We start from the raw sequence: 243,793 nt of genomic DNA, 5'->3' as shown, positions 1-243,793 counted from the left end.
TTCTAAAAATTTCTTGCAAACCGTGCAATTTGGGTTTTCTTTTTTTAAGAGAAGTAAAACGAACCACACCAAATAGGAATAGGACTTAAGGAAAGTCCCCCATCTCTTTGCTTCTGCAGTCCCCGCCCCCCCTCGCCCCATTTCCCAGGGAGGTAAGTAGAGGCGGGAAATGCTGCTGCCCAAACGCAGCTCGGCTCCGGCCCTGCGCCTCCCTCCGTCGTTTCCTATGGGGCAAAGGCGTCTGAAATCAAGCTGCGCTGAGTCTACCGGCTGCCCCTGCGCGGGGAACCGGGAGCCCAGCCTCTGCCTCGCTTCCCCTTCCCCGCCAAGCAAAAAAAGGCTTCTCTCCCTTTGGGGACGCAGGCGCAGTAGCCGTCTCCCTTTTGTTGACGCCTTTAGGGAAAGGGAAGGGGGTTCCCATGGCAACCCGGCAGCCGCCTTTCAGGGGCTTTCTGAAAGCCCGGCGCGTTGGGTGACGTAGAAACCGGAGCGCGCGCTTCTGACGGCCGGGCGACGAAGGTGACGCGTCAAGCGCGCGCCGAAATTCGAAAAGCGGAAGCTGCCTGAGGGAAGAGCGAGTGGACGGGCCGGAAAGGGGTTTGGTGAGCAGCTGCTGCTTTCAGCTCTGGGGTTGCCCCACACCAGGCGGCAGGTGGGTGTGGGCAGTGCCGGATTTATGTATAAGCTAAACAAGCTATAGCTCAGGCCCCCACTCTTTTAGACCCCCCCCCCAAAAAAATTCACTATTAATATACTTCTTAATTGTACAGTATTTCAGTTCAACAATTACTTTGATAAAATAATAATAATAATAATAATAATAATAATAATAATAATAATAATTTATTTATATCCCGCCCATCTGGCTGGGCCTCCCCAGCCACTCTGGGCGGCTTCCATAAAAACCAAAAATACAGTAAAATATCACACGTTAAAAACTTCCCTGAACAGGGCTGCCTTAAGATGTCTTCTGAATGTCAGGTAGTTGTTTATCGCTTTGACATCTGCTGGAAGGGCGTTCCACAGGGCGGGCGCCACTACCGAGAAGGCCCTCTGCCTGGTTCCCTGTAGTTTTGCTTCTCGCAATGAGGGAACCGCCAGAAGGCCCTCGGAGCTGGACCTCAGTGTCCGGGCAGAACGATGGGGGAGGAGACGCTCCTTCAGGTATACTGGACCGAGGCCGTTTAGGGCTTTAAAGGTCAGCACCAACACTTTGAATTGTGCTCGGAAACGTACTGGGAGCCAATGTAGGTCTTTCAAGACCAGTGTTATATGGTCTCGGCGGCCGCTCCCAGTCACCAGTCTAGCTGCCGCATTCTGGATTAGTTGTAGTTTCCGGGTCACCTTCAAAGGTAGCCCCACGTAGAGTGCATTGCAGTAGTCCAAGCGGGAGATAACCAGAGCATGCACCACTCTGGCGAGACAGTCTGCAGGCAGATAGGGTCTCAGCCTACGTACCAGATGGAGCTGGTAAACAGCTGCCCTGGATACAGATTTGACCTGTGCCTCCATGGACAGCTGTGAGTCCAAAATGACTCCCAGGCTGCGCACCTGGTCCTTCAGGGGCACAGTTACCCCATTCAGGACCAGGGAATCCTCCACACCTGCCCGCCTCCTGTCCCCCAGAAACAGTACTTCTGTCTTGTCAGGATTCAACCTCAATCTGTTAGCCACCATCCATCCTCCAACCGCCTCCATGTTTCGTTATGTGCAAATGACTTTAGATACCTATTAGGTCCATAAATTACCATATAGACATCACTGAAGCAGTGACAAGACGGTAAAATCTCTATTTCTATATCAAAATAAACGTAAAGTGGTAGCAGCAGCAGCAAAACACAAAGGGAAATAAGACAAGGAGAAAAACGGGGAACTCAGGAGGGGGGAAAACCCCCTCGCGGAGTGAGTAAACCCAAAGCAAAATAAAGAGTAAAAATAGCGGAGGGGGAACAACGCTACCACAAAAGTAAAGGGAAGACAGAAGAACAGAAGAAACATATATAGAGAGTGTAAAGAAATCTCTCAGGTTGCAATTAAACTATTTGAAAAGCATACTATCTGATAGAGACTTTCTAGAATTACAATTACTTTGATAAAATACATATTTTGTTATGTGCAAATGGCTTTAGATATCTATTAGGTTCATAAATTACCATATAACATATATTCAACATAAAAAACAGCAACAGTTTGTTCCTGACAAAGGACAGCTGGACATATAAAGGGCCCCATTACCTTCAGTAGCTTAGGGCCTCATCAAACCTAAATCCGGCCCTGGGTGAGGGTGTTGGTAATGAAAATAAGGCATATCTCCCTGACATGCTAGATTTCTATGAGAAGAGATGATGGTGGTGGTTGTTATTGGTTAAAGGGGGTTGGACTAGATGACCCTAGAGGTCCCTTTCAACTCTAAGATTCTATGAACATGTAGTACCTGTACTGTAGTCTGAATGGGTATAGGCCACATTATAGGCTGGCCATGCTTGAGAACTGCATAATGTCTAACTCTGGCTCTAATGAGAGCATTTGTGGCCCAGGGATGGCGAGGTATCCTATCCAGTGTACAGTACTGCTGTTATCTATGGAGTGTTTTTTAAAATCCCTTTGCTGCTAAGTATTTATTATCATTATTTTTAAACAAATGTATAGGCTGCTTCACAGCTTAATGCCTTCAAAGTGATGCTCAGCACAGAAACAGGCTAAAATGCAGATTTTTTCAAACAATAATCATATAAACAAACTCTTTTAAAAAAGCATTCTTTTCAGATATATAATTGTTCCATAGGTCGCACCTTCTTAAATGAAAATGTCTTCAATAGATGGTGGTGCCCTTGGATTTTATAATTAATGTATGTTGATTCAAAAGAAAATTCCCTTATGTTCAATGGGACTTACTCTGACATTTGCATAGGATTGCAACCTAAGTGTCTTCTCTACTCACTGTGCATTGGATCATTAGATTTCCATGCTAGCTCACTCCAAGTGTTTTACCAACAAGAAGTGGTCATCATTTCATTTCATATATGGATTACTTGCAAGGTGTAATGTTACTTGCCACACATGAACTGAAAGCAACGTCCTTTGGTTTAACTCTGGTTTCAGGTCCCTTAAGAGTGCTGAGATGAGCATTGAACTCAGAGGAAAAGGCTCTGGGCGAGGAAGAGGTGGCTTTCAGAGATGGCGAGGAAGAGGAGCATGGCAAGGGAGAGGAAAAGGATGTGGACAGAGAGGAGAAGGGAAAAGTGCTGGGAAGTCAGAGTCTGGTATGTTAATTCCACAGCGTGATTTGCTTTTGTATTAGTATTTTTTTAAAGGAAGGTGTTACTTGTTGGAAGGATAGCATAAAGAAAATGTGTCCTATGATAACATAATGCAAGGCCTGGAGCTTGGGGTTACCATATCGTGGTCTTAAGATGGAGGGAAGTTTTAAAATCTGAACCCCTTGCAAATGTTGCCTCTGTGTACTGTATGAGCAACTGTTACAGTGGTGCCTTGCAAGACGAAATTAATTTGTTCCGCGAGTTTTTTCGTCTTGCGATTTTTTCGTCTTGCGAAGCACGGACTTTGGAAAAGCTTCAAAAATCACCAAAGTCTTCAAAAACCTCAAAAAAGGCTACCACAACGCGTGCTATGAGTTGCTCCTCGAAATGAATGCACGGGTTTAAGAAAAAGGAAACAAACTTGCAAGACAAAGGAAACAAACTTGCAAGACGTTTTCGTCTTGCGAAGCAAGCCCATAGGGAAATCCGTCTTGCGAAGCAACTCAAAAAACGAAAAACTCTTTCGTTTTGCGAGTTTTTCGTCTTACGAGGCATTCGTCTTGCGAGGTACCACTGTATCTTTTAAAAAATAACTTTAGTTCTAAAGTCTATTTTATCTATTGCTTTGAATTTTTAAATTTATAGCCTGTCCTGCCTTCCTAAGGGGAGCCCAGTGAGCATTTAAACAATAAAATTGCATAAAACATTGTGAAATATTACAGGCAGAGCCAGTTTCTTATTCCACAGGTGTCAGGGAACTGCCATCGGAAAGGCAGGAGGTGGAGGGTCTCTCAGAAGTCAGGAGAGACTCAGCAGCGGAGGAAGGCACCAGCAGGGGGAGAGTGGGAGATCAGAGAGAGAGAGAAACGAAGGAATGGCTCAGGGAGTCTTCCAGCGATAACAGCGGAGAAGTTTCAGGTCCTCCCATAGGTACACCCACTCCTCGCCGGAAACTGTCGCGCCGAGAATCCAGACGACGCGTTTCCGTCAAGGGCTTTTATGCTGGAGTAGATTCCGTAAACGCCCACTGTCGGATTCTGCCAGCAATTGAGGGAGCCACGCTTAAGGGCTCCGCTAAAGACAGAGTCTTGCTAAGCTGAGCAAACTCTGAGGGACTAAGCTTTTACGCACAAGCAGCTCATCATCCCATCACAACAGGGTATGCTAGAAAAGAAGGCATAAATGTCATATGGTAAATAGGACCCTGTGGACAGAACAGGCACATTTGTATTGATAGCTCTTGCTTTGTGTATTTACCTTTTGCTATTGCATTTTTGTGGATCTTTTTATATTGCTATATATTTAAATATTTAATGAAAATGATATTATACGGTAATATATTGCAGACATCAGTTAAAAGCAGCATATGTAGGCAGATATATCTATGAAAAATTGAGAACTGAAAATTGATTAATATCCCTAACTTTCTTGGGAAATGCTTTTCAGCTCTGCCTCAGTTCGTTCAGATGACTCTGGATCAGATTCCTACTTATAGAGGCTGGAAACTATATTTCTCTGAAGGTAAGCTTTTTCTGTAGATAAATACAGAACTGACTTGATGGCTTAAGAATAGAATAACATTTTGGCTTGTATTTAATTCTCTTCTTTAACTCAATGCCTGATGAAGCCAAATCCTTGATACTGTATGTTATAAAATACATACTTATGCAAAAAGGACAATTTAAGGTTAATGAGCTTACTTGTACATATTTGCTAGTAGTTTATCATCTTGTCACTTTGTATGTAAAGCACTATGAATGTTTATGGTGCTATATAAATAAATGGTTTATGTGAGCTGTGTTCAGTAAGTCAATATGCAAACAACCCTTTTTTATATGGTGGTTCCAGTGTGACCAGATATTTTCCATTTCCCTCATGAATGCTACTTGCTCAACAGCTTCCTTGTCATTTAACCTAAGCCTATGTTTGTGTACTATGAAGAAAATCCAGAAAGAATGAGCTGGTTTGTGCACAGTTTTTTTAGGATGGCATTTGAGGAAATGTAATTTCTAATAGAGAAATTGTGTTTTTGAATTCTAAGCAAGATGTTTAAAAGCTGCAGCAAAAATGTTAAATAACTAATGAAAACTGTCCAATTCAGCATATGATGACAACTCCCCTTTTGTTCAGAAGATTGAAGCATTTGAGAATTTTTTTGTGTCTCGAATAGAGCTTTATGATAAGGTAAGTCTTCATAATGTGATCTCTTTCTCATTCCTTATCTCTTATCCCCACCTTCCACTATTATAATCTGTAATAATAATGATAATAATAATTTATTTTTTATACCCAGCCCACCTGGCTGGGTTTCCCCAGCCACTCTGGGCGGCTCCCAATAGAATATTAAAACACAATAAATACATCAAACATTAAAAACTTCCCTAAACAAGGCTGCCTTCAGATGTCTTCTAAAAGTGAGATAGTTTATTTCCCTGACATCTGAAGTGAGGATGTTCCACAGGGACTGCCACTGCCAAGAAGGCCCTCTGCCTGGTTCCCTGTAGCTTTGCTTCTTGCAGTGAGGGAACCACCAGAAGGCCCTTGGAGCTGGACCTCAGTGTCCGGTAGAACAATGGGGGTGGAGACTTCAGGTATACTGGGCCAAGGCTATTCAGGGCTTTAAAGGTCAGCAGCAACACTTTGACTTGTGCTCGGAAACGTACTGGGAGCCATTGTAGGTCTTTTAAGACCGGTGTTATGAGGTCTCGGAGGCCACTCCCAATCACCAGTCTAGCTGCTCCATTCTGGATTAGTGGTAGTTTCCAGGTCGCCTTCAAAGGTAGCCCCACGTAGAGCGCATTGCAGTAGTCCAAGTTTGTAAATGATACCTAGTTTTGGATACCTTTCCCTTCTGAGGCTTCCATCACAACCACAAGTAGTAATATTTTCCATGGTGATGACTTTCCTAGAAAGGCTTAACAAGTTCTGCAGTGGCCCTTAGAAGATATGTAAAACCCTGTACTGTCAGATGTGGAGGTTGTGGTATGTTTGGATCCTTGCTGCTGACCGAATCCTTACTAAGTTTTATAGTGTTCAACTGTATATTTTTAGGATGCATTTATGATTTGATTCGGGACGCAGGTGGCGCTGTGGGTAAAAGCCTCAGCGCCTAGGGCTTGCCGATCGAAAGGTCGGCGGTTCGAATCCCTGCAGCGGGGTGCGCTCCTGCTGCTCGGTCCCAGCGCCTGCCAACCTAGCAGTTCGAAAGCACCCCCGGGTGCAAGTAGATAAATAGGGACCACTTACTGGTGGGAAGGTAAACGGCGTTTCCGTGTGCTGCACTGGCTCGCCAGATGCAGCTTTGTCACGCTGGCCACGTGACCCGGAAGTGTCTCCGGACAGCGCTGGCCCCCGGCCTCTTAAGTGAGATGGGCGCACAACCCCAGAGTCTGTCAAGACTGGCCCGTACGGGCAGGGGTACCTTTACCTTTACCTTATGATTTGATTATGTGTCTTGAAGGCCTTGGTGGGCATAAAGCGAGGCTTCTATTTATTATTAATATGTGTGCAATCAACTAGCAAACTTTATTAGCAGTCAATACAATTTCAGGACTGGAGGGAAGCTGAACAACGTCTTGTCAGCTTCCTTGTTCTGACAGGATCTTTATGTGCTAAACCTCTTGCTCTCACACACTTTGTATCCCGTGTTGGCAGCCTTTCTGAAAACAATTCAGACAAGCCTTTGAAAATACTGCGACAAATTTACACAGTTCTCTTCTATAGGATGAAATAGAAAGAAAAGGAAGTATTCTTGTGGATTATAAAGAGCTGGCACATGATAAAGAATTAATGGAATCAATGCCTGATATTGCTTCTGAATTAAGAGATATGCCACAAAAGATATTGGACTGCATGGGCCTAGCCATACATCAGGTAAATACATCTAGCACATGGTGAGCAGTAAAATTTTGAATCTTTAATCATTCACAGACTTGAATGCATATACTTTTGGGTGGGAGGAAGAGGCAAAAAGTGTCATTTAAGGTTCTTTTTTAACAAGTGTGTGTGAAAGGAAGAGAAACCCATACTTCTAGATTTCTCATAGAGCTAGTCTGGGAACTTCCCTCTGCATGACTCTCTTATATTTTGATAACCAAATACAGTGGTGCCTCGCAAGACGAAAAGAATCCGTTCCGTGATTCTCTTCGTTTAGCGGTTTTTTCGTCTTGCGAAGCAAGCCCATTGACGGCTTAGCGGCTTAGCACTATTAGCGGCTTTTAGCGGCTTATCAGCTTAGCGGATAAGCAGATAAGCGGCTTAGCGGCTTAGAAAAAGGGGGGGGGAGGAAAAAAAAGTCGGAAAAACTCGCAAGACATTTCGTCTTGCGAAGCAAGCCCATAGGGAAATTCGTTTTGCGAAGCGCCTCCAAAACGGAAAACCCTTTCGTCTAGCGGGTTTTCCGTCTTGCGAGGCATTCGTCTTGCGGGGCACCACTGTACTTTTCTCTGTGAGCCAGCAGAAAGAAACTTTTTTGTTTGTGACTGTGCTGGAGTGTTTTCAAAGAAATAAACAGCTAACAAGTTTTTGATTTTCTAACTTGGCTGCTTGTTTGAAATACGAAGCTTATGGAATCATAAGACACCTCACCTTTTGGTTTCAGGGGTCTGAAGTCTATTTTTGTGTTATAACTTGGATTTTATGCATGTTTGACATCAAATGACTTAGGACCACAGAACCTCAAGGACCACCTCTCTCCATATAAGCCAACCTGGACCCTTTGTTTATAGTCTGAGACCCTTCTTTGTGTGCCTCCTCCATGACAGGTCCGGAGGATGGCAACATGAGAATGGGCCTTTTCTGCAGGACTCCCTGTTTGTAGAATGTTCTCCCCAAGGAGGTTCAACTGGTGCCTTCTTTATCTTTAGGTGCCAGGCAAAAATGTTCCTCATCAACCAAGCCTTTGGATGATTAATATTCTACAGCCTTTTAAATGTGTTTGTGGGAGAGGGGTTATTATTTTGTTGCTTCTCTTTCAGCTATTTCTGCTTTCATCTTGTGTTTTTATATTATGAATCACCCTGAGATCTTTGTAAATAAATATAACAAATAAGCAAGCAAGCCTCTTACTTGGATTAAACAAAACTACCCTCAGAGCCAATATTGTGCCTGACAAAAGGATCAGAAAATGGTATTTAAGAAAGGGGTGTGTGTAAAATGACAATTAAGAATGCAGAGTTTTGATTCTTGAAACCTTTGTGATTTTTTTTTTGCACTGGTTGGAAAATGCTGTTCAGTGTTACCAGCATATTTATATGATGGTTTTTTTTTTATGTTATAGGTGCTAAGCAAAGATCTTGAAAAACATGCAGCGCAACTTCAGGAACAAGAGGGACTGTCCATTGATGAAGAACCCATAATTAATGTCCCATATATTCATGCAAGGTAGCTATTGCTTTAAAAAGAACAAGTTTTCTTGAAAGGCTCAAACTCCACATGCCACATGTTATTTGCGAAGCAATGCATTTCCCAGATATTGGGGAAATTAGTCTTAAGTTCCATTGAAATCAATTGCACAAATTATGATGAATAGCTTGTTGATTCTAACCCGCCCCACTGCCAGACTGAGATTTTCAGTCTGATCCTATCATGTTTGCTGTGAAGAAAATCCCTTTGTGTTAAGTAGTAGTTAGTTCCAAGTAGGTGTGCATAGTAGCACTGTAGATTTTAACATGATTAATTTTCCTTGACAGTAATCTAATTTTCCATATTGTTTTATTTTAGAGTGTACAACTATGACCCGCTTACTCAGCTTAGGAATATTCGAGCCAATTGCTATGGGAAATTTGTGGCTTTGCGTGGGACTGTGGTGCGTGTCAGTAACATTAGGCCTATCTGCACCAAGATGGCATTTATATGCAGTGCCTGTGGAAATACTCAGAGTTTCCCTTTACCTGATGGCAAATATACTCTTCCTACAAAGGTAATGAACACTTTAAAACCATTTTTTAAAGTCACTGTTTATTATTAGACTGCTGGGACTTTAAAACATCAGGCAATAAAGGGAAACATCGGAAAAAAATAGGCTGAATTGCTGAAAATAAACCTGTCACGTCTTCTGGTTTACTCCCAGTTTATATACGTGGTTCATAAATTAAGCTAAAGCATTATTTATCTTCAGAGCATTGTTTGCCAAAGAAGGATTTATGCAAGCAGAAGCCTCTGAGAATTAGCGTGGATGAGCTTTCTGCTCCTCCAAAACAAATGGGATAACGTCAAGTATTATAGTTTCCAGGGTGGCAGCCATGTTAAGTTTCTTGCAGCAAAAATGATGGATCTTGTGCCACCTTTAAGGTTAATAAAAATATTGTGGAATAGGTTTTGTAGAGCAGATGAAGTGCAACTGATAAAGTGGACTCTGGTCCACCAAAGCTTATTCCATAATAATTTTTTTAGTCTTTAAAGTGCCACAAGATTTTTTGTTTAAGTACTTTAATATAAACTTTTTTGTGCATTTTTTAGTGTCCTTTGCCTGAATGTCATGGACGATCATTCACTCCTGACAGAAGTTCTTCTTATACAGTTACTGTGGACTGGCAGTCTATTAAGTAAGTATATTTCGGTTTTGCTTTGTGTTTTTTTTTTAAATCTATGATATTTTAGATGTATCAACTGAAATAGATTTGTTTATGTGTGTGTATGATACAGATTGCAGTTAAAGGTTGGATGTACTTATTAAAAGTTGACATGTAAGAGGAAATGGCCATGTTCTTCTAAGGAAATCAAATAATTTCATTGTAATATGCCTCCTCTTCTTCTTTTTAAGTTGTGCTGAATAAAAAGCCATTCACAAATGAAGGCTGCAGTCCTAAAGCTGTTATTTGTTCAGCTGAGACACCCTAGGAAGCGCTGCTATGCTGGGGGACAGGGAGGCCTGGCCCACTCTTATGCTAATAGAGGCCCCCAGATATGTCTGTGGAAGGCTTCCTGGGTATAGATGTCCTGCTGGTGGTGGGGGTTGAAGCTGAAAGTGTTTGAGCAAGGCTGGGGGATCCCAGGATCCACAGGCCCCCAAATGGGCATGGTTAATACCTTACCATTGCAAATTGGGATGTTAGTGATGACTACTGTGAATAGCCTAGTTTGTCCTTCGTCACTGATACTCATCCCCCATAACTGTTTAGCATATTTCCTTTGATTTAGACCAGGGGGTGTAAATTTTGTCTATCTTTACTGTAATCTGTCAAGGCTCAGGGAATCCTATCCCTCTCCCGGTGGCAGCCAAAAAAGCAGATAACACGAAGAGTCCTTACCACGGAATTTATTCAGTATTCATAGAGGGAGACAAAGGAATGTAGTCTTTATGCCATGATGGCGTTGCTCCAAGTAAAGTCCCACCCCCCACATCAACTCTATTCCTCGTCACCCCCGCGCCGATTAATCTGAGCTTTCTGTCTCTGAGTTCTCTCTTCTATTACCCATAATGCCTGCCTGGTTTGGGGGGTGGGGTCAGGAATGCTTTCCAAGGGCATTGAGTCTGTCAGCTGTCTCTTCCCTACTTCTTCATCATCTTCCTGCTGTTCCTCTTCCAATATTTCCCAACTTCTGCCCTTTGCAGCCTCTGAACTATGCCCCTCTGCAAACCACTGTTCTAAATCTATACTGTCCTCCTGTTCTTGGGAAGGTTCAGGAGAACAGGGGACAGCCCCCACCATTCGTCTTCAGTCCAACCCCTGACAAATATCACAAATACAAAAGTATTATAACATAATTCTAGGATTCAAGAGCTCATGTCCGATGATCAGCGAGAAGCGGGAAGAATTCCTCGAACCATAGAATGTGAACTGGCACAGGATCTGGTAGACAGCTGCGTTCCGGGAGATGTGATTACTGTCACAGGCATTGTCAAAGTGTCAAACACTGAGGAAGGTACACTATAACTGGCCATAGCTTTTGTATGTTGACATTTGTGCAGGTTTTCTCTGTTTTTGGCAGAGTGAGGGGAGGCGACCAAAGTAATCCAACTACCTGACAATGGTATCTACATGCATGAATATAATCTAATAAGAAATTATCTTAGGGAGAGCTGCTATAGTGTAGTGCAGTGGGTCTCAATTAGTGAGGACCCCTTATTTTTCAAAAGCCAAGCTACGGACCCCCTATATTTGAAAATTTTGATAGCTCTATGGTAGTTACCTCTGCAAAGTAATTTTTTGAACATAATGTGAGGTAGCCCCTAATAAGCAAAGGATTTTAGGTATGCTAGAAAACAGATTAGGGCTGAGCAATAGATGGTTTTCAACATCGTGATATATCAGCACTTAAACATTGCAATACAGTAGCACCTCGGTTTAAGAACAGCCCTGTTTACGAACGATTCGGTTTACAAACTCCGCAAAACCGGAAGTAGTGTCCCAGTTTGCGAACTTTACCTCAGTCTAAGAATGGAATCCGAACAGAGGAAGGGCACCGGCGGCGGGAGGCCTCATTAGGGAAAGCGTGCTTTGGTTTAAGAACGGATTTCCGGAACGGATTAAGTTCGAAAACCGAGGTACCACTGTAATCTGATATATCACGATGTCTGAAATTGGAGATCAGGCGTGGGGATGAGGGAAGGAGCAGCTGCGGAGATCAGATGGGTGAGAGGAGAAGAGGAAACAGAGTCACCTCCACTGCATGATTTTAGTGGGAGGGGATGGGGGAGTTGTGCATCAAGCCACTGTCTGTGGGGGCAGCCAGAGAAGATCCACATCCACCGTGGCCGCTACTACTGTCCTGCTGTCTGAGAAAAGCTGCTCCGCGGTACCTTGAAGTGAGTTCAATCAGATGCCCTCACCTCCCTTAGTGTGAGGAAAGGCAGCTTAGAACAGCAGCGTTATCGCTGAGATCATTGTGCAATATCAGCGGTGCCTTGAAATCGGCTGCTCTCATGCGAGGAGCGATATATTGCTGCATATTGCCAGGTCAAGATCGTTATCGTGGTGTGATTTCAAAACTGATTTTGGTCAGTATATTGAAAGTGTTGGGACGCGGGTGGCGCTGTGGGTTAAACCACAGAGCCTAGGACTTGCCAATCAGAAGGTTGGCGGTTTGAATCGCCGCGACAGGGTGAGCTCCTGTTGCTCGGTCCCTGCTCCTGCCAACCTAGCAGTTCGAAAGCACGTCAAAGTGCAAGTAGATAAATAGGTACCGCTCTGGCAGGAAGGTAAACGGCATTTCCGTGCGCTGCTCTGGTTCTCCAGAAGCGGCTTAGTCATGCTGGCCACATGACCCGGAAGCTGTACGCCGGCTCCCTTGGCCTGTAAAGCGAGATGAGCACCGCAAGCCCAGAGTCGGCCACGGCTGGACCTATTGGTCAGGGGTCCCTTTACCTTTATTGAAAGTGTTATGGTTCTTGTATATATCTTGTATTCAGGAATTATCACCCTGTGTTTGAAACTAGTGGTTTTTTTTGGGTTTTTTAACTGTAATATCCCCATATAGAGAGAATAATGTGATTGTTGCTGTGATAGAATAATAATAGAATAATAATAGAATAATAATGTGATTGTTGCTGTGATATTTTAACAGGAGCATCCAGAAATAAAAATGATAAATGTGTCTTCCTGTTATACATCGAAGCAAACTCTATCAGCAACACTAAAGGACAGAAAGTCAAGGACTATGAACATGGAATAAATCACCAAGCTGGCATGGAGTTTTCACTTAAAGATCTTTATGCTGTCCGGGAAATACAAGCAGAAGAGAACCTGTTTAAGCTCATTGTCAAGTATGTCACTTCTTGCATGTCATTGTGAATATTAGACTTTGCATATTATCTTGTTTCAACAATCCCAGACGATCCACTCATGACGCCCTCTCCTCTTCAGTTTTTCACTTCCAGACCCCTTAATTCATTTAATGTAAGGAAAGAAGGAAGTGTGTGCATGAATCTGCTTTTCTACAAAAGAATCTCCTTTTAAAATAATCGTTGAAACACACAACTTGGCCTAAGCTGGAACAACTTGTTCTGTTCTCCATTCTACTTATCTGGAACTAGATGGCTGACTGCTAAGTTTAGGACATGAAGCAGATTGTACAGGATTTCTTTTGGGGGTGGCTATTAGAAGAGGAATCTTAAATGCTCATTCTACGCTCCTTGGAATCTAGGACATTGTTCTGAACTCTCTGATGCTTTGGTAGGGGAGACACTGAGTGCAGGTACTGTTTGTGTAACTAGTACACATTGATAAGTGTCCAATATTAAAACAGTTCTGATATTAACTTATCTTGATCTCAACAGAAGAGATATAGTGATTGAAATCAGTAGGTAGTATTCAATGAAGTTTTAACCAGGGTAAAGGTAAAGGGACTGCTGACCATTAGGTCCAGTCGTGACCGACTCTGGGGTTGCGCACTCATCTCGCTCAAGGGAGCCGGCGCTTGTCCGAAGACAACTTCCGGGTCACGTGGCCAGCGTGACTAAGCTGCAGCCGGCAACCAGCACCAGCGCAGCACACGGAAACACCGTTTACCTTCCCGCTGGAGAGCGGTCCCTATTTATCTACTTGCATTTTGGGGTGCTTTCGAACTGCTATGTTGACAGGAGCTGGGACCAAACAACAGGAGCTCAGCCCGTTGCGGGGATTCGAACCGCCGACCTTACGATCAGCAAGTCCTAGGCACTGTGGTTTAACCCACAGCGCCACCCGCGTCCCACAGGGTAGACACATTTAAATTAATGAACATGTACAAGTCTAAGTTAAGTCCACTAATTTCAAAAGGTCTGCTCTGAGTAAAAGTTAGTTAATTCCACCCAATGGGTCTTAAAGTGCTGAACTTCGGCAAGATCATTGTATTGTTAAGAACTTAGGTTTCGACGCTTGCGTAGGAGTGGTAGTTGTGAAACTTGGTAAGAAAACCCAAGCATCCTCTCTATTTCTGTAATTGCTATCAAGCTATTACCAGGGCAGTGGGCATTTCATAATTCTGTGTAAGGAAATTGATATGATCATTGAGATCTAAAAATCTCAACATTCTTAAAAAAAAATCTTTCTTTGTTACCAGCTGTTATAGATGCAGGAAGAAATTTGAAAATGTGTAGGCAACTCTTGTTAATTAGAAGCCGGGTTAGGGTGGCGCTGTGGTCTAAACCATTGAGCCTCTTGGGCTTGCCAATCAGAAGGTCAGCGGTTCGAATCCCTGACATTGTGAGCTCCCGTTGCTCTGTCCCAGCTCCTGCCAACCTAGCAGTTTGAAAGCACGCCAGTGCAAGTAGATAAATAGGTACCGCTGTGGCAGGAAGGTAAACTGCGTTTCCATGCACTCTGGTTTCCGTCATGGTGTTTCATTGTGCCAGAAGCAGTTTAGTCCTGCTGGCCACGTGACCCAGAAAGCTGTCTGTGGACAAACGCCTGCTCCCTCGGCCTGAAAGCGAGATGAGCGCCACAACTCCATAGTCGCCTTTGACTGGATTTAACCGTCCCGGGGTCCTTTACCTTTTACCTCTACCTACCTTTTACAAATAAATGGGGTTGATTCATTACCTTGTTATTATAGACCTCTGGTAAGGGAACCTAATATGCAGGAACAGGAGAGTAAAAGCAAGTTAAGTAAAACCCCAGTTTGGTCCAAGGTGCAAAGGACATAATTCTCATGAACATGGTGAGCAATGTGTTGGTGTGCCAGGCAGTGTCTCCTTGTTATTCAGGTGAACAGCCGTTGTGGGCTGGTACATTGGCCAGCTTATCTCTCCTTCAACATCAGCATGACATCACAATGGCCTGTGTCTCTCCTTCTGGTTGGACACATCCGTGTGAGAACACAGTGGCCAGTCTGTGAAATAGGCAGCATGAGATCACAGTGGCCAGTTTTTCTCCCTCGGGTGGCTAGCATGGGCCACAGTGGGCAGCCCCTGTCCTTCAAGCAGGGAGCATCATCTTGTGGGGAGAGGCATTCATTCGTCTTCATTCCTCTTCCACTCAGGCAGGCAGTAGAATGTGGGCAGAATATTTATTTCTCTTGTGGAAGCTTCCAATAGCTTCAGCACAATTTCTTTCTCATGTCAGCACAATCTCTTTCTCAGTGCGGTGGGCTTAGTTGGGAGCAGATGGTGGACCCTGTATGTTCTTCTCTTAGTGAGGTGGTCAGCAGAAGTATGAGTGTAGTGGTCATCTCCCCGAAATGGGCAGCAGCATGTGGACAGAGAAGCAGCAGTCAAAGCAAAGAGCTGGCAAGTAGGCAATCCATCTGTTACAGGCCTCTCTACTTACAGGAAGTGGACGCAGGTGGCGCTGTGGTCTAAACCACTGAGCCTCTCGTGCTTGCTGATCGTGAGGTCGGTGGTTCGAATCCCCGCGACGGGGTGAGCTCCCGTTGCTCGTTCCCAGCTCCTGCCAACCTAGCAGTTCAAAAGCATACCAGTGCAAGTAGATAAATAGGTACCACTGCAGCGGGAAGGTAAACGGCGTTTCTGTGCGCTCTGGCTTCTGTCACGGTGTTCCATTGTGCAGAAGCAGTTTAGTCATGCTGGCCACATGACCTGGAAAGCTGTCTGTGGACAATTGCCGGCTCCCTCAGCCTGAAAGCGAGATGAGCGCTGCAACCCCATAGTCACCTTTGACTGGACTTAACTGTCCAGGGTTCCTTTACCTTTTAATTAGAAGCCAAAGGAGGGGTGTATGTCTAGCAACTCAGTGCCCTACATAGCACCTTGCCCCTATCCATGACTGCTAGGAGCAGAATAAACCATGAAATGTTCATGCAGATTTGCTTAAATAGCACCATGTGTGTAGAATTCAGTTTATGCTATGAAATCTATATTCTTTTAGCAAAACACTTGGGGGGGGTGTTTATTGACACAGAACATGCACTACCCTGGGTACTTGTTTTAAATTATGTGTTAATTTGGTTTTTCTCTTCCTTCTAGTTCTCTTTGTCCTACTATCTACGGTCATGAGGTAAGTGCATCCCAATGGAAAAATTCCGATGGCTGTTCTAAATGCTCACTGGAAAACGTCCACCGTCCCCCCTGTAATCTAGTTTTTGTAAACTGGTTGGCAATCCAGAATGAGTAACTTGGAAATGTAAGATTGGGATGTTCTTTGTTCTTTTGTTTCCCGGCCCCTTGTAGGATTCAGTCAGTTATGTTAGCATTACAAAAAATAAATCCCATGTTTACTCATATGGCCTAGGCCTGTTCTGAAGCCCCCTGACAAATTGTACATTGGCTGCCTTTTCATTTTTAAAAATGTATGTTTTCACTTTTCACTTGTTATGCGACGGTGGAAGTGTTTGTAATTATTTTTATAGGAGTTTCTTGTTTCTATCTTCAATAAATAGATTTCTTGTGAGTTTAAAACAATGAAGCCATCAATCTTTTTATTGCTTTGTTTATGATACATGCAGGTCCTGCTTTTTGAACACCATTTATTCCCAGGAAATCGTTTGTTAGGCGAGTTTTCACATAATGAGCTGACAATTTCCATTATTTCTAATGGTGATATTTCTAGTCTGTGTTTCTAGTCTAGTCTCCTTCCTTTCCTCCATAGTTTCTGCCCAGAATTGCTTAAACCAACCAGCAAAAGACAAAGGAAGAACTGATTAGTCTGATCTCTCCTGTTCCCTGATTTGTTTGATTTCCTTCCCTCCCTCCCTGCTTTCTGCTCAAAATGTCTGCTGCCTACCAGCAAAACGCGAAACAAGTAAGGAAGTGGACAAACTCCGGCTGTTCAGGTACCTGAATCAGCCGTTTGTGTAGCGAGGTTTGGGTATAATTCTTTGTGTTCAGATAAAATTTTGGATAATGAGCATTTTAAGAGCAGGACCTGTGTGTATTTAGTATTTTGCCATTGTGCCTGCACCTCTTCATGCTGGGATTCTCAAGGTATGAGGTATGAACAGACCACATGTGGACTATGTGCCGCTGCCTTGAGCTAATCCATTCCAATACTTTATGTATTATGCTTCCATTTAACAGATTGTGAAAGCTGGCTTAGTGTTGGCATTGTTTGGAGGCTGTCAAAAGTATATGGATGATAAAAATCGGATTCCTATTCGAGGAGACCCTCATCTTCTGGTGGTTGGAGATCCAGGACTGGGGAAGAGTCAGATGTTGCAAGTATATTCATTTATTAATAAATAGCGTTTATTTGTTGTTTTTTCTTACCGACATCCAAAGTGTTTTTTAAAAGTATACTTTAGCGCCAGCTATATCAATATGAATGCAGGGAAAAGACGTATATTCTTCAATGGGGATGTTGTTCTTTTTAGTATAAGTAAATGCATAGCATGCAAAACTAGCCTTTACCATTTGTTTCTTAGGCTGTATGCAATATTGCACCTCGTGGTGTGTATGTGTGTGGCAATGCGACGACTGCAGCTGGTCTGACTGTAACTCTGTCCAGAGACAGTTCTTCTGGAGATTTTTCTTTGGAAGCTGGTGCCCTTGTGCTTGGAGATCAAGGTACTATAGAAGTGATCCTTTCTGTAGCTGGAAACTTTGAGCTGATGCATAATCCCTTCAACTGGTAGCTGATATGGTAAATTACCTTGTTAGTTCTAGAAATCTTATAAAAACTGTGGCTGTAGCCTTCAAAGCACTTTTTCACATTGACTTTGGTACAGAAGGCTATAACTAGTCCATTCCTCATTTGTGATCTTGTAGGAAGTTAGTTGCTTTCCCTACCTTTTCCGTCTGGGTATTTGATACTCTACTGGAAGATTATCCAGCTCACAGGCGGGCAGAATACTTACAGTACCATGGTGGTTGGCTGAATTAGGGTGGCCAGTTGCAAATGAGGACAGGTCTTTACACACACACATACTTTATTAAATTTTCTGTTTTACAATTTAAAATACTCATTTTACATCCTTAAGATATCAGTGACTTCCTTTCTTCTTTTTCCATGGTTCATTTTACATACCATAAATCCCTGCATATTTTACAAAAACAATACCATTCAGTATTCCATTATTACATCCATCAAAACTTACTTACACTGTTGAATTTATCTTAATGCTGCCAGCGTTTCCAGCTATATACAATTTTCCCATATATTCAGTAAACGTTTTCCAATCCGCGTTAAAAGTATGTTCTTGTTCTCTTATTCTATATGCTAAGTCTGCAAGTTGTGCATATTCTGTCAACTTCAGTTGCCGTTCTTCTTTGTTTGGGACCTTGCTTGTGTTCCATTTGGAGGCTAACAAAACATGGGTCACAGTAGTGGCATACATAAACAACCTTTTTTGACGCCTGGGAATTTCAGCCCTAATTATCCCCAGCAGAAAGGACCCTGGTTTTTTGGGGAAAGTACTTTTAAAGTACTTTTTATGGACGCAGGTGGCGCTGTGGGTTAAACCACAGAGCCTAGTACTTGCCGATCAGAAGGTCGGCGGTTCGAATCCTTGCAACGGGGTGAGCTCCCGTTGCTCAGTTCCTGCTCCTGCCAACCTAGCAGTTCGAAAGCACGTCAAAGTGCAAGTAGATAAATAGGTACCGCTCCGGCAGGAAGGTAAACGGCGTTTCTGTGTGCTGCTCTGGTTCGCCAGAAGTGGCTTAGTCATGCTGGCCACATGACCAGCATGTACACTGGCTCCCTTGGCCAATAAAGCGAGATGAGCGCTTCAACCCCAGAGTCGGCTGCGACTGGACATTTCCCCCCCAATTCATTATGGATCATTTCCCAATACTCCTTTACCCTTTTACAAGTCCACCACATATGAAAGAACGTTCTCTCTACCTCTCTGCATCTCCAGGTCTTCTCCACTTTCTATAGTTTTGAAAATGAGGGAATTTCATCAGGCATAGCTTGTCATGTAGGCAGGAACCTTTTCCTCTTCTCCATCAGACCACTCTAGCCTGCATCAAGTCCCCCTTCTTTTCAAGTAGATGATCACTACTGGCTTTACTTCTGGCACTGATAATCTGATGGGTGGGTTGGCATGACTAACTGTATATGTGCAGCCCACTTCAATGCCTGCGGACCCTGACAATGGCAAATGCTAAAGTTTGCCAGAACCTATTGCCATGCTTTTTTTTAAACACACACATGCAAATAGAGATTGCATAGCTCCAGTTGTAGAAAATGCTGGTTAAAACAAGTTTTTGGCGCATCGCCTTCACTCTCTGCCGCCTTTCACTTATCAAGTTTATGAGAGTACGGGAATGACACCTCTCTTTTTGTCATTTTGTTTTTCAGGCATTTGTGGAATAGATGAGTTTGATAAGATGGGTAACCAGCACCAAGCCTTGCTGGAAGCTATGGAACAGCAAAGCATCAGCCTCGCCAAGGCTGGTATTGTTTGCAGTTTGCCAGCGAGGACATCAATCATAGCGGCTGCAAATCCAGTTGGGGGACACTACAACAAGGCCAAAACAGTATCTGAGAATTTAAAGTAAGTACTTCTAAAATGCATGCATCAGAAAGAAAGAAGGGGGGATTTTTTTTTTTTTCATTTTAAAAATGACTTTTAAATCTGCATCACTGATTTTGTCCGAAAGGTGACCTTTCTGGAGGGAATTACTTATTTCTCCTTTTAAATGTTCAATGTGAATACTCTCCCCACCCTTTTTTCCCCCCTGAATGTTGTAAAATTCTGAACAAAAAGCAAACAAATTACGGTACTTTTCAGTGTGTAACATGCCCCCATGTATAAGACGCCCCCTATTTTGGGGGACTAAAAATTAAGAAAATGGGGGGAGAGTTGTTGAGCTTTTTTGGGGGGGGGGGTTGCCAAAAACCACTCTCCTCACAACAATATAAACACAACATGTAGGCTAATAGTTAGTAGAAAATATATAATAGAATAATGATATTCATTATTCTATTATATATTTTCTACTATTAGCCTACATGTTGTACAGTGGTACCTTGGGTTAAGTACTTAATTCGTTCCAGAGGTCCGTTCTTAACCTGAAACTGTTCTTAACCTGAAGCACCACTTTAGCTAATGGGGCCTCCTGCAGCTGTCACACCACCGGAGCACGATTTCTGTTCTCATCTTGAAGCAAAGTTCTTAACCCGAGGTACTATTTCTGGGTTAGCGGAGTCTGTAACCTGAAGTGTATGTAACCTGAGGTACCACTGTATTTGTATTGTTGTGATTGAAAATCATGCACCTGCCTGGCCAACACTAACACTCGCTTGAGTCGCAACAGCCTCCTAACGTCTGTCCGCTCACCGGCAGAAACAGCCTATTGCCCGCCCAATTGCCGCAGCAACACCCAATCAACACCACCCCTTGCTGCAGACACCAATAACATGCTACATACCATCTCCAGCTCGCGGCATCAACCAATCCCACGTCCCCCCTAGGCAGTACCCATGTACAAGACGACCCTCTATTTTAAACATAATTTTTCAGTAAAAACACCTAGTCTTATACACGGAAAAGTACGGTATGTTCAGATTGATGTAAACTTGTATATAGTATTTCTTCTGCTGAAGAGACCTCAAATTATTTTGAATTCTTCACACTATGTTTTCAGGTGTGCTATAGAAAGAGTGTACCCAGGGGTATGTGTGTGTTTAAGAACATGCACTGTACTTGCGGGTTTTTCTTTCCGTGTAGAATGGGGAGCGCTTTATTGTCACGATTTGACTTGGTGTTCATACTGCTGGATATACCGAATGAAGATCATGACTACCTGCTTTCCGAACACGTGATGGCAATGCGAGCAGGAAAACAGACTGGATGCAGCAGTGCTGTAGTGCTTCGCGCAAGCTCTCAGAATTCGAACATATCGGTCCTTGAAGCCATTTCAGACAAACCGTTGTTGGAAAGATTAAAGGTAGTACATACTGTTCAGATTTCCTGGCCCTATACCATCTTATCTCTCTAGGCAATCAGAGGCTGCCATGAAATGAATTCTAGGGGCTCGCTTGTTCAATTTTTCTCCTGTTTTTGTCAAGTATCTAGGGTGCTACTTTATCTAAATGGGGTTTTCACATCCAACTCTGAATTTTGCTGTAATAAAAAGAAAGGTGAAGTTTGATGACAGGAAATGCTTCCTGAAACTGGGCACCACAGGGATATTTCTGCTATCAATACCAGATTTAGATATAATTTTTATTGTGAGGATTTTTGTAAGCCCCTTTTTGAGAGACCCTTTGTCAGAGACCGTGCTGAGGAGGGCTGCACTGAGGAGAAATGGTGGGATACCCTATCCCCCTCTCTCCGATCCTGAATCTTCCCAGAAGCAGTGGGACAGTATAGATTTGGAACAGCAGTTTGCAGAGGGACATAGTTCAGAAGGCAGAAGTTGGGAAGAACTGGGTGGTGAACAGCTAGGAGAAGAAGAACTGGAAGAGAGAGAGTTAACAGACTCACTTTCACTGGAAAGCATCCATCCGCTCAGCTCAAGATCAAGGAGAGCAGATAAGGTGGCAGCACAGAAAGCACAGTGGTTGTGAGATCAGGTTGCCAGATGCGGAAGTGACATGGATGACTAGGGGGGAAGTGGGTGGAGCCCTTAATTGGGAGCACCTTCATCCCTAGGAATAGATTCTTTGTTCTCTCGCTGTGATCATTAAAATTTCCTACTGGTAAGAGACTCCTTTTGCTTTGTTCTGGTTATCTACTGCCAAAGGGTGGGTGGGTGGATAGCCGAGTCCCTGAAGCCTGACACCCTTGGGGAATATAAAGCAGGAAATAAGTATTCAAAATAAATGAAGCCCTTGTTTGTGTATAAGTAGCTGGGACTCTCAAGTGCCCTGTGCGGTGGTGTACGGGGGCTTTTCCGCTCCCCGCTTCCCAACAACTGCCCCTCTTCCCAACTCCCAGTTCCTCTGATGATATCCCATAAAGTAAAAAGATCTGCCAGAGGATGGAAGTCTCTCCCCCTCCCCTGCTTGCACAAAAACACTTTCCACTTACACCCAGGATGGGAAGCTGGATCCCAGCCATTGTGTTTGCTATATACAGTGGAGCCTCGCAAGACGAAAAGAATCGTCTTGCGGTTTTTTCGTCTTGCGAACCAAGCCCATTAGCGGCTTAGCGGATTAGCGCTATTAGCAGCTTAGCGGATCAGCTGATAAGCGGCTTAGCGGATAAGATGATAAGCAGCTTAGCGGATCAGCTGATAAGCGGCTTAGCGGATCAGCTGATAAGCGGCTTAGCGGTTTAGAAAAAGGGGGGGAAGGGAAAAAAACCCGCAGGAACTCGCAAGACATTTTCGTCTTGCGAAGCAAGCCCATAGGAAATTCGTTTTGCGAAGCACCTCCAAAACGGAAAACCCTTTCGTCTAGCGGGTTTTCCGTCTTGCGAGGCATTCGTCTTGCGGGGCACCACTGTAGTATTTCAGCGTTCAAAGCGTTTTTACATGTGTTGCAGCCATTCTCACAATCTACCCTGTGTTGTGAGGATCTGTGAGGCAGAGTGACTTACATGAGGTGAGATGATGATGATGATGATGATGATGATAATAATAATCATAATCATAATCATAATAATAATTTATTTATATCCCGCCCATCTGGCTGGGCTTCCCCAGCCACTCTGGGTGGCTTCCAACAAAATATTAAAATACCATAACAAATCAAGCATTAAAAGCTTCCCCAAACAGGGCTGCCTTCAGATGTCTTCTAAAAGTTTGGTAGTTGTTGTTCTCTTTGATATCTGGTGGGAGGGCGTTCCACAGGGAGGGCGCCACTACCGAGAAGGCCCTCTGCCTGGTTCCCTGTAACTTGGCTTCTCACAGCGAGGGAACTGGCAGAAGGCCCTTGGTGCTGGACCTCAGTCTCTGGGTAGAATGATGGGGGTGGAGACACTCCTTCAGATATACTGGACCGAGGCCGTTTAGGGCTTTAAAGGTCAGCACCAACACTTTGAATTTTGCTTAGAAACGTACTGGGAGCCAATGTAGGTCTTTCAAGACTGGTGTTATGTGGTTTCAGCGGCCGCTCCCAGTCAACAATCTAGCTGCCGCATTCTGGATTAGTTGTAGTTTCTGGGTCACCTTCAAAGGTAGCCCCATGTAGAGCGCATTGCAGTAGTCCAAGCGGGAGATAACCAGAGCATGCACTACTCTGGCGAGGCAGTCCGTGGGCAGGTATGGTCTCAGCCTGCGTACCAGATGGAGCTGGTAAACAGCTGCCCTGGACACAGAATTGACCTGTGCCTCCATGGACAACTGTGAGTCCAAAATGACTCCCAGGCTGCGCACCTGGTCCTTCAGGGGCACAGTTGCCCCATTCAGGACCAGGGAGTCCTCCACACCCGCCTGCCTCCTGTCCCCCCAAAACAGTACTTCTGTCTTGTCAGGATTCAACCTCAATCTGTTAGCCACCATCCATCCTCCAACCGCTTCCAGACACTCACACAGGACCTTCACCACCTTCACTGGTTCTGATTTAAAAGAGAGGTAGAGCTCTCAGCCATTGCGTTTGCTATATAGCATTTCAGTGTTCAAAGCGTTTTTTACATGCGTTACAGCCACTCTCACAATCTACCCTGTCTTGTGAGGATCTGTGAGGCAGAGTGACTTACATGAGGTGAGAGACTTCAGCCTGGGTCTCCCAAGTTTCTCACTCCCACTCTTACCTGTGGGAGCCCCAGTGGTTCAAATCTGATGGCACTGTCCACTTCCGGAGCTGAGCGGAATGCCGTAATACCTAAAGCGTGTTTTCAATCGTCAGGTCATTCCGGGAGAAAATTTTGACCCAGTTCCGCACCAGCTGTTGAGGAAGTATGTTGGCTATGCCCGTCAGTATGTGCACCCCACGCTGTCTCCAGAGGCCGCTCAGGTCCTCCAGGAATTCTACCTTCAACTCCGACAGCAAAGCCAAAGAGCAGACAGCACACCTATCACCACACGGCAGTTGGAGTCGTTGATACGTCTTACCGAGGTTTCCTTTAATTTTGTATTTCTTGCCGCTTGGATTTCTTGCAGTAGGAAAGTTTTGCCAAGTGACAGACTGCTCAAATACTAGTGATTTTAATGTGGGCATTGGGAGACAGTGCAAATAATTTCTTTAAAAAAACCTAATTTAAATAAATAGATGTATTTCCATCAACCTGGTGGGACTGGATTTGGATCAAACCTGAGTTGCCGGATTCTTGAGATTCCAGGGGAGCAAGGAAAACTCACCATCTTTTTTTTTTTAAAAAAAAATGCTGCTACCATCTTTTTCTGTAAATAAAATTGAGGATACTAAAAGTTAACAAACTGGGCTCAGCCATGTTCACTGTCTTCTGTTTCTTGAATGGCTCCCTTGTAACTTTAGCCTCAAAGTAGAGACACTCCTTAAAATTTAATGTCTGATGCTGGACGTTATTCCAGAAAAGATCTTGCAAACATAGAGATATTCCACTGGATATCTCGCTTTTTAAATACGATTCTTCTGGTGTAACCCGGATTGTCCGTTCTTTATCTTGTGGCTGATTCAACTTTACTTCTCTCTCCCCAATCCATTACGTTGATACTCTAAGCTGCCTTTGTTCCAAGGAAGGAGTTCAGTGATGTGCTCTTTTTAATCATTTCTTCAGCAGAAGCATTTCAGCTTGCTAAATGGAACAATCCCCATTCTTCCTCTTTGATTTTAAACTATATGAAACTGCCTTAAACTGGGTCATGCCATTGAATCCTCTAATCCAGCATTACTTATTCCATCCGTCAGTGGTTCTCCAAGGTCTTGGCACAGGGACATTTCCCAGGTTGGTTACTTGATGTCCTTTAAGTAGAGATACCAAGGAATAAACCTGGGGCCTTGTGTGTACGAAGCTTGTGTTCTCTGCCAGCACGGATGGAGTTCTGTTCTGTTCTGTTCTGCTCTGTTCTTTCCTAAATGTCACTAAATGCTTTGCTGAACTATATCTACATTCAAACTGAAAAATGTAGTGTGTATTTGCCTGTATTTTTAAGCTGCTGGTGTCAACTCCTTTCACGTAGCTTTTCTGATCTGAATAAATTAGGTTGGTCATTGCAAAGGGTTATTGCTGACTAAACCCCACTTGGAGTACCCATTGAAGTCAATGGACTTAACTTAATCAGGCCCCTTTATTTCAGCAGGTCTACTCTCGAGTATGCCTTGGATAAAACCCATTTTAATTTTAATTATTGTTTGTTTGTTTAAGGCACGGTCAAGGTTAGAATTAAAAGAAAAGGCCACCAAAGAAGATGCTGAAGATGTCATAGAAATAATGAAATACAGGTACAAGTATGCACCAGAATAAAACCCAATCTACAGCAAACCAAAGGTCTGTGGGGCTCTTTTGCACACCTGGTGGTGCTTTTATTTATTTCAGTGATATGTATACATTTTCCTGTCCCTCCACTCACTGTATATGCAAATTGAGCTGCTCAAATTCAGTGGCTCCAATGTTCACGGTAGGTCCAATGTCACATTCCCCATTGGGTACAGGGAGCTGTTTTCTACACTAGAATGGAGGCAGAAGCCGTGGATGTTGGCAGGTGGGGGAGAGAGCTCTAATTGATCAATCCACTGGTGAGTCCCTCCATTCCCTGCAGAAAATGAACAACAGCTTCAAGCTTGCTCTTATGGTTAACTCTTCCAAAGGCACTTCTCTGCCTAGTTTTACGCCTTCATTGTTTATTGATGTTTCTGTGTGTTTCTTCTTCAAGCATGTTGGGAACTTACTCTGATGAGTTTGGGAAGTTGGATTTTGATCGTTCACAACACGGTTCCGGAATGAGCAACAGGTCGCAAGCAAAGAGGTTTGTTTCTGCCCTTCACCGTATTGCAGAAAGAACCTACAACAGCCTTTTTGAGGTTCAACAGCTGCGGCAGATTGCAAAGGAGGTAAACGTAAAAGTAAGTACAAATAAAATTTTGTATTTGGAAATGATTAAGTTTGATATTGGAATTATCAGTTTGAAAAACAAGTTCTGGTCCCAGCATCTGTACTTCCTTTTTTGTTTTTGTTTTGTTTGCATTTTATTTATTTATTAACATTCTTATATTACATTGGTAAACATTGTCATATTACATTACAGGACTTTCTATAATATAATTTGCAACATGTATACAAAAATTATATACAAATTTTATATACCTAGAAAGAAAATGAAACCAAAAACAACAACAATTTCCCCCCAAAATCATATACATACCAACACACTAGACTTCCTGTCTTTCCCATTGTATATTCCTTTTTTACAAATGTATGTACTCTTATTATTGTATATTTCATTACATATTATCTAATACATTCCTATATCAATATGTGCTCTTAGACTTATTTCTCAACTCAGTCTCACTCCAACGTCAATCAAATGCTAGCATAGATAGCGAACCTTTACTGTATTTTTGAACATATCTTTTATATCTATCCCACTTTTCCATAAATTTTTGTTTTGAATTGCCTCTTAGGGTATTTGTTAACTGCGCCATTTCAGCAAATTCTTGTAGCTTGTAATGCCAGTCCACCCCTTTTCCACCAAAGTCCGAGCTGCGGCCGTTGCATATAAGAATACCTCCATGGTTCAGAGGACTTTAATCATATTGCTCCAGCTCCGATGGCTGAACTTTGCCTATGTATTTAGAAATTGGATTTGAGATTGGTTGCCCTACTAATATATCATCTAACATCAGCACCGCAAACTTTGTTGTTACTGAAACTTGCCTTTCTTCTTTAACAGCCTGACACCTGTGAACTATCTTGAAGTGTGTTGCAATTTCTGCAGTTTTTATTTTTTTCTGCAGTATTTCACTGTGTGAACACTGACAATTGTATAGATAACTTAGGACAGTCAGAGAGAGTTGTGCCCTGCTGCACTTTAACTAGAGAATGAATAGAAAATGATCTCTTAAAAAAAAAATAACGAAGGGCTTGTATTAGCTTAGGTGAATTTTTGATCCCTCCACCCTTTCACATAGCAGATACCTGTGTCACAAATTCTTTTTGAAATTTCCTTCTTGATGAAAAATATTTAAATAGTTTAAATATCAACTTCTTGTGAGGAAAGAGGCTTGTAGCATAATGTGTAGTGTTTTGTCTCTCCAGATAATAAACTTACTTTGTGTGATTCTTCCAGGTAGCCGACTTTGAAAACTTCATTGGATCTTTAAATGACCAGGGTTATTTCTTGAAAAAAGGTCCAAGGCTGTATCAGCTTCAAACTATGTGAAGGAATTCAGCAACCAAAGTAACTGAGTTTTTGGAAGAGGATCAGTAGAACACAACACAATACTCTGTTAAGGCTACCAAGGCTTATATGCAAGACCTTTTTAAAAATCAGTACTTTGTTACACCAGGTGTTACAAAATATGTGCAGAAACCTGCTCAGATAGGTTATTATCATAATGGAGAAAATCACTTCAGCTGCCATTTCAAAGTCATGTAAATAAGTAAAACTTAAACAAGTAGTCAAACTTATGCATTGTTTTAAGATGCCATCTTCAAAAGGCACTGCAAGAATGTTAATCCAACATGCAATGATTAAAAATGCTTAGCAGATTCTCATGTTGCATTCTGCAGTAAAACACATTGGCTCTATGCAGACAAGCGGAAGCATGCAAGTGTGTTTTGTGTTTACAAAAGTTTTCCTTTTGGTTTGTGTGTGGTGGTTTTCAGAGGTGAGTTGTGCTGCTGGTCTGGTTGGTGTTAGCCCTTGTGTTCCCCACACGTTCCTTTCGCTGTTTTGCGTGTCGGTTGAAAAGGCTTCCTTTTCAGTTTTTATCTCAGTTCGAACTGCAGCTCACTGATTCAAACATGACAGCAAACTGGTTACCAATAAACAGGAGGTGGACATAGAAGCCATATGTGAGAAGGGAGTATGAAAGTGTGTAACTAATTCATGATTCTTGTATGAGTGATTGCCTTTTAAAACGTTCATTTTGAAAACTTGGGCACACTAGTAGTGAATATTGATATTTTGTTTAAATACAACAACTAATTCGCTCAGTAATTATATTGGGTTGCATCCAACTAAGGTATGCTTGGGTTAGATTCATTGGATTTAAGGTTAGTCATGTCCATTCATTTCAATAAATCTATTCTAAGTGTAGCTAATATTGGATGAAACCCATAATATTTAGCATGGTTTTAAAAAAGGGAAACTGTGTCAAGTGAAGGAAACGTGATTTTGAAATAGTTCTATATTGTATTGAATTTATCCTTGGCTGATAGCCAGTTTCATAGGCAGGTTTTGAAGATTGGAAGACCACTTACAATCAACCGTAGGCTTGGGAATACCGGAGAAATTTCCAGCACAGGGCACTAATTCTGTTTTAGAATGCTATTATTTTTCCATTACATTTGTATAGAACAGGAAGGTATCAGCTGTGACTTGCACCCATGTATGTATTGAATTTGCTTATGGATAGAATAGGAACACTTTGTGCCGTTCCCCATGTTGTGCCTACCTGTTGCTGGTTAGGTGGAAGCGAGGGTTGGGTCCTGCGTGATCATTTGGGAATAGTAGACCATTGCTGTTCAAGTGAATCACAGCCTGAACTAAGGCGGCTCACAGCAACAGCATTGCCACCATACAAACATACAATAAAAAGTTAAGGGATGCATGGTTGGGTTAAAGCTGCAGCCCTTGTCTTCAAATGTTTAAGATCACTCATGTAGACAGCCTTGTAGCCTTTGAATTGATCAGGTACTGTTGCTGCGTCCTTAAAAGTATCTTAAATTCAGGAAAAAAACCAAACTGCTGACATTTTAAAATTATAGACAGAGTCAACACCCCCCTTCAACCTGCTGTTACATTCATCTATTTATTTGTGTGCAATAAAGTTATTCTGTTTTGTTTTAACCATCTGTTTATTGGTTTATGTGAATAAAGCTATTTTTTAAAAAGAAAACACCGTTACAATTATTTGTTCAATGGTTTGAGTACAATACAGTGGTACCTCAGGTTACATACGCTTCAGGTTACACACACCACTAACCCAGAAATAGTGCTTCAGGTTAAGAACTTTGCTTCAGGATGAGAACAGAAATCGTGCTCCGGCGGCGCGGCGGCAGGAGGCCCCATTAGCTAAAGTTGTGCTTCAGGTTAAGAACGGACCTCTGGAACGAATTAAGTACTTAGCCTGAGGTATCACAGTAAAGGTAAAGGGACCCCTGACCATTAGGTCCAGTCGTGATCGGCTCTGGGGTTGTGGCGCTCATTTCGCTTTATTGGCCGAGAGAGCCAGCGTACAGCTTCCGGGTCATGTGGCCAGCATGACTAAGCCGCTTCTGGTGAACCAGAGCAGCGCACGGAAACGCCGTTTACCTTCCCGCCGGAGCGGTACCTATTTATCTACTTGCACTTTGAGGCGCTTTTGAACTGCTAGGTTGGCAGGAGCTGGGACTGAGCAACGGGAGCTCACCCCGTTGCGGGGATTCGAACCGCCGACCTTTTGATCGGCAAGTCCTAGGCTCTGTGGTTTAACCCACAGCGCCACCCACGTCCCATGGTTTGAGTACAATACAGTGGTACCTCGGGTTACAGACGCTTCATGTTACAGATGCTTCAGGTTACAGACACTTCAGGTTACAGACCCCGCTAACCCAGAAATAGTGCTTCAGGTTAAGAACTTTGCTTCAGGATAAGAACAGAATTCGGGCTCCGGCGGTGTGGCAGCAGCAGGAGGCCCCATTAGCTAAAGTGGTGCTTCAGGTTAAGAACAATTTCAGCTTAAGAACGGACGTCTGGAACGAATTAAGTACGTAACCCGAGGTACCACTGTAAAGCTATTTTAAAAAAACAACCACTTACTGCTTTGATTAAATAATCATTTATTGGTTTGCATGCCACAAAGCTATTTTTTATCATGACTCCCATTTTAGGCGTTAAGCTGTGGATACCTAAAAAAAAAATCCCACCAGCTGGCTTTGGCGGCCGGAAAAGCGTGATGACGGCGCGCTCCCCCGCACAGGCTGCGTCCTCTTCTCCCACGTGCTGCGACGCTCCGTCTCCTAAGCAACGCCGCCGCCCGCCCGCCACCTTCGAGGTCGGGCGCTTGGCCGTAAAGCGCGGCGCTTGCTGTCGCGAAAGGCAACGTAAAGCGCGTTTCTGAGGCGAAAGGCCCGGCCCGGCCTAAGTTGAATGGAGGGCGAGGAGGCGGCGGTGGCGGTGGCGGCGGCCGGGGAGGAGGAGGAGGAGGAGCTGCCGCTGCCGCCCCTCAGCGTCGTCGCCGTGGTTCTCCTCTGAGCGGGCGGAGAGGCCGGCCATGTTGCCCGCGGCCTGGCTGGCCAAGGGCGGCGGCGGCGGCGGCGGCGCCTGCGGCTGGCGGTTCCTGAGGGGCGCCAACCCCGCCAGGGCGCGACGGGGACTCCTCTCCCGGGCGCCGCCCGCCGCCGCCTCCCCTCAGCGCCTGCTGCGCCCCACGGGCTCCCTGCCGGCCTGGGCTTGGCCGCGGCGCGAGCGGGCCAGCTGCGGGGTCGGAGGGCCCGCGGGGAACTCGGAGCGCGGCGCCGGGAAAGCCAGGCCTCCCCGAGGATACGCCGAACTGGTAAGGAGGGGAGAAGCGCGGCCCCACACCCGTCGCCGAAGCAGGCGGCCTGGGCCTGGGGCTTCGCGGCCACTCGAGGCCCCGGATGCGGCCCTCGTGGCCGGGGTCAAGGGGGCGGTCGCGGGGAACACGCACAAAAAAAAAAAAACACACCCCACACCGCCACCACAAACACTTGGCAAACCCGAGGAAGGTTTCTTTCGCCCAGGTTTTACTACGTTCAAAAAAAGGTTTTGGAGGGTTTTTTTTGTTTTCCTTCCTCCATATGTGAAATGTCATTTACTGTATTTTTTGCTTTATAAGACTCACCTTTTTCCTTTCTAAAAAGTAAGGGGGAATGTGTGTCTTATGGAGCAAATGCAGGCTGCGCAGCTATCCCAGAAGCCAGAACAGCAAGAGGGATTGCTGCTTTCACTGCGCAGTGATCCCTCTTGCTGATCTGGCTTCTGAGATTCAGAGTATTTTTTTCCTTCCTTTCCTCCTCCAGAAACTAGGTGCATCTTGTGGTCCCCCCCCCCCCGCTGCCTGGGCCTGGGGCTTCGCGGCCACTCGAGGCCCCGGATGCGGCCCTCGTGGCCGGGGTCAAGGGGGCGGTCGCGGGGAACATGCACAAAAAAACAACAACCCCACACCGCCACCACAAACCGAATTTCCGGCACTTGGCACACCCGAGGAAGGTTTCTTTCGCCCAGGTTTTACTACGTTCAAAAAAAGGTTTTGGAGGTGTTTTTTTTTTGTTTTCCTTCCTCCATATGTGAAATGTCATTTACTGTATTTTTCGCTTTATAAGACTCACCTTTTTCCCTCCTAAAAAGTAAGGGGAAACGTGTGTGCGTCTTATGGAGCGAATGCAGGCTGCGCAGCTATCCCTGAAGCCAGAACAGCAAGAGGGATTGCTGCTTTCACTGCGCAGTGATCCCTCTTGCTGTTCTGGCTTCTGAGATTCAGAATATTTTTTTCCTTCCTTTCCTCCTCCAGAAACTAGGTGCATCTTGTGGTCTCCCCCCCCCCCCCTCGCTGCCTGGGCTTGGGGCTTCGCGGCCACTCGAGGCCCCGGATGCGGCCCTCGTGGCCGGGGTCAAGGGGGCGGTCGCGGGGAACACGCACAAAAAAAAACCCCACACCCCACACCGCCACCACAAACCGAATTTCCGGCACTTGGCAAACCCGAGGAAGGTTTCTTTCGCCCAGGTTTTACTACGTTCAAAAAAAGGTTTTGGAGGGGTTTTTTTTGTTTTCCTTCCTCCATATGTGAAATGTCATTTACTGTATTTTTTGCTTTATAAGACTCACCTTTTTCCCTCCTAAAAAGTAAGGGGGAATGTGTGTCTTATGGAGTGAATGCAGGCTGCGCAGCTATCCCAGAAGCCAGAACAGCAAGAGGGATTGCTGCTTTCACTGCGCAGAGATCCCTCTTGCTGTTCTGGCTTCTGAGATTCAGAATATTTTTTTCCTTCCTTTCCTCCTCCAGAAACTAGGTGCATCTTGTGGTCCCCCCCCCCCCCCACTCGCTGCCTGGGCCTGGGGCTTCGCGGCCACTCGAGGCCCCAGATGCGGCCCTCGTGGCCGGGGTCAAGGGGGCGGTCGCGGGGAACACGCACAAAAAAAAAACAAACCCCACACCGCCACCACAAACCGAATTTCCGGCACTTGGCAAACCCAAGGAAGGTTTCTTTCGCCCAGGTTTTACTACGTTCAAAAAAAGGTTTTGGAGGGGTTTTTTTGTTTTCCTCCCTCCATATGTGAAATGTCATTTACTGTATTTTTTGCTTTATAAGACTCACCTTTTTCCCCTCCTAAAAAGTAAGGGGGAATGTGTGTCTTATGGAGCGAATGCAGGCTGTGCAGCTATCCCAGAAGCCAGAACAGCAAGAGGGATTGCTGCTTTCACTGCGCAGCGATCCCTCTTGCTGTTCTGGCTTCTGAGATTCAGAGTATTTTTTTCCTTCCTTTCCTCCTCCAGAAACTAGGTGCATCTTGTGGTCTGGTGCGTCTTATAGAGCGAAAAATACGGTAATTTAGTGCGCGTCAGCGCGTGGATCGAATGGATCCGTTGGGATCCCTGCGGTGGTTAGAAGACTAGGAGGTCCCCAGTTTTTTTACAGTGGGGGAACTAGCCTGTCAGGCTCAAGGAGGGTCTGGGCTGGGCTACTTCTGCAGGAATGTTCTTCAATATTGAAAGAGTTGCTACCTTTGTATGGACTCCTCTCCTGTGGCCTGGGAAAGTTTTTTTCTTCTTCTATAGGTCGAGGATATCGGATACAGCAGACCCTCCCAAGTGTCCCTATTTTCCAGGGACGGCCCTTAGTTAGAGAAGCCGTCCTGGTTTCTGATTTGATCCCGAAATGTTCTACTTTTCCTTAGGATGTTCCTATTTTCGTTGGAGAAATGTTGGCGGGTATGGCGTTATCTGATCCCCAAGCCGTCTATAGGCAATCCTGTACAGTGGTACCTCAGGTTACATACGCTTCAGGTTACAGACTCCACTAACCCAGAAATAGTACCTCGGGTGAAGAACTTTGCTTCAGGGTGAGAACAGAAATCGGGCTCTGGCGGCGTGGCAGCAGCAGCAGGCCCCATTAGCTAAAGTGGTGCTTCAGGTTAAGAACAGTTTCAGGTTAAGTACAGACCTCCGGAATGAATGAAATACTTAACCTGAGGTACCACTGTATAGGGAAATGTGTGGGTTTTCCCCCATTTTTTTATTGCTTTTAACAGATATAAAAAACATACAAAAGAGAGAACATTACAATACTAAGAGGGGAAAAAACCAAAAGAAAAAACAAAAATAAAAACACATATTCCTTCTGAAGTTTATTTTAAATTCCATTATTAACTGACTTCCTCAAATCCTCCCTAACTGAATTTCATTGTATCATCTTGTAGCAGTTCTCCAAAATCATCTTTCTACTACAATTTACTCCTTCAATTTACTTTCTTCATCTCTTTTCTTATTGACTTAATCTATATTACTATACGGGACACAGGTGGCGCTGTGGGTTAAAACCTCAGCGCCTAGGACTTGCCGATTGAAAGGTCGGCGGTTCGAATCCCTGCGGCGGGGTGCGCTCCCGCTGCTCGGTCCCAGTGCCTGCTAACCTAGCAGTTCGAAAGCACCTCCGGGTGCAAGTAGATAAATAGGGACCGCTTACCAGCGGGAAGGTAAACGGCATTTCCGTGTGCGGCTCTGGCTCGCCAGAGCAGCAATGTCACGCTGGCCACGTGACCCGGAAGTGTCTCTGGACAGCGCTGGCCCCTGGTCTCTTAAGTGAGATGGGCGCACAACCCCAGAGTCTGTCAAGACTGGCCCGTACGGGCAGGGGTACCTTTACCTTTTTTATATTACTATACAACATTCTTTTTCTAATCCTAGGCCTATTTGATACTTTCAAGTACCTTCTAATTATCTTATATTTAGGGAAGTGTTTTTTTTAATGTTTTTATATATGTTGGAAAATGCCCAGAGTGGCTGTGGCAACCCAGTAAGATGTGTGGGGTAGAAACAGTAGAATTATTCTGGGATGGGACATCCCTATTTTCATTGGAGAAATATTGGAGGGTATGTGAACACACACACAGGCTTGTATACGGGCTGCCTGCTTCAGCAAGAGCTTGGCTTCCCTTTCTATCGTGTACCAGTCTCACTGTAGTGATGAGTGAAAACGCCTTTCCCACTGACCTTAGAGAAACTCCTTCCCCTTACTATTTTGGGCACACTCCAGGATCTCCTCATTGGCAAATTCTAATAATGTGTTCTGCAGTGTTGGTCCTGGACTTGTTTCCACCTGTGCTTGAAATGACTTCCTTTGTAGGTCTGCCAGATTGCCTGATGGAGACTGACATCAGCTGTACCAAGTGTTCCCTTTGCAATCTGGTGCAGATCCACAGAGAAAGCGGGTTCAAACTACTCCATAATCATGTCAGGTTCCAACCCCATGTGATTAAGAACTCATGCGGTTGTTAAGTTTGGAAAGTTTTATGCTTGGCTTTCCATATACAGTGGTACCTCGGGTTAAGTACTTAATTCGTTCCGGAGGTCCGTACTTAACCTGAAACTGTTCTTAACCTGAAGCACCACTTTACCTAATGGGGCCTCCTGCTGCCGCCACGCCGCCAGAGCACGATTTCTGTTCTCATCTTGAAGCAAAGTTCTTAACCCGGGGTACTATTTCTGGGTTAGTGGAGTCTGTAACCTGAAGCGTATGTAACCCCAGGTACCACTGTATAAGCTTATACTAGCTTGTGGAGATGGAAGAAAGAAGCAGCTGCTTCAGTGAAAAAAAAAAATGCATTTTGAGATCTTAAAAATGGCTGTTGCGACCTTCTTTATTTCCCCATTTCAAATATTCAGAAATTATATTATTATGGATATAGGCCATTCATGTTTATTGGAAGACTTATTCATGTGCAGAACCTTGTTTCCATATGGAGAATTCAAATATACCAATGGAGTGAAGAGCGGGACACGGGTGGCGCTGTGGGTAAAACTTCAGTGCCTAGGACTTGCTGATCGCATGATCGGCGGTTCGAATCCCCGCGGCGGGGTGAGCTCCCGTCGTTCGGTCCCAGCTCCTGCCCACCTAGCAGTTCGAAAGCACCCTTAAGTGCAAGTAGATAAATAGGTACCACTTTATAGCGGGAAGGTAAACGGCGTTTCCGTGTGCTGCTCTCGTGCCGGTTCGCCAGAGCAGCTTCGTCATGCTGGCCACGTGACCACGTGCCTGTTTCAAACGTACATAGAATCATAGAGTTGGAAGGGACCCCAAAGGTAATCTAGCGCAATCCCCCGCAATTCAGTAATCACAGCTAAAAAATCCCTCAGAAGGTGGCCGTCCAACCTCTGTTTAAAAATCTCCAGTGAAGGAGAGTACATTAATGACCACTGTGTTTAAGTAGTAGCTTGAACATAAGAAGACCTCAGATCACTACAGAAAACTTCCTTTCTTCCAGTCTGCTATTTTCAGTGGAGCCAATTCATACATTCCGTTTTGAATCAGAAAGAAAGCAGTGTGCGAATTGGCTCTGAAGTGAATTGTCATTCTTTACATTGGGATTTGTTTATTTGAAAATATTTTTATGTCAAAACATCACTTCAGATTCTAAACCGGGAAGACTTTCTCTAGGGGATTATTTTCACATGTGTAAAGTACAGTCCTAGCCATGTCTACCTATAAGTAAGTCCTATTGTTTCAGCGCAGCTTACTTCCAGGTAAGCAGGGTTAGGATTGCAGTCTTAGCCATCTGAATGTGCTTTCCCATTTTTTTTGGGGGGGGGGTATTGTTTATGTGTAGCCTTTCCTCGCCTGCTTTTCATTCTAAAGGCTAAAATCAATACCCAAGCAGACTGAGTTGAGGTAATGTGTATTTGATTTTGAATAAGCTTACTTCCTGTTGTTTTGTTCTTTCCAGTATGAAAACCCTTGGACAATTCCTAATTTACTCTCAATGGCAAGGATTGGTCTGGCACCGGTTTTGGGCTACTTGATTGTTGAAGAAAATTTCAATATTGCATTGGGTGTATTTACTCTGGCTGGAATAACAGATTTGGTAAGTTTTAGCATACCATTTGAAACGTTTTACAGAAGAAATGAGAATGTCTTTAGTTTTTGTACATCTTTTTATTTTATAGGAATAATATGATTCAATAGGTAAAGAGAGAATTTTCCGTTCTTTTCATTTGCAGCTTAAGATAAGAGACTGGCTATGTTGAAACCTACTTTTTACAATTTTCTTGACTGTGTGCTTCTAATCTCTACTTTTTTCTTTTCTTTTTTAAGCATGACTTTAACTAACAAACAAACCATTTCCCTAAGAATAAATGCTTGTGTTTTGTACTTGGCCATTATTGTATGCAAGGGGTGCTTCTATTCAGGATGCAAGCCAGCTTTGCCCTCTTTCATATTGCTGTAAGGAATTTAAGGAGGTCATTTCATTCTCTTGCTTCTCTTCCCCAACCCTTGGTTTATGTTTTTCTTTTGCAACCAATACTAAATATTTCATAGCTACTGCATATGCTCAGCCCAATATATATATTTGTTATTTCTGCAAGCCTCGGGTACCTCCTGTTGTGCTAATAGTCTCCTATTGTTTCTCAGTAGCCCCATTTTGATTCCATTCCTGCCAGCCCTCACTACCCAAGTCCTGTTTGAACATGCCTGTACTAATTTTCTTTCCGAACTAAGGAGACTTTCAAAAGCAGTTTGTGATGTGGCATGCTGCCATGCTCAGGTGTCCGCTGTTCAAAGGGTTGAGGGGAGTCAGAAATCTCACTTGGCATGTCTTAGCCTATGGGCACTCCTGAATAAGCCCTTTCAATTCTGGCCAAGGTTAATAGTACCATTAAAAGAGTTACATTGTCTTAGCTGTCTGTTCAACTTGCGTTTTCAGTTGGATGGCTTTATTGCACGAAACTGGGCCAACCAAAAATCTGCTTTGGGAAGTGCCCTGGACCCTCTGGCTGATAAAGTTCTCATCAGCGTCCTGTACATTAGCCTGACTTGTGCAAATCTTATTCCAGGTAAGCAGATGAATATTGTTGTTGAATGGCTTGAATAGTTAATCACTTTAATTCTATAGGGCAATATCCAAAAAACTCATTCTGTCAGTACAAGGGTAGCCACTTGCTCAACAGAATTTCCCCCTTCCTATGTGTGAGACCCTGGCCCTCCCCAAATCTGCTCCAGGGAGTTGGGGGAACTCCCTGAACAGATTTGGAGGGAATTACATTGCACAAGCTGATGGAGCAAGTTATCTGGAGACCACCCATAGCTTCCCAGCTTGCCCTCACAATATAGTATCCAGACAGTGTGATAACACGGTACACATTAATCACCCACCTGCAGAGCAGTGTATTAAGACTTACTGTATTTTTCGCCCTATAGGACACACCGGCCCATAGGACGCACCTAGTTTTTTTTTGGGGGGGGAAATCAAGGAAAATTTTCTTATTTTCCCCCCCAGGTTTGCGCAGCCATCCCCAAGCTAGAAGAGGGAGACGGAGCGCTCCGTCTCCCTCTTCTGCCTTCAGGGACAGCCTCTCTAGCCTCCGTGGGGCAGCGGCTTGCCCCGCTGTCCCCCGAGCTTGTGGGGCTGGTGATGGGGAGAAGCAAGCTTGCTTCTCCCTCCCCCCCCCCCCCGCCAGCCTCCAGACCAGGTCGGGGAATAGCGGGGTGGCGGCGCTGCGCCTCCCCGCTGTCCCCCGAGCTTGTGGGCTGCAGGCTGCTGCCCGCAAGCCTTGCGAGCCCGCGGGACCTCCCACCGGGCTTGCAAGGCTTGCGGATAGCTTCCTGAAGCCTGGAGAGTGAGAGGGGTCGGTGCGCTCTCCGGGCTTCAGCAAAAGCCTGCATTCGCCCCATAGGACGCACACACATTTCTCCTTCATTTTTGGAGGGGGAAAAGTGCGTCCTTTCGGGCGAAAAATACGGTATGTTGAAAAGTAAGTATAGTTAATCCGTGTCCTTCCTTGAAGTCACTTATTGAATTCATATTCGTAGAGAGTGGTGGCTTTAAATGATAATTGGTATTCCTTCATGAATTCTGTTGCATTTGTTTGCTTCCGAGATTTCTGTCCTACCTTTCTAGGATGCAAGTTAGAAATACTGAAACAACAAAAACAGTAACTAGCCAAAATGAAAAACACAACAAAAGATAAACAGTTAAAAGCACAGGCAAACACACATTTTATCTATAAGTTTTATTAAATTTTTTGTTTTACACAATCTCAAAATATCAATGACTTCCCTTCTCTTTCCATGATTCATTTTGCATAACATAAATCCCTGCATATTTTATATAAACTAAAACATTCAGTATTCCATTATTACATCCATCAAAACTTATTTACACTGTTGAATTTTATCTTAATGCTGCCAACGTTTTCAAGTGTACAAAATTTCCCCCATGTAATCAATAAACATTTTCCAATCTTCTGTAAACGTATGTTCTTCTTGTTCTATTCTATATGTTAGGTCTGCAAGCTGCGCATATTCCATCAGTTTAAGTTGCCATTCTTCTTTACTTGGGACATCACTCATTTTCCATTTTTGGGCTAACAAAACCCGGGCTGCAGTAGTTGCATATATAAATAAGGTTATTTACGTATGCAAACACACATTTTAAAACAGTATCCTAAAAAAAGCCAAGAAAAACCCTCCATTAACAATGTATCTGAATGAGAAGTTGATTGCTGTGTAGGTGTTAACTGCTGGGTTTTAGTACTAGTCAAGACATTACTTAAGGAAAATGTATGTTTTTTATGGTTTTATTTAAAAAAAAATTGATTTTTATCCACTTTACAGTTGCACTTTTAAACAATGGGTTTTTGTATTCCTTACCTGACCTCAAGATACTGTGTTTTAAATATGTGGTATTCAATAGGTGGACAGCAAACTAAATGCCCTAAATTTAGACTAAATAAAAGAAAGCAAATTATTTTAAAAAATTATGTCTGATGGGTCTTTGGATGCTATACAGTGGTACCTCGGGTTACAAACGCTTCGCGTTATGAGCTCCTCTAATGTGGAAGTAGTTGCTCTGGGTTGCGAACTTTGCCCCAGGATGAGAACGAAAATCGTGCAGTGGCAGCAGGAGGCCCCATTAGCGAAAGTGTGCCTCAGGTTAAGAATGGTTTCAGGTTGAGAACGGACCTCCGGAACAAATTAAGTTCGTAATCCGAAGTACCACTGTACACTTGTATATGTTAGGATTTGAATTGCCTTTCTGCATGCTTATGTTAACAAATATCATGGGTTTTTTCCAGTTCCTCTTACATCTATGATCATTTTAAGGGACATTGCGTTAATTGCTGCTGTTTTTTACGTGCGATACAGAACTCTTCCTCCACCAGTAAGTATGCAGGTGTTTGTTTTGACTTTAAATCATAGTCACACCTTATTTGTACCAAGGGGGGTGGGATATAAATAGTAAAATGACTATTTAAATTATTGTATTATTAAATATGAAGATGGAAAATGATCGTGTTGCCTTTGTAAATGCCTTAGTTGGTTCTTACCAGCTCACATGCTTATTAGACTTTTCTCCTCGATAGTATTACAAATCAAACTTTCTGTCTTCCACAGAGAACACTTAGTAGATATTTCAATCCATGTTATGCCACTGCTCAGTTAAAGCCAACATTTATCAGCAAGGTAAGAGCAATTGTACATCTTGCTATTCATTTGATGCCTAGTTTATGTCACCATGCAGCACAGTTGGGTATGGATGTTTTTGTACTATTCACTACCATTAACAAGCTCAGTGAAAGTATGAGAGGGGACTTGGGTGAGGGCTCCAAGTTCTGATTTGGCAGTGTGGGTTTTCTTCCTTTAAATTCTGACATCTCTTGTAAAGGGACCAGTATGGGATCCCTTTAGGGGATATCTGTGCTGCCTCAACTTCTCACTACTGAAAAAATGTTTATTTAAGCCAGGCATAGGCAAACCCTAGCCCTCCAGATGTTTGGGACTACAATTCCCATCATCCCTGACCACTGGTCCTGTTAGCTAGGGATGATGGGAATTGTAGTCCCAAACATCTGGATGGCCAGAGTTTGCCTATGCCTGATTTAAGCCTTCACTGTGCAGAATCCTGTTCTCTATGAGAAGTTAATTTCAGCTGCGGTTTACTTCCTGGCCTGGTTCAAATATAACAATAAACCATGTTTTAAGCATTACTTGTGCGAGTCACAGTTGGTGAACTCCTTTTACAATGAGGTGAGGAGGTCTAAATGCTGCTGTTTTAAATCATACAAAGTTTTCTGTTAATGTCTGAACTTTGGAACCTCTGGTTCATTCACACAACAGTTTTATCCTGATTTATTTAAGCAACTACAATAATCTGCAGTTTCCTGAGTTTGAACAGGAAATTGTCATTTTTTAAAAACTGAATTGAGCCCCTAATGTTCATGGTGTCAGAGGAAAACTGCAGGAATTATTTCTCACATTCTTGGTTTTATTTTTCAAATGTTTAGCCTTTAATTTACAAATTTTCATTACTGCTAAAAGTGTAGCACTTTTAGATCCCATTGATTTCAGGGTGGAAAAGGAATGCTAATGTGTGACTTCAGTTTTCACATAATCTCCCACCAGATGAACACAGTAGTCCAGCTCATCTTAGTGGCAGCTTCTTTAGCAGCTCCGGTTTTCAATTATGTGGACAGTATGTATCTTCAGACCTTATGGTATGTAGACCTTATAATTGTTACGATACAACTGATTTGTGGGGTAACAGGCAATTCTGAAAGAATAGGATGCAAATGAAAGTTGGGATCCTGAGCAGATTTGGACATCACCGATTTGTAGGGTTGCTGAAATCACGCTACTAGTGGCTGCAAGCCCAAGTTAAAGCAATTGCAGCTCAATTCTGGGCATTTTAAACTTTGAGGTAATCATGTGCATAGGATTGCAGCCCTACTAACATCGGATTATATTCCTATAGGCAGAGTTACTACTTATGCTGAGTTGGTATGTGGTCAACAAATTTAGGACTTGAATTATCTCTAGGCAAGCAGCGCTACCTTGGCTCCTCATGCAATATGAGGTAAAATAATACTGACCTAAAGATTCCCTCATTGTAGGGGTTGGTCGGTTCTCAACCACCGGGCGGCAGGCTGCTATCCGCAGTGTGGGGAGTCCTGCGGGGAACTCCTGCAGAGCTCCCCACACTGCGGATGTCTGCCCGGTGCGAGGGGCGCTCTGCTTCAGGGCGCCTGTCGCGCCGGGCGGCAGGCTGCTATTCGCAGCCTAGACAGCCCTGCGGGAACTCCCGCAGGGCTGCCTAGGCTGTGGATAAGTTCCCGAAGCGCCGGGCGCTCTGCTTTCAGCGTGCCCGGTGCTCCGGGAAGCAGGCTGCTATCCGCAGCCTAGACAGCCCTGCGGGAGTTCGCGCAGGGCTGCCTAGGCTGCGGGTGTCTTCCTGAAGCCTGGAGAGCGAGAGGGGTCGGTGCGCATCGACCCCTCTCGCTCTCCAAGCTTCAGCGAAAGCCTGCATTCGCCCCATAGGACGCACCCAGATTTCCCCTTCATTTTTGGAGGGGAAAAAGTGGGTCCTATAGGGCAAAAAATACGGTACTTAACCCTGCAATACTAAGGTCTCTGGTTCAGTCGTCTTCAGCTCTTGGGTAAGTAGACTGCGAAAGACCTACCAGAGCTGCAGCCAGTGAAAGAAGACTCTCACCAGTGACCAGATGGGTTGGTGGTCTAGCTTATTATAAGGAAGATTCAGATGTTCATATTTTGGCTTAACTAGGTTTTTGTTTGGGCTTCCAGAGAGCTCAGTGTTAAAAATCAGCTTTGGCTGCTGTAGGAGAAATTTGTTCTATTCACGACAAGTCGAACATCCCTTGCCCTTACCTTCTTTACTAGCGAGCTATGGTACTTTTTTCTCCATGTGTTTCCTAGGTAACTAATACGATTGTTTCCTCCCTGAAGGTGCATCACAGCTTTCACAACAACAGCATCTGCTTACAGTTACTATCATTATGGTCGAAAAACAGTTCAGGTACTAAACAGCAAATGAAGGCTCTGAGTGAGTTGCTTACATCTTGCTCAGTTTGTGCTGGGATGGCATTGCCTGCATTATCTTTGGACTATGGATAAACAACACTTTTTGATAGCTTTGTCTCAGTGGAAACCATGTCTTCACATTGAAGCTAATCGGAAGTTAAAATGAAGTTTTGATCATGTAAATATGCAGAATTTTCAATGTACTTTTTTCAATTTGTTACAAATAAAATATAATTTTTTACCTTAATGCACAAACACTTGCAGAGGTTATCACCTGATGGTTATTGTTCATTGCTTTTCTGAAGTTTTCACTTATTTGGGGGGGAATTGCTATGCTACACTCCTTGCTGTATTTGAATTCAACACATCACAGCCCCCTTCCATTTCATTGTTTTTAGGATGTGGGGCAAACGGAAGCCTACATCTTTACTATTTTGAAAGTCACGGTCCTTTGGTATAAGTCCTACACTGTTGATAAAAATGTTCAAACTAAAACCTTGAACCACCCTTCTTAATAGTCTAATGTTTAGGAAAGGGCAGCCTTTGTTATGCAAGGACATAGTAAATTATGATGTGCACTAACCTTGCGACTCTTGTACAAATGTTTAGAATTGAATTGCTGACTAAGCAAGGCAACCCTGAACCTTTGGGAAAGAGATAAACGCTCTCTTCACAAATTAGACATCATGATTAAATGTGTTGAAATAATGAAAAAAGTTGGTGTAGCATAGTAGATAAGAAACTGGATTACTAAAATTGATGTATGAAGTAGTGGGTGGAGCTGCTAATATTGCCAGAACAGATGCTCCTCTTGTTACCTGTATGGTACAAGAGTTTGGTTTCCCATATTCAACAAATAGCACAACACACAATATTCAACATAACACAATAAAATAAAGGTAGTGAAGTTAAAACTAAGAAAGGACTTACAGTGTGGTTAGCTTCTAGGATGTTGAAAAGTCCACTGATGGAAAAAAGACATGATTAGGACATAATGATAAAATTCTGGGCAATGTCACAGGTGATCTCTAGGACTTCTGTAGCTCAAGCAAGCAAGTATTCTGCATTAGTGGTTAGTATGAAATGAATATGCTAGTTCTTTTAATAAAACAGTAGGAGGCAGTTTTTAAATTTCCTATTTAAAACATCAGACATGGAAGATAAATGATGGTCTGTCAGAGCACAGTCCATCTATAGGCATGTAGTCTTTTGCATATGGTGAGCACGATGACCTGTTAAAAGGTTCTATAAGCTGAAAATGAACTTTTGCATGTTGAATGATGCTGCTATCTCACCAGAAGTGAATTTATTGTGGAATCAAAGGCTTGATGGAGTATTAAAACAATTTTAATATGTTTGATATATTCTAACTTGTATAAAGAAGGTATATTGAAAAGATACTTGATAGTTTATGTAACCTCAGAATGCTGCAGTCCAATTGTGTTGCAGTATAAGAAGATAAAGAAGCTTTTTAAGTTTATCAAGACAAAATAGAGCATGATGTACTGTAGAAGCACTCAGGTACATTCTTTCAACTGGACAAGAATAGATACCACATGTCTCAAATGTTTTAAAGAGAACTGAAAAATGATGTGAAGGCTTGTCCATAGTCAGTGCCTCTGCACTTTTAAAATAAATTTTTCTATGACTCGACTATTGGTGTCTGCTGGTTGTTATCCAACTCCTATGGTAGGAATAATGTGAAGATGGATTGGCTTTCTAATGTGGCTTCTACACATTTATTCTAGTATCTTTATCTCACTGGTAGATTAATCTAGCTGCTGCTAGTATTAACTTAGCCTGATCTTTCTTCACTACTGTGTGCATCTGCTTCCAGCCTGACCACTTATTTGATACTGCAGATCACAACATCATAATCACATAACCAGGCTGTTCCAGATAAATAGAGGGTGCTGCTAGGAACAACAACCTTGCAAAAAGGCTTTTTAGCCCATGTAAAGCCAATATAGTGATGAAAAATTGCACGCTCAATATTTTGTTCTGAAACCTGATGTAGGATTGAAATTCATAACATGGCATTGTGCAAGGGACACACAATGGGCAGGATTCCACTAATGAGTCACGTTAAAGAAGGTGGTAGCAGCATCTGACCGGGGCTCAATTTTCTGGCAGCAGGATCATGGCCAACATTGGAGGAAGTGGGAGGTACTTTTTGCTGATTCTCTCCCCTGCTGCCCACAATCTTTTAGGGAGCTGCAGGGAGAAGGAATAATGGGGGTGGAATCCCCCCTGCAAAGTTAGATTCAACCCTTCATTTTTCCAAAACTAATTTCCAATAACCATGTTCAAAAAAATCTTAATGAATACTTAAGTTTTTTAAAGACACTTTCAAAAGCAAAGAAATACTTTCCTGTTGCCTACTTCTCCTATTTATTTACTGTACTTATGCAAACAACAATTTAAATTCTGGAAAGACGCTCACAGAGAAGGAAAGGTATTTTAAACTGTTTTCTTCCCTTTTGCTGTACGAAAAGGCAAATGCCATCAAATAGATATTTTTTTTTTTTTTTGCCAATCCTGTTCACCTTTATTTTAAGGAGTAATCAAAAGCAGGGTTTTTATACGAGACAAGGTGTGTGTTATAATGTTCAGTGTGGGGTCCTTTACACTTTTTGCAGAGACACACTGACAACAAGATGGTAGCAATAAGAAAGAATCCACTCGTTGCACACAAAGTGGCAAAGATAGATTTGTAGCTAGACTTTGTTTTAAAGGAACCACATGGAGAACTGGGCTCATTCAAATCTGCAGTCTGGCTCAATCCTGCCTTGTTTGAAGCCATTATGCATACTTGGTAAGTTGAGCCAGGCAGGAGATTGTACAGTGTGTATCGCCTAGCCGTGGCATAAATCTCTCCAGATACAGTGAAATTCTTGCTGTCCTGAGGGCGGTAAGCAAGCTGGTAGAATCTTACTGCTGAATACGGAGCACACCAGCAGATCTCTGCTGAAGTGTCCATAATTTCAGATATCTCACGGAGCCTCGGAGGATCTGGGATGGTGAATTCATCAGAGATCCCCGGGCACAGGCAAGGAGACAACAACTGGAGATCAAAGCAAGGCTTTTGGAGGTGTCTGCATGGATCGTAATCACAAGGCCCAAGGCCCGGAGCCACAAATTCCTCCGCCTGCTTATCATAGTCATAATAATCTTCATAAGATCTTGGAGTGTTATGAGTGGTTGCAAGATTCAGAAGAGGGACTGCTTTGGTGGGGCTTTGCAGTGGTGGTGTAGACTGAGCTGGCCTTACCGTATTGTGTGGGATCAACACAGAAGAATCTGCCGCTGTCTCTTCAGCTGTAGGACTGAGCGGAGCGAAGTGGGACCATGTTTCGTCCTTGTGGCCAATAAAACCATCCACTACTGTGGTGTCGTGTTTCCTTTGATTCATTTCAGTCATGCTCACCGGGGTTGGATCAGAAGAGAGTTCCCCCAGAGTTCTTGAAGGAGCTGCTGTGGTGGGTGGGCCGTCTGTAGATCTGCCAAATGTTTTCTCTTTGTAGGCAAGAATGTCTGCTTCCGTTGGAGCCTCCTTTGCTGTATCTCCCCAAGTCAAATGAGGGCATTGAGGAGAAGAAGGGCTGCTGGGCCATTCTTGGGGAAATGTACTGGAGTCTGGAAGGGTGTCTGTCGTGAAGCTGGGAGACGTACCGTAAAGCTTGACTTGAGTGAAGTTGGAAATTCTTTGCCTTTGGCACTCCGTGTAGAACTTGGACAGCAGCATACGTCCAGATGCTTCTTTGGCCTCTGGGTAGCACAAAGTTTCTGATGCCCTAATATATGAGAAACAAGAACAGTTGTCATTAGGAAGTGGAATGAGATCAGTATTGTCCTCAACATAACATCACTCAGAGATATATCCATAGTTTGAGGCTATGTATGAGTTGCATGCATGAGTGTTTCAGACCATTATACCAGGTTGGCCAGCCACAGGCTGACAACTCAGTTTAGAAATGTAACCTAATTGTAATAATTCTAGAATCCAAGAACTGTAATCCTCTCATCAACAATATTCCAGTGCATATTTCTGGTGCCTAAACTTAGCCTGCATGTCATTTTCCTGAAAGATATAGTGAAACTGATGGACATTTGAGCACATATCCTTAAGCTGATGCTCTTAAATATGTGCTCTTAAATTCTTAAATAAATATGTGCTCTTAAATATATGCACTAGCCCCACAAAAACTGAAATGAGGCTATATTAGGGAGAGATTTTTTTAAAAAATTAAACCAACATTTCCCCAACCTGCTATCCTCCAGATGTTGTGGACTCCAGCATAGCCAACATTGGTTAGGGAAGACGATAAGTGTTTTCCAAAACATCTGGAGGACAATAGATTTGGGAAGGCAATTTTCATTCACCTGTAGCGCTTATTGCTATGATATGCTCGGTCTTATCTTTGCCGCCACTAGAGTTAGACATTTCTTTTATATCAAAAGGAAAGAGATGAGAGCAGGAGTTTACAAGCAGTACCACAGCCTGCCAACAACGTACCTTGAACCAGCTTCTAAATTTCTCCTTACCTCTGTAGAAGTATTCTGTCTGGCTTGGAGAGCAGCCAGGAAAGATCACAGCTACACACCAAAGGGTTGCCATAGAGGTCGATCCTTACGTTTTGCTGTGAGCTGAGATGCCATGGACTGAAAGAGCTCAAATTGCAGCTGGAATAAGAGAAACTAGGTCAACCAACGTATGGGCTATTGTTTTAATAGCTAATTCTCTCTATCAAATTACATGCAGTTTCTGCCTTCTCCAGAGCAGAGTGATTATTTTTAAAATATTTTTTTATAATCCACTTGTATTCCACCTTCCCTTCCAGAAACACCCAAGACAGCTAACAATGTATTAGATCAAACCCACATCAGGCCTGGCCCACCTATGAGGCAAGGTGAAGCGACTGCCTCAGGCGGCAGGATCCACAGGGCCAGCAGACCTGGCCTCCAAGGAATTCTTCAGCTGCAGCGCATTCCTTGGAGGCTGGATTTGCCACCTCCTGGGCAGCCTCGCTCCATGCCGCTTCTACAACAACCTCTTGACGAATAGGAGGCTCTGCTAGTCTCCTCCTGCCCTTGTTCTTCACTCAAAATGGTGCCATTTTGTTCTTTACCTCAGGTGCCAGATTATTGGACCAGCACATGCACACACACATGTATGCACATACACAGAGAGACAGATCAGTTCAAAGACCTGCGTAGGAATGCACGCTGAAACGGAGAAATAGAAAATCTAAAATGTCTGACGATGTATGAACCCTAAATCATTCTGATAGAAACATAACCAACATTTGGTTTTCATTCAGGATGCAGAGTTCAGTCTTGCCCCTTACCCAGAAAATACAAACCAGCTTAAAACCAGATCAATAAATAACTGAACAAATGTTTTTTACGGGTGGCTTTCCTACCCGAAGTTAACTTTCAATGCATCTCTAGGTAGCAAAATGTCTGCAAACAAAGCCATGTGCTAGAGTCAGAAGAAAGGTGGTCACGCCTGCTTCCCTGCATCTGTCTTAGTTTTTGTGAGAGGCATTTTAAACACATTAACAGGGGAATGGGAACACAGTGGCAAAAAATCAATACTCTTATTTTTAGACAATTTTTGTCCTAAGGTCTTTTTGTTTTCAGAAAGCAAACTGTGCCTGGGCCCTTAAATTTACATCACTGGATTACATTTTGCTGGAAGATATTTACCCAAACACTTTTCATTTGATGGGACAAAAGAGATCCCCATAATTGGTTTTCTTTGAATACTTTTTGGCTCCAGAAACATTTTGCATACAGAAGGAAAACTGAATCGTAAATGACTACTTTATAGGTCTACATCAGTTTAAATTCTGTAATGAAAAGTGCTGTGTGTGTGTTTTTACCCCCTATGTTCCCTTCCACCATTACAGAATCAGTCCATTTAATGTCGTAATAATTTATCAGATTATCATACCACAGTCCTACAACTGAATTCAAGTCCTAACAATGTCCACCTGTGCTTACAAGGGAGGCCTGGTGTCAGGGGAATCCTCAGAGATAGGACAACTTACTTTTGGAATATGAGGAAAGCCAAGCGAGGCGTGTGGCTGAAAGACTCTGTTTCCACCAGACTGAGGGCATGGGAATATCGGCAGTCCAATACCCTCAGCTCAGGAAGATGCAGGAAGGTGTCGACATCAAGGCTTCTCAGCCTGCTCATTTTTCTTAAATAAAGGGATGAGAGCCTGGGCAGATCTTTGGTCCAGTTCTGATGCACTGAGGGTCAAGCGGAAAACAAGCAAACAAACAAACATATTACAGAGGAAACTCCCATTTCACATACAAGCAGCTTTCATGACATCACCACATTGGCAAAACAGTTGAAATCCTTACAGCCATTGTCTCCTCTTTCCCCCACACCCTAAGTGTTTGGTGCTTGATGCTTTCCTCTTAGGTTTCGGTACTTACATCTCTCCAGATAGGTTGCGCTCAGGTCCAGCGCATGGATATCACTTCCTGCATTTTCGGTGGCGTCCCCAGGCAGGAAGATGGTTGCAAAGGCAGATTCCTTAATCCCCTCTTTCCCATCCTTCCCTAGCCAAGTAGAAGACAGGTTCAGGAAATACAATTGAGGATAGCAGGAAAAAGCCAATGGCTGGATTTCGACAATGGGGTTTCCAGCTAGAGAAAACCACTCGAGGTTTTGCAGAACAGATGCATTGCATGCGGGCACAACTGATAGCAAATTGAAGCTCAGGTCCAGGAACTGGAGGCGGCTGAGGTTCCTGGCATCCCATGTCACTTGCTGAATCTTATTCTGCCTCAGGGAGAGGGATTGCAACATTGGCAAGTCAGCCACCTCCTGGCTGTTGAATTCAGGCAAGAGGTTGACACTCAGGTCCAAATGCTCCAGAAGCTCAGGCAGGCAGGCAGGGAAAGAAGTCAGGCTCTGATTTCTGTGGCGAAAGTAGGCCCATGTCTGGGCACGGAGATCTCTGCAGGACAGGCTACTGAGGTTGACATTTTCCTCCCAAGTGTTCGGCTTCAACTGGAAAAGGATTTTCGCATCTCCAGGAGCTGTAGATCCTGTTTCCTTCGTTGGCCTGGTTGGCACTTCTCGTACAAGGACTAACAGGCAGGCAAGCAAGCAGAACATGGTAACCGCTCCGTCAAGAAGATGAGAGGCCTGTTTTCATAAAGAGAAGGAAAGCAGAGATGTTGAGTGCAGCCAAATACAGTGGTACCTCGGGTTAAGAACTTAATTCTTAACCGTTCTTAACCTGAAACTGTTCTTAACCTGAGGTACCACTTTTGCTAATGGGGCCTCCTGCTGCCGCCGCACAATTTCTGTTCTCATCCTGAAGCAAAGTTCTTAACCTGAGGTACTATTTCTGGGTTAGCGGAGTCTGTAACCTGAAGCGTCTGTAACCCAAAGCGTCTGTAACCCGAGGTACCACTGTATTAACTTCATGCAAGTCCACAAAAGCATATGGCATCTTATGTGGGCCTTCAAGGGGCCACAATATGAGGTGAACTAGCATGGCTGCGCAGCTCGTATCCATGTTCACAAAATAATCTCTCCATTATCCTAATAATAATCTATATATCACAAGAAGCTGAACTGACAAGAAAACATTGAGGCAACTGTGTTGGAAACTCACCTGGGTGCAGTTCTCAGGTTCACTGGGCTGGCTGCAGAAAGCTATTTTGATAATTCCACATAATGAGTCCTACCTCAAAGGATTGCTGTGAAGTTAAGGATTTGGTCGGGCATAGACAAACTCGGCCCTCCAGATGTTTTTGGGACTACAATTCCCATCATCCCTGACCATTGGTCCTGTTAGGTAGGAATCATGGGAGTTGTAGTTCCAAAACATCTGGAGGGCCGAGTTTGCCTGTGTCTAGATATGGTAAACACGGCTTTGGGGGACAGGGAGAGTAGTAGACCGCACGGCCTAAGGCTACAAACATTCATATTGGCCTCCTGTGCCCTGGCTGCTAGGAATCACCATGCAAGTGGTTCTTTCGTGGCACTGCTGGATGAGGGCCAGAGACAACAGTGGCACAAAGTCCTTACACCAGACCACTGCAAGCCTAAACATGGGCTTAGCAAGGGGGTACTTAACTAACTGACCAACTGCGTGGCAGATAACTCAGTTCTGCCCCCTCCCATATAAAGCCTGCCCCCCCTAAAATAAATCCTGGCTACACCCATTACCCATTACCCTACAGTCTGATGTTTTTTTCCTATCACATTGTAACCCTAAGAAAAACGCACACCTCTTTTACCTAGATGCACATTTTTTTACTTACTCTTTGCTTGGAAGGTTTCAGGGAGCTCAGTTCTAACTTGTTTACTCAAAGGGGGGGTCTTCTGGTCTTTTAAAAGCTGAGGCACAGAAACCCCAGTGTGCAGAATTCCCCCCATTAATGTGATGCTGGTATAGTGGCTAAGCCCAATCACCCCCGCTTGCCATCTTGCCCTCTATTGCAAAACACTTGGTTTCTCTGTGCTGAACTGGCTAATATTCATTTGGGGGTGGGGGATGGGACACCCAACCTCCCAAGAGCGAATCCGTCTCCCTTTCGCCCTTTTAGGATCAGCAAGCACTTACCCGCCAAGGTGCTTCTCAGGCAGATTGCTCCGTGTCAAGGCTCCCCGAGTTTTCCCGCACTTGCTTTATAGATTCCGATGATTCAGAGCTCAAGCACGAACCCCTGTCTGCTCCCTTGATCCCGTCCTCTCTCACCAGATCCGCTGATTCCAAGTCAGGCCCCTTATACCAGTTTGCCCCTTCGTCTTAGGGAAAGGGCTGTTCCTTTTTTTACTACACCACACCTATCCCCATCCCTTTATGGGAAGTGGGCAGATTTATTTCCCAAGCTACACAAATGGACTGTCAGCTCCTCCCTGCATAGCTGGGGGGGCGGGCGGGCGAGGGAGAGGCTGGGGTGATACTGGTGGGCTGAAAAAACATCTTTATTGCCAGCAGAAAGGATTGCTTTTTTTTTGCAAAGGTGAAAGGTCCATGGAGAGTGCCAGACTGCTGATAAGTAGGCCAATGTCTTCTTCCCTCTCTCTCCCTCTAGAAATAGGCAATTTTGACTTCTCTGCAAGTATAAAGGGCAAACTACACCTTGTATCTATTTAAGGAGTGCCACCATTTATTTATTTTTCAAAGAAGTGGACTTGGGAATATACGGTTTCGAATGGAGGAAGAGGAGAAGGAGGAGGGGTGGGAGAAAGGGCTGCTTGACCCTCAACCACTTCCCTGCTCAGAATTGCTCACCACCAATTCTGGAAAGGGAGCAATTTGAGTGGGGCAGGTTTAGAATGGAAAAAATAGCAAGTGGTACAGCCTCACCCGGGACTTTCCCACTCAAAATGGTCCCCTCCCTAAAGGAGCTTTTCATGTTGTTTTAACTGCTCCCTTTCTCCATGGTGTCCCAGATGTGCCTTTGGGAAGGGTAAATATTCTGGGGAGAAATTCTGAGAAGGGAAGTGGTTGAGGGTCAAGCACCCCTGTGAGCTCATTTACATGCCATTTGTAGGTTTATTAAAGGTAACGGTAAAGGTAAAGGGACCCCTGACCATTAGGTCCAGTTGTGGCCAACTCTGGGGTTGTGGTGCTCATCTTGCTCTATAGGCCGAAGGAGCCGGCGTACAGCTTCCGGGTCATGTGGCCAGCATGACTAAGCCACTTCTGGCAAATCAGAGCAGCGCACGGAAATGTCATTTACCTTCCCGCAGGAGCGGTACCTATTTATCTACTTGCACTTTGATGTGTTTTGAACTGCTAGGTTGGCAGGAGCAGGGACCAAGCAACGGGAGCTCACCCCGTCGTGGGGATTCGAACCGCCGACCTTCTAATCGGCAAGTCCTAGGCTCTGTGGTTTAACCCACAGCGCCACCCACGTCCCATTGTAGTTTTATTAATTGTTCCCAAATCCCACACTCCCTCCTGCTAGAGCCCGGGGCAGCTACCAACAATCGTAATATGCAATACAACATATGCAATACAACAGTATGCAGCATTAATTAATATGCAGTACAACAGTATACAACGTTAATTAAAACAAATCAATGGCAACCTTTAAAAGACAAGGCAGCAGATAATAAGGTCTTACCTGTTAAAATGTCTGCAGCTAATGACCAAAGGCATGGGGATGGTGGTAAAAAACTCAATTTCAGTTTGGAGCGAATTCCATAGTCTGGGGGCAGCCACTGAGAAGTTCCTTCCTTGTGCCATTGTCCTGCAGGATTCTCCACTGGTGGTACCAAGAACAGGGCCTTTCTGGCCCATGCTTTAATGTCTTCAAGAGTACTTGAAGGAGTACTTGGGCTCAGACTGCAGATAATATATGACCTTCTGCACCAAGACTTTGAATCGAGCCTAGGCAGCCAGTGCTGTGAGCTCTAAAAAACAGTGTAATGGGATCTCTATCAATACAGACGTGGGTGGCGCTGTGGTCTAAACCACTGAGCCTCTTGGGCTTGCCGATCAGAAGGTCGGTGGTTGGAATCCCCGCGATGGTAGTGAGCTCCCATTGTTCTGTCCCAGCTCCTGCCAACCTAGCAGGGAAGGTACATTTCAGCTTCATTTTTTTAACCTTATCCAGTTCATCAGGGTCTCCAGACACTGGTCCAGTACTGGCACAGCCTCTATTGCCATAAACAATATCTCCCAGAGCATTCTGTAAACCCACTGGAATTTTCAATCTCCAAGTCTGGACCATCCTTTGGCCTGTGAATCTCATCTCTCTTCTGCCTCCCACCAGAAACTGTGTCATGAGAATGTACGCCCTTCGTGATGTAATGATCTGATCATAAGGGTGACATCTGCATCCCGCATACTCAGACTGCCTGTTTCCATGACAGCGTAACACAACAAATCCAACATAGTACCTGTCACATGTGTCCTACATGTGTAGTAGCCCTACACACAGGCTTAGCAACTGAGTAACTAACGCTAGTAGGGTCCTATGAGTGTCCGTCATCCCAAGGGCCCTGCTCTGGAGTGGTCTCCTAGACTACATCTTACAGTTAAGACGTAAAGTTGTGAATAATTGTGGATTAAACATTAAAAGCTGTAACATTAAAAGCCCTGAGCAGATTGGGCCCAGGATACTTGAGTAACCACCTGCACTCATGCCACCCTGTCCATTTACTGAAATCGGTGTTGGAAGACTTACTTAGGTGCCCACCTGTGAAAATGATTAGGTTGGTGGGTACCCTTAACAGAGCCTTTTCATTGGCTCGGCAACAATGGAACTCCATCGCTTTGTAGGCTCTATGTAGAGCGGATTGTTAGCAGCATAAAGGTAAAGTGTAAAGGGACCCCTGACCATTAGGTCCAGTCATGACTGACTCTGGGGTTGCGGCGCTCATCTCGCTTTATTGGCCGAGGGAGCCGGCGTACAGCTTCCGGGTCATGTGGCCAGCATGACTAAGCCTCTTCTGGCGAACCAGAGCAGCGCACAGAAACGCCGTTTACCTTCCCACCGGAGCAGTACCTATTTATCTCCTTGCACTTTGACGTGCTTTCGAACTGCTAGGTTGGCAGGAGCAGGGACCAAGCAATGGGAGCTCACCCCGTTGCGGGGATTTGAACCGCCAACCTTCTGATTGGCAAGTCCTAGGCTCTGTGGTTTAACCCACAACGCTACCCGTGTCCTATGTTAGCAGCATAAATGCCCCCAATCCCAACCCTTTTGGATGTCTGTCCTACAAGAAAGCTGCCAAATAATGAAACGGGTACGAGAAGCAACTCCAAAACTTGCCCTAGCAAACATCTGCCAAGACAACAATGTATACTCACCTTACAAATAACTCATAAGCCCCCTCTCTTACATACAAACAAAACTCATTGCAACCAACCATGCTCTGGGCTCTCGGTCTGCCAAAACAGACAGACAGACAAATAAAGAACCTATCCCTGTGATGCTGACACAAAAACCCTATGCATACACTAAGCAAAAGAATGGAAAACTCTATGAACTGAGAGCAAAGATGTTGTATGTACCCATGCTATTCTAGGAAAATCCTTTAATAATAATAATAATAATAATAATAATAATAATAATAATAATAGCATCACACTCCAAATCCCTGGGAGGCATCCCCCATTGGTTTCATATAGCTATTAAATAGGTTGGCTATGACAAAGAGAGACCATAAAATCACAATTAGCCACCCTCCCAGAGTCACTTTTCTTTAAATGAAGAAAGAACAAGCCAGTGTCAAGGCTTAATTACTGTTGTGCAAATTAGCAGTTTGCTACTCAGTTTGCTACCTATCCGTTCTGAAGGAAATCAGTCCTGAGTGCTCACTGGAAGGACAGATCCTGAAGCTGAGGCTCCAGTACTTTGGCCACCTCATGAGAAGAGAAGACTCCCTGGAAAAGACCCTGATGTTGGGAAAGATGGAGGGCACAAGGAGAAGGGGAGGACAGAGGATGAGATGGTTGGACAGTGTTCTCAAAGCGACTAACATGAGTTTGACCAAACTGCGGGAGGCAGTGGAAGACAGAAGTGCCTGGCATGCTCTGGTCCATGGGGTCACGAAGAGTCGGACACGACTAAACGTCTAAACAACAACAACTCAGTTTAAGGCAAGTGAGTGAAAAGCAGCAGGCATCATTGTCCAAGGAAAAGCATGCACACCCTACAACTACTATAGTAATTAAAGCTATGCTTTTCAAAGGGCCTCAAGAACACATGCTAGGCTTATCTTTGCACATGTCACTCAGCATCAAGGCAGCTTTGAGATCTACCAGACTTCGCAGAAACGTAAGGCAGATTTCTTAATGGGACTGTATGGTCTGGAGCCCTTTTAGGTTCTGTCTCCTTTGTTACAAACAGATCAGCGTGTACTTTTAGAAAACCCCTTTCAAGTGAAGGAGCGTCATCGGGTATTGCCCAATGCTGTTCAACTCTGTTGAATACTGAAAGGTAATTTCTCCCGCAGCAGCAATTCTGGAAAAACAAACCCTAGGCAGAAGTAGGGCAAAATGAGGCGTACCTCAGATTACGGACACATTTGGTCAACCTGTCAGACACGACAGAAGTCAAAACATCAATACAGTTAGATGCTTCAGAATGCCCATCTGTCTGATTTAAAATACATTTATTTATATTTATAAAACACATGCCCTAAGTGCTCAAGTTGCTTCATTCAGCACTACCCAGAGGTCCTTATGGCAATCCAGACAGCTTGAAATAAACAAGTATTATTTTATCTCCAAAATAAAACAAACAACAAAATAAAAAAGTTACACCATATAAATACTAACAGAAGGTGATGATGCCTTTAACATATTTTTCCTCTGTAGGTATCTAGGTATCCAATATGCACTGGCAACTTGGAGATTTTGTTCTACTTCTTTGTAATATTGCAATTTCTACTTTAGCTCTTTCCCGCAATCTGTGGAAAGCCTTTGCTACGTGTCCCTGATTTGTATACGAGATAAAACCACACCACACTCCATGAAAATTAGTTATTTTAATTTTGTCTTTAGCTAATCTACATTGGTAAGTAATTTTTCCCCCTGCCATGGCTATTTGCAAGCAGTTTGTGGTAAAAAGCTCTTGCAGTTTTCCAGTGTCTGGGAGCACAAATACTGTTAGTTCGTTAGATGTCGCTTTGATGAGGTTGACTCTTTTTATTATCCCGCTAATGCATACGGAGAACGGAAGCTGAGAGCTCAGAGTTTACCTAGGGCTATCCTAAAGCGTTAATGGCTAAACTGGGATTTGAAGGAACTAGTGACATCTGCCTCATATCTCATGATCTTAACAGCACCGCTTCTGTAAGTGAAACACATTCCTGATTTCACAGGTTAAAAAACAACATGAAAGAAAAAGCACATGAGAGTGTGCATGCCCATCTCAAGCTTATCGTTTCATTCCTCAGGAAATGACACAAACTGCTGTTGTAAACAAAAATTGCCCTTTTCCCTTATGGGGTATCCAAGAGCCCATATAGAGTCCTTACATAGGTTCCCTATTGGTAGGAGAAAATAACAGAGGCCAACCAGAGAATATTGAGAAGCAAAGCAGCTAGTAAGCTTGAACTGTTGCAACAGGGTGCTCCTCTCACCGGCAGGAGAGGAGGAGGAACCCAGAAAAATGGGGCGCAAGGCCTTATAAAGACTTTTGAAATTGCCACCCTGTAGATCAAGACCACTCCCAGAAACATCATACATACATCACAGAAGGGGTATAACCTAAGACCACCCCTCAGATACATCATACCTACATCACAGAAAAGGCGTTCTTAAAACAGAAATTTGAATGTTGTTTTTCTCCTGTCCTTGTTTTTCTCCTGTCTGTCAGGTTACTTGACTGGATTTCCTGGGGAGCCTGGCCAGTCTTTTGTAAAGAGAAATACCGTATTTTTCCCTCTATAACACGCACTCGACCATAACACGCATGTATTTTTTAGAGGAGGAAAATCCGTAGGCATGCCACCCGTAGGCATTCCCTCCATAACAAGCACAGACATTTCCCCTTACTTTTTAGGAGGAAAAAAGTGAGTGTTATGGTGCAAAAAATACGGTACTTAGTTCCTGGGCCATATCACAGGCTCACACCCTAGTCATATCTTAAATGTGCCCTTAAGACAGGATTTGTGAGGAAAGAGACAATGAGGAGGTTTCCCACTTTGACCCAGGTCGGTCTTCCTGTGCTTGGTTGGTATGCATATGAACATTACCATATATCTAAGACCTCAAAATTCCTATCACACTGCCAAGATATTAAAGAAGAAAGATGGAAGGCGGAAGAAAGCAATAAATCACCTGCGTTTGGGGTGACCCTGATACCTGTGACATTTCAAATTTTGATCCAGAATTTAGAGAACAAATCTTATAACAAAGTTAGATTGAAAGTTAAATAAAGGGATCTATTTTGATTTCCAATAAAGGTACAACAAATATTCACCGGTGATTGGGCTTAGAACTATACCAGCATCTTCCGACGCAAATGAGCTCCTCTTCATGTTCACATTAAAGGGGGGAATTCTGCATGCGCCTTTGTCCTGGTCCCTTCCCACATCTGCTCCAGAGATAGGTTAGGGGGAACAGATTTAGGAGGCGCACAGTGGGAGAACATTTCACTGCACAAGCAAAAATCCTCACACTAACCGAACATTCACAAAGCGCTACATTAGATACAAACCATTATCATTTATTTTTAAAAGTCATTGTAAAACGTCTGCTGCACAATAAGCTGGTGGTTTCGTCATCTAAAGTGCCTTTAAGAAGTGTCTTGATTTTTTGATCCCAACCCCTTAACAAGTTGCGGAAGTCATATTGCCCTAATTACCACTGTTGGGAAGTGCAAAACAGTTCCAGGTTCTCTGCCTGTGAAGCACTGAGCATATGATGGATGAGCATTCCCTCATCCATTTTAGCATTGGAATCATTATCTCATTTACTACTGGATGAAAATGGGCGAAATTGACTCGCTCAAAGGGAGTTAAACCCAGATCTCCTAAACCAGGCATGTCCAAAGTCTGTTTCAGGGGCCTAATCCAGCCCACTGGTTGGCTTAATCCAGCCCCTCTGGCAGTTTCCAAGTTTATTTCCTGAGGTAAAATCCTAAAAAAACCTCAACAACTTCAATCGTAAAAAAAGTTCAACAACTTCAACCCTAAGAAAAAGGTCAACGACTTTGGCAGGCCCTTTGGTTGGCCCTCACAGCCCTTCACTTCATCAAATCTGGCCCTCTTTGAAAAAAGTTTGGACACCACTGTCCTAAACATACAGCAAGTAGACTACACAGATGTGTGTTCGCTTCAGAAGCAGGATAGAAGCATGTTGCACTCTGTATATTATAACAGCACCTTGAAAGCTGCAACCAGCGTATGTCCTCCTCCTCCTCTCCATCTCTAAAGGGATGAATCAACGCTGGCTGCAAATCATCCAAGTTGGAATGTGAAGACTGAAAGCTGAATTCTTTACTGACACAGGAAGATAAACAGACCAGAGCAGTCCCAAGAGGAGACTGTACCAGGCTCCAGAGATGAGCTCCTCCTTTAGCAAACAGAGAATGATAAGAACTGAAATATTCAGCAAAGGCTGAGGAATTTTTTTTTTTTTTTTGCACTCCATAAAAATAGCATGACATATTCAATCCAGACTGAATCAGATCCCTGCATACAACTGATTCATAACAAAGGAAAACAAAATATACCTCAAAGAGAAAGAACATGCTGTTTTCTTCTCTGCTGCACATTCTGACACCAAAAATTGAGGCGATTTCTAAGGTAAAGGTAAAGGTACCCCTGCCCGTACAGGCCAGTCGTGTCCGACTCTGAGGTTGCGCGTCCATCTCGCTTAAGAGGCCAGGGGCCAGCGCTGTCCGAAGACACTTCCGGGTCACGTGGCCAGCGTGACAAGCTGCATCTGGCGAGCCAGCGCAGCACACGGAAACGTCGTTTACCTTCCCGCTAGTAAGCGGTCCCTGTTTATCTACTTGCACCCGAGGGTGCTTTTGAACTGCTAGGTTGGCAGGCGCTGGGACCGAGCAATGGGAGCGCACCCCGCCGCGGGGATTCGAACCGCCGACCTGACGATCGGCAAGTCCTAGGCGCTGAGGTTTTACCCACAGCGCCACCCGCGTCCCTGAGGCGATTTCTACAGAGGACCAAAAGATCTGTTATGCTTTAATTAGCTTGGCTTTAATTCCATAGAATATAGTTCATGTAGCAGGAAACACTACATGAGATGCTGCTTCAGTCGCCCCCCCCCCCCGATTTGAACTGAAGGAAACCACCACCACCATGAAAAGCACAATAGAATGGAAAGCAGACTGTATGTTAAAGCCTGAAGTGTAGCACCCTTGGCAGGATGCGGCTGGCGCTGTGGTCTAAACCACTGAGCCTCTTGGGCTTGCTGATCAGAAGGTCGGCGGCGCGATGGAGTGAGCTCTCGTTGCTCTGTCCCAGCTCCTGCCAACCTAGCAGTTCGAAAGTACACCAGTGCAAGTAGATAAATAGGTGCCACTTCAGCGGGAAGGTAAACGGCATTTCCATGCACTCTGGTTTCCGTCACTGTGTTTTGTTGCACCAGAAGCGGGTTAGTCCTGCTGGCCACATGGCCCAGAAAGCTGTCTGTGGACAAACACTGCCTCCCTCGGCCTAAAAGCAAGATGAGCACTGCAACCCCATAGTCACCTTTGACTGGACTTAGGGGTCCTTTACCTTTTGCCTTGCACCCTTGGCACTGGATTGGATCCAAATAACTACGAACAGAAGAAAGCACTAGGGGAAGAATCCATCTCAAAGTAGTTTCTTTTTTTAAAAAAAGAAGGCAGAATAGAATAAGTGTAGAAGAAGAGGCTTTCATGGAAGTCCTGGAAGCATCACTGGGATACTATTGTTTTGCAAGAATGTATTTATTTTAAAATCTCTATTACACAGCTTAGAAAATTATGGTTTCAGTAGGTTCATTACTACATGCCAACAGTTTTGATATAAAATATGAAAAGGACTAAACGTTAAAAACAAGCTGGAAGTTAAATTACTTCAGAAGATGGCACGAAATTAAAACTGTAGTTTCCCTACAGCAAGGCGCTAGTTGCAAAGCTTTACAAAATGCAAAAAGCACTGTACAAAAAGCAGGTACTAATGGCTTATGAAAATATGAGCAATTGCGACAAAAACTGGGAGGACGTTGATAAAATCCTTTCCATGAGAAGAACAACAACAGCAGCAACAAAATGTCCAGGTGCAACAACACCCTAAAAATAACATTAAATCTTTTGGTGGCACTTGTTTTCTTGTCTTATTTAAGCAGTAAGGAAAAGTCATCGGAATTAATCAGTTCAAATAAATGCTTTTCACAGTATGCCATGCTTGTGTGTGTCTGACAGCTCGTAGTCTTTGGGAGTGAACCCCAAGGAAAAATCCATACCTGATGCATTGTGGGACATCTTTAGGAAAAGAAAAGGCTAAGCGCACATCTGGAGACAGTTGAATGTCATCTTGTATGCCTCCTTCTAGCAACTCCTGCAGCCAAACTGGTGCCAAACATATCATTCTGGTTTCTTTTGGACCACATCAGCGAGGCCACTGGACCAAGTCTTGTCATCTGGGCAGCCGAGGTCTCCCATACACACTGCCCAGGCCTGCGCCCCAGAGAGATCACTTTGGTGCTGCCGATACAGCAGAAACAACGCAGAAGGCAGTGGTTACAAGTTACTGGTCTCTGCAGCCACAGCAGACGCCGTGATTCTCCAGAGGATTGACTCCTCCCCCAACGGAGCACTCCAATGTGTCTTGAGACGGATGGGCCATGCCTAAGGGGTTCAGGAGTGAGCGGAGGTGAGGAATAGGAGGCACAAAAGGAAGCTGCATTTGTCCTCTAAAGTATTTGCTGCATTGGAGTCTTAACTGGATTTCACAGGCTCCCCAGCGTCACCGCCAATAAAGATTACGGATAAGCCAAAACCATGTGCTCTACAGGGATCAGGGATAGAGAACTATTGGACTACAACTCCCATCATCCCGGTCCATGCTGGCTGGGGCTGATGCAGCTTGGATTGCAGTATCAGCTGGAAGACTGCAGGCTCCACACCTCTGCCGCAGGTACTTGGTTGCAATACAGTAGACTCTAGGTTTGTTGTTGCACAGTAGGCTCCAAGTCAGGGATGGGGAGCATGAGGGCCTCCCGATTATATGGACTACAAGTCCCATCGGCCCTGCCAGCACCCAGCGGTCAGGAAAAATGGGAGTTGAACAGCATTCACAGGTTAGCCACCCCTGCGCCAAGTATTTACATCCAACGTAGATAAACCCTTGAGGTAAGCTTATGTTTCTTTTTTAAAAGGTTACCCGTTTAAACTTCTCAGGTTCAAAACCAAGATGAATCTAGAGGAGGCACTCGCATCTTGGAGTTGTCGATTGGCTCCTTGCTTCTCCCTCATTCCCACCCTCCAGTTAACTTGTGGAACAGGTCCTCGTCCAGCGTTTCATTCTGGTCTTTGGAACGGGTGGACAGGAAGATGTAACCCCCAATGTATTCGTGGACCACCTTGCAGTCTGCGCTCAGGCAAGCGAAAGCAATAGACACGTTCTGGTCAAACTCAATTGCAACCTGAAGGGGAAATGCAAAGAGATATATATATATATATAAAAAGCACAATTAAACCAATAATAGAGGGAGGAAAGGGATAGCCAGAGAGGAAGCCTGCGATATACAGTGGTACCTCACAAGACGAATGCTTCGCAAGATGAAAATAGCGCAAGACGAAAGAGTTTTCCGTTTTTTGAGTCGTTCTGCAAGAACGAATTTCCCTATGGTCTTGCTTCGCAAGACGAAACGTCTTGAGAGTTCTTGCGAGTTTGTTTCCTTTTTCTTAAAGCCGCTAAGCCGTTAATAGCCGCTAAGCCGCTAAGCCGTTAATAGCCGCTAAGCCGCTAATAGCCGCTAATAGCCGTGCTTCGCAAGACGAAAAAACCGCAAGACGAAGAGACTCGCGGAACGGATTAATTTCGTCTTGCGAGGCACCACTGTACCGCCCTCAACCCGGTCCTGGATGGTGTATTGATACATCACTCAGGCCTAGTTCCAGCACATTGGTTCCTGAAACATTACAGCATTAGAAGAGCTTGTTTGGATCAGACCAATGGCCTATTTAACCGTGCATCTTTTATCCAATGCCTCCACGAAGCCTGTAGGCAGGGCCTGAAGGCACAAAGACCCAACCTTTCCCACCAGTCACTGGTATTAGGAGGCTAGACTGCCCCTGCACTTGGAGGTTCTGTTTAGCTGCAACTGCTAAAAGACTGTGATAGACTTTTTTCTCATGAATTTGCCTCGGTCCCCTTGACAAGCTTGTGTCTCTCAATGCTTCTTGCAGCAGCAAATTCTGTCAAGTGAATTATGCATTCTGCGAAGTGTTTTTGCTTCTTTGCCCTGAAACTATGAACATATTTCAGAGATTATCTTTTGTGACTCCCAGCTGAGTTTACGCCATGCTCTATCCCCTCGCATTCATCGCATTTATGTCTCCCACACTCCCAGTTTTCCTTCAAATGACTGTTAAAGAAAGAAACTCCACAGCGATATTTTATATCATGGTGGAGATCGTGAGGTCCCTAAATAAAAAACGTAGTGAGTAAAACAGCCCAATATGATGAAAAACGACCCAATATAATAAAGTATAATACTGTGAATGGGGATGTGACGCATAATAAGGTAAAGGGACCCAACCATTAGGTCCAGCTGTGACCGACTCTGGGGTTGCGGCGCTCATCTGGCTTTATTGGCCGGCATGACAAAGCCGCTTCTGGCAAACCAGAGCAGCGCACGGAAACGCCATTTACCTTCCCGCTGAAGCGGTACCTATTTATCTAGTTGCACTTGGACGTGCTTTCGAACTGCTAGGTTGGCAGGAGCAGGGACCGAGCAATGGGAGCTCACCCCGTCGCGGGGATTCTGATCCTAGGCTCTGTGGTTTAACCCACAGCGCCACCTGCATCCCTCCGTGATGCATATTAGGAAACACATTAATGCAGAGATAGGGAACCTGCGGCCCTCCAGATGTTATTGGACTACAATACCCATCAGCCCCCGCTGACATGGCCAGCAATAAGGGATTATGGGAGTTGTAGTCCAATAGCCGCTGTAGGGCCACGGGTCCTCCTCCTTGCTTGCATATAAGGGTTTCTATGTACAGCAGGTACATTGTTTTGCAATTTCAAATACATCACAAAAGGGCTTTTTGCCAGGTTTATTTGTGCAAAAGGTTAAATCGCAGTGCGAGAGGCAAGTTTTCTCCAGGAAACCTTTGTCTTTACCTGCCGTATCTCCCAGTTCACGTTCCACTGTTTCATATTTGAGAATCTCCATGTCGTAATTGGGTCCCCGGTGGCTGTATCTATCCTTATCAGCCTGTTGTAAGAAATGCCCAAGAGGTCATCCTTCTTGCTTCCTTTAAATCTAAGGAGGGGGAAAACCCAGTCAATTAATTCAGCAAGTCTCTCTTAAAGCAGTTTGCAACAGAGGGAGAAAAATCACAGTCCTTTTTGGAGGTTCTGTGAAGAGTGTATAAGGATTTGCACTGGGAGAGAGGACCTATTTAGAGTGGTATTATTATTATTATTATTATTATTATTGACTCCCCTCCAGCCTACAAGTCAGTAACTAATGTAAAGAGGGATGAAATGAGAATATCAATGTTTATGATGGGATTGCGCTTCCCTCTACTGGCCAAGCACAGAAACGCAATGGTAAACGATGTTATGAAAATAGTTATCGCTAAGCATTAAACTTTCCGAAGGCTTTCCCAGGTGTTTGTTTGTTTGTTTGTTTTTAAAAAATCATATTGTGAATAAAAAATATTTTGGCCCAAACCCTGATTTAGTAGTAGCAGGGCAAAATGTAGCGACCTTGTAATGACTGTAGCCTTTTTTGCAGGGAAGAAAGCCTGTTGTGGTTGAAATCAGCCCTTGTATGTAACAGTTAAACGTTAAAGCCAGAAAAGATGTGTACACAGGACCCAAGAGAGGGAGAATGCAGTATTTAAAGACCTGAAGCTTCCTCACACACCAGCAACAGTTTCCAAAAAGACACGGTGGTAAAGGAAGCAGATTTAGCCTCGTGGGTGTTCGTGGTTGAGTAATATCTGCTCATTATGGCGCTGGCATTTTTTTTCTGGTTAAGAGCACGTGACAACAGAAAGAAAACTGGGCCTTTGGCCAGGTTACCTGATCTCATGCACTCTGAATCTGAAAAATGTTGGTGCTGCTCTCTGCCCAAACAGGACTCACCCTCAGTTATCCTGCTAACTCGTTTTGGAGCATTGGCCCAGGGACTGAACACCAGAATCTCTCAAAGGACCTGTTGATGGCATTTTACCATTGTACTGTTGAGAGTGTATTGACTCATGGTCTCTGTGTGTGGTTTGAGAGCTGCACGGTCAGGGGAAAAAACAATGCTGTCCAAGGTTGTAAAGTCTGCAGAGAGAATAATTAGGTGCACTCTTCCCACCTTAGATCAAATCTATGCTTCCAGGTGCCATAACAAAGCTGCAGAGATAGTGCAGGATAGTGCGCACCCCAGAAATGATCTCTTTCAGCTTCTGGAAGAAGGTACAGGGTTATAAAGACTAGGACTAGCCGCCTGAGAAACAGTTTCTATCCAAATGAGATTTTGGTTTTAAACACAGTATAGTCTCTATGGGAGTATATTGTATTCATTTATGGGGTATGAGAGTTTTTAGGGGCTAACCAGACTGGGATAGTTGGGATAGTAGGCTTGTTGGTTTTTGAATGTCCGATGACAATAAAGATTAGCGCATCATAATTCCAGACCCAAAGTCAGGAATTCTATGATGGGAGTCAACTAAGGGACACCGAGGATGGAGAGGGAGAAAATATGCGACAGCCAGGTCAGTGTGAAACAGCAACCTCTTAATTGCATGTGGGAGACACCTAAACAAGTGGGAGAGCCAGTGTGGTGTAGTGGTTAAGAGCAGTAGTCTTGTAATCTGGTGAACTGGGTTCGCGTCTCCGCTCCTCCAGATGCAGCTGCTGGGTGACCTTGGGCTAGTCACACTTCTTTGAAGTCTTTCAGCCTCACTTACCTCACAGAGTGTTTGTTGTGGGGAAGGAAGGGAAAGGAGAATGTTAGCCGCTTTGAGACTCCTTCGGGTAGTGATAAAGCAGGATATCAAATCCAAACTCTTCTTCTTCTAAACAATTTCCCAGTGGCTCAGTTTTTTTACTTGCATGAATTCAACAGCTGCTTGGCTGCACCCTGTTCCAGCCTTTTTCTTCTGCCTTTCCCTTTCTCTCTGGCTGCCCCCTCTTCTCTCTCTTCCTCTTCCTCTGGCCTTCCCCTGCGACTTCACTCTCATGCTAGCCAAGGGTAAAGGTAAAGGGACCCCTGACCATTAGGTCCAGTTGTGGCCGACTCTGGAGTTGTGGCGCTCATCTCGCTTTATTGGCAGAGGGAGCCGGCGTACAGCTTCCGGGTCATGTGGCCAGCATGACTAAGCTGCTTCTGGCGAACCAGAGCAGTGCACAGAAACACCGTTTACCTTCCTGCCGGAGCGGTACCTATTTATCTCCTTGCACTTTGATGTGTTTTTGAACTGCTAGGTTGGCAGGAGCAGGGACCGAGCAACGGGAGCTCACCCCGTTGCGGGGATTTGAACCACTGACCTTCTGATCAGCAAGTCCTAGGCTCTGTGGTTTAACCCACAGCACCACCCGTGTCCCTGTGCCAGCCAAGGTCCGGGTGCAAAAAAGGAACATAATCCCCATGCAATGTAACTTGACTGTATTTTCTTTTCTTTAACATGGACTTGTCAGTCATTCCAATGTTGGTCAGAACACTGGAAGATGAGCACCAGTTTACCGACGCCTGATCAACTAGATGCTAAATGCTGCCCGCGGTTTTCCTCCCATTTATGTGCATAAAGGATTACCAGCTTCATTTAAAAATACAAAAGTGTAAAGTTCACATATTCTCCACAACCCTACAGCTGAGACCCAAAGGCATTCCAGTCAAGAGCTCTAGCAACGTGGGCCAACAACCCTAGAAAAACATACAGTGATACCTTGGGTTACATACGCTTCAGGTTACAGATGCTTCAGGTTACAGACTCCGCTAACCCAGAAATAGTGTTTCAGGTTAAGAACTTTGCTTCAGGATGAGAACAGAAATTGTGTGCCGGTGGCATGGCGGCAGCGGGAAGCCCCATTAGCTAAAGTGGTGCTTCAGGTTAAGAACAGTTTCAGGTTAAGAACGAACCTCCAGAACGAATTAAGTTCTTAACCTGAGGTACCACTGTATTCATTTATGTATGTAAACAGCAGGATAATATTAGGACTGTGCTCTTTGCAGTTGGGTCACGTGACGTCAGATGACTGTCAAAGTGGCCCACAGCTCATGACCCGGTTCACCCAACCTGCTGTATTTAATCCAATTCCACCTGGGAGAAAAATCGATGCATCTTGAAGAACATTGTCAGGTCACCAGAAATCATGTTGCAATTGTCACAGCTTCTGTTCAAAATCACCTCTGCTTGATCTAATTGCCAACTCACTTGGCGCTCAGTCAAAACGAAGGAAGCAGAAGAGCTCAGTGAGCCACCTGCCATTAAATGGTCACATTGCACTTACCTCACAATGTAGTACGATAAGCCAAACTCAGGGAGCGACTGCCACGCCTGGACAAACCTCAGCTTGGCTTCCACCAGAGACATGTGGGCGATATTTTGGTGCGCCTCCAAAATGCGAGTAGCCAGCTGCGAAAACAAGGAGGGGAATAGAGGTTTCGATTGACAGTTACTGATCCCGATCCCCAGAAACGTTGCACACATGGGCAGAACTGGTATCCCCTAATCACATGGGCAAGAGGCCTTAAATGGCTACAGGTGGCTTTGATTTCCCGTAGCTTTTGTTTTCTTTATCACCCAGGGTGTGGGTGGGGAACTATGAATGGTATTTGATGCCCAAGAGGAATTGGTGACTGTGGTTTACTACAGGGCTGCCTGGTGCAATACATAACAAGGCAATCTTAATGGAATCCAATGCTGGAGGAGACTCTTGAGAGTCCCATGGACTGCAAGAAGATCAAACTTATCCATTCTTAAGGAAATCAGCCCTGAGTGCTCACTGGAAGGACAGATCCTGAAGCTGAGGACTTTGGCCACCTCATGAGAAGAGAAGACTCCCTGGAAAAGACCCTGATGTTGGGAAAGATGGAGGGCACAAGGAGAAGGGGAGGACAGAGGATGAGATGGTTGGACAGTGTTCTCGAAGCTACCAGCATGAGTTTGACCAAACTGCGGGAGGCAGTGGAAGACAGGAGTGCCTGGTGTGCTCTGGTCCATGGGGTCACGAAGAGTCGGACATGACTAAACAACAACAAATGGAATCCAAAGGTGAGGGAACTGACCAGCTAGGGTTGTTAGAAGCAAAACCTTAACACACAATGCTGGGAATGTAAGAAAGTAAAAAACTTCTAGGAAATGATATATAATAAGATGAAAAAGATGTTGAAATATACATTTCTTAAAAAGTCAGAAGCATTTTTACTTGGTATTATAGGTGAGGATATTAATAGACAGGATGTTAAATTGTTCCTATATGCAACAACAGCGACAATAATATTGTTGGCCCAGAAATGGAAGCAAGAAGAAATACTGACAAAAGAAGAATGGCAGACAAAATTAATGGACTACGCAGAACTGGATAAAATGACAGGAAGGATTCGAAACCTGCGGGACCAGAGATTTACAGAAGATTGGTAGAAATATACGAACTATTTGAAGAGCAACTGTAATCAACAAATTACACAAGTAGGACTACCAGAAGTTTTATAAGGAGAAATATATGAAATATTGCAAAGAAGAGGAAGAAGAGAGACATTAGTTATGACATGTAAATGTAATAGTGAAAGTAAGAAATGTATATTAAGTGAAAAGATTGGAAAATTTTCAGATGTGATTGGTGGAAGTAAAAAAAATTGTGTAAGATATAAAAGTATGTTTAATAATTGTTGAAAATGATATATTAAAAAACTATTTTTTTAAAACAAACTTTAACACACAATGCAACAAGGAACCGAGCACATTTTTAAAAGCAATAAACGTTAGAGAGAAGGCAGGTTGGGCAGTTTTGAACTGACCCTTGCAATCTGCATTTTAATCTTCCTCTATTAGGAACAATGCAGCAATTAAGAATTGTTTCTCAAGTGTCCTTAATGCTTCAAGGATCTTTCTGTCCGTAATATTTCTTGAGGCCAGTTAAGTACACAGGATTTGGGTAGCTGAGTCTGCCTTGTGCTGGATCAGGCCATCCTGGGCACAGGGAATAGAACCTGAGGCCTCACAAAAATGCTTGCAATTTTGCCCAGCCCTGCTCTACTCTCTTATACCCATTCTGCAGAAGGAAAACTGATTTATACAGGGTCAATAAAGTGAGGACATGAGAAACTCACACCTCCCAAATTCAAGTTCAATACTCTGTATCTGTTGTATAAAGCTGGCTCTTAGGTTATTACGTGCAGATCTCATCGTTTAGCAGGGTGACCAACCTTTTTTATTTTTAAATATGATTTTTATTAAATTTTCTGTTTTACAATTTCAGATAAACCTTTTACATACTTAAGATATCAATGACTTCCCTTCTTTTTCCATGGTTCATTTTATATATCTTATATCCTTGCATATTTTACATAAACTGTACCAATCAGTTTTCCAATATTACATCCATCAAAACTTATTTACGCTGTTGAATTTATCTTAATGCTGCCAGAGTTTTCAGCTGCACAATTAATAAACGTTTCTCAATCTCCTTTAAACGTAGGTTCTTCTTGTTCCCTTATTCTATATGTTACGTCTACAAGCTGTGCATATTCTGTCAGCCTAAGTTGTCAATCTTTTTCCATTCTCCATTTTTGGGCTAACCAAACATGGGCCGCAGTTGTCGCATACATAAATAACCTTTTCCAACACCTAGGGAATTTCAGTCTGAATTATGCCCAACAGAAAGGACTCTGGTTTTGGGGGGAAGGTAATTTTAAACATTGTGACCAACCTTTTAAAGTTTGTGGGCACGTTTGGATTTAAAGTTTGTGGGCACGTTTGAATTTGGGAGTATGTGCCATGGACTCTGGATAAAGGTTAAAGGTAAAGGTAAAGGTACCCCTGCCCGTACGGGCCAGTCTTGACAGACTCTGGGGTTGTGCGCCCATCTCACTTAAGAGGCCAGGGGCCAGCGCTGTCCGGAGACACTTCCGGGTCACGTGGCCAGCGTGACATCGCTGCTCTGGCGAGCCAGAGCCGCACACGGAAACGCCGTTTACCTTCCCGCTGGTAAGCGGTCCCTATTTATCTACTTGCACCCGGAGGTGCTTTCGAACTGCTAGGTTGGCAGGCGCTGGGACCGAGCAGCGGGAGCGCACCCCGCCGCAGGGATTCGAACCGCCGACCTTTCGATCGGCAAGTCCTAGGCGCTGAGGCTTTAACCCACAGCGCCACCTGCATCCCTTTGGATAAAGGTTAGATCCAGTACAATTAATCTGAGCCTGGAAAAACATATAGAACTGGAAAGGGAAATGGGAAAGAGCGTCGCTCTTCCAACTTCATCTTGATATGCTTTTCAAAGAAGAAAAGGGAAACCACCCTCACCACTTTATGACCAACAGGGAAGTGTGTGTGTGTGTGTGTGTGTGTGTGTGTGTGTGTGATCTTCCAAAGCTTCATGGGTTCAGAGGAAGACCTCAAACAGTCATTGGACCCACGGGTGTCATGCTTCTGCCTCTCATCCCAGTCTAAGACCTTGCTGAAGAAAAATACATGCTTTTGGCTTTGTTAAGCAAGAATCATTTGAATCAGGCTTGAGTCAGCTTGACAAGGAAAATCTGCTCTAGATCCCGCTGTTATTTCCTTCTCCCAACCCCTCGCCCCACCCCCGGTTACCTGCTTCGACTTGTATTTCTTTGCATATCGTGGCGAGATAAAGCATTCCGGCTTCATATCCATGCTTTCCACGTCAGAAACGTCCTGGGGAGCAGCAGTTCTGCTTTTCATTTTTAAGAAAGATAAGATGTTGTGGACCTCTGGATGGTAGGAGCTGTCGGCCATCGTTTTCCCTTTGGAAGCCAAAACGCAAGCGGCCATCCACCTGGCATACTGGTTTTCCTGCAAAGAAGACAGTCAGCGAAGAAGAATAAACTTCTGCAAACAATCCTTGCACCGTCGTTTGCTTTCTTCTGCCCCACCTTGCAGTTGCTTGAACCAAGGGCCGGCAAAGTGGTACCCTCTCGTGGCAAAGGATGGTGGAGGGCCCCATGTTACCTTCCCCCTTTCTGGTTAAGTTTAGACGCAGCCCCTAATCTGAAAGCAACAGTGTAGGGCCTACACTTCACTTGCATGAGTTCTTTGCAAGGAGACTGGACTAATTCAAGGAGGATCAGTAAACAATGGCTACCAGTCACGATGGCGGCACTCAGGTTCAGAGGCTTTCTGTCTCCGAACAACAGCTGCTACCTTTGCCCCTTGTAGTAATAATAATAATAATAATAATAATAATAATAATAATAATAATTTATTATTTATACCCTGCCCATCTGGCTGAGTCTCCCAAGCCACTCTGGACGGCTCCCAATCAAGTGTTAAAAACAATACAACATTAAATATTAAAAACTTCCCTAAACAGGGCTGTCTTCAGATGTCTTTTCAAGATCGGATAGATGCTTATTTCCTTCACATCAATGTAAACTTCCAAAGGATACTTGGCATTGCTGATGTAGCCATTGGCCTGATCCAGTAGGCTCTTCTTACGAGGAATTACTGGTTACCTATCCAGCAATTAAATATATGGGGTTGAGAGTGGTGGTGGTGATGTTAGGGCAAGAGGCTGGTTGCAGACCCTCCAGGTGTCCCTATTTTCCAAGGACGGTTCTGGATTTACAGGGGAGATTAAATCTGAGACTTCTTCCTTGCCTGGTGCTGTAGCTCCTTTGCTCCAGAGGGGCAAACCGAGTGCCTTGCTTTCAACTTTTGTGAAGCTCAAACAGTTTTCTTCTTAAGAGGCGCTTAGAGGACAAAGTTTGAACAACACTCCCAGGTCTGGAGAATTCAGGGTATTTTGAACGGACAAGGTTGAGGTTATTGCTGAGAGGTTTGTGAACTTCAGATCTTATCTGAAAGACAGATTTCACCCAGACGCTGTGCTAATTCCCTTGTTTACACTGGCCTCCCCATAAATCTCCCCACTCACAGACTGGCTAGGTGAAGGGACCCCTGACCATTAGGTCCAGCCGACTCTGGGGTTGCGGCGCTCATCTCGCTTTATTGGCCGAGGGAGCCGGCGTACAGCTTCCGGGTCATGTGGCCAGCATGACTAAGCCCCTTCTGGCGAACCAGAGCAGCGCACGGAAACACCGTTTACCTTCCCGCCGGAGCAGTACCTATTTATCTACTTGCACTTTGACGTGCTTTCGAACTGCTAGGTTGGCAGGAACAGGGACCAAGCAACGGGAGCTCACTCCATCACAGGGATTCGAACCGCCGACCTTCTGATTGGCAAGTCCTAGGCTCTGTGGTTTAACCCACAGCGCCACCCACGTCCCTAGGAGGCTCTTATAGGACAAAGGCTCTTATAGGACACTCCCAAGTCTGGAGAATGCAGGGTATTTTGAACGGACAAGGTTGAGGTTATTGCTGAGAGGTTTGTGAACGCCAGATCTTATCTGAAAGTGAGATTTCGCCCGGACACTGTACTAACTCCCTTGTTTACACTGGCCTCCCCATAAATCTCCACACTCACAGGCTGGCCTGCATTGTAAAGGAACATAAATCCAAGGCTATAGATGGGGAAAGGAGTTCGCCCAGGGGGGCAACAGCCTCCCAGCAACAGCAATAGCCTTTCCAGCAAGCTGTTGCTTAATGGAGAAGTTCGACGTGAGGACAGGGCTGTGTCTGGGAAGCTATTGCTTGGGCTCTGCCTCCCCACCAGGTGAACCACTCCTGATATGTGGAAGCCAACCCACAGCCTGGTTCACTGTTGTCCCTTCTGTGTTGTTAACTCGTTCCCTGCACAAACCCCATTTCTGTGCATATGCCTCATGTTATGTACTGAAGTTCTCACCATGGGCCAGCAGGGGGATACTGTAGATAGTTATGCAAATGAAGGTTCGAAAGTGACGTTCAGCGATTGGATAGTTTTAGAAAGTTGTTACAGTAACGTTGTACTGGAGCTCTATATAAGCAGTCTGACTGAACCCTTCAGTTCAGTTCTGTTCTGGCCTCTGAATAAACAAGAGCTGTTTGAAGAATGGCTGTGTTGTCTGATATGTTCACCCACAACTTAACACCTCACTTCACTGGCAATATTTAGGCCCTGCAGTCGTTCCCCGTGCCTTGCAATGGCAGCCTCTAAAGACTTCCTAAGCTTCGCTGTAATGCACACAATGGACCTTAAACCCTCCTATAGAATTTGGGTTAACCCTTTTTTGCTACTCACATTATCACATCTCAGGTGCACTTCATTCATTCCGTCGGCTACAGGGATGAGTAACTTAATCCCGTACTTTCTGCCTGACACACTCACGTCCGGAACAATCTCACATCCTGATTGACAGAAGGCACAAAAAGTCAGAAGCAAAGAGTAGAATGTGTCCTTTTATTTAAAATGCATCTCTTAGTTATTTGTGGGGCTTGCCTGGTGTTTTTACACAAGTAGAATATGTGCTTTTATTCAAAATGCACCTCTGGGTTACTTGTGAGGCATAGGAAAATTTGTTCATTATTTTTCAAAATATAGTCCGGCCCCCCACAAGGTCTGAGGGACAGTGGACCGGCCCCCTGCTGAAAAAGTTTGCTGACCCCTGGCTGAACTGGTACCTCAGGTTAAGAACGGTTTCAGGTTAAGAACGGACCTCCGGAACGAATTAAGTTCATAACCAGAGGTACCACTGTACAGTATTAAATGTTCAAAACGGGATCCTGTGTAGGGGATGGGAGAAAGCCCTGAGATTTGGAAGAATCTCTTTATATGAATATACTTTTTGATTCTTTGTTTATAACTTTGTATTTGAAAAACCAATTAAAATGATTTAAAGAAAAGAAAGAAAGCAGATTACACGGTGCTTGCGTGGCAAGACCCTCAAGCTCACCCCCCATTAGAGTAAAGAAATTCATACAGACATGGATGTTTTGTGTAAGGTTTTTGGGCAAAATTTTGGCCACAACTTTTTGGTTTACAGGAATGAGAGCGGTATTGGCTTAGGCATTGGCAAGACTATTTCTGACTCCTGCCCACTTTGCAGGAAGTCTGTAAGGGTAAACCACCCAAAGGGAAATTGCTTCGGGGGAACCCGCCTGCAGCTCTCCTCGGTGTTCCCAGAGGCCTGGCATGGCCCTAGCCCCTCAAGCGGACTTCAGACAGGATCCAGGCCCCAGATTCCTTTAACAGAATACCCTTGAAATAGAGGGGCAGGCAATGGCTGACCTCCCCTCCCCTATTCAACAATAAGCCAATGCCTAACTGCCAAACCTTACAAAGTTGTGATGATTGCTAAGAGGTAGGCAAGAACCAAGTAAGGTAAAGGTAAAGGGCCCCTGACCATTAGGTCCAGTCATGGCCGACTCTGGGGTTGCAGCGGTCATCTCGCTTTATTGGCCGAGGATGCCGGCGTACAGCTTCCGGGTCATGTGGCCAGCATGACTAAGCCGCTTCTGGCGAACCAGAGCAGCGCACAGAAACGCTGTTTACCTTCCTGCCGGAGCAGTACTTATTTATCTCCTTGCACTTTGATGTGCTTTCGAACTGCTAGGTTGGCAGGAGCAGGGACCGAGCAACGGAAGCTCACCCTGTCACGAGGATTCGAACCGCCGACCTTCTGATCGGCAAGTCCTAGGCTCTGTGGTTTAACCCACAGCGCCACCCGTGTCCCTAAAAACCAAGTGGCCCGTGCCAATTTGCCAAATGGAAAAATTCTTACCTGATCCCCGACTCAAGACAGCCAACCAACCAAAGGCCAAAGCAAGGCCAAAGAACACTTAAATTAAAGGGAGGGAGGGCGGGTGTTTGGCAGGGCGAAGCGGGAGCCTGGTACATGTCTTGCTGCCGCTTTTATACTTTCCGCCACTATCACCCTTTGACATGATTGGGCAATAGCCCTGGGTGATCGTGGTGCCACCCCGGCGTAAGGGTGATAGCTCCACCCATGCCATGGTAGGAGGAACCAGGTTGAGAGCCTGACCACAACCAGGACCATCTATTAAGATGGTTCCATTTGTGCACATATGCACCAAAAGTGAAGAGCAAAGGGGAGTGCTGTGTTGTGCTAGAAATTCCCCAGTAGGCATTCTTCCCCTGCCCAACTGCTCTGGCAGCTGTGCCACGGCCCCAGGTGGCCAGCCAATCGGCTGGAGGCTTGGGGGCGGGGTTTAGTCATTCAAATGTGGCCCGGCAGCGTTTCTCAGCCATTGTGTTGCTGCTTCTCGTCGGATCAAGACCTCCAGGAAGGACCTCCTTGTCCACATGCAGGCTGAGCAAGCGCTGAGGATGTTTAGCAGCTAGTTTGCTTAGGCACTGGAATATGGTTGTGTGTTGGAGGGCAGGGTGTGGCCATCGCCTACCCCTCCATTTTATGGGTATTCTGATAAAGGAATCCAGCGTTCGTGGATCCTGTCCTACGTCCTTGCTGGTGGCTAGGGCCGTGGCACGACCCCCGGTGACATCAGGGGGAGCTTTCAGTTGTATTTGCATCAACAGGCTCCTCCCACTGGTGGTTAACCCTTGATAAACACACCCCTCCCCGAGGGGGTGGGGTCACGCTCTGTTGTTTTATCCAATGCCTGTAATCAATAAAGTTGTGGCCTTTTTTAGCCCATTAACCTAATATACCGTGTCCATGTGTCTTATCCTCACTCCATACCTCTTAGGTTGAGCTTCTCAATGGGTTCTCCATGTTCAGCCTCCTTATTTTTAAAGTAAGAGACGGATGTGTCCTTGAAGACAAACCAATATTGCTTGAAGGCTTTCAGCGCCAGCTTTTTGGACCTGCAAATTGACAAACCAATTAACAAACCTGCCAATTAACAAACTATCTGTGTGGGGGTGGGGAGCAAGCTTGTTGTCCCCTGCTCCAGAGGTTAGGACCTAAACCGACGGCTTCAAGTTGCAAGAAAGGAGATTCCGATTAAACATCAGGATGAATTTTCTGACAGTAGGAGCTGTTTGAGGGTGGAACAGACTCCCATGAGGGGCAGTGCACTCTCTTTAATTTGAGGTTTTTAAAGCAGAGTTTGGAGGGCCATCTGTCATGGATGCTTTAGATGAGATTCTTGCATAGTAGGGGATTGGACTACATTGGACCTTCCAACACTACAGTTCTTTGTATAGTTTGAGCAGGGTGGATAAAAACAAATGATTTTTAAAAATAAAATAAATCGGATTTTTAACAATTTAAATCAGATTTTTAAAAAATTTAAATTGGATTTTTAAAATAAAATGCTTTTGGAGGAAAAATCTTTCTAAAGATAGTTTTCTATTTAAGTTACATTATAGTCCAAAGGCTATTCATTAGGAAATAAGGATTTGTTTTAAGTTTTCCATGTGTGCTAAAACTCAGTCTAAGGTTTTTTAATATATATATATATGCAATAGTTAACATACATGGTCACATGTGTGATAATGTTATTGTTTTAGTTAAATAAATTGTTTAAATTGATATTAAGAAATGATTATTTTTCTCCTTCCAAAAGTTGTCCAAATATAAACAGTTAACTCATTAAACCTCACAATAATTTCATAATTATCTGTCTATGTATTTCAAACAGTATAACAGATCAGTAATTTTTGATATAACTGTAAAAACTACTCTGAAAATTTATTATTCCAAAAATGAAACCTTCATCTGGTTGCAAATATTAAGATTATATGAGCGAGAATGAGTCTTTTTGTAAAAAAATATGATTTAAATCAAGTCTTACTGACTAGTGATTTAAAACAATTAGATTCAAATGAAATCCACTCTGAGTGTGTGCACGCTAATTTGGCTGCTCCTTCCCCCCTTGCTCTAATTTCTTGCATTTCAAAGGTCATTTCTGAGGTTCTGAGGTTCTTATTAAGAATGTCTTAATAAGAATGACATTGGTTCAGTGACAGAAATGGGTCCCTATAGCACTGTTGCCTTTGAGGGTGGTTACACAAATCCTTAGGGGCTATTGCCCTGACAGGCAGGGAACAGACTGATGCTGAAAACTGGCATTTAATCTCGAAAGCACAGCTCCTGCCCTTTGTCACTTGCATATGAATTGAAACGCTCTTTTATTAGAGGTTTCAAAAATAATCAAATTCCCTTTGAAGCACACCGCTTCATTTCTGGGGGAAATGCCGCCACCGATTAGCAAAACTAAACACTCTAATCAGAGTTCAAAGCTACAGGCAATCTCTTATCTTATGTTTTCCATAGAATTAAACGTTTGGAATCAGTCACTTCAATGGAAGAAATAGGCTAGAGACTTTCCAGTGCAAATAAGAGAGGCAACAGCAGAGCTTTATCTGAGTCACTGGAATGTTCAATTTGATCGCCAACACACACAACTGATAGCGACACAGGTAGGAGCTCCTACCTGAAATTCATGCTCATTTAACAATATACAGTCATACCTTGGATTGCAAACAGCTTAGTTCTCAGACATTTTGGCTCCCAACGCCGCAAACCCAGAAGTGAGTGTTCCGGTTTGCGAACTATTTCTGGAAGCTGAACGTCAGACGGGTTTGACGAGAACTTCCTGCAGCCAATCAGAAAGCGTGCTTTGGTTTCCCAACGTTTTGGAAGTTGGACAGACTTCCAGAATGGATTCTGTTAGACTTCCAAGGTACGACTGTACTTAGAAGTATGCAGGCAAATGTTGCCGGTAGCTGTGTTGGTCTACTACAGGCATAGGCAAACTCCGGCCCTCCAGATGTTTGGGACTACAATTCCCATCATCCCTAGCTAACAGGACCAGTGGTCAGGGATGATGGGAATTGTAGTCCCAAACATCTGGAGGGCCGGAGTTTGCCTATGCCTGGTCTACTAGGAGGATGGGGGGGGGGGAATCCAAAATAGCAACAGTAGTATTTATTCTATTTTTAAGACCAACTAAAAAGTCACCGAGAAGCCAGCCTTGGTGTTTCTTAAGCCTACCGATCTAGGTGGATGTTAAGCACAAAAGAAATGCACACATAAAAATGAGGCAGAAAGAGAGTGAGAGAAAAATATGTTGCTGGCATGATAACGGGGGAAAAAAACCTAGTCTGCAATTTATAAGGTGTGATAAGGGCTCAGTGGCACAATATCTGCTTTCTATGCAAAAGGTTCCATGTTCAATTCTTGGCACCCCCTGGTAGTACAAGGAGAGTCCTTGGTCTGAAATTCTGGAAAGCTGTGGACAGTCAGTGTAGGTGTTTTCTGAGATAGAGGGGCCAAGGATGTGACTTGTCAGCTTCCAGTCTTCCTAACAGTCTTTAAGACAGAATGGAAGAGGTGCCATGCAGACTAACCACACTTATTAGATAAAAGGTAAAAAGGTAAATGACCCCTGAATGGTTAAGTCCAATCAAAGGTGACGATGGGGTTGCTCATCTCGCTTTCAGGCCAAGGGAGCTGGCGTTTGTCCACAGACACTTTTCTGGGTCATGTGGTCAGCATGACTAAACTGCTACTGGTGCACAGAGGACCTTGACGAGTGTCAGAGCGCATGGAAACACCGTTTACCTTCCTGCTGCAGCGATACCTATTTATCTACTTGCATGGGCGTGCTTTTGGACTGCTAGGTTGGCAGGAGCTGGGACAGACCAACAGGAGCTCACCCCGTCGCAGGGATTCAAACCGCCAACCTTCTGATCAGCAAGCCCAAGAGGCTCAGTGGTTTAGACCACAGCGCCACCTGCGTCCCACTTATTAGGAACGTAGAGACATAGTACTTCCATGTGAGAATACAGAAGTCTCTGCTGCACACAAGGTTAGACCGTGAAAGGCTTAAAGTGCAACAAGGCAGCCTTGTCCAACCATGTGGCCATTCCAGTTCACAGGATAATCCTTAAAAGAAATAAAGATTAAAGAAAGCTATTTTACGGAGGTGGCTAATGGCATTCATCACATTATAGTGTTACATTGGTACACTCTGCATCTCAGCGGGAATGTTAAAATAAATTATAGCCATAAAACCTTTCAGTGCTAACTGGTGTCCATTACAGTCCGTATTTTAATTTTGCGATTTACAAAACAAAAACCAAAGAAATTTTATATGCTTTTTTGTTTTGCTTTTTTTACTTACCTAAATAGTTTGAGGTTATCTGCAAGCTTTGGTATGTCTGTGATATCCTCCTAAAGACAGTCAAGAATTGTTTTAGTGCAGTGCACTTATAATTTGCTGATACTATCATATATATATATGCACTTGGTTATAAAGTTATGTCTTGTTATTTTAATTCCCTTGTGGTATATCTTGAATCCCAACTGAAAAGCATGCCACCAAACAGGTAGCTTTTTCACATTTGGGAGAATTAGACTATCCAAAAGGTGTTCTCCAGAGCATAGCAAGTTGACAGAAAAAGTTTCTCTTTAGGACAATCTCAGCCGAGTCAGAAATTGGGGCGCGATCGGGAAGAATGGCAGATGAAGGTGATGAACTATATGGAACAGGCGGAAATGACTGGCAGAATCCGAGACCAAGGAGAAGAGTTGGTGGAAGAAGATTGGAAGAAATTTAAAGTTTATCTACAGAAACATTGTAAAATTAAGGAATGCTAGAAGGATGTTGGATTGAAGTAATGTGGTTTTAGCAGAAATGATATAAAGGATTAAGTAAAAATGGATTGTTAATTGGTGAAAGAACAGAACGTTAAATTATAGTATATTAAGATAAATCATTAGGATAGAAATAAAGATGGAAAGGATTTGCTGAAATATCTAATTGAATTAGAATACAAAAAAGGGAGGTGTGAGGAGGTCAAGGAAATAAGCAAAGGAAAGAAAGTTATGTAAAGGATTGATTTTTTTTTTAATTATCTGCATCTTTTTTCTGTTTTTTCCCCTTTGTTTTTTTTCCTGTTTAAATATGTTCTTTATTTTTTCTTTTTGTAACCTTTAAAATCTCAATAAAATCTATTGGGGGAAAAAAAAAAACAGAAATTGGGGAGCAATCTCCACACTGGGAGAGATTCAACTGAGTTGTTGCATATGCAAAACAAAGGACTTTCCCAGCACCCCACCTGTGCTCCCTAAATCTGTTCTGGAGCATAGGTGGGAAGCCCAGGACAGGTTTAGGGGACTCATGAGGGGAAGAGAAGGAGAAAGTCCTGTTGTGCAAGTGGACCTCTTTCCCCATGTGCATTAACTCACGCACTTAAGCTGAATTCCACCCCACGAAAAGAACATTTATTTCAGTAGAAGAGTTGCAACCATACAAGAGATGGACTGTCATTGGAATGGAGTCAGTTTGTGTTCCCATATTACAGGGATGGCCAAAAGGGAACCCCTGAGATGTTGCTGGACTACAGCTCCCATCAACCCCAACTATCATGACCAATGGACAGGGATAATGGAAGTCATTGTCCAACGCCCAGGTACCTCAGTTGGTTAGAGCATGGTGCTGATCAAGCCAAGGTTGAAGGGTTGATCCCCACATGACAAAGGGTTTCAACATTTTTGAGTCCAGGGCTCCCCATACCACCTACATTCTTTCTGTGGAAGCCCTGTGGGGCTCAGGAGCCCAGTTATGTCACCTGATGCCTGCAGAGCTGGCAACCTCTCACCCTTTCTCAAACAACCTCCCTTGTGGGGTGTGCCCTCAGCCTCCTCTCCCCTCTCCTTGGGAGTCCTCTGGGCAGCCGCTGCTGCTGCCCCCTGCCCCAAAGAGAGGTGTCTCCTCACACTGTCCATTCCCAACAGCAAGGGCTGGAGGACTGCCTGGCTGGGCTCCCTCACCCACTTGCTTGCTTACTCCAAGACCGCCTCAGCTCCTGGCAACCAGCACGCTCTGACCAGCCCCCAAGGCACCATTCACCTGGGGAGCTTGTAGCCAGGGCTGCTGCAACAAACAGCTGTGCAAGCCTTTGGGAGGCAGAGATGTGAGAGGGTATCAAAGGAGGAAGGGAAGGAAAGAGGGATGGAGGCTAGTGTTGCCCGTGGCACCCCTGATCACTATTCAAGGCACCCTAGGGTGCCATGGCCCACTGGTTGAAAACCATTGCCGTAAGGGACAGCTGCATATTCCTGAGTTGCAGGAGGTTGGAAGAGATCATCATGAGTGTCTCTTCCAACTCTATGAGTCTACCACTTCTGGAGGGTTTCCTGTGTTGGCCACACCTGCCCTATTGGATGTAGATTGAGAAATGCTTAGTGACAAGTCACCGACCCCACTTCTCTGCCCACCCAACGTTCTCAACTTTGACCTCTAAAAGCATGCGTGTGCATGGTATACCAAAATATTCTCTGCTTTCCCCCCTTCCAGAGTGACTTCAAGGTTAGAAAGGGCTGCCTCCACTTCATCCGTTTCTGCTTCGGTTGTGAAAACTTGTGACCCCGATGACAGTGTCAACTTGCTGATGTGGTACTACAGGAAAGATAACAAGATAAAGACAGAGAGTTGAGCAAGAGATGGTACGTTGGCTTCACATCCAGGAGGGATTTGTTGTGAGCCAGTAACAAAATCTTATGAAGCTGTCCTTTTAAAAGATGGATGCATTACAAAAGTTTCCTGCTTGGCAGGGGGTTGGACTCAATGGCCCTTGTGGTCTCTTCCAACTCTATGATTCTATGAATGCATATGAATGTTTCGTTAGCCCCCAAATTTAAAACGAGCCAAGTCCCAACCAAAGAAGAATGGCAACTTAAACTGATGGAATATGTGCAGAATGGGGACTTAACATATAGAATAAGAGAACAAGAAGAACATACATTTAAAGAAGATTGGAAAATGTTTATTGAATATATGGGGGGAAATTGTGAAACATTTGAAAACGTGGACAGCATTAAGATAAATTCTACAGTGTAAATAAGTTTTGATGGATGTAATAAGGAAATACTGAATGGTTTAGTTTATATAAAATATGAAGGGATTTATGTTATGCAAAATGAGCCATGGAAAATATCATTGATATTTTAAGGTTGTTTAAATGAATATTCTAAAATGTAAAACAGAAAATGTAATAAAAATTATTCAAAAAGAAACAGGAAAAAATGTATGCATTAGATTTGTCCCATTTTTGGATCAGCTCTCAGAAAGTCTTAGTAACAACAGCCAAGCACAACAGGAGATTGGAGTCTCCAGTTTGACCAAAGTCTCCCATTTTAATCACCGTGTATTAATGGGAACATTGTATATTTACACCCCACCTGTCCTGCAAGGAGCTCAATACTCAATTCTGTTACCTTTCCATTTTATCCGAACAACAACCCTGTGACGTAGGCTGAGAGACAGTGACTGGCCCAAGGTCACCCAGTGAACTTCATGGCCAAATCAGGCATTGAACCCTAATCTCCCAGGTCCTGGGACATCACTCTAACCACTATTCCACACCGGCTCTGTTTTATTGCATATTTTGACCATGGGCCTTAATATTTCAACATTTCAAGCAGATAGTTTTATTGTGCATTTTAACAATGAATGTGGAGCCTCCCACTTTCTGGGACTCTGTTGCAGGGGCTAGCAGGACAGCTGCCTGTTTGTTTCCACTCTGCCTGCATTGTTGTAAGCAAAGCGGGGGGAAAAAGTATAGAAACACTCTTCTCTCATCTGAAAAAAACTGATTCCTGTAGCACTCCTCCTGAAATGACCAATTGCTTGGAAGTGGCAAGCATAGAACAATGCTTTGAGAGGGATGGTCTTGTTTGCATTTCGTGTGGTTAGATTCGTTCTACCAAAGTGTAACTTGGCAGTTGCTGCCGTAAAAGACTGGGGGCACCTGTCAATTATTTACATGGGTCTCAACGGAGCTTGAAAGAGCCAACCCGTTAATCACTGCCGAGAGAGGCGGGGTTGGAGCAGGAGAAGGAAAAGGCTTGCAGAGAGGAACCAGTCTGAGCTCGGTTTATTGTGTTCGTGTCCTGGCAGGTGTTTGCCTGCCTCAGATGGGGAAACTGGTTTGTCAACTTGAGGATCAAGTACGTACCTGCAGCGCAGCAAATATGAAGGTTTCTTCCTCTGTGCAATCTATCTCCTCCAGCAGAATGGCCCAGCGGGCTTGTTCGTAGAGCTGGTTGATTCGCACTGCGTCATACTGCCAGGAGAAGACAAACAAGGCCATGTTGTGTCAGAGGCTCTCAGCCAGCGGTGGCCAACATCTTGAGTGAGCCTGTCATTATGTACAGCTAAGCAGTGCGACACACAAACACACAATGCATTTCTAATAGGAAGCAAGCCTGAGTCAGACAGAGATAGTTGCAGGAGTGAGAAAACGTTAAAAGATAAGTGGAAATCTTTAATTGAATTCATGAAGAATAGGTAGAACATTAACGTTGATGAGACCTACATTGGCTCCCAGTACGTTTCCAAGCACAATTCAAAGTGTTGGTGCTGACCTTTAAAGCCCAAAATGGCCTTGGCCCAGTATACCTGAAGGAGCGTCTCCACTCCATCATTCAGCCTGGACACCAAGGTCCAGCTCTGAGGGCCTTCTGGCTGTTCCTTCCTTGCGAGAAGTGAGGTTACAGGGAACCAGGCAGAGGGCCTTCTTGGTGGTGGCATGCGTCCCATGGAACACCCTCCCATCAGATGTCAAGGAAATAAACAACTATCTGACTTTTAGAAGACATCTGAAGGCAGCCCTGTTTAGGGACGTTTTTAATGTTTGATGTTTTATTGTGTTTTTAATATTCTGTTTGGAGCCAGCCAGAGTGGCGAGGAAATGCAGCCAGATGGGTGGGGTATGAATAATAAATTATATTATTAGTTATTACTATTTATTATTATTATTATTATTATTATTATTATTATTATTGCCAGATAGTGTGTTGCATTTGAGCTACAGACCTGAGTTCAAATACACCTCTGATGAGAGCCCTGCAACTAGGCATTTGAGAGTGACTTTCATCTTTCTTTGCACAGGAGAAAGCATCAAGCATTATCCTTCCCCAAAGGTACATGGAAGCACAGCTTGGCTTTGGTCAGGATATAAGCAATAAATTATGATTCTTATATTATAATTACAGCAGTTTTTCTATGTGGTAAATTAGTACAGTGGTGCCTCGCAAGACGAAAAGAATCCGTTCCGCGAGTCTCTTCGTCTAGCGGTTTTTTCGTTTTGCGAAGCAAGCCCATTGACGGCTTAGCGGATTAGCGCTATTAGCGGCTTTTAGCGGCATTTAGCGGCTTATCGGCTTAGCGGATAAGCGGTTTAGAAAAAGGGGGGGGGGAAGGAAAAAAACCCCGCAGGAACTCGCAAGACATTTTCGTCTTGCGAAGCAAGCCCATAGGAAATTTGTTTTGCGAAGCGCCTCCAAAACGGAAAACTCTTTCGTCTAGCGGGTTTTCCGTCTTGCGAGGCATTCGTCTTGCGGGGCACCACTGTAATGTGTTATAGTTATTGCATTGTGATATTTATAATACTGGTATTTATAGTTGTGGGAGATAGCAATGTATTATATAGATGGTGGAATTCAATGGAGTGCTGTGGAGATTGTACAGAAAGCATCTCTCTTCTCCTTCCTGGGATGTTCTGCAGTTTTCTGAACTCTCCAGAGCGGATTTGGGGCAGGTGCCTGGGTGGGTTTGCAAGATGCTAGCAGGAGTCATTGCACTGGCTTCCACTAGTGGAATGAGTTAGCTGAATCCAGTGCAGAGTTGGCAAGTGCCGCGAGGAGGGGTGGCAGCCCCTAGTTTTTCTATATTTATGTAGATATGCATTTGCTACATGAGTCGCAGATGGCCAAAACTCAGAGAACAAACAGGAAACCTAGTAAGATCCTCGCAGTTGATCTTTATCCAACATGCCCTAAGTCACGACAGACCGTGAAGGGAAGCGACTCTTTAAGAGTTACTTACTTTTGCATTCAGATCAAAGAAAGAATAGTACTTGAAGCGTAACAAAAGCTGGTCGTCCTCCTGGATACCTTGTTCCATAAGTGACCGAGAGGAATCTAACCACCTGAAAGGACGGGAGACAAAGGAACAGAGCAGGAAGGAACCTGTTAATTTGCAAGGTGTCTGGGAGAAACAAGGAAGCATATAACCATGAAATCGGGGCTTCAGGCACTGTCTTCCAGACCTATCTGGTGATCCCGGGGTTTAAATCAAGAACTTTTGGCTGTATCACTGATTTTCAGCCTCCCTTCCCCCCGTAAAAAAATCCCCCATAATACTGTAAGCTGCCTTGAGTCCCTGCCAGGGAAATTGGCAAGGCATAATAATAATAATAATAATAATAAATTTTATTTATATCCCGCCCTCCCCAGCCGAAGCCGGGCTCAGGGCGGCTAACAACATTAAAACAGTGTGACATTATAAAACATTATAAAAATGAATTAAAATCAAAATTGATGGCAACCATAAACTAAAACTTTGTAAAGATTGCCAGAGGAGGGGGTCAGGCTGCGCCCTGACCAAATGCCAGGTGGAACAGCTCTGTCTTGCAGGCCCTGCAGAAAGATGTCAAGTCCTGCAGGGCCCTTGTCTCTTGCGACAGAGCGTTCCACCAGGTTGGAGCCGCAGCCGAAAAAGCCCTGGCTCTAGTTGAGGCCAGCCTAACCTCTCTGAGGCCTGGGACCCTCAAGGTGTTTTTATTTGAAGATCGTAAGTTCCTCTGTGGGGCATACCAGGAGAGGCGGTCCCGTAGGTACGAGGGCCCTAGGCCGTATAGGGCTTTGAAGGTTAAAACCAGCACCTTAAACCTGATCCTGTACTCCACCGGGAGCCAGTGCAGCTGGTATAGCACCGGATGAATGTGATCTCTAAGCGAGGACCCCGTAAGGAGTCTCGCTGCGGCATTCTGCACCCGCTGGAGTTTCTGGGTCAGTCTCAAGGGCAGCCCCACGTAGAGCGAGTTACAATAATCCAGTCTGGAGGTGACCGTCGCGTGGATCACAGTGGCTAGGTCAGGGCGAGAGAGGTAAGGAGCCAACTGCTTAGCTTGGCGGAGATGAAAAAATGCCGCCTTTGTTGTAGCTGCAATCTGCGCCTCCATGGAGAGGGAGGTATCGAAGATTACACCCAAACTCTTAACGGACGGTGCTGGCACTAATTGCACCCCCGCAAGAGATGGGAGTTGCCCCCTCAGTCCCATGTCGTCCCGTCCCAGCCAGAGGACCTCTGTCTTCGAAGGATTTAACTTCAGCCGGCTCCCACGTAACCATCCAGCCACAGCCTCCAAGCATCTGATCAGTGTGTCTGGGGCCGAGTCCGGGTGGCCGTCCATCAACAAATAGAGTTGGGTGTCATCAGCATACTGATGGCAGCCCAGCCCAAAACTCCGGACAAGCTGGGCGAGGGGGCGCATAAAGATGTTAAAAAGCATCGGGGAGAGTATTGCACCCTGAGGCACACCACACACCAAGGAGTGGCGGGATGACAATTCCCCCCCAAGCGCCACCCTCTGTCCCCGACCAGAGAGAAACGAGCGCAGCCATTGAAGGACTGCGCCCTGGATCCCCACGTCGGCAAGGCGGTGGTCCAGGAGTTCGTGATCGACCATGTCAAAGGCTGCTGACAGGTCTAGAAGAATCAGCAGCCCCGACCCGCCTCGATCCAGCTGCCTGCGGAGATCATCTGTTAGGGCGACCAGAGCCGTCTCGGTCCCATGACCAGCGCGGAAGCCGGACTGGAATGGATCCAGAGCTGATGTTTCATCCAGAAACCTACCAAGCTGTTCAGCAACCGCTCTCTCAATCACCTTACCCAGGAATGGAAGATTCGAAACCGGGCGGTAATTGGATAGATCTGAGGGATCTAATGATGTTTTCTTTAAGAGCGGGCGCACCACTGCCTCCTTCAGTTCCCCTGGGAATGTCCCGGTGCCAAGGGACAGATTGATGATATCCCCCAGGGGGGCCCGCACCTCTTCTGGACACGCTCTAATCAGCCAGGACGGGCACGGGTCGAGAGGACAGGTGGTGGGCTTTCCAGCTCGGAGGAATCTGTCTACATCAGCTGGGGATATCCAGTCAAAGTGGTCCAATACTGAACCCGAGGACAGTCGAGGGGCCTCCAGTTCCTTTATTGTATCCAAATTGGCAGGGAGGTCATGGCGGAGCAACAAGACCTTCTCCGCAAAAAAGCTCGCAAATGCCTCACAGCTGTGTGTCAAATTGTTATTTAAATTTGGCTGTCCTTCGAGGGACGTTAAAGACCGAATTATACTAAATAATTGTGCCGGGCGAGAGCTAGCGGATGCAATGGAGGCCGAGAAGTAGGACTTTTTAGCGGCCTTCACTGCCATCTCATAGGTTTTCATAAAAGCCCTATAAGATGTTCTTGAGGCTCCGTCACGGGCACCCCGCCATACTCACTCTAGCCGTCTGAGGTCCCGCTTCATTTTCCGGAGCTCCTCGGTAAACCAGGGAGCCCGGTTTCTGCGGGGTCGCAGAGGGCGCTTAGGTGCGATCTCATTGATGGCTGCCAGGAGCTGGGTATTCCAGGCCTCAACAAGCTCAGTCAATGAGTCGCCAGGGGGAGAAAGGTCCCGCAAGGCTTGACGGAATCTATCAGGGTCCATCAGCCTCTGCGGGCGAGCCCAAATTGGCTCGCCACCCAAGCAGGGTGGGGGTGGAACGTCAATCCTGGCTTTCAGAGCATAGTGATCAGACCATGGCACCTTCATCGAAGGAAACATGATCACATCTATACCGACGCCAAAGATCAAATCCAGCGTGTGGCCTGCTTGATGTGTGGGGCCCGAAACAAACTGGGAGAGCCCTAGTGTCGCCATGGAAGACACCAGGTCCAGAGCCTGTGAGGAGGGAGTGGCATCAGCATGGATGTTGAAGTCCCCCAATACCAATAGGTTAGGGAACTCCAAGGCCCAGCCGGCCACCGCCTCCAGCAGGCCTGACAGGGTGGCTGCTGGTGCGCTAGGTGGCCGGTACACCAGCCAGACAGCCAAGCTCACCTCGGAGCCCCACACTAGGCCAACACATTCAATGCCGGGGATCGATGGCGATGGTAGAGCCCTGAAAGAACAATCTTCCCGGATTAATAACGCCACCCCTCCCCCCCGGCCCACAGTCCGCGACTGGTGAAGGGCGGAGAAACCCGGGGGCGCCATCTCTCGTAGGGTAACAGTATCCCCTTCGCGCACCCAGGTCTCAGTCACACATGCCAGGTCAACCCCCTGCGAGGTGAAGAAATCTCGCAGGGTGGCGGTTTTGTTGACTATAGACCTGGCATTGCACAACACCAGTGACGGAGGTGAGTAATCCTTGCTCACCCTACCCTCGTCTCTCGGGATGGGGCGCAGATTGGAAGGGGTACGAGCATATCCGTATCTCGATCCCCTTCGCCTATGACATCTGCCCCCACCGCCATACCTCCCTCGCCCCTCCACAGTAGGAATCCCAGGCCTCATACTTGCCTCCATTTACAGAATATAAAAACAAACAAACAAAAACAATTACAAAAAACAAAACCAATCCCCACCCCACTCCCCAACCACCCCACCCCAACCCACAATAAATCAAAACAAAATAAAAGTACATGGATAAAAACCACCGCTTATGGTGGTACAACAAAGCAAAAAAAATAAAAACAGTTTAAAACATATAAAAACACTTCCAACAACTGCTGCAGCAGCACCAGTGTCCCCGAGGCTGCGTCGGTGGTGAGCGTGGTGAGCGTAAATAGAGATACAGTGGTGCCTCGGGTTACATACGCTTCAGGTTACAGACTCCGCTAACCCAGAAATAGTACCTCGGGTTAAGAATTTTGCTTCAGGATGAGAACAGAAATCGTGCTCCGGCGGCGGCGGCGCAGCAGCAGCAGCAGCAGCAGCAGGAGGCCCCATTAGCTAAAGTGGTGCTTCAGGTTAAGAACAGTTTTAAGGTTAAGAACGGACCTCTGGAATGAATTAAGTACTTAACCCAAGGTACCACTGTAATAATAATAAGCCTATGCAAGGACACACTTATGACCTATCCTGGCTTGTCCAAAGTGGCTAATCCTGATATCCAGCGGAGGAGTCTCTTACCCAGCATTCAGCTTCGCTTTGTCGACCAGAGTCCGAGGCTGGTACATTTTGGCAAGTGATTCCGGTGTGCAGTTCGAAGGGCTGAAGGCAAGGTTGTTCCAGCTCTGCTTGGCCAGAGGACTGTCACCAAACCAGGCAACCGAAGACGAGACAGGTGTCCCACTGACAGGATCGTAGATGGGAGTCATGGTTTTGCTATAGAAGCCAGGGCTTGCTGAAATAGAAGAGATGAACAATTGAGTCTACAACAGCACAGCCAGTATCAAAACAAGGAAAGTGGCTTTTCCTAAAGCCTGGCTGATCTCAGAAGTGACCTTCTATAAAACAGGTATAGAGAACTCCGCTCTCTCCAGGCGATGCTGGACTCCAACTCCCATTAGCTCAAAGCAGAATGGCCAATGGTTGGGGATCATGGGAGTTGTAGTGACATCTAGAGGGGTGCAGGTTTGTCCCATCCCTGATGGAGCTGCTCATGGAAACTGAAGAAATCAAAGTCTCTTTAAGGCTAAGAGCATACTGTGGTGAAGGAATGAGGAACGAGCTAGGTGCTCCCAGTTACTGACCGCATAATGTCTCTACATGTCTACTCAAAAGCAAGACCTATTTATTTCCATGGGGATTACTCTCACGTAAAGGGGTACAGAATGACAGCCTTAATGCCATTTTTTAAAGGCTGTTCTGGGGTGGTTGGAGCAGGCGACTTTCACGTGCCCGGTACCCCAGGAACGAATTTGTATCAGCCAGAGCCTTGCTTTCCTGAGAAAGGCACTTTGTGACTCAGCTAGAGCAACAGCTCCCATACGACTGCGTTTCATTAGCCAAGACTGCAAACTGTGTCCCTTCTTTCCCAGCCAGGTCCCTTCAGTGAATCTCCTTCGTTCCTCTTGATAGCTTTCCAGGATAAGTGGGCTTCTAAGGCAAGAGATCAGTGACACAAGCCAGAAGAGATTGCTGGGGTGAAGAGGAGCCCATTCCACCAAGAAAAACTCACTCCCTTTGATAGCCAATCTATCATACTACAACTGCCCCCTTTTCAGCAGACTGATCCTGAGGGGATCTGGTGGGAGACTGAAATGGGAGGAACAAACTAGAGCAGGGTCACCATTTCTCAGGAAACATTTTTCTGATAAACTTCCTGAGATTTTCCTTTGTCACGTTCCCCCACCCAAGTAAAGAAGGCTACACTGCAGACTAATCTCCACTTTTTGCTTGGTTTTTGTGTTTTGCTTGCTTTGGCAGCCACTATTTCCGACCCTTCCAATAGCCCAGAAGAATGCTAGGCCTGAGGCACTGGGGTGGATTCAAAATGGCAGACACTTTGCCAACAGCAGCAGAATAAACAAAGCCAAACTTGGTGACAGAGGGCTGCCAATGGTGCGCCCCCACCCCTGGGAAACTGTTGAAGAGCTTCCCATCTCCTTGGAGAAACAGTTCATAAGAATCCCGAGAGCTGTACTTTACCCCTCACATCACAGCATCCTTAACACACTACAGTTCCCAGAATTCTTTGGATGAAGCCATGTGTTTTAAATACATGGTGTGGATGTAGCCTCAGTCTCTCCTTCAATTTCTCTGCCCACAGAGGGGAGAATTTCAATAGGCCATTTTGCGCACAGCTCCAGAGTTAAACTCCCACAGACAGATTGGTATCCCACCAGCTTCTCTCTCCATTTTCTCCTTGTTCAGCAGACTGAAAGATGCTCAAAGGCCTTCACTGCCGTCATCCAGCACAGCTGGCAAGAATTGTTACTGCGGAGACCATTGATTCCCTCCAGAATGTATTGATGCCTTTTTGGACTTGGGTACCAGTTTTTATAGGGACACGGGTGGTGCTGTGGGTTAAACCACAGAGCCTAGGACTTGCTGATCAGAAGGTCAGCAGTTCAAATCCCCCTGACGGGGTGAGCTCCCATTGCTCAGTCCCTGCTCCTGCCCACCTAGCAGTTCGAAAGCATGTCAAAGTGCAAGTAGATAAATAGGTACCGCTCTGGCGGGAAGGTAAACGGCATTTCTGTGTGCTGCTCTGGTTTGCCAGAAGCGGCTTAGTCATCCTGGCCACATGACTGTATGCCGGCTCCCTCAGCCAATAAAGTGAGATGAGTGCCGCAACCCCAGAGTCGGTCACGACTGGACCTAATGGTCAGGGGTCCCTTTACCTTTACCTTTACCAGTTTTATGGGTGTCACAATGCAGATGCTGGAGAATGGTTTTGCCCTTCTTCGCCATAAAAAAAGTTTGAGAAACCACCCAGAGATGGAAAGAAGAAAGAGTCCCCACCAGAGAGGAATGGGAAACTAAACTGTCAGACTATGCTAAGATGGCAAAACCGACTGGGAAACTCAGAGACCAAGAAGAAATTCAAGAAAGAATGGGGAAAGTTTATAATTTATTTAGGAGACCACTGTAAGCAGATGAAAACATTAGCAGGATTTTAATCTCACTTGTAATGCCACAAATACTATGGATAATATGGATGGTTATAAAACATAGATTATGAAGTAATATGCAATCAGAAATGTTGACAATAGGACCCACGGAGGGGATGGGGGGGGGGAGTCTCGAGATTCAGAGAAATCTCATTTTACGGATATGTATTTGGTATTGTGGGACGCGGGTGGCGCTGTGGGTAAAAGCCTCAGCGCCTAGGGCTTGCCAATCGAAAGGTCGGCGGTTCGAATCCCCGCGGCGGGGTGCGCTCCCGCTGCTCGGTCCCAGCGCCTGCCAACCTAGCAGTTCGAAAGCACCCCCGGGTGCAAATAGATAAATAGGGACCACTTACTGGTGGGAAGGTAAACGGCGTTTCTGTGTGCTGCGCTGGCTCGCCAGATGCAGCTTTGTCACGCTGGCCACGTGACCCGGAAGTGTCTCCGGACAGCGCTGGCCCCCGGCCTCTTGAGTGAGATGGGCGCACAACCCCAGAGTCTGTCAAGACTGGTCCGTACGGGCAGGGGTACCTTTACCTTTACCTATTTGGTATTGTAACTACCGTATTTTTTGCACCATTAACACTCACTTTTTTCCTCCTAGAAAGTAAGGGGAAATGTCTGTGCGTGTTATGGAGGGTATGCCTACGGGTGGCATGCCTACGGATTTTCCTCCTCTAAAAATTACGTGTGTGTTATGGTCGGGTGCGTGTTATAGAGCGAAAAATACGGTAATTTCCATTTGTAAAATCAAATAAAACATGATTTCAAAAGCTAAAAAAAACAGTTTGAAAAACTAATTCAGGTTTTGGTACAACCCCCATAATGCTCACTCAACACGTATTCCTTCCCTCTCTTTCCTCTGTTGCTTGTGACAAATTGAAAGATCACAAGTGCCTTGCTTACCAAATAAGTAAGTAAATAAACTCAGTAGTGTCTGTTGGGTTATTTACCTGGCAATCCCAAACTCACAGGAGAGTTGTTCAGATTTAAAATATCTTCTATGACTGGTTCTTTGTCTTTGTCTTTTCTCTTTTTCTTTTTCGCGTCTTCCGATGGTCTCAGTAGAGAGAGTTCTTCTGGCCGTCTGATACCTGGGACGGAGTTTCGGAAGGTAAAAATGGAAACATCTTTGAGGAGAACAGGCTGAAAAGGCTTCCCTCATTTGTGCTACCTGAGCTTTGACAAATTTGCTTGAGCTCTTGCCTATGCTTACAATATTTCATTTGCAACCCTCCCTGAATAAATTTATTATATCAAAGGGCAGCACATACACGTTATGTTTCTTTTCCTCAATTTTTCTATATTAATAAAAGTTATTTTTAGGGGAGGGGGAAACCTTGGAAATGAATAAAAATAAAATAAAAATGAACCTGACTACCTACGAGCTGGCAATTCAAACAAATTTTTGTGTGTGTTATTTTCCTTCCTTTCCCCCAATGTATGGGAACATTCCCCTTGCTTGCTTGACCAAGGTGCAGGGATGAGAACTGTAGCAATGAATCTCTACATATGTAGAACAAACATGGTCTGATGTGTATGACTGACCCTATTTTATTTTGTCAGTCAACTCAAGCAATAGAACTAACTGCTGTATTGTAGCAGAAATACTGCAGTGTTCTGAAAACACAATCAATTGCATTAGGCGCTTCCTACTTTCCCTTCTTCTTTAATTACGGTCTTATAGCCAAACAATGCTTTTATTCTGTTAATTTGGTCGCACATATTCTCCTGCGGGCTGAACTAATTTATCTGCTCCATAACTGTTATTTGTGGTTAGGAAGACTGAAGAGCCAAATTCCAGTTGAGCAATATCTGGGGCTTTCATCATAGTAATTGTGACACTCAAGACAGGTTTAGAGTCATGCGCTAGGAATTTAGATAGTGAATTGCACAGCTGTTAATATGGCTTGGGGTGACAAATTCCATCCCTGGGGAGCGTGCACGTTAATTCACATGCCACAGGAGATGTGAACGATATGCACTGCGGTCGTTCCGAAATTCATGGCCTTAAAACAGCCTTATTGCGTTGAGGCAGCAACCTCAAGCTGCTGTGTCGATGCAAACGCCATTAACTCTGAGATTTGTACCAGTAGGAAGATGCGTTATCACTGCCATTTTGACAGTTTCAGAACCACTCCTCCTCATCTCTCTCTAAAGATAGATCCCGTATTTTTCGCTCTACAAGACGCACCAGACCACAAGACGCACCTAGTTTTTGGAGGAGGAAAACAAGGGAAAAAATATTCTGAATCTCAGAAGCCAGAACAGCAAGAGGGATCGCTGCGCGGTGAAAGCAGCAATCCCTCTTGCTGTTCTGGCTTCCTTGATAGCTGCGCAGCCTGCATTTGCTCCATAAGACGCACACACATTTCCCCTTACTATTTAGAAGGGAAAAAGTGAGTTTTATAGAGCAAAAAATACGGTAAATAATTTTATTGCAATGGTGCATTCCATTTTTCTTCGCAAAAACAAATCCAAAGTTGCTCACCGGGGGTGGGGGTGTTGAAGTGTAAAGGAAGTGGGGTTGATTAAGTATGGGGAAGGATAGTTTGCAATGGGGTTGACAAGTAGGTGGGGCAGCGAAGCGAGCAGGGGCAGAAATCCTAGTGTGTGTCTGTGTATACTCTATCTGTCTGATATTCATCTCTGCTTCACATTAACCAAGGTATATATATATGAGATTTTTTTCTGGATATAATAGGTCCCTAACGTTTAGACTATATCCTCTTTCTTTTTTGAGAGAAAATGTTTCTATTCTTTCTTTCCTTTTTGGAATAACTTATTATTATTATTACGTTTTTACATCAAGTTTAAGGTACATAAAAATAAAACACATAGAACAATACCCGTAACAAATGAAACAAACAAGTGTGGGACAATCAAATGTTAAATCAACAACAAAGTGCTTCCGTATCCTTGCCAAATATAGTCCAAAATCTTCCGAGAGTTGTGGGAGGGTGAAGAATGCCCTTAGACTTAAGTTATATGCTCGCTAAATAAAGGTAAAGGGACCCCTGACCATTAGGTCCAGTCGTGGCCGACTCTGGGGTTGCAGCGCTCATCTCGCTTTATTAGCCGAGGGAGCCGGCGTACAGCTTCCGGGTCATGTGGCCAGCATGACTAAGCTACTTCTGGCGAACCAGAGCAGCGCACAGGAACACTGTTTACCTTCCCGCCAGAGTGGTACCTATTTATCTACTTGCACTTTGAGGTGCTTTCAAACTGCTAGGTTGGCAGGAGCAGGGACCGAGCAACGGGAGCTCACCCTGTTGCAGGGATTCAAACTGCCAACCTTCTGATTGGCAAGTCCTAGGCTCAGTGGTTTAACCCACAGTGCCACCCGCGTCCCTCGATAAATTTATATCATATGGCATAAAATTGATCTGCTTCCGGACCATTTCTTCGAGCCTTTACTTGAAAGGTAAGGTTTTCCCTCAGAGCAATTTGCCACATTTCCTTGTATTCTTTTTTCTTAGAATTCAAACCCAATTGTTCAACCCTCTGCAGCAATAGGAAATAAATCTGCCCAGAATCTAGGTGAGAGTTCTTCTGCTATCTTGTCCAAACTGCTTTCAGTGCAGGAATCTTTTGACGAACCCACAACCTTGAGATTAAAACTTCCATGCTCTACTGACTGAGCTAACTGAGTCAGAAACCCAACTCATTCATTCAGTGTTTCCTCTTTGGACTTGCTCCCCATGACCCTCACTGTCTTTGTTGCCCTCTTCTTTACTTATTAATTTATTTAATATACTGCCCTTTATCTGTAGATCTCAGGGTGGTTCCTGCTCCCGTTAGCCTTCTTTGAACAGCTGTGCCCAGAGTACTCTAGGTGGGGTCTGGCTTAGCCTACATATAGTAAAGGTAAAGGTAAAGGGACCCCGGCCATTAGGTCCAGTCGTGGCCGGCTCTGGGGTTGCAGCACTCATCTTGCTTTACTGGCCGAGGGAGCTGGCGTACAGCTTCCGGGTCATGTGGCCAGCATGACTAAGCCGCTTCTGGTGAACCAGAGTAGCGCACGGAAACGCCGTTTACCTTCCTGCCGGAGCAGTACCTATTTATCTACTTGCACTTTGACATGCTTCCGAACTGCTAGGTTGGCAGGAGCAGGGACCGAGCAACGGGAGCTTACTCCATCGTGGGGATTCGAACCGCCGACCTTCTGATCGGCAAGTCCTAGGCTCTGTGGTTTAAACCACAGCGCCACCCACGTCCCTTTTCTACAGATAGAACCTCTGATCTAAAGAAGTGCATACAGCAGCTCCTTCCATGCAACAAAGGATAACTGCTCCACAACATAAACCATAATTGAAATACCACCCAAAGCCGTCTGCAATGCAGCGTCGGGTGGAGAAAAGAGGAACACTGTTCAGAAAAGTAAAGAGGTTCCTGGGCTGTTTGAAAAGCTGATTGTAGATCACAACCAACCTTACATACCGTATTTTTCGCTCTATAAGAGGCACCAGACCACAAGACGCACTTAGTTTTTGGAGGAGGAAAACAAGAAAAAATATATTCTGAATCTCAGAAGCCAGAACAGCAAGAGGGATCGCTGCGCAGTGAAAGCAGCAATCCCTCTTGCTGTTCTGGCTTTTGGAATAGCTGCGCAGCCTGCATTCGCTCCATAAGACGCACAGACATTTCCCCTTACTTTTAAGGAGGGAAAAAGTGAGTCTTATAGAGCAAAAAATACGGTATATGGGCAGAAAGTGCTTATATAGATTCAAATAATAATAATAATGCACAGGTGAGGACAGGCTGGATTTCATTTAAATCAATCGATTTGATTTAAATCAATCACGATTTAAATCACTAGTCAGTAAAACGATTTAAAACATTTATTTTTTTACACAAAGACTCATTCTTGCTCGTATAATCTTAATATTTGCAACCAAATGAAGGTTTCATTTTTGAAATAGTAAATTTTCACAGTAGTTTTTACAGTTATATAAAAAATGACTGATTTGGTTATACTATTAGAAATACATTGACAGAAAATTATGAAATGATTGTGAGGTTAACTGTTTATATTTGGACAACTTTTCTGCTGAACTTTATTGGAAGGAGAAAAATAACCATTTCCTTAATAACAATTTAAACAATTTATTTAATTAAAACAATAAAACATTATAGCATATGTATCCATGTTTGTTAACTGTTACATATATATTTTTTTAAAAAAACCCTTAGACTGATTTTTAGCACACATGGAAAACTTAAAACAAATCCTTATTTCCTGATGAATAGCCTTTGGACTATAATGTAACTTAAATAGAAAAATATCTTTAGAAAGATTTTTCCTCCAAAAGCATTTTATTTTTAAAATCCAATTTAAATAAAAAAAATCCATTTTTTTATTTGATTTATTTTTTTTAAAAAAAATCTTAGATTTTTATCCACCCTGGGTGAGGAGGACCATATTTCCTTCCTGCGACAGCTCCACATGTGGTGTTGCTCTGTAAAATTCCCCCTGACCCTGGCAACTTGGAAAAGGTTTTTCTGGAGCAATGAGAATTGCAACTGAAAAGTGCATGGATGAAAAGCCTTGGAGAATGCAGAGGAGACACTGCATGATGGTAGCAGCTCTGTCTAGTATTGGGCTTTCATCCAATTAGTTTGGGATTAACCCACTGAAGCAAACAGTACAGTGGTACCTTGGTTGTCAAACTTAATCTGTTCTGGGAGTCTGTTTGACTTCCGAAACTGTTCGAAAACCGAGGCACGGCTTCCAATTGGCTGCAGGAGCTTCCTGCACTCAAGTGGAAGCCACGGAAGTCGCGCTGGATGTTTGGCTTCTGAAAAATGTTCACAAACCAGAACACTCACTTCCGGGTTTGCAGCGTTCAGGAGCCGATTTCTTCATGAGGCAAGCCGTTCAAGTATCAAGGTACCACTGTATAAAATATCTATACACTGGTATCTCGGGTTACAGATGCTTCAGGTTACAGACACTTCAGGTTACAGACTCCGCTAACCCAGAAAAAGTACCTTGGGTTAAGAACTTGGCTTCAGGATGAGAACAGAAATCGTGCAGCGGTGGCGCGGCAGCAGCAGGAGGCCCCATTAGCAAAAGTGGTACCTCAGGTTAAGAACAGTTTCAGGTTAAGAACAGACCTCCAGAACGAATTAAGTTCTTAACCCGAGGTACCACAGTATACAAGTAACATAGATAACTGAAGAAGCAACTCTTTTGTTTAATCACAGAAGCAGAAAGCTCATTCTTAGATCATCAAACAGCCTTAGGAATTATAACCCGCACCGAAGAACACAGGGCAAAATTTACCAAAGCCAGATGTTGTTCTGTTTCCATCCTTTGCAAAGAGTGGTTTCATGGGAAGCCAACCACAAGGCAAAAGATATGGAAGGGATTGCAATTGTGGGAAGGGACATTGGTCAATGGCAGAACACAGGCATTGGGAGGCAGCCTTGTCTGAAAACCTGCAGAACTGCTGCTAGTCACACTTCCGGTTTACTGCAGAGCCGATTTGCAAGCGGGATTCAGCCCTCTGGGGAGAATCCAGCTTTTCGGGGGGAAACAGGGGTTTTGCAAGGGCGCCGCAAGACCCCAAAAGCCTCAGTAGGAAAATCCTGAGGACAGGATCCCTGCAAGCCATAGAGCGGTCTCTCCGCTGCCAAATAAAGCTCCTTTAAGGAGCAAAAAGAGCAGCGAGATTGAGACGCCGGCGTGGGACGCCATTTTCTACCCTCGAGAAGCGCAGCCTCAAGCTTGTTCGGCATAGCAGTAGACTCCAAAATACTAAAAAATCCGGCCTTAAGAGAGAATATTATGAAAATGATATACAGGTGGTACATGACACCAGCCAAGCTTGCAAAAATATATCATTTGCCCGACAATAAATGTTGGAAATGTAAAGAAAATGAAGGTACATTCTTTCACCTTTGGTGGACGTGCCCAAGGATTAAGGCTTTCTGGGAAATGATATATAATGAAATGAAAAAAGTATTTAAGTATACCTTCCTGAAGAAACCAGAGGCCTTTCTCCTGGGCATGGTCAGCCAATTGGTGCCAAAAAAGGATAGAACTTTTTTTATGTACGCCACAACAGCAGCAAGAATACTCATCGCAAAGTACTGGAAGACACAAGATCTACCCACCCTGGAAGAATGGCAGATGAAAGTAATGGACTACATGGAATTGGCGGAAATGACTGGCAGAATCCGAGACCAGGGAGAAGAGTCGGTGGAAGAAGATTGGAAAAAATTTAAAGACTATTTGCAGAAATACTGTAAAATTAATGAAAGTTAAAATGATGTTGGATTGAAACGAAGTGGTTTTAGCAATAAGGTTAGAATGAATTTGCAAAAATAGACTGATAACAGATGAAAATATAAAGTTACAATGTGTTAAGACATTGGATTAAGATTAAAACAAAGAGGGGAAGGATTTGCTGAACTAATTATGTGAATTGGAATACAGAAAAGGGAGGTGTGAGGGGGTCAGGGAAATAAGTAAATGAAGTATAAGCTATGAAAAGATGGATTTGTTTTTAATTGTTTGTTTTTTCATATTTTGTATTCGTAACTTTTTTCTTGTATCTCTGTACTTTTGTATTTTTTCTTATTTTTTTCTAAAACCTTAATAAATATACTTAAAAAAAACCCACGAAAAAATCCGGATTTAATTGGCGAAACAAATAAGAAATGAATAAGAAGTGGTTAAAACGGTGGATCATCAGGGGTGCTGATGGAAATCTAAAAAGATTGTATAAGTGATAAGTTTTGTGGTATATTTTATAATTTATATGTTAAAATCAATAAAAAATTTATATATATATATATATATATATGTGTGTGTGTGTGTGTATGTGTATATATATATATATATATATATATATATATATATGAATGAACTGCTGAAGGTACTAAGTTAGAAGGAACAATTGTCTGACTCAGCATTTAATGCATCTTTGTATACTACTAATTGTGTTAGCAACACATATCCAGGTCACCAAATAGAACTACCCAGAGTCTTGGAGACTTACCAAGGGTCCTGCAGATGTCTCCAACTACCTTGAAGACCACAGACGAGAAGCTAACGTTCAGCCTCACCGTTTTCATGCTCGGCAGGCGAAGGCGCAACATTTTGTGCTGAACAGTGAACAACAGCTTGGCATCTGCTTGCACCCCATATTTATCCAGCGTCCAGTGAGTTTTTAGAAGCCAGCACTGCTTCTGCTCCCACCAAAGGGCATAGTCTGACCAGTCCTGCGACACTCCTGGGAAAAACAACAAAACCAAGAACAAGTATTAACAACCTGCTAAAGGTGATTGGTCAGGGATGATGGGAGTTGTAGTGCGATAACATTTTTAGGGCTGCGGGTTTCCCATCCCTGAGATCAAAGAACAGGTAACATTATAAGCCTTCTTATGTAAACACAAATCCACCTGGCTCTACTTTGCACCTAGGCTGGTGAGCCAGATCCTTATTTTTCCCAATTCCCCAAGTTTGATAGGTAGGTGCCGCTGCCTATCTGTCTATCCCATGATGTCACCATGACCTCAAGTGACCTCTTTTCGCCACATGTGGGGCACGACACTTGGAAGCCCCAACAATCAGTTCAAAGCCTAATTTGAAAGAAGAAAGAACAAGCCTTTGGTTGTTGCTCTTGTTAATCAACGAAAGCCGGAATCTCTTGACCAAACTTGGCCCTCCAGCTGTTTTTGGACTACAACTCCCATCATCCCTAGCTAACAGGACCAGTGGTCAGGGATGATGGGAACTGTAGTCCCAAAACAGCTGGAAGCAAAACAAAACGTACAATACAAAATTAGAATGCAGCAAAAGATTAAAAGCATTGGGAGGAACTCAAGTGTTGCACTACTGAGTCATTCTGTCAGCGCAAACATTTCTGCTTGTCGCACAGAATAATCTCCCCTCTTCTCCCCATGCACACCATTCTGGGGGTTCTCCTGACCCCCACCCCACCCCTCACAGCCAATTTTGGGGGTAGCAGGAGCCCTGTTGCACTAATGGGACTTCTTGTACTAACTCCCACTAATGCAACTATTTAGTTGAATCTAGCCCTTTATTCTAGTGGGACGCAGGTGGCGCTGTGGGTTAAAGCCTCAGCGCCTAGGACTTGCCGATTGAAAGGTCGGCGGTTCGAATCCCTGCGGCGGGGTGCGCTCCCGCTGCTCGGTCCCAGCGCCTGCCAACCTAGCAGCTCGAAAGCACCTCCGGGTGCAAGTAGATAAATAGGGACCGCTTACCAGCGGGAAGGTAAACGGCGTTTCCGTGTGCGGCTCTGGCTCGCCAGAGCAGCGATGTCACGCTGGCCACGTGACCCGGAAGAGTCTCCGGACAGCGCTGGCCCCTGGCCTCTTAAGTGAGATGGGCGCACAACCCCAGAGTCTGTCAAGACTGGCCCGTACGGGCAGGGGTACCTTTACCTTTACCTTTTAGCCCTTTATTAACAAAAAGGGTTTATCCTGCAATTGCTTAAACAGGACACATCCTATCCCCTCCCTCCAAAAAACATGAACACCAATGAAGAGTTGTTGTATAGTGACACTTGAAGAAACTGCCCGTATAAGGAAATTAACCAAAGTGTTCTGCTTTGGTTCATATACAGAAAAGTATATATCTTTGAACTCACTGATTTGTTCCACGAGCTTAAGCATCACTCCTCCAATGTGCAGATCTCCCGATACTTGGAGGGTACTTTCCTTTTGCTCCCCTCCACACTGGTGATCGATAGCAACAATGAGCTCCCAGGAACTGGAACCATATTCATTCGACGAAGTCATATTGCTACTGAAAAGGCTCAAGAATGGAAGAAAAGTCAACATCTGTTCAGAAAGAAAGGAGGCGAAGGGAAAAAAGAGAGGCATTTTTTTTTACCCGGCTGTGAAGGCCACTTCACCTAGTTTAGGACCAAGATGACTGAAGCCAACTAAAGATATTCCCATGAATGTTTGGCTGGTGCCTTCATTATATACCTTTAGGCTCCAGGCAAAAACATTCCTCTTTAACCAGGCCTTTGCCTGATTGACGTCCAATGCCCTTTTAAAATGTGATGGGGGTGTGTGTTCTTGGGTTATTTTTGTTTCTGTTTTGATTATTTATTTTGTGTTTCTATACTGTGATTTTATGTTGTGAACTGCCCTGAAACCTGTGGGTATAGGGCGGCATGCAAATTTAATAAATAACAGTAATTATTTCTAAATAATTACTGCTTACAACCAAAAACATGGTTGCCATCAATTTGATTTGAATTAATTTTATAATTAAATAATTTTAGAATGTTGTGTTATTTTATTGTTGTTAGCCGCCCTGAGCCCGGCTTCGGCTGGGGAGGGTGGGATATAAATAAAAATTATTATTACTAAATGATATTATATCCTGAAGTGCATTCAATAGTTTTCAATGGCGATGCCTTTTCCGGAGAGATTCTGTGGATACATCCCATTCAAAGCAATCCTTGGAATCTTCCCCCCACCAATAAACAGGAACAACCACTAATTAAATTCCAAGGAGCTTCTATGAACTATTATTTTCCTGAACTCTATGACCCAGCAACAACAAAAGAAAATCCCCTGCTATCCATCAAACTCAATAAATATGCCAGATGTCTCTTGTTTTCAAGGTCTTGTCTTTTTCTTTAACACTCCCCTCCCTCCAAAAACACACACACACTCTCCCCCCTCCCAATAGTTTATTCAAGACTTGAAAGTCCATTAAATCTGCAATCTTTTAAGGTGCTCCTGTGGAAGGATATTTTGGTGCAGGAAACCATGTTTGTTAGAGCAATCATCCTTATGGCTGTACATATTATTTAATCTGCTTAGAAGATTCATTCATCATCATCAATTATATTTGATGATTTGACTACCCCTCATCTGAACATCCTAGAGAGGCTGACAACAGAAAAACACAAAATACAGAATAAAACAAAAACTTATAACCTCCTTCTCACAAACACATTTAAAAAGCCATAGAATGTTAATCAGCTGAACACCTGGTGGAGGAGAAGCACTTTCACCTGGCACCTAAAGATATGTAATGATTGGCACCAGGTGAGTCACCACAAGCAGGGAGCCACCACAGGAAAGGCCCATTCTTGTGTTGTGGAGGAGACACACAAAGAAGGGCCTCAGAGATTGATCTCAGGGTCCTCTGGTTGGTTCATATGAGGAGAGGTAGTCCTTGAGGTGTTGCGTTCCTGGGCCATTAGGGCTTTATAGGTCAAAACCAGCACTTTGAATTGGGACTAGAAGCTAATTGACAGCCAGTGCAGTCAGGCTAGGATCAGTGCAATAAGCTCAAACCGTGAAGAAAAGAAGAAAAAGCTCTTCAGGCAGTGCACAAGCAATTCTATCTATCTATCTATCTATCTATCTATCTATCTAGGGATGCGGGTGGCGCTGTGGGTTAAACCACAGAGCTTAGGACTTGCTGATCAGAAGGTCGGGGGTTTGAATCCCCGCGATGGGGTGAGCTCCCGTTGCTCAGTCCCAGCTCTTGCCAACCTAGCAGTGGCGTAGCGTGGGGGGTGCAGGGGGTGCCGGCCGCACCGGGCGCAACATCTGGGGGTTAGGGTTAGGGATAGGGTTAGGGGGCGCAAATCCAGGGTTAGGGGGCGCAAATTACTTGCCTTGCCCCGGGTGCTGACAACCCACGCTACGCCACTGCAACCTAGCAGTTCGAAAGCATGTCAAAGTGCAAGTAGATAAATAGGTACCACTCCGGCGGGAAGGTAAACAGTGTTCCTGTGCGCTGCTCTGGTTCGCCAGAAGTGGCTTAGTCATGCTGGCCACATGACCTGGAAGCTGTACGCCGGCTCCCTCGGCCAATAAAGCGAAAAGAGCGCTGCAACCCCAGAGTCGGCCACGACTGGACCTAATGGTCAGGGGTCCCTTTACCTTTACCTATCTATCTAGCGCTGGCTTCAGGGCAGCGTGGGTTGTTTCCCCGCACAGGGCGCTGAGCCAAGGAGGCACATAACAACAACAACTATATTTATATCAGTACCAGCTGAGAAGATCTGGAAAAAAGAAACTGTGCCTAAATGAATTATTGTGAAACTAATAAATATTTAGTGGTGGCACCAAATTTTGTCCTCGCTCAAGGCATCATATTAAAGTCCAGCTTTGAGAGATATATATGCAAATGAATAAATCTTCTAAGTAGATCAAATAATATGGATAGCATATCAGAGTGTGTATATATGTAAATATGTGTGTGTGTGTATAAACACAGGACCAAGACATTCTCTGATATGCTATCCATATTTTTTGATCTGCTTAGAATATTTATTCATTTGAAAAGGAAAGAAAAAGCTCTCCCAGCAGTTTACAAGCACTTACCTATATATGTGTTTGTGTGCTTTTAATGTTGTACATTGTCCTGGGATCGTTTGATAAAGGCGGTACATAAGTTGAAATACACACACACACACAGTATATGTATATATATACATATATATATATCTCATATATATATATATATATATATATATATATATATATATATATGAGAAAGCTGGGAGGGTCTACTAACTTCTGTGGGCGGTAAGCGTTAAGAACTATCTTCAAGAGAGGACTCCATTCAGATACTTTTTGTATTTGTATTTGTTTTTTGTTTACATTAAGTTTTCTAGATCACGAAAAAAGCTTTAATAATAATCTAAACAGCAATACGTGCGCACGGCCTCCTCTAGTGCCTTCCTAAGGACTGGCAGACGTGCTGCTGCAACTCTCGAGTCGCCCGCTTCCCGCCCTCTGGAAGTAACCCGCGCGCTCCCCACTCCCCATAGCACAGCAACGGCGCAGGTGTTCCCACTGACTGAGCTGCTCCGAATCGAGGGCTTCCCTTCCGTAAGCAGCCTAGGAAATCGCGAGCGCGTTGGCACCAGCCCCGGCCACCCGGGCTGCCCCAGATCCCCACCCGATAAGTCTTTGATGGTGCCCAAATCCACGCGCTACTCACTCGCTCCTTCCCAAGCCGGGCGCCGTCTCTGCTGCTGCTGCTGCCGCCGCCACCGCCTCTACCCGTCCCGGAGGAGCCGCTGGGTGCAGGTCCCGACAGCTCCAGCCCAGGAGGTGCCTCCCTCCTTCCCCGCCAGCCCCACCCTCCGAGGCGGCGGGGCCCCGAGGAGCCGGCGCAGGTGCGCCGATGACCTGCGCTCTCGTCGGGCCCCGTGCGCAAAGACGCACGCCTGGCCCGGACGCGAGATTCCTCAGTCTCCTCCCTGTCTGGCACCGGCAGGCAGGCAGGTAAGAACAAGCGAGCGCGCCGGGCGGAGCTTCCTGGAGACGCCTCGGCGAAACGCACGCGGGTCTTTGCCAGCGTCTGGCTGGAGCGAAGAGGAACGTCGTCGAAGCCAAGGAATGCGCCTCCTGCAGTTCTCTGCGCGCTGACTCCGAAGGAAATTGCGCTGGGGTCAAGGAGTAGGCTTGTTGCTCCCCAGTAAGGATGCGCATCAAAGGATGGGGCATCAATTTTTGGCCTAGCTCAAGGCACCATATTACCAATCCCACCCTTGTTTTGAACATGAAAAGGTGCTACAGAAAGGAACAATTACACAATGGATATGGTTAAGCATGACTGCTGCAGTCACGAAATTAAAAGATGCCTGCTCCTTGGGAGAAAAGCAATGACAAACCTAGACAGCATCTTAAAAAGCACAGACATCACCTTACCAACAAAGGTCCATATAGTTAAAGCTATGGTTTTCCCAGTAGTGATGTATGGAAGTGAGAGCTGGACCATAAAGAAGGCTGATTGCCGAAGAATTGATGCTTTTGAATTATGGTGCTGGAGGAGACTCTTGAGCGTCCCATGGACTGCAAGAAGATCAAACCTATCCATTCTGAAGGAAATCAGCCCTGAGTGCTCACTGGAAGGACAGATCCTGAAGCTGAGGCTCCAGTACTTTGGCCACTTCATGAGAAGAGAAGACTCCCTGGAAAAGACTCTGATGTTGGGAAAAATGGAGGGCACAAGGAGAAGAGGACGACAGAGGACGAGATGGTTGGATGGTGTTCTTGAAGCTACCAGCATGAGTTTGACCAAACTGTGGGAGGCAGTGGAAGACAGGAGTGCCTGGCATGCTCTAGTCCATGGGGTCAAGAGTTGGACACAACTAAACGACTAAACAACAACAACAACAACAAAGGATGCGCATGGTGGAAGCGTCGTAGTCTCCACTTCCCCATGTGCACATGTTGCGTGCAAGAAGAGCCCCTCTGTGGATCGGGCCAAGGCCCCGTCTGGTTCAGTTTCCCATCTCAAAAATGGCAAACTAGCAGAGGGAAACCCCCAAAGCAGGGGTGCAAACTTGAATAAAATATGGGGGGCGGCAGCTAAGCCCCTCCCTGCATAATCAATCACAAGATGTGGGGCACGCATACTATCAATGACAGTGCCCATCAACTGGGGGGCCTGGCCACCTCATATTTTATTGGGGGCCCTGAAATGAGCTCTGCATCTAGGAGTTGGCTCCTATGTCCCAAACACATACAGTGGTACCTCGGGTTAAGAACTTAATTCGTTCTGGAGGTCTGTTCTTAACCTGAAGCACCACTTTAGCTAATGGGGTCTCCTGCTGCCGCTGCGCTGCTGCTGCACAATTTCTGTTCTCATCTTGAAGCAAAGTTCTTAACCCGAGGTAATATTTCTAGGTTAGCGGAGTCTGTAACCTGAAGCGTATGTAACCCGAGGTACCACTGTATATAGAATTATTAAAAAGTTATTCTTCTGTATTGTTGTTTTCGGCTAAACAGCACAGAAATTAAATACATCCTATGAAGTTCAAGAGCTGTGTTACTGCATTCTAAGCAATGAGCTGCTGTGCAATTTCAATACATTCAGAACTTTCAAAATGTTTCCTACCTGACTAAAACCATACATTCTAAACTGAGGAAACAGCATTTCCCGTAAGGATACTAAATAATCTGCTTGTTCCAATGATGATTGCAGAGGGAAAACAAATGTCTACCTAAAATAGAAACATAGCTTTACTTAGAACCTATCATTTCAAATGTGTGCTGCCACAAGTTTTTGGTGTTCTAAATGAATCCTGATCAAACAAGAGGCACACTAATTCGACAACAGTTGGTTCCCTTCTAATTTATGCTAATAATGGTCCAAGATGCTTAGCTAATGACTTCATATTCACATTATAAAAAATATTCATATTCACTATAAAAAAATGAAAGCGTTCCAGTGATAGGTCTATGGGAAGTTCAGGTGTATACAGTGGTACCTCGGGTTAAGTACTTAATTAGTTCCGGAGGTCCATTCTTAACCTGAAACTGTTCTTAACCTGAAGCACCACTTTAGCTAATGGGGCCTCCTGCTGCTGCCACGCCGCCGGAGCCCGATTTCTGTTCTTATCCTGAAGCAAAGTTCTTAACCTGAAGCACTATTTCTAGGTTAGCAGAGTCTGTAACCTGAAGCGTATGTCACCTGAAGCGTCTGTAACCCAAGGTACCACTTTACAGTGATAAATACAGATTTCTAAGTTCTGGTTGTTGCAACAAAAACAAATAGTTTTGTGGCAGCTTAAAAGCCCAGTAGGTTTATTGCGACACATAGGCTTTCCTTATCCTGAGCCAAACCATTGAGTCATCTGGCTCTGTATGATCTATATTAACTGCCAGCATTCCTCAAGGAATTCATGCATTTCTTTCTCCCAGTTGTACCTGGAGATAAGGTAGGGGGAAAAAAGAGAGGTAAAGGTAAGGTAAAGGACCCCTGGACAGACTGGCCACTATATCCTCACATGGATGTGTCCAACCAGAAGGAGAGGCACAAGCCATTGTGATGTCACGCTGATGCTGAAGGAGAGAGAAACTTGCCAATGTACCAGCCCACAACTGCTGTTCACCTGAATAACAAGGAGACACTGCCCGGCACGCCAACACATTGCTCACCATGTTCATGAGAATTATGTCCTTTGCACCTTGGACTAAACTGGGGTTTCTTAACTTGCTTTTACTGTCTTGTTCCTGCATATTAGGTTCCCTTACCAGAGGTCTATAATAACAAGGTAACAGTGGCATAGCGTGGGTTGTCAGCACCCAGGGCAAGGCAAGTAATTTGCGCCCCCTAACCTGTGGATTTTAGTAGGGGCAGAGAGCTGCTAGTGCGAGCGCGCCCCCCCCCCAGATGTCGTGCCCAGTGCGGCTGGGCCCCCCTGCACCCCCACGCTACGCCACTGCAAGGTAATGAATCAACCACATTTATTTGTACACAAAAGGTAGGTAAAGGTAAAAGGTAAAGGACCCCTGGACGGTTAAGTCCAGTCAAAGGCGACCATGGGGTTGTGGTGTTCATCTCGCTTTCAGGCTGAGGGAGATGGCATTTATCCGCAGACGGCTTTCTGGGTCATGTGGCCAGCAGGACTAAACAGCTTCTGGTGCAACTGAACACTGTGATGGAAGCCAGAGCGCACAGAAATGCCCTTTACCTTCCCATCACAGTGGTACCTATTTATCTGCTTGCACTGGCATGCTTTTGAACTGCTAGGTTGGCAGGAGCTGGAACAGAGCAACAGGAGCTCACCCTGTCAAGTGGATTTGAACCACCAACCTTCTGATCAGCAAGCCCAAGAAGCTCAGTGGTTTAGACAGGACTGAGCCTGGGAACTTCTCTGCATGTCAGGAATATATCATTCCACTAAGCCTTTTCCCACTGCTTGCCAACAGCTGACAGATATATCACACACTTATCTGGAGAAAAATAATATTAGTAACAATAACAACTGTTACATATACTCTACTTTTCAGCTAAACTGTGATCAAAGACCATAAAATGCAGGAGAAGTGGTAGGACTGACCAAGCCCATGGTACTGGTGCTTGCCTTAAAACAGCTAGGAGGAGTTTAGCTGATGCTTTGTTGCTTTGTCTCCACTGATGCTGTGTTTTTATATAGGTAAAGAAGCAATGCTGCAAAAATAACATTTAAACAGTCTTCAGTGCTCTTTCTTCCAGAGGAGACCAAACTCTGGTAGCATCCACTCTCCTCCCAGCCCCCTGGAGTCTTATCACAAGTCAGTTAGTTAGAAATGTAAGCAAACTAAGAAAAGCTAAGGGGAACTCTAGAGTGTCACTATTTTGTGGGATGGCGCATACCAGATATCCAGGATTAAAGCCTTCTGTTGTCTAGATTAGGCTTCCTCAACCTCGGCCCTCCAGATGTTTTTGACCTACAACTCCCATGATCCTTAGCTAGTAGGACCAGTGGTCAGGGATGCTGGGAATTGTAGTCCCAAAAACATATGGAGGGCCGAGGTTGAGGAAGCCTTGCCTAGATTAACAAACACACTTTTTTTAAAAATGTGGGATTTTTGCAGCTGGGATGTGAAGAGTGTGGGAGGAACAAAAGATTAATAGGAAGGCCTATAAACACCCTACAAGCAGCTTAGGATGAAATCTTCTTGTTATATAGTTTTCCTGTAAACAAAACACAACAAATGCTCACTAAAGACCTGTCACAGTCTAATTACTGTGTAAGCTTTGGGCAAACAAATCAGGATGGTTGTTGAGTAAACTAACCCTAATGGACTCCATTTTTCAAAACAGATGAAAGATCATGGAGTTGTGGGGTGAGGAAGAAGTTGGTTAGAGAGCCCAGGGAAATATTTGGGACACTGGACATGAAGATTCCTATAGCTCAGATTATGGACACACTATACCTTTAAAACACATTCAAAGCTCATTTCCCCCCTCAAAGAATTCTGGGCACTGTAGTTTGTTAACGTTTGGTGGGAATTGTAACTCTGAGGAGTAAACTACAGTGCCCAGAAGAGAAAGAAATGTGTTCTGGATGTGCTTTAAAGGCATAGTGTATAAGCAGCCTCACACTACACTGGACTCAATGGCCTTGCTTGTTATGTAATTGTAAGCTCGTTGTGCCAACCTAGGCTTCCTCAACCTCGGCCCTCCAGATGTTTTGAGACTACAATTCCCATCATCCCTGACCACTGGTCCTGCTAGCTAGGGATCATGGGAGTTGTAGGCCAAAAACATCTGGAGGGCCAAAGTTGAAGAAGCCTGTGCCAACCCAACTCTATCTGTCTGAGAAGGCTCAATCCTACTGCAGGCTAGGAGAAGCAACATGAAGATACAATTGCTCTGTTTAAGATCCCAACCCTCACGGTACATATTTGTTAGAGAGGATTTCAAGGCAGAACAGGGCCAGTCCAAAATGTTTTGCTACCTGAAATGGAGCAGCATATAACACCCCCCCCAAAAAAATATTGAGGTACAGAGTAGTCAAGCATGGGGCTTTTTTCAGCTAGAACTCACTGGAGTTCTGGCACCTCTCAGGTGGATGCTATTGCCATTGCAAGAGAACCAGGGAGGTGTTCACAGTGAGTTCTGGCACCTCCTTTCCTAGAAAAATAGCAGTGTTCAAGTTGTTTTGGTCCCCGAGACACAAAGTCCCACAAGCACTGTCATGGTCTGAAGCTCAACATCAAAAAAAAAAAAAAAAAAAAAAAAAAAAAGATCATGGCCACTGGTCCCATCACCTCCTGGCAAATAGAAGGGGAAGAAATGGAGGCAGTGAGAGATTTTACTTTCTTGGGCTCCATGATCACTGCAGATGGTGACAGCAGTCATGAAATTAAAAGACGCCTGCTCCTTGGGAAAAAGGCGATGGCAAACCTAGACAGCATCTTAAAAAGCAGAGACATCACCTTGCCAACAAAGGTCCGTATAGTTAAAGCTATGGTTTTCCCAGTAATGATGTATGGAAGTGAGAGCTGGACCATAAAGAAGGCTGATCACCAAAGAATGGATGCTTTTGAATTATGGTGCTGGAGGAGACTCTTGAGAGTCCCATGGACTGCAAGAAGATCAAACCTATCCATTCTTAAGGAAATCAGCCCTGAGTGCTCACTGGAAGGACAGATCCTGAAGCTGAGGCTCCAATACTTTGGCCACCTCATGAGAAGAGAAGACTCCCTGGAAAAGACCCTGGAAAAGATAGAGGGCATAAGAAGAAGGGGACGACAGAGGACGAGATAGTTGGACAGTGTTCTCGAAGCTACCAACATGAGTCTGACCAAACTGTGGGAGGCAGTGGAAGACAGGAGTGCCTGGCGTGCTCTGGTCCATGGGGTCACAAAGAGTCGGACATGACTAAACGACTAAACAACAACAACAGTATTGATCCAGAGTAAGCAGAGTAAAAATTTAAACACATTGCAGGATCCCCAAAAACAGACCAGAGGCAATTATAGTTCATCCAGCAGAGCTCTACTGCTATTGAAGGAAAGATGAGCATAATGGTCACAAATCCAATACATTCAGGATTGCCACTGTCCATAAGAAATCCAGTTGCAGCAGACTTAACTTAAACTTACAATAACTTATACAGTGGTACCTCGGGTTACAGACACTTCAGGTTACATACACTTCAGGTTACAGACTGCACTAACCCAGAAATAGTACTTCGGGTTAAGAACTTTGCTTCAGGATGAGAACAGAAATTGTGCTCTGGCGGCGTGGCGGCAGCAGCGGGAGGCCCCATTAGCTAAAGTGGTGCTTCAGGGTAAGAACAGTTTCTGGTTAAGAACGGATCTCCGGAACGAATTAAGTACTTAACCCGAGGTACTACTGTAACAAGACTAAAACTTAACACTAAGCATACAGAACACCAAACCAGACAGAAAAGAGATAGAAAAATAAAGTAAGTGAAACCCAGGCTCCTTCTGGCCCTACTATTATAGTCATCATGACATTGACTGAAAGATATAACATAAGCAGTTTAAGCCAGCTGTACTCAGCTTTCCATAAGGAATAACCCAAATACAGTGGTACCTCAGGTTAAGTATTTAATTCATTCCGGAGGTCCGTACTTAACCTGAAACTGTTCTTAACCTGAAGCACCACTCTAGCTAATGGGGCCTCCCGCTGCTGCCGCCACGCTGCCAGAGAACAATTTCTGTTCTTATCCTGAAGCAAAGTTCTTAACCCGAGGTACTATTTCTGGGTTAGCAGAGTCTGTAACCTGAAGCGTTTGTAAGTTTGTAAGAGGTATACCACTGTATCATGAAGCTTCTTTCACACAGAGAAGCTTCTAGAAGCTTCCAGAATTAAGTAGAATAGGAACAATATCTACACATCAGATTGATACTTTCTGTACTAAAAAACGCAAACTGACACTCCCCCCTTCCGTTCTCTGGTAGCCAAAGTACAACAGTAATAAATTAAGCCATTACTTGCTACCCAAATCTCCTGCTTAAGGTAGCCAACATGGTAGTGCCATGCTATGCCCTGACGCACAACAACACACAAGAAATGATCATATGGCTGGATAACCAATGAAAATCCAGAAATGTCTGCATGAAGTCACCAGTGAGTAAACATGAGATGTGTGTGGCTGGACGGAATTCTTTCTCTGATTCAAAGGAGATCAGTAATACAAGCAAATGTATCACAACAATGTGGAGTTTCCTATAAAGTCTGGGTTAATGATTCAGATCTTTGTCATGCTTCCAAACATGAATCCCCAAATCCGGGCCCTTTTAGATGGCAATGGAATCATTTGTCATGCTCAGAAAGCTCTCTCATTGATTCAGCTTCCTGCAGACCTTCCTGTAATGTGTCATGGATTGATAGCAGTGGCAAATACAGGCGTTCTCTCTATGGGTAAGAGTTCAATAGCGAACCAGAAGCGTATTGGAGAAGACTGGAAAATAATCTGTGGATTTTTATGTGCCAGCCATCTGATTGGGTTGTCCCAGCCACTCTGGGCAGCTTCCAACATACATAAAAGTAAAATAAAACATTCAGCATTAAAAAAAACACAACTTCCCTATACAGGGCTGCCTTCAGATGTCTTCTAAAGATTATATAGTTACTTATCTCCTTGGCTTAGGGTGGGTGTCACATAACTCCATATCCTCCAACATTTCTCCGATGAAAATGGGAGTGTCCTCAGGAAAAACGGGACATTTCAATTTTTTTCAATTTTTTTCAATTCATTATATAACAAAAGGGAAAACAAACAATAGAAACAGATTCTTGTCTTATCCTTATTTTTTCTAAACATTGTTAGGTGGGCTTCCCCAAGTCCCCCCATATGATTTTCATTTTACCTCATCTTTGACAGTTTACATATATCATAATTTCTAACCATTTTTTTAATCACACTTACTTTAACCATAAAAATCTTCACATTTTATCACTTGCAAATAATACTATTTTAAAATACACTATCTTCTACTTCTAACCCTACAGCCTAATCCACTTCCAAAGCTATTCTAAGATTTTAATATTAACATATTTTTTTTCCAAATATTCCTTAAACTTCTTCCAATCTTCTTCCACCGTCTCTTCTCTCTGGTCTCGGAGTCTCCCGGTCAGTTCGGCAAGTTCCATGTAGTCCATCATCTTCATCTGCCATTCTTCTATAGTTGGTAAATCTTGTTTCTTCCAGTTCTTCGCTTGCAATATTCTTGCAGCTGTTGTGGCATACAGAAAAAAAGTAACATCCTTTTTGGGAATTTCACCCCCCACTATACCAAGTAAAAAGGCTTCTGGTTTTTTAATGTATTTTTCAACACTTTTTTCAGTTCATTATAAATCCTTTCCCAGCAGTCTTTTACCTTGGGGCACATCCACCACATGTGGTAAAAGGTTCCTCCTTTTTCTCTGCATTTCCAGCATTTACTATCATGAGTATGATACATTTTTGCTAACTTCACTGGTGTTAAATACCATCTATACATCATTTCCATCAAATTCTCTCTTAATACATTACAAGCTGTAAATTTAATTCCTTTTTTCCACAATTTCTCCCAATCCACCATCATGATAATTGTGCCTGGCCCATTCAATCATTACAGATTTTTGTTCATCTTTCATATGCCATTCCAGCAATAAACTGTACATCTTGGATAGGTTTTTTGTTTGTTATCTAATAATTCCGTTTCCAGTTTGGATTTTTCTGTCTGAAAACCGATTTTCTTATCCATGTTAAAGACTTCATTTATCATCCATTCTTAAGGTAATCAGCCCTGAGTGCTCACTGGAAGGACAGATTGTGAAGCTGAGGCTCCAATACTTTGGCCACCTCATGAGAAGAGAAGACTCCCTGGAAAAGACCCTGATGTTGAGAAAGATGGAGGGCACAAGGAGAAGGGGACGACAGAGGACAAGATGGTTGGACGGTGTTCTCGAGGCTACCAGCATGAGTTTGACCAAGCTGTGGGAGGTGGTGGTGGACAGGGGTGCCTGGTGTGCTCTGGTCCATGGGGTCACAAAGAGTCGGACACAACTAAATGACTAAACAACAACAACAACAACAACAACTGGAAGCAGGACATTTCAGGATCAAATCAGAAACCAGGACGGCTTATGTAAACCCGGGACTGTCCCTGGAAAATAGGGACACTTGGAAGGTCTGCAAATCTAGGGTTGAACTGGCCAGGACACTGGGGCAGCAACATCCCTTTCCAGAAAGCATCTTATCACCTGTTGAGACAGAACAGCAGCAAGAATACTCATCGCAAAGTATTGGAAGACACAAGAATTACCCACCCGAGAAGAATGGCAGACGAAAGTGATGGACTATATGGAATTGGCTGAGATGACTGGCAGAATCCGGGACCAAGGAGAAGAGTCGGTGGAAGAAGATTGGAAAAAATTTAAAGTATATCTTCAAAAATATTGTAAAATTAAGGATTGTTAGAAAGATGTTGGAAAAAGAAAATTAGGTGGTTTTGGTAGAAATGATATAAAGGATTAAGTAAAAATGAGCTGATGAAATTGACGAAAGAGAGGACGTTAAATTATAATATATTAAATTAAATTACTTAAATGAAAATAAGGTTGGAAGGATTTGCTGAAATAACGATTTGAACTAGAATACAAAATTGGGAGGTGTGAGGAGGTCAAGGAAATAAGTAAAGGAAGAAAGTTATGTAAAGGTTTAATCTGTTTCTTTTCTTTTTTAAGTGAATGTATTTTTATTTTGCTGTTGTACTCTTTTTTTTGTATTTTGTATTGTTCTTTTTTCTTTTTGTAACTTTTAAACTCCGAATAAATATTATTATTTTTTAAAAAAATATCACCTGTTGAGACGGGGCTGTGGGAGTGAGCAAAGGCCCGGGCATCTTGCTTTCCCAGGAGTTCTAAAATCACATCAAAACTTTCCATGTTTGAGTAACCCCAAATGTCAGTCAAGATATCTCTCCAGATTTGGATACTCTCACCCGTGTTCTGCTTGGGGACTTTGAATGAAGATGTGTGCCAAGGCAATTTCACAACAGTCGGAGACAAATGTATTTCCCCTCCAAGGCAAGTGTTCAGCTGTTTGTTTCTGAAGGTGTTTCTTGGCGCTGGGGTAGTCATGCATATTATCTCATGGAAGTTACATTGACTCAGAAGAACCTGTACAGGCAGCAAGGTTGCAACCCAATATACTGGGGAACTGTTGGCCCTCCAGATGTTGTTGGAGTACAACTCCCATCGTGCCTGAAAACTGGTTGTACTGAGAGTCGGTGGAAGAAGATTGGAAGAAATTTAAAGTTTATCTACAGAAACATTGTAAAATTAAGGAATGTTAGAAGGATGTTGGAATGAAGTAATGTGGTTTTAGCAGAAATGATATAAAGGATTAAGTAAAAATGGATTGTTAATTGGTGAAAGAACAGAACGTTAAATTATAGTATATTAAGATAAATCATTAGGATAGAAATAAGGATGGAAAGGATTTGCTTAAATATCTAATTGAACTAGAATACAAAAAAGGCAGGTGTGAGGAGGTCAAGGAAATAAGCAAAGGAAAGAAAGCTATGTAAAGGATTGATTTTTTTAAATTATCTGTATCTTTTTTCTGTTTTTTGTGTTGTATTTCCCCCCCCCCTTTGTTTTTCCCCTGTTTAAATATGTTCTTTATTTTTTCTTTTTGTAACTTATAAAATCTTAATAAAAATCTATTTGTCTTGAAAAAAAAAGAAAAAAAAGAAAACTGGTTGTACTGACCAGGGCTGGGAATTGGTTATATTGACTGGAATCTTCCCAAGATGCCCATTCCAAATTCTCAAAAAAGTGATTTTAGAGCAGCGGTTCTCAACCTGTGGGTCTCCATATGTCGTTGGACTACAACTCCCATAATCTCTGAGCTCTTGCCTTGCTAGCTAGGTGTGATGGGAGTTGTAGTTCAGCAACATCTGGGGAACCCACAGGTTGAGAAAGGCTGTTTTAGAGGATCATCTACACCAGGGATGGGGCACCTGTGGCTCTCCAGATGTTAGACTCCATCAGCCGCTGTCAGCACCACCAGTGGTCAGATGGAGCTACTGTCTACCAACATCTGGAGGGCCACAGGCTTCCTATCTATATGACTGGCAGAGGAGTTTATATCTCAAATAAGAAAATTCTCATCATCACCACTTTATTTACATCTTTAGGCGTCAAGCAAAAATGTTCCTCTTTAGCCAGGCCTTTGGCTGTTTGACATCCAATGCCTTTCTAAGGGAGGTGTGTGATTATTGGGTTGTTTTAGTTTATATTTTGATTATGTATTTTGTGCTTTGATATTGTGGTTTTATCTTGTGAACCACCCTGAGACCTCTGGGTATGAGGCAGTATATACATTTTAACAACAACAACAACAACATTTGTATGCTATTTTCTCAAAGCAGCTCACAAGCACTGGGAGTTTCCATAATAAAATATAACAACATTTCAAAAGAACTCACCAGGAACTATAAGACATATCAACCAACTCTCAATAGCCATACAAATATTGATGGGCTATAATTTTTTTAAAAAATTATCAAAGAGATAAATATACACTAATGTTTTATATATGTAGATAGCTTCGATTCTATCAATGTTTAATTCTTTCTTTGATAGTTGTTGTTTCCTATGTTTTTTGTGGTTCTTATTTTCACCTGTAAGCTGCCATCAGGGAAAAAGTTGGGATATAAATAAATATATTCTACTAATCAAGTTAAACAGTCCAGTATCAATTCATATTTAGGCCCAAGAATAAAAATACAAGATCATAATCCAGATGGCAGCAAAAATAGTATATTTCCCCCAGAATTAAATGTTGCTGCCAACCACAACCCCCAAGCAAGATCCTGCCCCGATGGTCCCTATTAGGCCCTTTGAGCAGCAGGATCAGCTTTTGTAGTTGGAGTCAGTCAGCCAGGGAAGAAGGGACTAGGCAACCTCAGCCCTCCAGATGTTTTGGGACCACAACTCCCATCATCCCTGACCACTGGTCCTGTTAGCTAGGGATGATGGGAGCTGTAGTCCCAAAACATCTGGAGGGCCACAGGTTGGGGGTGCCTGTTCTATGCTGTAATGTTAATAACATGTCTTGCCACACCTAACATGTGGAAGGAGTTAAGGAGTAGGTCTTACGTGGTTTACAGGTGGATCAGAATGGATGAGGAACCTGTGACTCTCCCTGTGTTGCTGGACTACAACTCCCATCATCTCTGACCATCAGCTGTGCTTGCAGGGGTGACGGGTACTGGAGGCCAACATCTGGAGAACCACAAATTCCTCATCCCTGAGCTGGATGATCAGTGCTATCATTTCACACACTGGTACATGTGCGTACTCACCACTTGTGAGCCTCCATCCCAATCTGGGCTGTTTGTGCATGCAGGCTACATCTCCTTGCAAACCATAGCTGTCAACTTATAGATTTGAAAATAAGGGACCAGCAGGTCCCAGCTCGAAAAAAAGGGATCAGCAGCCAAAATAAGGGATTTTGCTTAGCTTATGCATGTCAGGGCTGCCATCGTCCTGGCGCGAGGAGTTCCATCAACCCTTCCCCACCCGAGAGAGAGGGAGACTCCTGCCTGTGAGTCCGGCATGAGGTGGTTGCAGCGCCGCCGCAGCAGCTGAAACGCCACCCTTCTGTGTCCCTCCCCATCCCCTCCTCTTCCTCCTCCCTCAGGCTGCCTCCTCAGCCGCCACCACCGTCTCCGGCTTCCCCTGGCAGCGCGGTGGAAGTCTCGCAAGAGAGGGGCGGCAGAATCTGAGACCAGGGAAAAGAGTCGGCGGAAGAAGACTGGAAGAAGTTTAAAGACTATTTGCAGAAATATTGTAAAATTAATGAATGTTAGAATGATGTTGGACAGAAATTAAGTGGTTTCCAGCTGTAATGCCTTAAGAGATATGGAAAATAAGGTTTTGAAATAAGCAAAAACTAATGGTGAGGATTTGCTGAATTAATAATTTGAATTGGAATATAAGAAAGGGAGGTATGAGGAGGTCCGGAAAATAAGTTAAAAGAAAATAAGTAAAGGGAAATTCTATGTGTTTTTAGTTGTTTTTATTTTTCTGTTTTTGTATTTCTGTATTTTTGTTGTTTCTTTTCTTTTTGTTTTACAATGTATTATTCTGGAAAATTTCAATAAATATCTTATTTTAAAAAAAAGTCTCGGAAGAGAGGGGCTGCCTGCCCACCCGCTGCCACCCGCCTCCTCACGACATGCCCCTGAGGGGGGAAAGGGAGAGATGGAGACGCGGCAGCTCGTGTGCGCATGCTCTCTCTTGCGGCGGAGGACCCCGAGCCGCTGCTTCCTTCCCAAGCCGGGCAAGCATGAAACCCAGGAAATTTAAGGGACATCTTCAATCCGGGACAGCAGCGGGACACGGCGCTGGGATAAGGGAGTTTCCCGCCAAATAAGGGACGGCTGACAGCTATGCTGCAAACCCTCTTCTATCTGCAGCTAGCCTGAGAAGCCTCTGGGTTATCTGCAGCTGCTGGCAACAACTTCAGCCAAGCCATCCTACCTGGCAAGTGGCGTTGCAATTTGCTGATCAAGGCTACAAGCTGGAACATGCCATGCACCAAGCGATGAGGCCAGCCAGAGGAGGAAGCCAGGGAAGGAGCCATTCTGGCTGGGCATGTGTGTGAGAGGCAGACAAAAGGATGCAAGGAGAAGCCAGGAAGGGATGCTTGTTGCCCAGGTTTGGAAAGAAGCATCTCATGGAGCCTCCTGTCTAAAAGGTCTTTTCCCATGACCCTCCTCCCCCACCTCTTGGTCTTGCCAAAGGCAGCAGGGAGGCTTACAACCTGCTCCTCCATCATACCCAGGGGCAGGCAAAAAAAGAGAGAAGGTGTGGGGAAATCGATTGCTCACTTTTGGGAAACAGATACACTTAGACCAAAGACAAGCTGTGTTTCCATGTAGCTTTGGGAAGGGTAATGTTTGATTCTGCAATTAATCCAGAATGCGGCAGCTAGACTGGTGACTGAGAGTGGCCGCCGGGACCACATAACACCGGTCCTGAGAGATCTGCATTGGCTCCCAGTATGTTTCCAAGCACAATTCAAAGTGTTGGTGCTGACCTTTAAAGCCCTAAATGGCTTCAGCCCAGTATACCTGAAGGAGCGTCTCCATCCCCAACGTTCAGCCCGGACACTGAGGTCCAGCGCCGAAGGCCTTCTGGCGGTTCCCTCATTGCGAGAAGTGAGGTTACAGGGAACCAGGCAGAGGGCCTTCTCGGTAGTGGCGCCCGCCCTGTGGAACGCCCTCCCTTCAGATGTGAAGGAAATAAGCAGCTATCTTCTCTTTAAAAGACATCTGAAGGCAGCCCTGTTTAGGGAAGTTTTTAATATTTAATGCTGTATTGTTTTTAACACTTGATTGGGAGCCGCCCAGAGTGGCTGGGGAAACTCAGCCAGATGGGCAGGGTATAAATAATAAATTATTATTATTATTATTATTATTTCTCCTGTGCAAAAAAAAAAGATGAAAGCCACTCTCAAATGCCCAGTTGCAGGGCTCTCAACAGAGGTGGGGAACCTCAGGTCCTGAGCTCAAATACAACACACTATCTGGCTTTAAATAATAAATAAATATGATGATGATGATGATGATGATAATAATAATAATAATAATAATAATAATAATAATAATAATAATAATAATAATAATTTTATTTATACCCCAGGGTTTCCCCAGCCACTCTGGGTTGCTTATAGCACATAAAAAATGGTAAAACATTAGACATTAAAAACTTCCCTTAAACAGGGATGCCTTCAGGTGTCTTCTAAAAGTCAGATAGTTATTTATTTCCTTGACATCTGATGGAAGGGCGTTCCACAGGGCGGGTGCCACTACTGAGAAGGCCCTCTGCCTGGTTCCCTGTAGCTTCACTTCTCGCAGGGAGGGAACCGCCAGAAGGCCCTCGGAGCTGGACCTCAGTGTCTGGGCAGAACGATGGGGGTGGAGACGCTCCTTCAGGTATACTGGGCCGAGGCCATTTAGGGCTTTAAAGGTCAGCACCAACAATCACTGAAAAGACAACAGAGAAGGAGCCTCTCTGGACAGCCTTGCGTGTGTCCTAACAGTTTGGCACAATCAAATAAGGGAGGGGAAAGGGATTCGTGGAAGGAGAAACAAAGAAAATAAATAAAACGGCGTTCCCACATTATGGCCAGAAGATGTCACTGTGCCCATGTCAACCGTTTAGCCACGAATGCCAGTTGCTATCAGTTTGCACCCAAAGGAAAATTCATCGATGCATTTTAATATCCCTTGGTTACTCAGCCTTCCCTCACAGCCGACTATGAGCTGATCCCGCAGAACTGTGTTTTGTTTGTGGGATGATATGAACGTTTGACCTGTGGCGTCTCATCTGTGGTGGTGAATTCATGCGTACAAGTCACTCTGACTGGGTGCCGCGTGAATCAGCCAGAAGACCTGAAGGGCTGTCAGTTTCTACAGACACAGACTTACATGGTCTTCCAGTCTTCAGTGGTGCTCAATGGCACATTCCACTGACAAGGAACATCTACAGTGGCCAGTTGCCAAAGAAGGCAGGGAAACTGATAGTTTTTTGTCTTTGGTCTATGCCTAATGACAAGTGAGGATTTCCCCCTGTCTCCTGTAGTGTCTTAATCATGCTATTTATTTTTGTCTAGCAGCCTTTGATATAAAGTTGTTCCTACCAACCCAGCGCACTTGGCCTCGTCAGCACTACACACAGTCCCGGATTTAGGCCCTAAGCTACTGAAGGGACGCAGGTGGCGCTGTGGTCTAAACCACAGAGCCTAGGGCTTGCCGATTGGAAGGTCGGCAGTTTGAATCCCTGCGATGGGGTGAGCTCCCATTGCTCGGTCTCTGGCGGGAAGGTAAATGGCGTTTCCGTGCACTGCTCGTTCGCCAGAAGCGGCTTAGTCATGCTGGCCACATGACCTGGAAGCTGTCTGTGGACAAACACCATTCCCTTGGCCTATAGAGTGAGATGAGCGCACAACCCCAGAGTCGTCCACAACTGGACCTAATGGCCAGGGGTACCTTTACCTTTAAGCTACTGAAGGTAATGGGGCCCTTTATATTGTCCCTGTTTGTGTTGAGTATATGCTATATGGTAATTTATGGACCTAATAGGTATCTAAAGCCATTTGCACATAACAAATAGGAGCGTACACAACACAAAACACTGTTGCTGTATGTAGGTTTTATTTTATTTGTTTTTTATCTTATATTTTGCAAATATCCATCCAGTTTTTTTCTTTAATTTTTTTGGGGTGGGAGCCTAAACTATAGCTTGTTTAGCTTATACGTAAATCTGGCACTGATACACATTTAGAGCGCTAGAATACCAGTCACGGTTTCCTCCCAAATAATTCTGGAAACCATAATTTGTTAAGGCTGCTGAGAGTTTGTAAGGGGACCCCCCTGTTCAGCTTCACACAGCTACAGTTCTCAGGGACCACTGGGAACAGGGGTTGGCTGTTACAACGATGCTCAGAATTGTAGGGCTGTGTGAAAAATAGGCTGGGCGCATGCATCTCCTAACAACTCTCAGTATCTTTGCCGAACTACTGTTCCCAGGACTCTCTGGTTGAAGCCATGGCTGTTTAAAGAGGCATGAAACTGCTTTTAAAAAGGGGGGTATTGGATTGTTCTTGCTTTTATTTTTATTATGTATTTTGTGTTTTTATATTGTGAACCTCCCTGAGATCTGTGGGTATAGGGCGGCATACTAATACTAATATAGTGGTACCACGGCTTAAGTACTTCATTCATTCCTGAGGTCCGTTCTTAACCTGAAACTGTTCTTAACCTGAAGCACCACTTTAGCTAAGGGGGCCTCCTGCTGCTGCCGTGCCGCTGGAACACAATTTCTGTTCTCATCCTGAAGCAAAGTTCTTAACCCGAGGTAATATTTCTGGGTTAGCGGAGTCTGTATCCTGAATCATATGTAACCCGAGGTACTAATACTAATACTAATACTAATACTAATACTAATACTAATACTAATACTAATACTAATACTAATAGGGCCTCAGAGTGGAACTCCCCTTGAAGTTAACAGACACCAATTCATTCATCCATCCACATGGGAAATTGCTGTGGAGAGGTGTGTGCAGTTGGTAGGTCACACATTTCAGCGAAGCACTGATGTCATCTTTATTTGATGCCAAGAGATTAAGAGTTCAGAGGATCAGGAAATGTCTGCAGGACTCAGAAGTGGGTTGTGACTTCTATCAGATGACAGGTTTATTTGGACTCTCTGTGATAAGCGACCTGCTGGAAATTTCCTTTCTGAACAAGCAGTTTTTAATTCTCATTTGGAAGGTTTGTGTGCATGCGTGATAGAAAGAGAGGTTCCATCTGCAATATACAGTGGTGCCCCGCAAGACGAATGCCTCGCAAGACGGAAAACTCGCTAGACGAAAGAGTTTTCCGTTTTGGAGGTGCTTCGCAAAACAAATTTCCGAAGGGCTTGCTTCGCAAGACGAAAATGTCTTGCGAGTTCCTACGGTTTCCCCCCCTTTCCCCCCTTTTTCTAAGCCGATAAGCCGCTAAAAGCCACTAAACCGCTAATAGCGCTAATCCGCTAAGCCGTCAAAGGGCTTGCTTCGCAAGACGAAAAAACCGCTAGACGAAGAGACTCGTGGAATGGATTCTTTTCGTCTTGCGAGGCACCACTGCACATTTAAAGCAGTATTATACCACTTTAAACAGTCCTGGCTTCCCCCCAAAGAATGCTGGGAGCTGTCATTTGTTAACAGTGCTGAGAGTTGCTAGGAGACCCCATCTACCTCACAGAGATATAATTCACAGAGTCCCCTGGAAAGATGAATCAACTATTACATCACTCTGAAGTGGGGTAGGATGGGGAGAGGGGTCTCAATGAAACCCACCAGTGCAGCCGTTTAATTCTCCTCCACTTTAGCCTACCTTCTTCTTTGGTGATCACTTGTAGCTGAGTACGATTGTCTTCCAGTGTGGTTAAGAGCGGTAGATTCGTAATCTGGTGAACCGGGTTCACTTCCCTGCTCCTCCACATGCAGCTGCTGGGTGACCTTGGGCCAGTCACACTTCTCTGAAGTCTCTCAGGCTCACTCACCTCACAGAGTGTTTGTTGTGGGGGAGGAAGGGAAAGGAGAATGTTAGCCGCTTTGAGACTCCTTCGGGTAGTGATAAAGCGGGATATCAAATCCAAACTCTTCTTCTTCTTCCATAAACACGGTTTTAACAGTGGGTCTGTAAGTGACTGTGGAGGCCAATTCTGGATCTACACATCCTTCTACAGTGAAGACATATGTTTCCAGGCAGGAGTTGATCATGGTGAGGGTTTGCCAAGTGTCCCTTTCTCTTACCACATTTCTCCCTTTCGTCCCAAATTTGAGCATCTTCAAAACCCATGACACCTTTGGTAAAGGCTGTTCTCCGATTGGAGAGCTCACAGGCCAGTGTTTCCCAGTTATCAAGTGCTTATACTACTTTTTTTTTTTTTTTTAGATTTGCCCTGAGAGAGTCTTTAAACCTCTTTTGTTGACCACCAGGCATTACGCTTTCCATTTTTAAGTTCGGAATACAGTAGTTGCTTTGGAAGACGATAATCAGGCATCTGACCAGTCTAACAAAGTTGATGTTGAAGGATCATTGCTTCAACAATGGTGATCCTTGCTTCTTCCAGTATACTGGTATTAGTTCGCCTGCCTTCCCAAGTGATGTGTAAAATTTTTCAGACACACTGTTGATGGAATCTTTCGAGGAGTTGGAGATGGCGTTTATAAGCGGTCCATGTTTCATAAGCATATGGTAAGGTTGGTAGTACAATAGCTTTGTATTTTAGCCTATAGCCTTCTGAAAACAGTAGCTAATGGAAGTCATTTACAACAAGTAAACAGGTGAGCTATGGCCAATGTTACAGGTCCAACAACATTCCTACTCTGAAAACACCACCACAAAACTGGAAAATGTGGGCAATGATAAAGTTGGCATGAAGAGTTTCTCGCCTTTTGAAAACACCTCGTTAGCTTAATTCTCTGGTATTTTTTAAATCAGTGCATGTCCTTTCCTCAATTCCATGCCCAGACACTTAGCCAAATATATTTTTCCTCTTTTTTTTTTAATGCTGATTCACAATTCCCTTATTTGGTTTGGTTTCTGCTTCTTTTAACAAGTAATACAGTCATTCTGCAGGTGTCGGGGATTTCCCTTACTCGGACCTGCTTCAGAAAGGAAGGCAAATCTTTGCTGAACTGCTGCGCTGTACAAATATTTGCTGAGCCCTTTAGGATTTCTGGTATAAACTATTCAAACTGAGATCACAGAACTGATCAGAATGGAGCCAGCTTTCCTTCCTTCTGCCATAACTCAGGGTGATGACTTTTATTACACAAATGATGTTCGCCCGAGAGCAATGGGATCCTACCGCCTTTCCCTACACTGGGAAATAGCAAGCATTTCTACATCAATAATTGTCCTAAATTCCATGGAATGCATGGCTGAGATCCAAGGAACTGTGCAACTAATTCTACATGCCCAAGGAGTCTTTGGGCTGGAGTTTCAGAAACAGTAGCCTCCCAAGCCACAAAATCAAACCACTTCTGAAATAGAGGAGTTTGTGATCAGGACTGGCCCAAGACATTTGGGCGCCTGAGGCAGACTACAAAATGGCGACCTCCTGCTCACCAGGGAAAAGGGGGTGAGGGAAGATCTGCGTCAGGAACAAGTGGGGAAGGAAGATTGACATTGGGATCTGATGCCCTGGTGAATCCTGCTGCCTCAGGCAGTCACCTCACCTTGACTCATGCTTGGGCCGGCTCTGTTTGTGACAAGGCAATGTGGAATGGGGGAGTTTTCCATTAAACAACTCCCTGCCATGCATATTTCTTTCTTTTTTAAAAAAATTGTATATATCCTTTTATTATCTGTCTAGACTTGCCCTTGGTTTTTTTGTTTTTAAATTTCAATGCAAAATTATAACAAAAATTACAAACGTTGAATCCAAAATAATACAGTGGTACCTCGGGTTACATACACTTCAGGTTACAGACTCCACTCACCCAGAAATAGTGCTTCAGGTTAAGAACTTTGCTTCAGGATAAGAACAGAAATCGGGCTCCGGTGGCGCGGCAGCAGCAGGAGGCCCCATTATCTAAAGTGGTGCTTCAGGTTAAGAACAGTTTCAGGTTAAGAACGGACCTCCGGAACGAATTAAGTACTTAACCCGAGGTACCACTGTACCATACAAACAAGAAGAAAAAAGAAAAAAGAAAAAAAAGCAGGACACAAAAAAGGAAAACAAAAGAAGAACAAAAACACAAAAAACAAAAACACACACATCTACAATTAAAACCATATCATCATTCTAATCTAGTCATTACATACATATACACATGCATGCATATTTCACTGCTTACCACATACACAAAGGTAGCATTCTGAGGTTTTTCGTTTGATGAGGAATAAGAAATCAAAAGTAACAAAAATGGATCAGTGAAGGTGTGCTGTTTGAACTGCACCATGTTTCGAGATATTTCCTCTCTCCATCTCAGATAACATGTGGCACCAATGACTTCATTGGTTTTAATATAAAAAAAAATTATATAAATTTACATTTCATTTATTTACATGGTGTTTGTAAACCTGCTTTGTAGCAAATTGTTCACAAATTCAAATAGCTGCCAATTTATTCTTAAATTCCTGATCATCTGTAAAAAGGCTGCAATTCTTTTCAGTTTTCACATTGCTTGGTGCATGTTCTACCTTACAATCTTCACCCAAGGTGGAAGCATGTAAACCAGTGTGAAACCATTCCTTAAAAAAAATTCCAAATCAGCAAGCCCTAGGCTCTGTGGTTTAACCCACAGAGCCACCCGCGTCCCAGAGTTGGAAGAGTTGTCGCCAGCCAGCAAATACAATATTGTGCTAGTGGGAACAATGGGATGCTTCTAGACTGTTGATATCTTGTGGTGGGATTCAATCGCATGCCAGCAAATCCAGATTGCACAATCGAAGTTGTTTTGGAGTAATTTTGCAACAAACCTGCTCCCCCTGCACCCAAATACTGGACCTTTTGTGGTGAGGAAATTATTGTTGTAGTGGTTAAAATTTGTATACTGCCCTATCACTGCAGGTCTCAGAGTGGTTGCAACATAAAATCACAATATAAAAAAACAAAATACATCATAAAACAACCCAATATTCCTTCCCTTCCCCAACACATTTTAAAAGGGCATTGGATGTCAGACAGCCAAAGATCTGGTTAAAGAGGAACATTTTTGCCTGGCGCCTAAAGGTATATCATGAAGGCACCAGCCAAACCTCTCTGGGGAGAGCATTTAGTGGAAAGATGCGGGAAAACACTTGCTTAACATCTTGTATTATCTTTCAACTTATTTTCTGGGGGTTTTTTGATACCATTTTTGGAAGTTTTTCTAGTTGCTTTTATGCTGTGTTTGCAAATTGCCTTAGTGTGCAGGTAAAACACAATGCATAAATTAATAACATAATGATAAATATAATAATGATTTATGAAGAGATAAAGAGATGGTTAAAAACTACATTTAGCAAGAAACCGGAAGAATTTTTACCAGGAATTGTTTCAGATAATATTCCCAAAAATAAAACCAGGTTATTTATATATGTGATGTCATCAGCAAGGGTTATAGTGGCAGAACACTGGAAAGATAAAAATACACCCACTAAAGACGAATAGGTGGTCAAATTGTGCAAGTACTTGGAGCTTACGAAGCTGACAGATGCAATAAGAGATAAATCTAAAAAGATGGTGAAAGAAGAATGGGAATGTTTAAATTATCATCTAGGGGATAAGGGTTCATCAATAAAGACCTGGTTATATTTAGAATGATACTGCATAGGAAAATGTTCCCTGATACCAAGATGAGGGATTCTATGGAATGCAGATAGAGAGAATTGATAAGAATAATGATCTGCTGTGACCTTGACGGAAGCATACAATAGACGAGCCTTCTTGTGTTTTGGCTCATTTCCCCCTCCCCCCCTTTTTTCCTTTTTTCCTTTTTCTTTTTTCTTTCCCATCATGGCTTATTTTCTGTGCCATGTACTTTGATATTTTTTGTAGCCTTTTCCATTATTATTATTATTAAGGATTTTTCTTTTGTAATTTTGGTTGTTTATATCTATCTGTATTTGTTTAAAGCAAAATAAAAATTAAATAATAATAATAACCTCCCTCTAAACAAAGCAGAATGAAGGCTGAATAAATAGTTGACACTAAGTTCTCCACAGACAAATCGGCGTGAATGCCGAAGAAACAGGTCACGTGACCTGCGTATTACGTAGTTCCCTGTGTTCCTCATTCTCTGGTGACACAGCACTCCAAATATATTTAAGTCCTGTAGGCAAGTTCTCATGGCAGCTTACAACATTTAGGGTTGCAGAAGTGGATGAGAAGGTCCTGCCAAGCCTGGGATACCTGCTTCTCTTCACTTTGCAAACGTGCATGAGAAATTTCATAGAGGGAAAAAAGTCTGCTGGGTGTCACCCAAGTCTAATTGCCAGTCCCATGATTGATTGCTAATGCAACATGCGTTGCATAATTAGAAGAGACACAGACTTTTAGGGCACCATGTCGTTGTCAGATTCATTTCCAGTTTTTCAGAAATGCTGATATAAATGTGTTAAATGGAAACAACAGCTAATTTAATTATATCGTGGGATAAAGAAAGAGGAATGAAATTAAAACAAATCAAATCAAGGCAAGTAAAGCCATCATTCTTTAGAAGATTGCCATGTACAATGATCTGGGGGGGGGGGGAATATGGAATAGTTTCACTCTAAAGGGCTAGTAATAACCTATGAGTTTTGCAAATCCCAAATTATAAAGGCTGAGAAAGAGAGAAAGAAAACTTCAGGCTCCCTGAAGTTTCTCATAAATGCTTTCGTTTTATCTAGGACCACTTGCAATAAAAAGCTTGAATGACATAAATGGCCAATTTCCCCTTGTACCACTTTCTTCGCCATTAGGAACAATGACTGGTTATTTGTTGATTCAGAAACACTATAATCTCTGTTAAACCAAAATTCTAAAGCCATCCTGCAAGGACATTAAGTCGCATAGAAATCAATGGGACCCACTTCTGGTTTGAGAGAAAGAACATCAAGCATCTTTGTGTCCAAAGACTGAAAACAGGAATTGTTGTTGTTTAGTTGTTTAGTTGTGTCCGACTCTTCGTGACCCCATGGACCAGAGCACGCCAGGCACTCCTGTTTTCCACGGCCTCCCACAGTTTGGTCAAACTCATGCTGGTAGCTTCAAGAACACTATATCCAATCATTTCGTCCTCTGTCATCCCCTTCTCTTTGTGCCCTCCATTTCTCCCAACATCAGGGTCTTTTCCAGGGAGTCTTCTCTTCTCATGAGGTGGCCAAAGTATTGGAGCCTCAGCTTCAGGATCTGTCCTTCCAGTGAGCACTCAGGGCTGATTTCCTTAAGAATGGATCAGTTTGATCTTCTTGCAGTCCGTGGGACTCTCAAGAGTCTCCTCCAGCACCATAATTCAAAAGCATCTATTCTTTGGCGATCAGCCTTCTTTATGGTCCAGCTCTCACTTCCATACATTACTACTGGGAAAACCATAGCTTTAACTATACAGTCCTTTGTTGGCAAGGTGATCTCTCTGCTTTTTAAGATGCTGTCTAGGAATATGTGTATTTTTAAAAACACACCTTTGCATGTGACTGCTGTGTGTTTGCTGAGTCCGCTGTCCCAGGTACTAACTACTGAGGACCACCTCAAACTCCTGCTGTGATTTCTGATGGCTCCTTATGTGTGAACTGCTCTTGGATCAGACAGACTTCAGACAAAGGGCTGCCTTCAAATAGAGGACTGTCTTCTTTACAAAGCATCCACTGTAAAGTATAGCACAGAGCCAGACTGGATCCAAAATGATGCTGCCCGATACCAGTTTACGAAGCTAAAAGCAAGGAGCACAAACAACTGCCAAACATTCTAATCCGACGAAAGGCTGTGTTCATAAAATACTATTTTATTCCTTCTCCCCAAACCAGTGTTAATACTTAGCTTGCTTTTACAAGAGGCCACTTTCTCGGGTTAAATTTTGTTCATAGAGACCTTGATCTGAGCATGGACAACTCATTTCCATGCATGAATTATTACCCTGATGATTTGTTTAAAGGTAAAGGGACCCCTGAGCATGAGGTCCAGTCGTGGCCGACTCTGGGGTTGCAGCGCTCATCTCGCTTTATTGGCAGAGGGAGCCGGCGTACAACTTCCGGGTCATGTGGCCAGCATGACTAAGCCACTTCTGGAGAACCTGAGCAGCGCACGGAAATGCCATTTACCTTCCCGCCGGAGCGGTACCTATTTATCTACTTGCACATTGACGTGCTTTCGAACTGCTAATTTGGGAGGAGCTGGGACTGAGCAACGGGAGCTCACCCCGTCGCGGGGATTCGAACCGCCGACCTTCTGATCGGCAAGTCCTAGGCTCAGTGGTTTAACACACAGTGCCACCTGCGCCCCTGATGATTTGTTTAGGGCAATGCAAATATATGTCTATATCTGTTCTAGCATGCCCACTGCCATTTAATGTTAGTGCAAAAATCCTGACAGTGGACAGGACCCTAGGAAGTAAGCAAGCCCTTTGTTTTTAGTTATTAATATTATGTGCATAAACTGAAGGTGTTGTACGTGGTTCTGTCCCTCCCCATTTTTATCCTCAAAACAACCGTAAGGTAGGTTAGGCAGGGAGACAGTGAGTGGCCCAAGGTGAGCTTCATGTGGCTGAACTGGGATTTGAATCCTCGTCTCCCAAGTCCTAGTCCGATATTCTTAACCACTATACCACACTCGCTCTAATCTATGAGCCAAGTACAAGCAAGAGTGTTTAGAGAAGCATTCTCGGCAACTGCTTTCCAATGGAGTTTCCTTTCCACTTGAAAGTTATCAAAGCGAAAACATTTTCTAGGACTAAGGTAAAGGTAAAGGACCCCTGACCATTAGGCCCAGTCGTGACCGACACTGGGGTTGCGGTGCTCATCTTGCTTTATTGGCAGAGGGAGCCGGCGTACAGCTTCCGGGTCATGTGGCCAGCATGACAAAGCCACTTCTGGTGAACCAGAGCAGCGCATGGAAACGCCGTTTACCTTCTTGCCGGAGTGGTACCTATTTATCTACTTGCACTTTGACGTGCTTTCGAACTGCTAGGTGGGCAGGAGCAGGGACCGAGCAATGGGAGCTCACCCCGTCACGGGGATTCGAATCACCGACCTTCTGATTGGCAAGCCCTGGGCTCTGTGGTTTAACCCACAGCGCCACCCATGTCCCATTTTAAAAGGTAGTTACTCTGAAAAATAGTTACCCTAAATGCATGGGGCTGATTATACATGTAGCCTGGAATTGTTACGAGAGAGAGAGAGAGAAAGAGAGAGAGATCTTGTAGCACCCTGCTTGTGGTTAACGCTTAGCTGGAATGAAATATTCAACGCAGCAATAGAGAAATTAAAATAATAATTTATTTGTCAGACAAATAAATATGAGGCACAGTGGTATATGGCTACCAAGCTCTGGCCTGGCGACTTGCCATTCTGGCCAGCACTTATATTTCCTTAATCCAGCCCCCTTGCTCCTCCTGTGGCTGCCTCTGTCCAATCAGCCTGGTTGAAATTCCTATTGGCTGTTTGCTAGAACCAATCACAAAAGATACACCCATTTCCTCATGCCCTTTTTTGGGAAACAAAAAGCTATATATTCTTCTATCTATAAATGACAAATAAGTAGTAATATATCTTACATGTGTCTCAACAAGGAACCTTAATTACCAGCTCACCTCTTGCCCTCCTTGCCCTATTGCCCTCCAAAACAAATGGTTTAATCTTAAATTTTTATCTTAAACAGATGTCAAGGATCATCATTGAAAGATCTCCTTCCTTTGGAGGTCTCTAAACAAAAGCTTGACAACAATATGTGTGCTCTAAATGATGTTTCCTGCTTAGCAAGGGGGGCTGGGCTGGTGGCTGATGGCCCCTGTGATCTCTTCCAACTATATGAAATAAGAATCTAGCATAAGGATTTAACATTTCTTAGCTTCTAATTCCTTTGCATAATTACATTTAAGCCAATATATTTAATACATAACATAAATAACCTTTTAAAAGGAAAAGAAATCTTAAAAGGATCTCAGTTTAAGAAAGAAACAACTTTAGAAAAAGACTTCCCAAAATACTCTCTTCCTTTCTGCCAGCTAGATGCTTTTCCATTGCTCTTGACCTTTGAACCTTAGGAAAATATGGCTCAAGTTTAATGGGAGGCACATGGTTTTATTTTACTATTTACCCACTCTTAATTATGTTTATCTCTGCTTTTTTATCTTCTGTAATATGTAGGGTCAGTGTAACCTTGGCTGTCAGCCTGTAATTCCCTTTTTACGACTTTGAGAATTGTTTTCTGCTATAAATCAGGGGGCCCCCTTGTCTAGGAGGAAAAACATTTTGCCAAGGTTCTTAGGCAGCTGCTCTTCTGCCTGGCATGAACATTTGAAAATCTTTAAGCTCATTTTAAGATACAGGCCCTGATCAAAATATAAGCTTGATAAAAATGCAGGCTTATGATTAGATGCCTCAATCTCAGTTGGTAGAGATTCAAGGCCTACGTCAAGCAAAATGATGCTTGCACCACGGGAGGTTGGACTAAGCGACCCTCACTATCCCTCCCAACTCTACAATTCCATGATTATTGAAATATATATATATATAAAAAAATTGTCCAGAGCACCTTAGAGACCAAGTAAGTTTGTTCTTGGTATAAGCTTTCATGTGCATGCACACTTCTTCAGATACCCGAAAGCATGCACACAAAAGCTTATACCAAGAACAAACTTAGTTGGTCTCTAAGGTGCTACTAAAGGGATGTGGGTGGCGATCGGAAGGTCGGCGGTTCGAATCCCCGCAACGGGGTGAGTTCCCGTTGCTCGGTGCAAGTAAATAGGTACCGCTTTGGCAGAAAGGTAAACGGCGTTTCTGTGCGCTGCTCTGGTCTGGTTCGCCAGAAGCGGCTTAGTCATGCTGGCCACATGACCCGGAAGTCGTACGTCGGCTCCCTCTGCCAATAAAGCGAGATGAGCGCCGCAACCCCAGAGTCGGCCACGACTGGACCTAATGCTCAGGGGTCCCTTTACCCTTTACCTTTAAGGTGCTACTGGACATTTTTTAAATTTTTAAAATATATTTAAACTGCATCAGACCAACATGGCTACCTACCTGAATCTAGAACCATGATTGAGTTAATTAGTTTTATTTTTTTGCACTGATATCCCACCTTTTCCTCCAAGGTGCCAAAAATGGTTCTCCGTCTCCTCATTTAATCCCCAACAATCACCCTGTGAGGTAGGCCTGAAAATCAGTGGCTGGCCCAAGGTCACCCAGGAAGTTTTGTTGCTGAATTGAGAATTTGAGCCCTGTTTATTTAGGACCCTGCCTATTTAAGAGAATCCAGACTCTTCATAGGATACCTTGTTTTGTTACCATCCCACTTTCAGGTTTAGGAATCAGTAGCCATGTACGTAGAACTAAATGTATAGATTTATAGATATAGTTATATATGAAAATGTCAGTGTTGAGGGGAATATTGGAAGCAGCTGTGATCCGAAAGGAGGCAAAAGCACCAAGACGAAAGCCAAGCAATTAACGCAAGCATAGAGGAGTGCCATTAAATCGTAGCAAGCGGCACAGATTTTCTTTTGAGAGAAAAAAAAGGAGCGCAGATTTTTCTTCCCTTATTCCCACAACTTATGTTATTAATTCTCCTGGCATGTATCATAGTAGAATGATTGCATTTATGAGCTTGGCTACCTCTTTTAACATGATCCGATAGCTGCTTCCTAAAGCTCTTGTTTTTATATCCATTACATACCGTCGTAAGCCGCACGGAACTCAACCAGAGAGTGACTCAAAAAGGGGTTGCTCGTGTCAGATGAAGATTGCCAACTGCCTAGTGAAAAATGTGGATATAATTTTATAACATTATTTTATAATTAAAGTAATAAGTGAGGTTTCCTGCTATTGTTTAAAAATGTGTCATGATGCATTTAAATCACAGATAAAGACATCGAAAGAGCTGCTAAGTAATATGTTGGCAGCAAAGATGGTATAGAAGGGAGGGGAAGAAAGAGACATGTGCAAACAATTTCACCGGAATAGTTATGTTTATGGCATGTAGATTCTGTTTTAGGAACTCTAACCACTTAGAGAAAGTGTTTTCATTCATGCCAGAATGAGGTTAGCTTATTTGCTATTGTACATCTATGGATGTGTGTGTGTGTGTGTGTGTGTGTGTGTGTGTAACTGCCAAAGAAATTTAATCTGTCGTTTTTATGAGCAGACAATATTTTTAGCCAACTGTAAAACAGGGCCCTAAAAGGATGCGGAAGGTTAGTCGGTTTGAGTGCAATCGTGCGCCTAGATGCTCATGGATGAAGGGCTAGAATAAAGACAATGACCAGAATCCCATGAATCGCACAATCAGTTCCATGCACACAAAACGGGGTTCTGGTCTTGTGGTTCCTCAAGAGCAGTCTGTGTCATCTCTCCCTCCCTCTCTGTCCCACATTACATAGCAAATAGCTTTTGAGACGAAGGGGACTTTTCAAAGGCAGTTTTGGGTAAAGTAGGGCAGAGGGTGATGTTCATTATAAGGAGGGAAAACCTCCAAAGTCATTGCACTGGACATGGCAAAAGCCTCGGAAGCACTTAAAATAGCTCTTTGGATGTTGGCCACTGGTGCCTACCTATGCATAAGGAACAGAAAAATTGCAGGTGGCCTCGTTGGGAGTGCTTTCCATCTGCTTGGGCACACCTGCACCTCTATCTGGACAGGGATAGCCTAACTTGCGCTGTCCATGCTCTGGGAACCTCTAGGTTAGATTACTGCAACATGTTCCACATGGGGCTGCCTCTGAAGATAGTTCGGAAACTTCAGATGGCGCAGAAATCAGCAACCAGGTTGCTCATGGGGGCATTTTTACTCAGAACAAAGTCCCACAGAGGTCAATAGGATTTGCTCTCTGGTATGTTCCTGATTATTCTCGTTGTTGTTGTCATTATCATTCTGTCTTTTCCCATGACAGGGACTCAAGGCAGCTTACAGCTAAAATTTCATTTCCTTCCATTTATCTCTGGTCAGACCTCACCTGGAGTACTGTGTCCAGTTCTGGGCACCACAGTTCAAGAAGGACACTGACAAACTGGAACGTGTCCAGAGGAGGGCAACCAAAATGATCAAAGGCCTGGAAACGATGCCTTATGAGGAACGGCTAAGGGAGCTGGGCATGTTTAGCCTGGAGAAGAGGAGGTTAAGGGGTGATATGATAGCCATGTTCAAATATATAAAAGGATGTCACATAGAGGAGGGAGAAAGGTTGTTTTCTGCTGCTCCAGAGAAGCAGACACGGAGCAATGGATCCAAACTACAAGAAAGAAGATTCCACCTAAACATTAGGAAGAACTTCCTGACAGTAAGAGCTGTTCGACAGTGGAATTTGCTGCCAAGGAGTGTGGTGGAGTCTCCTCCTTTGGAGGTCTTGACAACCACATGTCAGGAGTGCTCTGATGGTGTTTCCTGCTTGGCAGGGGGTTGGACTCGATGGCCCTTGTGGTCTCTTCCAACTCTATGATTCTATGATTCTATGATCTGTGGAAGTTGGCATGTACAATCCCTTCCCTCACACACACACTCCTTTACAACAATCCTGTGAGGTAGGCTTGGCGGAGAGGTTGTAACTGGCTCAAGGTGATCGGTGTAGATGTGAATACGATGTCTGTGTGTGTGGTGAGATCCAGCGTGGGTGAAACTTCCCGATGTGGAACGATGTCCCTATTTTCATGAGAGAAATGTTGGAGGGTATGAAAAGATTGTTTGGGTAGCTGACTGCTTGGAGTGTGTCTGCGGTGTGTGTGTGCTCCCCTCCCTCACACACTCCTTTTGGCACACAAACACCCCACTTTATACATGAATGGAGCAGAGACATGAACATGGCTGCATTGTTCCATCTAGTTTCGTCCTTAGAATGAAGCCAAGTTTAATGGCAGGAGTCAAGAATGGATGTAAGTGGCAATCTTCACCTCTTCCCTTTCAACCCCATACATCTGAGCAACCACAAGATTCCCGTGGCCTGCTGCTGCTGGTCATCACCACTACCCTTTGTTTTGCTATTAACAGAGTCCACTTAAATTCCTCGCCAGTCTTTCAGCAGAGAGGCTTCTGCTAAGAGCAGTTGTGCCATCTTTCTTGACCACAGACGGAATCAAAGACAGACTTGCCGTCTTGAAATCCATGGCATGTTGTACGCTGAAAGAAATTATAGGAAAATGATGTGCCAGTAGTATTTAACTCCTAGTAAGCTAGCAAAATTTTGAATTATGGTGCTGGAGGAGACTCTTGAGTGTCCCATGGACTGCAAGAAGATAAACCCTCTCCATTCTGAAGGAAATCAGCCCTGAGTGCTCACTGGAAGGACAGATCCTGAAGCTGAGGCTCCAGTACTTTGGCCACTTCATGAGAAGAGAAGACTCCCTGGAAAAGACCCTGGTGTTGGGAGAAATGGAGGGCACAAGGAGAAGGGGACGACAGAGGACAAGATGGTTGGACAGCGTTCTCGAAGCTACCAGCATGAGTTTGACCAAACTGCGGGGGGCAGTGGAAGACAGGAGTGCCTGGCGTGCTCTGGTCCATGGGGTCACGAAGAGTCGGACACGACTAAACGACTAAACACCAACACGCTACCAAAAATACATAAAACAAGTACAAATACCTACTACCATATGTCATGGTCATGTAAGGTAATAAAGGCTTTCTGGGAAATGATATGTAATGAAATGAAAAAAGGTTGAAAATAACTTTTGAAAAAAAAAACCCAGAAGCCTTTTAATTAGGAGTTACAGGTACCGACATTCCAAAGGAACAGAAAAGACTTTTTATGTATGCGACCACAGCAGCAAGGATGCTACTAGCCCAGAGGTGGGAAGAAGAAAGAGTCCCTACCAGAGAGGAATGGCAAACTAAGCTGTTAGACTACGCTGAAATGGCAAAACTGACAGGAAAGCTCAGGGACCAAGAAGACAAGAAATTCAAGCAAGAATGGGAAAAGTTTATAATTTATTTAGGTGACCACTGTAAGCAGATGAAAACATTAGCAGGATTTTAATCTCACTTGTAACAAACACAATGGACAATATGGATAGCTATAAAATACAAATTATGCAGCTGAAAATGTTGACAAAAGGACCCTTGGAGTGGATGGGAGGAAGTCCTGAGATTCAGAGTAATATCTTTATACGGATGTGTATTTGATGGTTATAAAGTTGTATTTGTAAAATAAATAAATGATTTCAAAGATAGACTTGCCGTCCTTTCAGTGGGACCAGATTTTTATTTCAAGCGGTCCTAATATGATTGTGCGATGCAATCATCAAACTGGCAAAATTTAAAAGGAAGAGAGATAGGGGTGGGACTTTTCATTTACCCTGTAATCTCTTCCTGCTACTGGAACTGCTGCAATTTCTTCAATTTTTGTTTTTCAAGAACCTAAACCTCCCTGCTTACCCAACACCTAATCTAATGAAAGAAAAGCACAGACGGGTTAATCCAGTTCACTTCCAGTATTTGCTATTCTAACTCGTTAATCTAGTTCGCTTCCACTATTTACTGTTCTAGTTAGTACAGGAAGGAAACAGATGCTTTGAATGTGCAATAAAACACCAAACTCACAAACGCAGCGAGCCCATCATAATGTTTGAGAACCAATACTGAATGACCTCATCTTTGTAGGCAGTGTAATGAATTGAACTAGACATTCCTAACTTAAAACACAATATTCAACCATAGCATTAAGACCACAAAGTGAAAGATACTGGGAATGTTCAGTAAAGAGGAATTAAAGTGCTTATAAGGCTTGATTCTCTGGGGGAAAACATTCTTCTAAAGTTTAGCAGGCTCACCCCTCTTTGAAATGCTGTATTACGAGTGTTTACTGTTTGCTCTGCTCATTTTGTGATAAGAATCAGGGAGTTTGACCTATTACTGTGCTGTGATTTCAAATGATCCAAACGTTTGCAATTGCATTGATCGCAGCAAGAGAGACATGGAGTAGATTGAAATGGTATCCTTTATCTCATCAATTGTATATGAGTGTGTGGGTTTTAATCTTCTGACACAGATGTTTAAAGTAACCTGCCCCAACCTGGTGTGTGCTAGGTGTTTGGGACAGCAACTGCTCATCAGCACCCGTGGCCCCAAACATCTTGAAGGCACCAGGTCCAGGAAAGATGGTTTGGAACAACAACAAACAGCCTCGGCCCAGTATACCTGAAGGAGCGTCTCCACCCCATCGTTCAGCCTGAACACTAAGGTCCAGCTCTGAGGACCATCTGGTGGTTCCCTCCCTGTGAGAAGTGAGGTTACAGCAGGCTTCCTCCAACTTGGCCGTCCAGATGTTTTGAGACTACAATTCCCATCATCCCTGACCACTGGGTCCTGCTAGCTAGGGATCATGGGAGTCGTAGGCCAAAAACATCTGGAGGGATGAGCTTGAGGAAACCTGGACAGGGAACCAGGCAGAGGGCCTTCTTGGTGGTGGCACCGGCCCTGTGGAATGCCCTTCCATCAGAAATAAAAAAGGCAAAGGGTATTCTGAAGGGCAGAAATTAATACAGCTTGATATCCAATATTAGTTATAATTAGAGTAGACCCAATGAAATTGATGAATTTAAGTAACTTAAGTCTGATGATGTGAGAGGTCCTGTTCTGAGTAAGGCCCATCTACACTAGACATTTAAAGCTGCACCATATCACTTTAAACAGCCGTGGTTCCCCCCAAAGAATCCTGGGAAATGTAGTTTGCTAAACAAGCCTCACAGAGTCTATCTTATGCCTTCTGACCCCCTGCTACTGCATCCCACAAAGTCAAGCTTTTCTGGCTTGGGGAAGGGATAGTGGTAGTAGGAAAAGGGCAGGAATGGCAAAATTTGGCATTTTCGATCGCCAAAAATGGGGGGGGGGGGCCACCACAGAAATTTCCCCTTGTCAGATTTTTAACATTAATGGTCACAAATTGCTCAGCTGAGCATTCATTTTCTCAGCTAAAGTATATTCATAATTCCAACAGAACAACTATGTAACAAGAAAGGCTGGATGCCTTTTTAATATTTTGTTGGAAGCCACCCAGAGTGGCTGGGGAAACCCAGCCAGATGGCTGGGGTATTAACAACAACAACAACAACAACAACAACAACAACAACAACAACAACGACAATTCATTATCTCTACCAAGCATAGACACCGATGCATTACCTAAAATTAGTTTTGAGGATCTGATCAAACACTTTGAAATTAGGAGATTTAAAAAAAAAATAAAGTGGAAGTATCCTCCCTTCCTTCAATACAACCCCCCAATTATTTTCCATCCTACTGTAGTTTTTGTTTCATTTCAAAAAATAAAATTTATTTTACAGTTTATTATTGCTTATATTTTGAATTAGATATATATGGGGGAACCAAAATCTTTTATGTGCTTGGGGCCTCTAGAAGTTTTAATCTGGCCCTGTTACAGGGCCAACTTCATGTTATCGCTGAAAGCCCAGGTATTACAGCCTCAAAACAGAAGTCCAAGGGCAGCAGTTTACTAGCCCCAAAGCAAGGTAAAAGGTAAAGGACCCCTGGACGGTTAAATCCAGTCAAAGGAAACTATGGGCTCATCTCACTTTTCAGACAGAGGGAGCTGGCGTTTGTCCACAGACAGCTTACCAGGTCATGTGGCCAGCATGACTAAATGCTTCTGGTACAATGGAACACTGTGACAGAATCAAGAGTGCATGGAAAGTCCAGTCAAAGGCAACTATGGAGTTGTGGCGCTCGTCTCGCTTTCAGGCCAAGGGAGCCGGCGTTTGTCCACAAACTACTTTCTGGGTCACATGGCCAGCAGGACTAAACTGCTTCTGGCGCAACGGAACACCGTGATGGAAACCAGAGTGCACAGAAATGCTGTTTAACTTCCCGCCACAGCAGTACCTATTTATTTACTTGCACTGTGCTTTCAAACTGCTCAGCTGGCCGGAGCTGGAACAGAGCAACGGGAGCTCACCCTGTTGCGAGGATTCAAACCAACCTTCTGACCGGTGAGCCCAAGAGGCTCAGTGGTTTAGACCACAGCACCACCCGCATCCCAGCCTAGCCCCCAAGGGAGATATACTGGCCTTGACTTCCAAGCAAATGTGATTCCAGCTGCAGTTATTACATGCGATGATCCTAACTGAAGCAACAGGTGGCACTGCAGACTCACATTTGTTTTGCTGCTATAATCAGTACTGATGTGCTTTCCCCACTATGCAAGCATCTGCCTTTCCACAAGCAGGGCTGGGGCTGTTTCCAACTATTCCAGAAATATGCGCAAGTCAGTTTGCTCATTCCTAATCACATCTTTGCAAACTTTAAATATATTCTACGCAAAAACGGGCCACCAGGGAGCAAGGCATTTATAGGATTCCTTGCGTCATAGGAAGGAATTTCAGAAACAGAAAAGTGTATTAGGCTGCAGTCCACTTCTCATTTGCACCAGAATCATCCTGTTAAAGTCAACCAGTTCACTGACTGATTGCATTTATAACTGGTCGTCTCAAAGCAGCTTAAAATAGGATTGAATATGTACAAAATAATAAACTGGAACACAGTGGTACCTCGGGTTACAGACGCTTCAGGTTACAGATTCCGCTAACCCAGAAATAGTACCTCAGGTTAAGAACTCTGCTTCAGGATGATAATAGAAATCATGCGGCAGCAGCAGCACGGGAGTCCCCATTAGGTAAAGTGGTACCTCAGGTTAAGAACAGTTTCAGGTTAAGAACGGACCTCCAGAACAAATTAAGTTCTTAACCTGAGGTACCACTGTATTTAAACCAGAAAAGACTAGCAAGATAAAACAGCAGAGTACGTTTTTAAAAAAACAAACAAAAGCAACAACAACTGGCTCTAGAAAAAAAGTTGTTCATAAAAACTTCCCTAAATACAAGCAGGGCGGGGCGGGGTCAGCAGCTCAACCTCTTTTGGCAAGGTGCTCCCATAACAGAGGTCTATTTGCCTAGCTGCCACCCATGACACCTCTGGAGATGGAGGGTTCTCTCCTACACATGGGCAGCTGCTGGAATATGAATTACGATAGAGTGAAGGTAACCAACATGGCAGCCTCTATGTGTTGTTGAACTCCAGTTCCCAGCAGCTGCTGCCAACATTTCCAATGGTCAGGTAAGATGGGGTTGTAGTCCAGCAACAATAGCTGCCTCACTGTGGGTTAAACCACAGAGCCTAGGACTTGCCGATCAGAAGGTCGGCAGTTTGAATCCCCGCGACGGGGTGAGCTCCCGTTGTTCGGTCCCTGCTCCTGCCTACCTAGCAGTTCAAAAGCACGTCAAAGTGCAAGTAGATAAATAGTTACCGCTCCGGCGAGAAGGTAAATGGCGTTTCCGTGCACTGCTCTGGTTCGCCAGAACTGGCTTAGTCATACTGGCCACATGACCTGGAAGCTGTACGCCGGCTCCCTCGGCCAGTAAAGCGAGATGAGCACCACAACCCCAGAATCGGTCACAACTGGACCTAATGGTCAGGGGTCCCTTTACCTTTACAACAGAGTCTATACCAGGCACCCCCAACCTTCGGCCCTCCAGATGTTTTGGCCTACAATTCCCCTCATCCCTGACCACTGGTCCTGTTAGCTAGGGATCATGGGAGTTGTAGGCCAAAAGATTTAGAAGGCCACAGGTGGGGGATACCTGGTCTATACATATTCAGCGTTGCAGTGGCGCAGAAAAAGACTTGTGCCAATGTGCATGCAGTGTCTTCCTATAAGATGCCAGGCATCTTACAATGCTTGCTACAATCAAAAGGGTGTTTAGAATTGCACTGGTGGTGTTGCCAACAATGGCAGAGCTCAGTGGAGGGAGAAGCCAGCCAACCAGCCGAGTGCCAGGGAGGTACTTGCCTGGAAGCAGAGTCTGAATACAAGGACCAGTCCAGTCCTAAGGTCAGGAGTATCTCGGGTTCACGTAGTCAGACCATCCGGGGGTCAAGAAAGCTGAAGGTCCGGGGTCACAAGAATCAGCAAGGTCTGCTCAGGAATGACGAATGTCAGCAACTGATTGAGGCTGGAAACCCTTCTTAAGAAAACTGGAGCCAGCTGGTTCTCATCAGGAGCAAGAAGGCTGATCAACATCAGGTGTTGTCACTTCGCCTTCTGTTCCTTCAGGCTGCTGCTCAGCAGGTGAAGCTGACTTCTGGCCCATGACACTTAACTCCTTTTGGCCTCTTTTAATGGCTATGTATCGCCTCTGCGCCATATCTGGCAACAGTGGCCACTACTGAGAAAGAAATCAGTGCACCTAGAATGCTGCCTCAGGACATGGTATGGATGCATTCTATCCAAAGGTTAAATGCAATTGATATTGAATTAATACTGAAGCATGGTTAAAATAAAATATATACACCCAGTGTTGAGAAGGCCCTGGCTCTGGTTGAGGCTAATCTAACTTCCTTAAGGCCCAGGACCTCTAGGGTGTTGCTATTTATGGACCTTAAGGTCCTCCGTGGGGCATACCAGGAGAAGCGGTCCCATAGGTACGAGGGTCCTAAGCCGTGAAGGGCTTTAAAGATCAAAACCAGCACCTTGAACCTGACCCTGTACTCCACCGGGAGCCAGTGCAGCTTGAAAAGCACTGGGTGAATATGCTCCCATGGCAGAGACCCCGTGAGGAGCCTCGCTGCAGCATTCTACACCCACTGGAGTTTCTGGGACAGCTTCAAGGGCAGCCCAGCGTAGAGTGAATTACAGTAGTCAAGCCTGGAGGTGACCGTCGCATGGATATGAATAAGACAAATACAGTGGTACCTCGGGTTACAGATGCTTCAGGTTACAGACGCTTCAGGTTACAGACTCCGCTAACCCAGAAATAGTACCTTGGGTTAAGAACTTTGCTTCAGGATGAGAACAGAAATTGGGCGGCAGTGGCGGGAGGCCCCATTAGCTAAAGTGGTACCTCAGGTTAAGAACAGTTTCAGGTTAAGAACGGACCTCCAGAACGAATTAAGTTCTTAACCCAAGGTACCACTGTATGGGAAGTATATTTTGGGTGCTGGAAGAAAGGCAATTCAGAGAGTTTGACAAGCTTTAAAAAGCAATCCATAGGCTCCTATGTCACCCCAATTTACAACACTCCATATCTCAGGAAAGATACAAATGCTTCTGTTTTTGTTTGTATCCCCAATCCTCATAAAAAGAGACAAATGAAGCCCATACTCAGCTGGTTGTATCTTCAACTACTCCATCCTGCCCCACACTTCTTCTTTTTTGTAAAAAAGGATCTGTATGTGCATCTGGCTAGCTCAGCTGGTAAGAGCATGGTGCTGATGATAATGCCAAGGTTGCAAGTTTGATCTTCATATGGGACTGTCAGTTTGCATTTCTTGGCACAGAAAGTATTGATCTGATGTGTAGAGATCCTTCCTGTTCTAATTAATTCAAGAGAGTTTTCGAAGCTTCTCCTTGTGAAAGAACAAGCAGAAGGTTCATGATGTTTGGGTTATTCCTTCAGAGAAGCTGAGTACAGCTGGTTTAAACTGGTTCTCTTATCTTTTTCAGTCAAAGAGGTCATGCTGACTTTAAAAGTAAGGCCAGAAGGAGCCTGAGTTTCAGTTTCTCTTCTCTTTTCCTTCTGGCGTGGTGTTCTGTACATAATCTGCTTAGTGTTAAAGTTTAGACTTATTATAAGTTATCGTAAGTTTAAGTTAAGTCTGCTGCAACTGGATTTCTTATGGACAGTGCCAATCCTGAATGTACTGGGTTTGTGACCATGATGCTCATTTGCCTTCAGTAGCAGTAAAGCTCTGCTGGATGAAATATAATTGCCTCTGTTCTATTTTTTGGGAATCCTGCAACGTGTTTAAGTTGCTACTCTACCAACTATACATTGGATACAGAACAACAAACCCCTGTGTTGCAAACTTAACACAACAAACAACACAAGCAACGCGATGACCAGTATACTAGATAGCACTGCAATTCTTATTGCATAATATACATAATTTAGTACAACAAAAACAAAAACAAAATGTGTACACTTGCAAATTCTCTAATATATTTGAAATCAAATGAACACACATCTGTCAATCTTTGAAAGTCTGTAGAAGTATAAGAAGTCTATAGTTGAAACATATCCTTATGACCACTGCTCCTTGTGCATTTTTCTAATCTATGGGTTGTGCTGAAGAAGATTCCAGCGAAACAGTCAAGATTATCCGGGAGCACTGTCCTACATTGTTATTCGGCACCATGAACGCCTAAAAGGTTTTACCGCTTAGCCCAAAGGATAGCATCTATTACTTTGTTTCAACTATAGACTTATTATACTTCTACAGACTTTCAAAGATTGACAGACGTGTGTTCATTTGATTTCAAATACATTAGAGAATTTACAAGTGTACACATTTTGTTTTTGTTATTGTTGTACTAAATTATGTATATTATGCAATAAGAATTGCAGTGCTATCTAGTATACTGGTCATCGTGTTGCTTGTGTTGTTTGTTGAACTATACATTGGAATCAACTCTGGATCAATACAGTGGTACCACTGGATGCAAATGGGATCCGTTCTGGAGCCCCGTTTGCATCCAGAAGTGAACACAACCCACGTCTGCGCGTGCGCGGGTCATGATTCGCTGCTTCTGCACATGCGCTTGACATCATTTTGACCGTCTGCGCATGTGTGAGCGGTGAAACCCGGAAGTAACGAGCTCCGTTGCTTCCGGGTCGCTGCAGCGCGCAACCCGAAAATACTTATCCCGAAGCTACTTCAACGCGAGGTATGACTGTATTGTGTAGAATTTCATGACAGGGACAGCTGCATATTTCCCGCATTGCGGGGAGTTGGAATAGATGATCCTCAGGGTCCCTTTCAACTTTACAGTTCTATGATTGGAGCTATTCTGCACTCCATGCAGATCCAGCTGCAGGTAGGCTCCATTTCCCCCTAACTGGGAATTTCCCATGTGGAATTAATCACTATGTTTTGCAGAGAATTTTTAAGGAAAGTAAGAAAGGCATATGCACATCTTTATCTCGTTCAGGAAATCCCAGAGAGCTAAACCATAGCTAGGGCACCTGTTTACCTGTCTCTGTTTTGCTACAAAGAACTATGAATGAATGAGATCAAGGTGGGGAAAGGCAGGTAACAAAAAGTATACAAGACCCAGGTTGTATGGATTATTTCAAGGTTGCTGTGGGTTAAACTGTCCTCCTCCTAACTAGGGTTGCTGGTGGCACTGTGGTCTAAAACACTGAGCCTCTTGGGCTTGGCGATCAGAAGATTGGCGGTTTGAATCCCCGCGATGGGGTGAGCTCCCATTGCTCTATCCCAGCTCCTGCCAACTGAGCAGTTTGAAAGCACACCAGTGCAAGTAAATAAATAGGTACCGCTGTGGCGGGAAGTTAAACAGCGTGTCCGTGCACTCTGGTTTCTGTCACGGTGTTCCGCTGTGCCAGAAGCGGTTTAGTCATGCTGGCCACATGACCCAGAAAGGTGTCTGTGGACAAACGCCAGCTCCCTCAACCGGAAGCGAGATGAGCGCCACAACCCCATAGTTGCCTTTGAATGGACTTAACCGTCCAGGGGTCCTTTACCTTTTGACCTTCTAAATCATGGGTAGGCAAACTAAGGCCTGGGGGCTGGATCTGGCCCAGTTGCCTTCTGGATCCGGTCCACGGACGGTCTGGGAATCACCATGTGGATCGGCGTGGATCTGATTGTTTGGGCTGTGCCAACGCGCGTGTTCGGCAGCGCCTCCTCCTGGCTTCTCCCCACCCTGCCTAGAGCTGAGAGGAAGGGGGGTGGGCTTTGTTGGTGCCAGCAACAGCAGCAGCATAAGCGCTTGAGTGGCCGCCATTTTAAGCAGGCTCAATTCGGGCTTTGTTGCTGCCAGCCTCTCTCTGGAGCCCTTTTGCATGTGGTGTAGTGGTTAAGAGTGGTGGACTCGTAATCTGGTGAACCGGGTTCGCATCTCCGCTCCTCCACATGCAGCTGCTGGGTGACCTTGGGCTAGTCACACTTCTCTGAAGTCTCTCAGCCCCACTCACCTCACAGAGTGTTTGTTGTGGGGGAGGAAGGGAAAGGAGATTGTCAGCCACTTTGAGACTCCTTCGGGTAGTGATAAAGCGGGATGCCAAGTCCAAACTCCTCCTCCTCTTCTTCTTCTTCCATAAACATGGTTTTAACAGTGGGTCCGTAAGTGACTGTGGAGGCCAATTCTGTATCCATACGTCCTTCCACAGTGGAGACAAATGTTTCCAGGCAGGAGTTGATCATGGTGCCGCTGCCACCAGCCACTGCTGCTCACAAGACACAGGTAAACAGCCACTGGGGCTTCTCCGGGGAGAGTTGGGTGGTGGTGGTGGCGGCTTACTTGAGTAGAATGTGTCCTTTTATTTAAAATGCATCTCTGGGTTATTTGAGGGGTCTGCCTGCTGCTCTTGCATAGAATGCTGTGTCCTTGTATTTAAGATGCATCTCTGGGTTATTTGTGGGAATTCGTTCATTTCCCCCCAAACAATATTGTCCGGGCCCCCACAAGGTCTGAGGGACAGTGGACCGGCCCCCTGCTGAAAAAGTTTGCTGACCCCTGTTCTAACTTGATGTTCTTGACCTACTTCATTTTCTCACCTGCCTCGTCCAAACTGTTAGCTTTCATTCCACTTAGCTGAACAGGGCCAGAGACTTACCCTTGGACATGAAGGCAGACTATGGCTGAACTAGAATTTACACTCATGTTTCCTGTGTTCGGTCCTATCCATTTATGGCGGCTCTAAATAACTTGTAATTCTTCAAGCTGAATACAGGCCAACAGTCAGTCATTGGGGCCTCTGAGGTGCTTGACAATTATCCTGTTGCACAACCCCAGCCAGACAGGAAAAAGCAGGGTCACCGAGTCCTCGGTGGGCTTACATATGGCAGTTGGGGGGCTGTGTTTGACTGAGGGTTCACCAACTGGACAGACTTGCTTATGTCACACAGCACATCTATATTGCAAAGGTCTGAGACATTTCCGTTCCACAGAATTAGCTTCCATCAGGCTGACAGGGAGAGCGAAAACTGGTCTCCAAATACCATTCCCCTTATTAGGCCGCAGAGCTCAATTTGCAGAGGGTTGGAATCCAGGTTTTGATTGCTTATGTTTGACAATGGTGCAGATTATTAAGAGAGAAAGGCTTGCCAGCACCTACTTAGTGGCACATTGGAAGTCACTTCACATAGCTGATGGCAAGGTTGCCAACTCTGGCAGCTTTTTGTGTGCGCGCCTCATTATTTTACTGCTCTTTAAAAGCCAACATTTGCAGGAATCTCAGTGTTCACATAAAAATAATAGCCCAGGCGATTGTGGCTGAAATGCAAAGGTTGAGTATGTCAATTTTAGATGCCTCCAAATCATTAAAAACAAAAGAAGAATGTGCAAGTTTTTAAAAGACCGTGCTTATTTTAACGGGGTTTTTTTTGGGGGGGGGATATGCCAATCCAGCTGTGACTTATGAGACAACTGGAGTGTGTCCAGACTGTTGGGAGTGAGGAAGAAGACCCCCCTCATTGCATACTCAAGGCACACTCCAGAATATGCGCCATACATTGGAAGCACATTCCCTAAGACTCCTAGGAACTGTAGCTTATCCCACATAGAGCTACAATTCCAAACCCCCTTAACAAACCACAGTTTCCTGGATTCTTTGGGGGAAGCCATGACTCTCAGACCACTATAAGAGTGCATTGGCCGTGACCAATGTCTCATGGCCCATTTCCCCTTTCACTCATAAAGATCCAAACCATACCCTTTTTGCTGAAAGTGCTATCATCTCACCCACTCCAAAAATGTCTCCAGAAGTGAGGGCCAAACTTCAAAATAATCCTTATGGTGGCGCAAGAATTAGGGTCCTAGTGCCTTACTGGTGAGGTTCCAAGCCTTGCAGTGGTTCAGGGAATAATAAATAATAATAATAATAATAATAATAATAATAATAATAATAATAATAATAATAATTTTATACCTTGCCCTCCCCAGCCAAGATGGGCTCAGGGCGGCTAACACCAGATATAAAAACATTTGATTAAAATACAACTTAAAAACAACATTAAAATACAACATTAAAATGCAGACTGTATGTTGCAGTCTCTTTTTTTTATATAAATATTTTTATTAGTTTTCCAACACAATTATACATTTTTCTCTATGTTTTAACAAATTAATCTTTTTTGACTTCCTTCCGCTTCTCTGGTAATCATCCATATTTACTCTTCGATACGCATTCCCTTCATTGTATGTTGCAGTCTCAATGCAAAATTAGTAAGAATGTCCCTTCTCACAACCATAGAGTTGTTGTTTTTTAACAGCAGGACACAGCTTCTCATGGCAAGGAATAAACTCTGATAATGGAATGTGTCCGCTGCTTACTGTTCCCCCCAACAACACTTCTCAGAAAAATGGTTCCTCAAAGAACAGCCAACAACAGAAAGCACCCTTGACCTTAACAGTGCCGGCAGAGCAATTCAAAGGGGTTTCCATGACTAAGTAGATGCCAAGCAGCCTTCCTTTTTGGCCATGTGCAAATGGCAGGTCATCTGCCAAACCAAAGTTCTGCCTTTCCCATTAGCCATTTCATGTCCCCTTCCACTTTATTCAGTGGGTAAGGTATGGGTCCCTCCTGGGTCACTGTCCACTTGCTGCAGCAATTCCAAGGATCATATAATCTCCTGCACTTATGTTAGCATAACTGATTCATATCCACTTTTCTAATGCGGGAAATTCCTGTGGTGTGTGTGTGTGTGGGTGTGTGGGTGCATCCTGTGTGTGTGTTGTGTGTTGTATGACAACCTGACAAGAAAAATGTTTTCTCCCCCAGGAAAATGCTGCTTATCTGAATTATCCAGTCGACAGCTGCCTGGTTCAGAAGTTCCTTTAAAACAAGTTGTCTTTACAGCTCCAATCTATCCAACATAACACTGACTGTGATTAAGGCTAGCTTTATTCTGGGTAGACGGGGAATGTGATCTACAGCCACCTTTTCACACAATTCATTTAAAACACTATTGTACCACTTCAAGCAGTTGTGGCTTCTCCCAGTGAGTCCAGAGAAATGTAGCCGGTTAAGAATTATTAAACGACCCTTATTCCTTTAACCTAGGGACGCGGGTGGCGCTGTGAGTTAAACAACAGAACCTTGGGCTTGCCGATCGGAAGGTTGGCGGTGCGAATCCCCACAACGGGGTGAGCTCCCATTGCTTGGTCCCTGCTCCTGCCAACCTAGCAGTTCGAAAGCACGTCAAAGTGCAAGTAGATAAGTAGGTACTACTCTGGCGGGAACGTAATTGGCTTTTGCGTGTGCTGCTCTGGTTCGCCAGAAGAGGCTTAGTCATGCTGGCCACATGACCCAGAAGCTGTAGGTTGGCTCCCTCGGCCAGTAAAGCGAGATGAGCGCCGCAACCCCAGAGTCAGCCACGACTGGACCTAATGGTCAGCGGTCTCTTTACCTTTACCTTTACCTTTACTCCTTTAACAGAGCTGCTGTTCCCAGAGTTCTTAGGGAAGAGATTCATTGTTAAACTATACCTCTGTGGCTCAGTGTGTCTGGCTGTTAACCAGAAGGTTGGCGGTTCGAGCCCTCCCAGGGACAGGTATGGGCAGGATTCCTGCATTGTGGGGGGTTGGACCAGATGACATCCAGGGTCACTTCCAAGTCTACAATTCTATGATTATACTCTGGGAATTATAGCTCCCTGGTGGGAACAGGGATCTCACAACACTCTTAACAAACCAGAGCGCTAGAATTCTTTGGGGGGAAGCCGTGACTGTTTAAAGTGGTATCACAGTGCTTTAAATATATGGTGTGAATATGGCCTAGGAGCCCCAACCATATACAGACTCAGGCACACCAAACCCCATTGATTTCAATGGCCCAGCAGGGCAATTCTGATGTTCTTTGTAGAGCAAGTAGATTAGAAAACCCTAGAGGAAAAACTGCTAGGAGAGGCTGTTAATGAGATTAACAAAATTTAATGTGCATCTCAAGCCACGTGAGATGATTCTCGACGGAAAACGCATGAAGGCTGAGGGGATGCCTGTGGTTGTGGGAAAGCGGGCCCTTGTCTTTGGGAGAAATCTGCTCTAGTAATTGCATGTGATAATTAAAGCTGATTCAATCTTTCTATCAGGCATTAATGCCATTAGTTGCCAACTATGCTCCGATTCCTAAGCACTGTCAGTCCTTTCTCCCCCCACTCCTCTCCCCCTCCCAGCTTTTAAAACAGCACAATAAGGGAAATGGACCATTTGGATCACTCTAAATGCAATTTGTTCAGTTCTTTTCAAGCATATAATCCTGGTACAATGAAAGGATTTGGGGGGCATTTTCAGCTCCGAAGGAACAAAGGCTCTGGCCAGTCAGAAGGCAGAATTGTCACTTGCAGCTGCACTGATAAAAGAGCAGCCACTAAATGCCTCTACAGTTTGGGATGCTTCTTGGGGAAGCTGAACTCTCTCTCTCTCTCTCTGCTAGCAGGTGCTTTCACCAAAACTCTCTGACCTCCCCCCAGGGCTGCTCTTCCCTCTTTCTAGGTCAGGGTGCAGAGCCAGTTCAGGAACAAGGGCGGATGTGGGAGCACATCACTGAACACTCAAAGCTGCCTGGTGCTCAGCCCAGCCATTGGGCCATCGACTACTAGATTATTAGGGTATGTTCACATTGGCAGCTTAAAATGCAGCGAAGTCACCCCCCACCTCCACAGCTGGACTTCAAGTCGCATTTGAACTGCGTTGTTTGCATCAGAGAGGCGGCGGGGATTTCTCCGCCAAACGCACATGTTTTCTTTTTTGGTTTCCCTGCCCCTACAACCACCCTGGAACTCCTATTCACGAAGCTGACATCTGTGCATGTGCAGTCATCAGCGCATGTGCACCTGCTGTCTCAGATGTTTGCTCATCCTCAGTGCCCTCTATCCAGTGTGGAATAGTGGTTAAGAGTGGTAGACTCGTAATCTGGTGAACCGGGTTCGCGTCTCCGCTCCTCCACATGCAGCTGCTGGGTGACCTTGGGCTAGTCACACTTCTCTGCAGTCTCTCAGCCCCACTCATCTCACAGAGTGTTTGTTGTGGGGGAGGAAGGGAAAGGAGAATGTTAGCCGCTTTGAGACTCCTTCGGGTAGTGATAAAGCGGGATATCAAATCCAAACTCTTCTTCTATAAAAAAGCATTATACAGAATAGCGGTTTGCATGACCCGCTAAGGAAGGTAATAACACAACAGAATTCACAACAGTAACAACCAATTTCAGGTTTATTTTTTAAAAAACCCAGCTAAAACTATTTTGTTTAATTAATTCAACAAAACCTATGAACATGGTCCAGTGAGACCAGCTTTGCAGAGTCTGATAGTCATTTATACTTCCAGGGGCCCTCTGCTGTCTCCTTGCCCCTTAGCGCTCCTCTACACCAAAGTGGGTGGTACCAGAGGGCGGTACCACCAACTTTGGGAACCACTGCTTTCAAGGAACATAGTAGATATCTACTCAGATCACAGGTCCATCTAGCTCAGTATTGTTCACAGTGACTGGAGGCAGCTCTCTATGGATCCTTTGTTGTTGTTTAGTCGTTTAGTCATGTCTGATTGTTCGTGACCCTATGGACCAGAGAACGCCAGGCACTCCTGTCTTCCACTGCGTCCCACAGTTTGGTCAAACTCATGCTGGTAGCTTCGAGAACACTAACCAACCATCTCGTCCTCTGTCGTCCCCTTCTCCTTGTGCCCTCAATCTTTCCCAACATCAGGGTCTTTTCCAGGGAGTCTTCTCTTCTCATGAGGTGGCCAAAGTATTGGAGCCTCAGCTTCAGGATCTGTCCTTCCAGTGAGCACTGAGGGCTGATTTCCTTCAGAATGGAGAGGTCTGATCTTCTTTCAGTCCATGGGACTCTCAAGAGTCTCCTCCAGCACCATAATTCAAAAGCATCAATTCTTTGGCGATCAGCCTTCTTTATGGTCCAGCTCTCACTTCCCCATGGATCCTAGCAGGAGAAATTCCCAGCCAACTGCAAAAGTCACAGACTGAACTTTGGGTGTTCCACACACAATGCAACTGCTCTACCACAGAGCAACAGCCTCCCCCCCCCCACAAGCAGAGAGCACCCCTTTTCCTGTTCCATTCCCATCCCTGCATCTCTCCCTGCTGACAGCCACTATCTGCAACGGGATGTGAGCAAACACCAGTGCCACTTTGTGAGTCAAGTGTCGGGACATGGCATGGCCTGATACTGTCTGAAGTTGCTCCCTCGGCCCCCAGAGATAGCAAAGGCAGGTGCTCTTGAGAGCGAAAGTTCAATTCCTGTTTGCCCCCCATTTAGAACTAGAAACTGCAAAGGAGGAAGAGTGGCAAGTTACCTGGTGTTGACAAGTCGGATGAGGGAAGGGTCATGCACCCATCAGTGGATTCCTCAGCAAGCAGAGTGGGAGGCAGCTGATCTTTGTCTATAGTTGAATGCTGAGCTTAAGCCCAAGAAGAGATTTCATCAAATGACAATATGGGATTCTCCACCATGGCCATCGGCTCCAACTGCATCCATGAGAATTAAATTACTATTGATGTCATTGATGGGAGGGCGTTCCACAGGGCGAGCACCACTACCAACCAGGCCCTCTGCCTGGTTCCCTGTAGCTTGCAGGGAGGGAACCACCAGAAGGCCTTTGGAGCTGGACCACAGCTGAACGATGAGGATGGAGATGCTCCTTCAGGTATACAAGGCCAAGGCCATTTAGGGCTTTAAGGCCAATGCCAACACTTTGAATTGTGCTCAGAAATGTACTGGGAGCCACTGTAGGTCTTTCAGGACCAGTGTTATATGGTCTCGGCGGCCGTTCTCAGTCACCAGTCTAGCTGCCACATTTTGGATTAGTTGTAGTTTCTGGTTCAACTTCAAAGGTAGCCCCACGTAGAGTGCATTGCAGTAGTCCAAGCGGGAGATAACCAGAGCATGCACCGCTCTGGTGAGGCAGCCTGCGGGCAGGTAGGGTCTCAGCCTGTGTACCAGATGGAGCTGGAGGACAGCTGCCCTGGACAGCTGTCCATTTCTAAATCGGCATCACATGTTGGCACATGCAAATTGCATGCAAATCTATGTCCTCTTTGGTCCTCTGTCTTGATGATGCGTTTCTTCTCAGGTGACCACGTTATTGACAGTCCTTTTTCATATGTGTAACAACTCATATAAAAGGACAGAAAAAGGAAAGGACTTGTTCACACAGTTCAGCCATGGAACTCACGCCCAGAGGAGGCAGTGATGGCCACAAACCTAGATGGCTTTCAAAGAGGATTAGACAAATTCATGGAGGGGAGGGCTATTGAAGGCTACTAGCCACGATACCTAGGATCTGCTGTCACAGTTGGAGGGAGCAATGCGTCTGAACACCAGTTGCTGGAAATGGCAGGAGGGCGGAGGGCTCTTGTGCTTGAATTCTGCTTCTGGTTTTCTCCCCATGCATCTGGTTGGCTACTATGAGAATAGCTTACATGACCAGACGAGCCATTGGCCTGATCCAGTAAGCTCTTCTTATGTTTTTAGGTCGGTCATCAGTATCTGCATCTCTGCTGGAACTATTTTTAACTGCTTTCATTGTTTTTATATGTGGATTTGTTTATGAATATTGGGACAGAGTGATTTTTGCAGCTGTTGTTAAAGTTGCGAAACAGCAAAGCAATGGATAAATATCTGAAACAACAATGGGATATCAGCTTTGCCCAAGGCATGATGGAGAACAGCAACACCCGGGGGGAAAGAAAGACATAACATCTTACAAGGACAGAAAGAAACATCACAGACAGAATAATTGCCACACACAGGAAGAACAAAGATAAACTTGTAGTTTTATAAATCATTTAATGTGTCAACATGAATAGAAGTTATTAACATTGCAATTGTTGTATACGGAATTATTATGATGACCGGAATGTAATGGAAATTAATAAGATTTTGGAATGCAGAAATAAAGCAAATAATCAAGTCAACAATTCTAGCATGTAGGGGGGCATCTTATCTAAATTATATAATTTGGTATTTGAGCTATTGGTATTAATAACTGTATTATAAAGTGGTATTGTTATAATGCGACTATTATTGGGTTGTAATTGAAAACTAATAAAAATTATTATATAAAAAAAGATTTGTTTATGAATGGAAATGCTTTTACACTTTTCTTGTATTTTTTTTTTTGGAAAATAATTTTTATTAAATTTCATATTTCCAAATTAAACACATCAAATCAATTAGTCCAAATTATAACAATACATATCATATAATCCAATTGTTTTCCAAATTGTAAATTTTTGTGGGGGGTACCCAAGCTTCTTGACTGGCAGGAGTCCAATCCTCGAATATTTGTTCTGCTTCCATATTAAGAAGGATGTTTCCAGTCTCTTCTTCTCAATACTTGTCATTACTCATTTTCCTTTCCATTTTCCTCCGATATGCTCCGCAAGTGGGTTGAAAAAGACAGTCTGATTTGTATTTCTGTGTGGGCTTTGTGCTGCTCTCTCGTAAATCACTCTCCCCCAACAGTCCTTTCCGCTCGAGCGAGTAATCGCCATTTTTGTCGTTCCGATGAAATACAGTCTAGAAACTCGCTCTTTAGCTTTTCTGAGCTGTTGCATCGTAAATTAGTCATTTTGCAGGAGGGCTGCCCCTTCCAGTTCGCAATCTCCTCGAAAATAATATATCTTCGGCTCGCCCTCCCCAAGAGCAACTCCAACAACACAGGTCTCTTATCAAGTTTCCATTCTTACTGCGTCACAAGAGAGAGCCCTTCTTCTTTCCAAATCCTTCACAGAGTAAAACCTTTAAGTTCATAATTATTCCCACACAATTCATTTTTAGTCCCATTTGCAATGCATTTCTGTGACAGATCTTCAGAGGGAGGGTTATTAATAATCACATAGAGCAAAAATAATAATGTCATTTCCCCCCCTCCCCCTTAGTTCCGGCTTTCCAATCCACATACCATATTTGTAGTACTTTGATGTAATCTTCCTTCTCAGTCCGCCTCAGTCTTCTTCCTTTCAGTGGTAAAATTGTTAGCAGATAAAAACCTCCTGCCTCTCTTGAAGCATGTGCGTTATCTTTCCCAATTTTTCCCTTTTAAGTAACGCAACTAGTTTCGCTCCTGGAAGCAGCTTCGGAGGAGTTCCGAGGCCTGCCAAGGGTTATGCACCCAGTGCCTCACCCCCTCCTTCTTCTGAACTCGGGGGTGATTTATGGCAACAGCGGGTGAAAACGGCATCTCTCCCCCCTGGAGAGATGAAGGGAGACTGATATACTCCCCATAATCAGCCTCTAATTACCTCGTGCGAGCTGGATAGATGTTAATATCCGCCATCTTCCAAGGCGCCCCCTAGCGGCCCCTGTTACACTTTTCTTGTACAGTGGTGCCCCGCAAGACGAACGCCTCGCAAGACGGAAAACCCGCTAGACGAAAGGGTTTTCCGTTTTGGAGGCGCTTCGCTAAACGAATTTCTCTATGGGGTTGCTTCGCAAGACGAAAAAATCTTGCGAGTTCCCGCGGGTTTTTTTCGCTCCCCCCCTTCCTAAGCCGCTAAGCCGCTTATCAGCTGTTCCGCTGATAAGCCGCCTCTCATCTGATCGCTAAAAGCCGCTAGACCGCTAATAGCGCTAATCCGCTAAGCCGTCAATGGGCTTGCTTCGCAAGATGAAAAAAACCGCTAGACGAAGAGAATCGCGGAACGGATTAATTTCGTCTTGCGAGGCACCACTGTATTAGGGTTGAACCAGTTTTGTTTTGTTTTGTAACTTTATTTTGTATTGTTGTAACCTGCCCTGGGTCTTTACCGGTAAAGGGCAGATAAGAAGTAGAATAAAACAAATAAATAAAACAAACACCTCCATGTTAAATGTGAGAAACAGAGAATGAAAAGCTCCTCTTCTCTCTAATCCCAAAGATACGCAAAGATTCTATTGGTGAGCATGGATGTGAACTCATGGCTTCTTCATGTGAGACTTGGGTTTTCTATATTTGCAGATATCACTAATGTTCAAAGTATACGGCTTGCACATCCCTGCATAGTATGCCCCAACCTTAAAAGAGCCTTCAATGCAAACAGTAGTTATGTGCACCTACAGAACAACATGACTAAATTTCCTAAATTTACACATATGATTTACAGTCCCAAATACTCGGTACTTCCACACTGGGCATTTATAGTATAATATCCAATAGCACTCTCTATAAATTATGAGAAGACAAAAATTTTGGTCTTCTCGAATGGTTGGAAATTAGAGAAATGGAAAATAAGAGGGCAAGAAATCCAACAAGTGAAAATCCATAGATATCTGGGAATCTTATTCCAGAGCAACTTAGGGTGGGCAACCCATCGCACAAATGCCATAAAACAGGCAAAGTGCATCTCATCAGCAGTTGCCCGTTTTTATTATCAGAAAGGTAATCAATTTATTCCTGCGGCCAATCAGATATTTCAAGCAAAAGTGCAATCCCAGATATTCTATGGTATCCCGCTATGGGTCCAAGCATATAACAGTGATATAAAAAAGATTCACTCCAGCTTTTTGAGACGTATTCTTGGACTCCCTCTTATGATCAAATATGAAACAATGTGTGCAGAAATAGGCATACACACAATGGAATACTGGGCATGGTCCACCTCAATAAAGTATTGGTTACGCTGCCATTTTCGCTGCCCTCCATCAAGTCTGCTCGCTGATTTGCTCAAAGACCCTTATAAATCAAGATGGTATCAGCACCTTGAAAAAAAAATTGAATCTTTAGGCATCGAGCTGGAGCTCCTGTACAATTCTAATGAGCAATATATTTTCCATAATATCCTAACTAGACTAAAGGATGTCGAGAGACAAAATATTACGGCAGCTGTAAACAAAATTTGCTCCCCCAGATTCTACGATTTAAATATCTTAGATTGCAGAGCCAATTACGTCTCTAAATTAATAATCCCAGCCCAACGTAGGGCTTTTATGCTGGCCCGTTTGAATGTTTTTCCCTCAGCATTTGTCTGGGGAAGATATCAAAACATTCCCAGAAGCAAGAGATTCTGCAGATGCTCTATGAATGTCCCGGACACTGTAGAGCATATCCTCTTTCATTGCCCATTGTACAGTACGCTCCGTCAACGCGTGCTGTCCCCCCTTTCGGGTGGTCTGGAACCCCAGCAAGCTGAATGTGTGGGACTCTACCTATCCGACGCTGACCAAAGGGTAACGGCGGGGGTAGCCGAGTTTTTGGCAGCAGTCCTCCAAGGAGCAGGTTAACAAGGAAAACCACTGATTCTATATGTATATATTTATATTTGTATGTAGCCAACTCCTGCCTTTTTATATATATCTCAAGGCTTTTATATGTTATTTTCCTTTTATGGTTTTACCTGCATAATGCCTAATAAAGGTTTGATAAGTAGTAAGTAATATCCAATAGCCATGCTTTGGCCATACACTTTTAAGGAGACAACATCATGAATAAAACATCTTCCTCTCATATTATCTTCTTCAACTCCTCATTCACCCCCAGATCTCAGAAAATCATAATAAAACACTTACAATGGAATGGCTCTGCAACCTTTCGAGAGAACTGAGATGTGTTGGTCTCTAAATCCTACATGCTTGTGGTAATCTGCTCCAGAGAGTTAGAGGAAAACCCACCACAGATTTTTTCCCCCCAAATTTTTTTATTAGTTTTTACAATATCAACGACAAACAAAAACACAAAACAAACAAAACATAACAAACATAAATCATAACCTTATTGAAAATAACAGTTATTTACAGTTGTGCCCCGCAAGACGGAAAACCCGCTAGACGAAAGGGTTTTCCGTTTTGGAGGCGCTTCGCAAAACGAATTTCCCTATGGGCTTGCTTCGCAAGACGAAAATGTCTTGCGAGTTCCTGCGGGTTTTTTCCCCTCCCCCCCCCTTTTCTAAGCCGCTAAGCCGCTTATCTGCTTATCCGCTAAGCCGATAAGCCGCTAAAAGCCGCTAAAAGCCGCTAAAAGCGCTAATCCGCTAAGCCGTCAATGGGCTTGCTTCGCAAGACGAAAAAACTGCTAGACGAAGAGACTCGCGGAACGGCACCACTGTATTTACTTTGTAAAATGACTTCCTTGTTTCCCCTTAGTTGAATTTCATTGCATATCCTTATAACGGTTTTCCAAATCCCAATTTTGATACCCTTTAAATTAAACATTAACATCTTTAAATCACCACAGATTTAAGGGGGTGTATTTCAGTTGGGCTCCCAGTCAGAAATGGAACTGCCATTCAGTAAGCCAAGGGGTGGTCTACTGGCCAGATATGACCAGCAAACCAATTATATGAGGCTACTCCATTTTAAGCCAGGTGTGGCAAAATGGCCGAGCCTTGTAATAGTCATAAAGCCACTGTTCCCTTTCCCAAGAACAATTTCCCAAATGTAACAAGAACCAAATGTGCATGTTTAAAAGATGCCAGACAAATGTTTACGCAAGGTAAATAGCTGGGCACTTGAGAGAAAGATGGACAGCCTGACTCAAAGAGGAAGAGGAGAGATTAACAACGGGTTTTAAGAAAAGTATTTGTGTGCTCTTTGAGGAGCGTAAATAGGGGAAACCCAGCTCACCACAGAGCAGGGGAAAAAACAGGACTGGTGGCCCTGATTATCATCTGGCAATCTTTGCGGCTTCCCTAAGTTTTCTTTCGTTTTCTCTGGTTTTGAGGATGGTGTCATGAATATTTTTTTTGTGAGCTGCATAGACGTCTTTGAAGAAAAACAAACGTGATAGGCAGAAAGATACCACTGTAATCTGCAAGGCTGAATTCTACCAGCTGAAGAACTGGCTCGTGCATTGGTATGAATAATTCTGCCCCCCACCCACAAATATTCATGAATATCTTCCTCCTATTAGGCAGCCCACACATCAGATCTCTTCTTTGTATATTCACTTCCTGTGATGTTATTTTCATTTTTAAAAAGAGTCAAACACAAAGTTGCTAGGCTACTGGTTAATTTCCCTTAGAATTTCTTCAGTAGGCTTCATACTGAGCATATACGCTGCAGGCCTATCTTGTTGACAAGGGATGTTGAAAGATTGTTGGACGAGCCATCCTCCTCAGGCTGAGAGAGAGAAGCTGAGGGAGGAGATGAAAGAAGTGGGAAACAAATTGACTTCAGCTCTGAAGCTCTGCGCTGTCTCTTAACAATAGTTGAAACAGACTTCAGAGGACATTTCCCTGCCCCATTTTCTGCTTCTGAGTAGTAGTCATTGGTGTGTGGGTGTGTGGAGAACAGCAAGAGTTCTGTGATCTCCTTTTTCTTTCAGACTGGCTGTGGTCTTCACTGCCATGTTTCACTGCTGGAGCAGATGATTCTGAACTCTCTTTTTGGTATAGGTGATGAAAGAATGCCTAAGTCAACTTGCTGGCCTTCAGATGTGATCCGCCCCAGCCAGCAATGGCCAATGGCCAGGGATGATGGGTCGTGGTCCAGCAATATCTGAAGGACCAAGGGGAACCACCCTGGGTGCAAGTGGCTGCCCCAATGTCAACTCAATGAGCTTTGCAGACGAGCATGTATTTATAGCCAGCTTTCTTTGATCATAATCTGACATTTTAACCATTCCCCCATACTAGCCCTCTCATTCCTAAACCTAAACACACTGGATCATATCCAACATGGCGCTCAGCAAGGCTCCCATCAGCACAAGCATTTCCAGTTGCATAATGGGACTCCCTCCTCTCTTCCCTCTACGTCCCCCCTAAAACTATTATGGGGGTCCCCCCACTCTCTGAAGGGATGGGGGTGGCGCTGTGGGTTAAACCACAGAGCCTAGGGCTTGCCGATCAGAAGGTCGGCGGTTCAAATGCCTGCGACGGGGTGAGCTCCCGTTACTCGGTTCCTGCTCCTGCCAACCTAGCAGTTTGAAAGCACATCAAAGTGCAAGTAGATAAATAGATACCACTCCAGTGGGAAGGTAAACGCCATTTCCGTGCGCTGCTCTGGTTCGCCAGAATCGGCTTAGTCATGCTGGCCACATGACCCGGAAGCTGTACGCCAGCTGCCTCGGCCAATAAAGCGAGATGAGCGCCGCGGCCCCAGAGTTGGTCACAACTGGACCTAATGATCAGGAGTCCCTTTACCTTTACTTTTTACCACTCTCTGAAGCAGATTTGGGGAGGGTATGGAGCACATGCCACAGGGAGGGGAAAATCCTGTTGACACAAGTGGAAATCCTTGCATTGGCAGGATGCATTCTTTGAATGCCACCTAATGACCTGCAAATAAGTTCACCTGGTCCCATCCATGACTTGTTTCCAAGGAAAGGCATGCAAGATGGGCTTGATGGGTGTGTGTCTTGCAGCAATCCTTGGAAAATCTACGCACATCCTTTCAGGTGTTTGTTTTGATTTTCAGAGCCTGATAAGAAGGGGTTGATTCACACTTAACACTGACACTGATAGTTCCTACAGAAGCAGAAATGGTGGGGCTATTTCGGAAAGCAGTGTTTAAGGCTTATAATCCTTCACTTCACCAGCTTTGAGAAGGCTGCCTTCCTTCTCTGCCATGGCAGTAGTTTGTGGCCTCTGATGGGAATCATTCTCCCCTTCTTATGAAAGAGAGGGGCAATGCTTTTGTTGGCAAAAGCTTCACACAGCATGCTGAATTTATTAAAATAGGCAAAGAAGAGAGGTGGTCTTCTGAGTTACAAGAAAAACACACACGCATTGAACATAGGAATATTAACTATATAAGACTGTTTAAAATAGCACTTAATTGACTCCTTCCAGTGCAGCTCAGTAGCAAATAGTTATAGAACTGTGCTGACCAGGGATCTTGTCTGGGCCGGCAGAAAGGGTGGGTGGGAGCGGCAGTGGGAGTGAGGGAGAAGCTATAAAAGGTGGGCTGAAATTTATTATATGAACAAAGTCTTCCTTAAACCTTTATTTAAGCCTCCAGCACCTAAGTTGTTGGCTTCTCGCAGGTCAACCTCAACTACTTTAGCATAGTGAAGTATGAGAAAAGGCTGAATATCATTACATTCGAGCTGTGCCTATTTTCTCCCCACATGAAATGTAAAACATCTCGACTCAAGGGGGCCTGGGAACACTTAAAAGGCATCTATGTTTTTCGTTCTATTTTTAAGCAGCTAAAACCTCTGGAAAAAATGTTCCCCCTAAATGGTTTAAGCTGTCCATCTTGAAAGAAATTCTTAAAAACACACACACAACCCCCCCACCAATATTTGAGTATTAAATTTATTCTAGATCCTCAACGTTGACTCAGCTAACATCTCGACATGTTAACATGGATTCTAATGGCCCAGTCACACTGGGTGCATGGTAATTACAGGAGAAGACAGAAAGGGCAGCATGTCTCAATTCCTGTATTGCAGGCATGTCCAACTTTCAAGAGACTGTGATTTACTCCCGCTATTAAAAAAACTGGCAGTGATCTACCAAAGTTGTTGAGTTGTTTTTTTGGAGGGGGCAGATCCCACGATCTGCCATAATCGACCACGGATTGACCAGTAGATCACAACTCAAAACAGAGTGATCTTAATCCCTGACTTCCCATGGCTCAGGAAGCAGTGGAGGTGTCACTCCATCTCTGCTAAGGTGGGTGGAGAGTTGGTCATCATGGAAAGTTGGTCACTGTGGAGAGTTGGTCACCTGGTGAAACTGTGGGCAGGTAGAAGCTACTACACGTAGTCTCTCCACCAGAGGAACCCCCTAACTGGGGGTTCCTCTTCTTCCTCTTCTTATGTTTCAATGCTGAATGGTAATTTAAAGTCTTTCTTAATCTACTCTGAATTGGCCATCTGCATCTTGCAAAACCTTAGAGTGCATCTCTCTATCAGCTCAGGTTTATCACTTTTTTTATAAAAAGGTTTATCATCTTATCTTTTCTCAGAAGCCCCTGAGATCTCGTCTGCTTGGTTATGGCAGTAAATGACTGCAAAGGAAAATAATTCTTTTGCCTTAGCTTTTCAGGGGTGGAAAATAGATTGACCCCAAACCAGGGAACCACAAATAGAGCTGAAGATTGTTTACTGACAGGGCTTTATTATTACTTCTGCAAAGATGTGGTCAACGCTATCAGTTCTGTCAGTCATCAATAATCTGCTTGGTGATGTTTACATATAGTGCAGGAGTTACCTAGAAATGGATCTTGGGCTGGAGGTGTTCCTCCAAAGCAGCTACAGTGGTACCTCAGGTTACATACGCTTCAGGTTACAGACTCCGCTAACCCAGAAATAGTGCTTCAGGTTAAGAACTTTGCTTCAGGATGAGAACAGAAATCGTGGTCCGGCGGCACAGCGGCAGCAGGAGGCCCCATTAGCTAAAGTGGTGCTTCAGGTTAAGAACAGTTTCAGGTTAAGTACGGACCTCCAGAACGAATTAAGTACTTAACCTGAGGTACCACTGTATTTCGGAGTTAGAGGGGCTGCTATGAGCATAGAAAGCTGTTTCTGTGTTCAGATTGTTTATCTGGATTGGGGCAATTGCATTTATAGTATCACTAATTTCAATACAAAAAGTGAAGTCCATAAAATGTAATCTGTTCAAAAGGCCAGGGTTGCGTTCTAACAGTTCCTCTGTGTGTATGGTATTTTATCTAGCTTTCAGCAGAAGAATTCCTGTGGCTAATTACTGAGCAAAAAGGCCAAACAACTCAAACAAATGGCTGGATAAGGCAGCATAAGATTATGCCTTAATGACAATATTTTGATGTCAGGTCACAGGAGTCTACTTTGGTCTTTGTAAACAACCATATTAAGACAAACAGGACAAGTTAATGAGGAGCTATCTCTCTCTCTCTGTGCGCACAAAGACACATATGCAAAGCCAAAGATTACAGTGGTACCTCAGGTTAAGTACTTAATTCGTTCCGGAGGTCTGTTCTTAACCTGAAACTGTTCTTAACCTGAAGCACCACTTTAGCTTCTGCTGCCACTGCGCCACCAGAGCACGATTTCTGTTCTCATCCTGAAGCAAAGTTCTTAACATGAAGTACTATTTCTGGGTTACCAGAGTCTGTAACCTGAAGCGTATGTAACCCGGGGTACCACTGTACTTGTAAAACCTGAACATTTAAATGCTATTAACAGTCTATCAGTTCATCTCAACTAACTGTCATTCACCTGACAGCTGTACTGCATTCTGACTACTGTTTCCATAGGCCAATAAGGAGCCATACAGAAATGTTGGGTTTTAGGGCAGTGCGACTGGTTCCCACGCACTGACCACCAAACCGGGGGGCGGCGGGCGGTGGTAAGCACTTGCCTGGTGAAATATACTCAAAGTCGAGAGTGGATTTCATGCCCTTTATTCAGCTCATAGTGGTGAGGAGGAATGGAAGTTTCCCCAGAATGTCTGCCTTATATACATTATTTACACAATGGGCCCCACGTGATTGGCTAATTCCGGGATTCTCCTGTAGGCCAATCAGGTCGCGGATTCCCTTCCACCTGGAGCTGGATTGGGTGGCTCCTGTGGACCAATCAAACTGCTGCATTCTGGATCCTATTGTTCTAGGACCAATCAGACTGCTGCATTCTGAACCCTATTGTTCTAGGAGCAATCAGACTGCTGCCTTTTGGATCCTATTCAACTCAGTACATAACACCTGGCTATGGGAAGGAGGCGTGAAGGTTCTGAAAGGGTCCTAGTGTCCGTCCCCCCAACTTCCCAAAGCCTAGTCAACTGATTCTCAGGTTTGGGAGGAAATGGGAGGGCTCTAAGACTCTGCTAGAGTCCTCACACCTTCTTCCCAGTTTGAAGGCGGGGGGTGGGGTATCAAATTTTGGCCTAGCTCAAGGCACCATATTACCAATCCCACCCTTGTTTTGAACATGAAAAGGTGCTACAGAAAGGATCAATTACACAATGGATATGGTTAGACATGACTGCTGCAGTCACGAAATTAAAAGACGCCTGCTCCTTGGGAGAAAAGCAATGACAAACCTAGACAGCCTCTTAAAAAGTAGAGACATCACCTTGCCAACAAAGGTCCGTATAGTAAAAGCTATGGTTTTCCCAGTAGTGATGTATGGAAGTGAGAGCTGGACCATAAAGAAGGCTGATCGCTGAAGAATTGATGCTTTTGAATTATGGTGCTGGAGGAGACTCTTGAGAGTCCCAGGGACTGCAAGAAGTTCAAACGTATCCATTCTGAAGGAAATCAGCCCTGAGTGCTCACTGGAAGGACAGATCGTGAAGCTGAGGCTCCAATACTTTGGCCCCCTCATGAGAAGATAAGACTCCCTGGAAAAGACCCTGATGTTGGGAAAGATGGAGGGCACAAGGAGAAGGGGACGACAGAGGATGAGATGGTTGGATGGTGTTCTTGAAGCTACCAGCATGAGTTTGATCAAACTGCGGGAGGCAGTGGAGGACAGAAGTGCCTGGCATGCTCTGGTCCATGGGGTCACGAAGAGTCAGACATGACTAAACGACTAAACAACAACAACAACAATGGTTAGGCATTAGGAAAATTAGATTCAGAAGTTCTGGTGGAGATACGAGAGGAAAGAAGGCCTCTCTCAGTCTTCATTTTTCTCAGTCTTTTTTTAATTTTTTGAAGAGAGCTTTAATTATCAACAAATGCCAATTAATTTCCTGTCATGTAAGGGTTGTACGGTATTAGCCCATCACCCATTAGAAACAATGTTGACAGTACATAGCTCCTTTCAAAGATGAGAACTCGCTTAGTTATATACAGTTGTCATTGCAATTAACTTGGGCCTTTAATTATAACCAGATGGATTAATTGTTTTAATCGCAGCTATATATCTCGAGTTCTCAACATCTTTACAGTAGCTTGTACATTTGACACGAAAGTCAAGAACATCAAACAGACGTTAAAAGCTAGCGCAGGAAACTTGCCAGCCTCTAAAGGAAGCTGCTGATCACAACCTGTCATTTTAAAAGGTTCGAAAATGCCAAGCAAACACTCGGGATTAGTGTCCTAAATACGGTTTTATCAAGCCAGCTTTCTCTTGCCTGATAATTCATCGGTATCATTTGTCTAAATACTCTGCACTACACAGCTCCAGCTCTATAATTATACAGCTTCAGGTATTCCCTTCTTCCTGCCTTTGAAATATTTGCTTTGAGGCTCTTCAGAAAAGAAGATATGATGCTTATTAGCGTGCTATTTGATGAGCAGTACAAAAAAAGGCAAGCTATAAAACTATCCATCTTAAGTGCTCTGCCAAGAGTGAAGGGAGTTCAGAATGGCCACCAAGGAGAAGCTGGTTTTTATTTTTTATGATTGTCACTTTTGCAATTTGCACATGGAATATTTTTCAGATTGCAGGAGTGCCTTGATTGACATTTCCAAGTTAAGGGAGTGACTGTCAATTTCAGTTCCTCTCAGTTTCCCATTTTTACACTATTAAGTTCTCCACATTTCCACATCAGTTTGTGGTTTTTGTTTTTTAAGTCCTCTTGAACATTAATCAGCATTTTGGTGTGAATTTTTCCTAACAAACACATTTTTCTATGCTGTTTTGCCCCATTTGCGTATATGTTACTATTCACTGGGTGACCAGCCCTAAATTTAATCTACCTCACAGGAGTTGTTGAAAGGAGGATAAAGCGAGTATGACAACCATGCCTGCCATATTATGATGCTTGAAGGAAGAAGAAGAGTTTGGATTTGATATCCCGCTTTATCACTACCCTAAGAAGTCTCAAAGCGGCTAAAAATCTCCTTTCCCTTCCTCCCCCACAACAAACACTCTGTGAGGTGAGTGGGGCTGAGAGACTTCAAAGAAGTGTGACTAGCCCAAGGTTACCCAGCAGCTGCATGTGGAGGAATGAGGAAGCGAACCCAGTTTCCCAGATTACGAGTCTACCGCTCTTAACCACTACACCACACTGGCCCGAAAGGGCAGCATGTCTCAGTTCCTGTATTGCAGGCATGTCTAACTTTCAAGAGACTGCGATTTACTCCCACTATAAAAAAAAAAAAAAACTGGCAGTGATCTACCAAAGTTGCTGAGGGCTTTTTTTTTAGGGAGACATAGTTGTTGAGCTAAAAATCTCCTTTCCCTTCCTCCCCCACAACAAACGCTCTGTGAGGTGAGTGGGGCTGAGAGACTTCAGAGAAGTGTGACTAGCCCAAGGTCACTGCAGCTGCATGTGGAGGAGCGGGGAAGCGAACCTGGTTCACCAGATTACGAGTCCACCGCTCTTAACCACTACACCACACTGGCTCCCAGCGTGGTGTAGGAAAGGTGGGGCATAGATCTGATAACTTGTTTACTGAAGAAGTAAATATATATCCCTAATATATATATATATATATATATATATATATATATATATATATATTTCTACTCCAGGAAAATAAAATCAAGATGTTGGTGGCTCTTTGAGATCTAGAACCATGACATTGATTTAACTGTATCGCTTTGCGGCTGTGCCACAATTCTCTTGAGCAGTGAAAACTGCCGTTTTTTGTCCAGGTTTTCGATTTCCTTAGAATGAGATCACTGGAGACTTTAGGCCATCTTGTAGTATAGGAGGGCCAGGCTAGGCAGGTTGCATATGCAGCTTTGTCTTCCAACAGCGGGGCATGACTAAGGTGGGCGAGGTGCGTTTCAGAGGATCAGCCAGAGGGCTACAATAGATCTGGTTTAAATTAGAGATAGGGCTTGATTTGTGCCCAATTTATATGTGGCAAGTCTTGGCGTGAGAGCACCCACGCCACTCCAGTAATGTCTTAGGGAAGCAAATCACATGGATTCATGTGGCATTGGGACCAATGTATTAAAATAATCACATTCAGTTCCTGCGATGGGTAGCGAAAACCTCCTTGCAGGGGTGAATTTAACAACCTTGGGGTTCTGAATCTCTGCCTTGAGCAAAATTTGAAAGTAGTTGCGTATCTGTCAGGGGCTGGACTGAGGAGGAACGGTGGGGGCCGTCCCCTGTTCTCCTATCCTTCCCGAGAATGGGAGGACAGTATAGATTTAGAACAGTGGTTTGCAGATGGGCATAGTTCAGAGGCTGCAGAGGGGAGAAGCTGGGAAATACTGGAAGAGGAACAGCAGGAAGAAGAAGTACCAGGGGAGAGACAGCTGACAGACTCAGTGTCCTTGGGAAGCATTCCTGCCCCCCTTCCCCGAGCCAGGCCAGCATTGAGGGTATTTGAACAGAAGGCTCAGAGGCAGAAAGCTCAGATTAGCCGATGTAAGGGTGACATAGAACAGGAGAGACGTAGGGGTGGGACTTTACTTGGAGTAACACCATTATCTAGGGGAGACTGCATTCAGTCACCTCTCACTGTGAATATTGAATAAATCAATTGGTAAGAACTTTTATTGTCTATCTGCTTCTTGGCTGCCACCGTGGGAGGGATTGCATTCCCCAAAGCCTGGCAATATCTTTGATCAGGTGGCAATGTTTGCTTTTCGGGTTCTTTATTGGCTGTTGCTGCTGCCACCCACACGGTCTGCTCCCTTTAATTCATTATACGACGCACTGCAATGCTTGTCTCTGTGCCTGCTCTGCTCTGCTCGCCAACCTCATCCTTTTCCCTTGTCCCTGGTCCCTGTTCTCCCCCATGCCCCCATAACCCATTAGACCTTTCCGTTTCCACTTCATGTCACTTCTTGGGGCCTTCTTGCCCCCACGGCACTCCCCCTCCTCCTGCTTTTCTAAAAAGTTTTTTTATTCAAAATTAAAGCAAAACATATTATCCAAAAACATATCATCCTTGTTTTCCCCCCCATTTTTCCTCCCCCCCACCGTCCCCCACAAAGCCCACCCCCCCACCCCCCGACTTCCCTCAGTTTCAGTCTTTGGTTTCTCTGAGACTCCTGTTTTCTGCATGTTACAAAGTTGTACAGATCCTCAAACTATTTAGCTGATTATTATCAATAAAAAGTTTGTGAATGTTTATTCAAAACCTGCCAAGGAGTCCAGTTCACTTTGTTGCATCTTCAAATACTTTGTAAAGGGTTCCCATTCATCTTTAAAGTCACAGTTATCCTTGTCCCATAGCTTATATGTCAGTTTTGCCAGTTCTGCATAGTCCGTCAATTTTTCTTGCCATGATTCTTTAGTTGAGGTTTCTTCAGTCTTCCATCCTTGTGCTACCAGAACTCTCGCGGCCGTTGTCGCATACATGAAGATGTTTTTCAGCTTTTTTGGCAGGTCTTTCCCTACAATTCCCAACAAAAATGCCTCGGGTTTTTTAACAAATGTTAAATGGAACATTTTCTTCAATTCATTGTATATCATTTCCCAAATTTTTAAAATTACATTACAATCCCACCACTTACGATAAAATGTCCCTTCCTTTTCCTTACACTTCCAACATATATTTGAACTAGTTTTGTACATTTTCCCTAACTGCATTGGTGTTGTGTACCATCTGTACATCATCTTCATGTAATTCTCCTTCAGTAGGGAACAATCTGTAAATTTTAAATCAGTTTTCCATTAGACCTTTCCCTTTCCACTTCATGTCACTTCTTGGGGCTTTCCTCCCCTCACGCCACTCCTCCTCCTCCTCCAGCTCCTGCTTTTCATGCTAATCGGCAACAACAGCAGAGGATCTCAAGGTCTCCTGGCTGCTACATCTGGATGCTTTCCTCCTCATCCTATATCGTTGCGGCAGGATAACTGAGCGCTTTGCTCCGTGCGCTGGGCAAATCAAATAAATAAATAAGTCCAAAATAAGACCTCTATTCATGGGACGAAGAATGATGAAAGACAGAGGGGAGAGAAGACACAGAGCTGACAGCTGAAGCTTGCGTCTGCTCTCTTAGCCAGCAAAGCTGACAAGTAGATTGCCCAGGACAGGCACTTACAGGTTACCCTGTCAGCTACTTGAATGCCCTGTTTTTTATCTGCCACCTTCATGGAGGACTTTAAAAAGAGAGAGAGAGAGAGAGAGAAGGGAATCAGTGCCCATCTGATCAGCTGGCTCACACTGGCATGTCATCAGCTTTTGCAGCGCAAGAACACAGAGGGGGGCAAATTGACAATGGGATCTTTCATATACTTGTCAGATTTTGTACCATTGCTGGATTACACTAAAATCTTTGATGTTTGCAGATAAATGCATAGCATGGGGTTGCAGAAGCAATGTAGGCACCATGCATCTTGTCGTACGTATGGTAGTGAGGAGTAAGTAAATGATAGCCCCCAAAATACAAATTATTCTGTCTGGTTTTACCTTCTGTGATTACATTAGGGATGGGGAGATGTTGATGGACACCAACTCCCCTCAGGCCTAGCCATCAAGATTGATAGTCAGGAATGATGGGAGTTGTAGTCCAACATCATGCTCTATAGGTTCCCACTTCTGGGACTATTCAACCCACCCCCGCCAAGTAATTCCAAGCTAAATACTAGACTTTTTGATAGGTTGATCAAAATGTTGGTGGCCTTGCTGCTATGCCACCAAAACTGGGGTATATGAAAGTAGGGAGACACCATTTTGGGAAACAAATCTTTGTTTAAAGAGACTTGAAGCTTCAAATAATTCACCATTGACCAAAACGGTTCATTACAAAGTAAAACAAATGCTTGTGAAGCCATTTTGGTCATGGTACAGCCAGTAGCTTGTTGTCTTTGTCCATGGAGTTTTCTTGGCAGGGATACTGGAGTGGCTTGCCGGTTCCTTTTGAATTATGGTGCTGGAGGAGACTCTTGAGAGTCCCATGGACTGCAAGAAGATCAAACCTCTCCATTCTGAAGGAAATCAGCCCTGAGTGCTCACTGGAAGGACAGATCGTGAAGCTGAGGCTCCAATACTTTGGCCACCTCATGAGAAGAGAAGACTCCCTGGAAAAGACCCTGATGTTGGGAAAGATGGAGGGCACAAGGAGAAGCGGATGACAGAGGACGAGATGGTTGGATAGTGTTCTCGAAGCGACCAGCATGAGTTTGACCAGACTGCGGGAGGCAGTGGAAGACAGAAGTGCCTGGCATGCTCTGGTCCATGGGGTCATGAAGAGTCGGACACGACTAAACGACTAAACAACAACAACAACAACAACAACACAGCCAGTAGCATTTTCATCTACTGTAGGGTTTGCCTAAACAGATGAGAATTTTCAAGTTGGAAGAAGATAATGCTGTCAAAAGCCAAATGCATAATCCAAGGCCAATTTAGCCTTCTCCACCATGGTGCCTTCCAGATCTTTAACCCGTGCTTAACCTAAGTTCACTGAATGGATGCAGAACTGACTAGTGCGCCTCAGAAATTTAACTTCCCCTAAGCCAAAATAGCACTTTGAGCCTAGATATTAAAGCAATTTGGTTTCTTCCTTTGTGAAATGGGTGTGTGTTTCCCAACGGGTTAGTCAACTTTACAAAGGTTCTAAAGCAGATCCCATTGTTTTATCTGGGCACCTCCCAAATCAGCACAAGCTAGTCAACTCTAGCCAATAGGAAATCTAATTAGCAACTGAGCTGGTATTTTTATGCAGAAACAATCAGTTGCTTCTGCTATTCTTTTTTTTGAAAAAAAAAATTGCACCATAAATTTATGAAGACTTCCATGAAAGTCAAAAACTCCCAACATCTTTAAAGGTGCAGGTTGGGTTGAACAGAATATATCATCTCAATAGTTCCATGTCTTGATTTCAACAAGTTGCACAGAACAAAAAATTTAAAAAAATAAAAAGTGCCCCACCTTAATGTTTCTGTAAATGTAGTTTTGAAGGAAAATTCCTCCCTAAGGACAGTGTACTCAGTGTTTATATATTATGTCAGCAAAAGATGAGCAAGATACAAGGCTTTGCAGATTAATTAGTGGATGGTTATAAGGCACTTTGAAGTTAGAAAGTGCTATATAAACTTTAAGTATGATTACAGTGGTGATGTATTTGTGGTCCATAATCTACTCCTGGCATTGCTGTAATTACTGATAACTCCTTTAAAGCCTCAATAGCTGCTTTATAATTAATCTCTCTGAACCAACTTATCTACCACAGAATCAAACAATTTTCTTAGGCAAGGTTTACGCAAGTCTTTGCCATTACAAATAATTTGAGATGATAGTGGTATATGTAATACCATGTCTTAATTTTAATTGACTTGGATAGAACTTCAGTTGATTTAAGCCTTTAAGTTTTGCAGCAGTGTGTGGAGATGTGGTGTTTATACCACACTTGCTTGGTTTTCTTCTAGCTGGGAGAGAATTCCTTTTAACAAGGGGGTGAGTGTAGGGCTCTCCAGTTGGATTTGAACTCCCATCAACCTCTGCTTGCATGGCCAATGGTCAGGGATGATGGAAGTTGTATCCAGGAGGTTCCCTGCTCCTGGCTTATAAGAACCTAAAAAGAACCTTACTGGATCCAATAAAAGGTCCTTCTAGTCCACTGTTTCCAACAGTGGCCGGACACATACTTTAAAGAAGCCCTAAATTAGGCAAGGAAGGCAAGTCTTTGTTCCCCATAGCAATTGGTATTTGCAGGCTTACAAAACTCTCCATAGAGCCCATGATTTTATGAAAATGGGAGGAATCAGGTGGGGACTGTCAGAGGGATGTCAGAGAATTCTGATGAACACAGAAATAGTAATAATAAATAATAATTTATTATTTATACCCTACCCATCTGACTGGGTTTCCCCGCCACTCTGGGTGGCTCCTAGCAGAATATTAAAAACACGATAAAACATCAAACATTAAATACTTCCCTAAACAGGGCTGCCTTCAGATGTCTTCTAAAAGTCAGATAGTTGTTCATTTCCTTGATGTCTGATGGGAGGGCATTCCACAGGGCGGGTGCCACTACTGAAAAGGCCCTCTGCCTGGTTCCCTGGTTCTTGCAGTGAGGGAACCATCAGAAGGCCCTCAGAGCTGGACCTCAGTGTCTGGGCTGAGCGATGGGGGTGGAGACGCTCCTTCAGGTATACTGGGCCAAGGCCGTTGAGGGCTTTAAAGGTCAGCACCAACACTTTGAATTGTGCTTGGAAATGTGTCGGGAGCCAGTGTAAGAAGGGCCAGATTTAGATGAAGAGAGGATCTAGGCTACTCCACTTGTGAGGCCCCTCCCCACCCCCACCCTCACAACTAGAAGAAAATGGAAGAATGTTAGACAGTGGTACCTCGGGTTAAGTACTTAATTCGTTCCGGAGATCCGTTCTTAACCTGAAACTGTTCTTAACCTGAAGACCACTTGGCTAATGGGGCCTCCTGCTTCTGCCGCTGCGCCACCGGAGCACAATTTCTGTTCTTAACCTGAAGCACTATTTCTGGGTTAGTGGAGTCTGTAACCTGAAGCGTATGTAACCTGAAGCATATGTAACCCAAGGTACCACTGTATGGTGGAAGCCACCCAGAGTGGCTGGGGCAACCCAGTCAGATGGGCAGGGTATAATAATAATAATAATAATAATAATAATAATAATAATAATAATTATTCCCAGGTCTGGAATGGAAATCAACCTAGCAATCCAGACGCAATGCATTTGTGTTATTCCCACAAGATCTTGGCGAATGAAAGCATGGAAGAGAGAATGAAAGAAAGCAGTGCCACTTTTGTTCTCCCTTTGATGAGATCCTGACTAGATACTGCTGATAAGGGCTACACCACCCAAAGTGAGAGGAATGGATGTTGTGTTAGTAGCATTGCTCGCTAGGCTGAACGACGCATTGTTACCATTTGAAAAGAAGTGAAACCTGGAGGCATGGGCCTTCCTGAATTTATGGGGAAAGCCTGTTTGTTTTTCATGCACTGGAGAAACTGTCTAAAAATAGTTCATCTTTGTGAAAACATTACTGCTGGAATGTTACCAAGGGCAACAACAGCCTGAATTATCAGCCTTGTTAATGCTCACATAAATTCAAGCTGTCAAGTATTAACTTGTTCAGCTGAGATTTTATAAAAAGGCCTTCCTTTTCCTGCGCTTTCGGAAATTCCCCTCCGCTTTTGAGAAGCATGGATATTCCAGTGCGCAGGGAGCAAGCAATCTGTGGACTGAGCTCTAGGTCCACACATATATTATTAAAACAATTGGCTATTTTCTTAATCACAAGTCAGACCAAGCTGAAACATCTGTAAAAAGAATTGAAAAAGCTTGCTTCAGTTCTGAAAATCAAATGCAACTTTGAGGCACACTGAAGAACTGTATTGAACCGTGGGTAATTTTCAGTGGTTTCTCAGATCAAAAACCATCAGTGCAATCCCATAATGGTTGTGCTGACTCCCTTAGGTAAGTTTGTATAGAATTTCAACCAAAATTAAGCCACACAGCCCCAAGGCAACTTCTCCCCACCACATTTTAATTAATTAACCCAGAATCAAATCTATACCCTGGTGTAATCCACTCAATGTGGGTAGAAATAATCAATCCATATAAAACATACTTTGAAAAAAAGTGGACACAAGTAAAACCTCACCGGACAAATGGAAGTGTGGCTGTGTGTTATACTACGACTGCTACTAATTTTATAAGTTATACCACACCCAACTGACTGGGTTGCCCCACACAGTCTTAGAGAGCTATAGTGCTTTCAGGAAACACACACACACATTAAACAGGTAAGATTTTACTGTGGGATGTGAAATTTAGAGCAGTCACGTACAACACATACAACACCCCTAGAGTGGACATAAAAAGGGGATGTCTGGAGCAGCCAGTTGGAACTTCCTTTTTCCTCCTAGGCTGGGTCAGACTTCCTCTACATGTGACCAGAGGTGGGTGTGGCCTCACCTGTGCAGGTAACAAAAGCATAGGACTGGCCACCATCTCTCTCTCTCTAACTACATTCATCGAAGAAGCAACATCTGCTTAGCCTAAGATGCTCTCTTGGCTTCCACAAGGGAGGGTGTTCAAAAATGAGTGAGGGGCTGCCGGCTCTGCAAGCAAGGAGTGACCTAACTGGACTTCAGAAAGGTGTACTCAAAAAGGTTGAAAACCTCTGAGTTAAAGTATTGGTGCTTGTTGTTGTTTAGTCGTTTAGTCATGTCCGACTCTTTGTGACCCCCTGGACCAGAGCACGCCAGGCACTCCTGTCTTCCACTGCCTCCCACAGTTTGGTCAAACTCATGTTTGGTCAAACTTCAAGAACACTGTCCAACCATCTCATCCTCTATCGTCCCCTTCTCCTTGTGCCCTCAATCTTTCCCAACATCAGGGTCTTTTCCAGGGAGTCTTCTCTTCTCATGAGGTGGCCAAAGTATTGGAGCCTCAGCTTCATGACCTGTCCTTCCAGTGAGCACTTAGGGCTGATTTCCTTAAGAATGGAGAGGTTTGATCTTCTTGCAGTCCATGGGACTCTCAAGAGTCTCCTCCAGCACCATAATTCAAAAGCATTGTTGTATTGTATTGGTGCTACACAGCTGTTAACTGTCTGCTGGGAACAACTTTGACCAGAGCTGGTGGGATTAATCTTCCGGCTCAGTACCGAATGGAATCTCTACGGGAACGTTCTTTCAATTTCACTGATCTGGACTTTCATCCAAAGCAGCGCTGGATGTCTGTAGAATCTACAGGACAGATAAATGTTTCTAGAGTCGTGTGCTAACAGATGCTGAGCAATAATTGTGGTTTTGGGTATTTGCATTAACTATGGAAACGCTCACTGTTTCCATTTTTGCCTTAAGCGGTTATGGGGTGTGTAGCAAATTTACTAATGCGCTGCATAGTCTTTTTGTGAATGGCTTTATATTCTCAGGGCTTCGGCATCTCAGATATCAGAGTGCAAACCAACTGTTTGGATGCCATTGTATTGAGACAGATTCTATTATTGTTTTAAGTCCGGTGGTTAGGAGAGCTTAACTCTAACATGAAGTGGGGGAAGGGAATGAACCTTCCTTCTGCAAGTCTGAAATCTCCAAAGGCTTATAAGCCAGCATGACATATTGACTTAATGGAGCAGTATATTTTTTGATTCAGGATAGAATCCCCCAATCCTCTGATTAGACTGATACATAGATTTTGCAGAGATTAGCAAAATCTGAAATGCATTAAAATAAGCCAGTGTGACAAAACAGTTTTGGCAGCATAAATAAAACCTTACCCTAAAGTAAAACATAATTATTGTAACTTTTTAAGTGGCCCTGAACTATGCAGTGCCTCCCCCGCAATTTCTCTTGGAAGTAGGTTGCCTTCATTCCTATTCTTTGTGTTAAGTCATGTTTGGAACTGGGTGTTTCCCCAGTTATTTCCCCTTTCCCCCCACCACCACGCCCCAATTTAAAACCTTTTGGAACTCTTTAGACCCCAGACCTTTCTGCACACTTTGTATCAAAAAGGTAAAGCAAGATGGTTGCCAAAAATGGGAAGGGGGAGGGGGAAAAGGAAATTCCAGTTTTCTCCATAAATGATGTGGGCCTAGTTTCCAAAGAACCATGAATAACACAGTGGTACCTTGGTTCTCAAACTTAATCCATTTCAGGAAGTCCATTCCAAAACCAAAGCGTTTGAAAACCAAGGCGTGCTTTCCCATTGAAAGTCATGCAAAATGGATTAATCCATTCCAGACTTTTAAAAACAACCCCTAAAACAGCAATTTAACATGAATTTTACTATCTAACGAAACCAATGATCCATAAAATGAAAGCAATAAACAATGTACTACAGTCACTTAATCAATCAATCAATCAGTAGCTGAGCTGGATTTCACACAGTCATAAAAACAAAACAAAAAAGCTGCAAAACCAAAAAAAAAGCAAAATAAATAGCAAAAACAGACAGACTTCAGTGTAACACTCAAAACGGAAGTGTGGCACTCAAAATGGAGAACGTTCGGCTTCTGAAAAAAGTTCACAAAAGAGAACATTTACTTCCGGGCTTGCAGTGTTTGTGTTCCAAGTTGTTTGAGTACCAAGACGTTTGAGAACCAAGGTACCACTGTACACATATGAATAATACACACAAACAACCTTACACAGAGCTTGGTCACTGGACTATTTAGAATGGGCCTAGCCTTCTTTTCTCTGAACTGTGTGTTGTGCTAGCCCTACTCAGAGTACACCCACTGAAATCAATGACGTTAGGTCCATTCATTTCAGTGCGTCTACTCTGAGCATTGGGTACAACCCTTCAACTGGTGGCTGCAACCCAAGGCCTCTGATGGAGATGTTTACTAGCTCTGCTTGCTTTCGGAGGTCCTTCAGTCGGGGACTAAACCTTGATTCTCCTACATGTGGAACATGTGCTCTTCCACCTCTGAGTGATGGCCTTTCCTTTTGCGCTCAAAGTGGCGTTAGACTTAGACCCCATCTTCTCTTAAAGAAACACCACACTACTTTGAACAGCCATGGTTTCCACCAAGGAATCCTGGGAAGTGTAGTTTATTAACTCAGAGTTGTTAGAAGACCCCTATATCCCACATAAAGCTGCAATTCTTAGAGTGGTTTAACAGCCAATGCCTCTTTCCTGTGAACTCTGGAAATTGTAGCCTCTTCAGATCAGGTACTGTGACTTATAAATTGGCACTTCCACCTGTAAGTTCTAGACAAGGCTGTTATTGGTCCCCGTGGTATGTCTTGCCAAATAAGATCAAACAGGGCTGTTTGCACTCCCTGTTGTATGAACTGCCTTACTAAGTAAGATCATCATTCAGTTGCCACAATAGAATTTTCCTGGGCAAAGGGTGGGATTCTGAGAATTTTATCTCTAGAATCTGACTCATCTATTTCTTCCTCCCTTATTACCATTGTAACTGTTATGTACTGAGTTGAATAGGATCCAAAATGCAGCAGTCTGATTGGTCCTAGAACAATAGGATTCAGAATGCAGCAGTCTGATTGGTCCTAGAACAATGCAGCAGTATGATTGGTCTGCAGGAGCCACCAAATCCAGCTCCAGATAGAAATGAATCCACAACCTGATTGGCCTACAGGAGAAGTCCGGAATTAGCCAATCACGTGCAGCCCATTGTGTAAATAATGTATATAAAGCAGATATTGTGGGGGAACTTCCATTTCTCCTCACTACTATGAGCTGAATAAAGAGCATGAAATCCACTCTCCACTCCAAGTATATTTCAGTAACTAATGTCAAAAAGAGGGTTCCCAAGTTTTCTTTTCTTCACACTGTGCCCCCCCCTGCCCCCGTGAGTCCACACCACCCATATTACTCTGTCTGAGGGTTGGGTGAATATGTCAATTTCTCTCTCCCTCTCTCTCTGTTTCTGATTTTTCCAGTCTTAAATTCAGTTCTTCACATTTCCACATCAGTTTGCAATTTTTTTTTTTAAAGAAGTCCTTATGAAAATTCACCAGCAAGTTAGTGCTTATTACTCCTATTTTTTTGTATGCAATTTTGCTGGAAAGGTGCAATTTTTTTTTTGCAAAGCAACCCCTCCCTAAAATAATGTTTTTGTATGTTCATTTTACTGACATCAGGAGTTTTATGCACACTTTATGTTAGCTTCTGCCGTTTTGTTCACATAACTTGGCTGGGAAACAGCACCACAAAATGCGAATTTCAAAAAATGGCAGTGTTTTGGTTCTCATGTTGTTTCAGAGAGTGCAAATTGGGAAAGTTCACCCTTAAATGCAAATGGACCCCAACTGCTCCCCAGTCCCTACTCAGACATTGTCTCTGAGCTTTTTTGGGTGGGAAATCGCCCAAAAAGTTGTTGAGCTTTTTTCCAGAATCCCCCGGAAAGGGCAAAGAGTGATAAACACACACTTCCTAGTTCTGTTGCCAAGAACCCAGATATTTTGCTGATTATTCAAAATTCTCACTGGACGCTAATTTCACTAAATCCTAAACCATTTGGGCCATACTACCTATCTTATTCCATTATAAATGGTTGGAAGTGTTAGACATTGCAGTATTAAATATAAGCAATGTTTTGCATGATGGACTTTCCTGTTAGAGTTGCATGAAGGGGGAATGTTCATCTGGTGTGCCTTCTCCCTTTACCCCAAGGGTGGGTACTTTTCGATATTCTTGGACTCTCAACTTTCACCAGTCCCAGTCATCCTGGCCAATAGTCAGGCATGATGGGAGATGGAATCCAACAGCACCTATTTTTATTTTATTTGTTGACTGTGTGCCACCCTTCCTCTCCAAGGAGCCCAGGGAGGCAAAACAGATGTTGTTGTTTAGTCATTTAGTCGTGTCCGACTCTTCGTGACCCAATGGACCAGAGCACACCAGGCACTCCTGTCTTCCACTGCCTCCCACAGTTTGGTCAAACTCATGCTGGTAGCTTCGAGAACACTGTCCAACCATCTCATCCTCTGTCGTCCCCTTCTCCTTGTGCCCTCCATCTTTCCCAACATCAGGGTCTTTTCCAGGGAGTCTTCTCTTCTCATGAGGTGGCCAAAGTATTGGAGTCTCATCTTCAGGATCTGTCCTTCCAGTGAGCACTCAGGGCTGGTTTCCTTCAGAATGGAGAGGTTTGATCTTCTTGCAGTCCATGGGACTCTCAAGAATCTCCTCCAGCACCATAATTCAAAAGCATTCATTCTTCGGTGATCAGCCTTCTTTATGGTCCAGCTCTCACTGGTGTATCTCTCACAGATACACAATTCAAAAAAATGAGCCTGAACAGTATTCTCCAGCACACTAAATGGCAAGCGCTAATGTTTTCAAATTCCTCCAAAAGTTAATGACAGAGATAAGACACACCTCACTAGGGAGGGTATCCCTCAGCAGGGGAACCACCCCTAGAAAAGCCCTGTTGTGGCTCAGCACCAACCGAGCAGCCACCTAAAGGACCACAAGTCCCTCCCAGCCCTGCTTTGCTTTAAGACTGCAATAGGATAATTTCCTTGTGACAAATTTTCCCCTGCCATACAGCCAGAAAAGGAATAGAAAGATGGATGTATAACAGTAGTAACAACAAAGGGACACAATCCAGTTATGTGCATTTGGATCCCATAGATTTAGCATACACCCATTGTGCAGTGGTCAGTGAAGATGTGAAATCTATTTATAATGAGTGGATTTTCTTTTTTGTTTGTGGGAAACAGTAAATGAGCTCAAAGATGATCTGAGCTCAGCCATAAATGCCAGTAGTCACAGTCTCTCTCTCTCTCTCTCTCTCTCTCTCTCTCTCTCTCTCACACACACACACACACACACACACACACAGATATGTATGGTGTCAATACATGGTTTAAGCCCCTTGGAATAATGGATTTTAGATTTGATAATCTCTAGAAAATCTGTGTGTCACTTTAATCAGAGGATTTAGGCTTCTTTAATAAATCAAAAGCACACTGCTCAATTAAGCCAGTGTTTCACACCAGCTTACAAGCCTTTGGAGATTTGGAACCTCCACAAAAGGGAAAAGCTTTGTGTAGGATTTACACTTTTGTAACAATAACAGTGGCTCAAAGGAAAGGCAAGATAACAAGCAAAATAATTAAATCAACGGATAAAACAGGCCGCTTCCTACAGCATGGCAAGTATGCTGTCCCAACAGATAAGGAGCAAGATAGTCACAACTGTTGTGTTCTGTATTACAAGAAAGGAGGACACCCTTCTAACTGTCATGTAAAACATAGCTTTGTGAAAGTGAAACAAATATACATGAAATAAAATCAGTGCATATTTTTGGCTAGCTGAGAAGGGGACATGAGGAAGCCAATTTGTGGAGCTAATTCAGGCTTCCTCAACCTCGGCCCTCCAGATGTTTTGAGACTACAATTCCCATCATCCCTGACCATTGGTCCTGCTAGCTAGGGATCATGGGAGTTGTAGGCCAAAAAAAATCTGGAGGGCCAAGGTTGACAAAGCCTGATCTAATTCTTATGTGGGTAATTTTGGATTTTTGTGTGGCACTTTTAACATCTTCATTTGCAGACCCTCCAAGTGTCCCTATTTTCCGGAGACAGTCACAGATTTACAGAAGCTGTCCTGGTTTCTGATTTGATCCTGGAATGCACTGCTTTTCCTTAGGATATCCCTATTTTCATCTGAGAAACGTTGGACGGTATGGTAATGCAACCCCTGAGCCAAGGAGATAAGTAACTATTCAACCTTTAGAAGACATTTGAAGGCAGCCCTGTATAGGGAAGTTTTTTTTAAAAAAATGTTTTCTTATGTTTTTATATATGTTGGAAACCACCCAGCATGGCTGTGGCAACCCTGTCAGATTGGTGGGGTATAAATATAGTAGTAGTAGTGGCGCTGTGGGTTAAACCACAGAGCCTAGGACTTGCCATTCAGAAGGTCGGTGGTTCGAATCCCTGCGACGGGGTGAGCTCCCGTTGCTCGGTCCCTGCTCCTGCCAACCTAGCAGAAGAAGAAGAAGAAGAAGAGTTTGGATTTGATATCCCGCCTTTCACTCCCTTTAAGGAGTCTGAAAGCGGCTAACATTCTCCTTTCCCTTCCTCCCCCACAACAAACACTCTGTGCAGTGAGTGGGGCTGAGAGACTTCAGAGAAGTGTGACTGGCCCAAGGTCACCCAGCAGCTGCATGTGGAGGAGCGGAGACGTGAACCCGGTTGCCCAGATTACGAGACTACCGCTCTTAACCACTACACCACACTGGCTCTCCTGGTTCGAAAGCACGTCAAAGTGCAAGTAGATAAATAGGTACCACTCCGGAGAGAAGGTAATCGGCGTTTCCGTGCGCTGCTCTGGTTTGCCATAAGTGGCTTAGTCATGCTGGCCACATGACCTGGAAGCTGTACACTGGCTCCCTCAGCCAATAAAGTGAGATGAGCGCCGCAACCCCAGAGTTTGTCACGACTGGACCTAACGGTCAGGGGTCCCTTTACCTTTACCTTTATTTTCATCAGAGAAATGTTGGAGGGCATGCATCTGAAGCTAGTGGCAGGTAAGGCCAGAGCCAAAATGGATGGAACTACCCAATTTACTCTCCTTATCTGCTACCCTCTCTCTCTCTCTCTCTCTCTCTCTCTCTCTCTCTCCTTCCCTCTTCTATCCCACTTATAGTATAACCAGGGAAGATACAGATCCCGCTTGCCAGAAGTCTGAACTCTCTGTTTGCAGAAGGCTGTTGAATTTAGGTTGGGGGGGGGCACATAAGATTAGACTGAGGGCCACTCATTAAAGCGAGTTTGCTTAGTAAGGCTTGGAAAGGGCTTGGGCTGAGAAGCTAGAGCATTGTAAACTGCAACTTCATGCATACGCCGAAAGCTTGACCACACAGCAGTTTGTATGTGATAAATGCCCTAAGGGCAGATCAGCACAACTGAGTAACAATTGTACATTCATTTTTTATTTTTTAAATACCCAAAATCTCTCTGTTCTAGAAAGGGGAGGTGTGTGTTTGGAAAAGACTCTGTTGTGTAAGGTTAGGCAAACTAAATGCCAAAAAAAGGAAGAATAAAATGAGGATTTCTTGCCCTCTGCCATCATTGCAGTAACTCAGTGTTGCAAATGCATATCCTCCAACATTTCTCAGATTAAAATAGGGATATCCTATTCCATAATAATAATAATTTGACTATTTATCCCTAGCCATCTGACTGGGTTGCCTCAGCCACTCTGAGTGGCTTCCAACATGTCTAAAAACATAACAAAACATTAAACATTAAAAAACTTCCCTGTACATAGCTACCTTCAGATGTCTTCTAAAGGTTGTATAGTTACTTATCTCCTTGGCTCAGGGGTTGCATTACCAAACCCTCCAACATTTCTCTGATGGAGATAGGGATGTCCTAAGGAAAAGCAGGACATTCCAGGATTTAATCAGAAACTGGGATAGCTTCTGTAAATCTGGGACTGTTCCTGGAAAGTTGGGAAGTAATAAGGACATTGATATGAAAAAAAAAGTTGCCCACGTGTTTTAATCAGAGATGTCAGGAACTGAATTTCCATGCAACACATGTGCCGCACCACCACTGCGCTGTGGCCTCTCTCACTTTTTTCCAATATCTCTTTTCATTTATTTTAGCCTCTTTTCCTCCAAATACTTACCCCCCGTTTTCTGCAGGCTGTTTAAACAAAGCCATAACCACCCTCCTGTGACCTCAGTGAGTAGCTTCATATCACATCTGTAGAGGGCAGTGGGCTGAGGCTGGCATTTAATATATAGATTTTAAATAAACATACCCCCCCCAAACAAAACAAAACAAAAACTCCACCATGTTTGGCGTGGAATCTCTGAACTCATACGAGTATTTCAATCTAACAGCTTCAAACTGGTTTGCTGTTTTCAGCCCTCGAGGATGAAAAGAAACAAAGTTCATCTGTTAAGAGTCCTGAGGTATATGGAATTTGAAGAGTTGTGGTTACAGCAACTTTGTTCCAGGACGTTCAAATATTCAGCAGCTCATAGCAACTGCAGATGGAAAATGTTAGAAATGGAACTTCCAAGAGGAGAGGGGCTGGGCATGGCTGAGGAACAAGAGACCCTCTCACTGGACTAATCTGAACTTCTTGAAAAATCTCCCATTGCAAGGAATGTGACAAGGAGAGTCACAAGGAGAGAATGTGCAAGGAGAGATCTGATGGGCAAATCTGAGGGACCAAATCTGACTCTTCTAAGGAAACCCATGGTTGTTGTGAGAAAATGTGCATACATTACTCTCTCCCTGCTCTCCGTATGCTGGATAATAATAATTAATAATAATAGTAATAATAATAATACTAATTTATTATTTATACCCCACCCATCTGGCTGAGTTTCCCCAGCCACTCTGGCCGCCTTCCAATCAAGTGTTAAAAACAATACAGTGTTAAATATTAAAAACTTCCCTGAACAGGGCTGCCTTCAGATGTCTTTTAAAGCTAGGATAGCTGCTTATTAGGATAGCAGGTTGGGTGCCACTACCGAGAAGGCCCTCTGCCTGGTTCCCTGTAGCTTTGCTTCTCGCAATGAGGGAACTGCCAGAAGGCCCTCGGTGCTGGATCTCAGTGTCCGGACAGAATGATGGGGGTGGAGACGCTCCTTCAGGTATACAGGACCGAGGCCGTTTAGGGCTTTAAAGGTCAGCATCAACACTCTGAATTGTGCTCGGAAACGGGAGGGTTCTTCCTTTTGTTTCCCTCTCCTCTCTTCTAAAACACATGCCTTGGTTTCGAGGAAGAGAGAGAAAAAATGCAGAAGGTCAAAGAATGAGCTTTGGGGCCAAACTACACATTACACAGTAGATTTGTGATTGGATACACCAAGTTTACTTTGCTCTCTCCCTGTGCCAATCTCATTGGGAAGTAATGCTGTGTGTGAACCCTTTTATACCCATGTCATTTTCCTGATTTATTCTTTTAAACATATGTTTGTTGATTTTTCAAAAAAAGGCAGCATACAAGTGAAATAACAATCTGCAGAACAAGCAGCAACTGTGTGGAACACTCATTACAGATGTAATAATACAAATAAGAAAGGCATTACTCAAGGGTGTATCTGGTTCGCACCTTTGGCACCTGAGATGTGTGTTTTCGGGCCTCAACCCATTTTTGTGAAGGTAGTATATTTTCACTGTTTGTACAGTGGTACCTCGGGTTACATATGCTTCAGGTTACAGACGCTTCAGGTTACAGACTCTGCTAACCCAGAAATAGAACCTTGGGTTAAGAACTTTGCTTCAGGATGAGAACAGAAATCGTGCTCTGGCAGTGTGGCAGCAGCAGGAGGCCCCATTAGCTAAAGTGGTGCTTCAGGGTAAGAACAGTTTCAAGTTAAGAACGGACCTCCAGAACGAATTAAGTTCTGAACCCAAGGTACCACTGTAATTCTGAATTTTGAATTGTTGTAACCTGCCCTGGGGCCTTCTGGCGAAGGGTGAGGGCAGTTGATGTAATACAGTACAATACAATACAATACAATACAATACAATACAATACAATACAATACAATACAATACAATACAATACAATACAATACGGAGGTCTATAGAGGTAGCCACACTGCAAATGCCAAATGCAACAGCAAAAGGGAGAAATCAAGTAGTTTCTCCACAGTGCAGCATGTGGTGCCATGATTCTATATAACAGTTTTTATTTATAAATCATACAAAGGGGAACCATACAGCATCAAAACGGTCCTATTCCACAACCCATCCAAGCACCCTGCAATGATGAGCTAAGTGTTCAGATAATGTAGTATCACACTTTCTCAAGCCACCCATCATGAGAAGGTCCAGATGGATACAGTGGTACCTCTGGTTATGAACGCTTCAGGTTACGAACTCCGCTAACCCGGAAATAGCTGTTCTTGGTTGTGAACTTTGCTCCAGGATGCAAACGGAAATCATGCACCAGAGGCACCCGTGTAGTGAGAGGCCCCATTAGCGAAAGCGCGCCTCAGGATAAGAATGGTTTCAGCTTAAGAACGTACCTCCGGAACGAATTAAGTTCGCAACCAGAGGTACCACAGAGGTACCACTGTACTTTGAGAACTTAGTCACTTAAAGTTTGACAGCTAGCAATGGTGCTACCAGCTCCTTGTGTACAAAGGTGGGGTTCGTCTGCCATTTTCTTGATTAAAATCTCACTCCTTCCTGTACCACTTGCAGCTTGCCTGGGGTGGGGAAGTACAGGTTCCTGAAAAAGGAGGGACAAAGGATGCTAACCGAGAGAAGTTGTTCTCTCCAGATGTTGCTAGACTATAGCTTCCATCTTCTCTTACCAATGGCCAAACTGGCTAGGGGTGATGGGGAGGGCGGGATATAAATAAAATTTATTATTATTATTATTATTATTATTATTATTATTATTATTATTATTATATAACACCTGGAGGGCCACAGGTAAAAGGCCACCTGCCTAACCTCAATAGATGATGTTTGCAAAGGGGGACTCAAATAAATAGAATCATAGCTCATTTTATGTGACTGATTTTGTTTCTGTCAATTTAGAGTCAGGAAGCTCTGTAATTATTCTCCATGCATATTTACTGTGATCGCATCAATTTGAGATCTAAGAAGCAAGATCTTCAGGTTTCTCTGAAACAGTGAGGTTGTGCTGGTCCTGAGGGTTAACAGTGTGGCAAGGTCTGAGTCCAGTCCGAGGTCGAGGGTGCGGTATGGAGGCTGTCCGTCAAAGCTGAAGCAGGGTCCAAGGCAGGGAGTCGGGTGAGGTAAGGAACTCTGGCAGAAGAGCAGGACAGGATGCAGGCAGGAACAGGCTACCAACAATGTTGCTCCTGCATCCTGGGACTGGGGCTGGCTTGGCTTTTATCTGCCCCGAGACATAGGGCGGCCCCAGTCCACAGGTGACTCGCCTCTTCTGGCCTGGAGGCGAGCACTCCTTCTGCGGGAACTTAGTTCCCTCCGCCTCTCTGCCCTGAGCCTCTGCAGCTCAGGAGAGGCTGGAGGGTTACCAGACCCAGAGGCAACCTCAGCTTCCTCTGATGGGGCTGAGAGTGGAGCACCTGCAGGCAGTGGGTCCTCCATCACCTCAGGAGCCAGAGCAGACTCAGCTGGTGCCTGCACCTAAGGATCCGGCACAGGTGAGGACCCTTCAGGCTCAGACCCCAGCCCTGGCTCAGCTGGTTCTGGAGGCGGGGACTCCTGTGCAGGCTGGGATTCCTCAGGTTCAGCCTCCAAGTCCAAATCCCAGGCCATCACAGAGGTACTGATTCAGTCTTGGCCATCCACCAGTCTTGCATCTACAAATATTTTTTCTAGAATACGCTAAAACGGTTAAAATGGGTTAAGTTTTGCCTTCCACATCCCACAGCAGATAGGGCACATAATAAGAGGTCCAATCAGGACAGAAAGAGGGTTCATTTTGTTCCCCGTAGATCTTTGTGCATAGCTGGGAATAAGTGTGTCGGACTACAGTAGCATACGGTACAGCAGTGAAATGATCATTGTAAAACCTTATGGCAGTCGGAAACTATGATTAACAAATTCTGAGAACACTGGTACAGTGGCCCAACTGGGGCCTAATTATAGCCAATAGTCCAGCTTCTAAAGAAAAAGCTTAGCAAAACACATTGCCAATATCATGCAGAAAATACAATTTTCTAAGGAGACCCTCTAAGTTTGCATTGTAATAATGTATTTAAATTGCTTGACTCCGAAAAACGTGTCTGTGTGTCCTCCTGGCCCTTATAAACTGCAAAGAATAGGGTAAAAGGTAAAGGACCCCTGGATGGTTAAGTTCAATCAAAGGCAACTATGGGGTTGCAGTGCTGATCTCGCTTCAGGCCGAGGGAGCCGGTGTTTGTCCACAGACAGCTTTCTGGGCCATGTGGCCAGCAGGACTAAACCACTTCTGGCACAACAGAACACCGTGACAGAAACCAGAGTGCATGGAAACACTGTTATGGTACCTATTTATCTACCTGCACTGGTGTGCTTTTGAACTGCTAGGTTGGCAGGAGCTGGGACAGAGCAATGGGAACTCACCCCTTTGCGTGGACTTGAACTGCCGACCTCACGATCAGCAAGCCCAAGAGGCTCAGGGGTTTAGACCACAGCGTCACCTGTGTCCACTTCCTGTAGGTAGAGAGGCCCTGTAATAGATGGATTGTCTACTTGCCAGCTCTTTACCTTGCCTGCTGCTTCTTTGTCCGCATGCTGCTGACCACCTCACTAAGAGAAGAACATACAGGGCCCACCATCTGCTCCCAACTAAGCCCACCTCACTGAGAAAGAGATTGTGTTGACATGTACCTGCTTTTGGCAGCTTCCGCAAGAGAAACAAATATTCTGCTCACATGCTACTGCCTGCCTGAGTGGAAACGGAATGAAGATGAATGAATGCCTCTCCCCACAAGATGATGCTCCCTGCCTGAAGGACAGGGGCTGCCCACTGTGGCCCATGCTAGCCAGGTGAGGGAGAAAAACTGGCCACTGTGATCTCATGCTGATGCTGCCTATTTCACAGACTGGCCACTGTGTTCTCACATGGATGTGTCCAACCAGAAGGAGAGACACAGGCCATTGTCATGTCATGCTGATGCTGAAGGAGAGATAAGCTGGCCAATGTACCAGCCCACAACGGCTGTTCACCTGAATAACAAGGAGACACTGCCTGGCACGCCAACACATTGCTCACCATGTTCATGAGAATTATGTCCTTTGCACCTTGGACCAAACTGGGGTTTCTTAACTTGCTTTTACTCTCCTGTTCCTGCATATTAGGTTCCCTTACCAGAGGTCTATAATAACAAGGTAGTGAATCAACCACATTTATTTGTACACAAAAGGTAGGTAAAGGTAAAAGCTAAAGGACCTCTGGACAGTTAAGTCCAGTCAAAGGTGACTCTGGTGTTGTGGCGCTCATCTCGCTTTCAGGCCAAGGGAGCTGGCGTTTGTCCACAGACAGCTTTCCAGGTCATGTGGTCAGCATGACTAAACCGCTTCTGGTGCAACGGGACACCGTGGTGGAAACCAGAGTGCACGGAAACGCCCTTTACCTTCCCACCGCAGTGGTACCTATTTATCTACTTGCACTGGCATGCTTTTGAACTGCTAGGTTGGCAGGAGCTGGGACAGAGCAACGGGAGCTCACCACGTTGTGAGGATTCGAACCACCAACCTTCCAATCAGCAAGCCCAAGAGAAGAAGAAGAAGAGAGTTTGGATTTGATACCCCGCTTTATCACTACCCGAAGGAGTCTCAAAGCAGCTAACATTCTCCTTTCCCTTCCTCCCCCACAACAAACACTCTGTGAGGTGACTGGGGCTGAGAGACTTCAAAGAAGTGTGACTGGCCCAAGGTCACCCAGCAGCTGCATGTGGAGGAGCAGAGACGCGAACCCGGTTCCCCAGATTACGAGTCTATCACTCTTAACCACTACACCACACTGGCTCTCAGAGGCTCAGTGTTTAGACCACATCACCACCCACTCTTCTGCACTGCAGATAATAGATCTACCCCAGCTCTTCTTTTACTCTTGCAAAACTGCATGTGTACATTTTGAATGCAGTCTACTGTGACGTTCTCCTGTGCATGCTACATTGCATTGAATCAGAGCTGTACAACCTTATAATTCATTTCATTGGGGTTTTGTGCAGGAGACCTTGCAGATGAAGTGGGCCCTTTGTTGGCTGTAAAACCACAGACCTGCTTCCATGTGCATCTTAAACGCACACGGGTTGCTGTATGCGAAACCTTTGGCTACATTCTCTGGGATTTGAGGGATGGAGCGAATAATTATCTGCTGTGAGTTTTTAGTCATTACTGGGTCATTAATGCCTTGATACTGATAACATGTAGCAGTTCACAAGGCAATATCAAATGTTTTCTTTCAGACCTTCAACAAGCTTTGCAGATAATATGACAGCCTAATATAGAGTTTGATGTATGTGTCTGGAGGAAAAAAAAGGCCGAGGCTCTTTAGTTAGTGCACTGTCCTTAATGGATTCTCTAGATTAAAGTAATCCCTATGGGAATCCACTATGACAACAATTCTTACACAGATTTTCCAGTCACTGCTTCTATGCCATAACTGTTCTTTGAAAGTGTTTATAGTAGTGAAAGGCCACAGTCTAGATTTTTTAAAAAAAAAGAAAAAAAAGAAAAAAAGAAAAAAAGAAGCTTGTGCTTTAATTCTATTACGGATATAAGAGGGTACATTTGCGTCAGAATAATAGCGCGCCCCATGTGTCCCACATTCTCATATTGTTGACAATGTGCAGAAATGTCTAGCTGTCTTCTAGCTAAAGGGTGAGCTTAACGTTTATATTTAAATAATAATTATTTATAACACAGGAGAAGTTATGCTAGGGATGTAAGACAACAGTCAGCCTGTATTTGTCACAATCAGTGCTGTTTCTGTTCCGCTGCAGTTCAGTTTCCACCAAATACTATGTTATTTGCCTCCATGCTTACTATTTAATATAAGGTACCTAACTTACATAACTTACATTTGTTTCTGCGTAAAAAAATAATCACGATGCATCTCCTGGACTGAAGTTTGCTTAAATGTTGCAAAAACCTTAAGTACAGTCATACCTTGGATCCCAAACGCCCTGGAACTCGGACGTTTTGGCTCCTGAATGCTGAAAACACGGAAGTGATTGTTCTGGTTCGTAAACATTCTTTTGGAACCTGAATGTCCAATGGGGCTTCCGTGGCTTCCTGCAGCCAATCAGAAGCCACCATTTGGTTTTGGAAGTCGAATAGACTTCCGGAATGGATTCTGTTCAACTTCCAAGGTACAACTGTACTCAAAAGGGAGGGTACAGCATCCCCCCTATCTTTTGTGAAAATCCATCTGCCTATTTAAATAGTGCTGACTCAGATGTTTAGGGAGCAGTCCCAGCTCAGGAGTGGTGAACTTGCTTTGCGCAGACACACACAGGATTATCTAATTTCGATACTGCTTAGTATATTTAAAATATCTCTAAGTGGTGTACGGAAAACTGAAGCGACAACAGACAACTGAAACAAAATATTACAAAACACACAGTTACATATAAGAATGTTGCATAAATGAGAAGGTCTATTTAGATCCATTTCAGTCCGGTTTCCGTCCTGGTTTTGGGACGGAGACGGCTCTGGTTGCCCTAACAAATGATCTCCGTAGACAGCTGGATCGAGGCGGGTCAGGACTGCTGATCCTTTTAGATTTGTCAGCAGCCTTTGACATGGTCGATCATGATCTTCTGGACCACCGCCTCGCAGGTTGGGGACAGAGGGTGGCACTAGGGCCACTCCTTGGTGTGTGGAGTGCCGCAGGGCGCAATTCTCTCCCCGATGCTTTTTAACATCTTTATGCGCCCCCTTTATGCGGTGCTTTGGGCTGGGTTGTCACCAATATGCTGATGACACTCAGCTCTATCTGCTGATGGATGGCCACACCGACTCGGCCCCGAACACACTGACCAGATGTCTGGAAGCTGTGGCCGGATGGTTTCGTGGGAGCCGGTTGAAGTTAAATCCTTTGAAGACAGAGGTCCTCTGGCAGGGACGGGACGATATGGGATTGAGGGGGCAACTCCCATCTCTTGTGGGGGCCCAATTAGTGCCATTGCCTTCCGTTAAGAGTTTGGGTGTGATCCTTGAGGCCTCCCTTTCCATGGAGGCGCAAGTTACAGCAACATCCAAGGTGACCTTTTTCCACCTTCGCCGCATCAAGCAGTTGGTCCCTTACCTTTCCCGCCCCGACCTGGCCACAGTGATCCATGCGACTGTCATCTCCAGGCTTGACTACTGTAATTCGCTCTACGCAGGGCTGCCCTTGAAGCTGACCCAGAAACTCCAGCGGGTGCAGAATGCCGCGGCGAGACTCCTTACGGGGTCTTCACTGCGAGATCACATTCATCCGGTACTATACCAGCTGCACTGGCTTCCGGTGGAGTACAGGATCAGGTTTAAGGTGCTGGTTTTAACCTTTAAAGCCCTATACGGCCTAGGACCCTCCTACCTACGGGACCGCCTCTCCTGGTATGTCCCACAGAGAAACTTATGGTCTTCAAATAAAAACACCGTGAAGGTCCCAGGCCACAGAGAGGTTAGGCTGGCCTCAACTAGAGCCAGGGCTTTCTCGGCTGCGGCTCCAATCTGGTGGAATGCTCTGTCACAAGAGACTAGGGCCCTGCGGGATCTGACATCTTTCCACAGGGCCTGCAAGACAGAGCTGTTCCACCAGGCCTTTGGTCAGGGCGCAGCCTGACTCCCTCCTCTGGCAATCTGCACAGAATTTTGCTTAACGGTTGCCATCAATTTGATTTTAATTAATTTTTATAATGAAATGTTTTTAGAATGTTGGGTTATTTGATTGTTGTTAGTTGCCCTGAACCCAGCTTTGGCTGGGGAGGGCGGGATATAAATAAAATTTATTATTATTATTATTATTATTATTATTATTATTATTATTAGGGTGCAGAATGCTGCAGCGAGGCTCCTCAGGGGGTCTCTGCCATGGGAGCATATTCACCCAGTGCTTTTCAAACTGCACTGGCTCCCGGTAGAGTACAGGGTCAGATTTAAGGTGCTGCTTTTGACCTTTAAAGCCCTTCACGGCCTAGGACCCTCGTACCTACGGGACCGCCTCTCCTGGTATGCCCCACGGAGAGCCTCAAGGTCCATAAATAGCAACACCCTAGTGGTCCCAGGCCCTAAGGAAGTTAGATTAGCCTCAATCAGAGCCAGGGCCTTTTCAACTCTGGCCCCGGCCTGGTGGGACGCTCTGCCTCATGAGACCAGGGCCCTGCAGGATCTGATTTCTTTCCGCAGGGCCCATAAGACAGAGTTGTTCCACCTGGCCTTTGGCTTGGAGCCAATTTGATTCCCTCCCCCTCTTTCTTTTTTCTTTTCCTTCTCCTCCTGCGATGAGGCTATATTTTAATATTTTAATGTTTCAATATTTTAATGTTGTATTTTAATTTTGTTTTTAAGTTGTAATCATTCAACTTGTTTTTATTTTTGCTTGTAAGCTGCTCTGAGCCCGGCCTTGGCTGGGGAGGGCGGGGTATAAATAATAATAATAATAATAATAATAATAATAATAATAATTATTATTATTAAATCAATATGAATTCATTTTCCTTTGACATACTCTCCCTCTCAGCCTCGGGTTCTCACCCAGGGTCCAAACAAACTCTCAGCTCACCCACCAAAGTCTCACAATGAGGAAAGTTCCTAGAAACAGTGGACATCACTCTCATCAGTCATATATATATAGAGAGAGAGAGAGAGAGAGAGAGAGATTCATAAAAATTCATGTGTGTGTTTGTGTGTGTGACAACAGGTTATATGTGAATTCTCCACTGGAGAGCCAAAGCCAGTAGACAGAACTGGACTTAGATAAGGGAGCTTCATATGTTCCTGATGGTCATTGGTGAAGATAGGAATGTGTATTTCCTTTCAATTGTCCCAAAGTGGTGGCTGGCCACTCTGCTAGCCAACTGATTTGCAGGCTGCTTCTGGAGACAATATAGAAGCACACACAAAAAAAGCAAAGTGGGAGTCAGTCCAGACTCAGCATTCTGAATTCGTTATAAACATGCAACACCGGATGGCGCTAGAGAGCAAAAAGAAATTCCAAGCAATTTTCCATAGCGTTTTTTTCTTTTGTTATAATGATTTAATTTCTGACTTATTTATAGCATTTCCCCTTCTGTGTGTAGATCCACCCTCTGTGAGTTAGGATCTACAAAAGAAAACCTGTCAAACCAGTTCCATTGTTAAGTACTGCTCAGCTAAGTACTTCCATTTGCATGTCCAATGAGGCTGTCCTGCTGCCATAGACATAAGCATCATAGAGATCAATGATGTGGCATCCAGGCTTGTCTTGTTCTGTGCCAGACCCCAAAGCTCTAGTTTAGGAATCTCCCTAGGAACCTAATGGGGAACTAAGATCTGTTGGAGTGTTAATGCTGTGAGCCCTTCCATTCTGTGCTCAGATTGTATATATGTGTAAATAAACCATATACCTCAAAGACACCACAATCTCCATAGACCTTCATTCCAAAGAAACTGAACCCTGGATGACCATTGGAACCCCTGGAGTATTTTGCCACTTGGAGACTAGGGTAAAACAATATTATAAACATGCAACTGCTTTCCAAACAGATTAAATGTTGCTAATGCAGAGCATCTTAAAAAGCAGAGACATCACCTTGCTAACAAAGGCCTGTATAGTTAAAGCTATGGTTTTCCCAGTAGTGGATTTGGATTTGATATCCCGCTTCATCACTACCCGAAGGAGTCTCAAAGTGGCTAACATTCTCCTTTCTCCTCCTCCCCCACAACAAACACTCTGTGAGGTGAGTGGGGCTGAGAGACTTCAAAGAAGTGTGACTAGCCCAACGTCACCCAGCAGCTGCATGTGGAGGAGCGGAGACACGAACCCGGTTGCCTAGATTACGAGACTACCGCTCTTAACCACTACACCACACTGGCTCTCGATGTATAGTGATGTATGGAAGTGAGAGCTGGACCATAAAGAAGGCTGATCGCCAAAGAATTGATGCTTTTGAATTATGGTGCTGGAGGAGACTCTTGAGAGTCCCATGGACTGCAAGAAGATCAAACCTCTCCATTCTGAAGGAAATCAGCCCTGAGTGCTCACTGGAAGGACAGATCCTGAAGCTGAGGCTCCAATACTTTGGCTACCTCATGAGAAGAGAAGACTCCCTGGAAAAGACCCTGATGTTGGGAAAGAGAAGCGGCTTAGTCATGCTGGCCACATGACCCGGAAGCTGTACATTGGCTCCCTCGGCCAGTAAAGCAAGATGAGCGCAGCAACCCCAGAGTCGGCCACGACTGGACCTAATGGCAGGGGTCCCTTTATATCAGACTTGAGTGTGATTTTATTTTTAAACCACTTTGAGATGTATTTGGAGTTATAAAGCAGATTATGAGGATTCTCAACCATCAATCCATAGTTATTCAATAGTGTTCCCCTTTTGTTTTCTACTCATGCTAAGGCTGAGGATAACCATTTCTCCTGTGAGTGCTGCTGAGCTTCAGTGTGAGTGAGAACCTGCTCACCAGGCACATTATGATGTTGCTCACTTAACTTATCAGTCCTCCTTTGTTATGAACTGCCTCTTACTGAGTCAGAGAACTCCATGTAAGCATGTACTGTCTACTCACCAAAGATACTATCAGAAAATTTTTAATAGAGGGGTTCAGGAGATTTAACCAGGAGACTTTTATATGCAAAGCATGTGGTCTGCTGCCATTCTGCTTGAAGGACAGATCCTAAAGCTGAGGCTCCAATATTTTGGCCACCTCATGAGAAGAGAAGACTCCCTGGAAAAGACCCTGATGTTGGGAAAGATGGAGGGCACAAGGAGAAGGGGACGACAGAGGACGAGATGGTTGGATAGTGTTCTCGAAGCTACCAGCATGAGTTTGACCAAACTGCGGGAGGCAGTGGAAGACAGGAGTGCCTGGCGTGCTCTGGTCCATGGGGTCATGAAGAGTCGGACACCACTAAACGGCTAAACAACAACAACAATGCAGTGCCATCCTTCAAGTGCTACTCTACTCCCATCTTATGAACGTGGCAGGGTGTGTATGCATGGAGGAAGGGGTGGGGAGGAGGGAGAGGAGGAAGCCAGTGGTCAATATAAAAGTGGAAATGGACTCTTGCATCATTCAGTATCTGCCTTCTGTCAAACTTAATTAGCATCTGTGCTTGCTGACTCATTCACAAGAATCCTGTGTGCTGGCAAAGACAGGTGTGTGAAGTGGAGCCAACAGTGGAGGGTTAGGCTGTTTTGTCATTAGCAGAAACAAAGTCAAAGTTAGCAAAATAGTACTTAATCAAAACGCAAGTCAAAGACGTTTTGGCATGCAGGGAGCTCCCTCTGCCCTCTCCCGCCTTGCAAACTCAAATCTAAACAGTATACCCTGGTCAAAGTGCAACTGTATAGCTATCTGGTTTCAGAACTTTTGTTTTAATATGCTCAACTACAAAAACATTTTGCAGCCCTTTCTCCAGCTGGAGCAAACATTCACCGTTCAATTTGTTTTCAAGAGCTCAAAACGTCAACATCTCGGGTTCTTTTTCTCGCCGACAGAGTTGTCAGAGGCTCAGCCCCTTTCCACAAGTCCCACAAACTTGGATTTCAGCTTCTCAGTTTGTCTTTCCTGTTTCCCACACACTGCAGTCACAAACCTTTGACCAGGGCAAAAAGTGACCACTAATTAGCTCGAATGTCTCCAGGTCTGCTTATAACCCCGTGGACACAATGGCAAAGAGAACAGCATGCTGTGACCCGTTTCCATATTTAGACAAAGAGGGGAAAATGACAGGGTAGTAGTAGTTTTGGAACCGTGCAAGTAAAAAAATAATTACTTTTGGAAATCTGTTCTTGAGATTCTTGATGTCATCACTAGCACTCGAAAGGTTGGGATAAAGTGATGCATTTATAAATGGCTTGGGGTTAACAGACACAATGGTTTCTTACTGGTGTTTTCCACATGTATGAATTTAGGCATCAGCCACACCATAAGTGATCATGACAAACCCAACTTGTTTTGGCACTTTTCTGTAGGAAGGCAATTGCAGTTACATTCTTGCAGAGGAATCATGTCTGGGCTTAGCAGAGAGCATGGGATTATTTGCCCAAGGCTTCAGAATCAGGTGTCGGACAAAGGGAACACCTAACTTTCCATAGCCTCATCTCAGGCCCTGATTCCAAGCCAACAGCTATGCATGACACAGCCAATCCTCATGGCACTAGCCCTTATATCCTGCAGAACACAGTGCCCAAAAATAGAGTGAATCTTCCCAGGAGCAGGAGGGCAGTATAGATTTGGAACTGTGGTTTGCAGAGGGACATAGTCCAGAAAGCAGAAGCTGGGAAATACTGGATGGGGAACAGCTAGGAGAAGAAACACTGGAATAAATAATAAATAATAAATTAAATAAATAATAATAATAATAATAATAATAATAATAATAATAATAATAATATAATTCCTCCACTCTCTCCAAGGTCAAGAAGAGCTCAGAAAGTGGCAGAACAGAAAGCACACAAAGCACAGAGGGTACAAGATCAGATTACAAGATGTAGAAATGTCGTAGATTAATAGAGACATAAGAGGGTGGAATCCTTAATTGGGAGCACTGAGATGGGTTCTTTGTTCTCTCACTGTGATTATTAAATTTTCTAACTGGTAAGAGGACTCCTTTTCCTTTGTTCTGCTTATCTATTGAAGTACTTCCCTCACTGGTTTCCGCTATAAAGAAAGCATCAAATTGGTGAAAAGCTGTGTGTATTGAACAATCCCATAATTGCAGTTGGATGCAGCACAAATTATTACTGGATGTAGAGTTAAGCATACAGACAGCCCAGCTGATCTTTCTTTCTTTCTTTCTTTCTTTCTTTCTTTCTTTCTTTCTTTCTTTCTTTCTGAAATATACTCAGAGTCGCAAAGTGATTTCATGCTCTTTATTCAGCTCATAGTGGTGAGGAGGAATGAATGAATGTCCCCTCAAAGTATCTGCTTTATATACATTATTTACACAATGGGCTGCACATGATTGGCTAATTCCGGAATTCTACTGTAAGCCAATCAGGTTGTGGATTCACTTCGATCTGGAGCATGATTGGGTGGTTCCTGCCAACCAATCATACTGCTGCATTGTTCTAGGACCAATCAGACTGCTGCATTCTGAATCCTATTGTTCTAGGACCAATCAGACTGCTGCAGTTTGGATCCTATTGTTCTAGGACCAATCAGACTGCTGCCTTTTGGATCCTATTGTTCTAGGACCAATCAGACTGCTGCAGTTTGGATCCCATTCAACTCAGTACATAACTCTTTCTTTCTTTCTTTCTTTCTTTCTTTCTTTCTTTCTTTCTTTCTTTCTTTCTTCTTTCTTTCTTTCTTTCTTTCTTTCTTTCTTTCTTTTTCTTCCCTCCCCCCCCTCCCTCCCTTCCTTCCTTCCATTACCGTTAAGTCTATGGAGCTAGATTTCAAAATATGTGTGCGTTTTTGGTCACATTTCGACCACACATTTAAATATTTCAACTGTCATGGCTTCCCCCAAAGAATTCTGGGAGCTGGAATTTGTTAAGTGTACTGAATTGGTAGGAGGCCGCTGTTTCCCTCACAGAGCTGCAACAGATCCTCCAAGTGTCCCCATTTTCCAGGGACAGTCCCAGATTTACAGAAGCCATTCCGGATTCTGAATTGTTGAAGGATATGGGATAAGATGTCCCTGTTTTCATCAGAGGAATGTTGGAGGCTATGCTACAGTTCCCAGCGTTCCTTCGGAAGAAGGGATGCTTGCTAAACCACTGTGGGAATTGAAGTTATGTGAGTAAAATAGTGGTCTCCTAACATCCCTCAGGAGCAAACTTTTCTTCCTAGGACTTTTTTGGGGAAGCCATGAATATTTAAAGTGGGATGATACTGCTTTAAACGTGTGGTGTGAACGTGGTTTAAGTGTATGGCTCTTGGTGAAATCTCAGTAGGGTGGAATTGATTAGGAATTGATTGTAATTGTCTGGAATGAGACTTCCATGTCATTCCAAGCCCTTCCCCATCATAGGCAGAAATGAAAAAGGTCTCCTTCTCCTCCTCCTCCTCCTTCTCCTTCTTCTTCTCCTCACTCGTAGCTAAGATTGACTTACATAAACACGGTTTTAACAGTGAGTCCGTAAGTAACTGTGGAGGCCAATTCTGGATCCACACGTCCTTCCACAATGAGGACATTGGTTTCTGGGCGGGAGTTGATCACTGTGTGGATTTGCCAAGCATGCCTTCTTCTTAGCATATTCCTCCCTTCCGTCCTGAGTAAGAGCAGCTTCAAAGCCCATGACACCTTTGGTAAAGGCTGTTCTCCAATTGGAGCGCTCACAGGCCAGTGTTCCCCAATTGTTGGTGTTTATACTACATTTTTTAAGATTTCCCTTTTAGATAAACCTCTTTTGTTGACCACCAGGCATTATGCTTTCCATTTTTAAGTTTGGAATAGAGTAGTTGCTTTGGAAGATGATTGGGCATCCGCACAACATGACCAGTTCAACGAAGCTGATGTTGAAGAATCATTGCTTCAACAATGGTGATCCTTGCTTCTTCCAGTACACTGGTATTAGTTCGCCTGTCTTCCCAAGCACACACACATTAAATTTGGACAACTTTACAACTCACAGAAACTAGCTTTCCTTGAAGTAGAAATTAAAAAAACACACAATCTATCCTCCAGATGAAAAACCAGTATACAAAACCCTAACTCTGTTCCTGTGCTCCAATTGACAAGAAGGATATAGTTCAATATGAGTAAGACACTGGAAGATAGACAAGTAAATGTGCCCCTATTAGCAGGAAAGATGGTACAGCAGTTAAGTTCCTGTAACTGTATTGTCACTGCAGATGCAAGGCCAGAGTTGGTAAGGGGGGGCGGGGCGGGAGAGCCTGTTGCAGAACTTGGTTTCATATTATCAGCAATTAAGATACCACAGATTCTTCGGTATTACAGGAAACAGTGTCTTGACAGCAGACTTCTTCAAGGAGAGGATTATCTACCTAGATACAGGGCTCTCTAATAGTTATCTCCACATTACTCAGGGCACCTTTGAACATTCCACACAAAGCTGGCTAAGGCTCTGGCTCAACGAAACGTCTCTAAAAGTTTAAAGGGCTGTTTTCACCCTGTGGATGGAAGCAGTGTTAATTTCCTGAACCAAACCTTTTTTTGACTCCAAAAACAAATAGAGAAATTAAATTCACTCGTTGGGCCCAGTTTGGCCTTTGCTTTCTCCTTTCTGTGAAACCGCCCGCAATGCGGTCCAAACATTTTCAAGGTGCTGGTGAGGTTTTGATCAGGACTGCAGTGGGGAAGGAACACAGCAATTCTGATTAAAATGCACACAGGGAACCTGCTATTAACTGAGTTTAAATTTTTTTTTTAACAAACTGTTATGTACTGAGTTGAATAGGATCCAGAATGCAGCAGTCTGATTGGTCCTAGAACAATAGGATCCAAAATGCAGCAGTCTGATTGGTCCTAGAACAATAGGATTCAGAATGCAGCAGTCTGATTGGTCCTAGAACAATGCAGCAGTATGATTGGTCTGCAGGAGCCACCCAATCCAGCTCCAGATGGAAGTGAATCCACAACCTGATTGGCCTACAGGAGAATTCCGGAATTAGCCAATCACGTGCAGCCCATTGTGTAAATAATGTATATAAAGCAGATACTTTGGAGGAACTTTCATTCCTCCTCCCACTATGAGCTGAATAAAGAGCATGAAATCCACTCGACTCTGAGTATATTTCACAAACCAAAGGAATGGCAAGTGCCATGTCCACTTCTGGTATCAGATCTGAGTTGTTGGCAGAAACCAAAAGTCTCTGTGGTAGGGTAAGGGAACCTGTTTGCCACTGAGGGACACATTTCCTACTGGGCAATTTTCTGGGGGTGGGGTGGAAAGGGCCACTGCAAAACCAAGAATGCAATTTTTACCTCTGTACAGTAAGCAAGTTTCTATCCAGGCAAGCAAAAGCATGATCAGTGTTGAAGGACACTAACATGGGGGAATGCAGAGGCTGTAAAGTAGAGCTGGTAAGGGATATGGCCTGGCTAGAGTCCTGAGGACCAGGCAGAAAGGACTGGAGAGTCACATTTGGCCTCCTGAGATTTCCTACCCCTAACCTACAGGAAGGACCACAGGGAGGTAAAGCGATGGTTCGGCTCTCCTCATCTATGTGTCCCCTAAGATATTGAAATTAGACACTTCCTACCTGATATGGGTAAACCACAGAGCCTAGAACTTGCCGATCAGAAGGTCGGCGGTTCAAATTCCCGTGAATGGGTGAGCTCCCATTGCTCGGTCCCTGCTCCTGCCAACCTGGCAGTTCGAAAGCTCGTCAAAGTGCAAGTAGATAAATAGGTACCGCTCCGGCGGGAAGGTAAACAGCGTTTCCGTGTGCTGCTCTGGTTCGCCAGAAGCGGCTTAGTCATGCTGGCCACATGACCCGGAAGGTGTACGCCGTCTCCCTCGGCCAATAAAGCGAGATGAGTACCACAACCCCAGAGTCGACCATGACTGGACCTAATGGTCAGGGATCCCTTTACCTTTACCTGATATGTGAATGGGGCAACACCAAAGGTGGGTGTCTTCATTCTATCTCATTTGACTCCTGGTAATTAGCCAGGCCAGCTCACACATTCTTAAGACTATACTTACAGTGTTTTTAACAGGTTTGGTTACACTTTTTAGCAAGTTGAATGAAAAAGAGTATTATAAGTATAGACGTAAACTCATACACATGACACAGATTGATAGGAGCCAACTCCTAGCAGCTGAGGTGCCTTTGCATCCCCCCAGTAAAATAGTTGAGGGGGCCTGCCCCCCCATTTGATGGATATTGCCATTCAAATGGTGTGTGCGTGCCACATCTTGTGATTATGTGGGGCAGGGCCTACCTCCCCCACGCCAATATTTCATTCAAGTTGGCACCTCTGCACATTCCTAAAGAGCAAATATTGAATGGCCTTCCTTTCCTTTTGTTGCTGGGCCCATGAATTGTGACCATTGGCCATGAAGACTGGGGCAGAGGGAAGCTGGAGACTGAATATCTCCAGGTCTCCGCTCATTTTAAGGCTCCTATTTCAATCTACTTTATTGAAAGTAGATGTGATGCTCACATTTTGGGTCCATCTTAGTACCAAATGGGACGCGGGTGGCAATGCGGGTTAAACCACAGAGCCTAGGGCTTTCTGATCAGAAGATTGGCGGTTCGAATCCCCGCGACAGGGTGAACTCCCGTTGTTCGGTCCCTGCTCCTGCCAACCTGGCAGTTTGAAAGCTCGTCAAAGTGCAAGTAGATAAATAGGTACCGCTCCGGCGGGAAGGTAAACGGTGTTTCCGTGCGCTGCTCTGGTTCACCAGAAGTGGCTTAGTCATGCTGGCCACATGACTCGGAAGCTTTCCGCCAGCTCCCTCAGCCAATAAAGCGAGATGAGTGCCGCAACCCCAGAGTCGGCCACGACTGGACCTAATGGACCTTTTAAGAAGCACCATCGCTCCCACCTGCATTCACTAAGGTGGGTATGTCTCAGGACCAAGGACTGGATGTGGCCCTTAAAGCCTCTCTCACTGGTCGCTGGGACTCTCTCCCAAACCATACCCCCTTCTCCAACCTCATAGACTGAAACGTATCCTAGAACTATGAACATGATGGTGGTTTTTGTTGTTTTTGTAATCTCCGGGGCTCGTACAATCAAGGCTGCTGGCAGAACAGCACAGTGGAATAGGGTAAGTGCAAAAGCCATTGTGACTACAAGTGAAACATTGCAGCCCTCACATATTGGGGCTATGGCATAGCTGAACATATAATCAAGAAAGAGCGAGCTTTTCCTGAATTACCCTTAATAATTAGGGGAAGGATCATAGCTCGGTGGTACGTCATTTAGAGTTGGGAATGTCCCCTGTCTTGTCTGACACTCCAGAGAGCCATTGCTAGCCTGTATAGACCAGAGTTTCCCAAACTTGGGTCTTCAGCTGGTTTTGGACTACATTTCCCATCATCCCTGACCACTGGCCTTGCTAGCTACGGATTATGGGAGTTGTAGTCCAGAAACAGCTGGAGACCCAAGTTTGGGGAATACTGAGCTATTGGCCTAACTTGGTAAAACCCTAAAATTTAGGAACCTGGGGTTGTCTGAGATAGTATACTCTACCGATGGCCACGAGAAACCACTTTTCCAAAGTCCCAGGCAAATCCCTATTGTTCTTGGGAAAAAATAATAATCTGGCACATGCATACATTTAATACTATACAACACAATGCCTTCTGGCCTAGATTTTTTAATTTTTTTTTAGAAAATACAGTTTTATTGTTGTGGAAAGGCCTTAATGAGGAAGAAAAAAATATTTAATAAAACGGATCAAGTGCCTTTGGGAAAAATTAGCAAACAATGCCTTCTTGTGAAGCCAGTTGAAACAGCAGACTGATGCTGCGATCCGACCTTACAGGAAGTATTTAAAAAGCACAGATGGCTCAGGTTTACATGTGTACAAAAAGCTGGAAAGGCAGTTAAAGTCTTCAAGTGTGGTATAATTTACTAGAAGGTCATATACTCAGTGGTTAAAAAAGAGAGGAAAGAACCCAAAGACTATTGTAAACACACTTATTAGGGTTTCTGAAGGTTTAATCCCAGTATATTTAATTCTTCTCGGCAATATTAGAGGTAACTGTGTTCCATTTCTTAGTAAGAAGAAATCCCTCGAGCATGGAAAAAAATTTAACTTTTCATTGAAGGCTTTGGAAGCAAGTTGTTGCCATGTGCGGGAGACTGTTATGCAACTGCTACTGTTACTATATAATTAGAATACTTTTGACACTAATTTAACAAAATGGCTCATGATGTGACCGAAATAAAAATTCCCAGGAGGCAAGAGAGAGAGAGAGATTAGAAACACCGTAATAGCAAGCAGCAGTCAGAGAAAGAGGGAACAGCCATTTCTGCTCTGAGATTCTACAGAACACAAAAATGGAAGGGCACTTCGTAGGCCCTGGAATAACCGACTTCAGACTCCTAACTAGTTTCCTGCTGCCTTCCACATCCAGGTGTGTTAAGGCAGGCACACTGGTGCTAGACACTGAAGCAACCTTCAGCATCCTTGGGTCCCCAGATATTGTTGGACGTCAATTGTCAACATCCCTGACCATGAACCAGGCTGGCTGGAGAGAAATGGGGATTACAGTCTATTAACCAGCAGTCACGAAATTAAAAGATGCCTGCTTCTTGGGAGAAAAGCAATGACAAACCTAGACAGCATCTTAAAAAGCAGAGACATCACCTTGCCAACAAAGGTCCGTTAGTTAAAGTTATGGTTTTCCCAGTACTGATGTACGGAAGTGAGAGCTGGACCATAAAGAAGGCTGATCACCGAAGAATTGATGCTTTTGAATTATGGTGTTGGAGGAGACTCTTGAGAGTTCCATGGACTGCAAGAAGATCAAAGCTATTCATTCTTAAGGAAATCAGCCCTGAGTGCTCACTGGAAGGACAGATCCTGAAGCTGAGGCTCCAATACTTTGGCCACCTGATGAGAAGAGAAGACTCCCTGGAAAAGACCCTGATGCTGGGAAAGATGGAGGGCACAAGGAGAAGGGGATGACAGAGGGTGAGATGGTTGGACAGTGTTCTCTACCAGCATGAGTTTGACCAAACTGCGGGAGGCAGTGGAAGACAGGAGTGCCTGGCGTGCTCTGGTCCATGGGGTCACGAAGAGTCGGACATGACTAAACAACTAAACAACAACAAAACGTTTTTGGGGAGAGGGCACACCAGGCCACGATAGAAATGCCAGGCAGCACGCACACAGAAGTGAGTGATGCTGCCTGTTGTATTACTCAGGAGCAACTAACTCATAGAGGCAAAGTTTTATTGGTGCAACAAACGGCACCCATTTTAACTTCTCTTTTCTCATTGAAGTAGGGGGCAGCATAAGGAAATGGGGGTCATAGAAGATGAGCCCTGCCCCACTGCCAAACCCCGCCTTACTCATGAAGCTCTGTGGGTGGTCCTTGAGAGGTAACAAACTCCCAGGTGGTGCTAAAGGTTCACAGGTGATGTCTCCTGACATGATCTCCTTTTCAATTAGCCTCCCCTCCACACATTATAAGTCCCAATTGCACAAGGCTGTACAAGTATCTAGGTGCATATAGCCCAAGGTATCTAGCAGCCAAAGCACAGAACCTGCATTCAGAAGCTTATCCATGTAAAACTCTAGACAGAGACACTGGTGGAGACCCCATCACCAACTCGTGCAAACTGGAGTTACTTCATGAAGGAGAACTTCATGGGCACTGTCTTGAGCTTTTTGGAGCAACAGTGGGATACAGAAGTAATAAGTCCATTGCCAGATGGCATAACCCCACTGTTCTCAAGATGTTGGCTGCTGTTTCCTACAGGGGAAAAATAATTTCTTATCTCTTTATAGAGAAGGGTGGGGAAGCTATTGTTCAGGTGCAGTTTTGATTATCCATATAATCTCAGTGTTGTGGAAAGCTGTACTTGGTGAACTTCTTCCTGTCTTGCTGCTGTTTAAGACAGTGCTCTGTTGGGGAAAAGATGGCAACCTTACCTGGGAGCTCCTGGAATGGAATCCAGGCTTTTGTCAGGGATCACAGCATCTTTGGATGTGATCAACCCACTGGCTCATCTTGACGGGCAGATCAGATGTGAACTTTCCATGAATGTACCACATGCCATTTCAGATTCCTGGAATCTGGGTGGGTGGGATGTTTCTCCTTTACTTCGGGGTTTGGGGCTACTGTTGCTGCAGAAACCTAGGTCTGCAAGTGTCCTTGCGCCACCACCAGTGAAATCTGACCGAGGTGTTGATGGAGGTGTTGTGGCACTGACCTATCAGGTTTCTCTCCTGCATAAATAGTATTTACCAAGCATGACTCACCACAGAAAAATCCTAACAAAGCGATGATGAGCTCATATACAAGAAAGTGCAGTTACTATAGCATTTCAACTATAGCTTCAACAACTACTGACAAGTGTGAAGCATCTGGGGGAAATATCCTCCCTTTACAATCTCTAGGGCAAGTAGTCCCCATTACAAGGAGGAGGTTGGGTCCCAAATGTTCTTAATCTGGCTGCAATGTTGAATGCACCATACACCTTAAATGTGATGCCTCGACATTCAGATGAAGTTCACTGCACAGCTTAACGTTTCATCTTGGTCTTATGATTAAGCAGGGTGATCTGTCTTCAGTCTATCTTAGAGCATCAAGGTGTTTTGCAGCTACGGTATGCATCAGGTTGCGGGAATTGTTAATGTTTCAGAACAAAGGTGAATGTGGATGGAAACAGAACAAATGGAGGGATAAAGCCTGCTCTCAGGTATGGATGCCAGGAGTTCAATAGTGCCAAGAACTCTGGGATGCTGTAGGAGTTGTGGTCAATGAAAATACCACCCATTTGATAAAATAGGAGGTCTCCAGGATATTGATCAGTTTATACTCAATGTTTTTCCCTTTTAAAAAAATCTTCTCATGTTCCATGATGCTTTTATCTTTATTGAAGCTGTCCAAGGTAAGGAGATCATTTCTGTTCAGTTTCATTAGCTTATGAACCCCTTTTCTGTATTATTTCAGGCTGCAGATATGGGGTCACTTCATAACGCTCCCCAGCATCAATACAAAACCCCCCAAACTTCCAACAGATAACTAGCAAAGCAGGGAGAGAGTTGGGCAAGGCATGTTCTACTTGATCTGCTCCTTCTACTTCCAGGTGACCAAAGCAGTAAGGTAAAGGGACCCCTGACCATTAGGTCTCGCTTTATTGGCCGAGGGAGCCGGCGTACAGCTTCCGGTCATGTGGCCAGCATGAGTAAGCTGCTTCTGGCGATCCAGAGCAGCGCACGGAAACACCATTTACCTTCCCACCAGAGTGGTACCCATTTATCTACTTGCACTTTGATGTGCTTTCAAACTGCTAGGTTGGCAGGAGCAGGGACAGAGCAATGGGAGCTCACCCTGTCACAGGGATTCGAACTGCCGACCTTCTGATCGGCAAGTCCTAGGCTCTGTGGTTTAACCCACAGTGCCACCCGCGTCCCTCCACCCACGACGAAAGCAGTATCTGGGCCTATTCAGAGGTGTATGGCCTTTGACTGTGCAGGTGAAACACAACCATCATGGCTGATGTCCTCCATTAATTTGTCTAATCCTCATTTAAAGCTATCCAAATCAGTGACCATCACTACATCTTTTGGGAATCTGGACCCAAAAAGAATATTGTGAGGTAGTCCGAGTGTTCAGCGTTCCCTCTTTTAAAATGGCAAAATCAACTGCAAAAAATGTTTGCTAAAAAGTCAAAGCCTAACTCCAGAAAGAGATTGGGCTGTTAATGTTGCTTTCATTGATATCTGAGCAGATACTATAATTTTTATTTCCCATCTCTGTTCATCCTCATCGCTAAAACACAAATAATAATAATAATAATAATAATAATAATAATAATAATAGTATAATATTACTTATACCTCGCCCATCTGGCTTTGTTTCCCACACCACAGATGCTTTTAATATTGTTACTATAAGGAGCTTGAAATACCTCGTTCAAAAATCACAATTGACACACACTGTTTCAAGTCAGCAAACGTTGGCCTGATGCTAACCTTGCTAAACTGTCAATTCACGAGACAAGCAAAGGTTCTGAATCAAAAAGCACTGAAACATGGGAGCTTTCTGTCTTCATTTTGACAACACGCCAAAGAAATCACTTCTGCCTTGTTACCGCCAGTACCAAATCCATCACAGTGAAATTACAAAAAAAAAAAAAGTTATTAGACTGACTGAATCATCATTAAATTGTTCTGAAAGGAGTTTTCCCCACCCAAGAACTCATATAATAACGGTGGGTGGTAGAGAACTGGTAAAAACAGGGAAATTGTGGCCCTTTATCAAAAGTGACTGTACTAACAGCAAACAACAGCCTGCCTTTTCCATACCTCACAAGTCGTATTTGAATTGCAACGTTTTTCAGCTCTTGAGTTCAAAGCTCAATATATATACTCAAGGTGAAGAGATGTTGAAGGTGCCAATATGATTTCCGGAGCCTAGACTGTGGTGAAATCATAGCTGAAGCTGAGAATGGGTGGAGGTGAAGAGAAGAATGCTCACAACACAGCAAAGACAGACTCATTTGACTCAATTCCATAGCAAACAGAAAGCTACAAAATACCTGCTGCACTGTCCAGTGATTCACTTAGGTGATCTCACACAAGCCTTCCCCAACCCTTTGGCATTGGTGGACTACAACTCCCATCATCCTTGGCCATTGGCCACATTGGTTGGAGGTGATGTTGTAGTTCACCAACATCTAGGGAACCCCAGGTTGAGTGTGGCTGTTTTAGACTCTGGACTTGGTAGACTAACTTGGCCCATCTCTTCCGATGGTAATGTGTATTACTTATGTCACATACTTCAGCATGTGGTAAGCCAGTCTTGCTGCATTTGGGGGAACTGCTGCTCATTCTTCTGCCCCAAAGACCTACCTTGACACCATCACTGCCATTGTTATTTGACAAAGGCAGATCTAGGGGAGCGCGACTGGTTTGGCCGCACTGGGTGTGAAGCTTCTGCTGCAGCATGGACAGCAACTATGAAGTCCAATGGAAGGCAAGTGGGAGGGGGGGGGTGCCGCCGGATTTTAGCATCACACTGGCTAAACCTGGTCTACTTGGATAGCCAATGGCTATCAAGATCTTAACCTGAGATCTTTTCCAGACCTGATCTTAGAGATCTATTTAGCTGAACATAGCCAGGAATCAACCTGGGATCTTCTGCATACAGTGTTCTGCCACTGATCTACTTGTATTAGGTTATGATCACTAAAGCAACTAGATAAGTGATGACATGATGTTTAAGGGTATGTCTGAAAGCACTGTTAATAGCATCTGCATTCAATCAGTTGACTTGTGGATAAACTACTGGTGTCTAGACAGGGGTAGCCAACAAGGTGCCCTGCAGATGTTGGACTACAACTCCCATCAGCCCCAGCCAGTCTGGCCAATAGTCAGGGACAATGGGAGTTGTAGTTCACAGCATCTGGAGTCTACCACGTTGGCTCCTCTAGCCTAGGCTGCCAAGATATAAAGAATGGCCAAAATGGTGGAAACTGCACCAGCTTGTTCCTCAAAAATTTGTCAGAAAGTTCTGCTCTGAGAAATTTTGACCCCACTCTAAACAAAAATGCAGCTCCCTTTATCCACTTCCCCTAAAACATGCCTAAAATGACACACCGACGCTCCATTCCTCCTGTGTTTTTTTAAATGGAAGCAATTAAACAGCTTCTCTAATGTTTCTTGCAGAGATGTGGACAGATTCTGGAGTAATTCTTCAAAAAAATACGTCTTGGAGGACCATTGCCGTTAACTCCCCATCTCTTCTCCCTTCCTTCACCCGAGTTGGCTACAGGAAGAATTTGATTATCTACAAGCTTTTAAGTACCTACGTTCTTTCCTGTCCACAACATCCGTGTCCCGAGGGGATTCTAAATGAATCAGGCGAGGCCCTATAAATCATGATCAAATGCATCGTCACCACAGTGTGCAATTCATTTTGAGCCGGGGGAGGGAAGCAGAAGAAATCTGAGGAACGACCGGGATAAAAGCACCTTCCTGAAAGATTGAGAGCAGATCAGAGATTACTTGTCAACTTGAGCTGCTGGCGCATTATCTCATGTACACAGGCAACAGCTAGTAGTCCCGTGAAACTGCTTTATTCATAATGCTTAGATGTCTCCTCTAAGGACTTTTTTTTTTTAAGTACCTTGTTTCTATTTATCTGAGAAGGGGTGGGTGGGGGGAAGTAACACACAGCGAACCCTAAGGGTTATTATGTCTATTTCCATAAAGTTCTTACTGAACACTTGCCTTGAATTAAAACGTTCCTGGGATGAAAGCAATTAGAGTGATTTGAAGAGAGGTGTCTGTGCTTTAGGTCCTTAGAAATTCTATACCTGACGTTTGCAAAAAGTATGTCGGGGGAACAACTAAAGCCCTCAGATTTTTGTCAAAGGAGGAAAAGAGGGAAATGACACAGGAGCGGAAGCCTGTCTTTATGCTTTGTCCGTCTGCAGAACTTTCTTGCTTATGTCAGGCCTGGTTTTTGATATGAGAGAATTCACAGTTCAAAGAGAACAATTTATGAAACATACATCAAAGACTCTCTATCCCAAGTATCAGACCGTAAGCTTATTACCCATAATTGTGAGCCGCTAAGACTGGAGTAGAAAGACATCAATATCTTACATACGCTGTTTCATAATCTTACTGTGTTTGGGCTAACTACGCTGCAAAACAGATTGTTTCCATTTCACAGCTGAGAAACTGAGGTATGGTCAGATAACTGCTGCATGTCTGAGCAGGAATCTGAACGCAAACCCAAGCAAAGCTCTTTGTCTGGTTCAGCCTGTAGCTTCTCATGAGCATAAGTTGTGTCTCTTCTCAGACACTTTGCACTGAGTGTCAAAACAATTTCAGAACAATTTCAGGTTAAGAACGGACCTCCGGAGCGAATTAAGTACATAACCAGAGGTACCACTCTTAATTTCTTCATTAACAGAAAATAAAATATTCAAACGATGACCTGCACATGCATAACAGCAACTTCAAATAGTGTAGAGATTATAAACTGTAACAGAAAAAAGTTACGTACCCAATCTTTTTTCAAATAGATAAAATGAAAAATACTCTGGAACAGTGCTCATGCGATTATGTAGTCACTGTTACTAACAACATTTTTTGAAAAATAAATATAGCCAACCCCAGGTGATACTGATAACAAGGAGACCGAGTTTAAAGACACAGTACAAAGTAACAGCTTTGGGAAGGTGGCAGGAGGGCTCCAGGAGCCCATTGGAGCCTCGCACTTCCTTCCCCAAAGCTGAGAAGCGCCCTTTCACAATAAAAGGAGCTGCTTCTGTGAGCCTCATCCACAGGCAGAGCAAAATCAGGGCACCCAAGGACAAAGGCAGAGCCTGTGATTTGGAACCGCAAACAGAGGCAAATCAATATGGCTTCCTACTTCAGACCTTCATCCTCATGCTTGTTTAGGGCTCTCAACTGGGTAGCAATGATGCTCAGGAAGAAGAAGAAGAGTTTGGATTTGATATCCAGCTTTATCACTACCCGAAGGAGTCTCAAAGTGGCTAACATTCTCCTTTCCCTTCCTCCCCCACAACAAACACTCTGTGAGGTGAGTGAGGCTGAGAGACTTCAGAGAAGTGTGACTAGCCCAAGGTCACCCAGCAGCTGCATGTGGAGGAGCAGGGACGCGAACCCCGTTCACCAGATTACGAGTCCACTGCTCTTAACCACTGCACCACCCTGGCCATACACCACCCTGGAAAGGTTGGGACTTCTCCCTGCTTCTCTTCACAAGAAGACTGAGCACCTCAACACGGTTAGATCTAAGATTGCAACAGACCGGAGGCCTGTGCTTACATTTCATTTTTGCAAGTGATTCCCCCCCCCACACACACATTGTTGATATAACAGCGAATGAAAACATGCCATTACAAAACATTATAGAGAAATCCTCCGAACGCCTCAAGGTGGAACCCCAAACATACAAGGTGCGCATGGAAGACAAACTGTATTACCAAAACGATCTTCAATACAGCCCTGTTCTATGAAGGAACTTATTTGAGAAAGTTCTGAAGAAGTGGTGAGGGGAGAAGAGGGGGAAACATTGGAATAACCTCGACGTTATTAACCCACATAAAGAGCAATCAATATAGCACAAAATGAGCAATGTTGATGTTGGCATCTACCAGAAAGAAACAGATCAAAGGCCTTTTGGCTACTCTGCTGAAAATGTTTCTTATTAGTTTGTTTGCCGAGCTTTAATGTAAGATTACATTTACCAGCTTACTACTGAAGCAATATTGTTGCCCTGGTCAGTAGGCCTTTTATAGCATGCTCTCATTTATTTAGCTGCTACTTTGGAACTTTGAGGCAATCGTTTCCTGCAGAAATGAGGAAGTTCTCTCCTTCCTTAAGGAGTTGATATTTTAAGGAAAGTGGGAGGTGGGAGGCGGTTTAGGGTTATTTATTGATTTGTACACTTTCCAGTTCAGGATGACTGGGAGAGACCGTGTAATTGTAAAATCTGCAGAAAGGATGTAGTCAGCAAATACATTTTAGAGAAAAACAAACACCATAATGAAGAGGAAACCTTTTGATACTTTCCAAGGCACACTGACCTCTCACATTCATGCCACAGTGTTGCTGACCACCCTACGGGAAATTGATAATCGGATGTAGAGACCATCTTGCAGCAATGCTTTGCAATAATATGCCCTAGCACTTTTCTACCAAGCGAAAAAGCACAAATGTCGCACTTATGTCAGTCAACTTTTGGCAGACATTTAATTTCTGGTTCATTATGAAGTCAAATAAAAGATCAGCCAAAATAGGAAACCTTTCTAAAGAGGTGATGCTAAACACACTTACTAGAGAGCAAATCACAATGAACTCAGCGGGACTTACCTCTGAGTAAACATGCTCAGAAGTGCACTGCAACTCTGTTCTCTGAGGTTTTCAGTCTCATATTTGGAACAATATCACTTATATAGTGCCTCTAAGTCTTCAAAAAAAAGGGACTCTGTGGGTTAAACCACAGAGCCTAGGACTTGCCGCTCAGAAGGTCGGCGGTTCGAATCCCCACGACGGAGTGAGCTCCTGTTGCTCGGTCCCTGCTCCTGCCAACCTAGCAGTTTGAAAGCACGTCAAAGTGCAAGTAGATAAATAGGTACCGCTCTGGCGGGAAGGTAAACGGCATTTCCGTGCGCTGCTCTGGTTTGCCAGAAGCGGCTTAGTCATGCTGGCCACATGACCCGGAAGCTGTACACCGGCTCCCTCGGCCAATAAAGCGAGATGAGTGCCGCAACCCCAAGTCGGTCACGACTGGATCTAATGGTCAGCGGTCCCTTTACCTTTACCTTACCTCGGGTTATAGATGCTTCAGGTTACAGACACTTCAGGTTACAGACTCCGCTAACCCAGAAATTGTACTTCGGGTCAAGAACTTTGCTTCAGGATGAGAACAGAAATTGTGCGGCGGCAGCGGGAGGCCCCATTAGCTAAAGTGATACCTCAGGTTAAGAACAGTTTCAGGTTAAGAACGGACCAACAGAACGAATTAAGTTCTTAACCAGAGGTCTTTATTTAGATCCTTAAGATTCTGGGTGGAAAATGCGCCACATAAAAGTATAACTCCTACACAGTTCAAATAGAGGAAATGTATCAAGTAATTGCTGTTTCCTATTTCTATCACTTTTATTGAAATTCACCATCTTCCCACCATCACCCAAAACCAGCCTGACAGACCATGTGGACATGAAGTTGCAAGTTCCAGAAGCTCACTTCCCACTTCCCCCTATACCCCACAGTCAGGAGCCCTGATCCTGCAGGATAAGAATACGGCCAGGATAAGAGACCTCAGGCAGAAGCATGTCTGACAGCAGCAAGATAAAAGAACTGCTTGGGTCACCTTCATACCGCCCAAGTTTTGTGCGTAGGATTCAGGCGCCTACAGGATATTTAGGTTTGTGAAAGTGAATTAAAAGACAACAGCAGATTCACACTATATATTTAAAGCACATCATGGCTTCAGCTCAAGAATCCTGGGAACTGTAGTTTGTTAAGGGTGTTGGAAGTGACAGCTCTGTGTGAGGAGGAAACTACAGTGTCTGGGGGAAGTCATGTGATTTAAAGGAGTGTTGAAGATGTTTTAAATATATAGTGTGGATTTGCCCTCTGTCACCCTGGTGCAACAAATCCACTTTTAAAAAGAGGGGACTTTTTGCTACTTAGCCGTACAAGCGCAAAATATGGTCTGAAGCTCAACATCAAAAAAACCAAGATCATGGCCACTGGGCCCATCGCTTCCTGGCAAATAGAAGGGGAAGAAATAGAGGCAGTGAGCGATTTTATTTTCTTGGGCTCCATGATCACTGCAGATGATGACAGCAGCCACGAAATTAAAAGACGCCTGCTTCTTGGAAGAAAAGCAATGACAAACCTAGACAGCATCTTAAAAAGCAGAGACATCACCTTACCAACAAAGGTCGGAATAGTTAAAGCTATGGTTTTCCCCATAGTGATGTATGGAAGTGAGAGCTGGACCATAAAGAAGGCTGATCGCCAAAGAATTGATGCTTTTGAATTATGGTGCTGGAAGAGACTCTTGAGAGTCCCATGGACTACAAGAAGATCAAATCTCTCCATTCTGAAGGAAATCAGCCCTGAGTGCTCACTGGAAGGACAGATCCTGAAGCTGAGGCTCCAATACTTTGGCCACCTCATGAGAAGAGAAGACTCCCTGGAAAAGACCCTGATGCTGGGAAAGACTGAGGGCACAAGGAGAAGGGGACGACAGAGGATGAGTTGGTTTGATAGTGTTCTCGAAGCTACCAGCATGAGTTTGACCAAGCCCCAGGAGGCAATGGAAGACAGGAGTGCCTGGCGTGCTCTGGTCCATGGGGTCACGAAGAGTTGGACACGACTAAATGACTAAACAACAACAACATTGAATGCAACTCCTACTCTGTGAGGGACACAGGGAGCCACTATAATATCAAGAGTCCTTCTTTCTCTCCCAGAGAAGCAGCCTTTAAACCCTTTAGTACCATCAATTTGCAATGGAGTCTAATGACTGGAACTGGTGAAGATGTCTTTGCACAGTCCAGGACTGGGTTTTGCTAGTGAGTTGGTGGGAAGGAACTGAGCCAGGCAAGAGGATTGCAGGTGTGTGTGAAACAGATGTGAAAGGAAGAGGGGGAGCACTTAAAGGACCTCAAATACCCCTTTGCCCAAATCCAGATGTGCAGCTGCAGATTGCAGGCAGGCAGCTGAACGCCAATATTTCCATATGCTCAGCCATCAAACGGATGGCTGGCAATGCATTGTGGGGAGGAGAGAATGAAAGGAAGAGTTTGTCTAGGGCCAGCATATATATATATATATATATATATATGTATATGTATATGTATATGTATATGTATATGTATATGTATATGTATATGTATATATATGCCTCTGCGGCCATTTTGTCAACTGTTTGCTCACACATAATAATTATTTTTTGCGCGTCTGCCCCTGGGATCCCAGTGCTCTTGTGTGGAATGTGACACTCCTAGCAATAGGTTTAATAAGGAAATGAATTAAGGCAAACAAAAGGGCAGCAATCATTTGCAAGTATTTGCATCTGGTCGGCAGGGTTTTGGAAAGCATTATCCAGTCGGCCTCTTGCTTTGAACGTCTGATGTTATTACAGTGTCCAACATGAAGCCTCCGTTTCTAAAGTACACTAGATTAATAGGACCTTAAATTGAAACCATGTTGGCTCTCAGTGGTAATAAAGCTTGTCGGAGGCCAATGCTTCACTGTGAAATGAAAGCATTCTTCATGCAGCAATCGACAATGCATTGCATACTGGGCCTTGTTCCTTGGACTACTTTGCCTTCCTAGAAAGCAATTGTGGTCACAAAAAACACCCTTTAAGCCTCTGAGATCTGCATGCTCTCCAACATTTCTCTGATGAAAATAGAAATGTCCCATTTAATAATAATAATAATAATAATAATAATAATAATAATAATACTCCACCATCTAACTGGCCATTTACTCTGGGCAGCTTCCAACATATATGGATACATTTAAATACATTAAACATTTAAAAATTTCCCTATACAGGGCTTTCTTCAGATGTCTTCTAAAGGTTGTATCGTTACTTCTTGGCTTGAGGGTTGCATAACTCCATAGCCTCCAACATTTCTCAAATGAAAATAGGGACGTCCTAAGGAAAAGTGGGACATTCCAGGATCAAATTGGAAACCGGGACAGGTTCTGTAAATCCGGGACTGTCCCTGGAAAATACAGACACTTGGGAGGGTCTGGGTCTGAATGACATTCAGAAGGTTGCTTCCATTAACAGTCCTTGAGAAACAACACTACATCATTCAGTGATAGGAAAACTACCATCAAAACTATTGGTCTTATGGAGTATGTGTGTACCCCACATGGTCAATAAATGATCAGACCTGAAGATCTCAAACACACACACTGACCAACGATATCTGAGACCATTGTATGATTTTTCATTGTTTTGACGGCCTTTCCCTCATCCAATCAATTTACATTCAGTCTCCTTCACTGGACTAATCAGGTCTTCAGCCCTTTGGGGGAAGGCTGTGGTGGTAGACCACAAGGTCCAAGGATCAATCCCAGAGAGAAACTCAAATTGAGAGATCCGCCCATGCCTACCTTCTAATCACTTTCACTCCAGGAATTAGGTGCAATGGAATAAGAAGGCGGCTCCTGAGCCTTGTCCTGATTTTGAGAGAGATGACTGGTTAGCTGGAAGTAATGATGAGGTAAACGTGGAGCTTGAGGAACTCTGCAGTTCAAAGCATCACTCCTTTAATTTGGGTGCAGCCCAAAATACAGTTTGTCTCTCCTGCCAGGACTAATCCATTCCCTCAATCATAATAAAACAAACTTGTATTCAAGAAGGGAGAGGGGGTAAATGCCACTAAAAGGGGCTTGCTAGACACAAAATGAGGGGCATGGGTGGCACTGTGGGTTAAACCACAGAGCCTAGGGCTTGCCGATCAGAAGGTCGGTGGTTCGAGTCCCCACGACGGGGTGAGCTCCCGTTGCTCGGTCCCTGCTCCTGCCAACCCAGCAGTTTGAAAGCACGAAGTGCAAGTAGATAAATAGGTACCGCTCCGGCGGGAAGGTAAACAGCATTTCTGTGCGCTGCTCTGGTTCACCAGAAGCGGCTTAGTCATGCTGGCCACATGACCTGGAAGCTGTATGCCGGCTCCCTCAGCCAATAAAGCGAGATGAGTGCCGCAATCCCAGAATCGTCTCTGACTGGACGTAATGATAAGGGTTCCTTTACCTTTACCTAGACACAAAATAGATTTTTTTCTGGTCTCACCATAATTTGAATTTTACACATTTCCCATGTATTCCTGCAGTAAAATGTGCTTGTGTGTGTGTGTGTTTCAATTTATGTCCTCCTGAAAGATGCCATTTTTTAACCAACACCGCATCACAAAAATTCAGAGTCATACATAATCCAACAGACAGCTGCATATAAGCCTGAGATCGAGAAATCAGGTTGGTCTACACAAATGTTCTTCTCCATCCCTCATCTAAACTGAGGCTTTTAGAAATTTGTGTCAGAACTCATGGGGATGAAACTTAATGCCTGCATACTTGCATCTGTCCATATGCTGGTGATTTTCACTACTAGTCAATGTCCCATTCACAAAACACCGACAGCCATCAGACAAGAGGGGAATAAATCTACGTCAAAAGGTCATGGTGCACTCATACAGACAAGAACAGATCTCAAACACAGAGCCCTCCTTGCTGGACTACATGCCCCTTCCTGATTACTCGAGTTGCCACAGAACTGACTCCTGACTTGGTCACAAGGAGAAGCAAGCTTCTGCAGACACTTGAGAAAATGACATGCCAGAAGACTGTTGACATGCCAAAGACCAGTGAAGAGAACAGTCATGTCCTTTACTAATCAGACACTCCATAACACATCCTCGCAGAGAATGAAATCAGTGAATGGCATCTGAGAGACACTTTGAACATACCACCACACTTCAGAGATCAAAGCAAATGTACCATGTGTGAAGCACCAAAAGGAAGTAGCAGCCAAGTCTGGAACCTGCCCACAGACAACCTGTAGCTGGAGACAACAACTTTGTCCATAGATAGAAAGGACTGGATTGGGGGTGGGTACTAAGAGATGCATCTGATGAACAAGGCTCTCACCTACAAGGCTGATACTACTATTTTAAAAACTCCCTCCATCTGTATTACAAAATCAAGCTGTTTCAAGTTCTTGGCCAGAATTTTGAAGCAACCACACTTTTAAATAGCTTCCTTTTCTGAAGATCTGGATGGTCACCTGGTGACAGTCTTCTCTGCTGCGTTGAGACCTATTTGTAGTTCTATTTATTTATTATTATTTTTATATAGATATTTATTAGAATTTCCAATTTAATACAAAAAACCAACAAAAAACAAAAATGCACAAAAAAATAACAAAAATACACAGTTAAGGAAAAACAAAACAAATATAATTTCCATTACTTATTTCCATTACCTTGTATCCCGGACCTCCTCTCACCTCCCCCTTTTGTATTCCAATTCAAATTCTTAATTCAGCAAATCCTTATTATAACTTATTATAACTTATTTTAACTTATTGCTCAACCTTTGCATTACAGCTGGTAACCACTTAATTTCTGTCCAACATCATTCTAACATTCATTAATTTTACAATATTTCTGCAAATAGTCTTTAAATTTCTTCCAATCCTCTTCCGTCGACTCTTTTCCCTGGTCTCGGATTCTGCCGGTCATTTCTGCCAGTCCCATATAGTCGATTTGTAGTTCTATTTAAATTATGGTAGTTACATCTGAATTAGCACATAAATGTGTTAATTAGCATATGCAAATTTCATGCAAATCTGGGTAGTTTTCTTCCCTTTTTTTAGGTTGATCCATTTCCTTTTTTATTATGATGATGTATAAATAGCCATCCTGGAAGTACAGATGTCATTATAAATCTGCAAAGTTTTCTAGCAGTTTGCAAATATGACATGGGAAGAGGGGCTGCTATTCAAATGTAGGGAGGAGTTATACAAACTGTTGGGTATGCACAGAGAATTAGAATTGCCTCGATGAGCTCTCTGTATTGTGTGTGGGGTTTGGAAATGACTGTTAAAATGGATACCAAAAAAAAGCAACTTATAACTTATTGTTGTTGACACATGCAGCACTCATCATAAATATATGCAACTTTAAAAAATAGCACAGCTTGGTAAATGAGAACTCTGATCACAGGCTTTCTGCTTTCTTTTTCTTTAGACAGCCAGCACTGGTCCCGAATCTCATGATCTTTGTCTACAGAAATATGAGCTCGTTTGAAGAAAGCAAGGTTGTTACACAATATGACATCCCCTGTCAGCCTTCTTCCTCAGCCTGGAGACCTCACATCTACCTCAGCCCTGTGCTAAAAGCTTTACCCCAGGATGGCAGACTTGCTGAAAATGCTTTTCTCCTTGCCAGAACGAAAGAAACAATGCCAAAGATCTAATCAGGTGGTAACACAAAAGACTCTTAAGAGATGTTATGTACACGGGAAAGGGTAATTCTGGGGCCTTTCGTGCCAACTGGCTCTTTAGCAACAGAAATCCAAGGCTGGAAGGCGACTGGGTGTTCAGCTAAGCTCAGTCATTCTACCCTAAAGCTGCAATCCTGCGCACACATACTCGAGAGTAAAATGGCATTTCCAGACAGCCTCTTAACTGTCTTCTTTTTCTTGTCCCCTGGAGCAGGAGATATGGGGAATAATGACGACAAAGAGGTGCATTTTTTAACAATTGTGAAAGAGTGGGTGATTTGTGTATCTGTGTGAAAATGCAGCAGATTGGAACTTTTGCAACACAGAAAAAGCACCACAGGGAATTTTGTTGGAATGCTCTTTGCCTCAAATGGACCCCAAATGTCTCAATGCCCAACTTTGATAGGTCAATCAGGTGAACTAAGCCACACAATATTTACGGAAAAGGCAAAAACAACACAACTGCACCTACTGTAACTAGGCTATCAGTTCTTTCCTCACATCAAATAAGCCCTTGACATGCTTTCAGTGACAGCAGTCTCTTTTTTAAAAAAATAATATTTATTCAAATTTTCAAAAAAAATTACAAAAAGGAACACAAAATACAGAAACACAACATATCCAAAAGAAAAGTAAAATAAAGAGATAAAAAAGCAAAAAACAGCCAAAAAGAAAAAAAGAAAGAAAGAAAAAAAATACAATCAAAAAAACCAACCTTAATATAGTTCCCTTTCTTAACTTATTTCCTTGACCTCCTCACACCTCCCCTCTTTGTATTCTACTTCAAATAGATATTTCAGCAAATCCTTCATCCTTGTTTTTATCCTTATAACTTATCTTAATATACTGTAATTTTCCATTCTCTCTTTTACCAATTAGCCATCCACTTTTACTTCATTTAATCTTATTTCTCATTTAAAACTTATATATCTGAACTTATTCTCTTAAGACGTTTCCCCTGAGATCATAGAAATTCCATTCCACGATTTCCCCATCTCTCATTAAAAGAAAAAAAAGAAGAAAAAAGATATACACTTTAGATTCCCAATTTTTCTTTCACCAACTCCCCTCCCCGGTCTCGGCCCCTACCAACAGTTCCATCAATAAAAGTCCATCAACCCGGAGATCTTAAGTCATAGAATAATAGAATAGAATAGAATAGAATAGAATAGAATAGAATAGAATCATAGAGTTGGAAGAGACCACAAGGGCCATCGAGTCCAACCCCCTGCCAAGCAGGAAACACTATCAGAGCACTCCTGTCCTAGGCTCTTAGCTCTCTTTCATGTCCCCTCTGCTGCAGTGACAGCAGTCTCAGGGCCGAGAAGAAAATGTGATACAAGGTGGTGGTGGGGAGGCAGAGATAGAAATCTTGCCTCTGCCATGAACTCAGCAGGTTGCTTTTAGGCATCTCACCTTCTGCCAGCCTGAGACCCTCCACCAACAACACAGGGATGGTGAGATCAACTTGTACCTTGCAACATTGCTACAAGGAGGGCTAAAACAATATCGCTTTCAGCCACTAGAACTCAAGCGCTCTATAAATTTGAATGATCCTTGCCATTACATGATGCTTGTAATGCAGTGCCCTCGAATTTTCAAATCCACAAGGTTCTTTGTGTGACTGTTCGGCGTTTTTATACGCCTCTTAAGTTGGAAGCTTTCTGGTCTCTATTCCAAATGCCTTTAACAACGTGGACCCCGGCAGGGCAGAACACAAGAACCAGACCACACTGTTTTATGGCCTTGCCATGCTGGCAGCTAGATTATGCCAACACAATGTTACACCAAGGTATCCTTGGCCGGCCAGCCTGTGTAAGGGACTGAGCAGAGAAGGAATGGTGGAGACCGCCTCCCCAGCCTGACCCTTCCAGAGAAGAGGAAGACAGTTCAGAATTTCAACAGGGTTTTGAGGGAGATCACAGTCCAGAGGCAGATAAGGGGAAAAGTTGGGAAATAATGAGAGAGGAGGAAGAAGAATCACCAGAGGGGCGACAGCTGATGGACCCAGCATCTTTAGAAAGCATTCCAGACCCCGCCTCCCAAAATCCGGCAAGCATTGAAAGTAGGAGAGCAAAGAGCTCAAAGGCAGAGGGCACTTCTCAGCACCTGTAATGATGACACATGAAGGGAGAGAGGGAGGGGGTGGAAACTCACTCAGAGCAACAACATTATTCCAGGAGGCTGCATTTCTAAGCCTCTCTCTGTGAATATTGAATAAAAAGCAGTTGGTAAGAACTTTTCCTTGTCTTATCCATTCCTGGCAACCTGCCATGGAGATTGGATCCTCTGCCGCCTTCCTTCCTTCCTTCCTTCCTTCCTTCCTTCCTTCCTTCCTTCCTTCCCCACCCTCCCTCCCAAAGGAGCCCAGGGGAATAAACACACAAGCAATAAAACGATTCATTTAAAAACACCAGTAGTTACTAGCTGCAATGGGTATGTTCTAGCTCCACTGTCAGAGGCATTATTCATCTGGATCCCAGTTGCTGGGAATCGCAAGAGGGCAGAGTGCTGTTGTGCTTGTTAGAATTCCTGCATCATGATTGCAGTCATGGGGTTGTTGTCTTTCACATGATGGTGTATGTTTTGATTCCACAGAGTGGGAAGTGACGGAGACAGGATGTGTGTGTTACTGTGTTCCATGAAGTGGAACTATTGTCATTTGTTCCTTTTCTCTTTGCTGTCTGATGCTAGAGAGAGAGGGAGCCATGTTGCAGTGCTCCGCGTGTGTTTATATGTAAATAAAGTAGATTAGCCAAAATGCTGAGTTGCTGGGGTTCTGTCACGCAATGCTGCAAAACTCTGTGGATCCCTAAGTGTGCCAGTGTCTTTTTTTTTTTAATAATAATTTTTTTAATGAAATTTCCAGATTTTTTCACTACAAATACAAAATAAAACAATACAATAAAAATAACACACAACAAACAATATAAAAAACACATATAAATTCAAACCTTATTTTCTTATACCTTACTTTCCCGACTTCCTCATACCTCCCCTCTCTGTATTCCAATTTCTAACTAATTTTCAACAAATCCTTCCCTTGTTTTGAACCTAATTTTAATCTTACTTATTTTCTTTAACTTATCCATTACTGCACATAACCACATATATTCTAATCCATCATCATTCTAACGTTCATTAATTTTGCAATATTTCTTTAAATAGTCCTTAATTTTTTTCCAATCTTCTTCCACTGTTTCTCTTCCCTGGTTACGGATTCTGCTCGTCATCTCTGCCAGACCCATGTAGTCTATTACCTTCATCTGCCATTCTTCCAAGGTGGGTAGATCTTGTGTCTTCCAATACTTTGCAATACCTAAGTGTGCCAGTGTCAGTTGGCATTGGTTGCTGTGATGTTGCTGTGAGAGAACATGGCAGTTGGGCATGTGTCTCTGCCAGGGTCCTACTTGAGTGTAGGCTGAACTCCTGACAGTGCTCATGTCTAACTTGTGGGCTGCCCACAGGCATCTGGTCTGAGAACAGGATGCTGGACCAGAGGGGCCTTTCACCTGATCCAACAGGCTCATCTTGTGCTCTTAACAATTCCACACAGATGAAGACAATTACAACATATTTTGCCACTGTGGAGTCCCACACAGTGACACATCTCCAATATGTGCCAGTATAAAGAATGGTTGAGGGTGGGGAATTTACAATGGATCCTCGAAGGCTCCAGCTGAGTTCTTTTTGGCATAATGTTTCCTGTTTCCCACATCTTTTCTTTCTCCTGCCAATACGGCAAGAACTTTGTTAACCCTTTTGCCACCATGTTCTCCCCCCCCCCCCAAATGATGCAGCTGGAATTTATTTATTTATGCATTCATTCGTTTCATTTCTGAATGATCTTTCTCCGCAAAGGAGCCCAGGGACAACATAACCGCAAAAAGTGAGCAACAAAATACATCAGATAAATAAAACACGTAAAAATTACTGTAAATAACTGTAAAATATCAGGGCAACACCGTGTCCAATTGCAGCTGATATCACACTGCAGTGCCTCCATTCAGAGCAGGTATTGTGGGAAAGACATGGTTGTCAGGGTGACAATGCTGACAGAAAAAGGAGAGGAAATAGGCGGATAAACCTCTGTTGTTGCCACTTTTCAGGGACATCTCCCTGCTATTCTGAAAAAATTGCAATTTTTAATCCTGTCCCCTGAAGATGCATTGCCTTTACAACACCCCCAGTACCTGCAGAATGCTATGAACACTTTCCCAGAAGAAAATTAGACCCAGGCTTTAGTTTCAATACAGGGACTACCTTTTCCTAGCGCAGACTAACTCTGCCCACTGCCAGATGGAATGTGCGCCAACCTGCTTTTCTGGGGGAAGGCTGCTAATTACAAGTTTAATTCTGCTTTGTTTTGAAAGTTCCAGGTGTCCAATCCTTTTATGACGAACACAACAGGCCTCAATCCAGGTGTGTGCTGGCGGACAACGATGGCTCAGTTGGCAAGCTGCCCATCAGATGATTCAGTTCTGATACTGAATAATGACTTGGAGCAACGTGAGAGGAATTTGCTGGGGTCAACATTGAGATTTCCAAAACAGTCATGTGTAAAGTTGAGCCTTGTGTGGCTGGATGGGAGGCGGGGTGAGGAGCAGAGTACATACCAGTGACTATCCTGTTCTTATTGGATGACACAATTCTGTAATGAAGAAATCAGGGGTAACAGAGAGGGTACCCATACAATGCATAGCCAGTTGAGTCCTGTTGCATCCAATTTGACTGATTTTCCAAAGAGATGATTTTGGTGAAGTCAGAAATGAGCTTCATGCACTTGCAATGCTGGCTGAGAGAGAGGGGGGGGGGGTAGTTGAAGTTCCTGGAATTTATTTTGGATTAAAATCTGGGCTAGAGACCACGCCCTTTGGATTGGATTGGATTGATCTTTATTACGGCCATTGGCCCGTTACACGACAGTTTCCCATACCAACATGTTATACTTAGACCTCCAGATTTAAAATCGCCTAAACTTACAAAAGACAAACAGGAACCGAAGCAAAACAAAAACAAGGACGACCATCATACATTACAATAAATTTGTAACCTATACATCGCCCTCTGCTCATAAATTAATCACGGATATCAATGGTGATATCGCTTAAAACATAGATCATGGTTTAAAACAATGGTGATATCACCTAAAACATAGATCATGGTTTAAAAGTGTTATCCGAGCCACACAGGAGACCGTTTCTCTTCTTTAGGGATAGGACGCTGATCAAGAATCTGGCAACCATGAGTGATCTTAGGGGGTCATCGTCAATTAGTAGATATCTCAGTTTGGCTTCAATCGTATCATCGGCAATTCCCTTAAGATATTGAGCAAGAAACTTGCTCCTAGCCGGTAAGTGAAGAGCACAGTCAAAAATTATGTGATGTAACGATTCCGGTGCCCCACAATTACAATCACATAAGAGCGATATCTGTCCATTGGAGAATCTATTTCTCAGCACGTTCGATGGGAAGGTGTTGAATCTTGCCTTTACAAAGGCATATCTATGAGATGAGGAAGTTAAGGAATTCAAATAGTTTGGGAGCCTTAAGAGGGGTAATAAACCAAGATTTAGAGGTGAGCAGGTACCATTGCCCAAGACCATTTTCTGCTGTAAGTCCATCTCCTCTAGCTTACAGGTTACTGATCTTTTCGCTGGGACTATGTCCTGCTACGCCCTTTGAATATAAGTGCTGGGAGGAACTCTTGGTGGTCCTTGAATGACCCTTGAGCCAACTTCTGGTGGGGATTAAAACATTTCCCAATGGCCACAGAGCTTCTCCATCCACTGCTTGTGATGACTATGCCCAAGAGAGGAGGGAGGGAGAGGAGAAGGAAGAGATACCAGAGCTTATTCTGTCCCCTAATTGTATCAGGAGTAGCTTCTGCCCCAAACAGGTAATCTGTGCTGTGAGGGAAAGGAGGAACGGCTGGAAAATCAATTGAGTAGGTAGGTGACTTATGAACATTGGGGCGAGGTGAGGATATTTATAGCAAGAGCAATAAAAAGAAATTTTTATTTAGGGGAATTGAATTTAATTCTAAATTACCGGTATATTCTGGAAATGTGGGAGATTTCAAGGGGTAAAAAAATAATAATGGATGTATCATGCTATATTAGAAGCAAAAAACCGGACTTCCGGGTTAGCGCGATCGGCTAATGGCGGATTCCCTCCGAGCTCCGGAGGGAATCTGCTCAACGGGGGCTGGGTCTTGCTGTGCCGGCGACACGGGGACCCTTTAAAACCACGGGCGCGAATTCCCGGGGACGTGGTGACACGGTGGGCACCGTTAGCGCCCTCCTGACCCGCAAAGGAGCCTTTTTAAAGGCTACGGAACGGGTGCCGGGGAGCGGCGTGGTGCTGTGAGTCCTCTGCTTCCCCCGCTGAGTGAAGCCGCAAGCCATTTGCCGGACAGCGCTGACTTCTTCCGTCTAAAATTCGGACTTAAATTTAAGAACAACAACCCGTGAGTAATTTGGAACCGAACTTTTTAAATTATTTCGTTTATGGATCTGGTACGAGCAGGGGGAGGTGAAAAGAGGAAGTCCGCCTCACCCCCATTGTAAACAGTCTAACAGCAAGGATCTGCCAACTAAGGTTGTGAGAAGAGTCGTTGGTTATCTTTGGTGATTGGATAAAAGATATTAATTCCACGGACTTTAAAAGATCAAGTTATCGTGCTGGAGGGCAAGAGCTTATATGTTTTGATTAAGTACCACTTTTCTAGAGACCGGGAGTAACTCGTGAAAGAGCCTGTGGTGGACTTACAGGAAGCCTTTGACAGCTGTCAGATTAGCTGTCAAAGTTTGGAAAGAACTGAAAGTTTTAACTTTAGCCGGTTATTTTGATATAAAGTAACTTAAAGCAAAGGAAGATTGATACAAACAACATTGACTTTTGGGTCGGAAGTGAAAGGAATACTAAGTAACAAGAATCCCTCTAGAGGGGATTCACGGACACTACAAGATGGAAATACGTCGGGAAATACGAGCAGAGCTGCAAGAGCTGGTCGTTCTCATGAGAAAGCTGCAAGAGACGTATGAGCAAGGTCATGTTTGGTCTACAAGCCCTTCAAAGTCGAAACCTACAGAAAATATAGCTACTGAGATGGAAAAGGGCCTGATACTGAAAACACGGGCAGCTGGACAAGAAATGAAACTAAAGAAAGAAGAGGAGGAAAAGACACTTGTTAAACAAGGGACGGCCGAAATGATACAGAAGACAAATGAGAGCCGAGGACTTATCAATATGATTTCAAACCCGACCAGAGTGAAAGTTGGACTAGCTGGGATGTATGAACTTAAGAAACAAAGACGGAGCTTCACATTTAAACAACTTGACTTGGTTGAAAAAATCACTGACAGTATTGAGAAAGTACTTTTTCGAGTTTGGGTATTTAACATAAAAGATTTCCAAAGAAGCCGGCTGAGAGGGACTGAAGGGGACTTGAGAGCCTTGGACGTAAGGGCACCGGGCTAAAAAGATAGACTTACGGATTTAGGTTTGGGGTGGAAACCGGGGATGGAAAAGGAGGGCTTGGGAGCCCGAAGGGGGCCTGATTTTCACTATGTAGTGTAAAAATCCTCTTTTCTTTTTTTATGTCATTCATTAGTAATAAAATGGGGAATTCGTGGATGGGAACCAGGGACAACCTTAGGAAAAGTATTTTTATTTTGTTTTTGATTTTTTCTGTTCTCTTATCTTTCGTATATATGAATAAGGTATATAGTTTAAGTGTCATTGATTAGACTAAAGTAAATATAACATTGAAATAATGGCTAAAATAAGTGATGATATTAAGGTAAAAACTTGCTGAACAAATATGGGAAATGGAATACAAGAAGGGGAGGCGTGGGGAAGTCCAGAAAAGAAGCTATTGAAAATGGGATTTAAAAGGTGGAATCTCTTTTTTTTTCTTTTTTTCTTTTTTTTCTTTTTATGTATGTATTTTTGCTATTTGTACCTTTTAGAAATGATAATAAACATTATTTTAAAAAAAAATAGAAGCAAAAAACCTTGTTTTGATGAATTGGAAGAGCCGCAAAAAGATTCCATTGAGCAGATGGATTGATAATATGCACAGATTAGCTACATACGAACGAATTGCATGTCAACACAAAATAAGAATGGATAAATATGAAGAAATCTGGAACGACTATTTAAGCGATAAGGCGGATAGTGGTGGGAAGTAGGGGGAGGAGAGGGAGGTGGGAAAATATTGTTTAAAAAGGTGTAGTCATAGGTATATCAGTGTATTCAAATTTGAATTGTCAAATTGCGTTGTTATTATTATTATGGTTTTTGTTGTATGTGTCTTTTGCCGTTCTTGTTTGTATAAAAAAAAATGATTAAATAAATTGAAAACAAAACAAAACATCGGTCTGACCTGGGAAATAAACAGAGCTGTTCCAGCTGTTCCAGATTACATTGGAAGTAACTCAGTTTATTTTCTGAGCCAGTCCAACACAAGCGGTTGGGAGCTAACCCATCTCTTGACCAGGGAGGGCTGGTGTGATGATGTCCCATTTCAAAACAAACAAAGTCGATTGCAGCTTTTGATTGGAAGGAGGTGGAGTTAACTTTTTCCCTGCGCCATTTCCCTGATTAAAATCTCCCCAGCTGCTATTTGCCTGGTGGGGAAACACAGAGGTACCGTACACTGGTGGAGGAATGGGGCGTGTGCGCGGGGGGAGCGCACCACCCCCAGCACCATCGGGGAGGGGGGTACCATCATGGCCGCCCCCCAGACATGTGCCACGCACCCCCCCCCACTGCGCCAGGGCCCCGCCTGCTCCCCGCCCCCGGAGCAGGAGTATGCAGCTTTGCCACTGGTACCATAACTAATTCCAAAGTGTGAGCCCACCGCCGTAAGCTGTGAAAGTGCCTAAGTGTGCTGCATTGCTATCTGGGACAACAGTGTACCAGTCTAAGATAGGAACCTACCCCCCACCCCGTTTTATTCTACTGGTGGTCTCAATGACAGGTGTTTCACAAAAGCACACCACAATCTTTTCCCTTCCCAGAATAAGCATGTCATATAGTAATATGGATTTAAGCCAATAAGAAAAGAGACGAAGATAGTAAATTGCAGGAGTTAATTTTATTAGAAAGATGATCTTGGAGAACGGTTACAAAGGTGTCACAATGAAATTCAGTTAGGGGGGAAGTCAGATAACAATGAAAGTTAATTTGGATTTTAGAAGTAATAAGTGTTTTTATTTTTCTTTCTTTTTTCTTTTAGTATTGTAATGTGTTTCGTTTTGTGTCTTTTATATGTTATATTTGTCATAAATGTGGAAAATCAATAGATTTTTTTTGGGGAAAAAATCTTTTCCCTTCCCGTGCCAAAACCTCGGCAACACAACAATGGGGGGGGGGGAGAGACTAATCTCTGCTTCTCATAAACAGGCTCTTTTGTACTAAGTGCAGGAATTGAGAGACACAAGATTTACCCACCCGGGAAGAATGGCAGATGAAGGTGATGTACTATATGGAACTGGCGGAAATGACTGGCAGAATCCGAGACCAAGGAGAAGAGCTGGTGGAAGAAGATTGGAAGAAATTTAAAGTTTATTTACAGAAACATTGTAAAATTAAGGAATGTTAGAAGGATGTTGGAATGAAGTTTTGTGGTCTTAGCAGAAATGATATGAAGGATTAAGTAAAAATAGACAGTTAACTGGTGAAAGAAGAGAGTGTAAAATTATAGTATGTTAAGATAAATTATTAGGATAAAAACAAAGATGGAAAGGATTTGCTGAAATATCTAATTGAACTAGAATACAAAAAAGGGAGGTGTGAGGAGGTCAAGGAAACAAGCAAACGAAAAATGAGTTGTGGGAAGGTTTGATTTGTTTTGTTTTTTCTTTTTCTTTTTTTCTTTTTTTCTTGGTTGTTTGTCTTTTTTGTAATCTTTAAAATTGGAATAAATATTATTTTTTAAAAAAATAAGTGCAGGAATTGAGATTACAGGAACGATCTTTTAAAGTAAGCAGCAAATACTCAGAAAAGGGTGGACGTGAGCCTGGTGTGTGTGGGGTTTTGTGTGTGTTTGTGGGGCGGGGGGAAAGAAGGGTGCTTTTGGATGGTTACAGGGCGGATGGAGGTGGCATGGAGGAGAAGGAAGACATGGTAGCTGTAAACACTCCTGTTTCCTTGACAAAACACTACAGCCTGCCGGCAGCCTGTTTGGCTAAGGAACCTCAGATGCCTGCATGAGGAACCACCCAATAAGAGTCTGTGGGGGGCTGGCTTGCCTCCCTCTCCCCTTGGCTTCCTACCTCTTAAGCTACTCATGAGGCTTCTCTTTGTGTTCCTCAACTAGCCTTTCCTCTCCACCGGAGGCTGCTCTAGCTACCTGAGAGAAAGCAGTTGCTCATCTTTGCAAAATTTAGCTTTCTTGCAGCTGGGAATTCTCTGACTTCAGTCATATATTTTGGACAGGTGAGAGATGAGGTAGTTGTGTGTCGAGGTCCCCAAGCCACCCCCCCCCCAATAATTCACACATCACACACCAATTTTTGTTTAAGGTTTTTGGCATGATTTGGGCCACAACTTTATTTAAACACACACATGTGAGTGGTTGCTTAGGCATTGGTTACGACTATCTGTCCTTGCCCCAGGGACAGAACTGACTTCCGGATTCCAGCGGACGCCAGTCAGGGAAACAATTTTGGGGAGAAATGAAGCTGGGCATCAGTCCCTCACTTCTCACCCGCATGCTCCTGGGGGCTTGCACGGCCCAAGTCCGATGCCAGGGACAAGGACGAAAAGAATGGCAAGCCCCTGGATTCCTTTAACGGAATTCCCTTTCCGCACCACCATTGGAGGGGTAGGCACTTACCCCTCCACCAACCAATTTTAACCAATGCCTAACCACCAACCTTACAAGTTGTGACGATTTGCTACGCAGTAGGCAAAAGCCAAATGGCACCAGCCAATCAGCGAAATGGACAAAATTCCTACCAGGTCCCTGCCCCAAGGCAGACGAGCCCATGACAGGCATAGCAAGGTCAAGCGAACAACCCCCCCCCCCAATACAGGGAGGGTGGGAGGGTTATCCGGTGCAAGCAGCCAAGAGGACGCCCAAAGCTGGGCGTCCAGCATTTAAAACCTCTGACCCCTCCTTCAAAATTGGCAACAAGCAAATCTCCCCAGCGACCCAATTAACCAATTCACTGCCTGGGTCTCTCCACACATCCGCCCAGCAACCATGGGGTGGCCTGTATCCCCCACCACAACACGTGCTCTCTGCTAGGGAGAACACGCTTTGTTGTTCTTTTGAGTCCCTGCAAATGCAGTAAAGATGGTCAGAAGAAACTGGGAGGTATCTGCTACCAGAACAACAGAATTTACAGACCTTTGGACTCAGGCATAATCAAAGAGAATAAGCCTCCATTGTGAAGGCCCAGCTCAGTTCTCTCCTTTGTTCCTTCCTCCCCACCTCTCCCCCCACTTCAGCACTGCAGTAATATCATCTTGTCAATCCTGAGACTTGCTGGCCTAGTTCACAGCCACTGATGGATATTCAGCCTGTGAACATGCTAAAATGGCTTGTTTCTGTTGATATATGTCTTTCTAGGATCCTGTAATGGAAGAGCAAATAAAAGGAAACCTTTAGGAGCCCAGATTGTCAGCAAAGTCCTGTTTTAACTCCTAAATGTCCGGAGCTGGTTCTTAACATTTTCTTTCTCGTTTTTCTTGCAACTTACTCAAAGGGAAGGAACACATATTTTTCTACACCATAGTTTGCACACTTGTTCTTTGATGTGTTCATGGTCAAATGATGCAAAAAACAAAACAAAAACAAAAACAAAAAAAACCCTTCCCCAAAGCAGTGGGTTAAAAGAGCATTTGTTGCTGTTCTTTCAAATAACCATATAAATATGTGCTCCAGCAAAATAAACATATACATTCAGAAACATAGGAGGAGATGTCTTCCCTATATAGTGCTCTTGCCCACCACACTCCTATTCCCCCCCCCCCTCAAACATGGAGGAATAAGCCTGAAATGATGTATTTTAGAGATCATTGAGAACTCAACTGACTTTACAGTGGTATCTCAGGTTAAGAACTTAATTCGTTCTGGAGGTCTGTTCTTAACCTGAAACTGTTCTTAGCCTGAAGCACCACTTTAGCTAATGGGGCCTCCCGTTGCCGCCACATGGCCGCGCGATTTCTGTTCTCATCCTGAGGTAAAGTTCTTAATCCGAGGTACTGTTTCTCGGTTTGCGGAGTCTGTAACCTGAAGCATATGTAACCTGAGGTACCATTGTACTTGCCTTCTGCCCATGGACTTTTGTTGTTGTTGTTTAGTCGTTTAGTCATGTCCGACTCTTCATGACCCCATGGACCAGAGCACGCCAGGCACTCCTGTCTTCCACTGCATCCCACAATTTGGTCAAACTCATGCTGGTAGCTTTGAGAACACTATCCAACCATCTCGTCCTCTGTCGTCCCCTTCTCCTTGTGCCCTCCATCTTTCCCAACATCAGGGTCTTTTCCAAGGAGTCTTCTCTTCTCATGAGGTGGCCAAAATATTGGAGCCTCAGCTTTAGGATCTGTCCTTCAAGCAGAATGGCAGCAGACCACATGCTTTGCATATAAAAGTCTCCTGGTTAAATCTCCTGAACCCCTCTATTAAAAATTTTCTGATAGTATCTTTGGCGAGTAGACAGTACATGCTTACATGGAGTTCCCTGACTCAGTAAGAGGCAGTTCATAACAAAGGAGGACTGATAAGTTAAATGAGCATCATCAGAATGTGCCTGGTGGGCAGGTTCTCACTCACACTGTTAAGACAACGGAAGCTCAGCAGCACTCACAGGAGAAATGGTTATCCTCAGCCTTAGCATGAGTGGAAAACAAAAGGGGAACACTTTTGAATAACTATGGATTGATGGTTGAGAATCCTCATAATCTGCTTTATAACTCCAAATACATCTCAAAGTGGTTTAAAAGAAAAATTTCTCAAAATAAAATCACACTCAAGTCTGGTGTAAAGGGACCCCTGCCATTAGGTTCAGTCGTGGCTGGCTCTGGGGTTGCTGCGCTCATCTTGCTTTACTGGCCGAGGGAGCCAATGTGCAGCTTCCGGGTCATGTGGCCAGCATGACTAAGCCGCTTCTGGCGAATCAGAGCAGCGCACGGAAACGCCGTTTACCTTCCCGCCGGAGCAGTACCTATTTATCTACTTGCACTTTGATGTGCTTTCAAACTGCTAGGTTGGCAGGAGCAGGGACCGAGCAATGGGAGCTCACCCCATGGTGGGGATTCGAACCGCTGACCTTCTGATGGGCAAGTCCTAGGCTCTGTGGTTTAGACCACAGCACCACCCATGTCCCTTCTCAAATCTGGTACAGGAACAAAGAAGGGCATGGCATCACAGCAGAGATATGCCTGAGCCCTCAACATCTCTCTACTGTGGTAAGAAACATAAAGAAGTCTGAATTCTAGCCAAACTGATGAGGCCGCAGGACTTACTTTTCTTCTTTGGGCATCAAGCTCTAGACATCCAGCATTGACAGATTACATTCTAAATCTGTTTTTATGATTATTACAGTAGAGAAAAGGGCTCTTGTGCTGTACTGTACAAGCAAGGCCTGCCCCAAAGACCTTGTAGTATAGGCAGACTCCATAGACAAAGGACTTATTGTCACCCTTATTTTATAGAAGGTGAGCTGAGGCCCCAGGGCATCGAGATGAAGAATTCCAAGATGATTCTGCCAGGCCCCCAAGTCTACGAAGCGTGCTTTGAATGAGGGGAGGCCACGGAGATGCTGAAGGATAAAATGCTCTCCCTGTCAAGCCTGAGCGATCAGAAATATACTGCAGCCAGAGACTGGTCCATGGCTGCTGATAAATACAAATTAATATGAAGGTGTACTAGACAGAGAGGAACTTCCTTAATGAATTGCCAAGTCATAGGGGCAGTTTACACATCACTCTCGTGAATCAGTCTTGATGACCAGAAGATGAGGCACCAGAGACATTGCGGTACTGAGTCCTCAAGCATTAGGGATGGAGGAGTCTGTAATTTTATGTTCTCTAAGTTTCTCATTTTCCCCATCTGAAATTCAGTTTGCCACATTTCCAAAGCACCGAAAAGTAATTAGTCTTTTAGTGCAGCCTTGTCCTAGCAAACATAATTTTGGGTGTCGTTTTGACCACCATTTTTCCAGGCACTTCCCCTAATATGCATTTTTGTATGTTGTTTTCACTAATTTTAATGCACATTTCCCCTCTAATCTATGCATTTTTTTGTACGTATTGTTTGTTGGAGAACTGCACTACAAAATTCAGAGGCGTGCAGATTTCAAAGGATAGCTGTGCTTCGGTTTATATACTGGTTGGGGGAGCACAAATCAGGTTGCATCTCATTAAAATGCAAACAAAATTGAACTACCACATTCTAGGTACCAGCATCACAAATGCAGATACATAATCTTTGCACACTCTGCAAGCTGGCCCTACCAATAGGCAGAGGGAAGCAGCTGCCTCAGCCAGCAGGTGCTGAGGGCAGGGAGGTGTTGAAGGACAAGGTGCTATGAACCCTGCCTTCTACAGCCCTAAGCCACCCCTAAGCCACCCAAAGGCTGTAGCCTTTGGGTACAGTGGAGGATTCTTTCCCAGTGTTGAAATAAGTCATCTGGCTGTTTGGTCAGCTTCTGCATATTGAATGAAGGATGCTACCTTGGTCTCAAGCAGAACAAAAAATTATTGTGCCAACCCAATGGGATTGGGCAGTCTATGTGGATTCTCTGGGCTTGTGAGCTGTCTTACATACTCTTATTTCTGGTGGGATTGTTTTCATTCCTCAACTGGGAAATGGAGGGGAGATTGTTCCAGGCATGCAAGGAGTTTGGGAAGAGTTAGCTCCCACCAGATGCCTACAAAGGCCACAATTTCATCATCTTTGGCTTTGAGTTTAGAACACCTGATGCACTGTAAGACCTGGTTTCTTTCGTGTGCTGTTCACAAGATCTTTACTGGTTGAGAAGTCCATTCCATCAAAGGAGACCTGCTACAAGGTTATGAAAGAATCGCAGGAGGAGAGTGTTTAGCCAGGGTAGTTTTAAAAAAAAAAAGTTTGAGAATGGGATTTGAGTTGTTATGATTAAGAGTTTGGTTAGATGGGGCTGATCAACTGTTCTAAGCAGAACAGCTTATTAGGAATGTGCCCTCGCATATCTTCTTCCCCCCTGTGAACCACACATAGAACCAGGGCAATCAACCAAACTTTTGTGTTAATATATTTTTTTCATAACACAGGGATGAAGCATATGTACACCTGGTGGTAGAGAGGAATGTTAATGGCAGCAGGAAGATAACAACAGGTGTGGGACGTGGGAGTAGGGAGGGGCTATGACTCAGGTGCAGGTGTCATGGAGGAGCAGGCCCTAAAGCAAAAGTGAGGAGGTATTGATCTTTTTCCTTATGAGTAAAGTCAGTGCTATGAAAAGAGGTAAAGGGTTTAAGGGGCTTAGTCTCCCTCTAAAATCATGGAATGGAGGGCTTAGGGCAGTGTTTCTCAAACTTGGGTCCCCAGCTGTTGTTGGACTACAACTCCCATCATCCCTGACCACTGGTCCTGCTAGCTAGGGATGATGGGTGTTGCAGTCTAACAGCAACTGGGGACCCAGGTTTGATAAACGCTGCTGGTGGTGGGGGGTTAAAGGGGATAGTAAAGTAAAGGTAAAGGGGACCCCTGACCTTAGGTCCAGTCATGGCCGACTCTGGGGTTGCGGTGCTCATCTCGCTTTATTGGCCAAGGGAGCCAGTGTACAGCTTCCGGGTCATGTGGCCAGCATGACTGAGCCGCTTCTGGCGAACCAGAGCAGTGCACGGAAACGCCGTTTACCTTCCTGCTGGAGCTGTACCTATTTATCTACTTGCACTTTGACGTGCTTTCGAACTGCTAGGTTGGCAGGAGCGGGGACCGAGCAACAGGAGCTCACCCCGTCGCGGGGATTCAAACTGCCGACCTTCTGATCGGCAAGAAAGAAGATTCCACCTAAACATTAGGAAGAACTTCCTGTTCGACAGTGAAATTTGCTGCCAAGGAGTGTGGTGGAGTCTCCTTCTTTGGAGGTCTTTAAGCAGAGGCACATCAGGAGTGCTCTGATGGTGTTTCCTGCTTGGCAGGGGGTTGGACTCGATGGCCCTTGTGGTCTCTTCCAACTCTATGATTCTATGATTCTAAGTCCTAGGCTCTGTGGTTTAACCCACAGCGCCACCCGCGTCCCTCCCCTCTAAAATCAAGGGGGAAGGGAGTCTTGCCCTTGGTTCTTGTTTCATACATTCAGAGGACCAGAACAAGTAGTAAGATATTGGATGTGTAGTTGCTACTATACCCCTTGATATGTTTGCTGAAATATGTTAAAATGATATCACCAGAATGGTCACAAGAGCCCTTTTTACTAGCCATGGTAACTGGAAGATTAATACTGGCTAATGACAAGAACAAAACCAAGTAAGAATTATTGGGTTAGAAAAGGATGGGGGCTCACTTCAGTCACACTTAACAGATCAAGGAGTGTGTGAGTGTTTGGAGATCATTTGTAGGTTATATATTAGTGGGGACTTATTCTAATGCAGAATTTATATATATATATAATTTTAAAAACAGAGATGTTTTGTAACTATTGTTTTCACATAAAGTTTGTTTTTATTAAATGAAGAAATGACGTGGGGGAAACTGGAAGTATTTGAGATTGCCCTCTGGCCATGGGACATTTTCATATGAATGCATACTTTAATCAATGCTGATGACTCGTCCGCAGGCTCAGACAGTTTAAAATTCACCATCCAACAAGTTGAAAGATTAACATATATGGGAGGAGAACGTTCAAGTGAATTTTGATTTAATGTATCATTTGGGGGTAACTCTTACTTTCCCCGTCTTGTGTTCAGCCCTGCTTTCCCTGTATCTACTGTTCTCTGCTAGGATACATCTGACATGGCTGCACAGGTTGTTGATTTAAACATGCATTTAAAACATTTACACACACCCTTTCTACCCCCTAAGGCCTTCAAGCTGGCTAAAATGTTTTAGAAGGTGACTTGAAGTGGATCTAATACCCGTCTCACTGCCACAGTTACAGTGGTACCTCGGGTTAAGTACTTAATTCGTTCCAGAGGTCTGTACTTAACCTAAAACTGTTCTTAACCTGAAGCACCATTCTAGCTAATGGGGCCTCCCGCTGCTGCCGCACTGCCGGAGCACGATTTCTGTTCTCATCCTGAAGCAAAGTTCTTAACCTGAAGCACTATTTCTGGGTTAGCGGAGTCTGAAACCTGTAGCGTATGTAACCTGAAGCGTATGTAACCCGAGGTACCACTGTATTCTTATTTTATTTGGACCCTGTCCATTTGACTTGGTTGCCCCAGCCACTCTGGGTGGCTTCCAACATATATAAAAACAAAATAAAACATTTTAAAAAACTTCCTTATACAGGGCTGCCTTCAGATGTCTTCTAAATGGAGAATAGTTACTTAGCTCCTTCACATCAGATGGGAGGGTGTTCCCCAGGGCGGGCGCCACTACCGAGAAGGCCCTCTGCCTGGTTCCCTGTAACCTCATCTCTTACAGCAAGGGAACCGCCAGAAGGCCCTCACAGCTGGACCTCAGTGTCTGGGCTGAATGATGGGGGTGGAGATGCTCCTTCAGGTATATGGGGCCGAGGCCATTTAGGGCTTTAAAGCTTAGCACCAGCATGCACTTAGGTCTTTAAACCTACAACAGTTCTCCTCCCCTCCACCACCATTGATGGGATAAAATTCAGTGCTAATTTGTCCATGATGTTTTGTTGGCACTTTTGGGCTATGGAAGTGATCTATGTTTGCATTCATGTTTTTTTAATACAAATTGGAGGGTACACCATGGGGGAAGGTACTTCTTTGTACAACCCTTAAAAAGGTAAAGGTAAAGAGACCCCTGACTGTTAAGTCCAGTCATGGATGACTCTGGGGTTGTGGCGCTCATCTCGCTTTACTGGCCGAGGGAGCTGACATTTGTCCGCAGACAGCTTCTGGGTCATGTGACCAGCATGACTAAGCCTCTTCTGGCGAACCAGAGCAGCACATGGAAATGCTGTTTACTTTCCCACCAGAGTGGTACCTATTTATCTACTTGCACTTTGACATGCTTTCGAACTGCTAGGTTGGCAGGAGCAGGGACCAAGCAACGGGAGCTCACTCCGTCGTGGGGATTCGAACTGCCGACCTTCCGATTGACAAGTCCTAGGCTCAGTGTTTTAGACCACAGTGAAACTCTTAAGTGACCTTGATGGGTAGCATTTAGTTGTGTGACCCCTTGCATAGAACACCTTTCAGCGCATGCAAACACATGCCTAATAGCATCTTCTTTGGGGTATCAGCATTCCGTCAACCAATTAATCACACTTCCAGTATGCTGCAATCTCGCAGTTCAATTACCTTCTAGCTAAGTAGTGCTATTCAACTGGTCCTCTTGCCCCTGGAGATAGGGCATATCTTGAGATTAGCCAAGATCTGCAGTAGGCCCTCATTTAGCATGAGGGGCTAAGAATAGTTTGGCCGCCTGGAAGGGAACTGACACAGGCTCAGAAATATTTTATCGCCAGGCACAGGAACAGAAGGAAATCTTGTCATCTGCCACCTGGTTCCTTTTAGCTCACTGTCTCAGGTTGAGACGATCTGACAATTTACCATTTCTGGACGGAGGGTTCAATAGTCCACTGTCAACAGGGCACCGATGACAGACGGTAGCTGGTGTTCTTTGATAGCTTGCCTTTGGAAGGAACCATACAATGGCTGGCCAATGGGAATAGGTTGGGGAACTGCAGAGGAACAAGACTGATTAACGCCTTATTGTTTTCTTGCGGCCGCTCACTTGATGAGGAATTACTTGCCGTCCACTTAGCTCAAAGCTTTGCAACAACTACCAAAAAAATAAAGACGGGAGAAGGTGCTAACAAGGGCATTCCCCAGAGCCTGCTTGTTCAGTCGGACTAGTTCTCTGAAATTCCCCTTCTTATTCACTAACCACCAGGTAGGGAATTTCAAGCCTGGGTGCTAAACATGACCCCTCAAGGCTTCAGGTTCTGGTTCTCATGTCTCTCTCATCAGGCTGGAATATGCCCTTGACACACACCTTTTGCTTGCCTGGATGGAGAACAGAGAGAGGTGCAGAAAGTAGTTTACTGTGAAAAACTAAAAAATCACGCTAATTTTTCCATCCACTTTTTCCTCTGCCTAGCAGGCTGGCTAGGAGGGAACACAGTCGTCTGTCTGTAAAAGAATCCCCTGCCACTGTTTTATCAGCTTAACCTCAGGAAAACCCAAAGGGCTTGCTATGTTCCATCTCCCTTCCCTGCTACTCCTGTAGGAATCCCGTGCCTTTGACAGGTGCCCCACTTTTATTTCTTATACTTTTATCTTTACAAATTCACCCATGAAGCTTAAGGCCACCAAGACCACATAACACCGGTCTTGAAAGACCTACATTGGCTCTCAGTACGTTTCCGAGCACAATTCAAAGTGTTGGTGCTGACCTTTAAAGCCCTAAACGGCCTTGGTCCAGTATATCTGAAGGAGCGTCTCCACCCCATCGTTCTACCCGGACACTGAGGTCCAGCTCCGAGGGCCTTCTGGCGGTTCCCTTGCTGCAAGAAGCAAGGTTACAGGGAACCAGGCAGAGGGCCTTCTCAGTAGTGGCGCCCACCCTGTGGAATGCCCTCCCACCAGATGTCAAAGAGAACAACTACCAGACTTTTAGAAGACATCTTAAGACAGCCCTGTTTAGGGAAGCTTTTAATGTTTGATGTATTACAGTATTTTAATATTTTTTTTGGAAGCCACTCAGAGTGGCTGGGGAAGCCCAGACAGATGGGCAGGGTATAAATAAATTATTATTATTATTATTATTATTATTATTATTAGGCAGCAAAGACAGTTCTTCCCTCAATTTTATCCTCATGGCAACTCTTTGAGAAATGTTCACTTCCTCTTAGACTAACCCAGGGTTTCCCAAACTTGGGTCTCCAACTGTTTTTGGACTACAACTCCCATCAACCCTTGTTAGCAGGACCAGTGGTCAGGGATGGTGGGAAATGTAGTCCAAAAACAGCTGAAGACCCAAGTATGGGAAACCCTGGTCTACCCTAAGAACGTTAGAAGAGCCTTCTTAGGTCAGACCAAAGGCCTATTTAATTCAGCATTCTGCATCCCACTGTGACTTTATTGGATGACTCCAGATTCCATTACTAAGAGAGGGACAGAAACTTCTCCCTGTCCGCTTTCTCTGCACAACGCATCATTTCATATCCCTCTACTGTGTTCCTCTGAACTAAAAAGCCCCAAATGTCTGTTATCCATCTAGATTAGAAAGGGCAAGGGCAAATCTTCCAAACTGCGCTGCTCTTTTGTTCTTTTATGCTCACCCTCTCCCAAAGAAGCCATTATAAAGAAATTACTGTATATATGTGCCAACTTTGAAACAATGCCACTTCAAAAGCATGACTCCATGCTGACATGTTTCCATTATTTTTATACTCATGGCAGCTAGAATTCCATTGCACCTTTGCTCTCCCGCCCAAATAACAAGGGTAATTTGTTCCTTTCATTGAGATGCAATTTTTCAAAAGGAGCCTAATTGGAAAGGACGGGTAAGGTTTTTCAAGTGGAAAAGTAAACAGAAATTACCTCTATAGCAATGGTTATAAAAACACAGGGGCTTCCCAACAGTGGAAGGGCTTTTAAAGATGGCGTCTTCCAATAGGGTTTCAAGTCAAGCATGTCTAAAAGTCTTAGATAAAAGGATTCCCTTCAAGGACCTATCTGCATAGGATTTCCCTCTACGCACATTTTTAGGACCTGCAGCAAAGTGGCTAGAAGATGGAGGTGCCAGGGTCAATCCCTCTTATCTCCAGGCAGGGCTGGGGGTGTTTCTGGTTTGAAACCCTGCTGCCATTCAGTGTAGCCCATTCTGAGCTAGATGAGCCAGCAATCTGACTTGGTGTAAGGCAACTTCTTATGTACATTTTCTATTATCCGATATTTCTATGCCACAGTTGGTTTCTGGGATGATTTTAAAAAACTTATCTGAGATTCACATCAATTCCCAGGTTACAAAAGCATGCAGCTTCCATGTCCCCTACTCCCTCCAAACACAAGCTGATTTGTGTAAGATTTTATTATGAAACAACAACAACAACAACAACAACAACAACAACAACAACAACAACAAAATTCTTGGGAGAAGAAAAGTTGTCAGTTCATCCATTAACAGAAATGAGCATGTTCAAGAGAGAGTCTCTCCCCACAGGTGTGAACAGTGGTTGTAGTTCATTATTACATTTGTTTTGCAAATGAAATCAAGAAACAGATAGTTTTAAAAATAATCTGCTTCCTTTCTGTCCTTTGATCAAGTGTTGAGGGGACCAATAGCCCTTGCAGGCCAGATCAGACCCACAGAACTTTGCAATCTGTCCCTTCCTCCAACACCCCTCCATTGTACCTAATCTCCCTACAGCGGCAGGACAGACTTTCGGTCTGCCTTCAGAAGCGTGTTCCCGCAGGCCTTCTCTTGCCTCTTGCCTCTGCCCATTCCTTCTCTTCTTCCCAGAGAGGTCAGGCTGAAAGAGAAGAGGGGAAGAGGCCTGGGAAAAGGCAAAAGAGGTAGAGAGACAGAGGCTGGAAGAACACAGAGGGAAGGGCTTCTGGCAAACCGTCCCCAGAAAGTTATCACAGGATAACTGTTGCCCTGGAAAAAGCCTCCCATCCTTTGCTTTAGAAGCACACAGTAATTTTGTCCATGTCTTGGGTTGCTTCCAGATGTTCTGTGTATTGAGTATTTGTCTTGATTCATTTGGGGGGAGGTTATACAATACTGGCTGTTCATTGAGCATTAATTCTGATTTATTTGTCAGGGGGAGGATATCATTGTCGTGTCAAGCCATGGTTATCCTTCACCCTTTCCCAGTGCTTTTCCTGTCACCTTTAGTACTGCCAATATCAGTTTTGTTATGGGTGTGGGTTCATTGCACAAAAGGGCGACCAAATCCACTTTAATTACACAACCTGATTTTGCTGGCATGTGATTGAATCCCACTCACAAAACAGCAAGTCCTGGAAGTGCCTTTGGTACTAATGGTCCACTGAGAATTTGAGGGCACTGTTGAAGTTTGCCAATGGATACCCCATCACTAAGGGACGTGGGTGGCACTGTGAGTTAAACCACAGAGCCTAGGACTTGCCAATCGGAAGGTCGGCGGTTTGAATCCCCGCGACGGGGTGAGCTCCCGTTGCTCGGTCCCTGCTCCTGCCAACCTAGCAGTTTGAAAGCAGGTCAAAGTGCAAGTAGATAAATAGGTACCGCTCCAGCAGGAAGGTAAATGGCGTTTCCGTGCACTGCTCTGGTTCGCCAGAAGTGGCTTAGTCATGCTGGCCACATGACCCAGAAGCTGTACGCCAGCTCCCTCAGTCAATAAAGCGAGATGAGCACCGCAACCCCAGAGTCGGCCACAACTGGACCTAATGGTCAGGGATCCCTTTACCTTTACCCCATCACTAAGTATCCTAAACATACTTTTAAGAACACAAAAGTAATATGTCAACTGGCTAGGTGAAAAAGACCAAGGATTCAAGGTTTTAGAAAGAGAGCACAGCTTTGTTAATTAAAGTGTTGCTGTTGCTGTTGTTGTTTTTAAAGAGATACAGAGAAAGTGTGCCTTTTTAGAAACAAGTTCTGCTTTCACTGAAACATTTAACTGCCATTGCAAGGTAGTTTTAAAAATTAAAGACAGAAAAACCCCTCCCCTTGCCCTTATATGAAGCCTGATTAATTTTCCATGTTTTCAATAGGAATGAATTTGTCATTTATATAAATATTTTGTAGGAAGACAAATCTCTTTAGGCAGACAAAATCTCCCAGCGATTCTAGGATCCTCATCCATCATCTTGAGGTTTTTCAGCCCAGAGGCAAAGTATGCCGCCAAAAGGGTGTATTTGCTCTGGGCTGGCTCCCAAAGGCTTATGGCACACCAGTCATGTCCCAAGATTTACCCTCCTAAGGCAGGGGCGGCGAAGTTCCCTCACAACTCACAACAAGAAAACACAGATCTCTGTAGTAGTGCTGGGGAAATGAAAGAGAAGAAGCTAGACAGTGACACATTCAGTTCAGAAAGTGTGCTGAGGGTTGTTGCTTCATAAGAAAAGCCCTGCTGGATTTGATCATGGGCTCATAATCATAATCATAATTTTTATTATTTATACCCTGCTCATCTAGTCCAGCCTCCTGTTCTCACAGTGGTCAGCCAGATGGCTATGGCAAACCTGAATGCTGGAGTCTTACACAACATGCACAGCTAACCTGCACAATTTGCTGCTGTGGAAAGCATTGGCCTACAGCTGTTATGCCTTTAAGAACAGATTCTTAGACAAATCTGTTTCCATTGTGGTCCTCTGCCTTTACCAATTTCTGGCAAAGAGTTGCTGTAAGTTGTTTTGACTTTTGAGGGTACCCCACTCAGATAACCACGCTTTTCTGTTTGGTTCCAAGGGTTAGGGTTAGGGATGGCCGCAATGGTACAGTGGTACCTCATGTTACATACACTTCAGGTTACAGACTCCGCAAAGCCAGAAATAGTACCTCGGGTTAAGAACTTTGCTTCAGGATGAGAACAGAAATTGTACTCCGGCGGTGCGGCAGCAGCAGGAGGCCCCATTAGCTAAAGTGGTGCTTCAGATTAAGAACAGTTTCAGGTTAAGAACAGACCTCCAGAATGAATTAAGTACTTAACCCAATGTACCACTGTATATGAATTTGGACCCAAGTAGCGGGTTTCCAAAAAGAGTTTAGGCATTGCTAAGCAGATAAAATTCAGGTTTCTGCAAGATGGAATAGGGTTAGGTTAGGCAAGGCAAGGCAAAGGCCAGAAAATATAAGGCAAAACAGAAATCCAGTATTAAGGAGCACCCTGGACAGCTCCACAGGAGCTCCTCCTGGAGACTCATAGGAGCAGTGCTCAAATGTTGCTTCAGCAACAAACAACTTCATGCTGAGCCTGATCTGGAGCTGCAGTTCAATCCAATTAGCTCCTTCTTCAACGAGAGAAGCCTATTCAGTTAAAGGGGCATATTAGGCTTTGTTATTGACTCTGATTCATTCTTTAAGAGTCCCAATAAGGATGTGGATACGAGTGATCCAGTTGACCACATAGACTTTCAAATTAGATTTTGATATTGTGCTTCACCAAAGACTTCAGAGTAAGCTTAGCAGTCATGGGACAAGGAGACAGGTCTTCTTAATGGATCAGTTAATTGGTTAAACAAAAGGAAGCAGAGGGAAGGAATAGATAGAGAATTGTCACAATACAGAGCTGTAAGAGGTGGAGTCCTCCAAGCATGTTTGTTGGAACTGGTGCTTTTTAACTTGTGTATAAATGATCTGGAGTTAGAGGGAACAGTGAGATGGCCAGGTTTGCTGATGACACCAAATTGTTGTGGGGCAGAAACAAAAAAGACTTATGAAGAGCTCCAGAGGGATATCTCCAAACTGTGTGAATGGGCATTAAAATGGCAAATATTATTCCATGCAAGCAAGTGATAAGTGATGAACATTGGGGCAAGAAATCTTAACTTCAAAGGTACCTTCTATCATATGTGGTGGGAGTGTGAGAAGGTAAAATCCTAGTGGGAAATGATATATAATGAATTGAAGAAAATGTTAAAAATAACTTTTGTAAAAAATCCCAGAAGCCTTTTTATTAGGTATTTTAGGTTAAAGGTAAAGGTAAAGGTACCCCTGCCCGTACGGGCCAGTCTTGACAGACTCTGGGGTTGTGCGCCCATCTCACTTAAGAGGCCAGGGGCCAGTGCTGTCCGGAGACACTTCCGGGTCACGTGGCCAGCGTGACATCGCTGCTCTGGCGAGCCAGAGCCGCACACGGAAACGCCGTTTACCTTCCCGCTGGTAAGCAGTCCCTATTTATCTACTTGCACCCGGAGGTGCTTTCGAACTGCTAGGTTGGCAGGCGCTGGGACCGAGCAGCGGGAGCGCACCCCGCCGCAGGGATTCGAACCGCCGACCTTTCGATCGGCAAGCCCTAGGCACTGAGGCTTTAACCCACAGCGCCACCTGCGTCCCTATTTTAGGTTAAGACATACCAAAAGAAATGAGGACTTTATTTATGTATGCCACTACAGCAGCAAGAATGTTGATTGCACAAAACTGGAAGACTGGAGAAATACCAACTAAAGAACAGTGGCAAGAGAAGTAGATGAACCATGCAGAACTGGCAAATATGACAGAAACACTAAGAGAAAAAGACAATAGAGACTTTGAAAAAGAGTGGGAAGCATTCATATTATATTTGCAGAAACAAAAAAAGGCAATAGAGTTGATGGCAGGATTTAAGTAAACATTCACATTATTAGCATCAGAAAATATTTGAAAGATAGTGAAATAAGATGATGTATTTAATTTAATTTTTATGTTTTTAAGGTTTGATGTTATGTTATTAATAACTTTTTCTGTTGAGAGATAGCAAAGCGGGTGTAAATAGAAACAAACCAGAAACGCAAGTTGGGGGAAGTCATGGAAGGGAGGGAGGGAGGAATATATAGCAAATATTAAGAATTTGAGATGTATGTAATGAATGAAAATGAAAAACGAATAAAAATGTCTTTAAAAAAAGGGGGGGGGGGAGAAAGCTTAACTGCACAGAGGGGAAGAGGTGCTTCAGAAAGTTGTTTGGGATACCACTCTCTGAAATGCCTCCCTCCTCCCTTAAACACAACTGAAGTGAGGTTTAATGGTGGGAAGATGTGCTTCTGAGAGTGGTTTGGGGTGAGCTGAGAAGGGAAAAGATGCGGAGGTTCGGATGAGCTGTGATGGGATAGGCAAACGGGTGGGTGACATGGAAAAGGAGGGCAGCTGGTCAAGTGTGGGGAAGGGAGGTTGGCAAATTATTATTATTATTTACAGTGGTACCTCGGGTTAAGTACTTAATGCGTTCTGGAGGTCCGTTCTTAACCTCAAACTGTTCTTAACCTGAAGCACCACTTTAGCTAATGGGGCCTCCTGCTGGCGCCGTGCCGCCGGAGCCCGATTTCTGTTCTGAAGCAAAGTTCTTAGCCTGAAGCACTATTTCTGGGTTAGCGGAGTCTGAAACCTGAAGTGTATGTAACCTAAAGCATATGTAACCTGAGGTACCACTGTATTAGATTTATATGCAACCCTTCATGATAAGATCTCAGAGTGGTTACCAGAATAAAATAGGTTGGCAAAGGGCGTTGAAAGGTGACGGCCAGGTTGACAAGTGGAGCAAGTATAGGTAGCAGCTCCTAGTCATACTACAGTCCTCACAAACTTTCTCTTGATGCCACTTTGCCTGGAAGAAGCTATTAATAGAAGGTATTTATTTTCTAGGTGAGACCCAGAGGAGAGGGGTGAAAGATGAATGGTTACAGAGCCCATGTATGCATGCTATTTTTTATTTTAAAAGAGCATCCCTCCCTCAACACCTTCCTAGCATTTCACTAGGTAGAGGTACTAGAAAATAGGGAATGTATTTCCCAGGATGCAGTTGGAGCACATGATGTCACTGTCTGTGATGTCATTACCTGACTACAGAGCGAAAACCTGAAATGTCCTCACTCTTGAATCGAGCAGCATTAAGGTGCCACTTTCTGTGTCTGAAATCCAGGAAGCTCTGTCCGAGCTGCACCACACACCCCTGCCCTGTGTTTTGCCTCTGCCCCGACAAATCATCCCATGTGAGCCCTGTGACAGTCGGCCAGTGTCAGAGTAATGATGAAGGATATTCAAAGCAGTGATGGCTGCAAAGAGGTATTCTAATATAACTGGTCGAGGTTTATTAAAAGCCTGTAAGCAAACATCTGTCTGTTTGCTTTCTTGGTGTGCCAAGCTGCTTAGCCCATCTCCCAATGGCTTTCCATAACCACCTTTAGCTCTGTAAATAGATTCAGTAAAGCTGCCTACTTCGAACTGCAAAGGGGGCTCTGTTGTGGGACTATGAATTGATTGACTTGAGCCAACATGCTTCTCGCAGTCGGGCTCAACATTGGGGCAGAGAACCGTTTGAAACAGGGGTAGGGGTCACTGAGGTAAAGGGTCACAGGAAAAGGGCTGCCATCTTGAATAAAATATTGGGGTCTAGGTAAGCCCTGCCTCACAAAATCAATCACATGACATAGCACACGCACACAATTTGAATGGCAATGCCCATTAACTGGGGAGGGGAGGGGAGGGCTGGTCCCTCAAATATTTTATTGGTGGGGCTGAAGAGAACCTTAATATTCCCAGGAGAGGCCTCTCACCTCACCAGGTATGCTTCATTCAACATCTGTCAAGATGCTGTCAGCGGTTCCCGGCTGGTTGCGCAAGAAATAATAAAGACAAGGAAAAGTTTCTTCTTATTTCAATCTTCACAGAGAGAGGCTACAGAACCCAGCCTCTTGGATAATGGTGTTGTCCCGAGTGAATCGCCACCCTCCGTCTCTCCCACTTCCTCATTCAACACTTCTACGGGTGCTGCTACGTGCCCTCTGTCTTTGAGCTCTTTGCTCTCCTACTTTTAAGGCTCGCCGGGTTCTGGGAGATAGAGGGTCTGGGATGCTTTCTAATGGCAACATGTCAGCCGGGTGTTACTCTGGCTCTCCCATGATTTCCCAACTTCACCCCTCATCTGCCTCTGATCTGCGACCTCCCTCAAACCCCTGTTGTAAATCTATATTGTCTTCCTCTCCCTCCTCTCTGGAAGGGTCAGGATGGGGAGGCGGGCCCCACTATTCCTCCTCTGTCCAGGCCCTGACAACATCTGATGGCCTTGCTCAGATGGCCACTGGTGAATGAGGTTGGATGGTGTGGGTGGGATCCACTAGGAACAGGGTCTTTTCAGTAGCAGCACCAGCTTTATGTGGGTGCAACCGGCCCCTACACCATCTTATTTTAGGTGTGATACCAAGACATGGTCCTTCTATAAAGCCTTTGGTATTACTGAGTTTGGTTGGTGCTGCTATGCCCATCATTTACTGCTCCACCTTGCTGCTGTGTGGAGTTGTCCCCCCACTTCCTTGCCCCTGCTTTGGGAATTGAGTGGTTGTTATTTTTCTCTTGGTTTTGGAATTTCATAATTCCAATAATTAAGAACAGTAACTGCTCAGAGACCCTTCTTTAAAAATAAAAATAAAAATAAAAGCTTGTGAGACTCATAGCTGTGCAATCACATTTCTGTTTTAGTCTCCCCCAGGAAGCATGCCTTAAAGGACCTCCGATGTTTTGGGACTACAATTCCCATCATCCCTGACCACTGGTCCTGTTAGCTAGGGATGATGGGAGTTGTGGTCCCAAAAAACATCTGGAGGGCTGAGTTTGGGGATGCCTGCCTTAAATAATATTTTTGTTTTGTTTTCTGAAGAGTTTGAGCACGAGTGTCTGCCTGATATGCAGAGGTGTAACATTTCTGCTTGCTGATTTCTTTTTCAATTATTTCATGGCTGTACTTGAGTACTTAATTTAAAAGACAATTAATAGATACAGAACATGATGAAAATAAACACCCTCACACACCCACACCCGGCTTACTTAAGAGACAGAAGATGGCCTGGAGAGCTCAGTTGGTTAGAGCGTGGTGCTGATAATGCCAAGGTTGCAGGTTCAATTCCCATAAGGGACAGCTGCATTGCAGGGGGTTGGACTAGATAACCCACAGGATCCCTTCCAAATCCAGAATTCTATGGTTCTATTATTTATATCTCACCCTTCCTCTAAAAAGGCCTCCCCCATTTTTCTCTCCCAGCAAATCTGCAAGGCGGGTAAAGCAGAGAAACACTGTGGCTTGTCCATGGGGAGAACTTTGTGGCTGAGTGCAGATTTGAATCTGGGCCTACCGTCAAGCTAACAGCTACACTATGTTGGCCATAACACCCTTGGGGGCCCTACTCTACAATTCTTGGATTTTGGGACTAAGTCCTGCTAAATTCAATGTGGTTTACTTCTGGCTATTGGCTTGCACAGTTAGTTACCAGAGTCCCAAATACAGTGGCACCTCAGGATAAGTACTTAATTCGTTCTGGAGGTCCGTACTTAACCTGAAACTGTTCTTAACCTGAAGCACCACTTTAGCTAATGGGGTCTCCTGCTGCCGGCACGCCACCGGAGCCTGATTTCTGTTCTCATTCTGAAGCAAAGTTCTTAACCTGAAGCACTATTTCTGGGTTAGCGGAGTCTGTAACCAGAAGCATATGTAACCTGAGGTACCACTGTAAATTATTCATTGAGATTTATTTATTTGTATAATTTATATACCACTTAGTGCCATTGTTTGTGAGAGGTGTACAGCAGGGATACAACGTACATAATAAAAACTAAAAATGCCTGCTGATTCTTTTTTTAAAATGTCTTCACTAAGTGCTGGAAGTTCA

General features: G+C 44.2%; 3 protein-coding genes across 9 annotated transcripts; 1 reads left to right on the top strand and 2 right to left on the bottom strand.

Moving 5' to 3' along the window:
* Positions 1-496: 496 nt before the first annotated feature.
* On the top strand, positions 497-43,737 carry MCM8 (minichromosome maintenance 8 homologous recombination repair factor). 4 transcript variants are annotated; one of them, XM_079969783.1, is made up of 24 exons: positions 497-602; positions 3,103-3,263; positions 4,707-4,781; positions 5,362-5,444; positions 6,984-7,133; positions 8,539-8,642; positions 8,982-9,180; positions 9,720-9,805; positions 10,975-11,126; positions 12,768-12,966; positions 16,105-16,135; positions 17,155-17,295; positions 17,499-17,640; positions 19,376-19,571; positions 20,748-20,967; positions 23,813-24,022; positions 25,251-25,327; positions 25,759-25,948; positions 35,993-36,130; positions 36,971-37,100; positions 39,342-39,427; positions 39,661-39,729; positions 40,669-40,760; positions 42,010-43,737. In XM_079969783.1, exons 2-24 carry the CDS (start codon positions 3,122-3,124, stop codon positions 42,095-42,097), a joined length of 3,000 nt encoding a protein of 999 aa, XP_079825909.1. In that variant the 5' UTR covers positions 497-602; positions 3,103-3,121; the 3' UTR covers positions 42,098-43,737. The 4 variants fall into 4 exon arrangements, with proteins under 4 accessions (XP_079825909.1, XP_079825906.1, XP_079825907.1 ...); XM_079969780.1 differs by lacking the exons at positions 35,993-36,130; positions 36,971-37,100; positions 39,342-39,427; ... (1 more) ...; positions 40,669-40,760; positions 42,010-43,737 and adding an exon at positions 27,172-27,496; XM_079969781.1 differs by lacking the exons at positions 35,993-36,130; positions 36,971-37,100; positions 39,342-39,427; ... (1 more) ...; positions 40,669-40,760; positions 42,010-43,737 and adding an exon at positions 27,172-27,496 and having other exon boundaries at positions 517-652.
* A 118-nt stretch (positions 43,738-43,855) lies between these two features.
* On the bottom strand, positions 43,856-105,539 carry LRRN4 (leucine rich repeat neuronal 4). Of its 4 annotated transcripts, XM_079969806.1 has the most exons (6): positions 50,682-50,933; positions 50,380-50,455; positions 48,535-49,252; positions 48,138-48,342; positions 46,630-46,767; positions 43,856-45,878 (listed from the first exon to the last, which is right to left on the bottom strand). In XM_079969806.1, the coding sequence occupies exons 3-6, from the start codon at positions 49,220-49,222 to the stop codon at positions 44,633-44,635; spliced, it is 2,277 nt and encodes a 758-aa protein (XP_079825932.1). In that variant the 5' UTR covers positions 49,223-49,252; positions 50,380-50,455; positions 50,682-50,933; the 3' UTR covers positions 43,856-44,632. The 4 variants fall into 4 exon arrangements, with proteins under 4 accessions (XP_079825932.1, XP_079825930.1, XP_079825931.1 ...); XM_079969804.1 differs by lacking the exons at positions 50,380-50,455; positions 50,682-50,933 and adding an exon at positions 105,357-105,539 and having other exon boundaries at positions 48,535-49,310; XM_079969805.1 differs by lacking the exons at positions 50,380-50,455; positions 50,682-50,933 and adding an exon at positions 52,195-52,563.
* Positions 59,445-103,270, bottom strand: FERMT1 (FERM domain containing kindlin 1). The gene is made up of 15 exons (XM_079969845.1): positions 103,079-103,270; positions 99,747-99,939; positions 98,133-98,366; positions 91,080-91,220; positions 87,704-87,917; positions 83,572-83,674; positions 81,701-81,808; positions 80,011-80,142; positions 77,863-77,912; positions 74,472-74,596; positions 72,053-72,159; positions 69,505-69,726; positions 66,200-66,324; positions 62,870-63,011; positions 59,445-61,163 (listed from the first exon to the last, which is right to left on the bottom strand). The coding sequence occupies exons 2-15, from the start codon at positions 99,937-99,939 to the stop codon at positions 60,990-60,992; spliced, it is 2,070 nt and encodes a 689-aa protein (XP_079825971.1). The 5' UTR covers positions 103,079-103,270; the 3' UTR covers positions 59,445-60,989.
* Positions 105,540-243,793: the final 138,254 nt, after the last annotated feature.

This window comes from Podarcis cretensis, assembly GCF_951804945.1.
Source record: "Podarcis cretensis genome assembly, chromosome: 3".
Lineage (NCBI taxonomy): Eukaryota > Metazoa > Chordata > Lepidosauria > Squamata > Lacertidae > Podarcis > Podarcis cretensis.
The sequence above is the reverse complement of the archived record's forward strand: the minus strand, read 5'-3'. Positions and strand labels throughout refer to the sequence as shown.

Coding starts and splice junctions, on each gene's coding strand:
- MCM8 (XM_079969783.1), top strand. CDS start 3,122: ATGAGCATTGAACTCAGAGGAAAAGGCTCTGGGCGAGGAAGAGGTGGC. Junction 3,264..4,706: donor TGCTGGGAAGTCAGAGTCTG/GTATGTTAATTC, acceptor AATGCTTTTCAG/CTCTGCCTCAGTTCGTTCAG. Junction 7,134..8,538: donor TGGGCCTAGCCATACATCAG/GTAAATACATCT, acceptor TTTATGTTATAG/GTGCTAAGCAAAGATCTTGA.
- LRRN4 (XM_079969804.1), bottom strand. CDS start 49,222: ATGTTCTGCTTGCTTGCCTGCCTGTTAGTCCTTGTACGAGAAGTGCCA. Junction 48,343..48,534: donor CGCAACCTATCTGGAGAGAT/GTAAGTACCGAA, acceptor CTTGACCCTCAG/TGCATCAGAACTGGACCAAA. Junction 45,879..46,629: donor GACAGAATACTTCTACAGAG/GTAAGGAGAAAT, acceptor CTCATATATTAG/GGCATCAGAAACTTTGTGCT.
- FERMT1 (XM_079969845.1), bottom strand. CDS start 99,939: ATGTTGACTTTTCTTCCATTCTTGAGCCTTTTCAGTAGCAATATGACT. Junction 87,918..91,079: donor TGTGAGTTTGGGATTGCCAG/GTAAATAACCCA, acceptor CTTCTATTTCAG/CAAGCCCTGGCTTCTATAGC. Junction 69,727..72,052: donor TGCACCTGAGATGTGATAAT/GTGAGTAGCAAA, acceptor TCTTCTTTGCAG/GAAAACCAGTATGCCAGGTG.